This window comes from Crinia signifera, chromosome 1, assembly GCF_055691185.1.
Source record: "Crinia signifera chromosome 1, ASM5569118v1, whole genome shotgun sequence".
NCBI classification, from domain to species: domain Eukaryota; kingdom Metazoa; phylum Chordata; class Amphibia; order Anura; family Myobatrachidae; genus Crinia; species Crinia signifera.
This window is the reverse complement of record NC_139217.1, coordinates 67025766-67314123: the sequence shown is the minus strand read 5'-3', so window position 1 is coordinate 67314123 and position 288358 is coordinate 67025766. Positions and strand designations below refer to the sequence as shown.

Here is a 288358-nt window from a genome sequence, read left to right as displayed (position 1 = left end):
GTCCCCTGCCAGTCCAGTCCAAGCCTGTTTATTACTAATAACTACCCATTAAGGAAGATCCACAGGTGGAGCCAATTACTTCACTTGTGATTCTGTGAGGAGACCTGGAAAATGTTAACTGTTGGTAGCTCTCGAGGACTGTAGTTGGCGGGTATGGGTCACTGGGTCGACCGCTGCAGGTCAACAGGGCTTGGGTCGACACCTGAAATAGGGTGACATGGCTAAGGTCAACAGGGTCAGAAGGATGACACAAGCATTAGGTCGATGGTCAAAAGGTTTGAGTTTTTCACGTTTTTGTCCCGAATGTCGGCATAGTCATCATGGACACATTTAAGTTACCGCGTCCCCTCACACGGCTCGCCATGCTTTGGGCAAGGTGCCTCGCTGCCTTCAGCACACTATTTTATTTTCCCACCGCACCATAGTGATTGGTAGGGCATGAAATACCACCTGTCGGCACGTATCGGCATGAAAAACTCAAGTCGACCTTTTGACTGTTGACCTTCCGACCTTAGCCATGTCGACCTATTTCAGTTGACCTAAATGTGCCCATACACTTGTCAAGTGTGCATCTGGGCGGAGTGGGGCGGTCGGACGGGCTGCACATTAAATCTATCAGGGCAGCGGCGCCTGGGAAGTGGCATCCAGGCAACGGGGCCTTAACACCTGTTGACCTAGTACATTTCCGCCTAAATAGGGACGACCAAAGTCCTGTCGACCTTCAGTGGTCGACCCAATGAATGAGCTATTTACTTCTCTGTCACAAAACACATTTTTAAGGATTAACCCCTTTAGTGGTGGGTTTTCTTGTGGCAGGCCAAATCTACCAGGGTAAGTTTGTTCTGCTCCAGAAATTCTCTCCACGGAAGGGGCTACTGGCGTCGGGTGATCTCAAAAGTTTGGGACTCAGCGGGCGTGCTGGGGCATTCAGTTTGGGCGCCCGGACAGTCGGCGGTGGAAAGCTGTTGGTGGCGGAGTGAGCAAGGGGTTGGGGTGCTGCCACTGGTGCACCAGTGGCATGAAGAGTCCGCACTGGCGGCACAGCTTAGCCCAGAGAATTTCTGGGCATGCTACCGATGGGGTTACAGTGTAAATCTTAGTGTCCAACACTTTTCTGTTCAATACTCCCCTTTAATAAGGGTTAGCTGCAGTTCAAGCAGTCGGGGGGGGGGGGGGGGGGGGACGACATCCTAGGAAAATCGGGTGACCTGGAATCCACTTTCTTTTCTTGTGCCTGCATCAGATTTCCATAATCATCAAAAAGTTAGTTTAGTTTAAAACTAATCATAAGTGAGATACTTTAGTGCAGGTTTTCAGGAAGCCTCTATGCGTGAAGTTACTAATATCTTACACTAAACTTCATTTCCACTCCTGCCAGATTCCACATTGTGCAACACAATAATCGACCCTGGAATTAGTAAAAAATTTACATTATGCCACACAACATGAGCCAAAATTTACAATATGCCAGATGGAATGAGCCAAAATTCACATTATGCCACGTAGAATGAGCCAAAATTTGCATTATGCAACACAGTATGAGCTAAAATTCACATTATGCCACACAACATGAGCCAAAATTCATGTTATTCCACACAGCAAGATCAAAATTCACATTATGCCACACATGAGCCAAAATTCATGTTATTCCACACAGCAAGATCAAAATTCACATTATGCCACACATGAGCCAAAATTCATGTTATTCCACACAGCAAGATCAAAATTCACATTATGCCACACATAATGAGCCAAAATTGGTGAGAGAGAGAGTGACAACAGGGACATGAGGAGTGACAGTGAGGTTGCGAGGACGAAGGGGCAGTGTAAGTATAAGCTTTGTGAGGCAAGAGCTGTGTCGGGGGGGGGGGGGGGGGGCAGAACTACAAGAGGGATAACGTACACATAATCCAAGTTCAGCCAGATTTCAGAGGGTTTGGGTGAGCTGTATGATCCAGTTACTCAGCATTGTTGGTCTGGTGACATCGGGATGTGCTGGTGTAGAAGGAGGAAATATGTCAAGTTATGAGTGGATTGTGTAGAAGGTAATTGGGTAGAATAGCTTATGGAGGTAATATGGTGCTTTAATAGGATGTAGTAAGAAATCTCCAGATTTTTAAAGCGGCAATCATTTACACTGCAAAACCAGTTTGATTTTGCAATGTAAATGATTGCCTCTTTAAAAAAAACTGGAGATTTCTAACCAAATCTCTCACTTTCTGAATCTCTCATCCTATTACATTTCACCCATGAGGTCAGCCAGGAAATGCTGATCCAAAATTTTACAGCATTTCCACTGCAGGGTTGCCTACTTTTAAAGTCTCTTCTCCAGGAGCAGCGATGGTATTAGGGATGGCCATTGGTGCTGTCACCATCGATGGTTACCATAGATGGCGATTCTGCAACCAGCCATTGATAGTCATAAACTATGTGATGGATAACCATCGATAATTTTAGCTATCGGTGGTCATCCATAATCTTTGATTGAATGGCCCGTGGGCCAATCAGAATGTGAGGGCAGGGCTTCCAGGTGTTGGGGCGGAGTTATCCTCCATGTCCTGGCTCCTTGGGAAAAAAAAAACATGGGCCAGATGCACTAAGCTTCAAAATTGATAAAATGGAGAGTGATAAACAGCCAGCCAATCAGCTCCTACTTGTCATGTCACAGACTGTGTTTGAAAAATGTCAGGCAGGAGCTGATTGGTTGGTTGTTTATCACTCTCCAATTTATCACTTTTGAAATTTAGTGCATCTCTCCTTGGTTCTCCTTTGCCATCAATGTAGAGAAACCATCTGGTTCTCCCACATCGATGGCAAAAGTATTCAACATCGACCATAAACCATCGATGATCCGTAGCCGTATCCGGGAAGGTTGCCCACCTTTCCGGGGGGGGGGGGGGGGGCCTGATTTTTGGGAGCCTTCCGGCCATTCCGGGAGAGTAGGCAGGGTTGCACTGTCCAAATTATAACTTTATTTTTTATTTATTAACGTATTAACAGTTTCTTATATGGCGCATACATATTCCGCAGCGCTTTACAGAGTATAGTTGAACATTCACACCAGTCCCTGCCCCAGTGGAGCTTACAATCTATATTCTCTACCACATGTACACTCACACAGACATTCTAGGGTTAATTTATTGGGAGCCAATTAGCCTACCAGTATATTTTTGGATTGTGGGAGGAAACAGGAGTACCCGGAGGAAACCCACGCAAGTATGGGGACAAACTCCGCACAGTTAGAGCCATGGTGAGAATCGAACCCATGACCTCAGCGCTGTGAGGCAGTAATGCTAACCATTACATCATCTGTACTGCCCATTAGACTTTACCATTCTAAACATTATAGCAATGTGAGATTCGGGTTAGGATTTAAATCATGGCCAAAATTTATTCTGAAAACAAAGGTCCAGCAGCAGGGAAATATTTTATCTCGTCAGTTATTCCACTAGATGGCAGTATTGAGATGCTAACAGCGCTCTTGTATATTACATGGCAGTCATTAATCACTTTGGCAGTGTCATTTTCTGTGAAGTTTCTGTATAATTCAAAGGCACCAGATAAACAAGCTTCCAAAAGTACTTTTTTTTTCTTTTTAATGTGTTAACTAATGCAGGCTCTACAGTGGTGTGCATCTAGTGTGAGTGTTATAAGATAAAGACCAATGTTTGAAGGTTACGCAGGTGCACTCAATCACACGGATGTTGGAACAAGTTAAAAAAGCACAAATAGAGATATACTTCCAAGCAGCGAGCAAGGACAAATAAAAAGCAAATAGGAGACAAAGCAGTATATGTTACTCGGCAAAGCTGAGTACAACAGCCCATTTGGGTGAAGACAACAAGTCAAGGGTCATGTGCATTTGAATTTATTTGGTTAAATATTGAAAAATAGAAACAGAAACATAGAATGTGACGGCAGATAAGAACCACTTGGCCCATCTAGTCTGCCCCTTTTTTAAACATGTTACCTCAACAATATTTGATCCTTATTTTTTTGTGAGGATATCAATATGCCTATCCCCAACATGTTTAAATTGTACTACTGTATTTGCCTCTACCACCTCTGATGGGAGGATATTCCACTTATTTACTACTCTTTCTGTGAAGTAATTCTTCCTCACATTTCCCCTGTACCTTCCTCCCTCTAGTGTCAGTGCATGTCCTCATGTTCTGTTGCTGCTCTTCCTGTGAAGAATGTCTCCCACCTGTACCTTGTTAAAGCCCTTGATATATATGAAAGTTTCTATCATGTCCCCCCTTTCCCTTCTCTGCTCTAAAGTATACATATTAAGATATTTTAGTCTTTCCTGGTACGTTTTGTGATGTAGGCCATGCACCATTTTAGTTGCCCTTCTTTGTACAGTCTCTAATGTATTTATATCCTTCTGGATATATGGCCTCCAGAACTGAACACAGTACTCTAGATGAGGTTGTACCAATGACCTATACAGTGGCATTCTTACTTCTGTCTTTCTACTGCTGATACCTCTCAATATGCAACCAAGCATCTGACTTGCCTTTTTCATTGCTTTGTTATATTGCCTACCTGCCTTTAATTCCCCTGAAATAGTGACACCTAGATCCCTCTCTTCCTCAGTAGTTTCCATTATAGTGCCATTTATACTATATTTAGTCTTTGGATATTTGAGATCCAAGTGCATGATTTAGCATTTTTTGGCATTAAACTGTAGTTGCCATGCTCTTGACCATTCCTCTAATCTACCTAGATCATCAATCATTTGTTTTACCCCTCCTGGTGTGTCTACCCTGTTGCATACCTTTGTGTCATCTGCAAAAAGGCACATTTTACCCTCAATTCCATTTGCAATATCACCAATAAAGATATTAAAAAGCACTGGTCCAAGTACAGATCCCTGGGGTACTCCACTTGTAACCTTTCCCTCTCTGTTTTCTGTCCTGCAACCTCGCTCTTATCCATTCAACTATCTTAAAATCCAATCCCAAGCTTTCATGTTTATTTAACAATCTGTGATGTGGGAAAGTGTCAAAAGCCTTACTAAAGTCTAGATAAGCTACATCTACAGCCCCACCTTGATCTATTACTTTAGTCATCCAGTCAAAAAAGTAAATAAGATTTGTTTGACATGATCTTCCCCCAGTAAACCCATGCTGTTTCGGATCCTGTAAATTGCTGGTTTAGAGATATTCTACAACTCTTTGTTTCCTGATGTAAAGGCCCCCATACATTAGGCCGACTTGTCCTTAAGACAAGTCAGACCCAATTCTCCTGTGAGCCGCCTGGGAGCTCCCCGGGAGGCTCACACACAATTTGGCACTTGATGAGCCAAATTTAACATGTGATAAATCGCTTGCAATTTATCACATGTCGGGGCGCAGGGGGCAGGCGGTGAGGGGCACTGGGCGGCGGTGCTCTCATCAGGGGGAGCAGTGGGGTGGGCAGCGGGTCCCTGAGCGCCGGGGAGTGCTGACCTGGCCGGGCGGTGATGTTCATATATATAGAGCAGCGCTGCGGGAGTCGGGAGGGGACGTGGTGCCGGGTGCGGCGAGTGCTGCTGGCTGACCTGGCCGGGCATGTGATAACAAATAGCAGCAGCGGGGACGGGACGCACAGTGGCGGCTATTAGATTTTTAAAATACCTGTCAAATGACCGTCCGTTCTCTGATTGGCTGAGAGCTATTTGTTATCACATGCCCAATCAGGTAAGCCAGCAGCACTCGCCGCACCCGGCACCACGTCCCCTCCCGACTCCCGCAGTGCTGCTGATATATATGAACATCACCGCCCGGCCAGGTCAGCACTCCCCGGCGCTCAGGGACCCGCTGCCTGCGCCACTGCTCCCCCGGTGTCTGCATGCATATGCCTGTCAGGTGGGCAGGCATATGCATACAGGGAGGTTGGACGTGATCGTATGTACTGACCGTCCGACCTCCCTGATCCGGTCCGATGCGCACGGGACCGCGCATCGGATCGGATCAGATATCACACACCTGCGATTTTGGGCCGATTTCACCCGATTATCGGCACAAAGTGCCGAAATCGGATGAAATCGTCCCAAAATCGGATAGTGTATGGGGGCCTTAAGGCTCACTGGTCGATAGTTGCTTACCTCTTCCTTTCTTCCACTTTTGTGCAGTGGGACTACATTAGCTGTTTTCGAGTTCTCTGGGATTACCCCAGTAGCTGGTGACTGGTTGAATAATTCTGCTATTGGTTTTACCAGCTCCCCTTTAAGCTCTTTTAGTATCCTTGGATGTATCCCATCTGGCCCCATTGATTTATCCACTTTCAGTTTTGAGAGTTCTGTGAGGACTTTCTCCTCTCTAAATGTACTTGTTTCTCCCTCAGTTTTTTGACTATACTTGCAACTTAACTGTGGCCCCTTCCCCTCTCTTTCAGCAGTGAATACTGAGCAGAAATAATAATTAATATGATCTGCTATTACATTGTCCCCCTCAAGAAGACTTTCACTCTCTGTCTTTAGTCTTATTATTCCACTTTTTGTTTTTCTCCTTTCACTTATATACCTGACACTTATATACCAGCACATCCAGGTAACCTCATCAGCCAAACCACCCCAAGGCATAGTTGCCTACCCTCCTGCATTCTGCAGGAGACTCCCTGAAATAGCAACAATCTCCCTCTCTCCCTCATTAGTCTAGCAATCTCCCTCATTTTACCTAGCCCACATTACACTGTTATATTTTTTTGGGAAAAAAGGAATGCGAGAAAGAAACATTTAAAATTGAATCATCTGCACCATTTCCCAGCACTTTATCAAGTATAGTAGCTCTTACTAACTGCTTTGGGGCTCATCTACATTTGGATATTTATTTATTTATTTACAGATTTTTATAGAGCCCAGCCTATTCCGTTGCGCTTTATAATTGGAAACAACAGTGAATAAACAAACTGGGTAAATACAAACTGACATGGAGGTAGGAGGGCCCTGCTCGCAAGCTTACAATCTATAGGGATAATAGGAGGGATACATAAGGATAGAATTCCATAGCATTGCAGTCCCATCAGATTACAAGACAGTCCTGATGCCATTATAATGGCATGCAATGCGACCAATGCGATGGACCCGATTTTACATAGGAAACAATGTTAAATGGCCCCCCCATACCCGATTTTTGATTGTTTGCCCCCCCCCCCATTGTTAATGCCACCCCATGATGAACGCCACCCCGAAGCGTGGCGAGCGCAGCGAGCCCACGAGGAGCTGCGGTACGTGTCCTCTGACCTTTTCATACCCCCCACTATCCACGTTGGCGTGGAGTTGATTTTATATAGTGTGGCGAGCGCAGCGAACCCAGTGAGGGGAGGCGTAATACCTGTGAAGTAATGCGTGTCCCCTCGCGGGGCTCGCTGCGCTCGCCACGCTTCGGGCCCGGTGGCTCGCTGCGCTCGCCACACTATATATATTCAACTCCACCCTGACGTGGATAGTGGGGATATGAAAAGGTTGGAGGACGCGTACCGTCTCGCGCTCGCCACGCTTCGGGTTGGCGTTCATCGTGGGGTGGCATTAACAATGGGGGGGCATTTCACATAATTTACCATTAGGGTGGGTATACAATTAAAAATGGGGTCTGGGGGGCATTTAACATTGGTTGCAATGTAAAATCGGGTCTCAGGGACTATTTAACATTGGTTCCAATGTAAAAATCGGGTCGGTCGGGTCAATTGCATCGCATGCGATTTGGTTGTATGCGATGCGATTGAACCGATTTTTGCGACCCGATTTCATACAATTAAAATCGGTGGTGCCATGCTAGGAAACAAGTACCGCTTTCTCTATTCACAGCATACAGGTGAAGAAAAGCCTGAACATGGATCATCAACAGGTGACCATTAGAATGTGAACTCATCAGGAATCAGTGCCCTATGTTCATAAAAAGGATTCTTTCACTTGGTCTCTCCTCCTTACAGGATATATACCACTTGCTCACTCCAGTGGTTAATCCAAAAAGTAGATTTATTTCCAACAGCATAAAAACTCCATAAAACAAGATAAAATTCAGGAAAAGACACCTGGGGCTCGTGGTGGCCTGGGTTACCTCCCTATCCGGATGGAAGGATCCCCTAATAGGTGAAGATGACACACAGCGCCGGTCCTCAAGCCTCCTAGGTGTTTTCCTTCCTCCAACCAACGCCAGGAAGAAAGTCTAAGGGTGTATCTTGGGCAGCAGTGTTCCAGACGCAGTCATTATTTTCTAATTTTTTCCAAAGTAATGGCTTTGTATGTAAGTAGAAGTATTTCATATTGAATGCGGAAATATATAAGCAGACAATGAACGCCTAGCCAGGAAGGTCAGTCTCACAGCTGCATTCAAAATGGATTGTAGTGGTGAGAGTCTTTTCTTAGGAAGACCGATAAGGAGGCTATTGCAATCAGAGGCGTAGCTAGGGCGGAGCACACGCTCCGGGCGCCGAAATGTCACCGGGTGCCGGAGCCGTGCACTCTGCTGCCCTGCTCGCCCGCTCCCCACTGTGCCCGGCACCAGTACCCCGTAACGCCATAAAAACTGGGCGAGCGATCTCACTGCGCTTACACTGGTTTGGGATGCAGGTGCCAGGGATGCGGCACCATGACGTCACAACATCATAGCGCAGCATCACTGGCACCGGCATACCTAGCCGGTGCATGCGCAGTGAAAGCGCTCGCCGGGTTTTTATGGCGGTACGGGGTACTGATGCCGGGTACAGCGGGGAGCGGCTGTGGGGGACAGTCCATTTATTATTATTATACAGGGGGAGCAGACTGTGGGGTCCTGTTATTATATAGGGGAAGCTGCCTGTGGGGTCCTGTTACTATTATTATACAGGGGGTGCAGCCTGTGGTGTCCTTTTATTATACAGGGGGATCAGCCTGTGGGGTACTGTTATTATTATTATACAGGGGGAGCAATCTGTGGGGTCCTGTTGTTATTATACAGGGGGAGCAGGCTGGGGTCCTGTTGTTATTATACAGGGGGAGCAGGCTGGGGTCCTGTTGTTAATATACAGGGGAAGCAGACTGTGGGGTCCTGTTGTTATTATTATAGAGGGGGAGCAGCCTGTGGGGTCCTTTTATTATACAGGGGGAGCAGCCTGTAGAGTCCTGTTGTTGTTATTATTATTATACATGTTGAGCAATCTGTGGGGTCCTGTTGTTATTATACAGGGGGAGCAGCCTGTGGGGTCCTGAGGTCCTGTTGTTATTATTATAGAGGGGGGGCAGCCTGTGAGGGGGAGCAGTCTGACCCTTTCTCATGTAGCCACTCCCACTAGTGTCATATGGCCATGCCCATGACCACGCCCATTTTTCCACTGCGCACCTTCGGCGGGAGACTTGAGCTCTGGCTCAGCCGGGTAGGCGGGCACAGCTGGGAGCTGGATAGCTGGGCGGGTGGGGGAGTGGGCTTGGCAACGAGCAAGATCAGTCCCCCTTGGCAACGAGCATGAAGTTCCTAGCAATGAGCATGTAGGTAAGTGGCACTTATTGTGACAAATGTGTAATGGGCATTACAGTTTGTTATATAGTATGTAATGGGCATCATGTGTGGCCTCATGTGTAATTGGCATTACGGCATGTGGCTTTATGTGTAATGAAAAAAATGGAGAATGGAACAACTACAAGTGAATGTGGCTGTTCCCTTAAGAAGCGCAGACTTAGTCTGCACTCCTTAAAGGGACAGCCTCATTCACTTGTTGTTGTTCCATCCTCCATTTTTTTCTGTACTTAAGGGGACACACCCTATATAAGAAGCAGCAGTCTATACTCTGTTAAATATTAAATATTTGATCCTACTTGGGTATAAAATTATCTAGTACTACTAGCGCTTCTATAGTGACCCTTCCAGCCACTTACTTCCGTTCTCTTTATGTGTAATGGGTATTACAAAGTTTGCCAAAATGTGCAATGGGCATTATGGTTTCTGGTATAATGTTAGGCCGAACCCCCTTTTGGCTGCGCAAGAGCCTACTACAAATCGGGGAAGGGGGTGCGAAACATGCCCTTTCTCCGGGCACTGTGGCACCTAGCCACACCACTGATTGGATTCAGTATTAAATCCCGGCGGTCGGGATCCCGGCGTTCAGAATCCCGACGCTGGAATCCCGACCGCCGAAATCCCGACAAGGGGGGGACGTGGATCGCCCCCCCTTGCGGGCTCGCTGCGCTCGCCACGCAGCGGGCCCGGTACCTCGCTACGCTTGGCACACTAATTTATTCTCCCTCCGGGGGTGTCGGGATTCTGAACGCCGGGATCCCGACTGCCGGGATTTACACTGCATCCCCACTGATTGCAATAGACAATTCGTAATATAATGAGTGCACGGATTTGAGTTTTTGCAGTGTCTTGTGTAAGGTATGGATGCATTTTGGATATATTTTTTAGATGCATGTAACATGATTTACCGACAGACTGAATGTGAGGAATAAAGGACAGTTCAGAGTCAAGGATGACCTCTAGGCAAAAGTCATTTTAAAATATTCCTCTTAGATGTAGCAGTACACACCCACGCTTCTTGGTGCCACATTCACAATCTCTTTTCACAAACTCTCCATATATGGAACTAGACACGCCCTATGGGTGGAGCATGACACGCCCCCTCAATGGGCTCTCTGCAAAATTCTGCTACCAACTATAATCTCCCTGAAAGTAGGCAAGTATGCCCCAAGGGATCATCCTGGTGGAGCAAGTGAAGTGTTAAAGAGTGTTAGATATATACTGTAATACTGCATGTGTTAGGAGTGTTAAGGTCCATACGTACTATGCGATTTTGCCCAGCATGTTTGCACAGTGATGATGGGGAAAATTGCTTAGTGCATAAACACTGAGCGAATTTTGCCCATCTAATCGATTTTTTCAGGGGTGGGTGGCTTTCCATAGCAGGATGCTTTGGAAAGCTGTCCACCCTGCCGCTCATCTGCTGGTAATACCAGCAGTGTTCACCGCTCATTGCTGCCCCGTACACACTGGCCAATGGCAAAACTGAGCTGCTTTCAACTCAGAATCGCCCAGTGTGTGTTATAGGGGTTAAACATAATTGTGTGAAAAATTGAACATACCGGTATATAAAAACAACCGATATGAGTGCTTTACAGTGCTATAATATATATTGTGTGCAGTCTAGGGCCCCTCACTATATGGCTTTTATAAGCCCTCAGTGCCAACATGAGGAAACATACTGGGGGAAATTTACTAATATGAAAAACCTCGTTTTTCGTATTAGTATTTCCCCTACGACTGCATACGTATGCACAGTCGTGTTCCGGAGGGGGATTTACAAAGCAGTCATATACGACTGCTTTGTAACCCTCCGATGTCGTAGTAATTCGTATTAGCTGGCTGTATATACGGCCGCTAATACAAATTTTTCAGGCAGTCTGCACGGATCAGTCAGATCCAGGCAGGCTGCAGAGTGTAAAAAAAAATGGAACAATAAATAAATAAAAAACCGGCGTGGGATCCCCCCCACAGCCGTAACCAGTAATTAAAAATCAGGGAACCCGACAAATAGGGGTTCCCCAATTTTTGGGTAATATCCTGCACAGGACAAAAAGAGGGGTTACCGGTGAACAATTATAGAACCAACTTGAAAGACAATGTAGTTAATAAGTATAACAATAGTATCTTGTTGGAGGTGCCCCCAGGAATCAAGTATCAATATACTTAGAAATAGAGAGACGGTGATCCACAAGACGTGGACAGCCGTTCGCAGAAAGGATTCCTTATTGGAGGCACACTTTTGAGATAACAAATGAAGAGTATAGTGATTATATTAAAACGTAACTTTTAATTCCAAATAGTCTAAAATAGTTATAACTCTTTATAGAAAAATAGAGAGCATGATTGGCCTTTAGATGGCAACATAGAATTATGCCTTTAAATGGCAACAAAGAGTTATTATTAAGAAATTTTTTTTATCTTACTTAAGTGAACAAAAAAGTATATGTATTGCCACTGATACACAATATCTAATGTAGTGGCAGTAAGTGGTGTTTATTTAAAGATACATCTATAACATTGGTATGTATTAATAATTTGTGGTCCTTAGATAGGACAGCTGATAACACATCCAAAGAGAAGTGACGAGTCTGTATATCTCATAATACATAAGATAAGTTACATTTATGTGTGAGAAAATTATTATACACGTATAGTACAGATAGTCACAAAAACACCCGTAGATGGTAATTAGCCGTTAATTACAGAGAATATCTGATATGTAAGATACCGCAGGTGTCCTAAAGGGGATGGGAAAAGAGCGAGTACAGTGTGTTTGAAATCAACTCTTTCTGCTGCCAGCCGTCTTCATAAATATATGAGCGGACAGGTGGTGAGAGAAGAGATTGATACACTGATGGAAAAATAGCAAGATGCAACGAGGACACTTCTGTGTGTGGTGTTAGGTCAGCCCTGATAACCAGGTATTGCAGGGCCAAAATTCGCCACCAGAAAGTCTCTCTTACATGGAAAAAACAACACAAGGGATAGAGGAGTTGGCAATAAGTGATGACTCTGAGACCATATGTAATGTTGGTAATCACTGTGATTTAATCAAACATCACACTAAAGATAGACGTACTGTGATGGGATTTTCTGATCATTCGTGCACAATTAAGGAGATGATGAATAGTTGTGTTTATATAAATCACAGGATTAGTTTGTACATTGCAAAAGAAACCGCATAGGTGGTTAATATATATAGTGAGCACATGCACTGCTGGTAATTAATATAAATGTGTGTACTAGCCTGTAATCACAATGTTGTCATATCTAATAGAAGAAACTTAATATTGTGAGTTTCCACATAGGTGGCTAACACCAAAAATACACCTGCCAGTGTAACACCTGACAGAGAAAAAAGTCTATATTATCAATTGAACATAGGTGACTAACATCAAACATATACCTGCCAATGTGACACCTGACAGAGGGCTACCAATGTAACAATTCAACATATACATATTCTAAATAGGTCTATAAGAGTAAATGTAATTTAAACAATCAAATAGTCAAGTGTAGGAGGGTAAGGAAAAGCAGCAGTACTGGTTGCCGGGGTGGATCACTGAGAACCCGTCTTCAGTGAGCGGACGGGAAATATGAGTGAGCGAGTCGGCGTGCTGCTGGAGAAAAGGTAAGGAGAAAGGTGCAGGGACAGCGCTGTGAGCGGTGTTAGGTCTGTCCTGATACCATTAGGTAGCGCAGGACAGAGATGCGCCGCCAGCGCGTCACACTCACCCAGAGAAGGAAGACGGGACCGGACAGAACCTGCGGCGGCTACGGGAGACTGGAACTGTGTTCAAGGCTGGCAGTTCCCCATGCGATCAGGGAGCTGCTGTAGCCTCTACAGCGTCAGAACGCGTTTCACCACGTGGGCTTGATCACCTGAAGGCTTCAGGTGATCAAGCCCACGTGGTGAAACGCGTTCTGACGCTGTAGAGGCTACAGCAGCTCCCTGATCGCATGGGGAACTGCCAGCCTTGAACACAGTTCCAGTCTCCCGTAGCCGCCGCAGGTTCTGTCCGGTCCCGTCTTCCTTCTCTGGGTGAGTGTGACGCGCTGGCGGCGCATCTCTGTCCTGCGCTACCTAATGGTATCAGGACAGACCTAACACCGCTCACAGCGCTGTCCCTGCACCTTTCTCCTTACCTTTTCTCCAGCAGCACGCCGACTCGCTCACTCATATTTCCCGTCCGCTCACTGAAGACGGGTTCTCAGTGATCCACCCCGGCAACCAGTACTGCTGCTTTTCCTTACCCTCCTACACTTGACTATTTGATTGTTTAAATTACATTTACTCTTATAGACCTATTTAGAATATGTATATGTTGAATTGTTACATTGGTAGCCCTCTGTCAGGTGTCACATTGGCAGGTATATGTTTGATGTTAGTCACCTATGTTCAATTGATAATATAGACTTTTTTCTCTGTCAGGTGTTACACTGGCAGGTGTATTTTTGGTGTTAGCCACCTATGTGGAAACTCACAATATTAAGTTTCTTCTATTAGATATGACAACATTGTGATTACAGGCTAGTACACACATTTATATTAATTACCAGCAGTGCATGTGCTCACTATATATATTAACCACCTATGCGGTTTCTTTTGCAATGTACAAACTAATCCTGTGATTTATATAAACACAACTATTCATCATCTCCTTAATTGTGCACGAATGATCAGAAAATCCCATCACAGTACGTCTATCTTTAGTGTGATGTTTGATTAAATCACAGTGATTACCAACATTACATATGGTCTCAGAGTCATCACTTATTGCCAACTCCTCTATCCCTTGTGTTGTTTTTTCCATGTAAGAGAGACTTTCTGGTGGCGAATTTTGGCCCTGCAATACCTGGTTATCAGGGCTGACCTAACACCACACACAGAAGTGTCCTCGTTGCATCTTGCTATTTTTCCATCAGTGTATCAATCTCTTCTCTCACCACCTGTCCGCTCAAATATTTATGAAGACGGCTGGCAGCAGAAAGAGTTGATTTCAAACACACTGTACTCGCTCTTTTCCCATCCCCTTTAGGACACCTGCGGTATCTTACATATCAGATATTCTCTGTAATTAACGGCTAATTACCATCTACGGGTGTTTTTGTGACTATCTGTACTATACGTGTATAATAATTTTCTCACACATAAATGTAACTTATCTTATGTATTATGAGATATACAGACTCGTCACTTCTCTTTGGATGTGTTATCAGCTGTCCTATCTAAGGACCACAAATTATTAATACATACCAATGTTATAGATGTATCTTTAAATAAACACCACTTACTGCCACTACATTAGATATTGTGTATCAGTGGCAATACATATACTTTTTTGTTCACTTAAGTAAGATAAAAAAAATTTCTTAATAATAACTCTTTGTTGCCATTTAAAGGCATAATTCTATGTTGCCATCTAAAGGCCAATCATGCTCTCTATTTTTCTATAAAGAGTTATAACTATTTTAGACTATTTGGAATTAAAAGTTACGTTTTAATATAATCACTATACTCTTCATTTGTTATCTCAAAAGTGTGCCTCCAATAAGGAATCCTTTCTGCGAACGGCTGTCCACGTCTTGTGGATCACCGTCTCTCTATTTCTAAGTATGTTCCCCCTTTTTAACAACCAGCTCCAGGTCCGGGGCTGGTTCCCAAAATACGGGGGACAAAATGACTAGGGGTCCCCCGTATTTTAAGAACCAGCCCCAGGCCAAACCAGCCAGCAGGGTAATGTCACAGCCGGGGGACACTTATTTTATAAGGTCCCGCGGCCAAAACATTAACCCTACCGACCAGTTAGCCTGGCTAGGGGCCCTGGGGGAGTGGGGACCCCCTCAATAAAGCCTGGTGCTGTCCCCGGTGGCCCTGGAGCGGTGGCCACCAGGCTGATTTCAGTGTAAAAAAAATAGATGAAAAACTATTGTTTAAAACTGTGGAACTATGAGTCCCAGCAAGCCTCCCCCGTAAGCTGGGACTTGGAGAACCACAAGTCCCAGCCTGCGGGGCATTAAAGGGCCCACTGGCACTTGTAGTTCCACAGTAATAAAAATAGTACAATAAATACACACATGGACATCCAGGTCCATGTCGGCGGTCCGTGTCGTCCTCCAGGTCCATGGCGGTGTCCGAGTCCGAAGTAATACGACTTAGTCCAGGTAGGCGGCCAATAGAAATCATCCTGAGAAGAGGCGCAGAGTATGAAATATCTCTGCATTTCTCCTCAGTCCGATGCGGAGAGTGCGGGGAGCGCCGGCAGCTTGAAGAATACCTGGACTAAGGCGGATCAAGAGAAGACATCTTCACCACAGGGCCAGGTGAGTAGGATTTCCTTCCACAGCTCCACCATGGATTACTTTGGACCCGGACACCGCCATGGACCTGGAGGATGACACGGACCGCCGACATGGACCTGGAGGATGACACAGGACACCGGACACCAGGACAGAGGGCTACCTACGGGCTCAAGATAGGTAAGTATCAGTATGTGTGTAATGGATGTATTAAAGTTTTATTTTCATTGTGTCAGTGTGTATTTATTGTACTATTTTTATTACTGTGGAACTACAAGTCCCGCAGGCTGGGACTTGTGGTTCTCCAAGTCCAATCTTGCGGGGGAGGCTTGCTGGGACTCATAGTTCCACAGTGCTGGGGACAGCACCAGGCTTCAGCCTGGTCAGGTAAGTCCTGGAGGGGGGGGACCCCATTATTGGGGGGGTCCCCACTCCCCCAGGGCCCCTGGCCAGGCTGACTGGTCGGTAGGGTTAATGTTTTGGCCGCGGGACCTTATATAATAAGTGTCCCCTGGCTGTGACATTACCCTGCTGGCTGGTTTGGCCTGGGGCTGGTTCTTAAAATATGGGGGGACCCCTAGTCATTTTGTCCCCCGTATTTTGGGAACCAGCCCCGGACCTGGAGCCTGGGGCTGGTTGTTAAAAATCGGGGAACCCCTATTTGTCGGGTTCCCTGATTTTTAATTACCGGCCCCGGCTCTTTCAGCCTGGTGCTGGTTATGGCTATGGGGGGGACCCCACACTGTTTTTTTTTTAAATTTATTTATTTATCTATTTTTTACACTAAAGCCTGCACGGATCTGACTGATCCGTGCAGGCTTAAAGCAAATACGACAGGGAAATCAAGGTGTATCTTCCTGACGTATTTTCGTGGCTGTTTCACGCCAATTAGCAGCCGTATTATCAATACGGCTGCTTAGTAAATCAGGAACCACCATTCTTTTGAATGGTGATTCCTGTCGTATTCTATCAATGGTGTAGACATTCGTATTTGTAAATACAAATACGAATGTCCCATCTTTAGGAATACGAATTGCTGTATTTTTGGGATAGTAAATCCCGAAAATACAAATGTGTAAAAAATAGGTGTATTTCTGCCTATGAATACACCTATTTTTTACGAATTCATATTAGTAAATTTCCCCCACTATCCTGGTAAATCTGAACAGTCTATTTCCAGTCTACTCCTTGTATAAGCTCCCTCAGTGTGACAGGGTGGCAACGTGAAATCTATTACAATTATTGGCGGATTCAGGGGGGGGGGGCAATTTTTGTAGCTGAGGACCAGGGCTTTCCAACGAGCCCAGCCCCGTGTCTCTAGCTCCCTGGGAACCGGAGATATCGCTTGGCAAAGCTGTAACGTTTTTCCCCATAGGATAATATGGGACCCCTTAATTCTGACCCCCACTTCCAAATCGCTGGGCCTTCAATATGATACCAGGCTGGTCCATATTGGTCAATCGGTTCCAGAGATATTGCGGATAAACCGATTTTTTTTATTTTTGAAATGTAATTTCATAGCTGTTCATGATACTTGTCTCATGTAAATGGGTCAGTTGGTTCCGAAGATATAACCGGTTAAATGAGATAACTGGTTAAAGGGGGAGGGGTGGTTTTCTCTCCCCCTCACACCAGAAAATGCAGGGACTAGGCTGGTGTAAAAGGGGCCAACCTTGGAATGCATTTTTTGGTGTGAAAGGGGTATTATTTCAAATAGCCGGGACCTGAATACAGCCAGGCTCTGCCACTGTCAGTGGTTGTCACTTCTGCCTGGCGGCGGCTGTCCCCCATTTACCGCAAGCATGTATTCCCCCTTGGCAATGAGCATGTAATCCCACATGGCAACGAGCATGGAACCTCTGGCAATGATCATGTAGATAAGCAGCACTTATGCAGCACCATTTTTAATATGCATTATGGTGTTTGGCATAATACATAATGGACATAATGGCGTGTAACTTAACGTGTAATGGACATTATGGTGTAAATGTTTAATGCACGCCTTTGGCAGACAATGTCCCTGTTTATGAAGCGTATTGTGAATTTTGGCTTAATCTGTGTGGCATTATGTGAATTCTGGCTCAATCCGTGTGGCATTATGTGAATTTTGGCTCAATTCGTGTGGCATTATGTGAATTTTGGCTCAATCCGTGTGGCATTATGTGAATTTTGGCTCAATCCGTGTGGCATTATGTGAATTTTGGCTCAATCCATATGGCATTTTATGAATTTTGGCTCAATCCTTGTGGCATTATGTGAATTTTGACACAATCCATGTGACATTATGTGAATTTTGGCTCATTCCATTTGGCATCATGTGTAAGGGGCAAGTCAAATGGGGTCTAGTATTTTGTTGCATAATGTGTAGAATTTGAATATGGTGTGGTACACTACACTAAAGGACATGCCCCCTGTTGAGTGCCTACACCCCCTTTTCCGGAGCGCGCCTTCGGCGAGCGCACAACTACATCCTTCACTTTTATTGCCATGGTGGGCCTGCATACTTTAAATGCCAGGGCCTATTTTTAATCCCAATCCCGCCGCTCTCTTGGCATGTACACTGGCACCACTAACACCGCCCCTCTCCCACCCAAAGGGTGCCCCCCCTGTAATTTTATCCTGGATCCGCCCCTGATTACAATAATATGAATCTTGATAGTGTAACAAGGCTGTTGCCATGGCGACGTATCAGTGGCGGCGTATCAGAATCTGAAGGAATTCCAGACCTTCCGATAAATGGAGATAATGGTTAGAGGAGTTCTAAAAGCAAAGGCAATCCAGGATTGCTGTTGAAAATTGCACTGATGACAAAACAATCAGGGCTCGCCATGTCAAGTTTTTTAAATGGCCACTGCATAAGGTGGAGGAAGGTCTGGTGGTGGAACCAGAGGATAGAATAAAGAAGAAGGGCCCTGGAGGGAAAATACCCTGGATAAGAGGAGAACCAGATGGCTTTGATGCAAGATGCCGGAAACTCTGGACATACGGATGGAGTAGCACACACTGGAACTGATCCTGGTGATTCTATCACCATTCACCAGCTGCCACTACCCGCCGCCAGCCAACAGAAGGGGGCACGTGCTCAGGGGATGCTAGTGTGTCCCGTTCTGATGGAGCCAGCCCTTGCCCTCCGCCGGGTCCCCGCTGCTCCCCCATAGCTGCCCACACCCCCACTCGCCCTGCCCCTCTCCCTGAAGCGTAGAAGGGCAGGAAACCCGCTCCCCGCCACTGTGCTGATGGGGGCGCGCTCGCGTGTGAGGAGTTTGCGTGTCCCTGTCAGATGGAGCTCCTGTCTGCCAGCCTGTACCAGCTCATCTGGCGATAGTTCAGGCTGGCTGACAGGCGCTCCATCTGTAGGGAATCCATAGAAAGAAAGCTGGCACCGGCCACTGCTGACCAAATGTAGATTGATGACGAGAGAGGGTAAAGCCATGGAGTTGCAGACATTCAAGCTACCCACATGAAGAAGGAAGAAAGTCCAATATTGACTACTTCCGGTAGTGGCATTGTGGAGATAGTCTCCAGGCTATGCAGGTGTTAGACCGTTCTGTGCAGCAGTGGGCCCTTCAGGCTGACCCCAAGACATTTGAGCAGCTGACAGTGGTGATTGAGTGGCAGCTGAGCCATGTCAGGATTCGGGCCAATATCAAAGCCTCCGCCTTCTGTGGTCAATGGATTGCAGTGCGGGAAAAGCGGTTCAGCCGTTAGTCAGCATGGCAGCTGCGGGTGTATCCCAAATAGAGTCCACCCTGTTCTGGATGCTGGTACAGTTAGAAGACCAGGAGATCTGGGCACTGGTGGATACTGGTAGTGAGCTCATCATTGTTGCTGCCAATATGGTTCCTCAAGGAGCTGACAACGTCCTACCCCCTGTCAGGGTGTTGTGTATCCATGGTGATTTTAAGGAGTGAACAAGTGTATACTTACTCCATATCATCCAAGGATGGCCATTAAAGGTGGTAGCTGTGGTGACCTCCAGACCATCTTATCTGTTAATCGTGGGCCGTGAATTCGCCTTGTTGCAGGAGATGGTGACACTAAGAGACAGTCAGCCACTGAGGCATCTCATATGCCATAGACCAATGACTACCAAATCTTGACATCTGGGAGAGCCATTGCAGCTACTGAACCACCCCAGGAGACTGAGACCCAATAAGGCCCAATGGAACCCTGTTGGTGAGAAAATATTATTGCAGGACTTTGGACAAGATCAAAGCGATGACAGCAATCTGGTACAAGTATTTGAGACTGTAAAAGTGGTAATGGTAGGGTGATTGTTGCTTTACGATAAGAAGGTGTGTAATATTTTGTATTGAAAAATCATTTGCTATATCGTGTTACTACATTACAGGAGAAAAGAGTAGAGCAGTTGTTAGAAGATCAAAAAACGGTACTCTTTACCTAGCACGGCGCCCATCGCAGGCATCGCGGCCATCGCATGCACTAAAAAACGGGTGCGACGCGATGCCCGCGATTTCCCATAGGGATCAATGATAAAAGTGTCAATGGACGCGATTTTAGTGTTCAATGCCTCAATGCCCGCGATTTTTCCATAGGAAACAATGTTAAATGGGCCACAGAGCCCAAATAGTCCCCCTGAAGTCGGAAATGGCCCCCACAATTGTTAACGCCACCCCACGATCAACGTGAACCCGAAGCGTGGTGAGCGCCGCGTGGGGCGGCGGTACGCGTCCTCCGACCTTTTCATACCCCCACTATCCACGTCGGCGTGGAGTTGAGAATAGAATAGTGTGGCGAGCGCAGCGAGCCACCGAGCCCGAAGCGTGGCGAGCGCACGCGGATACCTTCACAGCTATACGCGTCCCCTCGCGGGCTTCACAGGTATCCGCGTCCCCTCACGGGGCTCGCTGCGCTCGCCACGCTTCGGGCTCGGTGGCTCGCTGCGCTCGCCACACTATTCTATTCTCAACTCCACGCCGACGTGGATAGTGGGGGTATGAAAAGGTCGGAGGACGCGTACCGCCGCCCCACGCGGCGCTCACCACGCTTCGGGTTCACGTTGATCGTGGGGTGGCGTTAACAATTGTGGGGGCCATTTCAGACTTCAGGGGGACTATTTGGGCTCTGTGGCCCATTTAACATTGTTTCCTATGGAAAAATCGCGGGCATTGAACACAAAAATCGCGTCCATTGACACTTTTAACATTGATCCCTATGGGAAATCGCGGGCATCGCGTCGCACCTGTTTTTTAGTGCATGTGATGGCCGCGATTTTTTACCCCCGATGACCGCGATGCCAATCGCGGGCGCCGTGCTAGGTAAAGAGTACCCAAAAAACTTGAGCGGTTGGTATTACAAGCGGCATTTGTGGGATGGCCATTTAGGGGAAGAGAAAACACTCCAACGCATACAGTAAAGGTCCTTTTGGCCAGGCATCTATGCCTCAGTCAAGAGGTATTGCCAGGAATGACCAGTGTGCCAGGAGACAGCCCCTCGGCCAGAGTTTAGGGCTCCACCGGTATCCCTCCCTATCATTTCCGTGCCTTTTGAGAAAATTGGTATGGATCTGATATGAGGGCACCAATACTAAAATCTGCTTGAGGGCACCAATACATACTAGTGGTATTGGATTATGCCACCAGATATCCGGAGCGTATAGGCCTACATAATATAAAATCTGGCAATATTGCCAGATTGCTACTAACCCTATATACTTGCTTAGGAATACCAAAAGAGGTTCTAACGGACCCAGGTACCCCATTTGTTTCCAAGCTTATGAAACATTTATGCCATTTGTTCAAGGTAGACAGGATTACCATCACAGGGTACTACCCACAAACATATGGCCTGGTAGAAAGGTTTAATCAAACACAGTCTGTAGAGCGCTCTACAGACTGACACGCTCACGCTGTCCGGTGTTTCCATCTATCTGAACCCGACCCAGTCTCTGTGCAGCACACCAGCTGTTTGGCTTCGAGTGTGACGGTGAAAGACTCCCGGCGTATCGTGAGCAGCTCTTGCCTTTGGTTTTTATGTATTCCATGTGGTATCCAGCCCACAGTGTTAAATCCTTTGGTACGAGTCCCATTCTATTTGTGTGCTGGACTTCCTATATTAAAGTGTGTTTTTATGTGACATACTGCACCATGAAGCGCTTTCCTTCTATCTCCCTATATATATACATATTACAGTAGTCAGTATATATATATATATATATATATATATATATATATATATATATTACAGTAGACAGTATATATATATATGTAGTACGGTATGTCCAAACTAAAAACATAAACAGTGTATTTATATTTTGACATTTCGACCCTGTTAAAATATAGAACAGTGTATCTTGCAAATTCTCCCAGCCATGAGTTACCAAGAACACAGCTACATGGGCAATTTGTCATTTTCCCTGCCAACACGCAGTGATAGAGAGGAGATGAAGTATGGATCTTTCATCTTGTCAAACGCAGAGGGATCAAAGCAATAAATGAATAATGTATGCAGGTGTTTCAACCTTTGCTAGTTGTAGGATTAAATGTGTGTACGGAGTCACTGATAAAAGGCTTTACATCTAAACATTTACTCGAGAGGTCAGTCACCTCATAACTGAGCAGGCCAGAACGTTTACAATTAATAACACACCTCTTTAGTGTATAAACATAAGTGCCCGTTCTACAAGAGTTGCACTGAACAGCAGATTCCAAATGAAAACTCCCCAACATCCTTTCTGATCTGGTCCTTAGGCTGATTCTTAAGGAAGGCTCAGTAGAGGCTGCCTCTTTCCACAGATGTAGCGGTCTACGATTGATTACATCTCTCAGCCTATTGGTTCAAATATGCTTAAATAGCTTGCATGGCAATTCACTGATGTTAGTAGCACTTCATTGTAGTGACATGTTCTTCTGAGATTTTCATGTAAGTGCCTCAGTAATGAGTATTGATTAGCTGTTTCCTTTGTCCTCCTGTCTTTACCTATTTCTATGACCACAATTTGCTTACTGCCTGCCCTGACCACAATGTTATTCTGTCTGTCTCCAGCCCTTGACCTTAGTGTCTACAACTGGATTTGTTTCATTTTTTAGGAATTTGTACTAGTAAGGCAATATCATTACTCTTTCAGCATTCAAACACTATGGGTGTGGTAATAAGTCAGCGGCGTAACTATAGCACCGCAGCCCCCACCACCGCAGGGGGGCGCTGTGCATGTGGGGGCGCCGGGGGCTGCGGTGCTATAGTTACACACCCCCCCTAATCCCCCGCAGACTTACCTATCTCGCTGGTCCCGGCGGTTCCGTTCTTCTGCTGAGGACCACCACAAAATGGCCGCCCCCATATAGCACACAGTTCTCTGAAACTGTCTGCTGTATGGGGGCGGCCATTTTGTGGTGGTCCTCAGCAGAAAAAGAACGGAGCCGCCGGGACCAGCGCGATAGGTAAGGCTGCAGGGGATTGGGGGGGGTTTACATGGGCGGCGGGGGATTGGGGGTGCAGGGCGGGGGGGGGGGGCCCTAACAGCGGGGGGGCGCCCAAAACTTAGTTACGCCACTGTAATAAGTGTTAGCCATTATATGGAGCCACATTTCACTATGAATGGATCTTTAATTATAGCTACCAGGGTACTTGTTTCCTAGCACGGCGCCCATGGCATCGCATACCATAAGCCATACAATGGTATGCGATGCGATGTTACGCGATGGCAGCAGATGTTATACAATTTTAAATCGTATACCATCGCATTGTATGCCATATACAATGGTATACGATTTAAAATTGTATAAGCACCCTAATGGGTGTTTTCAATGTAAAATGGGCCCCCTATAAGATTATTAATTGTATAAGCATTGTAACAGGTGCTTACAATGTTAAAAGCACCCCCACTATCAACGCCAACCCGAAGCGTGGCGAGCGCAGCGGTACGCGTCCTCCGGCCTTTTCATACCCCCACTAGACACGGCAGCGTGGAGTTGATTTTATATAGTGTGGCGAGCGCAGCGAGCCACCGAGCTGAAGCGTGGCGTGCGCACGCGGATAACTTCACATGTATTCCTCGTCCCCTCGCGGGGCTTGCTGCACTCACCACGCTTCAGGCTCGGTGGCTCGCCACACTATATAAAATCAACTCCACGCCAATGTGGATAGTGGGGGTATGAAAAGGTCGGAGGACGCGTACCGCCGCCGCTCGCCACGCTTCGGGTTGGCGTGCTTATACAATTTAAAATCGTATAGGGTGCTTAAATCGCATTGCATCGTATGCGGCTATATGGCATGCGATGCGACACAATGAATAAGATGCCATACGACTAAAAATCGTGGGTGCCGTGCTAGGAAACAAGTACTGCTACCAGTGGCCAGTATGTCATTTTAGAATACATAACTGTTTTACAGCTTAAGTATACCTCCCAACATGTGGGAAGTCAGAATCGGGATGGGGACACGCCTGCAACTCACAAGGGTCGTGGCAATGACCCTTGTGAGTCATCTTTGCAAAGCAGCATGACAGCCTTCACTTCATAAAGGACATACAAAAGATTATGCAATATATTCAGAGCAGTCAAATTAGCATTGGTTTCCGTTTACAGAGAAAAGAGGCGTGGCTATTATCGGAAAAGGGATTGGAATTTGACAAACATGGCATGTTTCAGAAAGGAAAGTATATAAGAACAACCGAGCTCGGCAGCTGTGCTGGATGCTGGCCAACCGTGGAAGTTTTTTTAAAAAGGGAAATCACTTCCAAGGCAAAACCATGCCTTGTAGATTATTGGGTGCCAGATGACTCACCGACAGTCAGGATTCTGACGGACGTTTCTCCGACAGTTGGAAACCCGACTTACACAAGCTATTTTCCTTCATGGGTGTACACAACCCCCAAAGAGGTAGAACAGGTGATTAGTGCAGCTCGCCACCAAGGGCCTAGAAACACAGAAACATATAAATTGACAGCAGATAAGAACCACTTGGCAAATCTAGTCTGCCCCTTTTTTAAACATGTTACCTCAAACCATATTTGATCCGTATTGCTTTGTAAGGATAACAATATGCTTAGCCCAAGCATGTTTAAATTGTACTACTGTATTTGCCTCTACCACCTCTGATGGTAGGCTATTCCACCTATCTACTACTCTTTCTGTAAAGTAATTCTTCCTCACATTTCCCCTGAATCTTCCTCCCTCTAGTGTCAGTGCATGTCCTCGTGTTCGGTTGCTCCTCTTCCTGTGAAGAATGTCTCCCACCTGTACCTTGTTAAAGCCCTTGATGTATTGAAAGTTTCTATCATGTCCCCCCTTTCCTTTCTCTGCTCCAAAGTATACATATTAAGATCTTTTAGTCTTTTCTGGTACGTTTTGTGATGTAGGCCATGCACCATTTTAGTTGCCCTTCTTTGTACAGTCTCTAATGTATTTATATCCTTCTGGAGATATGGCCTCCAGAACTGAACACAATACTCTAGGTGAGGTCGTACCAATGACCTATACAGTGGCATTATTACTTCTTTCTTTCTACTGCTGATACCTCTCCCTATGCAACCAAGCATCTGACTTGCCTTCTTCATTGCCTTGTTACATTGCCTACCTGCCTTTAAGTCCCCTTAAATAGTGACACCTAGACCCCTCTCTTCCTCAGTAGTTTCTGTTATAGTGCAATTTATACTATATTTAGTCTTTGGATTTTTGAGACTCAAGGGCTTGAGTGTGCTCGTCCCCGTCGGGCTCCTGACAGTTGGAATTCCGATATTGGAGAAATGACCGTTGCAATCCTGACTGTCAGTGAGTTATACCCAAATGATTGCCCTTTTAATAAAAAGTCAGAGTTCATCCGGCATCCCGCATTGACGCTAAACTCGGGCGTCATTATATCCCCCCATGATCTTTGGGGATAGATTGGCTTATACACATCAAGCTTCCTGTTAACCCCTTCCCGCCGCAGCCTGTTTTTGCCTTCCTGACAGAGCCCTTTTTTTCAAATCTGACAGGTATCACTTAAGTGGGGATAACTTTTTTTTGCTTTTACTTATCACAGTGATTTTGAGATTGTTTTCTCGTGACACATTGTACTTCAAGTTAGTGGTAAATTTGGGTCGATACAGTCTGTGTTTTTTTGTGAAAAATACCAAAATGTCGTAAAAAATGGAAAATTTAGCAATTTTCAAAATGTTAGATTTTCTGCTTGTGAGACAAATAATCATACCACTCAAAATAGTTAATAACTAACATAGACCATATGTCTACTTTATGTTTCCATCATTATTTCAACATCCTTTTAATTTTTTTGGACACTAGGAGGCTTAAAATATGAATAGCAAATTCTCAAATTTTCAAGAAAATTTCAAACACTGATTTTTTTAGGGACCAGTTCAGTTCTGATGTGACTTTGAGGGACTTGTATGTGAGACACCCCCATAAATGATGCCATTTCAAAAACTGCACCCCTCACAGTATTCAAAACAGCATTTTGGAAGTTTGTTAACCCTTTAGGTGTTTCACAGGAATTAAAACAAAGTGTAGGTGAAATTTCAAAATTTCATTTTTTTTGCAGATTTGCAATTTTAATACATTTTTCTAAGGAACACAGTAGATTTTACTAGAGAAATGTGACTAAAAATTGATTCCCCCAATTCTTTTGTTTTCATAAATATCCTATATGTGGCCCTAGTGTGCACGTTGACCAAACCACAGGCTTCATAATAGAAGGAGCACCTACTTGATTTTGGAGCCTCCTTTTTATGAGATTATTTTTTAGGCACCATGTAGGTTTCTAGGCACCATAAGATGCTAAAAGTTAGGAACCCCCCCACAAGTGACCCCATTTTGCAAACTACACCCCTCAGGGAATTCATCTAGGGGTATAGTGTACATTTCAAACCCCCAGGGGTTTCACCAATTGTGGTACAACTGGGCAGTGAAAATGAAAAATTATTTTTTTTACACAAAAATGCAGTTCTGGCTCCAAATTTGTCATTTTCACAAGGAATGAAGGAGACAAAGCACCCCAAAATCTGTGCCCCAATTTCTCCCGAGTACGGCAATGCCTCACATGTGACCAAAAAATACCATTTGGGTGCATGGCAGGACTCAGAAGGGAAGGAGTGATTTTTGGATTTTGCAGCTCAGATTCTGGTGGAATGTTGGTGGGTGCTATGTCGCATTAGCAAGACCCCCGAAGCACCAATACAGTGGAACCCCCCCACAAGTGACCCCATTTTGCAAACTACACCCCTCAGGGAATTCATCTAGGGGTATAGTGTACATTTCAAACCCCCAGGGGTTTCACCAATTGTGGTACAACTGGGCAGTGAAAATGTAAAATTAAATTTTTTACACAAAAATGCAGTTCTGGCTCAAAATTTTTCATTTTCACAAGGAATGAAGGAGACAAAGCACCCCAAAATCTGTGCCCCAATTTCTCCCGAGTACGGCAATGCCTCATGTGTGACCAAAAAATGGCAGGACTCAGAAGGGAAGGAGTGATATTTGGATTTTGCAGCACCGATTCTGGTGGAATGTTGGTGGGTGCTATGTCGCATTAGCAAGACCCCCAAAGCACCAATACAGTGGAACCCCCCACAAGTGACCCCATTTTGCAAACTACACCCCTCAGGGAATTCATCTAGGGGTATAGTGTACATTTCAAACCCCCAGGGGTTTCACCAATTGTGGTACAACTGGGCAGTGAAAATGAAAAATTAATTTTTTTACACAAAAATGCAGTTCTGGCTCCAAATTTGTCATTTTCACAAGGAATGAAGGAGACAAAGCACCCCAAAATCTGTGCCCCAATTTCTCCCGAGTACAGCAATGCCTCACATGTGACCAAAAAATACCATTTGGGTGCATGGCAGGACTCAGAAGGGAAGGAGTGATATTTGGATTTTGCAGCACCGATTCTGGTGGAATGTTGGTGGGTGCTATGTCGCATTAGCAAGACCCCCAAAGCACCAATACAGTGGAACCCCCCCACAAGTGACCCCATTTTGCAAACTACACCCCTCAGGGAATTCATCTAGGGGTATAGTGTACATTTCAAACCCCCAGGGGTTTCACCAATTGTGGTACAACTGGGCAGTGAAAATGAAAAATTATTTTTTTTACACAAAAATGCAGTTCTGGCTCCAAATTTGTCATTTTCACAAGGAATGAAGGAGACAAAGCACCCCAAAATCTGTGCCCCAATTTCTCCCGAGTACGGCAATGCCTCACATGTGACCAAAAAATACCATTTGGGTGCATGGCAGGACTCAGAAGGGAAGGAGTGATTTTTGGATTTTGCAGCTCAGATTCTGGTGGAATGTTGGTGGGTGCTATGTCGCATTAGCAAGACCCCTGAAGCACCAATACAGTGGAACCCCCCCACAAGTGACCCCATTTTGCAAACTACACCCCTCAGGGAATTCATCTAGGGGTATAGTGTACATTTCAAACCCCCAGGGGTTTCACCAATTTTGATACAACTGGGCTGTGCAAATGAAAAATTACATTTTTTTACACAAAAATGCAGTTCTGGCTCAAAATTTTTCATTTTCACAAGGAATGAAGGAGACAAAGCACCCCAAAATCTGTGCCCCAATTTCTCCCGAGTACGGCAATGCCTCACATGTGACCAAAAAATACCATTTGGGTGCATGGCAGGACTCAGAAGGGAAGGAGTGATTTTTGGATTTTGCAGCTCAGATTCTGGTGGAATGTTGGTGGGTGCTATGTTGCATTAGCAAGACCCCCGAAGCACCAATACAGTGGAACCCCCCCACAAGTGACCCCATTTTGCAAACTACACCCCTCAGGGAATTCATCTAGGGGTATAGTGTACATTTCAAACCCCCAGGGGTTTCACCAATTGTGGTACAACTGGGCAGTGAAAATGAAAAATTTAATTTTTTACACAAAAATGCAGTTCTGGCTCAAAATTTTTCATTTTCAGGAATGAAGGAGACAAAGCACCCCAAAATCTGTGCCCCAATTTCTCCCGAGTACGGCAATGCCTCATGTGTGACCAAAAAATGGCAGGACTCAGAAGGGAAGGAGTGATATTTGGATTTTGCAGCACTGATTCTGATGGAATGTTGGTGGGTGCTATGTCGCATTAGCAAGACCCCCAAAGCACCAATACAGTGGAACCCCCCCACAAGTGACCCCATTTTGCAAACTACACCCCTCAGGGAATTCATCTAGGGGTATAGTGTACATTTCAAACCCCCAGGGGTTTCACCAATTTTGATACAACTGGGCTGTGCAAATGAAAAATTACATTTTTTACACAAAAATGCAGTTCTGGCTCAAAATTTTTCATTTTCACAAGGAATGAAGGAGACAAAGCACCCCAAAATCTGTGCCCCAATTTCTCCCGAGTATGGCAATGCCTCATATGTGACCAAAAAATACCAGTTGGGTGCATGGCAGGACTCAGAAGGGAAGGAGTGATTTTTGGATTTTGCAGCTCAGATTCTGGTGGAATGAATGGTGGGTGCTATGTGGCATTAGCAAGACCCCTGAAGCACGGTGAAATGATGAACCTAATAATCCATAGATGTGTGGTATATTTTAAAACACTCCTTTATACATAGGCCGGGTTTGTCGGGGCAAGTTTCACAGTGGAAAATAGTATCCTTTCTTATTCCCTTTTTATAGCAAACTTTGCACCTTTTTTGTGTCCTACCCTTTCTTGCAGTGGAGGGGATTTCGTTAGGAAAATGCTGCCCTGGTACAATACGGGGGCCAGTACTAGAAGTACTGGGGCCCTCTGCCTGCTGGTTCCCAAATATTAGGCCCTTTATGACTTCCTCTTGAAAGTGCATAAATGTCCCCCTCTGGCTGGTAGAATGGAATAGCACGTAAGCGTTATACAGTGCCATCTGGATGATATACACGGCCAGCTTCTTGTACCAGATTTTTGTTTTCCGCAGGGGACTGTACGGCTTCAGTACCTGATCTGAAAGATCCACTCCGCCAATGTACTTATTGTAATCTAGGATACAATTAGGTTTTGAGGTGTGGGTACTGGTACCTCGTACAGGGATGGAGGTGGTACTGTCTCCGTGAATTGTTGTCAGTATAAGGACATCCCTCTTGTCCTTATATTTGACCAACAACATATTTCGGTGCATATTCCCCTGCTTTCACCCCTTCTCAGTAATTGGGCAACGTGCGTTTTTGGGAGGCCTCTTTGGTTCTTGCGCACAGTACCGCAAGCTGCTGTACCTCTTGAACCAAGGGCCTAAAACAGGGGGATGCTAGTGTAAAAGTTATCCACATAGAGGTGATAACCTTTATCCAGGAAGGGGTGCACTAAATCCCAGACAATTTTTCCACTAACACCTACGAGGGAGGGGGGGCATTCTGGCGGTTCAATTCTTGAATCCTTCCCTTCATATACCCTAAACCTGTGGGTGTACCCTGAGGTGCTTTCACACAGTTTATACATTTTTATGCCATACCTTGCCCTCTTACTGGGAAGGTACTGGCGGAATTTAACCCTTCCTTTAAAATGTATAAGGGACTCGTCGATACAAATAAATTTTTCAGGGATGTACATCTCTGCAAATTTGGCACTGAAATGATCAATGACCGGCCTGACTTTGAATAGCCGGTCAAAGGTGGGATCATCTCTGGGTGGGCACTGTGCATTATCGGTGTAATGTAAAAATTTAAGGATTATCTCAAAACGAGTCCGAGTCATGGCCATACGGTAAAGTGGGGTGCTGTACAGAACATCTGTACTCCAATATTGCCTAATTTCTGGCTTTTTTACTATGCCCATATGTAACACCAGACCCCAAAACGTCATCATCTCTACTGCATCTACAGGGGTCCACCTAGCAAATGATGACGTGGGGTTTTGAGCAATAAACTGCTGGGCATATAAATTACTTTGGTCCACCATTAAATTTATAAAATCATCAGATAAAAATAATTTGAAAAAGTCAATTTCTCTGAGACCTGTTGAATCAAATTGGATTCCTGGGATGGCCAAAAACTCAGGAACCTGGGGCTCAAAATTGTCTGGTGGTGGGGTCCATACGGGATCAATCATTTAGGGGGGGGTCTCAGCTGCTCTACGGGGGCGTCTTTGAGGGGGTCCCTCATCACTAGAGGAGGAAGAGGAGCTTAAGACGAATCCTTCAAATTCCCCGCTTGCATCACTGGCTGTGTCAGAGTCAGAGGCAAGCATGGCATATGCCTCCTCCACTGAATACATTCTTCTGGATGACTGGGATGACATTTGGGATGACATTTGGGATGCCATTTTTATTTTTGTGTTTCTGTAAGTGTAATGTTTCAACACGTGTATAGTGTTGGGGGGGTACAAACTTTATTTCAACACGGGGGGTATGTAGTGTGTAGTGTGTATGTAGTGCAGAAAAAAAAATACTTTATACAGGAATTTGATCCCAATAAAAAAAAAAAAAATTGAAGGGGTTAAAAAAAAAAAAAAAAAAAAAGGTCCTGCGCCAAAAATTGAGCACAGATGTTGGTCAGTAACGTCCGTCACTGAACAGCGCTCAAAGGCAACAGGTGTAAAAACAATTTAAAAAAAAAAATACTACAGCACTCTCCAAAAAAAAAACAATTTAAAAAAACTGCAGAAAAAAAATATCAACCCTGTGCCAAAAATGTTGTTCAGTGATGAATGTCACTGATCAGCGGCCACAGGACACCCACAAAAGCACCCACAAAAGCAACGTGGGTGTAAAAACAAAACCCCACTGCAATCCCCCCCCCCAAAAAAACCTGCAGATCAGTGATGCAGTGATGCGACACTGATTAGCAGTGAGGGGCAGCAGACAGACAACTGTGGGTGCAACCTGCTAGGGTATATATAAAAAAAAAAACCCTGGACCCCCAAAAAGTTGCTGATCAGTTAATTAATTTAAACTGATCAGCACAAAAGGGGGGGCAGCAGTCAGTTGCACAGGCAGCACAACCTTTGGTGCAACTGACAGGTATATATATATATATATATATATATATAAAAAAAAAAAAAACCAAAAAAGTTGCTGATCAGCACAGATATACTGATCAGCACAAAAGGGGTGCAGCAGACACAAAATATAGCACTCTCTATCATTCTCTATCACTCTCTATCACTCTCTGTCACTATCTCTCACGATCTGTGACTATATGACACTGCAGCAGCAGGACACAGGAAGTCACAAGATCCAGGAAGCATCCAACTGCTGGCAGCACGCTACCAGCGGTGATCAGGTAAGTATCAGGCAAGGTTCAGGTATGTATATCACGAGAGAGTGGCCGGTGACCGCTCTGCACGCAATTCCAGACCGGAATGGCGTCTGCAGCGCAGTCACCGTTAGTTTAAATGGCGCGCCTTGGCTGTGATTGGTCCGTCGGTCCGACGGACCAATCACAGCCTTGGGGGCAGGTGGGGTGAGGTGTCGTCGTCACCGATGACCCCCTCATGCCCCCTCACACCCGGCGGTGATTGACACCTGTGTTACCGAGCGTCTGATTCGCCGGTAACACAGGAAAACGCTGCGAATGGGGGCATCGCCGCCCCCCCTGGGCATGCAGGGACATGTCTGCTGTCAGGGACAGCAGACATCGTCCCTCTGTCACTGCGTCTCGAGACGCAGTGGCACTTTGAAGTCATGACGTATATATACGTCATGTGTCGGGAAGTACATCCCGGCCATGACGTATATATACGTCAAATGTCGGGAAGGGGTTAATTCAATTATAGAATTTGAGTTTTTGCAGGTATCAACTGATCACAGAGCCGAATATGTTGCAACATGAAAATATTGTGAAGCACCACAAGGTCCGCCAAATACACACACAGTAATACATGTTAATTCTACCAGTGACTCTTTGACGTAACTCAGCTTGTGCTTAAGTTCTTGTAAAATTTTCCTTTTGGTGCTTCTGGTTAAATAATGATGGGAATCCATACACCCAGGTGCAGGGTTTAAATAACCATGTAACTTCAGACTGTATAATATACGACTGCCCACAGTGTTTATGATGCATGATGTGAGGAGATAAGTACAACAGGATTGCCGTCTGCTTGGGCAGATGGGGCTTATAGGAAACACAGGCAGAGTAGAGCAGTTATGTGTTACTAGTTCACGGTTTTATTAATAGGTGATGGTACAAAATAGGTGCAAAATAAACATAAACACTTGCCTGACTAGCTCTTACTAAGAAGACCATTCTAGTAGTAGCGAATAAACCTGACGCCCAAATAACAAAAGTGATCAATGCAAACAAATGCTTCCATGCTAACAGCTGTTTGATGAGAATTGTTCTCATAGGGCCCCTGACCCTTTTTCATTGGTGACCACAATACCTGCTGGCAGTTACTCTCCGTGTGTTCCAGTCAATAAACTGGCTGGGTAGTAAAAACAAAACACATACGGGGAAATGTAATAGGGTCCGAGGTGCAGAATGGCGGCCAATCCCAGATTTTTTTTTAAAGCGGCAATCAGTGACAAGGCATGGTTTTGCCTTGTAAATAATTGGCACTTTAAAAAAATATGCAAGATTGTCCAGCATCCCACACCCAGGCAATCTAGGATCCTATTCCATTTCCCCAGTGGAATGATCCACTGTCGTAGAATGGCTGGTGATCACGCAAGCAGAAAGGCCAGGCAATATTCTCAGTCAGTTAATAGCAGCAAGTATGTTGATAGTTGGATGGTTGACAGCCATTCACTGTATAGAAGAATATATAGAGGTTTTACAGAACCACCTATGGGCTAAGTTACGTGTTTTTTTAATTGGTTCCCATGAATGGGTAGGTAGGGCCCCCAGTATCTTGGCTTGCTGTAGAGCAGGGGTGGGGAACCTTTTTTGGGCCAAGGGCCAATTGTATGGTGGAAAAATCCTTCGGGGGCCATATGTAAAAATTTCTCTTACAAATTGTCCTGCTGCAGCCGTCCCACACTCCGGCGGCTGCCACTGAATAGGACTGACAGTCTCCGGCTGCTGTTGATTAAGAGGAATCTCGAAAGAACTACCGACCTCTCGCAAGAAGTCCCCTGTACTTGACTCCCAGCAAAGCCGCAGGGTGGGTCAGAGGGCCACTTAGACCGGCTACGGGGGCCGCATATGGCCCGGGCCTGAGGTTCCCCACCCCTGCTGTAGAGCCTCGCCCTTTATTATTTCTGGGTGGCTGAGGGCAAGTTCAAATATAAAATAATGGTGGTCTCCAGCACTAGCAAGGTGCTTGTGATCGGCTGTCTGCGGATGCACCGCTGATGCTGATAGGTGTTTCCTCTGATGCTCCTGCAATGCCTTGTGCATGTCTTTTCTATTGTTTGTTCCTATATAAAGCGCTGTATCTGCTGCATTAGAGAGATATCTGCTAAGTGCCATTGAGCCTAATAGCACATGTTCATTTCGCAAGCAAAACAAATGGTTACACACACAGGTGTAAGTGTATGCAACGTATGCAGGAAGTAAACTTGGCCCACAAGCCACTGGGGCAGGCCAGCACGCACAACCTGCGAGTGCTGACATTTTGCAATTGCCGCTTTTCATTGAACACATTTTCATCTTCTGGGCACATTGGTGTCAGCCCCTACATTCCATATTGTTAAAATCACTGAAGGAATCATGGAGCAGTACACATCCCTTCTACCACTTTCCCAGTATTCCTTTGACAGTAGCTGGTGAGCTTACATTGTTCTCATGTAAGCCAGGGGAAAGTGAACGGTGGTTTGGGCTAACAGGACCATACAGTATATGGATGCTTCTAGGTCATGTTTTATATAAAGAACTGAAATGTGTCCATGCATACAGCTAATGAATACTTGTATTACAGAACATGATAGAGGAATCGTACAATGGTTAGTACAAGCCCTGCTATTTACATGAGCATACATGTGTAGCTTGTTTGAGATGAAGCCACTTTACCAACACACGAGAACTACTGTATGTACATAGAATAAATGAGATCTCAGTAGGGAGCAGAAGAAATGTGTTGGTTGGGTCCATGGCACCGATGCGCGATCAGTGATTTGGTGCAGATATATAATATTCTCTGGCAGATGGCTGATGATGTAAGAGCAGACACTGTACCGCAGCAAAGTTTATACAGGATGCCGACATTCATTTCTTATTTACAGGGTCTATTTATAAGGCGTCAAACTGGTCCTTCTGGCAACACCGCACCGCGACCCACTGTTCTTACAGTACTTTTTATGGTAAGAGCTCGGCACTGGCTCATGTCGGGGCCGTGGTAGTTGCAGAAATGCTGATGTTGGTGTAGGTGTACCTAGACAGAGAAGCCCCTGTGGTCCGGCCATCTTCCTCTCCAACACCGGGGACCATCACTCTGCTTTGCACATTTACCCCAGGGCAAAAGCTGAAGGTAGCCAGGAATCCCATCCGGAAGCGCTTGTTCATGAAGCAGTAGATGATTGGATTGACACAAGCCGAGGTATAGGACAGTAGATGAATAAAGGAGATCGGTGCTCCCGAAAGAAGGATTCCTGCTGTGGTAGCATCAAAGGCCCTCCAGGCATTCACGCTGAACACTGGAGTCCAGCATATAAAAAACAGGATAACGATGACGATCAACATGCGGATAACTCGCTTCTTGGCCACGAGGTTGGCAGCGGAGCTGTTACTGCGGACTCTTTCTATCTTGGCGGTACTGTGGGTGGAGAGCCGCCTCATTTCCAATTTCTTCTTCCTTTTGGCCTTCTGGAGATAGCAACCGTCTCCATTTTCAAACTGATTGCTGCTAATGCTGCTCGTCCGTTCTGTACAGCGAGTACCGAGAGGGAAAAAATAAATGGCATAATTAACATGGATGATACAAATAATCCTAGCAACAGAATTATGTCTAATATCCAGAATCTCAGGCATCCGGGAATCTGCTACACAACAACATCTGCAATTTGGTGAGAGCAACATGACCTAAACAAAGCTCTAATGTGATTCATGCAGTTAATTTGTTTTGGAGATGTAATGTCTCGGTATAATGGCATTCTCTAGCGAGGGGAAATTATTGTGTTGGCTCTATCTCCCTGTATAAATTATAGCTTAATAATAACCAGCTGGTAGTGTATTAATAATAGGACAGCAGTATTTTGGTTCAATGGTTCTGTACACAGGACATGTGTTGCCCGAGCGACCATATGAGACACTCTGATCCCTTCTTGCGCTGCGTAAATGGACCACACATGGATGAATCATTAGCAATACTCCTACAGTTCCCATAATATCAACAACAAAAACATAATTGTACCTACTATGCAATGGAATGCCGTCTACTTGTAAGGACCAACAAACAACAGCTATAGTTTGTTTGTGGCACAGGTGTCTATACTAACTCCCCAGCCCCCTTTGAAGAGTAGGCAAGTTGCCTGGTCAGCACCACCTGTCTGCATCCCACTCCCCCGTGCTGTACACCAGATCCCTCTACCGTACATGCGCAGCCGGTCTGATGATGCATTTCGTAGTGAAATGCGTTATGGTGGCCCACCCCTTGCTTCGCAGTGCCTGTAATGTCAGCATTGTGTAGCGGGGGCTGGTCAACAATGACCCAATTTGCAGACACGCCCCCTTTCCACCTCTACCATGCGTCACCTACCCTCCGCCACACCCCCACCATTCCAAGCTGACTAGAGGCAACCAGCATATCGGCAAGTATGCTCTTATCCCTTCTCAAACCCCTCCCCATATCCTTTAAGTTTATTTTGACCAATGCCATCACAGCCCACAACTTGTTAGACATATTGCTGTTTTAGCCGTGTGCAAATTCGTATTCCGGAGGGGATTTTACAAAGCAGTCAAATACGACAGCTAATCCAGGCAGCAACTCTCACAAACACTGACCCGTGGTCATCGGAAAAAGAGCAGCCGCAAACTTCTGACAGACAACCCGCCTGTCTCACTACGGCGATACATGCCGCACCAAAGAGTCCCTCACTCTAACACACAGTGGCCTTATTCTGGTTGGTGCGGTAATATCTGCGTGCGTTCGTCCCGCCGATGTTTTGTGTCTGCGCATGTGCAGAGGCGTCTCTGCGCATGTGCGAGCGGGGCGTACGGCCAAATCCCGCATGATATGTGAACACTCCGAACAGGGGGTGGAGAGGGGCGTGAAGGGCTATTTGGGCTCATTACCATATGCATACGCCCCGCGTTTCATGGGCGTTCCCATGCAAACGCTGGGCGTACGTATGGTAATGCGGCCGTGACGCACGTGTAGGGGGCGGACATATGACATCGCCGGATGTCAGCCGCCTGCCCAGATCCCTGCTTTTGCACGGAGAAATGTCCGTGTGGTCTGAGGTTGCGGGAGCTGGTGGAGCACTCGGTCCTGCATTCGATAGTCTGCGACCATCGAATGATGGGGGAGGTTCCCTGAGATGAAGGAGGCGTATTCCGTGAAAAATACACGTGCGGTCCGTTCGGCCAGCTTCTTACCGCGTACGGACGGAGTTGGCGATCCGTATTGAAGGCGGGGTTTCGCACGCACGGTCCTGGCCGCATATTCGGATCCGGCCGCACCGATCAGAATATGGGCCAGTGTTATGAGAAACCAGGGAACCGGCAAATCCCTCTTTAAAGAAATGTCCAGCACTTAACCACCGGCGGCTGTGGGCACAGACACCTTCAGCAGTAATAAACGGTGGCTGACAGCGGGATTTCCCAGAACTACCTTCCTGTAAGGGGACTCTAGCCAATTCAGGCTCCTGATCTATGAGAACAACAGATACAGGTATCTCTAGGTTTCTCTCACTCGCGGGACTAGTCATCCATGTACTGCACTGCAAATAGCATCAGTATATGGGTGACATGTTAAATGCTGAGCAGCAGAAAACTTAACCTTATCTATTTTTTCAGACAAATCAGTACCCACATAGGGATCCCATCACTCATCCACTAGCAATATGATGAGATGACAGTGGACCCTACGGAAGAGGGACCATTTGTCTACAGCAAAAAGATAGACAACCATTAGGTCGACACCATTAGTTCAACAAGCAAAAGGTGGACATGCCAAAAGGTGGACATGCCAAAAGGTCGACATGCAAAGATGTCGACACTGCCATTAGGTCAACAGTGTCTAGGTCGACAGTCAAAAGGTCGACATGGGGTTTTTCACAGTTTTTTTACCCAAATGTCGACACATTCGACATGGACACAGTTTGAAGTGAACCGCAGCCCCTCGCATCGCAATGGTTCGGGCACGCAATGGTTCGGGCATGGTGCCTCACTGCGCTCGGCACACTATTCTCACACCTCGCCCTAGTGGATGGTAGGGCATGAGATACCGCCTGTCGGCACATGTCGGCTCAAAAAACAGTGTAAAACCCCATGTCGACCTTTTGACGGTCGACCTAGACAATGTCGACCTAATGGCAGTGTCAAACTTTTTGCATGTCGACCTTTTGGCATGTCGACCTTTTGGCATGTCGACCTTTTTGCTTGTCGAACTAATGGTGTCGAACTAATGGTTGTCTATCTTTTTGCTGTAGACAAATAGTCCGGATACCATGTTATCTGTGCCAAGGAAATTTCTGATTAGTTTCTCCCCGCTACACTCATCTCTCTATCTAATTGTTTCCTGATTTTTTAAAACCAGGCCTGGCTCTCTGAGCCTGGTGCTGGTTATGTCAATTTGATAAATAATTTTGAGCACCTATTTCTCCATAAATCCATAAAGACTGTTATTCCTGCATACAGCCATAAGAACTACAAAACCCAGCAGAACTAAGCAGGTACAGGGAGGACGCTATGCTATTACTGATGCCTGTCCTTGTGTTTCCCTCCTATGTCCCTATAGATTGTAAGCTTGCAGCAGGGCCCTCCTACCTCCAAGTCTGTCTGTTGTTACCCAGTTTGTTTTATCTCTGTCTACTATTGTAAAGCTCAACGGAATCTGCTGCGCTGTATAAGACACTGTAACGCAATCTGCTGCGCTATATAAGAAACTGTAAATAAATAAATAATCTTGACCCATGTCGACCTTAACCCATGTCGACCCACTGGTGTCAACCCAATGCTTGTTGACCTAGTTGTTGTAGACCCAATGATCCCAACCCCACTGGAATTGGCTAAAACATTTACAATAACGAAGTTACCATTTTATGTCTGTGTATTGATAAGCAATGTTACCTTTCTTTTGATTCACTTCAAACTGGATCCCTCTGTACAACTCAACGGATATCAACGCATAAGCGATAGTCATGACAATCCCAGGGATAAGGAACAAAATTAACAAGAGGAGGATATACCTAAAACACACATACAAAAAAAAAACAATAAATCAATACATGATATATCAGTTATAGCACAGCCTATGATCATAGCACCAGATTAATATATATTTGAACATATGTGTCAATCACTATGATTTAGAGCCACTCTTTTCAAAGCAGCAGGTAAGTCAGACACTAAATGGGTGCACCTGGGCACCTGCACTTGTCACAGGCTTGCCGGAGGAGTGTATTGTAGGCAGCTGTGATCTATTCAGAGGCGAACGTATGCATAGACCCTGCAGTTTCAGATGGATAACTTCACTCAGGTTTGCTGTGTTGCAGATCTATGCTGATAATGATGGCAGGGATCACATGCGGAGGTGTAGGGGTGGTCAGACTCATCCATGCGACTGACTCTGAATGCTGGCGGCAATATTCAGGCGGTACGCAATACCGTCTCTGATTTGATCCTATACAGTGTAGTGAGTGAGGTTGCTATGCAGTGTGAACAGGTAACCTGGGTCAAGCGATGCGGGTCCTGTTCACACTATGTAGGAGGCAGCACTTGGAGACAGCGTCCTATTGCTTCCTCCCCCACCCCTGATGATGCGCCAACGCTCCGTTGCCGCTTATTGCCGTCCCGCTATAGTAGCTTAAAAAGGCACAACTGCCAGGGCTCTTCCGGGACGAATCCGCGTCTAAGTCCCAGATGTAACCCAGCATTTGTGGTGTGAAAGGGGTATATATAAATAGAATGTTCATAGCAGCACAGATTATTTCTGTTGATTACATGTCCCTTTTCTGAAGGCCTGCTTTCCTATTGGCTACCTGGAGATGACTGTTCCCTTCACAGGCAGAAACTAATGAAGCTTAAGCTTTAGCGCCCCCAATCCTGGAAAGGCTCTGAAGCAACTCTGAAGTAAGTGAGTATTTCAACAAAATCAATAACTTGGCTGGCACTGGCACTCGCTAAATTATACAACTTTTACACCAAAATCCCTGGTCAGACCCTGGTCTTTCAACACAGGTGTTTCCGGGGTTGGACCCAGCTTCATACCCCATTTACACAGCACTGTGACCCAGGTCGGACCCAGGTCTGCGCCGTTTCCACTGAACCTGGGTCAGCCCTGCTTTTCCCTATGGATGACATTAAAAATGTCCATTTTAGGACTGATAAACTGCAGGCCAACCTTCCTTCAATGATTTTAAATAAAAATGAAAGACATGAAAAGTTAGCATTGAAAAATGTTGGTTTGTTTATTTTGTAAAAAAAAATTTCAAAAAGTTATGTTCAGTGCTCAAGGACACATAGCGGTATAAAAGTGCAACATCCCCCATGTGCTCCCCCCAGCCCCTTCCCCTGCAGCAGCAGACCGAATCTCCCATGTGCCCCCCCCAGCCCCCCCCCAACCCCCACTTCACTTCTGATATCCTTTCAGCACTACCCGGATGTCCCATTTACACCGCCCACGACCCAGGTTCAACCAGTGTTCAACCCTGGTCAGAACCTGGGTAGGAGACCAGTGTTACTGGACCTGGGTTGGCGCTTTTTACACCAACGCTGACCTAGGTCCAACCTGGGTCCGACCTGGGTCTTTGCCTCGGTGTAAAAGGGGTATTACACTGTTACACTCCCTGGTTCTATGGTGGTCCCGGCCTAGTCTGTTTGTGTACTCGTACTGGATATTGTGGTCTTGCTTCTGGGATTCCACCATTAGCCTGCCTGAAGCTTCAAGGGCATACTTACTGATAATTTATTTAGTAGAGATGGATATCAGTGAGTCTGATTTCGATGGTAGTAGTTTTAACAATGGTAAATATTCGATGGTGTTTCGATGGTCCCATCTCCCAGCCAGCCACGCTGCAGTGCTTCTGCGCATGCGTGGCCATGCTGAAGACATTTGTGCAAGCGCACAAAAAGGGCAGAATTTTTTTTAGCCAATTCTTTTGATGTGATGGCCAGTGACCATTGAGTCGAAAGATTCAATGGCTGATGCTCAGCCATCATTTGATGGTGGGCTTTCGATGGCCATCCCTAGAGAGGAGACTTGAGGATAGCTAAGGCCCCCTTACACTTGTCCAACTTTTTGTCCAATAAGTTGGACCTGATTGACTTGAGATTTATCCTATGTGCAGGAGGATCAATCTCTTGGTTAGAACCAAAGCGCACGGGATCCTACAGCATCAGGCACATCAGATTTTGTCAGATAAATTGGTCCAATCCATCTGAATTGGGTCAAATCTGACAAAAAGTGTAAGGGGCCCTTTAGACCCCAACTTGTGCTGACCTTTTCTGTGTAGATCTTTTTGCATGTCAACCTTTTTACCTTTTGCAGGATAATCATTGGTATGTGGTTGACCTATTGACTATTTAATGTAGATCTGTTGAACCACACCCACATCACTTACAGAGGTGGTAAATTCCTGGTTCTGCCATGCAAAGTGTCTGGGAGCACTTCGGGGGGTTATAAAGGCTTCATGAGTGCTACCATCCTTCATCTAATACAAGTACAGTACATAAACTTAAAGTGTAGAGAGGTAATGTACCAGCTAGTAAAAAGAAATGACACTTTGGAGTAGATTGGTTGGTACTTTATCACTCTCTCTCTCTCTCTCTTTGCTTTACCACTCTTCAAGGCTTTGTACCTCTGTTCCAAAAGCCCCATACATATGGGGGAGATATATTGCTAGCAATATATGGCTGAGCAATATATTGCTCAGTTTCTCCTTTTCATCAGCGACCAGAGATGGTCACTGATGAAAAGGAACCTCTGCCGGCGGTGCCGCAGAGGTAATCAGCAAGCTCCTGCGACCAGCGTTTAGAACGGGGCTGAAAACGGGAGCGCGCACCCGGCGATTTATCGCCGGGGCACACTCCCATCACTGGCAATATGGTTGCCTGCGACCATATTTCCAGCGATTTCAGCCCCTATCGCCCCCGTGTGTACACAGCTTTAGTCTGTTGTAGAGAGTGAAGAAATGTTATATGGAGAGTAATTCACACAGGTGACCAATCACAGCCATGTGTCTCTGCTCAACTGCAATAATTGTCCTTGTTCTTCAGTGATTATCATTGATATGATAGTGATACTGATACCAGGAGAACCAAACAACATGGGGACTCTCATATTTGCCCTTGCTGTAGCAGCAGGTAGACAGAAACCCCTTGGAGAGTTATCACAATTTGCTATTGGGGGGGGGGGGGATTCAGGGCCGTCTTTCCCATTGGGCTTAATGGGCAGTTGCCCAGGGGCCCAAGGATAGTAGGGGCCCACCACAATGGAGAAGATGGCACTGTCCTAGGGAAAGGCGGCAGGCGGTGTGTAGCGGGGATCCTGGCAGCGGCGGGTGGAGGGGACCCAGGCAGCGGGCAAAGTGTGCAGGGGACCTGGGCAGCGTGTGCAGGGGACCCGGGCAGCGGGAGGCATGTGCAGGGGACCCAGGCAGCGGGCGGCGTGTGCAGGGGACCCGGGCAGCGGGAGGCATGTGCAGGGGACCCAGGCAGCGGGCGAAGTGTGCAGGGGACCTGGCCAGCGGGCGGCGTGTGCAGGGGACCTGGGCAGCAGCGTGTGGCAGGGTCCGTCCAGGAAGCGGAGACCTTGATGTAGTGCTGTCTGCCGCCGGGCAGGAAGCGCTGCTGTGCTGATTTTGAAAAGACTGGCCATATGGTGATTGGCCGGACACTCAGCCAATCAGCGCCCAGCCATTATTTCCAAAATCTGCAGCGCTTCCCGCACGGCGGCAAAAAGCACTACATCAAGGTCTGAGTTGCCGCTTCCTGGACGGACCTTTCCACCCACCGCTGCCCGGATCCCCACCACCCGCTGCTGCTGCACATAGGTGAGGGGAGGGGGTTTGTGAGGGGAGGGGGGTTATGAAAGGAGGGGGGTTATGAGGGGAGGGGGGCCCTCAAATTATTTTGCCCAGGGGCCCATTATATTCTTAAGACGGCCCTGGGGGGGTTGGTAACAGATGGGATGTAGTCAAAAAGCCAACACAAGTCATGTGACCGCCAGGATCCAAAAGACGCAGCTGTAGTCACTGCAGCTGCCAGAAGCAGGTAAGTCACTACATAGTATGTCACTGTCTACAAGATGAATGTCAACATTATGACTGTCGATATATCATTCCCATCCTGGTTAAAGTCCTTGGATACCACTGTTGTATATTAAGCTATGTAGAAATAGTTGCTCCCCTGCACTCACGGGATCTCTGTCCCCCATCCTTATACAAAGCCACGGTTATTTGTGTCTGCTTACGATTATATCAGCGTGTGAACTGCCAACTGCACTTTGCACTGACATCACTGCACTCCTGAATGTTGTATAACTCTATGAAGTCAGCACTTTGTAAAGCTACATTTTAAAGTTGATTATATCTATTTATGATATTATTTTATTTATTTATTTGATTTATTATTTATTATTTATTTATTTATGATAATAAGTTGATTATATTTATCATGTAAAATACAGTACAAGTGTTTCCTGAGGCCGCATCACTTCCGATCCAACATCTTCACCATATATTACTCAGGTTATTTACTGACTGACAGACTTGGTCAGCAGTGACTTTGCCTCTAATGGCATGAGGTGAGCGGCTGACAGAGGCCATGGAAACCCCAGAGACAACAGCCACTTACTAAGCTGTTTTCTAGACCAAATGGGTGACATTTAATAAGGTGGGTTTTTTTTTGGGGGGGGGGGGGGGGATTTTATCACACTAAATATGACACTTTTTTGCTGCAAATTTGCATCTAATTAAATATGCGAATTCGCTGCAATAAAAGATATTTTAAAAAGTGCGATATGGTGCGATTTCAGAAAGTGCGATTTTTTTCGCATTCCATTAAATCTTGCCCAGTATCTTTCTTGGTACTGTTTACCTAGAACGGCGCCCACGATTTTGATCTTAGGCATTGCAAGGTAAAAAATCACGTTGGTCGCATCGCATGCGGCCCAAAAATCGCATGCGATGTGACCGACGCGATTACCGCGATTTTACATAGGGAACAATGTTAAATGGCACACAGACCCCAAATAGGCACCCTGAAGTGTGAAATGGCCCCCCCAATTGTTAACGCCTCCCCACGATCAACGTTAACCCGAACCGTGACGAGCGCAGCGAGCCCGCGAGGGGCGGCGGTACGCGTCCTCCGACCTTTTCATACCCCCACTATCCACGTCGGCGTGGAGTTGAGAATAGAAAGTGTGGCGAGCGCAGCGAGCCACCGTTCCCGAAGCGTGGCGAGCGGACCCGGATACCTTCACAGGTATCCGTGTCCCCTCGCGGGCTTCACAGGTATCCGTGTCCCCTCGCCACACTTCGAGCTCGGTGGCTCGCTGCGCTCACCACACTTTCTATTCTCAACTCCACACCGACGTGGATAGTGGGGGTATGAAAAGTTCGGAGGACGCGTACCGCTGCCACTCGCCACGCTTCGGGTTGACGTTGATGGTGGGGTGGCGTTAACAATTGGGGGGGCCATTTCACACTTCAGGGTGGCTATTTGGGGTCTGTGGGCCATTTAACATTGTTCCCTATGTAAAATCGGGTCAATTGGGCTATTTAACATTGTTCCCTATGTAAAATCGTGGTAATCGCGTCGGTTGCATCGCATGCAATTTTTTTGGCCGCATGCGATGCGACCGATGCAATTTACATTTTAACATGCATTTCTATGTAAGATCGCGGGCATCGCATCGGTCGCATCGCATGCCATTATAAACAGCCAGCCAATCAGCTCCTACCTGCCATTCACAGACTGTGTTTGAAAAATGTCAGACAGGAGCTGATTGGTTGGTTGTTTATCACTCTCCATTGTACAGGTTGAGTATCCCGTATCCGAGTATCCGTTATCCGAATTATTCCGAAAACCAGACATTCCAGAAAGAGAAAAAATATATTTTTTTTGCTAAAAACTCACTGGGGACATTTGTAACAGCACTACTGGTGACATGATATGTAACTGGCACTATATACTGTATGTGCAAGAAAATGATTGCTTGGCATTCAAATTCAATATCTGAGATAGTACACAAATTTAGTTTCATGTTTTGAAACCTTGTTTTTTGAACAAATAAAATATATTTGTGTGTATTTTATGTGGTAATAAAATATATTTGTGTGTATTTTATGTGTTTATACAGCATACATGCAAGGGAATGGGATCATTCGTCAGACTGCATTTAGGTCTACAGTCATTAGGTCGACCCCACTAGGTCGACTGGCAGGAAGGTCGACCTGACTTAAGGTCGACATGGGCCAAGGTCGACATGACTTAAGGTCGAATTTGCATAAAAGGTCGACAAGAGGAAGGTCGACTGGTCATAAGGTCGACATGGGTTTTTCACTGTTTTTTTATCCGAATGTCGACACAGTCGACATGGACACAGTTGGCAATGAGAATCGGACCCTCGCATCGCTCGCTTCGCTCGCGATGCTTCGGGCACGGTGCCTCGCTGCGCTCGGCACACTATTTTATTCTCCCACCACGCCCTAGTGGATGGTAGGGCATGAAATACCGCCTGTCGGCACATGTCGGCTCAAAAAACAGTGAAAAACCCATGTCGACCTTATGACCAGTCGACCTTCCTCATGTCGACCTTTATGCAAATTCGACCTTAAGTCATGTCGACCTTGGCCCATGTCGACCTTAAGTCAGGTCGACCTTCCTGCCAGTCGACCTAGTGGGGTCGACCTAATGACTGTAGACCTAAGTTCATTCTAATAGATGACCGCATCCCCATGCAAGATACTTCAAAATACATAATTGAAATATTAAAATATTCCGAAATACGGAATAATCCGTTATCCAAAATTCTCCTGGTCCCGAGCATTTTGGATACGGGATACTCAACTTGTATCACTTTTGAAGCTTAATGCACCTGGCCCTATGTGTGCTGGTAGTTTTAGTGTTCCATAAAAATTACAGATTGCACCACAGCAGGGGTTCTCAAACTCGGTCCTCACGGACCCAACACATTTCGCATTTCCAGGTCACCCGGCAGGTGCACAAGTGTATTCATTACTTATTGACATATTTTAAAAGATCACAGGTGGATCTTATTATTTCACTTGTGATTCTGTGAAGAGACCTGGAAAACATGCACTGCGTGGGGTCCTGAGAGTGTAATATTCTACTTCTTCTCATACAGGGCCTGATTCTGGTTCAATCGCAAAAGCAAACTCCCTCTTTAATGGACAAACCCATTTGTACTGCATGTGGGGCAGATGTAACATGTGCAGAGAGTTAGATTTGGGTGGGGTTTGTAAGTCAAACTGATATCTATATTGCAGTGTAAAAATAAAGCAGTTAGTCCGGGATACGGTCATTGGGTCTACAACAACTAGGTCGACACCACTAGGTCGACATGCAGCAAGGTCGACATTGGTTAAGGTCGACATGGGTCTAGGTCGACATGACATTAGGTCGACACAAGCATTAGGTCTACATGGGCTAGGTCGACAGTCAAAAGGTCGACATGGGGTTTTTCACTGTTTTTTTGAGCTGACATGTGCCGACAGGCGGTATATTATGCCCTACCATCCACTAGGGCGTGGTGGGAGAATAAAATAGTGTGCCCGAAGCATTGCAAGCGAAGCCAGCGATGTGAGGGAATGCGGTGCATTTCAAACTGTGTCGACATTCGGGTAGAAAACCAGTGAAAAACCCCATGTCGATCGTTTGACTGTTGACCTAGCCCATGTCGACCTAATGTCATGTCGACCTAGACCCATTTCGGCCTAGTTCCATGTCGACCTTGACCCATGTCGACCTTAACCCATGTCGGCCTTGCTGCATGTCGACCTAGTGGTGTCGATCAAACAATCCACACCAGTTAGTCTTTACCCTGTACAGAAACAAAATAACACCAAAATCTAACTCTCTCTGCACATATTACATCTGACCCACCTGCAGTGCATTTGTCCATTAAAGAAGGAGTTTGCTTTTGCAAGTAAACTAGAATCAGGCCCATAGCCTAATGTGTCCCTGTAATCTCAAGCTCCCATGTGTTGTTTTCTGGGTTTTCCCATTGGGCATGCTATATGTCCAATGAGACGATCCTGTCAATGACAGCATGCATTCTAAATGTGGCATTCTCTATCGTTATATCAGTCATGCCATTGGCTAGTGTACACATCCTCTAATGCAGTGGTTCCCAATCCCGGTCCTCAACTACCCATAACAGTTCAGGTATTCCAAGTCACCCAGCCGGCGCACTCTGTATCACCAACTGTCACATTTTGAAAAATCCTCAGGTGACCTGGAAAACGTGAACTGTTGTGTGTACTTGAGGACCTGGATTGGGAACCACTGGTCTAATGTGTACCCAGCCTTAGTGGTTGACTTACACTGTATTTCCTCCATAGGCCTTAGAAAAGGGGTGGCCAAACCTGTCCTCAAGATCTACCAACAGTTCATGTTTTTCAGGCAACCTGTGGATCTATAGTAGGAATGAATGCAGCATGTTTGTAAATGTGACAGTTAGTAATGACTACAGCTGAGCACCAGCTAGGTGATTTGGAAAATGTAGACCGTTGGTAGATTTTGAGGACCGGTTTGGCAAGCCCTGCTTTAGAATGTAAGCTCTCAGGAGCAGGGCCCTCTCTCCTCATGTGCGTTTCTAAGTATATATCTCTACCACCTTGGTAATTGTGCCAGTGTGCTGTCCCCTGATGGAACTAGGACAAACACAAAATACTAGCGCTATAAAAAAAATATATAGAGAGAGAATTTTTCCCTTTGTACTCAATGTGGTGGTCCCCTGCAGCGTTTTAAAAAAGGAATGCTTAATCCTTAGTGGTAGCAAAAAAGACAAACAACATGAAAAAACTGTGCTAGGGACTACCTTAATATAGTAAGATTTATTATCTAAATACGGATCACTGGCCAGTGAATATTAAAACGATAACGTATGGGTAACGATCTGAGGAAGACGATGATACCGGAAGGAGGCAGGGAAAACGCGTCATCGCTGATTGTTGATCGCTGAATGCTTTATTAAAGGTCCATCTCTTAAAACCTTTCTGGAGTATAAGGAGGCTCTCTTAGGTACCTGCCAATACAACAAAAAAGCCATTTCCAGCTTGCTCCCCCAGCCTGCTAAACAGAAATGTGCAGTCACAACTGAAGATATCTAACTGGGGTTTGGAAACTAACAGGACCTTATTTTTTGTCTGGCCAGACACACCAGGACTGGTAACGTTACCACTCATTTTTAACCTATTTTTATCCCCTTTTTTTAATTAATATGCTTACAGTCACTAACATGCATGCTTTTTTGCAAAGAAATGGTTAACACCTTCTGCAAAGTCACTATACTGTAACATTAACATCCCAGCTGCAAACTGTTAAGTTTTGTGTTTTAAGTTAACCTTTTGGTGTACTAATGTATTGTTAATTATTAATATTTTTTAATATTCACTGGCCAGTGATCCGTATTTAGATAATAAATCTTACTATATTAAGGTAGTCCCTAGCGGAGTTTTTTCATGTTGTTTGCCCTGATGGAACTGTCTTTTTTTACCATGTACTTGTCCTAAATTGCCTTGTACTGTAATTCGTTATTCTCTTGTTTTTCGCTCATCTGTGTATTGTCAGGCGCTGTAAAACTCTTGTGGCACTATATAAACAATAATAGTAATAACAACAGGATATGTGCTTCATAGATGGTGCTTGCTGCTTTTGGTATAACATAAGTGGCGGCATTTAAGCCTCATAATCTCTGCTGGCAGGTAAGTTCTAAAGATATTAGGAATTATTTTGTCCTTGCTTAGTTCCCTGACCATTGCACAATCCGAGCACCATTGAAAAATAACCGCATGGATTACTCCATTGAAATAAAAACACTTAAGCATCTGCAGGCCGATGTGCATCATTCAATGCAACTTATCAAATGATTCATTTTGTGCTGTGGTTATAAAGCTTTTGTACATGGTTAACTATTCATACCACCTGTAGAGTGCTTTCATATAAACAACCAATGCTTACCATGACTGTTGGCTCTCGTCGCTGGGCCACTCCAGACGACACATGTGTCCCACTGTATTTTCAAACTTTGTAAATGGTACCAGTTTGCTATAGATTGGGTACGGTGACATCATTGAGAATGAAAGAAGCCAAGTAACCGCAATCACCTTCAGCGCATGTGACTTTGTCTGCCATACTCTTGACTGTAACGGCTTACAAATGGCACTGTATCGCTCCAGGGATATGGCAACCAGATTGAATGTTGACACGCTTACAGAGATGCCTATCCAAGGAAACAAGTAAACATTGTTATCTACGATGCTAAGTAAACCGGTCGGCACCACAAGATACAGCTGAATAGCCAATTTTTTATGGTTGTATTCAAGATTAATAAGACTTCCTCTGTAGACATAAAAAAATACAATCTTGGATAGACATGAGATAATAAAATTCCACGTCCAAATTAATGAAGATCCCTCTGCAGGGAATGTAACTGGCATATATATCAAAAATTGATTACAGCTAGCATTATAGTTAGACTCTTTTCAGATGGCATATACACAGAGACCCCACGGCAATCCGCCACTAGCCCTGGAAACTCTCAGCCGCTCTCGGCACACAGGTATTTGGTCGCTCTCTCACTCGCGATCGGGCATACGGCAGTCCTGCTATATCCATGTTCAACCGGAGAGTGTATGCCGTGATAAGCCAACAGCAGAAGTGACCCACTGAACTTATTCTATTCCCGGCAGCCAATCCAACCTCTCTCATCCTGAATCTGCTGCGGCTGCATGGCTCGTGAAAGCAGAAGACTGGTTTGATAAACCTAAAGGGCCACTAATCTGCGACTAGCTGTCATTACTTTTCCATGTGTGTGTGTTCCATCTCCTTTTCTTTGCCAGTCATTTACAATGGTCTGATATGAAATAAGGCACACATAGCTGTATAAAAAACTTTTCTATGTTTCTGCTTATATTTCTTAGTTTCAGACACCCTCTCATTGGCAATTGACATCTGTCTTGCAATGTCGAAAAGATAACAGGACAGTGGCTGTTTTAGCAGAAAGCCGACAGCAGAAGTGTTATTCTTCACTATTTTTTGATCAGATAACCAATCCTGTTCCTCTCATCCAGAGCCCGCTGCAAGTTTTGCATGACTCTAATACACCTTTCACACCAGAAAAGTCCCTGCATTTTCTAGTGTGAGAAGGAGGCGGGGAGGAGGCCGGCAGGAGGTGGTCAGGCGGCAAGATGTCAGCAGAATGGCGCTGGAGGCGGGCAGGAGGTGGACACTACTTGCCCTGGTTGCTGGTCCTCGGTGCAGGCCGGGGATCCACACAGGCGGCAGGCGCAGATGGCGCAGCTCTCCGGCTGCAGTGAGGGCACCGGGGAGCTGCATCATCTACATACGCCGCCTGTCCTGTCATCTGCACGCGACGCCTGTGTGGATCCCAGTCTGACAGCAGGCACTGAGGACCGGAAACCCGGGTAAGTACCCCTGCCCCTTTCACACCAGCCAGGACCCCGGGTTGAACTCGGGAACAACCCTGCTCAATAGCAGGGTTGAAATCCCGGGAAATTTTCCCAGGATTTTGGCCCAGGAACCTTACACACCAGCGCTAGTCGCGGTTTGTTCCCTGGCCCAAGCTGGGAATTTAGGCTGGTGTGAAAGGCGTATAAGGCAGTAGAAAGCTGGTCTCAAGAATGGAAGGCAATCACACACATTAAAAGGGAAGATAACCTGATTACTAACAGGCTACTACGTTATTTTCTAAACATTGTTTCCTTTCTGCACAAAAGAAGGCGCTTACTGATATAAGTGCTGAATAATGAATGCCAATGTTTTGTAAGCCCTCTATCCTATTTTCCAGGGAAAATATGTACTGTACTGTATGTAAGCATATGAATATATATGTACATGTACAATGCCAGTACAATAATATGTCTACTCAGTTTAGACTGATTTCACTTGCTTAGGAGTCTCCATTCACAACCTAGGAATTGACAAATCTAATGTGATTAATTCATATTCTTTTACCTCAGGACAGAAACAAGAAATATCTCTGTATAATTTAAGTCAAAAGTTTGATTTATTCTCTCAACTGGGCTCTCAAAAGACATTGTGCATATGTTCTGTGAATTTTAACAAAATATTGTTTATTTATTTCTGTGTTACCCAAACTTTTATTCTAACCTTCCTGTTAAAAGTTACCTTTTATGAATAGAAACATACATATCAAAGAGTGGCCCCAGAAAAGAGTCTTCTATCTCTCCCGTATTTTTTCAACTTATGTTGGGGAGCAACACCAACTCTGACCATTTCACCCGCTTATCGGACCAGATTAAAATGTAATTGGTTTAAAGGCATCTCAGGCCACACCCACCACACTTGGGGACAAGCCTATATTGGATTGTTCCTCCTTTGGAGGGGTAACCTTGTGCGGAATCCATTCCCTAAATTATAGTTAGCCCTGCTACTTATCTGTTAATGGATAAAAGATTAAGAAAGTGATAAAATCCTGCAGTCCCTAAAAATATATAAATTTAGTATATTAGTAGTAATAGCAGTTCTGGAAATTATCAATCACCTTGCACAGTATTTGATGTAACGTGTGCAGAGAGTTAGATTTGGGTGTTGTTTTTTTTCTGTGCAGGGTAAATAATGGCTGCTTTATATTTACACTGCAATATATTTATTTTTACACTGCAAATCTAACTCACTCTGCACATGTTCCATCTCCCCCACCTGCAGTGCACATGGTTTTGTCCATTAGAGAGAGAATTTGCTTTTGCAAGTCAGCCAGAATGAGGCCATATATGGAGCCTCATGAATCAAAACTAATTAATGAAGCAATTCAAAAAATATATATTTAAGACAACAGTTCTTATATATGGTATGAACTGTCAGCTTATATGTGTCGTTTTGGTTGTATATTAATTTAATATTCTTTTTTTTTAATCACAATTATTATTATTGAGTATGAGTTGTTAAAATTCAGATCTCACCATGGCCCTTATTCTGAATCGTGCGGTACGGCCCGCGTGCGGCCGTACCGCCGATGTTTTCAGTCTGCACATGCGCAGAGGTCAATCTGCGCATGTGCAGCCCAATTCGCCGCAGACGTAGTTCGTCCGCCGCAAAGGGGGCGTATAGGGGCGTGAGGGGCTTCATACCCTCATTTCCCTATGCATACGCCCCGCGTTTCATGGGCGTTCCCATGCAAACGCGGGGCGTATGCATGCTAATGAGGGTATGACGCCAGTGATGGGGGCGGGAAGCTGACGTCGCCGGATGTCAGCTCTCAGCCCCCATACAAGCTATCACACGGACGATTGTCCGTGTGGTCTCAGCTTGCGGGACCTGGTGGGGCGTGCGGCCCTGCCTTCGATGGTCGCCGACCATCGAATGCAGGGGGCAGCTCCCACCATGGTGGAGGCGTACGCCCCACCATTTTCTTGCGGATCGCCAGCCGTCCGTGTACGGACGGCCGTGGCGATCCGTATCGTGGGCGGGGATTGGTTTGTGCGGCCGGAGCACCGTGTGCGGCTCCGGCCGCACAGATCTGAATAAGGGCCCAGGAGGCTAATCGTGTACAATTAATAAGGGACCTCTATGTCCTTTACTTTACTGATGAAGCGAAAATCCATCTGTGATTTTTTTCAAAGTTATTGGATCTTATTAATTTTATGCAGTTTTTAAGGTAATTTTATTCTTTATAGAAAATAAAGCTATTATAATGGAAACTGGAATGTTCCATTAATTGTTTGTATCTTGAATGCAGCATACTGTTGGAATACTAATTACTAATGACGCCAATAAACATCGAAGGGTGAGATCTATCTCAATTAAGTATAAGACATTTTTAAATGAAGCACAAAAACACTTTAATTGAAGGTGGTCAATCATTTATTTACAATTCCTACTGATCCAGGATTGGCTATATTGAATGTTTCTAACTGTATATGTGTAGGGAGCATATATTTACCAGTCTAATTTGTTTTCATTCATCTCTCTTGATTACAATATTAATTAATTTTATAATAATAAAAATTCATATTATCAATTTTCCAGTCGCGTGGCCCTCTCTCATATATAGTTTTTGTATGGAATACTAATTAATTCAAGTTGAAATCCTTTCATATCCTTAAGGCAGTATTAATAAATACTAAATTGTTGAAATGATTATGCGATTTGATCGCATGCGATCGCATACGATTTTGCACTGAAAAGCATCCAAATGCATTGGAATTAGTATTAAACATGTTCAATGGCCCCCAAATGGCATTTTTGAGGCTGTACCACCCCCACTATCAACGCAAACCCGAAGCGTGGCGAGCGGCGGCGGTACGCGTCCTACGACCTTTTCCTACCCCCACTATCCACGTCGGCGTGGAGTTGAGAATAGAAAGTGTGGCGAGCGGACGCAGACACCTGTGAAGCCCGTGAGGGGACGCGTATACCTGTGAAGGTATCCACGTGCGCTCGCCACGCTTCGGGCTCGGTGGCTTGCTGCGCTCGCCACACTTTCTATTCTCAACTCCACACCGACGTGGATAGTGGGGGTATGGAAAGGTTGTAGGACGCGTACCGCCGCCCCCCGCGGGCTCGCTGCGCTCGCCACGCTTCGCGTTGATAGTGGGGGTGGTACAGCCTCAAAAATGCCATTTGGGGGCCATTGAACATGTTTCATACTAATTCCAATGCATTTGGATGCTTTTCAGTGAAAAATCGTATACGATTTTTTCGCATACGATGGCCATCGTGGGAGCCGTGATAATCCACAAGTACCTAGTTTTCTGTATGGAATACTAATTAATTCAAGGTGAAAGCCTCATCTGCACAAGGTCACAAGGTGAGTGCTAGTGGTCTCGGAACCAGGGTCAGTGATACCCAATGCGGCCAACAGACCCCTGTGTGCACCCAAAATGGGGTGTGGACTCACATAAATGGGGCGTGACCTCACAAGAGCTCCCACGTTACATCACTCTGGGGGTATGGCCTTGCAGAAGCTCCCATTCTTCCTCACTTCAAGGGTGTTCTCAGCACCCCGTAGATCATGGGTCTTCAAACTGTGGCCCTCCAGATGTTGTGAAACTACAAATCCCAGCATGCCTTGCCACAATTTATCACTCTCTTATAGCAAAACTGTGGCAAGGCATGCTGGGATTTGTAGTTTCACAGCATCTGGAGGGCCACAGTTTGCACACCAATGCCGTAGATGCTGGGCTGCCCCAAGAGACTTGAACTGCACTGCTGGCTCCTTCTAAGTAATAGGAGCCAGGTGCTACAGTATAATGACGCACTGCAAAACCTGAAGTCACTGAGATGTAGCCAGGGTTTTGGTGTCACCCTTTCCAATTGGGCCCCTTGGGTGCTGCCCGTACCCCTCGTGGTGGTGCTACTGGTGCTGGTATCCATAATTATTACCTGTAGTGAACCATGGGACATAGACGGTAGACAATCAAAACACATTCAGGGAAATTTAATACGGTCTGAATTTGCAGAGGTCCAGCATTTTAGCCAAGATTGCCTGCATCAGCCAGTCACACGATCAGCCTACTGAGGTGATACAAGATCACTGCTATCTACTAATCTATCTGACGTTCTATTTATCTATTATATTCTTACAGCATTTACATAAAATTAAGCTTTCCATACACAATGATAAGTCATATCTGCAGATACAGCTAAAAACTGATAGTTCTATACAGGCAGTGACACACCAAACCTCACTAACATCACAATAGCTGTGTAAGATAATAGTCAGAAGGTAAACTAGTAGCCTAGGCTAGTAGTGAACAGGCGCCTAATAGGGTGGTTTGTCAAGCAGCTCCTCTAGGGGGTGTCAGGCCCCTGTATATCGTGTATAAGGAAAAAGCAAAGTGTGGAGTGCTAAAAAATGGTTTGGATCAATATGGTATAATAAAATTAACAATCTATTTATTACATAGTATAGGGTGGAATATATCCACTAAAACAGGTATATAGCCCTGTACACAATTACAGGTCAAACTTTAAAAAGAAATATATATAATAACATTTGAAAATTGGGTACTTGTGAGTTATCCGGGCGTCCGATTTTTAAATCGGGTCGGATCGGGACATCGCATCGCATCGCATGCGACCATCGGATGCGATGCGATGCGATGCGATGACCCGATTTTTCCATAGGAATCAATGTTAAAATGGACTGAGTCCATTTTAACATGGAATTCAATGGGAAAAAGGGTCCTTTTCATACCCCTACTATCCAAGTGGGCATGGAGTTGGATATAAACCTGTGGCGAGCGTAGCGAGCCACCGAGCCCGAAGCGTGGCGAGCGGACACAGAATACGTCCCCTCGCGGGGCTCGCTTCGCTCGCCACGCTTCGGGCTCGGTGGCTCGCTACGCTCGCCACAGGTTTATATCCAACTCCATGCCCACTTGGATAGTAGGGGTATGAAAAGGACCCCTTTTTCCCATTGAATTCCATGTTAAAATGGACTCAGTCCATTTTAACATTGATTCCTATGGAAAAATCGGGTCATCGCATCCGATGGTCGCATGCGATGCGATGCGATGCGATATCGTATCGCATCGCATCTGATTGTATGCCTTAACTTAAGGCATACAATCAAAAAATCGGACGCCCAGATAACTCACAAGTACCGAAAATTGAGTGATAAGATGGGTATATTACTTATAGGCTGGATACTTGAAGAAATGTCCTTATTGGAGGTAGTTGGTATTATTGTGCGGTCTGTGGCTGTTTGCAGGTGGGGTCCATATACCTTGCCGGATAAGTGACGCTGGAGGAAGGGTATTAGCCCACTGGAATTGTGGGTATCCTCGACGACATGCGCCCCTGCGATCCTTAGTATGCAGGTGGTGGTGTCCCCAAAGGTGGATGGTACCAGGTGGTAATAATGTCCAACAGACAGTCCAGTATTGGTGTACCAGGAATATACTCCAAGGATCAAGATATCCAAATTGCCAGTAACCCAAATAAAATCAGCATAAAATCAGCAGGTGCTCCCTGTGGATTACTGGCAATTTGTTTTAAAAGCATTCTCTGTGTGCCTCATTAGCATGTATCCAGATCTGATTTTTGTGCTCATATTTGTGTTAATGTTAATAACATTTATTTATAGGTAGAGCGGCGTCATAAAGTAACATCAAAATGACATAAATCTTGCAAAATCAGAAAAGATAACCGTAACACAAACAAACCAACGTATGGCAGGTTTCTATCTTGCATGGAAACCTATACATAGCTGTAGGTGAATAAAGCATTTTGGCATGACATTGGTATGTCACAGTGCTGTATATAGCTGCAGGTCCGGTTTTGTATTACTAATACAGTGCTTTCACTGACGTACAGTAAAGGACCTCGCCAATAGCTGCATTGTCCATTTTCAGTGGGAAATGATTAACAGTTACCGAATGATAATGTTGTACTCTGATGCAATAGGAACGGGTGTGAAGGGAAATGGCTCTTCATGTGTGCAGGCGGCTGGGAAGACATGCAGTGCCTTCCATTAATGTGCTCACACCACGACTTAAAACAAACACAATTTTCCACACAAATAGAAGCATATGGCTACAAGATGTGTGACATGCCGGCTCGTGACACATCCTGCAAAAACTGTGACCTTCCCAAAACCCAAACGTGATTTATTGACTTTCTCCCATATGTAAAACCTCTTACGTTTCTTATCCTGACTTTTTCAAATAATATATATTTTTTTTTAAATGCAACTCAGGACAAATTATATTTGCCTGGGGGCCTAATTCAGCAAATTGAGCGATTATCAAATGACTTTGCAACTCGCATGGGACCAAATATCAAAAAAATATCTATACAAATATCGAAAAAATATCCATACACACAGATGTGCGCCATTGTCCTAGGGGATGGCAGACATTTTTGGAAGGCCATTCTTAAAGATTCCATGCCACCTGCACGGAATATGCAGAGACCCCCCTCCCCCCCTTCCGCCGTTTGGCCTGCGGTGGCCTTTTATACACCACTGCCCATTACACTCTCACAAGTCAGAGCGGTTATGTTGGGTACACTCTGGACAATACATGGCCCATTCAATTGAATGGGCGACATATCATGGGCACTTCAGCAGGTGTGTACCCCCAATATGTGGACAATGTTGTTTAGACATATTTGGGTTTATTTACTTAGATGGGAATTGTATTGAAGATGGGATGTTGATTATAGCAACCAATCAGAATCTACTTCTTATTTATTGAGCAACTTCTAGAAGATAATAGATAGAATCTGATTGGTTGCCCATAGCAACATCCAATCTTCAATAGAACTCCCATCTTCGCAAATTAACCCCATTGCGTCAGCCATGCAGCACAGCTGATGGCCGATATATTGGCACATAGTGTTGTATAGCCTTTTTTATACTTTCCCATTTCCAATCGGAGTCCTTGTGGATGGTAAAGTGTGCCAAGCAGAGTACCTCCCTCAAGACACACTGGGGCAGATGTATTAAGCCTGGCGAAGAGATAAACTGGAGATAAAGTGGAAGGAGATAACGCACCAGCCAATCATCTGTGTTTAAAATATGACAGTTGGGAGTTGATTGGCTGGTGCGTTATCTCCTTCCACTTTATCTCCAGTTTATCTCTTCGCCAGGCTTAATACATCTGCCCCAATGTCCCACGGGCGGGGGGCAGTTTGGGGGGAGTCGGAGATCACTTAAGCAGAGCAGCGTGATTGTTAAATAGATGCTCGGCATCTTTACGGTGCAAGGAGGGAGGCGGGGGCTGACCAGCACCTCGGGGAGAGTTGGACACGCCCCCAAATTGATGAATTGCACCTCCTCTACCAGAAGCCCCACCCATCAGATTTAAAGCCCCACCTCTTTTCAGGTTAGTCGCGGTAAGTCCCTACTTACAATCTGCTAAAGTTGGGAGGTAAGTAAAACTGAGGTGATGTTGCCTCTAGCGACTAGTCAGATTGTGTATATCATGGCATGTGGAAAACAAGGTGTATACAGAAGGTCTAACAGCACACGGTGCCACTGACAAAAATAAAATAGAATATGAACATAGTATTAAGAATTTATTATAAAATATAGCTATCCTTATATAGAAAACATATATAAACATTGAGCTCCTGAGGAAGGTGTGGGGTTGCAGTACTAATGCATTGAGCCACTTTGTTGCTACTACAGCTCCGGACCAGCCAAACAACTGGAGGCCATACCTACACCGTCACCGTACCTTTCCCATTGCGAGGACATCTTGCTAAACATGGACATTCCAGGAGGGACGCCCATCTTTTGGGTTATTACTAGCCTCCAGCTGTGCATTATACTCCAGCTGGGCATTACACCATAACTTTACATTGACACTACGTTGTTTTGAATAATACCACTCGCCCAATGCCCTCCCTGGGAGTGGTTCAACTTACGCCAATTCAATTGATTGACTTATCTACAGTCGTTTTCTGATATTGCCCATTAGTCCAAAGAAGCAGGCCATTTTGAATCTCATTTTTACCTATATCACATGATTATTTTTACTTGAGCTCAAACTGTGGGGATAATCTGCTTCACTCGCAAAAGGCACAATCACTCTCAAATAGACAAAACTATATGCACTGCAGGTGGGGCTGATGTAACATGTGCAGAGAGAGTTAGATTTGGGTGTTTTATTGTTTCTGTGCAGGGTAAATACTGGCTGCTTTATTTTTACACCGCAATATAGATATAAGTACAAACCCCACCCAAATCTAACTCTCTCTGCAAATGTTACATCTGCCCCACCTGCAGTGCATATAGTTTTGTCCATTAGAGAGTGTTTGTGCCTTTGCGAGTGAACCAGAATAACCCCCTGTATGTTTATATATGTTTTCAACTGTTTTCTATAAGAGGATAGCTATCCTATTTTTATAATAAATTCTTGATACTATGTTCATATTCTAATTTAAATTTGTCAGTGATGCTGTCAATCAGCAGCTTACAGCCGGTAACTGTTTGGCTGCAGCCGGTAGAGAATGTTTCCCAGCAGCTCTGATTTTGTGTAATTCACAACCAAAGCAGCCGGAGAGAAATCTCTACTAGCCTCACTACAAGCCAGAGGCACCAGCAAACCCCTGCTCGAAGGCCCCTAGAACTGTGGGGCCCTAAGGCAGCTGCCCAATAAGCCCATGTGCTAAGATGGACCTGCCAATGAGGGAGACATTGTCATGGGGAGATCCGCTCTGCAGTGCTCAGAACAGGTTGGTCTTTTGGAGGACCAATGTGTTTATTTTATTTGTACCGGCAGGCTGTCCCACCACCCGTTCCTCCAGACGGCGAGGCGGGCAGGAAGCAGGGACGCATGCGATCCATCACAACGGATCGCATGTGACCCTGCACTCTGTCGGGTGTCCGTACACTGCTGCGAGACATCACAGGCAGTGTATGGGCACATCAAGGTTTGTTTTATCCCTTCTTCTGCTTCTTCTCCTTAGAACCCCCCCCGGTACTTATGTAATATCTGGTCTCCCGTTTTTCTTATGAGACCACGTCCCCTCGCGGGGCTCGCTGCGCTCGCCACACTATATAACATCAACTCCATGCGTAGTTGGATAGTAGGGGTATGAAAAAATGGGGTGCATTTAACATGGGAGCCCAGATAGTACATAAGTACCACCCCCCCCCCCCCCCACACACACACACACACACATACAACGGCTCCAGATATGACAGAGATTGGGCAGGTTTGCTGCCGCGAGAGAGCAAATACCCTGCAGCACCAACACAGGGAATGTATAACAGCGGTTCAGGGAATGTGGGTAATGGTGCTGCTGGGGTGCGTCATTAGGTCGACAGTAAAAAAGAATGACCTTTTGAATGTCAACCTTTTTGCTCGTTTCGACCTTTTGACCATATTGACCTAATGCGTGACAACCGTTTTCTTGTGTCAACCTTTTCACTGTCAACCAATAGTGGTGGACCTTTAGACTGTCAACCTTTTTACTGTAGATCTAATGCTCCGTTCCCGTCATGGTAACCCGGCACATACTAGTACAACAAAGCTTAACACAGACAATGCAGACAGTTCTGTTGGTACTTGTGTATTAGCAGGGCGCCCAATTAGCATACGTACGCTAGCGTAGGAAAATCGCATCGCATGGGCCGTTTTAGTGCCGTGTGATGCGATTTTCCTATGTAATTACACTGCTCTGTTGGCCCCGGCGGATCGCATCGCTTCGCACCACATCGCACATACATGACTGCCCGGCACACCCACATTATACCTAGGCATGCTGTAAACTACGTTCTGCCCATTCTATTAGTACAATCACAAGGTGGTGTTTCTTGTTACTGGTATTTTCTTTGTTTTACTTTTTATGAAATAGGATTTCAATGTCTGTGGTACTAATATTGGTAACTGAATATTACTGTATGAAATGTTGGTCTGGATTGTGTATTCCAACACGTGCTCACAGACACATTGGGGTTTATTTACTAAGATGAGAGCTCTATGGAAGAGGGGCTGTTGCTATGGGTAACCAATCAGCTTGTACTTCTTATTTATTATTAGCACCTTCTAGAACACGGGATCTCAATCCGGTCCTCAGGACCCCACACTGTGCATGTTTTCCAGGGGTTGGGATCGTTTGGTCTACAGCAAGTTGGTCGACAAGTGTTAGTTCGACAATGTTAGGTCGACATGGGGAAAGGTCGACATGGTTCTAGGTTGACATGGCTTTAGGTTGACAGGTCAATAGGTCGACACAAGCAATAGGTCGACAGTGTCTAGGTCGACACAAGCAATATGTCGACAGCGTCTAGGCCGACAGTCAAAAGGTCGACATTGGGGTTTTCACTGTTTTTTTACCTGAATGTCGACACAGTTGACATGGACATAGTTTCCAGTGCACCGCATCCCCTTGCATCGCTCGCAATGCTATTTTATTCTCCCACCATGCCCTAGTGGATGGTAGGGCATGAAATACCGCCTGCCGGCACATGTCGGCTCAAAAAAACAGTGAAAAACCCCATGTCAACCTTTTGACAGTCGACCTAGACCCTGTAGACCTAATGCTGGTGTCGACCTAAACCCATGTCGACCTAGAACCATGTCGACCTATCCCCATATCGACCTAACGGTGTCGACCCAACGCTTGTCGACCAACTTGCTGTAGACCCAATGACCGTATCCCGTTTTCCAGGTCTCCTCACAGAATCACAAGTGAAATAAATAGATATTTTAAAATGTGTCAGTGAGTAATGAGTGCACCTGTGCACCAGCCGGGTGACCTGGAAAATGGGAACTGTGTGGGGTCCTGAGGACCGAGTTTGACAACCACTGTTCTAGACTATAATAGAATCTCATCAGTTCCCATCTTCAATAGAACTTGCATCTCAGTAAATGAACCAGATTGTTCTGCACATAGTAACTCTATTATATCCATGTGATTACTATGTAAGATCCTGTATAGGATTGCTATATAGATGTACCAAATGAGCATAATGCAATGCGATCAGAACCTAATCCAATAGTAACATACCCGTCACAGAAATGTCCTATGGAGCTAATAGCTTCTGGAGCATGTCATTACAGTTATCATCTCTAGTTTGCTATTATTATTATTATTATGAAGACAATCACTAACCGCTGTTCTACTCTCACTGGCAATGTGATATGAGGTCTAACGAGATCAGGCACTACATTCCACATTTTTTATTTATTTTTAGACTGTAAGCTCTTGGGACCCGTCCTGTCTCAGTACACATCTGCTCTGTGTCCTTGCTGTATGTTTGTACCAAATATGCTGCCAAACAAGCAAAATAATATCTCTAGGCATGAAAATATTTATTTTTTGGGATACGGTCATTTGGTCTACAGTATGTTGGTCAACAAACATCGGGTCCACACCATGCGGTCGCCATGGGTCTAGGTCGACAGGCCATTAGGTTGACACAAGCATTAGTTCGACAGTGTCTAGGTCAACAGTCAAAAGGTCGACATGGGGTTTTTCCACTGTTTTTTTGAGCCGACATGTGCCGACAGGTGGTATTTCATGCCCTACCATCCACTAGTGTGTGGCGGGAGAATAGGTGTACGCAGCAAGGCATCGTGCTCGAAGCATTGCGAGCAAAGTGGTGCACTTCAAACTGTGTCCATGTCGACTGTGTTGACATTCGGGTAAAAAAACTGTGAAAACTCCATGTCGACCTTTGTTTGACTGTCAAACTAGACACTGTCGACCTAATGCTTGTGTCGACCTAATGTCCGGTCGACCTAGAACCATGTCGACCTAATGGTGTTGACCTAATGCTTGTCGACTAACATACTGTAGACCAAATGATCCCAACCCTTATTTTTTTAAAGTGTCCTATCTCCATTGCTATATTTGCGGAGTGCTATAGCATTCTGCAGCAGCTGAGTGACAGTCTGTTCAGCGACAACATGCCTTTTGCTAACTTCTGCACTACTCAAGGTCTTTCCAGTTGGATCTTGGCGTGTGTTTATGTTACAGCGGACAGGTGACTTACCCATGAAATAGAAGGCAGCTCTGCAGACTGTGCTACCAAAAATAAAGTCCTTCAGCAAATTGGGTATGAGGGTGAAAGGCATGCAGAAGAGGCACAGCATGAGGTCGCTGGCGGCCAGTGACAGGAGGAAGATGTTAGTGACGGTCCTCATTCTCTTATTCCTTATCAGGACCACTATAACCAGGCTGTTCCCCAGGACCCCCAATAGGAAGATCAATGAGTACAAAAAGATCCTCACAGCCTGGTGCAGGTCTGCAAAACAAAGGATATGTCACAGTTCACATGTGTTACTTAGTAGGAGTTTTCATTAGCTGTGTTACTATATGTGTGTGTAGGGTACCTGTATCCTATACTCTCAAACTCGGTCCTCAGGACCCCACAGTTTGCGTTTTCCAGGTCACGTGCACAGGTGCACTCATTACTGACTGACACATTTTAAAAGATCCACAGGTGGAGCTAATTATTTCACTTGTGATGCTGTGAGGAGACCTGGAAACATGCACTGTGTGGGGTCCTGAGGACTGAGTTTGAGAACCTGTGCTATAGCAAGTATTTGCCATGCAGAACCAATTAAATATACACCAATGCTACAAAATATATATCCATCATTAACATTACAGAACCTAATAAATACATTTATCATCTTTATGTTAAACTATACTATTAGGGTAAATGGGTAACTACAGTATAGTAAAATGATGGGGTGCAAACACCCTGGCACACAGATGCACATGAAAAAGCTTGTTCTCTTTGCCTTTTGCTTATGCCTCTGTCTCCAGCTGTGGAACTGCAAGTTTCAGCATGCTCATTCTTGCAATTGTCCACAATGAAAGGAGAACTGCAAGTCTCAGCATGCTCATTCTAGCAATTGTCCGCAATGACAGGAGAACTGCAAGTCTCAGCATGCTCATTCTAGCAATTGTCCACAATGACTGGAGAACTGCAAGTCTCAGCATGCTCATTCTAGCAATTGTCCGCAGTGACAGGAGAACTGCAAGTCTCAGCATGCTCATTCTTGCAATTGTCCGCAATGACAGGAAAACTACAAGTCTCAGCATGCTCATTCTTGCAATTGTCCGCAATGACAGGAGAACTACAAGTCTCAGCATGCTCATTCTTGCAATTGTCCGCAATAACAGGAGAACTGTAAGTCTCAACAAGCTCATTCTTGGACTGATCCACAATGGAGAACTGCAAGTCTCAGCATGCTTGCTTCTGGAAAAAATACAAGCTACTTAGCATTGTCTATATTCTACCCATGAAATGACGCTTCTCATTATGTACAGGAGTACATGCGCTATGAGCGCAGGATCGGGACGTACCTGCGCCCGGGAGAGTCGCATTGTGCGCGTAGTCCTCCAGGCATCCGATGACAGCACCATTGTCTGCGATCTCGCACAGGACCCCGTAACTTGTATCATTGTCATGTACTATCTCCATGTCTGAGCGGCTGTGGGAGCGCTATGCCCTGTCCATGGCTCAGACTGCTAGAGATCTGCTGAACTACTACACCCAGCCAGAGGCACCGCTGCCCAGTCTCCAGCTCTGTGTGTGCACACTGACTACTACTACTACATGTATCTGGGAGAGAGGTGGCTGTGTGCTGCTGCTGTGCATTGTCCCACCCTCTCATATTACTGGCCAGGACCCTGCTAACATACAGTAAGTCAGGAGAGAGCAGCACATTCTCCATGTACAGTATGTACAGATGTGTCACTACTTACAGTACACACATATATCTCCTGGCTCAACAACTAGACACTGGGGCTTATTAATACCATTCTGTAATGCTGCACATCTGCACAAACACCGCTGTGGCCGGACAGGTGTGTGTCAGTACTGGCTAGCTGATCATTGGGAGCCACTTAATGGGGCCCTTATGGTATGACCTTTGAACCTGATTCTAATCTGTTTGGGCGGATGTTTGTGATCTGCGCATGCGCATATTCGTATATATGTGCAGGGCTGCTGTGCGCAGGGCCGCCGAGAGGCGGGTGCCAGGGGTACTGCTGTCCCGGGCCCCCGGCCTCTGCAGGGGCCCTGGCAGCTGCCCACAGTGGCATAGCACCCCCCCCCCCCACTCCCGCACAGTATCCCCACCCGGCATAGACGGCCAGGCGCGCACAATACACAGTGCAGCCTGCAGAGCGCCGAGCCTAGGATACAGAGTGCAAAAAGATTGGATATACAATCAATGGCACAAAATGAAAAGATACTTAGAATTTCTTATGTTCAGACTTTTTCCTCTTGTAGGATGATGTTAATCTCGGATGGGCAAGGATCACCAGGTCAAGGTGTTGCATGTGGAAAAGAAAATATGAAAAAATAAATTATTTTCCACACGCAACACCTTGACCTGGTGATCCTTGCCCATCTGAAATTAACATCATCCTACAAGAGGAAAAAGTCTGAACATAAGAAATTCTAAGTATCTTTTCATTTTGCGCCATTGATTGTATATCCCATCTTTTTGAATTCAAAGTTTTTGAAGTAAAGGTGTATCTTCAGGGATTGTGATCTAAGGCAGCATTGCGCCACGCACCTACTGTCATTTTGTTTTTTGCATAGGATACAGAGTGGCTCGGTGCTCTGCAGGCTGCACTGTGCAGTGAGTGCTCCGAGCCCCGAGTCCCAGAGGGAGAAGATGCTGCGCCGCCGCTGGTTAATAATAGTAATGGGGGCGGGGTGCCGGCGTGTGCGAGGGAGGGGTGCCACTGGGGGGTCCGGGCTAAAGGTCAGCAAAAACATTGCTAGTGGCGGCCCTGGCTGTGCACACGCCTTTGGCGACTTGCACAGTTGCCGAGTTGTATAGTATTATGGAAAGGGGGGGGGGTCCCTGGTATACCTGCGCACGGAATCTATCCAGGTGTATACTCAGGACTAGCAGCTGCACTTGTAACGGATGACTGGGTCCGTTTGAGTATTACAGTATAGCGAGATAGGTTTTAGTGCCGCGCTCTGTCACTAAGATTCTAACAATGGTTTGTTAAAATGAATGGGTGTTTTTATTAATGTATAAAACAAAAACAAAACAAAAACAAAAGTTGTGCAACAGAACACTTGCTCCTTTCAGTGCATTGTCCAGTCTGTTTGTGCTGGAGGAATGCACTCCTTCAAGAGCAAAGGTGCTTTGCAAAAAAGGAAAAAAATTGAAAGAAATGCATATACATATATATCAAAAATTGGATTGAAAATAACAAAAAAATAAAAAAATTCACTATGATAGGTAGTTCATAAATGGTGTGTCTAGAACCGACAACACGATGTGATAGGATATATCTGTGGGGTGGTTACACGCAATTATGTTGGAGTTGGATTGTATAACCAATAAGTTGCGTGGTGTGTACACTTGAAGATTTTTTTTGTTGTGTAGGTACAATATTGTCCGGCTTTTAAGAAATCAATATTCAGTGATAGTCTTATGGAAAAAGTTCAGCGGCGTCCCGCTATTTATAATCCTTGTGGTAATTGTTTCTTTGTAATGGTACCTGTGCGCACGTAGTTCGTGTTCGGGAGCGGTAAGGGGTTTGGAGGTGGCAGGGGAGCCCCGGGTCCCGGACAAGTATAGCTGCCTCTGTGTTCCTCTTGGCACCGGCAGCTGCGTGCGGTGCACGGCTGACCGAGCCACAGAATACACGGAAGCTGCCACTAGTCTCGGGGAGGTGTCACAGCTCACCGTTTCAGGACGCTGTACAGTATCCTTTGCGGTGACCGTTATCCTCCCAGACAGGACCTCGCTGGCTCGACCCGTTCTCCCTCTCCTGTGTTAGTCCTGTCCCGGCGTCTGCTGTGTGTCGGCGTGTGCACCCGCCGATCGCTGGATCTTGGGATGGTTGCGAATGTCGGTTCTCAGATCAAGTTGCTGGATTGCTGAATGGGTTAGTGCTGGTTCTGTTAGAGGTGCACCAACGCGTTTCGGCTATTAAGCCTTCTTCTAGGGAGATGGTCTGCAGTGTCTGGCTCTGGGTTTAAATGTCCCTCCATTTGTTTTCCTATCTGTTGATTGGTTGTAGTGCGTTACCTCTGATTGGGCAGTATTCCTGCGCAAAGCAGTCTCCAATTCTGTGTGATATGCACCGCTGTCTTGCTTGTTACAGTTAACTATTACATTGTATCCTTGTATGGTATTCTGACCATTTATTGTTATTAACCATACAATGTGCTCTATTATGGGGTTCTGACGTTAGTAATGGATACGGAGTGGTGTGCACTTAATTGTAATATGTGTACATATTGGTTCAAATAAGTGATTTTATTTATTGTTCTAACTTGATAGAAGTATCTATAAGTCTATTAGATTAATCTGTCTTATACTGAGGTCTTATTGAGTAGTTCTTATGTATTGGGGTGCTTCTAAAATTGGGGGTTCTATATTTCTGTTTTATTTCTGTTTAATGGGGGTCTTGCTTATTAGGTGGTCACCCCGTATCTTCTGTCATGTAAAAGTCCATATCATTTATTAACTAGTTTTTAAGTGGTCACCCAGTAATTTCTGTCATATACGGTCCATGTCATTTATATAGAGTGCTTGTCATTTTTTACCTACTATTGCTTTCACCTCATTGTCTAGGTTAAGTCCCCGTGGTCTTAGTGTTTTTAGTTCATACATGTATTTGAGTTCGAGTTTATTGATTTTATGTGTAAAGTCCCCTCCCCTCCAGTTGTTTTGGACTTCTGCGATGCCTATAAATGTCAAGGATCTAGGGTTGCCATTATGGTGATCATAGAAGTGCTTCGAGAGATTGTAGAAAACAATCTACAATACATAAACAAAAACAATAACAATCTGATATTCACCAGTAACTATAGTAAAAAAGAAGTAGAATTCTTAGACTTGAAGATCTTTATTGAAGATGATAAAATACATACCAACACATACAAAAAATCAGTCGATGTCAATAGTTTCATACTATCCACTAGCTGGCACCACCCAAACTGGTTAAAATCAATTCCAAAAAGCCAATTCATCAGACTAAAACGTAACTGCACCAAGAACACAGACTTCATAGAACAGAGCAATAACATGATAACACAATTCACAGAAAAAGACTACAGACTGACCGACCTAGAAAAAGCGCGCAAAGAGATAGAGGGAGTAGATAGGACTGATCTCCTCAAATACAAAGAGAAGAAAAATGAGATATACCAAGAAACACCTTTCATTACTCAATACTCACAGGAATCCAGACAACTTCAACAGATACTAAAAAAACACTGGCCACTACTATTGCAAGACGAAACACTGTCAGACATCCTTCCAGAAAATCCAAGAATAGTATACCGAAAAGCTCCAGATATAAAACAAAAATTGATCAAAAACCACATTCCCCCCAAAACACAGACTCAGCAAACCATTAACAATAAACCCAATAAAGGTTTTTACTATTGTGGGACATGTGCAGGATGTACTAATCAAAACCAAAAAACAACCCAACCAGTCACAACCTACAAATCTGCATCAACACAAAACATATACAAAATAAAAAATAGAATCACGTGCAACAGTAAAGGGGTGATATATCTATTAGAATGTGGCTGTAACAAGCAATATGTGGGACGAACAACAAGACCACTTAAAACAAGAATCAATGAGCATATTCGAAATATAAACAAGAAAAATGAGGAACACAATCTCTCGAAGCACTTCTATGATCACCATAATGGCAACCCTAGATCCTTGACATTTATAGGCATCGCAGAAGTCCAAAACAACTGGAGGGGAGGGGACTTTACACATAAAATCAATAAACTCGAACTCAAATACATGTATGAACTAAAAACACTAAGACCACGGGGACTTAACCTAGACAATGAGGTGAAAGCAATAGTAGGTAAAAAATGACAAGCACTCTATATGAGTGGGTAATAAATGACATGGACCGTATATGACAGAAATTACTGGGTGACCACTTAAAAACTAGTTAATAAATGATATGGACTTTTACATGACAGAAGATACGGGGTGACCACCTAATAAGCAAGACCCCCATTAAACAGAAATAAAACAGAAATATAGAACCCCCAATTTTAGAAGCACCCCAATACATAAGAACTACTCAATAAGACCTCAGTATAAGACAGATTAATCTAATAGACTTATAGATACTTCTATCAAGTTAGAACAATAAATAAAATCACTTATTTGAACCAATATGTACACATATTACAATTAAGTGCACACCACTCCGTATCCATTACTAACGTCAGAACCCCATAATAGAGCACATTGTATGGTTAATAACAATAAATGGTCAGAATACCATACAAGGATACAATGTAATAGTTAACTGTAACAAGCAAGACAGCGGTGCATATCACACAGAATTGGAGACTGCTTTGCGCAGGAATACTGCCCAATCAGAGGTAACGCACTACAACCAATCAACAGATAGGAAAACAAATGGAGGGACATTTAAACCCAGAGCCAGACACTGCAGACCATCTCCCTAGAAGAAGGCTTAATAGCCGAAACGCGTTGGTGCACCTCTAACAGAACCAGCACTAACCCATTCAGCAATCCAGCAACTTGATCTGAGAACCGACATTCGCAACCATCCCAAGATCCAGCGATCGGCGGGTGCACACGCCGACACACAGCAGACGCCGGGACAGGACTAACACAGAAGAGGGTGTAACGGCGGCGGTGAGTATCCAGGAGAGGGAGAACGGGTCGAGCCAGCGAGGTCCTGTCTGGGAGGATAACGGTCACCGCAAAGGATACTGTACAGCGTCCTGAAACGGTGAGCTGTGACACCTCCCCGAGACTAGCGGCAGCTTCCGTGTATTCTGTGGCTCGGTCAGCCGTGCACCGCACGCAGCTGCCGGTGCCAAGAGGAACACAGAGGCAGCTATACTTGTCCGGGACCCGGGGCTCCCCTGCCACCTCCAAACCCCTTACCGCTCCCGAACACGAACTACGTGCGCACAGGTACCATTACAAAGAAACAATTACCACAAGGATTATAAATAGCGGGACGCCGCTGAACTTTTTCCATAAGACTATCACTGAATATTGATTTCTTAAAAGCCGGACAATATTGTACCTACACAACAAAAAAAATCTTCAAGTGTACACACCACGCAACTTATTGGTTATACAATCCAACTCCAACATAATTGCGTGTAACCACCCCACAGATATATCCTATCACATCGTGTTGTCGGTTCTAGACACACCATTTATGAACTACCTATCATAGTGAATTTTTTTGTTATTTTCAATCCAATTTTTGATATATATGTATATGCATTTCTTTCAATTTTTTTCCTTTTTTGCAAAGCACCTTTGCTCTTGAAGGAGTGCATTCCTCCAGCACAAACAGACTGGACAATGCACTGAAAGGAGCAAGTGTTCTGTTGCCGAGTTGTATGTACAGGGGAGGGGGGGTGGAGTCGGGCAGGAGGCGTTCACATCGGGGCGCACGTTTCCTTGGCGTACCCACAGAAATGCTGGGTGCGCACAGGAAATCACTGGGTGTACCAATGCGAGCGCAAGTGGGCAGCTACCTGCCAGGAGGGGGGGGGGGGAGGGCAGTTGGCTGACATCACAGGACATTAGCCACCTGCAATGTTCTTGGACTGGATGCCACAAATATAGGTCAGTCAATATTGACTTATATTTGCGAACAGGGGGAAAATACATATACGCTCCCCTGCGAATTAATGTTTATGCAAAACATCCATTCGCAAAGCAGCGGGGATGTGTGGATGGCGGCGGGGGTCGGACATTTGCTCACCAGGACGGTGGCGTTTGTTGGCTCGCTTAGCAGGAAACTTACGTGGCTTAGCGAGTTAACCAGAATCACCTCCTTTGTCTGTTATTCCAGGAATTTAGTTATCTGACAGCGTTTCCCAAATACCATCCTCACGCCACCCTTACATTTTGGGTTTTAACCATCTGTGCTCAAGCAGGAAGATTTTTAAAACATGGACTGAGGGTGCCCTGAGGATCGAGTTTGGGAAACGCTGAGTGGACAAATCAAAAAGGACGACATGCATTAGCGCGACATGGTCAAAAGGTCAACACAAGCAAATGGTCGACATAGGACAAGGTCAACATGATTTTTTCCGTTTTCTGATGTCTTTGTCGACATAAGTCGTTATGGACACAGTATATAAGAGTACCACGTCCCCTCACTGAGCTCGGCACACCATTTTATTCTCCGCCCGTGCCTACTGGGATGGATGGTAAAGTATGAAGTCAGTTTTAAAAAAAAAATCACGAAAAAAACTCATGTCAACCTTTTTGCCATGTCAGGGCTGGTGCTAGGGTGTCCGGCGCCCTCCTGCAAATCATAAATTTTGCGTCCTTTCACAGCTAGGCTGCGCAGCCAGGGTGCAGCCGATACTGCACAAACATTTCACTGTGTAGAAAACCGCTCACATCTCAGTGCTGTGTCTGCAAAATGTTGCAGGCACTAAAGGTGCCCATACACGCTGCGAGAATCGCATACGTTATGGGCTAGATCATATCCCATCGCACGGCATGCATGCAATGTGTGTGCGATGCGATCCGAAAGCAGTACAGAAAGTATGTGCAGTACATTACACCCCTCTCGTGACTGAGGTGGAAAGGAGGGGAGAGAAGGAGGAGATGGAGGGGGCAGAGTGTTGAGGACTGGCAGTTGACACAGCACACTGAGAAGAGGGAAGGAAGGGTAGGCGGGGCTGCTGCCTGTTCGTCATTTGATTGACAGGCGCAGGAACCAATGGGTAGGGGGCAGCTGATCCGGACATGACATGATGTCATCCAGCCAGCCGGGCATAATAGGGGCTAATCAGCCTCTTTATACTGCCGCCCGTGGACCTCTGTCAGACAGGTACTGCGGGCGGCGTGCAGGCTGTGGAGCGAGTGTGTGCACTCGCGGTGAAGGGAGCCCAGCTGGCAGCTCTTTATCCTGCTACCGCCCGCTGTCAGACAGGCACTGCGGGCCGGGGGGCCTGCAGGCTGTGTTGGGTGTGTGCACACAGGGAGCTCTTTATACACTGCTGCCGCCCACCCGCTGTCAGACAGGCGCTGCGGGCGGCGTGCAGGATAGAGACAGTGACAGTAAGGGCAGCAGCTTTAGCAAAGCAGAGAGGAAGACAGCACCTTTTCAGCATTGCGCCTCCCTGCTTTGCAGGAGCTGCTGAGTGGGCAGCGCCGGCCCTGTGCCATGTCAAACTTTTTTGATGTCAACAACATCAGCAGACTAAAAGCGCTGAGATGCCCACTGTTTGAGACTGTGTACAGTGCAGCTGCGACAGTGTCTCTGACCAGTCCACCGTATGCCCTACATCGCAACCACTACTGACACTTGCATCAGGGTATGGGCTGCTGAGTGATTCTATCTCAAATAAGTGTAAACACAGCCTCTGTGACTGTGGATCTACAATTGGGATCACAGCTGTATTTACTGACATACAGTGGTGGATTAGGAACTAAAAGTGGCTCTCGGACATTTTCTAATAGTGCATGGTTTCCCCCAGCTCACTGAATAGTATTAGTAACCAATCTTGAACACTACTGTGAAATCCCAGGGGTGGTTAGGTTCTTTTGGTCCAGGGGATTGGATGGTGGTAAAGGAATGCAACTTTGGGAGAACAAATTCAGTTAGACAAACATGGCTTTATTTTCTTCACTGTTTAGCAATAGGCATTACTAAAGCCTCAGGCGAGCACATTACAGATATCAGAAGATCAGTGCGATAAGATACAGGATATAAACAGATGACGTTCAACTTATCATAAAACGCTTGTCACAATACTTTCTACAATACTAGTAACCCTAGCTCAGAATCTGAATATAAAACTTTACAGTTACTGCGCTATCAATAATATATCAATACTGATCCTAACGGATTTCACTTATACTCTAACGTGAGGCTAACTGGTACCGGTACCCCATTGTTGTCCAGAACCTGAGTTTACAATGCAGAACAAATGTACCACTTTCCAGGGCATGTGCCTACAATGGACAACTCGGCCTTCCTACGGATCAATAGCCGCAATTAGCAGGAATTAGGCCTTCCTACGGATCAATAGCCTGAGTTATATGGGATGGGTCTCAACCTGGCTTGAGATTCCCCTTAAAGAGATTTGGGCGGTGCGTCCTGATCTCCCTTAGAACTAGTAGCGCCAGTACTAGGGGGGTAGATGAGGTCTCCTCTCCACAGGGTTGCCTGCACTGGTCTGTGGCGATCCAAGTGCCTTCTCTAGTGGCTACTCTACTGCTGTCTCCCTGAGTGTCACTTTAGCCTGCACCTGCTGTCTCTCACCCCTGGTGCTAACCCTCAGGGATCAAAGGGGTACTGAACTATAGGGTGTACCTCACCCCACACTGTGGTCACTAGGACCAGACTCACGGTTTCTTTCGGGTGTCCGCAGGGCATGAGGAGGCTGCCCTCTGAAGGGTATTCAGTCTGGGGCCTTCTGCTGTGCAGCCACACCGTCCCTGTGCTGCTGGGGCTGCAGGTCCGTGCCTCCGCTCCGTTCCTGTGCTGCTGGGGATGTAGGTCCTTGGCTCCCCTCCGTCCCTGTGCTGCTGGGGCTGTAGGGCCGTGCCGCCGCTCCGTTCCTTGCATGCAGGGCCGGGAGCAGAGAGAGGGAGCGAGGCGCACTGCCTCCGGAGCCGCTGACGTCACTCCCGGCCGCCGGCTGTAGTAAGCGGCTCTATACACTGCCGCTCCTGCTGGATGAGACCGCGGGGCTCTACCTACCCCTTCTCCGGTCTCAGAACGTCCCCCCTCCCTCGTCGCACCGGATCTCTTCCTCCTCACGCTGCCACCATTTCGCGCCACACCGTGCCGGCCAATCCCCGCCCGGCTTCCTCTGCGCTCCTCCGCTTGGTAAGAGGTCTTCCCGCCCCTCAGCGTCGGCGCCGTGAGAGGTATTAACCCCTTCTCAGCTGGGGGTTAACCCTCACGGTTCTCCTTAGTGGAGTCCGCTGCAGGGTGCCACATTACATGATAATAGAATTCAGAGATATTGGTTACATATACTGTACCTGCGCAGGTGTATGCTATGACCCCAAGCCACGTCAAGGCTTCTCTGTATATTGGGGGTTCCTAGCGCTATATCTAGGTGCAGGGTGCGGCACCCCAAAAAATTGAGCATCTACCACTATCCATATGTTTGTTGTGAGAGGCAGAAGGGAGCCCATATTAGGAGGAGATGCAGGTCCTGATATGCCACATGGAGTAGTCTGGGGTTGCTCCAAGGTAGGTAGCTCTTAGTTCAGATATATCAAGTAAGGAGCCATTATCATGTGGCTCCTTGCTGGTTAATCGTAGACCCAATTTAGGGTAACGGTGGTGTGGTGTGCGGTGCCCCTGGACTGGTTGGGCTGGGTGGCTCTAGTGCAGCATGCCCTTACATTCTATTAACACTTTTTTATTTTCCTCACTAACGCTATTTCTTTAATATTTTAATTTCTCTCTCTCTCTCTCTCTCTCTTTATATATAGCTTCGACTTCCTATCACTAATACTTATTAGCACTATAGTATATCACTGGCATGCCGCGCTGGGCTTTCTAGCTTATTCTAGTTTTTTGGGGTGCCGCACCATGCACATAGATATAGTGTTAGGGACCCCCAATATACAGAGAAGCCTTGACGTGGCTTGGGGGCATAGCATACACCTGCGCAGGTATATGTAACCAATATCTCTGAATTCTATTATCATGTAGTGTTCTAGATTGGTTACTAATACCACTTAGTGAGCTGGGGGAAACAATTACTTTTTTTTACTTACTCAGTATTAACCCCTCCCTTGCATGCACCTGAGTGGTATTACTGAACTAATTGAACATCTACCACTATCCATATGCATTTTCTAAAAGTGGCCTGGTGTGGTCGGCACAAATCAAATGTAGGTGGTACCAACACAAAAATAGGCCGGATTTATACACCTGTGTGGAAGCCATTGGTTTCAATATGCTGGACAGTCTAGTGGCCCCCAGACCTTTAAGCTGCTGTGAAAAACCACAAACCTCAACATTTTAAATAATCCTCCACCTCTCCCCACTGAGACTGAGCACAGACCCCAAATTATTCGTCAAGCAGACAAAAACTCATTGCTATAATCCCCCGAATATCACATATATCCCCACCCTCCTCCCCAGTGGAACCTAGAAAACACACCACCAATTGTTACACCCCTAGATAGAACCCACTCCTGTCCCTTTAAATATGCTTCAATGGATTTAGATGGGTGCCCGCCTTAGATGAGTATGTGCAGCATCAGGTACTCTGTGAAACAGCAATGGTTGTTTGTGTGGGAAACAGGAGGGGGATGGGGCCACATCTTGTCACTAGCCAATAGGTGGCCTCACAGGGATTCTCCCTGTAACGTCTATGGCCAATCCGCCCCTGCTGACATACCAGTGACACTCCCTTAGCACCCCCATGTTATGCTAACACTAGGTTATCCCCCGCTAGTTCTGTTACAAGTGACTCCATAAATAACAGCGATGTCTGCAGTCAGGGGAACGTATGGGCTGTAGGGGTTCTTCTTTTGTTCTTTTCGTCCACTTCTGAATTGGGCCATTTATGCTAGTTCTGCTACAGCTCCGCCTATGGTGTACAATTGTGCCTCAGAATGTGCAAGGAATATGAATACCACAATGCGCGTCTTTAGATTTTAACAAACAGCTTTGTGCGTCTTTACATGCAGCCATCGGTAGCCCAAGGCTAGGTGCAGATTATCCATCAGAGTATGGCCTCTAATGTCAACAGTTAATCATCGACAATCAGTTTAATCAAGACTACAATGATGTTCCTATAATAAGCCCATAAAATGGATCATCTTTGTGTGTCTGAATAGTCACCTCCCAGTCACTTCCCAGTTACCTCCCAGTTACTGTCCAGCCAGGAACATGTGGCACATATCCAATACATTTCAGAAACTGGACATCTCATTCGCAACTGCACCTCTTTGTATGTGCACAGTGGCACATGTATGTGGTGCAATGCTTTAGCTGAAAGACCTCATCCACCATTTGCACAACTATCAACTGCGACTCATAAGCAACTCTAATGACGGATCAATGTCATCTTGCATCTCTAAACTTCCTTCCCTACTCATAGGTAAAGGGCCAGATGTATCAAGCTTCAAAAAGTAATAAAGTGGAGAGTGATAAACAGCCAGCCAATCAGCTCCTACCTGTCATTTGTCCAACCGAGACTGTATACATCTGGCCCCAAATCATTTACCTAGATTGGAACAATGATATTTTGGTCAGGAGTCATATGGAAGATCTACAGTGTCAGGTTGACAGGTAACAGGTAGAGGGTGAGATTTAATAGGATGAGAGATTCAGAAAGGGAGAGATTTGGTGAGAAATCTCCAGGGTTTTTTTAAAGCGGCAATCATTTACACTGCAAAATCAAACTGGTTTTGCAGTGTAAATGATTGCCGCTTTAAAATAACTGGAGATTTCTCACCAAGGGCGAGATGTATCAAATGGAAAATGCGGTAAAACCCCGGTTTTACTGCATTTTCCAATGTAACAAAAATGATACCCTATAGAAGCCTATGGGCTTCTTTTCGCCACCTCTGACGCAAACCCGCCGCCTCGCCGACCCCCCCTCTGGCTTACCTTCCTGAAGGGTCCTCCTGGACCCCGGAAGGTAAACCACTCCTCCCCCTAGTGAAGCAGCCGGACATCCTTCCGGCTGCAGGGGGGAGGAGGAGGCGCCGGGGACAGCCTGCTTAGCTGTCCCTGGCGTGAGGGGAGAGCGTGGCGGCAGGGAGATGACGGAGAGTACAGGTATCGCGGGGGGCCTCCGTCACCGCACCGCATATGTTAGTAAACCAAAAGAAATTAGAGATAGCGCTGATCCAAGTAATAATTCAATATATCAAATTTTAATTTAAAAATTATTACAATTTATTCATTATACATTACCGGCCGGTAATATACAAATTATAAAACAACCATATAAAATTTGTTTGAAAAATAAAATAAGGTTAGAAGTGGGGTCAATATGGGACTGTCCCTTTAAGGGTATCAGGTGTGTTAATTCTCCTAACGAAGGTTAGTAGGCTGAAATTTCTGTAACAGCCTGTATAGACAGGTTAGTCCAATTAGCAACAGGTGGCTCTCTCACAGCCCCTAGATGTTAGTAGGTATTAGCATGCATATTCCAATAGATGGTTAGTCAGCTTAACAGTCAATAGTATTATTGCTTTAAAGGTTTGATAACTTGCCAGGCTCCAGGTAGAGCTCTCTGTTGCGGATATTACACGGGTCTCGACTGCAGATTCCTTGCATGTGCAATGAAGCCAGAAAGACTCGTCCACTCTCCCGGATAATGGCAGTAAAACAGAGCTTGTTTAAAGCTGTATGGAAGTACCGGCACTTGTGGGTCTCCTTTACGCGTTTCCCCGCCTTTTAAATTCAGCGGCTTCCTCAGAAGGATGAAACTAGTACAGTACATATGCGCTGGCATCGCGGTGGGGGGGGGGGGGGGGGTGCGGCGATGTATTTTAATGCATCCCGCCCTAAGTCTCTCCCTTTCTGAATCTCTCATCCTATTAAATCTCACCCATATAGTCAGTAAACTTGATAGATAAAAATGTTCAATAGGGTCAAAAAGTTGACATGACAATGGTCGACACAAGCTTTATAAGTGTTTTTGGGTGTCATTATGTAGGTTTCATCATATGTGATCCCAATCAGTGGAAACGTGTAGCCATGCGGGCTTGATTCGGGCAATGTGGCTCGCCACAGGTTACTATTTCCGGTACTTATGTAATGTCTGGACTCCCGTTTTTCTTATGAGACCGCGTCCCCTCGCGGGGCTCGCTGCGCTCTCCACACTATATAAAATCAACTCCATGCGTAGTTGGATAGTAGGGGTATGAAAAAATGGGGTGCATTTAACATGGGAGTCCAGATAATACATAAGTACCCAATTTCCAGTCATAGACCACATGGATAGCAAATGAAGCTAAATCTGGAAAAAAACTGTAAAATCCCCCCAAAAAATGAGTGTCGGACATTTGTGTCAACCATTGTCAACCTTTTGAACTTGATGACCTTTTCTAACTATCGACCTTAAGACCCTGTCAACCTAATGTATTTCCACTATGTGATGTCAACCTTTTGATGTTGACAAAGACACTGTACACTTATCATCCAGATACCCTTTTGGTCCATTTTTGTTTTTGTTTTTTTTGTGGGCATTTTCCAAAACCTAAATTTTTGTAGTGAACAATATGGTAAAACACATTTGTGACAGGGATTTCAGTCTACAGCTCTGTAAACTCTATAATTATTCCAGTTCTCAACTAGACTTTAGAAATAGACATTGCAGATATAACATATTGGTCACGAAACAATTTGTTTTCATCCACCTAGAACTACGCACATGCTCTGATTTTTAAGTAAACCGTCCAGCATCCAAATTTCGATTCTTTTAGTAAAATCAATATTTTTTTTTGATAACTTGAGGGTAGTCAAAAAGATAATGGACTCCGAGTCATCACAGCAGCTCAGTTAATTGGTTTCACAGTCATTGGAAAAAGACACCAGCGTTTTGCATCGCACGGAAAAAGCTGGTCATGCGGATTTAGGGCTTGATTCACAATCATTCGGCATACGGTCGTATTATCGACCATAGTTAGGTCGACACCGTTGGGTCGACAGGTGGGAATGTTGACATGGGTCAATGTCGACAGGTGTCTAGGTTGACATGGGTTTAGGTCGATATGGGTTTAGGTCGACATATGCGTTAGGTCGACAGGTTGTTAGGTCGACATGGGTTTTTTCACTGTTTTTTGAGCCGACATGTGCCGACAGGCGGTATTTCATGCCCTACCATCCACTAGGGCAGTGTTTTTCAACCACTGTGCCGTGGCACACTAGTGTGCCTTGAGCTATTCTCAAGTGTGCCCCCAGATCTAGAGATGCCCAAACCAGTTTACAGCCACCACCAGTTCAACTGTTATTTACATGCTTTTTTTTTGTAAAGGGCCAATGTATTTTATTTTTGTTACCTGTGGGGACCAGTGTGATTGTTTTTTATATGGGGGCCAATAGGTTTTTTTTTTTTCCTGTGGGGGCCAATGTGTTTTGCCCTGTGGGGATCTCATGGTGTGCCTTGGCAATTTTAAAATCTTATTTAGTGTGCCGCAAGGTAAAAAGGTTGAAAATCACTGCACTAGGGCGTGGTGGGAGAATAAAATAGTGTGCCGAGCGCATCGAGGCACCATGCCCGAAGCATTGCGAGCGAAGCGAGGGGCTGCGAGGGGCATGCGGTTGACTTCCAACTTTGTCCATGTCAACTATGTCGACATTCGGGGAAAAAAACAGTGAAAAAACCCATGTCGACCTAACGACCTGTCGACCTAACCCATGTCGACCTAATGCATATGTCAACCTAAACCCATGTCGACCTGGCCCCATGTTGACCTAGACACCTGTCGACCTAGAACCCTGTCGACCTTCCCAACTGTCGACCCAACGGTGTTGACCTAAAGACTGTTGACCTAACTATGGTCGATAAAAAGATCCACACCGGATGATTCGATCCCCGGTGTATTTTCTCCGGGACCGATTGTGCGTCTCTGCATATGCACATATTTGCACATGTGCAGGGCCACTGTAGGAACGCCTTGATGGACTATCACAGTCACCAAGGCCTTCGTACGGGTAGGGGAGGGAAGGGGGCAGGCAGGTGGTGTCTGGAGGGGAAGGCCCAGTGTTTTATGGGCTTTTCCATGAAAATCCTGGGTGTTCCTCTGGGAACGCAGACGGGCCCTTTTGGGGATGGGTTCGAGTACATCCCCTCGCATGTTACCAAGGGTAATGACTGCTGCTTATTGAGGGGCGTAGATGTACCCCGTTAGGACCCTTTTTAGACAAAGCAGTGAAACTTTATTACTTAGAAATATTGAGATGTCTTGTTTATAGCATTGTTATTTCACAGATACATAAAGTTCTAATATGTCAATAAACAAAGCTACAAGAACAAGCAGCTAATAATCAAATGTTTTCTTGTGTATTCTGTCAGATGTTCTAAAAAATGCATTTGAATTATAAACCAATTAATAGAAGTAAACAAGGCAACATAAGTTGTGTTTAATGGCTGCTTATATCTCATGGGGACCAATAAAATGTAATTGGCTTTAGACATGGTTATAGCTGCTTACTGTTTGTCACATCCCATTGCAGTTTGTATTCATAAGCAAATATGTCAATGCCATCACCAAAATTGACACCTTAAAAGCCATTTGTGACTAAATAAACACACACACACACACACACACACACACACACATACATACATATATATTTATATATATATATATATATATAGCGTGGGGGGGGGGGGGGGGGCGGACCGGCACTCAATCCAAGATGCTTGTTCTGCTCCGGTGCCTTCCAATACAGGGTAGATAACTTGAAGAACACAGCGGCGGCACTCGGAGACCACGTCACTTCTGCACCTTGAAAACGGGGCTCCCCCCCGAAACGTCGGTCTTTGTTTGCACCTGCTTGATGATTTTATAAAGTTGTTTATCCACAAGTCTCCGAGTGCCGCCGCTGTGTTCTTCAAGTTATATATATATATATATATATATAAACATATATAACCAAACAATGAATGGGCACTCAGGGATACCTTGTCTGCATTTTGTCCTGACGACGGGGGTCCGGCCCCCGAAACGTTGACACCTGTGAGACCACATATGGAATAAAATTTGGTCCGTGTTTTCACCAGCACCTTTGGAGTCCCTGAGTGCCCATTCATTGTTTGGTTATATTCTGTGGGCAGTACTACGCTGCTGCCTTCTGTTAGCTGGCACCGGGGCAAGCTATTGATCACTGCAGCTCATCTTAGTCCTGAGTGACGGCCCTTCCTGCTCTTTATAAACATATATATATATATATATATATATACTGTATATTCTCAGAATGTTTATCAGTAGATCTTTGTCTTTATCATGCGGTAGCAATGTCTAAGGGAAAACTATCCAGGGCAGTACAGTAGGGGCATACACACAGAGTGATTTTGTGCTATTTTCTAAGAAATTTGAGTAGATTGCTTAGAAAGTAAGCACAGATCTCTCCGTGTGTATGCCCGAAGTGATTAAATAATTATATCCTGCTAACCAAGTCAGTGTGTGCAGTCAATATCTCGCCAAGTTGCTTACCAAGTGACTGCAAATGTCTCTGTGTGTACAGAATGAGAGATACTGATCGCTATCTCTCATTCTGAACCACTACCCGGCATTTTTTGCTGTATGTGTATGGCTAGTAGTCCCCAGATTACTGAAGAGCTGTCCGGTGCTGAAATGGCACAGATGGAAAAGAAAGGAGGAAAAAAGATGTACACCACTCCTTCAGAGTCACTTCACTGGAACTTTAGTGACGAGCCCAGTACTAACAGCATTAATAGTGTTCATCTCAGTCAATAGGATACTTTTCAGCAGTGGGGTATTAGGTATTATGAGGTATTCAATTGGGGATTCCGACTGTTTTCAGCCAGCTCGCCTGCAAAGCGACAGGTGGAATTCAGTGTTCTGCCTGTTGAGTGGTGAAAAGGGGGCACGCCGGCAAAAAGGGCTGTGGATTGTCAAGAAGCTGCTGTGAATCTGACAATTCAAGGCCGTTTCTGACAAAACAGATCCAACTGGTTTTAAAGTCGCATCTGTTTTGTTGTGATCCCCCCTCAATGCTGTCAGAAACCAGAGCATTCAATAGGCACAAGCGCTATTTCTCCTGTCAGAAATAGCGCCCGTGAATGAATGCCCTCCTTAGATGGTTATATATGAAATACTACACCGACAGCATGTGACAGGACACATTCGATTTATCGCACTATGACATGCGATATGTGAAGATTTCTGCTCAATTCCTCGCCACTGCTCTTCCAAATCTTTAAAGATCTGGCCAATAAATCTGGTGTGCTTTGGTCACCATGCGATTCGATCGTATTCGATCATCCGATTTCACCCCATATCCGCTCGTAAGGGGCATGTGATAAATCGCATTATTGTATGCACAACAAAAAGAACTTTCGATACGATTTATCGCAATCTGAGCTTCAAGGGAAATCAGGCCCGATATAGCATCACATGCAATCGCACAAGTGTATGGCCAGCATAACTCTCTCTGCACGTTACATCTGCCCCACCTGCAGTGCACATGGTTTTGCCCATTAGAGAAATATTTTATTTTTTTGAGATCCTAACTGAATAACCCCCATATTTGGGATATTGCTATATTAATTGTAATATAATAGGTAATGTAATTGTAATATAAATGTGTTCATTGGAAAGGTCATTTACTATCCATTTCCCTTAAGCCAAATTGCTAATTTCAAGGGTGACTTTTCTGATATCATATTAAAATGGAATTAAAATTGAAGTTGATCCTTCCTGCATAATGTATTGTGTCTGGTGTTCATTCATTTTTTAAGCAATTTGTGCTACAGTAGCTCTTCACTGGGATAGGACTAGCCGTGCTAGCCATCACTCCTCATATACATCAATGAGTATTGGGCAACCACGGCCTTTTCTCCAGTTCACTGTCCAGTCAGGGCTGAGCGGCTTCTCCTGGCTGGCTGAAAGCATCTCCATGGAGACACCTACAGCCAATCATGGCTAAGAGGCTTCCCAATCACTGACAGCAAGATTCTCCGCTGTCAGTGCGAGGGGGCCCGGCTCACCTCGCTGTCAATGCACGGTGAGCTGTGGCGGAGGACCTGTGTGGAAGCGAGGAAGGGTAATATATATTGGTGTAAAAGGAATGTTTTAAAGTTTTACTTTTCTTGGTGTGTGTGTCTTTATTTTAACATACTTTTTACAGCTGAAGTCTAAGGGGGCCCATTAATGTCCCGAAAGCTGGGGAAAGCAGGGTAGGCCTTCTGGTACTTGTAGTTCTACTGTAAAATGCAATGTTTTTTTTAGATCCTGGACAGGGGTCCCCCTTTAATGGGGGGGGGGGGGGGGGGTGTCTGCCTTCCTCATGGACCCACTCCAGGGCTGACCAGCCACGGTAGTCATGGTATGGCTGGGGTACCTTGTATAAAAAGTGTCCCCCAGCTGTGGCATGACAGGGTGTCCCCTGTATTTAAGAAACCAGCAACAGGCTCTCGGACCAGACCAGACCAGACAGTACACATTTTGTCCCCAGTATTTTTGAAACCAGACCTGTTTCAATGAACGCGGGGCTCTATATGCTCAGGAGGGGGGACCCCACACGTTTTTGGTTTTTTTTGTAAATCCTCACTTTAACACATTTTTTTGGGCAGAACTATGCACAGATCTCACTGATCTCATGGTTCTCAAACTCACCAGCCTTAAGTTGGTCTATTTGTTTTGCAATTTTTGGTAACATTTACTAAAAATCCCCATGTTAGATGTTAGATACAAGAGATCTGTCAGACACAGGCATGACATGATAAGCGGGAGTCAGATAAGTTCCTTAACACTTTGGGCCATATTCAATGCGTTTTAACCCCTGCCGTTTAACCCCCATGCCGGCTGCTCACCATATTTAACGTTCCGGGGGAATCCTCACTGTCAGAGGACAGCGAGGATTCCCCCAAACGGCGCGGCTCGTGGCTAATGCAGGGAGCCCACTGCTTTTAGCCGCAAGGCTCGCTGTTTTAATAGCTGCACACGCCATTTCCCCGTCGCTACAGAAACCTAGCGACAGGGAAACGGCATGTGCAAGGGGTCAGTTGAATACTGACCGTGGGAGCTGTGACAACGAGCAAAAGTCATTGAATACACCCCTTTTGAGTTCCAATACCTCTGTGAGAGGAGTACAAAATATGAGCTAAAAATACCAGCGTCGCTTACATTTGTTATATAAATTAAAATAAAAATGTGTAAAAAAGATAATATTTCCTTTATGCAGAAGGGGCCGCTCTCACCTGAGCAGCTCCCATCGTGCTGTCCGCCACCCTGTGCTAGAATGGGTCTTGCGCATGTGGAATGCGCACATTCTTGGCAATGGACGCGCAAGCGCCACCAGATTGTCATGCCACACACAGATCTCCTAATGGACGCCACACACAGGGCTCCATTCACCTCCTCCCTGCCTCTGCTGCTGTCTGCAGAGTACAGCAGACCGCAGCAGAGGCTGTGTGCTCTCCCCGCCCAATCTCCATATTGACCGCAGGATGCTGCGGTCCGGAGGTTGGGCTTAACCCATTGCTGTAAATGGGAGCCGGGTCAGATGACACGGCAGACCCATTTACACTGCCCTGTACCCAGGTCCTGCCCGTGTTCTACCCTGGTCAGGACCTGGGTAGGAGTCTCTTGTAAAGGGACATGGGTTAACCACTTTTACACCGCCACTGACCCGGGTCCACAAGGGAAAAACATGGGTTTTTGCGGCGGTGTAAAAGGGATATGATTCATATATATATATATATATATATATATATATATATATAGCAAAGGTTGGGGTCCGGCACTCCACCTAAATATCAGTTGCCGCTGTGCCTTCCACAGGGTAGTCAGATAGCAGGTGTATGTACCAAGGTACGGGGGCGGCACTCGACGGGCTTCCCAGAGAACGAATGAACTGCACACCACACTGCAGTGAGTTCTAACGTTTCGATAATTTAATATCGTTTTCAAAGACAAAGACAGTGTCAACCACACTTACCTATATAGAAGAGAGGAATCACCCGAGTGTGCATCTCCGTGCTGCACGGCGCGGCCCGTGGCGCTGGACACATGACGTCATCTCTGGCCGCCCGCTCCGTCCGACGGGACCGCTGCCATGGTGACACATCGACGCTAAATGAAGAAAGATAAAGAGAAAAGAGATCAAAACGGCTGTATATTCCACTGTGATTTACATATGCTGCTAAAGAGAAATAATGCAGTGGAAAAAGTAGAAAATGAGCCAGGGAGAAACGGAGATAAAGTTAAGAGAGATAAATGCATAAAAGTGTATAGAAATATACAAAAAATGCGAAACAATCCACAAGATTGGCACATAAGCATAGAGATGACAAAAAAACATGCAATAGGCATGGATCAATGCTGCATAAATACGATTCAGAAGGTTAATTTTAACTGCAATGGAAATGTGAAAAAAGGAAATTATTAGAAATAAATGATGATCACAAAAAGCAACCAAGGGACAGATATTCATTCAGTCCTGCCGGATGGATGGTGTTCAGTCTGAATATCCATTTTGCCTCCAATTGGAGTAATTTTTTATCTCTGTCCCCGCCTCGAATATTTGGTGCAATTTGGTCTATCATTTTGTATTTGAGTGTGGGCAGAGGATGTTTAAAGTCTCTAAAATGACGTGCCACCGGCTGGTCGGATGGCGCTCCCTCCAAAGCTGATTTTATTGCTGAGCAATGGGCTGCCATACGCTCTTTGAACGTTCTGGTGGTCTTCCCCACATATAGCAATCCGCAGGGACATCTGATAGTGTAGACGATGTAGCGACTGGAGCAGGTAAGTACCTGCTTGATTTTGATGCGCTGCCCTGTGTGCGGGTGTGCGAATGAATCGCCAGGTTCGAGGTACCCACAGGTCACACACCCCGTGCACCTGTAGTTTCCAGGTTTTCTGGTCAAAAAGTGGTGCTTGGAGTCCTTTCCATGGTTGGTGACATCTGTCTTCACCACTTTATCACGGATGTTAACTCCCCTCTTATAACAGGGCATGATGTTTTTGCCCGAGAGTGATGGTAACTCTGGGTCATTCTTAACTATCGGCCAGAACTTTTTCAAAGTGCCTACTGTAGTTGTGCTGGAGGTTGAGAAGGTGCTGATGAATGGGATTGAATTAGAGGGACGTTTCTTCCTGTTTGAGCTACCCAGAGTGTCTTTTCTTGGGATAGCTAGTGCCCTGTCCTTAGCTGATCTTAGAGATTCAGGGTCATATATATATATATATATATATATATATATATATATATATATAGCAATAAAATCAGCTTTGGAGGGAGCGCCATCCGACCAGCCGGTGGCACGTCATTTTAGAGACTTTAAACATCCTCTGCCCACACTCAAATACAAAATGATAGACCAAATTGCACCAAATATTCGAGGCGGGGACAGAGATAAAAAATTACTCCAATTGGAGGCAAAATGAATATTCAGACTGAACACCATCCATCCGGCAGGACTGAATGAATATCTGTCCCTTGGTTGCTTTTTGTGATCATCATTTATTTCTAATAATTTCCTTTTTTCACATTTTCATTGCATTTAAAATTAACCTTCTGAATCGTATTTATGCAGCATTGATCCATGCCTATTGCATGTTTTTTGTCATCTCTATGCTTATGTGCCAATCTTGTGGATTGTTTCGCATTTTTTGTATATTTCTATACACTTTTATGCATTTATCTCTCTTAACTTTATCTCCGTTTCTCCCTGGCTCATTTTCTACTTTTTCCACTGCATTATTTCTCTTTAGCAGCATATGTAAATCACAGTGGAATATACAGCCGTTTTGATCTCTTTTCTCTTTATCTTTCTTCATTTAGCGTCGATGTGTCACCATGGCAGCGGTCCCGTCGGACGGAGCGGGCGGCCAGAGATGACGTCATGTGTCCAGCGCCACGGGCCGCGCCGTGCAGCACGGAGATGCACACTCGGGTGATTCCTCTCTTCTATATAGGTAAGTGTGGTTGACACTGTCTTTGTCTTTGAAAACGATATTAAATTATTGAAACGTTAGAACTCACTGCAGTGTGGTGTGCAGTTCATTCGTTCTCTGGGAAGCCCGTCGAGTGCCGCCCCCGTACCTTGGTACATACACCTGCTATATACAGGCCCTTATTCTAATCGGATCGGTACGGCCCGCGTGCGGCCGTACCGCCGATGTTTTTGGTCTGCACATGCGCAGAGGTCATTCTGCGCATGTGCAGCCCCCTTCGCCGCAGACGTCTTTCGTCCGCCGCAAAGGGGGCGTATAGGGGCGTGAGAGGCATCATGCCCTCATTTCCCTATGTGTACGCCCCGCGTTTCATGGGCGTTCCCATGCAAACGCGGGGCGTATGCATGGTAATGAGGGCATGACGCCACTCATGGGGGCAGAAAGCTGACGTCGCCGGATGTCAGCTTTCAGCCCCCATACAAGCTACCACACGGACAATCGTCCGTGTGGTCTCAGCTTGCGGGAGCTGCCGCGGCGTGCGGACCTGCCTTCGATGGTCGACGACCATCGAATGCAGGGGGCAGCTCCCACCATGGTGGAGGCGTACGCCTCCACCATTTTTATGCGGATCGCCAGCCGTCCGTGTACGGACGGCCGTGGCGATCCGTAGGGTGGGCGGGGATTGGTTTGTGCGGCCGGAGCCCCGTGTGCGGCTCTGACCGCACCAACCAGAATAAGGGCCACAGTGCTGCAAGTATGGCGGTACGGGGTGGTACGGCGTACCATTAAAAGAAATACTGCCGGTACCCCGTACCGCCATAACAAATCTGCCCCAAAGAGTTTAATGCGCATGCGCGCATATGTAAGTGGCGGGGGGCGTGGTTTTCGCCGCCCCGCCACAGCTGATTGCTTTCGGAGCCGAGGGGAGGGGAGCGCATTGCGCTTCTCTCCCTCCCCTCCCTGTGTCACTCTGACTAGGCTGTCAGGCGACAGCCAATCAGCGCTCGCGGGCTGGCAGCCAATCAGGAGCCAGCCCGCGAGATAGAGAAAGCCAGGCATAAGAGACGGGAGATGCGCTCCCTCCCCCTCCCCTCCCCAGGGAAGCAGAACAGCGGGGGACTATAGGGGGGAGAGGACCTGATTGGACCGGACACAGCCAGCACTGGTGAGTTGTGCTGCTGTGGGGGCATTTATGTGTGGCACTGTGGGGGCATATTATATCTGGCACTGGGGGCATATGTGTGGCACTGTGGGGGCATATATCTGGCACTGGGGGCATATGTGTGGCACTGGGGGCATATGTGTGGCACTGGGGGCATATGTGTGGCACTGGGGGCATATGTGTGGCACTGTGGGGGCATATGTGGCACTGGGGGCATATGTGTGGCACTGTGGGGGCATATGTGTGGCACTGGAGGCATATGTGTGGCACTGTGGGGGCATCTGGCACTGGGGGCATATGTGTGGCACTGTGGGGGCATATCTGGCACTGGAGGCAAATGTGTGGCATTGTGGGGGCATATGTGTGGCACTGGGGCATATGTGTGGCACTGGGGGCATATCTGGCACTGGAGGCATATGTGTGGCCCTGTGGGGGCATATCTGGCACTGGGGGCATATCTGGCACTGGAGGCATATGTGTGGCACTGTGGGGGCATATGTGGCACTGGGGGCATATGAGTGGCACTGTGGGGGCATATCTGTCACGGGAGGCATGTGTGGCACTGTGGGGGCATCTGGCACTGGGGGCATATGTGTGGCACTGTGGGGGCATATCTGGCACTGGAGGCAAATGTGTGGCACTGGGGCATATGTGTGGCACTGGGGGCATATCTGGCACTGGAGGCATATGTGTGGCCCTGTGGGGGCATATCTGGCACTGGGGACATATGTGTGGCAATTTAGGGGCATATCTGGCACTGGGGGCAAATGTGTGGCATTGTGGGGGCATATGTGTGGCACTGGAGGCATATGTGTGGCACTGTGGGGGCATCTGGCACTGGGGGCATATGTGTGGCACTGTGGGGGCATATCTGGCACTGGAGGCAAATGTGTGGCATTGTGGGGGCATATCTGGCACTGGGGGCATATGTGTGGGCATATATCTCGCACTGGGGCACTGTGGGGGCATATCTGGCACTGTGTGGGCCTATTAGTAATGGGCATCAGTTGTGCGGTGTAATGAGCATTATGGTGTGGGGAATAATGTGTAACGGGCATTATGGCATGGGTCATATGTATTGGGTGTGTGACGCGTAACAGGCATTACTGTGTAAACTTTGGCCGTGTGCCTTTGGCGTGCAATATTCCAGCCACTCCCCCTAGTGTCATATGACCACGCCCCTGGTCACACCCCCTGACCACGCCCATTTTTCGGCACGCGCCTTCGGCGCGCGCCACAGTACCACTAAGACCTTTTTCCTACTTGCACCACTGGCTATATATATAGACGAGGTAAAGAATCACGGCACTCAGAGGAACTTTTTCAAAAAATCAAGGTGTATTCAGGGTGTCCAACGTTTCGGGGCACAGGCGCCCCTTTGTCAAGGAAAATAAGTGAAATGGCGATGCTAAAAAGGTTTTAAGAAACAGTTTCTTAAAACCTTTTTTATAACATATTACTCCACAGCATTTTCCAGCAATAATTCAACACATTTTACTGCACTGTTTTTTATGTGTTCATTTTTTTCACTAGTCTCCATCACTTGTTTATCAATATGCTGGATTGCTTTATCATAGATGCACTTGATTTAATACTCATTTTAAACATTAATATTTATTGAATATTAACTTTACCTAGCATCGCCATTTCACATGTATGTTTATTGTATTACCACAATTATGCACAATGTACAGTGTGCCTTAATCCTGCTTTGTCACTTGCAGGTCCCTAGCCAGCCGAGACGCCGCCAGTTACATGTGGGAGATCACCATGGTGACCAGGAGCTTGCGGTTCAAGCAAGCCCGACGGAACGCTCCCCATGCGTCATTTCCGGGTAAGTCAAACTGACTTCCGTCACACAGCGTGCACGGCGGGAGGGGACCGGAGTGCGGCGCGGGAAGAAGGACACCCTATTTAAGGTAAGATGTACTCTGTATGTATTGTCTCACCAGCTTCACTTTGAAAACGGGGCTAAGAGCTCCGAAACGTCCGTTTTTTGTTCACTGAAATATATTCGTTGAAAAGACCCGTCTGAGTGCCGCTACTTCTTTTTACACGCTATTCTGAAATTTGCTGAAGGCACCGGGGGCAGCTGACCGTTGAGAAGAGAGTGCCGGGCCGACACAGACACACATATATATATATATATATATATGGTGAAATTCTTATGGGATATTGGTGTACAGTTTTTCTGTCAAATTAAAGGAGTGTACACACGTACAGATTTTCTGTATGACCTATCTGGTGGGATCAAAAACCTGGAAATGTATGGGAGCATATGACAATTAAAAATTTCCACCCAAGAGTTCCGGTTCCGGCGCTGGAGGAAGCAGCAGCTCCCACTTAGGGCTCTGAGTGCTCCCCAGCTTTTCCATCTAGCCGACCGCAGAAGAGACCCGCTAACACCCCCTAACCCAGCCAAGTCTGACCGGGCTGTGCAGACGCATCCATCAACCCCAGCATTGCCGAGATCGGAGCGGCACGGACGCCCGCTCCCACGTGACAGCGCTCCCGGCTCCCGGACCGCACAAGCCACTTTGCACGCCCGGAGAGGGAGACACAGGGGGTAGAAACATCTTCCCACCCTGCCTCCTACTCCTGGGCTGACCAGCTACCCCACACCAACGCTCAAGGGATGGACTGGCCGGGACAGATAACAGCTCCGGGCTCAGAGGACGCAGCAGCCGCAAGTAAGCCACTGAGAAACTCCTCCGGCGGTGCCTGGGCACCACACGCCATCGGCCACACCTGCAAGTGCCTGCACCAACAGAGGTAAATCCCTCACCCCGGCTCCTATGCCAAATCAGCCCGGACTCTCCCCTCCCCCACTCCTGCCACAGATGAGGCCAAGCGCCTGAGCACATTGGGCCCAACACCACTGCTGCTGCCGTGAACTATTCCCCAGTTCCCCAGACCCTAAGACCGCACTCACACCAGTGCGCACTCTTACTGGGTGTCACAAAATAGTGGGGAACCCCACACCACGACCTCTGAGCCCAGGCTGACCTGGCACACATTATGAATAAGGGCCAGGGAGCGCCCATAATGGAGGAGACCCCCAGACACCGATCCCCTAGTCGTCACGCCAGAGACAAAATGGCGACTGCAACACCCTCCACAGCGCAACCCAAGCCCCAGAGCAATGTTGCCCAAGGAAAGAAGGGTACAGACTCCCAAGACATGACACCTGTCCCCACGCAAACAGTAGACACTGAGGGTGACACACCATGGGTCCCTGCGGACATGACACAAATGGAATTGGGGGCTAATCCATCTCCATCACCTCCCAGACGCCCATCATCCCAAACCCCAAAGCCCCATAAAGGCCCAGTCACGTATGCCGACATAGTACAGGCCATACAAGACACAATCAGCCCTATCATGGAAGCCCATGCCGGCAAAGTAACATAGGCAGTTCAGGACATTAAATCGCAATTTAAACAACTCACTAAAAGGGTAGCCCACACTGAACACCTGACTGGTGAGATGTTTCAAGATGTCACCACACTGAAAACCCAGTATGAAGCCATGCAAAAATCACAATACCAGATGCAGGCAAAAATAGATGATCTTGAAAACCGTTCAAGAAGGAATAACCTCCGGGTGGTGGGACTACCTGAGGACATAAAGGGACAAGCTCTACTTACCTTTATTCAGACCACACTGCCAGAAATATTATCAGTGACCGAGGAGTGTACGGGAATGATAATAGAACGTGCCCATAGGATAGGCCCCCAGAGGCCCACCGCAGATGCACGCCCAAGACCAGTAATCTTCAGATGCCTTAACTACGTCCACAAGGAGACTCTGTGGACGGCCTCAAGGAGAAAACATGACATCACCTGGAATGATGCCAAACTTATTCTATTCCAGGACTACTCTGCAGAAGTTGCCAGAGCCCGGAAAGAATTCACACCCCTCTGCTCTCGACTTGCCAGAAGTAATAGAAAGTTCGCACTACTATACCCAGCACGGCTCCGTATATTCTCAGGCACCTCCTTCAAAGACTTCTCAACGGCATCAGATGGAGAGGCCTTTCTTTCAGAAGAGACCCCAGAAGACGAACAAGCATCATCATCCTCACAACCAATTTTAACGCAAGACCAGCACGGCTGAAACTGCTCCCCCCCCCCCCTCCTTAGATTCTACATTTCCCTCTGTCGGGACCATGAGCATTTCTGAAACTCTCCACTAAATGACAATTTCTTGAAGGGTAATCTACCCCAAGTTTAAAAGGGTATTCTCCACCTTTTCCCCCCCCCCCCCCATACCCATTATGGTAACATATGGGGATCTCCATATGCTTTTTGGGGCTTTTTGGGACTTTACATTACCTATGTGGAGTTTTATGTTACTCTTACTTGATTAAGAGGGTTAGCGTGGTTAATTTGATAGAATTTACTAGTATCTACCCCTTGCTACATTGGCAAGGATAATCTGCACGTTGGTAGTTATTAAGCTCACACCACTACGGTGTCTATGAATACCTGCTTGGTGAAGCTGAGGTAGCCAAGGACTGCTGGTTCGGCCACTTGGGCACATGCCTGAACCTACCTCACTCTTTACCAACCGGAAGTTAATAACGAATACGATGGTAAGGTGCACCAAAAGCACCTGGTTTATGTTGTTGTTTTTGTTGCTGTCATTGTATGTCTCCCCTCCTACCCTCATGTTCTTTCCCCAAAATGTCAAAATGCATCTAACATGGTTTTGTTCACCCAGATGTTATCCAACTGTAGTCATCCTGGAGCAGAGGTCGAGATATTGGCTTTGCTTGTCACCAGCAACTATACTTCCACGGATCTGTGAGTTACCAAATCTTCCACTTAACGAATGACTTCTCTGAAATTTGGTACACTTAATGTGGGGGGGTTCCACTCCCCCGCAAAGAGGAAAAAAATTCTGCTATATCTGTCCAGAGTGGGGGTTGAGGTACCCTTTCTTCAAGAAATGCATCTAGTCCCCGCTGAGGTAGTTAAACTGAATACTCTGGGGTGGCTGGTAGTCTCCTCGGCGCCCTACAATTCTAAGGCGAGAGGAGTGGTCACTCTGATAAAGAAATCCATACCAACTGAGACACATTCCACACAAGCTGACCCTGGGGGACGATACACAATAACAGATATAACTATACACTCCACCCCCTATATCTTCGCCAATGTTTACGCGCCTAATGCCAACCAGAGCCAGTTCATTATAGACATGGCTACTAGACTCCTTCCCTACACCCACCAACAAATAGTCTTAGCTGGAGACTTCAATCTCGCTGCCTCGAACATACTTGATAGAAATGTGGCCACATCCACTAGGCGTCATCCCTCTAAATACGGCATTCAATACCTGTTAACTCAATTACAACTTGTAGATGTCTGGAGGGCCTGTCACCCAGTTGATCGGGAATACACATGCCTATCAGCAGCACATGGCTCCTTATCCAGGATCGACTATGTCCTTATGTCCTCCTCCCTGTTTCCCAGGGTGGAGGGCTCAGCACTGGAACCCATAACCATATCCGATCATGGAGTCAGCTGGGTGACACTCGCGACATTTATAGATAGGGGCCCTGTGAGACAATGGCGTTTCCCATCCCAGATGTCTGATTCAGAGAACTTCCGCAATATGCTGGAGGCAACATGGATGGACTACAAACATAGTAATATACAGGCAGAAGAGGAGACCCCTCTCCTATTTTGGCAGGCCTCGAAACCGGTTATTAGAGGCTCAATTATCTCATATACTTCAAAACACAAAAAGGAAACCCAAAAGATGTATCTGGAATCCCAAACCAGGTTGACCGACGCTTCCAGTTGTTTCAAAAGTACCCCACGAGAGCTAATAGGGCTAACTATGAGGAGCAAAAATCACTTTTCGATATTCTCCTAACTAAATTAGAATCCAAACTCACATTTCTTTCCCAGGCCAAGTTCCACAAACATGGAAATAGAGCGAGTAGGCTCATGTCGAATCTACTGCGAGGCCAACACCCCCCATCCACCATACAAGCTCTTAAAAGGGCGGATGGCACTGTGGTGCACTCCGGCTCCCAAATAGCGGAAACTTTACATGCCTTTTATAAACAATTATACTCCCAACCTCAAATAGACCCACAGCAGAAAGAGACATTTTGGGAATCCATAACACATCCAAAACTTAACGAAGACTCTTCACAATCATTAACAACCCCGATAACAGAAGAAGAGGTTCTGGCTATGATCAAAACCCTGAAAATGGGAAAGTCACCAGGTCCAGACGGATTAACTAATGAATACTACAAACTCAAAGCCCCCAAATTAATCAAACCCTTATGTGCTCTCTATAATGCAATACTAAAAGGCACTCCCCCCCCCCCCACTATACTTTAATTCAGCCATATTGAAAATCATACATAAACCAGGCAGAGACCCCCCTTCTCCCGGGATCATATAGACCCATCTCCCTCATAAATACCGACTACAACATTTTCACAAAACTCCTGGCAGATAGACTTAAGCTCAAACTCCCCTCTCTGGTTCATGCAGACCAACCTGGCTTTGTATGGGGACGCCACTCAGTACTTAATGTGCGGAAAGCCCTCACAGTAATGCAGTGGGTAGAGTCGGTTGGGGCCATAGGTCCACATGCATTGCTCTCCCTTGATGCAGAAAAGGCATTCGACCTAGTCACATGGGATCACCTATTTAATACCGGCCGACTTTATCCGTACAATACAATTATTATATGCTAACTCCTCCTCCCAGATATTGACAAACAGCTACCTCTCTGCCTCCCTCATACTCTCTAGGGAGAAAAGACAGGGTTGCACCTTGTCACCCCTACTTTTTGCATTAGCAATTGAACCCCTAGCAATAGCTCTGAGAAATTCTAGTGATTTTAAAGGTATAATGGTAAACACGTCAGCAGTAAAAATAAACTTATTCGCTGATGACATTTTACTATTTATCACTGACCCTACTACTTCCATTCCTGCAATACAGAAGGTGCTAACTCAATTTTCCCAGTTCTCAGGATTCAAAGTGAATTATGACAAGTCTCGCCTATTGCCCTTCCATTCTTCACATGCCTATTTCCACTCTCCCTCTTTCACATCACAGTTTACAGTATGTCACCTTGCCTTTAAATATTTAGGGGTACTGATCCCTAACAAATTAGACGACCTCTACAATGTTAAATTCCCTCCCTCATACTCCACGATAGAAAAACAGCTTACAGGCTGGATGACACTCCCATTATCACTGGCAGGCAGAATAACGGTCATAAAATCAGTAGCATTCCCCAAACTCTCATACTTATTACAAATGCTGCCATTACAGCTGAAAAAAAAGCAGACTTACAAAAATTTAGGACACTGTTTATAAAATTGGTACTTGTTTCCTAGCACGGCCACAACGATCATAATCGCGGTCATCGGGGGTAAAATCGGGGCCATCGCGGGCATCGCGGCCGCTAAAAAATCGGGTGCGATGGGCCAGACGCGATGCCCGCGATTTCCCCATAGAGAACAATGTTAAATGCCTCAATTTACCCGCGATCACCCCGATTTCCCATAGGAAACAATGTGAAATGGATCAATTTACCCAAATTATCATAGGGAACAATGGTAAATGGTCCAAAAACACCCCTGAACATAAAAATGTCCCCCCAAAAGTACTATACGCCACCCCGCGATCAACGTGAACCCGAAGCGTGGTGAGCGCAGCGAGCCCGCGAGGGGCGGCGGTACGCGTCCTCCGACCTTTTCATGCCCTACTATCCATGTCGGCGTGGAGTTGAGAATAGAATAGTGTGGCGAGCGCAGCGAGCCACCGAGCCCGAAGCGTGGCGAGCGGACGCGGATACCTTCACAGTTATACGCGTGCCCTCATGGGCTTCCCAGGTGTCCAAGGCATTCTTCCCTATGCTGATTTGGGTAAATTGATCCATTTAACATTAATTCCTATGGGAAATCGGGGGCATCGCGAGTAAATTGAGGCATTTAACATTGTTCCCTATGGGGAAATCGGGGGCATCGCGTCTGGACCATTTAAGCATTTTTAGGTGCACACGACGCGACCGACCCGATTTTTCACTGTTTTCAATGCATTTCAATGGAAAAATCGGGGGCATCGCGTCAGTCGCGTCGCAGGCCACTAAAATTACCCCCGATGGCAAAGATTTGTGGCCGTGCTAGGAAACAAGTACCATAAAATTTGCCTGGGCAGACAAGAAACCTCGCATCCCTTTCGACCGACTCCGACTCTCCAAGCAGGATGGGGGACTAGCTATGCCGGATATACAGGCCTTCTCACTGGCTTCTCACTTCCGATATATTACCCACTGGTTTGTAGGCAGATCAGAGTACACGGCCACCACTCTGGAAGGACGGTTATTTCAATCATACTCCCCGGCAGCTCTACTTCATGCTCCGGTTAGGATGATTCCCAAGCAGATCAGAGAATCCGTTTTGTTTGGAGATACTTACAGATCGTGGAAAAAAATAAATAAGATACTACATAGAAAAGCCGCCTACTCATCCTTCACTACATTGTGGGGGAACCCCCAATTTATTCCAGGCCTGGAGAACTCTGAGTTCACTGTATGGCGAGATAAATTAATTGGCCCAGGTGGACTGATAATGCCGTTCTCAACACCAGCAGAGAAATTTGACATCCCAAACAGACAATTCTATATGTATTTACAATCCAGACATTTTGCACAGTCTCAAGAAACCCCGACAAAAAATAGATTATTGACCCCATAGAGGCTCTACTTAGGCCAGAATGTGTCATGGGCTATAGGATACGATATCTTTACTCCTCACTAATCACAGCTGGAGTGACACACTATCATCGACAGATGCATGAGAAGTGGCTGTCGGACATTCCTTACCTTCCCGCTCCACCCAGGTTATTCAATAAACTCACATTCACGATGAAACATCTGCAATCTGTATCCTTGCAGGAGACACATATAAAATTTATTAATAGAGCGTACATTGCTCCAGTTCAAAGGGCGCACTTTGTACCTGAGAACACAGGTTGTTGCTATAAATGCCAGAAATCTAAAGCATCATATTATCATAACTTCTGAGAATGTGGCAAGGTCAGGAATTTCTGGGACAAACTGATAGGTTATGTCAACCATATATACTCCCTCAAACTACAGAAAAACCCAGTGGCATGCCCGTTTTTACATTTTCAGGTATGGGACCTCGGCCTCAAAAAGGCTCAAATTATACCGGTGCTTACAATTATATTAACACTGGCAAAGAAACTGATTCTCTTACATCGGATCCATAGGAGATCCCCTTCTATATTAGAACTCAAAAAGGCAATACTGAATGTACTGTTCTATGAGCGACAGGCAACAATATCAGATTTGGAAAAGGGAGCACTAAGATTTTATAAAAAATGGGGATTATACATCCAGAGTCACGACCAGCCCACTCAGGACCGAATACAAAAAATCTTTGAGTCCACCTCTTGGTATCTCCTAAGGCAATTAGCCGTATAAGAAAGAATCGGATGATAACTATGTAGTAGATGTTGACGAGATGTGGAGTATTGGGTTGCGAAACCTACAATTAATCCTGTCATGATGCCCCCCCACCCAACTCTGCCCTACCCCCCACTTCCCTTGTCTGTCAGCGTGATGTATTAATCTGTTAAATTTATAACTGTATTCTTATCCAACTGTTGATATCTGTTAAACGGCCAAAAGGAGATTTTTCTATTGTACTACCCACTTCCAGACGTCAAGAAATGAATATGACTCTCAGACACACAAATGGCTATGTAAACATTTCTTCATTGCCTCATCTCTCCCCTCCACCCTTCCTTTCTCTCACTCTTTCTTTTACTCTTATCTCCGCAATGTATCCAGTGCCTCCACAACTGGTTAAAATCTTCACACAATGTTCACTTTTTGAATCAATCTGGAATGGGAGAGCCTCGAAAATGTATAAGTTAGAAAAAGATGTAGGACCCTGTTAACTAATCTCCCGGCCGCATTGTAAATCTCATGGAATAATTGATACATGTAAATTGCATGCATCAATGCTGTTTATTGTTAACTAGGTGATTCATCGCGCCCTACGGGCGCTCTTCACACCGTCGTAAGGGGCTGCGCCCCCTTAATTTGTGAACGTTTGTATATGAGAAATATGGTTAGAATTGTATGAAAGATGCCCTGTATTGCAACTTAGATGTCCGCGAATCGCGGGAGGGGGGGTCGCGAATTGCAGGAGGGGGGGTCGCGGAGGGTGCCGCGAATTGCAGGAGGGGGGGTCGCGGGGGGTGCCGCGAATTGCAGGACTCATACCTCCCAACTTTTCATGTAAAGAAATAGGGACACTCGCGCGAGCGCCCGAAAAGGGGGCGTGGCGTATGCAAATGAGGGCGCAGCTTATGCTAATTAGCCGCGACCTCATTTTCATACGAGAATAGACGCTGTGCGCATGCGCACAGCGTCTATTCTACTACATTGGGGGGTCTCCCAACTGCCACCCCCCACAACGGGACAATGCCTGCCGCGGGTGGGACGTCGGGACAGGACCCGAAAATCGGGACTGTCCCGACGGAATCGTGACAGTTGGGAGGTATGCAGGAGGGGGGGTTGTGGGGGGGTGGATGCTGCGAATCGCGGGAGGGGAGGGATTGCAGAGAATCACGGGAGGGGGTCGCGGGGTGGGTTGCCGCAAATCGCGGGAGGGGGGTTACGGGAGGGGGGGCGGGGGTTGCGGCGAATCATGGTAGGGGGGTCGCGGGGGGTGTGCCGTGAATCACGGGAGGGGGGGTCACGGGGTGGGGTGCCGAGAATCGCGGGGGGGTGTGTGTGTGCCGTGAATCGCGGGAGTGGGGGTTGCGGGGGGGGGGTGGGGGGGGGTGTGACGCGAATCACCACAAGAAAAAATCAACACAGAAAGGTCAACACATGTAAATGTTGACATAAGTGTGGCACTTCATTGGTGTCCATGTCGACACATGAGAATGAATATGAAAACATTGAAAAAATGAAAAAAAAAACTTCAAAAACTCATGTCAACCTTTTTCATTGTCGACCATAGCCATGTCAGTGTTTTCCATGTGCAATTTAATACTGGAGCTGCCGCGAATCGCGGGGGGGTGCCGCGAATTGCGGGAGGGGGGGGGTCGCGGGGGTGGGTGCCGCGAATCGCGGGAGGGGGGGTTATGGGGCGGGGGTTGCGGCGAATCATGGGAGGGGGGGTCGCGGGGGTGTGCCGTGAATCACGGGAGGGGGGGTCACGGGGTGGGGTGCCGAGAATCGCGGGGGAGGTGTGTGTGTGTGTGTGTGCCGTGAATCGCGGGAGTGGGGGTTGTGGGGGTGGGGTGGGGGGGTGTGACGCAAATCGCCATAAGAAAAAATCAACACAGAAAGGTCAACACATGTAAATGTTGACATAAGTGTGGCACTTCATTGGTGTCCATGTCGACACATGAGAATGAATATGAAAACATTCAAAAAATGAAAAAAAAAACTTCAAAAACTCATGTCAACCTTTTTCATTGTCGACCATAGCCATGTCAGTGTTTTCCATGTGCAATTTAATTCTGGAGCTGCCGCGAATCACGGGAGGTGCCACGAATTGCGGGAGGGGGGGGGTCGCGGGGTTGGGTGCCGCGAATCGCGGGAGGGCGGGGTTCACAGGGGTTCCGGTGGGGGTTTGCCGCGAATTGCGGGAGGTGGGGGGTCACGGGGGGTGCCGCGAATCGCGGGAGGGGGGGTTGCGGGGGGGTGTGACGCGAATCGCCACAAGAAAAAATCAACACAGAAAGGTCAACACATGTAAATGTTGACATAAGTGTGCCACTTCATTGGTGTCCATGTTGACACATGACAATGAATATGAAAACATTCAAAAAATGAAATAAATCTTCAAAAACTCATGTCAACCTTTTTCATTGTCGACCATAGCCGTGCTAGTGTTTTGCATGTGCCATTTAATCCTGGGGCTGCCGCGAATCGCGGGGGGTGCCGCGATTTGCGGGAGGGGGGGGGTTGCGGGGGGTGGGTGCCGCGAATTGCGGGAGGGGGGGGGTCGCGGGGGGGTGCCGGGGTGCCGCGAATCGCCAGAGGGGGGGTTGCGGGGGGTGTGACGCGAATCGCCACAAGAAAAAAATCAACACAGAAAGGTCAACACATGTAAATGTTGACATAAGTGTGGCACTTCATTGGTGTCCATGTCGACACATGACAATGAATATGAAAAAATTAAAAAAATTAAAAATAAATCTTCAAAAACTCATGTCAACCTTTTTCATTGTCGACCATAGCCATGTCAGTGCTTTCCATGTGCAATTTAATTCTGGGGCTGCTGCGAATTGCGGGGGGGGGGGGGGGGGTGCCGCGAATCGCGGGAGGGGGGTCGCAGGGGGGGTGCCGCCAATCGTGCAAGGGGGGGTCGCGGGGGGGTTCTTTTTGCCGCGAATCGCGGGAGGGAGGTCGCGGGGGGGGGTGTTTATTCCGCGATTCGCGGGAGGGGGGGTCGCGGGGTGGTGGTTATGCCGCGAATTGCGGGAGGGGTCGTGGGGGGGTTCTTTTTGCAGCGAATCGCGGGAGGGGGGGTCGCGGGGGTGTTTTTGCTGCGAATCGCGGTAGGGGGGGTCACGGGGGAGCGGGTGTTTTTGCCGCGAATCGCGGGAGGGGGGGGGGCGTGCGGGGGGGGAGGTTTTGCCGCAAATCGCGGGAGGGGGGCGCTCACCTGGTGGCTGTGGAGTAGCAGTGCTGGGCAACATGGGAAGGCAGTGGGTGTCTGGCACTGTCTGTGGGCTTACTGGGCTGGTTCTCTGTCACATACCTCCCAACATGACCCTCTCCATTAGGGACACAATGCTCTGTTTCTAGACTTCCCCTTAATGTATGATTGCCATCACCTGTTTTAAACAGGTTAATTTCTCAGAAAGGTGTTCAGCACAGATGAAGGCAATCACACATTAAGAGGAAAGTCCAGGAACAGAGCGTTATAGACACAGACACCCACTTTGAGTGACAGATGTAGCCAAATATATAGGAGATTATATCTTGAAAAATAAAAAATTGTTTAACAAAAAAAAATAAAAATTTCCACCCAAATGCAGGAAAACAGAAAAAAAATATTTACTTTGATAAATTAGTTATAGCAGAATGATTTAAACAATTTGTCTGAATGATCACTGTCTGTTTTCAAGTGTTTGGGAACAATTTTTTGATTGTCATTTGCTCCAATACATTTTCAGATTTTTGTTCCCACCAGATAGATCAGACAGAAAAACCGGCACTTGTGTATTATCTGGGCGCCCGATTTTTTAATCTTAGGGCATTGTACAACAAAAAATCGGTCGCATCGCATCACATGCGATCAGATCGCATGCGATGCGACGCGATCGGACCCAATTTTTAATTGTACAGGCACCCAGATGCCTGATTCCTATGTTAAATGCCCCCCCCCCCAGACCCGATTTTGGATTGTTCACCCACCCTGATGGGTAATGACTATATTAAAAGGCCCTCCATTGTTACTGCCACCCCACTATCAACGTCAACCCGAAGCGTGGCGAGCGCAGCGGTACGCGTCCTCCGACCTTTTCATGCCCTACTATCCATGTCGGCGTGGAGTTGAGAATAGAATAGTGTGGCGAGCGCAGCGAGCCACCGAGCCCGAAGCGTGGCGAGCGGACGCGGATACCTTCACAGTTATACGCGTCCCCTCGTGGGCTTCCCAGGTGTCCAAGGCATTCTTCCCTATGCTGATTTGGGTAAATTGATCCATTTAACATTAATTCCTATGGGAAATCGGGGGCATCGCGAGTAAATTGAGGCATTTAACATTGTTCTATATGGGGAAATCGGGGGCATCGCGTCTGGACCATTTAAGCATTTTTAGGTGCACACGACGCGACCGACCCGATTTTTCACTGTTTTCAATGCATTTCAATGGAAAAATCGGGGGCATCGCGTCAGTCGCGTCGCAGGCCACTAAAATTACCCCCGATGGCAAAGATTTGTGGCCGTGCTAGGAAACAAGTACCATAAAATTTGCCTGGGCAGGCAAGAAACCTCGCATCCCTTTCGACCGACTCCGACTCTCCAAGCAGGATGGGGGACTAGCTATGCCGGATATACAGGCCTTCTCACTGGCTTCTCACTTCCGATATATTACCGACTGGTTTGTAGGCAGATCAGAGTACACGGCCACCACTCTGGAAGGACGGTTATTTCAATCATACTCCCCGGCAGCTCTACTTCATGCTCCGGTTAGGATGATTCCCAAGCAGATCAGAGAATCCGTTTTGTTTGGCGATACTTACAGATCGTGGAAAAAAATAAATAAGATACTACATAGAAAAGCCGCCTACTCATCCTTCACTACATTGTGGGGGAACCCCCAATTTATTCCAGGCCTGGAGAACTCTGAGTTCACTGTATGGCGAGATAAAGTAATTACTAATATCCGCAAGGTCTTTGGCCCAGGTGGACTGATAATGCCGTTCTCAACACCAGCAGAGAAATTTGACATCCCAAACAGACAATTCTATATGTATTTACAATCCAGACATTTTGCACAGTCTCAAGAAACCCCGACAAAAAATAGATTATTGACCCCATAGAGGCTCTACTTAGGCCAGAATGTGTCATGGGCTATAGGATACGATATCTTTACTCCTCACTAATCACAGCTGGAGTGACACACTATCATCGACAGATGCATGAGAAGTGGCTGTCGGACGTTCCTTACCTTCCCGCTCCACCCAGGTTATTCAATAAACTCACATTCACGATGAAACATCTGCAATCTGTATCCTTGCAGGAGACACATATAAAATTTATTAATAGAGCGTACATTGCTCCAGTTCAAAGGGCGCACTTTGTACCTGAGAACACAGGTTGTTGCTATAAATGCCAGAAATCTAAAGCATCATATTATCATAACTTCTGAGAATGTGGCAAGGTCAGGAATTTCTGGGACAAACTGATAGGTTATGTCAACCATATATACTCCCTCAAACTACAGAAAAACCCAGTGGCATGCCTGTTTTTACATTTTCAGGTATGGGACCTCGGCCTCAAAAAGGCTCAAATTATACCGGTGCTTACAATTATATTAACACTGGCAAAGAAACTGATTCTCTTACATCGGATCCATAGGAGATCCCCTTCTATATTAGAACTCAAAAAGGCAATACTGAATGTACTGTTCTATGAGCGACAGGCAACAATATCAGATTTGGAAAAGGGAGCACTAAGATTTTATAAAAAATGGGGATTATACATCCAGAGTCACGACCAGCCCACTCAGGACCGAATACAAAAAATCTTTGAGTCCACCTCTTGGTATCTCCTAAGGCAATTAGCCGTATAAGAAAGAATCGGATGATAACTATGTAGTAGATGTTGACGAGATGTGGAGTATTGGGTTGCGAAACCTACAATTAATCCTGTCATGATGCCCCCCCACCCAACTCTGCCCTACCCCCCACTTCCCTTGTCTGTCAGCGTGATGTATTAATCTGTTAAATTTATAACTGTATTCTTATCCAACTGTTGATATCTGTTAAACGGCCAAAAGGAGATTTTTCTATTGTACTACCCACTTCCAGACGTCAAGAAATGAATATGACTCTCAGACACACAAATGGCTATGTAAACATTTCTTCATTGCCTCATCTCTCCCCTCCACCCTTCCTTTCTCTCACTCTTTCTTTTACTCTTATCTCCGCAATGTATCCAGTGCCTCCACAACTGGTTAAAATCTTCACACAATGTTCACTTTTTGAATCAATCTGGAATGGGAGAGCCTCGAAAATGTATAAGTTAGAAAAAGATGTAGGACCCTGTTAACTAATCTCCCGGCCGCATTGTAAATCTCATGGAATAATTGATACATGTAAATTGCATGCATCAATGCTGTTTATTGTTAATTATATCTTGAAAAATAAAAAATTGTTTAACAAAAAAAAATAAAAATTTCCACCCAAATGCAGGAAAACAGAAAAAAAATATTTACTTTGATAAATTAGTTATAGCAGAATGATTTAAACAATTTGTCTGAATGATCACTGTCTGTTTTCAAGTGTTTGGGAACAATTTTTTGATTGTCATTTGCTTCAATACATTTTCAGATTTTTGTTCCCACCAGATAGATCAGACAGAAAAACCGGCACTTGTGTATTATCTGGGCGCCCGATTTTTTAATCTTAGGGCATTGTACAACAAAAAATCGGTCGCATCGCATCACATGCGATCAGATCGCATGCGATGCGACGCGATCGGACCCAATTTTTAATTGTACAGGCACCCAGATGCCTGATTCCTATGTTAAATGCCCCCCCCCCCAGACCCGATTTTGGATTGTTCACCCACCCTGATGGGTAATGACTATATTAAAAGGCCCTCCATTGTTACTGCCACCCCACTATCAACGTCAACCCGAAGCGTGGCGAGCGCAGCGGTACGCGTCCTCCGACCTTTTCATGCCCTACTATCCATGTCGGCGTGGAGTTGAGAATAGAATAGTGTGGCGAGCGCAGCGAGCCACCGAGCCCGAAGCGTGGCGAGCGGACGCGGATACCTTCACAGTTATACGCGTCCCCTCGTGGGCTTCCCAGGTGTCCAAGGCATTCTTCCCTATGCTGATTTGGGTAAATTGATCCATTTAACATTAATTCCTATGGGAAATCGGGGGCATCGCGAGTAAATTGAGGCATTTAACATTGTTCTATATGGGGAAATCGGGGGCATCGCGTCTGGACCATTTAAGCATTTTTAGGTGCACACGACGCGACCGACCCGATTTTTCACTGTTTTCAATGCATTTCAATGGAAAAATCGGGGGCATCGCGTCAGTCGCGTCGCAGGCCACTAAAATTACCCCCGATGGCAAAGATTTGTGGCCGTGCTAGGAAACAAGTACCATAAAATTTGCCTGGGCAGGCAAGAAACCTCGCATCCCTTTCGACCGACTCCGACTCTCCAAGCAGGATGGGGGACTAGCTATGCCGGATATACAGGCCTTCTCACTGGCTTCTCACTTCCGATATATTACCGACTGGTTTGTAGGCAGATCAGAGTACACGGCCACCACTCTGGAAGGACGGTTATTTCAATCATACTCCCCGGCAGCTCTACTTCATGCTCCGGTTAGGATGATTCCCAAGCAGATCAGAGAATCCGTTTTGTTTGGCGATACTTACAGATCGTGGAAAAAAATAAATAAGATACTACATAGAAAAGCCGCCTACTCATCCTTCACTACATTGTGGGGGAACCCCCAATTTATTCCAGGCCTGGAGAACTCTGAGTTCACTGTATGGCGAGATAAAGTAATTACTAATATCCGCAAGGTCTTTGGCCCAGGTGGACTGATAATGCCGTTCTCAACACCAGCAGAGAAATTTGACATCCCAAACAGACAATTCTATATGTATTTACAATCCAGACATTTTGCACAGTCTCAAGAAACCCCGACAAAAAATAGATTATTGACCCCATAGAGGCTCTACTTAGGCCAGAATGTGTCATGGGCTATAGGATACGATATCTTTACTCCTCACTAATCACAGCTGGAGTGACACACTATCATCGACAGATGCATGAGAAGTGGCTGTCGGACGTTCCTTACCTTCCCGCTCCACCCAGGTTATTCAATAAACTCACATTCACGATGAAACATCTGCAATCTGTATCCTTGCAGGAGACACATATAAAATTTATTAATAGAGCGTACATTGCTCCAGTTCAAAGGGCGCACTTTGTACCTGAGAACACAGGTTGTTGCTATAAATGCCAGAAATCTAAAGCATCATATTATCATAACTTCTGAGAATGTGGCAAGGTCAGGAATTTCTGGGACAAACTGATAGGTTATGTCAACCATATATACTCCCTCAAACTACAGAAAAACCCAGTGGCATTCCTGTTTTTACATTTTCAGGTATGGGACCTCGGCCTCAAAAAGGCTCAAATTATACCGGTGCTTACAATTATATTAACACTGACAAAGAAACTGATTCTCTTACATCGGATCCATAGGAGATCCCCTTCTATATTAGAACTCAAAAAGGCAATACTGAATGTACTGTTCTATGAGCGACAGGCAACAATATCAGATTTGGAAAAGGGAGCACTAAGATTTTATAAAAAATGGGGATTATACATCCAGAGTCACGACCAGCCCACTCAGGACCGAATACAAAAAATCTTTGAGTCCACCTCTTGGTATCTCCTAAGGCAATTAGCCGTATAAGAAAGAATCGGATGATAACTATGTAGTAGATGTTGACGAGATGTGGAGTATTGGGTTGCGAAACCTACAATTAATCCTGTCATGATGCCCCCCCACCCAACTCTGCCCTACCCCCCACTTCCCTTGTCTGTCAGCGTGATGTATTAATCTGTTAAATTTATAACTGTATTCTTATCCAACTGTTGATATCTGTTAAACGGCCAAAAGGAGATTTTTCTATTGTACTACCCACTTCCAGACGTCAAGAAATGAATATGACTCTCAGACACACAAATGGCTATGTAAACATTTCTTCATTGCCTCATCTCTCCCCTCCACCCTTTCTTTCTCTCACTCTTTCTTTTACTCTTATCTCGAGCAATGTATCCAGTGCCTCCACAACTGGTTAAAATCAGACTTCACACAATGTTCACTTTTTGAGTCAATCTGGAATGGGAGAGCCTCGAAAATTTATAAGTTAGAAAAAGATTTAGGACCCTGTTAACTAATCTCCCGGCCGCATTGTAAATCTCATGGAATAATTGATACATGTAAATTGTATGCATCAATGCTGTTTATTGTTAATTACAGATGGGTCTTTTCCCATCTTTGCAGGGGATGGCGCTGGCGTCGCCAGCCGCCATCCCCCGCCAGCGCCATGGCGATCGTGAGAAGGGGACGCGCGCGCACGAGCGGCGCGCGCGTCCCCTTCCGACGGCGCTTCCATTCGTTCCCCCGGGTCCCCGCCGGCTTGCCGGCGGTAACCCGGGGTCCCCGCCGCCTGCCCGCACCCCCCCTAACCCCCCCTAACCCTGTCCGTCTCCCTGAGGCGGAGACGGACAGGGTTTCCGTCGCGCTAGCGACGGAGACTGAGACGCGCGTGCGCGTGAGACGCACGCGCGTCTCAGTCTCCTCGCTGGCGAGGCTGCTGGCGGGTCGCCAGCGTGTACGTTCTGGCGACCCGCCAGCAAGGATGAAAACCAGCACATACTGTATATCTTGAAAAATAAAAAATAGTTTAACAAAAAAAAAAAAAATTTCCACCCAAATGCAGGAAAACAGAAAAAAAATATTTACACCCAGATGCCTGATTCCTATGTTAAATGCCCCCCCCAGACCCGATTTTGGATTGTACACCCACCCTGATGGGTAATGACTATATTAAAAGGCCCTCCATTGTTAACGCCACCCCACTATCAAGGCCAACCCAAAGCGTGGCGAGTGCAGCGAGCCCGCGAGGGGCGGCGGTACGTGTCCTCCAAACTTTTCATACCCCCACTATCCACGTTGGCGTGGAGTTGATCTTATATAGTGTGTCGAGCGCAGCGAGCCACCGAGCCCGAAGCGTGGCGAGCCCCGCGAGGGGTCGCGGATGACTTCACATGTATTCCGCGTCCGCTCGCCACGCCTCGGGTTCGGTGTCTGGCTGCGCTCACCACACTATATAAAATCAACTCCCCGCAAACCTGGATAGTGGGGGTATGAAAAGGTCGGAGGACGTGTACCGCCGCCCCTCGTGGGCTCGCTGCGCTCGCCACACTCCGGGTTGGCGTTGATAGTGGGGTGGCGTTAACAATGGGGGGGCATTTAACATAGTCATTACCATCAGGGTGGGTGTACAATCAAAAATCGGGTCTGGGGGGGCATTTAACATTGGAATAAGCCCAAATCGGGCATGATCGCGTCGCATTGCATGCCATTATAATGGCGTGCGATGCGACGCGATATAAAAATTGTACTGTCAGGTTTTAAAACCCCTGAAATCGGGTCCCACTGGGTCCCATCGCATGCCTTAAGTACTGGCATGCGATGAAAAAATCAAGCGCCCAGATAATACACAAGTATCGAAAAACTGTACGTGTGTACGCACCTTTAGACTGATATGAATATGCTGATTTGGTAATTAGCCGTACAATAAACGTTGATGGCATTTTTACATTGCATATTGTTATAGCAGCACTTGACAATCATCAAATTGTTTCAGTTACAGCCTGTTCTACTGTAAGTTATATTTCAGCTGGGTCACATGTACAATTAGATTGTGTGATTCTTATTCCTGTATTCTTGACAACATACTGTATAGATAAACCTGCAAGTTGTTCCATAAGAAAGCCATAGAAGAAGATTATGGGGCAACATCAATTTGTCACTGGAGATTTTGACTTTTTGCTATTCAATTAATCCTTTGAGTGCCAAAGTTGCTGTGGGAGATGTTCAAAATATCCGCTACAAATGCCAGCGTTGCTCACAGCGACTGTTTTTTTTTGAGCAATGTTTAACAAGACTAATTAATTGACTTCAGATAATTTACCGGCAATAACTACAGTGATTCATATTCCTCGACTTTGAACCTGGCATTTTTAGCGGATATTTTGCACATCTCTCACAGCAACATATTAAAGGGTTAAACAAAAGTGTGTTTTTTTTTAATGGGAGTTAATGCGGCTTTTAATTCACACATCTAAAATGGTTTCCTTTATAAGGGAAACTCCATATTGTACTGTACAACTGGCAACATGTAGTAGGGAACCACTGGCATTGCCCCTAATGAAAAATAATTCAGAGGTTTTTCAAAAGAAAACTTTATGCAAATTAAGGTACTTGTGTATTATCAAGGCGCCCATCGCATCGCAGACCATAAGGCATGCGATGGTATGGTATGCGATGTTCCGCGATGTCCCCCGATGTCATACAATGTTAAAATTGTATGGGATTGTATATGGCATACAATGCCATACAATGCGATGCAATGCAATTATAAATTGTATAAGCACCCTAATAGGGGCTTACAATGTTAAATGCACCCCCACGCCACCCCCACTATGAACGTGAACCCGAAGCGTGGCGAGCACAGCGGCGGTACGCGTCCTCCGACCTTTTCATACCCCCACTATCCACGTTGGCGTGGAGTTGATTTTATATAGTGTGGCGAGCACGAAGCGTGGCGAGCGCAGCGAGCCCCGCGCGGGGACGCGGAAGACATGTAAAGTAATACACGTCCCCTCGCGGGGCACGCTGCGCTCGCCACGCTTCGGGCTCGCCACACTATATAAAATCAACTCCACGCCAACGTGGATAGTGGGGGTATGAAAAGGTCGGAGGACGCGTACCGCCGCCCCTTGCGGGCTCTCTGCGCTCGCCAGGCTTCGGGTTCACGTTCATACTGGGGGTGGCGTGGGGGTGCATTCAACATTGTAAGCACCCATTAGGGTGCTTATACAATTTAAAATCGTATAGGGGGCTTAAATCGTATCGCATCGCTGTGCATTGGGTGTAAAAATCCTGCGACTTTATATCGGGGGCGCCGTTATAAAACACAAGTACCCAAATGCAAATGACATTTTAATATACCCCACAATACTCTAGGCACTTTTATTTGCTGAAATACACTTGCTGGCTATACATTTTTCATCCATTATAAAAATTGCAAATACAGGTTGTGTATCACTTATCCGAAATGCTTGGGACCACAAGCATTTTGGATAAGGGATTTTTGCAGATTTTGGAACCGACTTCCATGGTTTTCCCTAGCATCCACGGCTACTATCGTAATCCTCTTCAGTGGCATATCTGGTCCCAAGGGTACAACAACAAAAAACACCAAAATATTTTGAAGAACCACAGTTTTCGGAATATTTCAGTTTTTGGAATACACAGATAAGGGAGACTCAAGCCGTATCGCTTATTTTACACACTTTCTCTGCCCCCAACAGTTTGGGTATAGCCACTAACAGCCTTCTACACTGTCCTGCTATCTTATATGCCAGTTATGTGGAGGAACAGGATAGTAGAGAGACAAGGCATGATATTACCAAACTCTTGGAGAGTAAGAGGGGCCAATATGACGGTATCCGGACTCATGATAGTTTGACTCTAGGTCAACAGTCATAGGATCGGCCACTATTGGTCGACAGGGTCAAAAGGTCGACAGTCAAAAGGAAATCAGGGTCAAAAGGTCGACATGGACAAAACACGCGGTACTTGTGTATTATCACGGTGCCCCCCGATTTCCATTGCAGGGCATTGTACTACAACCAAAAAATCGTGTCGCATCGCATGCGATGCGATGCGATGCGACGTGATTGTACCAGATTTTTAATTGTACAGGCAACCAGATGCCTGATTCCTATGTTAAATGCCCCCCCCCCCCCGACCTGATTTTAGATTGTACACCCACCCTGATGGGTAATGACTATGTTAAATGCCCCCCCATTGTTAATGCCACCCCACTATCAACGTCAACCCGAAGCGTGGCGAGTGCAGCGGTACGCGTCCTCCGGCCTTTTCATACCCCCACTATCCACGTCGGCGAGGAGTTAATTTTATATAGTGTGGCGAGCGCAGCGAGCCACCAAGCCCGAAGTGGGGTGGCGTTAACAATGGGGGGCCATTTAACATAGTCATTTCCCATCAGGGTGGGGATACAATTAAAAATCGGGTCTGGGTGGGCATTTAACATGGGAATTATCTAAAATCATGTCGCATCGCATCGCATGCCATTATAATGGCATGCGATGCGATGCGATATTAAAATTGTACACTCAGCCCGGGGAAAGGCTGAAATAGGGTCCCATCGCATGCCATCACATACCTTAATTAGTGGTATGCGATGCGATGGGCGCCTTTATAATACACAAGTACCAAACATGCTACACTTATACAGTGTCCATACCGACTTATGTCGACATAGACACCCAAAAAAACATGAAAAAAATCATGTGGATCTTTTTCATTTTGACTGTTGGCCTATAGTGGACAACCTTATGACTGTAGACCTAGACATTGGGGTGTATTCAATGCCGTGGGCGAGCAGCGACAGCGAGCAGGGCTTCCTGCTCGCTGTCACCACTTACCCTGTCAGTATTCAACTCACCCCCTCCGTTTTTTGGAGCGAGGGGGAATCGGCATATGCGGCTGCAGAAGCAGCGAGACTCGCGGCTAAATACAGCGGGTTCGCTGCATTAGCCTCGCTGTTTGGGGGAATCCTCGCCGTCCTGTGATGGCGAAGATTCCCCCTGAACGTTGAATAGGGCGAGTGGCTGGCGAGGGGGGTTAAACAACGAGGATCGGTTGTATTCTGCGATCCTCGCTGTTTAACCCCCTCGCCGCCCGCATTGAATACTACCCAGTGTAGATCTAAAATACCATAACCCAATATGACGGGATTCAATCAGAATTGCTTCATTTTGGCCTCACCCCCTCCAAATAGACCTGTGAATCACTGCCTTTTTAACACGTGGGGCTTGATAATATCGAACCTACTCCCCTCTTCATCTACAACATGCAGCTGATGTAGGGAAGACAGTATGTGTATGCATAGGCGTGCACAGCACATTTTATTAGGGGGTGCACCGTCAAAGGGGTGTGCCTGGCACCACCTATTGGGCATGTCTAACACCGCCCATTGGGTGTATCTAACACTGCCAATCAGGCGTGTCTACCACATCTATTGGCACTCACCATAATATAAAACATCTCTCTTACTCTGTGTAACAGTAGATGCAAATAAAGTAAAAACGTATATGGATGACGCAGGTATGTTGTGATATGACAAAGTCTAGTGCAATTATCAATGCAAAACACACATAATTAATTGATGGGCGATTCTTTTAATGGAATACAGTTCTAAAAAGCAAAAGTGTTTGGTAAAAGGTATTGCTAGCGACAGGTAAGTGTACATAAGGGTGGGCACAGCATTTGGGGATGCCTGTGCACCCCTAACACTCAATGTGCGCACACCTATGTGTGTATTTGTTTTCAGTACATGTTTCTATGCATGTGTGTGTAATGTCAAATATTTATTTAATTATTACCAGTTATTTATATAGCTCACACATATTCCGCAGCGCTGTGCACAGAATATTTGAACATTTACATCAGTCCCTGCCCCAGTGGAACTTACAATCTATATCCCCTACCACATGTACACGCACACACAGACACAGACATTCTAGGGTAAATTTTGTTGGGAGCCATTAACCGACCAGTATATTTTTGGATTGTGGGAGGAAACTCTGGTAGCATGTAGAACCTATAAAACAGAGATTTTACCTCAGGATTTATTACAGGATGGCCAATGTGCTATTATTTTGTACCCCAGGACATATCACTACCCCCAGCTCCAATACAAGAGCCATCCTGGTACACTTTCACTAACTTGCTGGGTAAAAGCTGACCACATTGCTACACCCCCTATGGCCTCCCTTACAGTGTGTTTATCAACCCATAGTAGCCCCTCCCATCCCTCCTTAAGGATGGATTCATTATCTAAACTCTAAACAGATTCTTGCTGCGTCTTCGGCTGCATTCCAGCAGACATTGTGCCCGGGTGGTCTAGTGCGTACGCAGGACACTTCATTCTCTGGGACCATATCAGCTCCACATGTCCGTCTCCCGGTACCATCGACAACCCTGTGGATCCGATGAGCCTCAAAGAAAAAGAGTTAACATAACTTTTATTATTTCTTCTACCCTTCAACTTTCTCACTTCATTTCACCTTATATTTCACCAATAGGTCCAATAGATAGCATAGATTCCAATGAGAATAAAGGGTGACATTCTATGCTTTGTGGTAAATGCGCATGTTTTTTTAGCGCACCACATCGCCGCAAATCGCACTTTTCAGTAATAATTCGCATATTTAATGTGATGCGTTTTGGAGGCTGAAAAGTGCGAAGAGGTGCGATTTGCGGCGAAGTGGTGCGTTGTCTTTAGTCCTGAAAATGTGCGTTTTTCATGTCTGAAAATCGCACGTTTTCAGGAAAGCGCAAATTAAAAAAAAAAAAGGAGCGCGGGGTCCCCCGCCCGAGCATAACCAGCCCCGGGCTCATTGAGCCGGTGCTGGTGACATAAAATCAGGGTCCCCGACAAATAGGGGTCCCCTTGATTTAATGAAACCAGCACCAGGCTCAAGGTCCGGCGCTGGTTCCCAAAATACGGGGGACAAAATGACTAGGGGTCCCCCGTATTTTAAGAACCAGCACTGGACCCAACCAGCCAGCAGGGTAATGCCACAGCCGGGGGACACTTATTATATAAGCTCCCGCGGCCAAAGCATTAACCCCTGGCTGGTCAGCATGGGCAGGGGTCCTGGGGAAGTGGAGACCCCCCCAATGAAGGGGTACCCCCCCTCCAGGACTTACCAGCCCATGCTGATAGTCCGGGGCTGTCCCTGATGCCCCTGGGCGGTGGGCATCGGGCTGATGGATTGTGTAAAAAAAAAAGAATAAAAACTATTGTTTTCTACTGGTGAACTATGAGTCCCAGCAAGCCTACCCCGCATGCTGGGACTTGGAGAACCACAAGTCCCAGCATGCGGGGCATTAAAGGGCCCGCTGGCACTTGTAGTTCTACAGTACAAAAAATAGTTAAAGAAAACACACTGACACACTGAGAAAGTCGGCTCCTGATTGGCCAGAAATCATTCTGAATACAGACGCCGAGGAAGAAACATCTCTGCTCTAGATGCGCAGAGATGTTTCTTCCTCGGCGTCTGTATTCAGAATGATTTCTGGCCAATCAGGAGCCGACTTTCTTGGCTCCTGATTGGCCAGAAATCATTCTGACTAGAGACGCCGAGGAAGAAACATCTCTGCGCCTGTGAAAGTCCTGCGAGCCGGGTACCAGATGGGAGCAGCGCTTCTGCCGGAGAGGATGCCGAGGTCGTCGCCGGGGACCAGGTGAGTAGGATTTCCTTCATTAGGTACCCCTGGGGACTACCTCGGATCCTGGACCCCGGATTCTTCAGCCCAGGAGCCCCGGAACCCCAGAACCAGCCCCGGAACCAGGACCAAGGCCCCGGAACCGGACTCTTCTGCCCTGGAGCCCCGGAGCCCGGACCCAGGATCCAGGGACCGACCTACGGGCTCAAGGTAGGTAAGTATCAGTGTGTGTGTGTTATGTGTGTATTAAACTTTTATTTTTCAGTGTGTCAGTGTGTTTTCTTTAACTATTTTTTGTACTGTAGAACTACAAGTGCCAGCGGGCCCTTTAATGCCCCGCATGCTGGGACTTGTGGTTCTCCAAGTCCCAGCATGCGGGGTAGGCTTGCTGGGACTCATAGTTCGCCAGTAGAAAACAATAGTTTTTATTCTTTTTTTTACACAATCCATCAGCCCGATGCCCACCGCCCAGGGGCATCGGGGACAGCCCCGGACTATCAGCATGGGCTGGTAAGTCCTGGAGGGGGGGGACCCCTTCATTGGGGGGGTCCCCACTTCCCCAGGACCCCTGCCCATGCTGACCAGCCAGGGGGTTAATGCTTTGGCAGCGGGAGCTTATATAATAAGTGTCCCCCGGCTATGGCATTACCCTGCTGGCTGGTTGGGTCCGGTGCTGGTTCTTAAAATACGGGGGACCCCTAGTCATTTTGTCCCCTGTATTTTGGGAACCAGCGCCGGACCTTGAGCCTGGTGCTGGTTTCATTAAATCAAGGGGACCCCTATTTGTCGGGGACCCTGATTTTATGTCACCAGCACCGGCTCAATGAGCCCTGGGCTGGTTATGCTCTGGCGGGGGACCCCGCGCTCGTTTTTTGCATTAAATAAGCGAGTTGTATACTGTTCTGTACGAAAACATCTGGATGCGATAAAAATGCGAATTAATCTCGCGCTTTTAGTCCGCATACCTTAACGCACATAATATGCGATTTCACTCCCTTAGCGCATCCCATTAAATTGGCGATTTCACGGAAAAATGCGATATCGCCATTTTGTGGTCTAATTAACGCAAAAAAACGCAGATCTCATCCCATAGAATGTCACCCAAAATGTTTTTTATGCTAAATGCAGTTTATTGCTGTAACATAACCCTTACTCATTTTGTTGAGTGTATCCAATTAGAAACATACTTTTTCTAGCCTCTAAAAATGTTAGGAGAGCACCCCCTGCATTGTACAGCAGCTAAATAAATACCACATATCAGGTAATGTATACGATTATGTCATATTTCCTTCAAAATAAAAATGTTTCTCAGGTTTGAGAAAATATTTCTGTGCTGAAAACTGGCACGGACACAAACATCATGGCTAGTAACAACAGCTTGTGTTTTCTTAGTGTGGTGTCACCGGTTACCCTCAGCGAAGATATTGCCAAGGCCCTGAAAGTATATACTGGGGGTATCCATTGATGGTGGATGGTTATGCCATTGATGACAGAGGGCCAGATTCTTTAAGCTTCAAAAGTGATAAAATAGAGAGTGATAAACAGCCAGCCAATCAGCAACTACCTGCCTACTGTGTTTGAAAATTGTCAGACAGGAGCTGATTGGCTGTCTGCTTATCACTCTCCAATTTATCACTTTTAAAGTTTAGAGAATCTTGCCCAGAGAACTCTGGGGCAGATTTATTCAGCTCGGAGAAGTGATAAAGAGGCTGGTATTTATCACCAGCCAATTATTTCCTAAGTTCAACACATGTGTAAGCGTACACATCCGCTCATATACAAGTGTGACGAAAACGCTTGGTGCGTTCGGTGGGGTGTCCTTTACCTGCTTGCTAGGCAGTGAATAATTTTCTGGGGAAAGGGGCGTTGCTAAAAATGCGAATCATGTCATGTAGCCCCACCCCTCCTCAAAGACACACAAATTGCGGGATTTGCAGTACTGGGGGCGGGGCTTGATGATGTGTAGATAAGGTCGCAGCCCCCACAAAGTGCTGCTGACAATCTCCTCTCCGGGCTTCTCCCAGAGGGGAGACTTTAAAAGTAGGTAAGCCTGCTGTAGACTGCTAAAAGAACAAGCTTAGCTCTATACTGAGGTCCCCAGGCTGAGGTTCCACTTTGTATATTGTACAAATGGGGCTGTAAAGAAATGTAATAATTCATTGATTCTTACATTTACCACCCACTTCAGCCACAATGCGGTAAACCAAATCACCAAGGTAAAGTCAGTCAGTTTATATAAATGGTGCGCCTTGCCTGCTATTTTCAGCAGACAAATAAATGTTAGTAACAATAGAATAAAATGACTCTGACCTTCTGAGGCTCGTGTATTTCTATGTGTGTCGCCGAGTTCACCGCAAATGCTGTATTGTATTATTATCATCATTATGCACAGTGGGACAATGTAATCTCAGCAGCGAAGTTCTCTCCGATCCTGCACATTTACAATTACGGAGCGCCCCGTAAGGGAGGTCAATGGACAGCGCATTAAACCAATGAACAGGCTTGTATGAAATGAATACATTACTAGCAATACATGCATGCAGACTCTCAGGCAGCTGATAAAATATGCAGAGATAATAGAAAATACAGCACTCCAACCTCTCCCAATGGGGGAGGAAATAGATGTAAAAGGGAAAGAGTTAACAAAGTGTTTCATTTCTGAAATTATGATACAGACTGCGAGACTGGAAAATTACCACTTTACCCTTCTTATTACCTGGAAGGAAAAACATAAATCTGTATTCATGGTCATGAGCGTAAGGGTCCCTTTAATTTATATAAAAATAAATATATGCCAGCTAAACTACAAATAAACCACTCATATGTACAGTATATTACAGGGCTGAATTACGCCTTGGGGGGGCCTGGGGAAATTAAGACAGGGGGGCCCGGTGGAAGGGGGTTGTGCATGCCTACCAACATGACGCATTCCAGGAGGGACAAACGGCTTCTTCTTGTTATTCTATGAATGGCGCCACCTGTGTTGAACTGCTTCATTGATAAGAAAGGTGTTTCAACACAGGTGATGGCATTTGTAAATTAAAGGAAAGTCTGGGTAGAGCAGGCATGTCCAAACTGTGGCCCCCAGCTATTGTGAAACTACAAGTTCCATCATGCCTTGCCAAAGTTTTGCTGTTAGGGGATGCTAAAACTATGGCAAGGCATGATGGGATGTGTAGTTTCACAACAGCTGGAGGGCCACAGATTGGACATGCCTGCGGTAGAGAGTCTGTCCCCCCTCCCATCTCTCATCTGGTCCAGGAGTTATGTTAGTAGTTCAGGAAAGCAGGGGAGAATTTAAAGTTGAGAATGTACCTAGGCACAACAGTTATGGCCACCCCCCTCCCTCTATTGCCTGATTTTATTATATTCATTGATTGGTTGTAAGACCTCATTAGAGTTTTTTTTATGTTTACATATTTACTAAGTAAGACAGCATCAAAGGGAAGTATGTGAAAGTCCATTCAAGGTGGCATATGGATATGGTACTGTACAGTGAAACTATTTAGCAATTTCTGTTACGTTGCTGACTGACAGTACCATTAGGCACGCGCATCTAAGCACGTGCCTAATGAGAAATTTGCCACTGCATGATAGCTAATACTCTCACATCCCTAATTGTAATAACTTAAATGTTTGTAGGGTGAGGGTAAAACCCATTAAATGAAGCTGCCAGGACATCCTGCATTTATTCTGTAGTTCTGATGGGTCTTCACTTTTAACTGGAAACTGTAGGTGCTACTTTCTTAAGACTCCTAGGTAACTATTATTACCACTACCACTGAGTCCCCTTTTACACCAGAGGTTGGACCCGGGATATTGCCGCTCCAGTCCGGGGCGGGGCGTGGTGTAAATGGGCTGAAAAAAATAACGCGGGTACTGTTCCCCGGGAATCTGACCTGGCAAATGTTCAGGGTCGGACACAGGGCTTATCCAGGGCTCAGGGTGGTGTCAATGGTCATTATCCGGGTTATTTGGCGGGGAGAAGGCCGCGAAGAGCTGATTGGTGCTTCTGCGGCTCTGGCAGATGATGTCATCTGTCGGAGACCCGCACAGGGCACATTACAGTGCATGGAGCATTGCAGCAGAAGCAGCGTTACCACACTGTTTGCAGCCTGTACCCCAGGGCCAGCGCCACCACTAGGCAGGTCTAGGCATTTAAGCAAGTTTATATAACCAAGCGCGGGGAACCAGGCCAGCGATATTGGAGATACAGAGCAGCCGGGAACCCGCTCGAGGCATGGGTATCTAACCCCTAAAAGTGGATTACAATTACAGCACCTTGCAGCCACGGAGTATAAGTATACCACTCTTTTTTCCTGCATCTGCTTAAACTAAACAAAATCTGCTAACAAGCACATGTGTGATTGAATGACTAACCAATGCCAAGTTAGAGCATAATATATAAAATAGCTCTTTGATGTCAATGAGTGCAGATCGGAACTTTTCCTTATGCTAAAAAAGCAGCTTGCTTTGCTTCAAAAAGTGATAAAGTGGAGAGTGATTGACCAGCCAATCAGCTCATACCTGACATGTTTTAAACTCAAATAGGACAATAAGCAGGATATGATGGTTTTCTATTTGCGCCAATAGAAAACCATCATAACGTGCTTTTTGTCCTATGTGTATTTTAAGAGGTTTGGCGACCTCTTTATTTGGTGGGTTTTTGTAGCTGCTCTTGGCGCAGTTTTAGAATCTGTCTACATGTTTTAAACTCAGCCTGTAACACGGTAGAATGGAGCTGATTGGCTGGTGGTTTATCACTCTCCATTTTATCACTTTTTGAAGCTTGATACATCTGGCCCTGAGACAGGAACTAGTAAAAAAAAAAAACCCTTGCTGGGCAGGAATAAGTGACTAATTCTTTGCATGCTAACAGCTTCTTGCTTTTATTCCCACCAAAGGCTACACAATATTGCTGCTAAAAGTCACTCAGTGAGTGATTGGTGTTAGCCTGAGGATCTAGAATACTATAAGATTGTGCTATTAATTTGTGTGTCTGTATTTGTATGTGATTGTTGTTTTGATATTTGGTCTCACCGGCCGGTGCCTTATTTTTATTAGAAATTGGTAAAATAAAAAACATATATGTATTTTTAACAAAATTGTAATATTGAGTGTGTCCATTTGCGCCGTCTACCTTTTGTATTCAGGTCTAGGCATTCGCCTAGGGCGCCGGCCACTGGAGGGCAGCAGTTCGCCCCTCGCCCCCCGTGCAAAGGGGGTACCTGCTGTGCCATCTGGGGAGCGGGCAGGGGGGTCCATGCCGGCTTCTGACAGGAGCCTGCAGTGGTGTCCTTGCCACGCGGGTACCTGCGGCGCTGTGTATAAAGCTGGCGGCGGTGGGGGGTCCCTGCAGTGAATAAGAAATAACTAGCGCTATCGGCCGGGCTATGAGATTCAGCCAATCAGCATGCGGCCAGTATTTTCAAAACAGAAGCGCTTCCCGTGCAGCTGCATACCGCTAGTTATTTCTTATTCACTGCAGGGACCCCCCGCCGCCTCCAGCTTTATACACAGCGCCGCAGGTATCCGCGCGGCAAGGACACCACTGCAGGCTCCTGTCAGACTCCAGCATGGACCCTTCTGCCCGCTCCACAGACGGCGCAACAGGTACCCCCCGGCACCGGGGCGCCCCCACCCCGACTCGCCTGGGGCGCTCCGGTGCCTTGCACCAGCCCTGCTGTACCCTACACTACAGCAACAGTCTGTGCTGGAAACACTCTCCCCCAGTGTGTTTACAGCCTCATCTGCAGCAGCACACGCTGGCTGTCAAGCAGTGTGTCCCACAGCATCCCCCTCAGCCTGACTATTTGGCAGACCCCGAAGCTGACCTGCACCATCATGAACACTACAATGCTGGGAGCAGACCCCACCCCCTCCCTTTTCCCTTTCTTGTGACCTTTCTTGTGACCAAAAGGTCCGTTTTTAATGACAGCATCAAGGAAAGACAGGGCTGATCCGTTTTCAGTGTAAAAGGGCATTACACGGGAATAACCCGGAATGAAGTGCAGTGTAAATGGGGTCTGAGGCAGGGCATGCCCTGGCAATTTCCCATGTTCAATTTCCTGGGTCCTACCCGGCATTCTGGTGTAAAAGCGGTATGAGTAGTGCAGTAACCAGTGGTGGTGAAGGGGGTACTTTCTTCCCTGGCCCAGGTCTGCTGGAAAGGCAGGGAGCTGGGCAGTGGGGAGAGAGATGACAGGCTGCTGTCCAGCACAAGCTGCTCAGTATCATGTGCTGAGCTGGGGAGAGAGACAGCTGCAGTGGCAGCCTGTCCTCCCTCTCCCTCTTTTTTATATATATTTTTCCACTGTGGCATGGCCCCACCCCCTCCAGAGGCACCACCCCCACTGGTGACCATGCCCACTCCATTTTACCAGGGCCCGGCCAAGCTGTCAGCGGCCCTAACAGTGACCTCATGTTAAACAGAGATAATCAGTGACCACCATATAAACTATATAATATAATACAGAGAACATAATACTGGCCACCATATAATACAGAGTAACAGACAATGGGCCGTATTCAATGCGGCCGGCGAGGGGTTTAAATGGTGAGGATCGCCGAAAGGAAGCGACCCTCGCTTTTTAACCCCCCGCACCGGCCGCTCACCATATTCAGCGTTCCTGGGGAATCCTCGCTGTCAGAGAACAGCGAGGATTCCCACAAACAGCAAGGTTTACGGCTAATGCAGGGAACCCGCTGCATTTAGCGGCAAGCCTCACTGTTTTGACGGCCGCACATGCCGTTTCCACGTCGCTGAAAAATCCCAGCGAGGTGGAAATGGTATGTGCAGGGGGGGTCAGTTGACTACTGACCCTGCGAGCTGTGACAGTGAGCAGTCAGCTGTGTTCGCTGTCACAGCTCCCAAAAAGCATTGAATACTGTCCTTTGTATCTGGGCCTTTCTTGCTTAGTATAATATCTGTGCATGAACCAACCGGATGCTTGTGTCAGATAGTTGATATTAACCAGTACAATATCATAGTATCAGAATTGTTTTCACAAACCCCAGGCCAAAACTTTCTTATTAAGAAATTTAGAGTTAAAATAATAAATTCAGTAAATTGTGTTTATATGTCATAATTAAGTTCAATTATGGGGCGAGGGATAAGATTTGGTACTTGTTTAGTTTCACGGCGGCTGATATATCGGCCGATCCGATGCGATTTCTTAACAATTCATAACCCCGCTATCCACTACGCATGGAGTTGATTTAATATAGTGTGGCAAGCGCAGTGAGCCACCGAGCCCGAAGCATTTCGAGCGTAGCGAACCCCGTGAGGGGAAGCGGATTACTGCGCTCTCCACACTATATAAAATCATCTCCGTGTATAGTGGATAGTGGGGTTATGAACTGGTAAAAAATCGGATCACATCGGATTGGCCGATATATCGGCCGATATCGCATCCGATATATCGGCCGCCGTGAAACTAAACAAGTACCTAAGATTCACTTCTGTTTGTCTATATATTGTCACGACCACCATGGCTGCTATCCAGTTCCCCTGTGCTGTGCCTAGCCCTAGGACCTGTATCAGCGTGTCTCCTGCCCTGGCGCTCACCTCCGCCCCTGTTCCTTATGCTGGTGGTGTGCATACTCCCGCACTGCCACCTCCAGGTGACAGTGGTGCTGTGTACTCCGGTGCCATGCAGGGCATGGGTGGCATGAGACATGAGCCGCCATGATGGGTCTGTGCCTGGTTAGGCCTCTGGCTGGAAACGCCGGCAACAGCGCAGCTGCGCACAATCACCGCCAGCTGGTTTCTGTTGCCTCCGCCTCTGGCGGCCATCTTTTGGGATCCTACAACCTATACTGTGCGGCTCCACCTAGTGCTGTCAAACAGCCATCCAATTGCCGCACAGCTCTCCCTTCAAATACTGACTTGCCGGGCAAGACCGGCTGTCAGTACAATGATGTCCATCCATATGCATCATTGCTCACTCCTGGCTGTCTGTAGCATTCACCACAGTTCCTGCGCCTCCGGTGAAGTCATCCTCTACTCCTGCTGATCGTCTCACTGCTAATACCTGTGTACCACGGAACCTGCTGCCGCCTATACGGACTGGACAAGGTTAGCCCCCCAAAGGGGTATTATCTTTCTCCTCACTCCTGACGGTTATTCTCCACGGTTACTCCTGGTTCTACAGCCACGATCTTATTCAGCAAGGTCATTTGGACTTCATCATCATATCCTCATCCAATCCTACAATTCTTTACTCAATATCCAACCATCCAATTAGTCTTTCAATCATCCAATCTTTATCCAATCCTTCAAGTCTTCATCCAATCATCCAATTCTTCAACCAATCCTCCAATACTTCTTTCAATTACCAAGCATCTTCAACTTCTTCATAAAGTATTGTATATTATTGACTTTTATCACACCAGAAACTACAGTATTATTATTGTGCCATTACTTACAACTTGTACGCAGTATCTTCATTAAATAAGGTTTTACTTCATCTCATTGCTTCACTCCCTTCTGTCATTAATGCAACAACCTTATATTAAAGCACCCAGCCTCCGTTACACTCCAGCTGGTGCTTCACGAAACGTGACATATATCTTATAATTGGTAGCCACCAGCACTGGTTTTTCCTATTATATTACACATTCTAAACAATATGAATTTGTCTTGAACCACCAATCCAAGACACCCCTGCAAGTGTCCTGAGGCACCCCAGGGTGCTACGGTACACAGTTTGGGAACCACTACTTTAGGGGATACTACGCATATCTTGGTGTGCTTTAATGTATCTTTTGTAGATGTTATTTGACAAAAAACATGAATTATAAAACCTTTTTGTATGAAACATTTGTGGTTTCCCGGACGAACTCGGACGTTTATTAAAGCGGCATTCATTTACATGATTTTGGTTTGAAAATGATTGTCGCATTAAAAAACATCTGAGCTCGTCAGACAACACACACCTCCAGTCAACTCGGGCGTCATTACATCCGGCCCTACAGGTCTACAGTTTGGACACAAAATATTTAACTGAAACTTATCCCGTATGAATCAAATTGTCCTAAAACCTCATAAGACAGTTTTCACCCTGGCAGAAGCTGACTTCAGATCGATGATTTCTTATACGCCTGAGATTGAATGTAATTATCTCACGTCTTTCTTCTAACAATTGAAAAGAATAATGGCAGCAATAACTTGTTCTTAATTCAAATCTGATTATAGCCATTGAATTTCCACTGCAGCCATGGTGGTTTCTGGGGCGAATGGAAATGTTATCGACTTTATGCCTACTAAGAAAAGCAAAACAGACTTTTGAGAAAGGATAGTCATATAATGGAAACTTTAAATCTGATCTGACCACTAACAAACTGTGGGACTGATTCTGAGTTGATCGCAAAAGCAAAATCGTTCTCAAATGGGCAAAACCATGCTGCACTGCAGGTGGGGCAGATGTAACATGTGCAGAGAGAGTTAGATTTGGGTGAGTTATTTTGTTTGGTACTTGTTTCCTAGCACGGCCACAATCGCGGGCATCGTGTACCTTAAAGTTAAGGTACACGATGCCCGCGATGGACCCGATTTCCTTTGAAATCAGGTCCATTTTGCCGGGAAAGGCAAAATCGCGGGCATCGCGTCGGTCGTCATCGCATCGCGTCTACGGCGTAGAGTTGAGAATATAAAGTGTGGCGAGCCCCGCGAGGGGACGCGTATACCTGTGAAGTTATACGCGTCCCCTCGCGGGGCTCGCTGTGCTCGCCACGCTTCGGGCTCGGTGGCTCGCTACACTCGCCACACTTTATATTCTCAACTCCACGCCGACGTGGATAGTAGGGGTATGAAAAGGTCGGAGGACGCGCACCGCCGCCCCTCGCGGGCTTGCTGCGCTCGCCATGCTTTGGGTTGGCGTCAATCGTGGGGTGGCGTTGAGGGTGTAAAATTGGGGGTCTAGGGAATATTTTACATTGAATCCAATTTAAAATAGGGTCCCAGGGACCCTATTCACATTTGATTGAATTAAAAAATCGGGTCGGTCGCATCGCATGCGATTTGGTCGCATGCGATGCGACCGACACGATTTTTGCGACACGACCACCCCGATGCAAATCGGTGTGGCCGTGCTAGGAAACAAGTACCTTTTGTTTCTGTGCAGGGTAAATACTGGCTGCTTTATTTTTACACTGCAATTTAGATTTCAGTTTAAACAAACCCCACCCAAATCTACCTCTCTCTGCACATGTTACATCTGCCCCACCTGCAGTGCACATGGTTTTGTCCATTTAAGAAAGATTTTGCTCTTGTGATCAACTCTGAATCAGGCCCTGTATCCTGCAGGTGCTTTGTTGACAATCACAATGTTGATGGTTATTATGTCAACATTTTATAATAATGACTAGAGACAGGATTATATGCAACATAAAAAGCTTGAAATATGCATGCAAATATGCATGAAAAATACTTAAAACATGCATAACAAGTGTTAAAATATGCTACATTAAATAATAAAAAAAGAAATTTTTCACTTATTTATTTGAAAATCAGCATACAATTAGTTGCAAATAACCCTCAAAAATAGGCCCACAGCATCTGCAGATGTCTAGTGTTGTACACAGAATGTTTTCTTCCTGGCTGCTACAGCGTCTAAAGCTCTTCTTGTATCAACTACACGGACCCTCATCTCCAGCGCCGATGGATCAAATGTCAGCATAGCGTGTGAGGGCGTGCAGTGGAAGGATTCCTCCCTGCGCCGCATACTCACTGTGACACAGCATTTCCTCCGTGCCACGCGTGATGTCACAACTCTTCCGCCCACCTCCTCTGCAGCAGAAGTCTTTCTCTTGGTGTAAAGTCCCAGTCCATGGGCAGGAAAAGGTTCAGGAGCTTCGTAATGGCATCCGCCCCGACTGACTTTTATCAACATGAATTGGCAGCCTAGAGCAGTGTCAGACCAAGGTTCCCCATACTGTGCACATATTGCCCCAGCCTGCACACTCTACCACTACCTGGCAAGCAGCAGCAGGGCAGAGCCGTGCTGTAACTTAAGGTTGGTAAGAGGACGGGGCCTAAAATATGCACCAATACTTGATTTTAGGTAAACTATGCAATAACCAGTGAGAATGGGCAAAATATGCCAATGCATATGCAAATATGCAAATGCATATAATCCTGTCTCTAATAATGACATTATAATTAGGCTGCAGAAGAGTTAGATTAGGCTACAGGAGAAGATATTTAGGACTGGCACTAGGGAGAGTGTTAGGGTTTAGTTGCGAGATGGGACAGCTAGGGTTAGGCACATGTTTGGTACTAGTAAGCCTGCTCAAAGCAAATGCTTTGAAGGCTAGTAAATGTAGTTTCACCTGCTGCCAACAGATGGCAGTGTTTCAGAGTCACAAAGGGCCTTATTCTAGCTCACTCTTTCTGACAAAATCATTCTTAGATGGACAGAACCATGTGCACTGCAGGGGGCCAGATGTAACATTTGCAGAGAGAATTAGATTTGGGTGAGTTATTTTGTTTCTGTGCAGGGTAAATACTGGCAACTTTATTTTTACACTGCAATATAGATCTCACTTTGAAGTAAAACCCCACCCAAATCTAATCCTCTCTGCACAAGTAACATCTGCCCCACCTGCAGTGCACATGGTTTTGTCCATCTAAGAAGCATTTTGTCAGAAAGAGTGAACTAGAATAAGGCCCAAAGACACTAGGCATATTATTATTATTATTATTATTATTATTATTATTATTATTATAATTTGCTTGTAGGGCACGCACACCAACCTAAATCAACATATGGGTGCCAGGTCATATAATGATACAATGTTTAGACCAAGTGCAAAAACCCTAAGGTAATGCAAGTGATGGGACCAGAACATCCAGCAAATATAATCAATGCATATTTACTAAAGTAGGCAAAAGGTCATGATACTCAGCACAAGGCAGTAGCAGCTATATATCCACAGATTAAACTCCATGTGGTAGTAGCATCATGGAAGCCGTTCAGCCATGTGTTAACCTGACGGGCCGTTTCGGCGCACATGCGCCTTTTTCAAAGGGTAACCAACATACACAGTTGAAAATTACCTCTAAATAGCAGTAGAATATACCAGACTTACCCACGACTAGGGGCGTTATGCCGCCGCTCCAGCTGCGCCACTGCCTTTCCCATGCCACATTTCCCCCCGGGCGTCACTGTACACTATCCAGAACTAAAGAACTGGAAGTGGAACTAGCGGCGCAGGCTGAGAGTGTAGGGAGTGGGTTAAGCTGCAGCACAAACAGGATATGGTCAGCACTGCATCCCCAATGTCAGGGCAACCCGGCGATTCCTTCATTACAGACAATCTCTATCAAAACAATATATAAACAATATATGCCGATCTGACGCGCATCATAATATCAAAGTGCATTTACATGACTGATACAGAGGGCCTTATTCTAGTTCGCTCTTTCTGACAAAATTCTTCTTAGATGGAAAAAACCATGTGCACTGCAGGGGGGCAGATGTTACTTGTGCAGAGAGAACTGTTCCCGGGGGACTCTAAGCAGGGAGCCGGGCTAGAGAGGCAGTGGGCGCACTATCCTGGGCGGGGGGGGGGGGGAATGCCGCAAATAGATACTTCCAGGCTGTGAACGCCGCAAGGGGATCAGAGACAGAGACCGGGTAGCGTTGGGGAAGCCGGGCACATAGAAATGAATGGACAGCCAGTAATTGGCTGAGAGCTCTCTGACTGAGAGAGCTCTCAGCCAATTACTGACTCTTAATTCATTTCTATGTCCGCCCGCTGCTGCCCGGCTTCCCCTACGCTACCCGGTCTCTGCTCTCTGGTCCCCTCGCGGAGTTCACCGCCTGGACTAGTGCGCCCACTGCCTCCCCTGCCTGGCTCCCTGCTTGCAGTCCCCTGCTCGGCATCTGGCTCCCTCCACCGCAGGTACTACAGGCTGCGTCCACTGCCTGCTTGCAGCCCCCATGCCCTGCTCAGCTCCCGGCTCCAGCTAACAGCAGCTCCCCGGGGGGACTGCATGTGATAAATCGCATGCGATTTATCACATGCAAAACATGGCATATCAAGTGCCAAATCGTATGTGACCCCCCCAGGGGAGTTGTAAGTAGATTAGGTCCGACTTGTCCTTCGGACAAGTCGGCCTAATGTATGGGGGCCTTAAGAGTGGCACTGCAGTGGTAGATACGGCAGTACTAGGCACCAGACAGGTAGATATGGCAGTACTAGGCACCAGACAGGTAGATAAGGCAGTATTAGGCACAAGGCAGGTAGATACGTCAGCAATACTAGTATATGTGCACCAGCAGAATTTATAATAATTTATGTTATTATTACTTATTAGGTACTGCTTAGCACTCAGTGGCACACGTCAGTGCACCAGCGGCATGGAATTATTTTTTACAGTCCCACGCAGCACAAGTATTATTTTTTAATTAAATTAGATATAGCAGCCTAGTATGTAGTTGTACTACTAGATAGGTACACTTAGGCAGTAACACTGCCAGTGGCAACAGTGGACTGAGTAAATAATACTGGCAACCTCTATTCACAGTATTCAGTGCAGGCAGCACCAGTGGACTATATATAGTGGACTATATATAATTCAATTAATTATTAATAATATAGCAGCCTGGTAGAGAAAATAAACTACTAGGTAGGCAGGCTTGGCAGTGGCACTCAGTGGCACACGTCAGTGCACCAGCAGCATGGAATTATTTTTTACAGTTCCACACAGCACAAGTATTATTTTTTAATTAAATTAGATATAGCAGCCTAGTATGTACTAGGTAGGTACACTAGGTAGGCAGTAGCACTGCCAGTGGCAACAGTGGACTGAGTAACTAAATAATACTGGCAGATTCAGTGCAGGCAGCACCAGCGGACTATATATATAATATAATTAATTCATTATTAATATAATATATAATATTACAGCACAGCACCAGAGGTAGGCCCCAGCACAGAGGAGACAGTATTATTACAGGTACACAGTTAGACTGTCCTCCTTGCTAGGGAGAGCCCACCCTAAGCAGAGAGGAGAACAGAGTACACAGCAGCACTGAGGGAGACAGCCCCAGCGAATAAAATAATTACAGCAGAGCACACCAGAGGTAGACCGCACAGAGGAGACAGTAGTACTACAAGTACACCGTTAGACTACACAGCAGCACTGAGAGACAGCCCCAGCGAATAACAATATTGCGTTCAAGGTCAAGCTCAAGTTTGAGCCCCAGCAGCAGCACCAACACACCCTCTCCCAACCCACTACTAGACTGGAGTGAAGATGGCGGGCGAAGCAGCTGCTTTTTAAAGCCTCGTGAAATCCGGTGCCGGGAGATGACGTTCTGACCACGCGGACGGACCAGAGTCAGGCGGGAATCTCCGAGCGCTGCTCGGAACCGGGCTCGGAATGATGACATCCGAGGGGGCTCAGATCTCTGGAATTCGAGTCTGCACATCTCTATTATTAACCCCATCCCACTAGTGGTAATATATCCCAGTCACAGGCCCCCTCCCTCACCCTAACTGTTTGGTGTTCTCCCCCCCCCCCCCACACACAATCAAATTTGCCAGTATACATGTGAGTTTTTTTAATTATTTATAACCCCCCCCCCCAGTAGTCAGCATATACAACCCCCTACCCACCCCCAGTGCCATAAGTTGACCCCCCTCCCTATTATTCTACCCCCATCAAAGCCCCCTTACCTTATTGCAGAGAGTGATGAGGGCAGTACAGCACTACAGCATGTAGTGTAATAAAAAAATAAAAAAAGATTGGTATGCCGATAATTATACTTTTCTTTCTTTCAATTCAGATCTTATTCACTTATTCTAATTTATATATACACATTTTGTAGGTTTCGCATTGATATACGATAGAATGCGCATCAGTCACTGCACTTATTAATATACTTTACTTGGTACGTAAAAAAAAAAAAAAGATAAATATATTTTTGTTAAATCCTTTCCACTATATATATTTTTTTTCCACTATGTCCTCCTTAGATATTATGGATCTTCTTTAACAAGATATAGGAGACATCTTTTTACCAGAAGCATCTGGCATACACAACTGGTTCATTGAAGGTATACTTACCTAATCAGAATTCGTTCACCAAAGTTTTCACGCTTTTTTTCATCACCGCCCTTGTTCTGTTCTTTTCTACTACCTCTCTCATTGATAAAGGTGATTACCTTAAAACTCCTCGGATCTATAGTGAAGCTTTTCTATTGTGTAAACATTTTTTATTGTTATCTTTTTTATTCTATGTATTAAAATTAAGTACTTTTAGACATATACATTGTATCCCCTGATGAAGTCTTGATTGACGAAACGCGTTGATGTTTGTATAATTTGTTTCCTGTGACAACTTGTAGAAAAATAAACAAGTTCTGGATGAATATACGTTGTTTGCTCGACTTAACATTGGATCATCATATTTATGGACATTACCTGTTTAAATTAGGCGCCATACCATAAGTGGATGTGGTACTTGTTACCTAGCACGGCGCCCACAGTGGGTCATTGCATACCTTAAGTTAAGGTATGCGATGGACGCGACCGACGCGATTTTTGGGCTATTTTTAGCCTTTTCCCCGACAATTAAAAAATCGCGTCCATCGCATGCCTTAACTTAAGGTATGCAATGCGACCGACGCGCTTTAACATTGAATGCATTGTATTCAATGTTAAATTCCTATGTAAAATCGGGTCCATTGTATGCCATTATAATGGCATACAATGCGACCGATGTGATGGACCCGATTTTACATAGGGTACAATGTTAAATGGCCCAATGGACCCGATTTTTGATTGTATACCCACCCTGATGGGTAATTTGTATGTAAAATGCCCCCCTTTCATTGTTAACGCCACCCCACGATGAACGCCAACCCGAAGCGTGGCGAGCGGCGACGGTACGTGTCCTCCGACCTTTTCATACCCCCACTATCCACGTCGGGGTGGAGTTAATTTTATATAGTGTGGCGAGCGCAGCGAGCTCGAAGCGTGGCGAGTGCAGTGAGCTCCTTGAGGGGACGCGTAATACCTGTGAAGTAATGCGCGTCCCCTAGCGGGGCTCGCTGCGCTCGCCATGCTTCGGGCTCGCCACGCTATGTAAAATCAACTTCACGCCGACGTGGATAGTGGGGGTATGAAAAGGTCGGAGGACGCATACCGCCGCCCCTCACGGGCTCGCTGCGCTCGCCACACTTCGGGTTGCTGTTAATCGTGGGGTGGCGTTAACAATGGGGGGGCATTTGACCCATCAGGGTGGAGATACAATGAAAATTGGGGTCTGGGGGGCATTTAACATTGGGGCCAATGTAAAATCGGGTCTCAGGGACCATTTTACATTGGTTCCAATGTAAAAATCGCGTCAATCACATCGCATGTGATTTGGTTGCATGCGATGCGATCGACGTGATTTTTTAGGACCCGATGGATACAATTTTTATCGCTGGCGCCGTGCTAGGAAACAAGTACCGTGGATGTTATTTTTGTTGTATTTGTCACCTAGCCCTCTGGGGACATTGTGATAAGGCAGCCAACCTTTATAGGTTCTTCATTCTGTATAGTGTGAGTGGATTATTGGTTTATACAGTGTATATATATATATATATATATATATATATATATATATATACATATACAATCAGCATACTGTGGCACTCCAAATAAAACAACACACTGCACAGGTGTATTATGACGTTTCGAGGCTTTAATACCTCTTCATCAGACCAAGAGCATAACAAAATAAACATCATTTATACTCACGGCACCATCAGCAAACAGGTGTCCGGTGCGGGAGCAGCACCCGGTGACTTCCGCTTCCGTCATCACTATGCATTGTCATACTTCACTCCTCAAAGAACGTAGTCACGTCTCGGCAGCCGGGCGGCTCCATTGCCACGGATACCTACATAAACAATATACAATATACAAAAACTTTATTGCACATCACAAAATGAGAAAAATATATACACATAAAATAAAAAGCACAAAAATCATGAAAATCATTAAAAAACAGACACAATATTACATGCAGATTAGAGCGCACAGATATCTATAGAAGGTATCTAATTAATCTTTTAACTTGCCCATGTGGATACAGCTATGTTGGCAAGACGGATCGCACATTGAGGGAGAGAATGGCAACACATCGCCTCTCTATTAAGAATGCCCTGGAGAATGGATCTAGTGACCAGCCAGTGGCATGTCATTTTTTACAGGCCGGTCACAATGTGTCATCTTTATGATATATTTTAATTGATCACGTACCCCCTTCCATTAGAAGGGGTGATAGGTCCCTAAAACTTCTGCAGTGTGAAACAGGGTGGATACACCGTCTGGGCACACTGGCCCCCCGTGGCCTTAATGAACATCTAGGTTTACGTTGTTTCATATAATCTCCTCTTGCCCGCAAAGCTGGTCCTTTCCATTCTAACTCTAATTCTAACTCTAATTATATGCCTTATGTCAAAAAGTCTGTTTACCTTCTTGTAGCGATTAAGAGACTGTGCTATGAATTGCACTGTTTATACCGCGATTAATTAGATACCTTCGATAGATATCTGTTTGCTCTAATCTGCATGTAATATTGTGACTGTTTTTTAATGATTTTCATGATTTTTTTGCTTTTTATTGTATGTGTATATATTTTTCTCATTTTGTGATGTGCAATAAACTTTTTGTATATTGTATATCGTTTATGTAGGTGACTACGTTCTTTGCGGAGTGACGTATGACAACGCATAGTTATGACGGAAGCGGAAGTCACCGGGTGCTGCTCCAGCGCCGGACACCTGTTTGCTGATGGTGCCGTGAGTATAAATGATGTTTATTTTGTTATGCTCTTGGTCTGATGAAGAGATATTAAAGCCTCGAAACGTCATAATACACCTGTGCAGTGTGTCATTTTATTTGGAGTGCCACCGTATGCTGATTGTATATCGCGGTCTCATTGGTCTGGGATCCCTGGAAGGCACCCTTGAAATTTTGTACTTGTCTTTTGCCGGCAGTGCTGCTCCTAGCAACTTTGTATATATATATATATATATATATATATATATATATATATATATATATATATATATATATATATATATATATATCTCCTATATATTTGGCTACATCTGTCACTCAAAGTGGGTGTCTGTGTCTATAACGCTCTGTTCCTGGACTTTCCTCTTAATGGCCCTTATTCTGATCTGTGCGGATATTCCCGCATTCTTACGGAGCGGTCCGCACGCCACGGTGTTTTGCCGCATGCGGCCATCGTCCGTAGAAACGCCCACGTGTCCTCCGCATTCGGACGGACTCACTCTTTAAGAACAGGGCGTGTTTACGGACGACATACAAACCATGCGTGTGCGGGAGAAACACTCCGATTCGGCACGGTATTACAGAGTATTACAGAGTATGCTCGGGAATACCGCATCCGAACGGGAGCCAAGCGGTGCTACCGCACGTAAGCGGAGTATTTACGCCAAACAACCCACTATGAAGTATCTTCTGCAAGACATCACATGACCCACTTATTCAATTACCTATCCTCATAAAAAACTGCTTATTTGGAATTGGAATCAATTAGATTCCAATATATCCTTACAAGCATGCCTAACACATGCATAGCACACATTAACCCTTACAGCAATGTAAGTGCAATGGTTTCAACTAAAGCACTGACAAGCGTCCTATTAGTGAGTAATGAGAAAAGGAGTAGATTGTATTGGGTTCAGGTGTTAATGGTTGTAGTCATTAGGCGTACGTTCGCCTACCGCATGAACGAGTGGTGTCCGCAAAGCAATAGTACACTTGTGGACACCGCACATTTCAGCCCTTTTTGCTCGCGTGCATTCGGAGTGGTTTCCGAATGTACGCCCCCCAACATAAGTGTACTCCCCCGTGTCCGCCCATGTTTCCGCCCCGTTTTGCCCACTTTGAAACTACGCCCATGTGTCATTCCGCATGACGCCCATAATACGCCCCTATTTCCCGACTGATTGCGGTGACCAGTTTTGGACGGGCTTTGTCCGAACTGGTACCGAGTCAAGGCGTGGCACATGCGCGTAGCGTTCTCCACGCATGCGCAGACGCCGTAAAGACGCGATCCGTAAGAACGCGGTAAAGTCCGCATCAATCAGAATAAGGGCCAATGTGTGATTGCCTTCATCTGTGCTGAACACCTTTCTGAGAAATTAACCTGTTTAAAACAGGTGATGGCAATCATACATTAAGGGGAAGTCTAGAAACAGAGCATTGTGTCCCTCCTGGAGAGGGTCATGTTGGGAGGTATGTGACAGAGAACCAGCCCAGTGAGCCCAGAGACAGTGCCAGACACCCACTGCCTTCCCATGTTGCCCAGCACTGCTACTCCAAAGCCACCAGGTGAGCGCCCCCCTTCCGCGATTTGCGGCAAAACCTCCCTCCCCCGCGCGCCCCTCCCGCGATTTGCGGCAAAAATACCCGCTCCCCCGCGACCCCCCCTACCGCGATTCGCAGCAAAAACACCCCCGCGACCCCCCCTCCCGCGATTCGCTGCAAAAAGAACCCCCCACGACCCCTCCCGCAATTCGCGGCATAACCACCACCCCGCGACCCCCCCCTCCCGCGAATCGCGGCAAACCCTCCCCCGTGACCCCCCCCCGATTCGCCGAAAAAACACCCCCCGCGACCTCCCTCCCGCGATTCGCGGCAAAAAGGACCCCCGCGCGACCCCCCCTTGCACGATTGGCGGCACCCCCCCTGCGACCCCCCTCCCGCGATTTGCGGCACCCCCCCCGCAATTTGCAGCAGCCCCAGGATTAAATGGCACATGCAAAACACTGACATGGCTATGGTCGACAATGAAAAAGGTTGACATGAGTTTTTGAAGATTTATTTTTAATTTTTTTAATTTTTTCATATTCATTGTCATGTGTCGACATGGACACCAATGAAGTGGCACACTTATGTCAACATTTACATGTGTTGACCTTTCTGTGTTGATTTTTTCTTGTGGCGATTCGCGTCACACCCCCCGCAACCCCCCCTCCCGCGATTCGCGGCACCCCCCGTGACCCCCCACCTCCCGCAATTCGCGGCAACCCCCCACCGGAACCCCTGTGAACCCCGCCCTCCCGCGATTCGCGGCACCCACCCCCGCGACCCCCCCTCCCGCAATTTGCGGTACCCCCCCGTGATTCGCGGCAGCTCCAGAATTAAATTGCACATGGAAAACACTGACATGGCTATGGTCGACGATGAAAAAGGTTGACATGAGTTTTTGACGCTTTTTTGTCATTTTTTGAATATTTTCATATTCATTCTCATGTGTCGACATGGACACCAATGAAGTGCCACACTTATGTCAACATTAACATGTGTTGACCTTTCTGTGTTGATTTTTTTCTTGTGGCGATTCACGTCACACCCCCCGCAACCCCCCCTCCGGCGATTCGCGGCACCCCGGCACCCCCCCGCGACCCCCCCCCTCCCGCAATTCGCTGCAACCCCCCACCGGAACCCCCGTGAACCCCGCTCTCCCGCGATTCGCGGCACCCACCCCCCGCAACCCCCCCTCCCGCAAATCGCGGCACCCCCCGCGATTCGCGGCAGCCCCAGGATTAAATGGCACATGCAAAACACTGGCACGGCTATGGTCGACAATGAAAAAGGTTGACATGAGTTTTTGAAGATTTATTTCATTTTTTGAATGTTTTCATATTCATTGTCATGTGTCAACATGGACACCAATGAAGTGGCACAGTTATGTCAACATTTACATGTGTTGACCTTTCTGTGTTGAGTTTTTCTTGTGGCGATTCGCGTCACACCCCCCCGCAAACCCCCCTCCCGCGATTCGCGGCACCCCCCGTAACCCCCCACCTCCCGCAATTCGCGGCAACCCCCCACCGGAACCCCTGTGAACCCCGCCCTCCCGCGATTCGCGGCACCCAACCCCGCGACCCCCCCTCCCGCAATTCGCGGCACCCCCCGTGATTCGTGGCAGCTCCAGAATTAAATTGCACATGGAAAACACTGACATGGCTATGGTCGACAATGAAAAAGGTTGACATGAGTTTTTGAAGTTTTTTTTTTCATTTTTTGAATGTTTTCATATTCATTCTCATGTGTTGACATGGACACCAATGAAGTGCCACACTTATGTCAACATTTACATGTGTTGACCTTTCTGTGTTGATTTTTTCTTGTGGCGATTCGCGCCACACCCCCCCGCAACCCCCACTCCCGCGATTCACGGCACACACACACCCCCCCGCGATTCTCGGCACCCCACCCCGTGACCCCCCCTCCCGTGATTCACGGCACATCCCCCGCGACCCCCCCTACCATGATTCGCCGCAACCCCCGCCCCCGTAACCCCCCTCCCGCGATTTGCGGCAACCCACCCCGCGACCCCCCTCCCGCGATTCTCTGCAATCCCTCCCCTCCCGCGATTCGCAGCATCCACCCCCCCACAACCCCCCCTCCTGCAATTCGCGGCACCCCCCGCGACCCCCCCTCCTGCAATTCGCGGCACCCTCCGCGACCCCCCCTCCCGCGATTCGCGGACACCTAAGTTGCAATACAGGGCATCTTTCATACAATTCTAACCATATTTCTCATATACAAACGTTCACAAATTAAGGGGGCGCAGCCCCTTACGACGGTGTGAAGAGCGCCCGTAGGGCGCGATGAATCACCTAGTATATATATATATATAATATACCACATGAAAGCCTGTGTTTGTCCCTGCCTCTAATGAAAACACCTCCCATGACGAGGCAGCTGCTGTCCTCCATGGGCCTGAGAAGCATATGATGAGCTCCACCAAGCAGAGCTCAGCACAATCCTCTCAGCCTCTGACCTCTTGTACAAAGTCTCATGGGACTTAGTCAACTCCCAGTAATTCTCTGCACACTTGTGCAGTCAGTGTGCCTTGGCTCCCGATGCTCAGCACCATTAATCATTGTCACATTGACAGATAGGCAAAGCTGCAGCACTACCCCACTCCCATGCACAAAACCTTTAGCTAAAAAAAACAAAAACAAAATACATGCCAACCACAGGGGGGGCCCTGGATAGATACCGACCCCCTGTGCCCCCCCTTAATCCGGCCCTGAATGGAACAATATTCTTCAAATAGTAATCTTAAAGTGAGTCTCACAAACATTCTTTCAAATATAATGATAAAATATATTCAAGTTTGACAGACACTGTTCCAAAAATATTGTGAAAAAACACAGGAGACGACTGCTGCATACCTCCCAACTTTGCCTGAGCTGGAGGCGGGACGTAGCTGTGCGCGCCGTAAGCGCGTCGGAAATTTCGAGGGGCGTGGCCTAATTTCGGGGGCGTGGCCTATACTCGCAGCTCTCCCGCGAAGCCATGCCCCCATTTTGCTGCTATGGGGGCTTGACCCAGAGGCTCTGTGAGCCTCTAGCCATGCCCCCAGCACCCTGGCTGCGGGAATAGACGCTGTGCGCATGCACACAGCGCTTATTCCCCGCTGCTTAGCAGCCGACAGGGGGGACTCCCAACAGCCCCCCCTCACCGCGGGACACTGCCGACCGTGGGAGGGACAGCAGGACAGGCCCTGATAATCGGGACTGTCCCACTGTAATCGGGACTGTTGGGAGGTATGCTGCTGAGATATTCATGACATTGCAGACACAGGCTTTGCTGCAAAATGATTGGAATAAAGGGTGTAATAAAGCTCCTTACCAGCTGTATTAACTAATTTAAAAGGTAGAAATTAAGTTGGATCGATAGAGATATATGCAAACCATTGAAGCAAATTAAGAACCAAATCAGAAATTCTGACATGCACCATTTATCAGACACAATTTCCTTTCTGGAAATGGATACAACAAGCAATATTATGGTGGTCAATGGGGCCTCTTGTTGCTGGAGCTACAGTATACAATGGAACAAACAAATGTTAAATGGTTTTAAATGTTTTCTCTTATAGGGGAAAGCATTACCATAGGCCAATGATTTTCAACCTTTTTACCTTGCGGCACACTAAATAAGATTTTTAAAATTGCCAAGGCACGTCAGGAGATCCCTACAGGGCAAAACACAGTGCCCCCCACAGGGAAGAACAACAAACCTATTGGCCCCCATATAAAAAAACAATCACACTGGTCCCCACAGGTAACAAAAATAAAATACATTGGCCCTTTACATGAAAAGAAGAGACCAGTAAATAACAGTTGGACTGGTGGTGGCTGTAATCTGGTTTGGGCATCTATAGATCTGGGGGCACACTTGAGAACAGCTCAAGGCACACTAGTGGGCCATGGCACAGTGGTTGAAAAACACTGCTATAGGCAAACAGTGGGGAGGGGGAGGATCCAGTTGTCTGAAAACCCCATTCTAAACAACCTTGCCAGCGAGTACTACATGCCGTATAAAGGGAGGAATTGAGCTGTTTTTACTACCAGGTCTGCTGTGTGTGTTGGTGGATCTGAGCGCTCAGTCATCGCAACAAAGAGAGAATCTAGTAAGTGGCTTACCATGATTATTGGGTCTGCATATGTCTGACATAAACTGCACTTTGGCCCTTATTCTGGTTGGTGCGGCCGGAGCCGCACACGGTGCTCCGGCCGCACAAACCAATCCCCGCCCACGAGACGGATCGCCACGGCCGTCCGTACACGGACGGCTGGCGATCCGCATAAAAATGGTGGGGCGTACGCCTCCACCATGGTGGGAGCTGCCCCCTGCATTCGATGGTCGTCGACCATCGAAGGCAGGGCCGCACGCCACAGCAGCTCCCGCAAGCTGAGACCACACGGACAATCGTCCGTGTGATAGCTTGTATGGGGGCTGAGAGCTGACATCCGGCGACGTCAGCTTTCCGCCCCCATCAGTGGCGTCATACCCTGATTAGCATGCATACGCCCCGCGTTTGCATGGGAACGCCCATGAAACGCGGGGCGTATACATAGGGAAATGAGGGTATGAAGCCCCTCACGCCCCTATACGCCCCCTTTGCGGCGGACGAAATACGTCTGCGGCGAATGGGGCTGCACATGCGCAGATTGACCTCTGCGCATGTGCAGACTAAAAACATCGGCGGTACGGCCGCACGCGGGCCGTACCGTCCGATTCAGAATAAGGGCCTTTGATTGGGCAGACTATATGATATTGATACATGCTAATTATGCATCTTTCATTGGCTGGCAGCAATCGCTCTAGAATCCAGTAATACTGCCTTCGCCCCTGATTACTATGTATGTTTGTAAACAAACACCAATGTATTACAAAATTAAACAAAACTTAAAAGTCTTAAGGTGCACATACACCAAGCTGATTTGGGTGATTGCAAAGAATCAGGCACTCGCAATGCTTCGGGCACAGTGCCTCACTATGCTTGACACACTATTTTATTCTCCCACCATGCCCTAGTGAATGGTAGGGCATGAAATACCTCCTGTCGGCACATGTCGGCTCAAATAACAGTGAAAAACCCCATGTCGACCTTTTGACTGTCGACCTTGCCCATGTAGACCTAATGCTTGTGTTGACTTAATGACATGTCGACCTAGACCCATGTCACCCTTTCTGCATGTCGACCCAATGGTGTCCACCCGATGCTTGTCGACCTAATGACCGTATCCACTGCCCAGTGTAGTTTTGCTTTTGTAGTGTCATCAGTAGCCCTGATCCCCAGTTTTCCTTTCTGTTCAATTTTACAATCACTTTTCCATTGCAAAATGGCTTTAAAGTTTTTCTTGTTTTATCAATGTTGCTATTCCCAGGCTCTAGGGTACACAACTTTTGTTGTCTTTCCATCTTCGTTTCTGTCAGATATTACAGTTCATTAAAGTTTTTACTCAAAAACCATCCAGTGGAAGACCCCAGAACTGGCTGACTGTGTCAAAGTTCTGTCCAGAGTGCACCAACAAGCAGTGGCGTAAGTTTGTCCCAGTTACCCGGAAGCAAGATTAATATTGGTGCCCCCCCCCCCCCCCCCACACACACACAATGTTATGTAAAATATATATAGTCTGTTATGAAATATATATTAAGACTATATATATATATATATATATATATATATATATATATATATATATACAGAGAGATAGAAAACATATATTTTTAAGAACTCAGCCATAGAAGCGATTTTGATGGTTTTCAATTAATGGTTTTAAACTGGCAGTGGTGGAGAGGTGCCCCCTTGGGAGCAGGAGCCTGGCGGTAGATGTCTCCATTGCCTCCCAGAGTTCTGCCTCTGCCAACAGGTCTAATCGGGACCCCCACCCCCTAGTACATATTGTGGTATACAATGTTACCACTCTATGAAACGTTCTTCCATATACCATGCAGTGGAAAGCCCAGGCTTATTGCGTCAAAGTTCTTCCCAGGGCATTCTACTATGAGTTCCGACCGATTCCAACCCTCTAGTAGGTCTTCTGGGATGTTTGCTTCCAAATCCTTGCAGAACCAAGCTCCCTGGGTCAAAGTTCTGCTCTGCATATTCAGCCCTAAGCTCTGCCTGGTGTCAACCCTATAGTACGTCTTCTGAGATCCAGTGTTACCCCTCTGTGATGTTTGCTTCCAAATTCTTCTAGTAAAAGGCCCAGAACAGGCTCCATGCGTCAAAGTTGCATTTCACCATGCGGTCCGAGCGGGACCATAACCCCCTAGAACATGGCCAGATTCAACTGGACCAACTCACATTGGGTTCATTCCAATCGTTCAGGGGTGTCTGAATGCATTACCGGATAGACAAACAAACAGACCTAGGAATTTCAGCTATACAGTATATGTAGCCCTGGCCCTGAAAGGGGTGTTCTCTTTTTAGTTTAATATATAACTAAACTTCAATGAATTGACTTTGCTGTATTTGTATTTATTTCTAAAAAAAAAAAAAAAAAAACAATCGCCGTGAGCGGCGCTAATATTTTTAGCGGATATTTTGAGGATCGTTCGCAGCAACTTTGGCACTCAAAGGGTTAAACCCTGCCAGTATTTTAAGGTTGGCTAATGAAGGCTATGTGTACCTGTTTGGTCCAGATATCTAAAGCCATATAGGATCTTATAAAGAACAGACAAACACACATACATCATTTCACTTTTATATAATGTACACAGATGGAGCCAGGCTCGCCGAGCCTGCTTTCGGCGCACTGGTCGCCACGCCGCACCGGCGAATGTGGTGCGCATGCGCACTTTTATATAATGTATACTATATAACAGTGGCAGCCAACTCCAGTCCTCGAGAGCTACCAACAGTTCACGTTTTCCAGCTCACCTCATGTACACAGGTGCACTCATTACTGACTGACAGGTGGAGCTAAATACTTCACTTGTGATTCTGTGAGGAGACCTGGAAAACATTAGCTGTTGATAGCCCTCGAGGACTGGAGTTGGCTACCCCTGCTATATAATGTATACAAATGGATCCAGGCTTGCCGAGACTGCTTCTGACGCACTGGTCGCCACGCCGCACTGGCGAATGTGGTGGGCATGCGTTGGGGACACTCAAGCGCCCCATTCTCTGCAAGATATGGGCGCCTGATGCATCAGCAGTGCCGACGAGAAAGGCTCCTACAGTATATACACATAGATTAAAGAATGTACTGTATATATTACTAAATCAACAAGGGCGAGTTTGTACTATGCTGTTGTTTTATGGTCTGCTAAGTTTAAATTGTAAGTTCATATGTATTTCATATCTTGGTATCTTGTTTCCAATTGTAAAGCTCAACGGAATATGCTGCGCTACAGTACACTGTATAGGAAACTGTAAATAAATAAAATAATAAATATCCAGTTATATTTAAGGTGCCCATACACGGTACAATTGTTATGTGCGATGAGATGCGCGCTCCCATCACACATCTCATCACACAGCTCAAAAAGTATGTGCTGCACATACTTTTTGTACTAGATCTCATCTCATCCCATCTCATTGCATTGCAAAACCGATGCAATGCAATGAAATCTAATCCAAATTGTATACAATAATTGTACCGTGTATGGGCACCTTGGCACTGTATCTGTATACGTATTGTTTAATATCCCACACATCAACTGTGGCACCCTATAAATAAAGGATGCTAATAATAATAATAATTATGATAATCAGGGCCGTTTCTAGACAATTTTGCTTCCAGGGCGAAGAAGAAAAAAATGCGCCCCCCCTCCCCAGAAAATGTTAGCGAATAAATTGCGCGCGCCTTCGGCGCGCGTGGCGAAATAGGGGTGGGGCTTAACAAAACAGGCGTGGCTTAATGTTAAAAAGGGGTGTGGTCTAGCAGGAAAACAATCACCTTACATCTCACTTTTGCAACCTGCATGACCAGACATTGGTTACTGCAGGAATTGTCATTGTCCTTCCGCACTTAAGTTGGCGGGCTAAAAATATAAAGGCCCACACAGTGACCTAGTACAACTCACAGATCAAGGCCAAACAATGACAGACTACTTAAATCATTATACACTGTTTATCCATGATGCCAATTACACATTACGCCACACACCATGATGACAATTACATATTACGCCGCACACCATGATGACAATTACATATTACGCCGCACACCATGATGACAATTACACATTACGCCGCACAGCGTGATGACAAATACATATAAGGCCGCACACCGTGATGACAATTACATATTACACTGCACACCGTGATGACAATTACATATTACGCTGCACACCATGATGACAATTACATATTACGCTGCACACCGTGATGACAATTACATATTACGCTGCACACCGTGATGACAATTACATATTACGCTGCACACCGTGATGACAATTACGCATTATACCGCACACCATGATGCCCATTAGACCCCACACCGTGATGGCAATTACACAATACTCCCCACACACCGTAATGCCCATTACACATTATGCCCCACAACTGATGCCGATTACTAGTGCCAGATATGCCCCCACAGTGTCAGATATGCCACACATATATGCCTCTATAGTGCAAGGTATGCCCCCCAGTGCCAGATATGCTCCCACAGTGACACACATATATACCCCCACAGTGCCACATATATGCCCCCACAGTGCCACACATATATACCCCCACAGTGCCGCATATATGCCCCCACAGTGCCGCATATATGCCCCCACAGTGCCGCATATATGGGCAGTGACAAACATGCCGCAACAGTGCCAGACATATATGCCCCAACAGTGCCAGACATATATGCCCCCACAGTGCCACATATATGCCCCCACAGTGCCACACATATGCCCCCACAGTGCCACATATATGCGCAGTGACAAACATGCCGCCACAGTGCCACACATATATGCCCCCACAGTGCCACATATATGCCCCCACAGTGCCACATATATGCCCCCACAGTGCCACACACATGCCCCCACAGTGCCACATATATGCGCAGTGATAAACATGCCGCCACAGTGCCAGACATATATGCCCCAACAGTGCCAGAGATATATGCCCCCCCAGTGCCACATATATGCCCCCACAGTGCCACTTATATGCCCAGTGACAGACATGCCCGCACAGTACCAGACATATATGCGCCCCCAGTGCCAGACATATATGTGCCCCCAGTGCCAGAACATATTATCCCAGCAGCAGCACAACTCACCGTTGTTGTTGTTGCTGCTGCTGGGGAGAGCACAGTTCAGGTCTCCGGGTCCCCCGCCGCCTCCATCGCCGCTGCTGCTTCCCAGGGGAGGAAAGGGGAGGGGAGCGCATCACGCAGCGCGTCTCTCCTTCCCCTTCACTTCACTATGTCGGACGTCCCAGACTCTGTGATTGTGCCGACAGACAATCATATCTCGCGGGCTGGCTCCTGATTGGCTGCCAGCCCGCGAGTTCTGTCAGTGAGTGAAGTCAGGGGAAGGAGAGAGTGAGACGCGTGATGCGCTCCCCTCCCCTCCGAACGATATATGCTGTGGCGGGGGCGGGGCACGGCACAGTTATAAGAGGAGGAAGGGGGGAGCTGCCAGGCGCCCCTGCTATTTAATAGAGGCGGACAAGCCGTGCGGCGCCCGGGGCAGCTGCACGGCTTGTCCGCCTCTAGAAACGGCCCTGATGATAATAATAATAATAATAATAATAATATATTCCTTTATGAAATGACAGTTCACATGAAACAGAAAAAGGAATCTAGAAATATAAGTATTACTGTGTCATTCCGAATGGAAGATAGAGGGACTGATGATTTATTATTCCAAATATTACATTTTCAGCTTGACATAAATGTAGAGGAAATTAGTATAAATGGATAGATCATTTCTACTGGAAAAAATGTGACACACACAGATTACTCACTTTCCCGTGGTGTGGACATCTGCTTGTTATTTTATAACTACTCAATTATATTCTGGAAGAGAATTGCTGTGACCCAAAAAAAAATGCTTTTAAAAAATGTATAATGCTTTCTTTTTTAGGATTGTATTGTGGAGCAAACTGCTGCTTGCACATAGATTTAAAAAATAGCGCTATATTGTAGGTGAAGAGTGTATGATAATGTGTTTATTAAACCAATGTTTTTTTTAAAAAAAGGGGAGTTTTAACCCCTTACAGCCGCAGCCTGTTTTTGCCTTCCTGACAGAGCCCTTTTTTTCAAATCTGACATGTATCACTTTATGTGGGGATAACTTTTTATTGCTTTTACTTATCCCAGTGATTTTGAGATTGTTTTCTCGTGACACATTGTACTTTAAGTTAGTGGTAAATTTTGGTCGATACAGTCTGTTTTTTTTGTGTGAAAAATACCAAAATGTCGTAAAAAAAATTGAACATTTTGCAATTTGCAAAATGTTAAATTTTCTGCTTGTGAGACAAATAATCATACCACTCAAAATAGTTAATAACTAACAAAGACCATATGTGTACTTTATTTTACCATCATTATTTCAACCTCCTTTTAATTTTTTTGGACACTAGGGGGCAGCAGAGACAAAATTATACACAGAACACAGAAAACGCTGCAATTGGCTGTTCACATTTGAACAGCCAATCGCAGCGATCGCCGGTGGGGGGGGGGGCATCACTGCCCCCCCTGGGCTACGAGGGAAGATGTCTGCTGTCAGGGACAGCAGCCATCGTCCCTCTGTCACCACGTCTATAGACGCGGTGACAGTTTAAAGTCATGACGTACATTTATGCCATGCGTCGGGAAGTACATCCCGGCCATGACGTAAATGTACGTCAAATGTCGGGAAGGGGTTAATATAACACATCATGGTAAGTAAGAGGTGTGGTGGGGCATATAGCAGGGAATGGGGTGGGGGAGGGTGCAGTGAAGGAAGGGCAGTAGCGCACGCAGGTGGGGTTTCTGAGTACCCAGAAACCCCCCAGGAATCAGAGGGCCCTAGTCTGAAAGTTGAGGGTCCCCTCTTTCCATGGGTACAATAATTTAAAAAATCGGCCCTGGGGAACCAGAGATATCTGACTTCAAAGCAGTGGTCCCCATCCAAGCCTGTTAATTGCTCTTCCCAGTCAGATATTTAAGGTTCTGTCTAACTGGGTTAGAGTTTTTCTGAGGGTATATTCCAAAAGCTGGGACTCTCCCCCTTTGGGGGATACTAGAAGCTGGTCTCTACTGTGCCCAGAACCAGAGATATCAGCCTTCCAGCAGCTCCACACACCTGGTATGTAGTTTTATATATTCGTTGGCGGATTGCTCTGCTTCCTGAAATCTGATCCCCTAGTCCCCTAGTACCATTTGGTACTGTAGGTGGGATTCTCTAGTTTTTAATTCCATTAAAAGCTAAGAAATCTAGTTCCGGGAACTGGAGATATCTGCAGTCAAGCAAGCTGTCCTCCCACCAGAAATTTATGAATAATAAGCCCACTCCACTATACACCCCTCCTCTGCATATTAAACATCCTCTACCACAGTGATTTTCAACCTTTTCTCCTTGCGGCACACTAAATAAGATTTTAAAATTGCCAAGGCACACCATGAGATCCCCACAGGGCAAAACACAGTGGTCCCCACAGGAAAAAAACAAACCTATTGGCCCCATATATAAAACATTACATGAAAAGAAGAGACCAGTAAATTACAGTTTAACTGGCGGTGACTGTAAACAGGTTTGGGCTTCTCTAGATCTGGGGGCACACTTGAGAACAGCTCAAGGCACACTAGTGTGCCACGGCACAGTGGTTGAAAAACACTGCTCTACCAACTAAGCAGCATGTAAACGCCACCTAACCCTAACCTCCATCCCCACAGCCTAACCCTAACCTCCCTCCCCACAGCCTAATCCTAACCTCCGTCCCAACAGCCTAACTCTAACCTCCCTCTCCACAGCCTAACCCTAACCTCCCTCCCCACAGCCTAACCCTAACCTCCCTCCCCACAGCCTAATCCTAACCTTCCTCCCCACAGCCTAATCCTGACCTCCCTCCCCACAGCCTAACCCTAACCTGCCTCCCCACAGCCTAATCCTAACCTCTCTCCCCACAGCCTAACCCTAACCTCCCTCCCCACAGCCTAATCCTAACCTTCCTCCCCACAGCCTAATCCTGACCTCCCTCCCCACAGCCTAACCCTAACCTGCCTCCCCACAGCCCAATCCTAACCTCCCTCCCAACAGCCTAACCCTAACCTTCCTACCAACAGCCTAACCCTAACATCCCTCCCAATCGCCTAACCCTAACCTCCCTCCCCACAGCCTAACTCTAACCTCCCTCCCCACAGCCTAACTCTAACCTCCCTCCCCACAGCCTAACTCTAACCTCCCTCCCCACAGCCTAACTCTAACCTCCCTCCCCACAGCCTAACTCTAACCTCCCTCCCCACAGCCTAACCCTAACCTCCCTCCCCACAGCCTAACTCTAACCTCCCTCCCCACAGCCTAACTCTAACCTCCCTCCCCACAGCCTAACCCTAACTTCCATCCCCACAGCCTAACCCTAACCTCCCTCCCCACAGCCTAACCCTAACCTCCATCCCCACAGCCTAACCCTAACCTCCCCCTAATGTCTCTTGATGTCCCTTTCACTGGCTGGGCGGTCCTGGGGGTATGGGTCATTGGGTCTACCCATATTAGGTCAACATGCATTGGTTCTACCACTGAAGGTCGACATGACTAAGGTTAACACATGAAATAGGTCGACATGGCTAAGGTCAACAGGGTTGGAAGGCTGACACAAGCATTAGGTCAATAATGTCAAGGTGGACAATGAAAAGGTCAACATAAGGTTTTCACATTTTTTTGGGTCCCAAATGTTCACATAGTTGACATGGACACCACCTAAGTGTACCATGTCCCCTCAGATAGCTCGCTACGCTCACCATGCTTCGGGCACAGTGTCTCGCTATGCTAGGCACACTGTTCTATTCTCCCACCATGCTGTAGTGCATGGTAGGGCATGAAATACCGCCTGTCTGCACGGAATGCAGTCAAAATCCCGACGGTCAAAATCACGACAGGGTCAAAATCCCAACTGGGTCAAAATACCGACATATAGAATGTACAGGTGAAACAGTCAACATAACTTTCGGTCGACAGGTCGCGAGGTCGACATGGGTTTTTTCACTCTTTTTTGACCTGACATGTGCCGACAGGCGGTATTTCATGCCCTACCATCCACTAAGGCGTGGTGGGAGAATAAAATAGTGTGCCGAGCGCAGCGAGGCACCGTGCCCGAAGCATCGCGAGCGAAGCGAGCGATGCGAGGGGCTGCGGTTCACTTCCAACTGTGTCCATGTCAACTGTGTCAACATTCGGGTAAAAAAACTGTGAAAAAGCCCATGTAGATCTCACGACCTGTCGTCCGAAGGTCATGTTGACTGTTTCACCTGTACATTCTATATGTCGGTATTTTGACCTTGTCGGGATTTTAAATGTCGGGATTTTGTCCTTGTCGGGATTTTAAATGTCGGGATTTTGACCTTGTCGGGATTTTTTTCTTGTCGGTAGTTTGACCCATTCGGGATTTTGACTCTGTTGGGATTTTGACCGTCGGGATTTCATACCGAATCCGTCTGCACATATCGGCTTCAAAAAAATAAAAAAAAGAGGGAGAAATCATGCCGACCTTTTGACTGTCTACCTAGACACTGTCGACCTAATGCTTGTGTTGACCTTCAAACCCAGTTGACCTTAGCCATGTTGACATTTAGTGGTCGACCCAATGCATGTCCACCTTAATCGGGTCGACATGGTGAAGCTATTTAAAAAAACTTCTAGATAGATAAATAAAAAGGAAAAACCATGATTGTCGCTTTAAAAAAACATCTGAGTTTGGCCCAAAAATCCTGTACCCCTGGCAAACTCTGCCTGTATTACGTCCCACCACCAGTGTTGCAGTTCATATTTTGCAATGATGCCATCATTCCCGATTGGAGATTTGTGACCAAACAGTTCAGATCCACTGATATTTTTGTGCGTGTGTTTGTGCCATACTTGCCCACCCTCCCGGAATTACCGGGAGGCTTCCGAAAATCATGTCCCCCTCCCGGGAAGGTGGGTGATTCTCCTACATCACCCCGTACTCCCTTCCCGGATGCACTAAATACCGGGCTTTGAGGGTCCAGACGAGGGGATGGGGCTAAAATGACACGAATTGCATCATTTAGTGTTATTTTAGCTCCTCCCACAATCCGTGGACCTGTGAATTGCTGCTTTGCCTGCCAAGGGGGCAGGGCTTGGTCACAACAGCCTATCCCACCACCTTGACACATACTATTTGGTCTTCTCTCCAGGCTTATCCCAGAGACGAGAAAAATAAAGTAGGCAAGTATGGTTTGTGCGTGTGTTGCAACTTTTAGTTGGGTGTCAGTAAAGGTTGACAGGAGAAAGGTTGACACATGAAAATGTCAACATGAGTTTTTCACGGTTTTTTTTGGTGTCAGTGTCAACATGGACCTTTAAACTAGTGTAGCACTTTGCTCGCCATGCTTCGGCACATTACCGTTCCCAATTTTAGTTCACATGGATTGTAAAGCATGAAACAAAAAAATTATTTTAACATTGCTATGTCAACCTTTTGTTTGTTTCAACCTATTGTCAATGTCAACCTATTGCATGTCCACTTTTTGATGTCGACCTATTGACTGTCTACATATCATCTGGATACCTTTGTAGTTCTACAATATAAAACCACATATTTGCAACCATTGCCGTGTTAACATATACTACTTTACTAAGTCTTGCAAATGTACATCTCTCAAAATAAAAATGTGACAATTACTGTAAAGGATATACAGTGGAGACCCTAGCAATAAAGAAAACCACAAAGTAATGTGCCAGCTTTCCAGATGACATCCGGAACCTCTAGCATACGACGCTGTTTCTTGCCGGACGTATATTTGTGTTGAACACCTTTAGTTGTTGCTAGGATACAACCGGTCATTTAACGGGCCTGGAGCTGGCTCCAGGGCACGTTCGGTGCACACAATGCAGAGAGAGGAGGAGGAACTCTCCGTGAGCATCGCACACATCGTACGGACGCTGAAAGGCACCAGGCTGCACTGCCAGCTGGAGAGGGAGGCTCGGGTGAGTCAGGCAGTGGCACCGCCGGCTGTCAGTGGTAATCTGCATGTAGTGTGACTTCTGCGCCGCTAGGGGCGCGATGTTCACAGTGTAATATACAGAGCTGTCATTGTTAGCTGGCTGGCTGTGCATCCAGTATGTTTTGGGCATCCTATAATGCTTACCTATGTATAATACACATGTGTCCTTATTCACCTACTGAAATGAGTGACAATAAAATATCACTCATTGTTAAATCCGCTAGTATTTGCGCTTGTTTCTTAATCCTGACCATGTAAATTCACCCAGTGCTGTAAAGTGAGATGCCTGGTGGATCGGTTTGGATGGAGTAAGGATACTGTTCTCATTTCCCGGATCAGGAGATGGTAGATATTAGGTCTAAGCCATAGTTAAAAGAATGTTATTGAAGAGGGATGGTGAAGGTTGGTGGGGAGAGGATTCCCGGTTTGATTCTATATATGTAAAAATAATGTATAGATTTTTCTATAAAATGGATGTAAATTAAACCCGGCCCCCAAACCATTGCAGCCTAGCCCTCCCTGGCATCGGAGGCGTGCGCAGCACATTTTCTTCCATTTTATTAATTTGCAAAAATATCCCCCAAACTTTTTTTCACGTTGTCATTATGTGGTATTGTTTGTAAAATAATGAGTGAAAATGAATTTATTCCATTTTGGAAAAAGGCTGTAACATAACAAAATGTGTAAAAAGTACAGCGCTGTGAATACCTCCTGCACTGTATGTGGACGCTACTGCCAAATTTACTGCAGTGGGATTGTTGTTAAAGTCTTTGAAAAAAATCTGAAAATTGTTTAACTCTGTTTGTCTAATAAGGATTTTTTTGGTACTCTTTACCTAGCACGGCGCCCATCGCGGGCATCGCGGCCATCAAATGCACTAAAAAACGGGTGCGACGCGATGCCCGCGATTTCCCATAGGGAACAATGTTAAAAGTGTGATTGGACGCGATTTTACTGTTCAATGCCTCAATGCCCGCGATTTTTCCATAGGAAACAATGTTAAATGGGCCACAGAGCCCTAATAGTCCCCCTGAAGTCTGAAATGGCCCCCACAATTGTTAACGCCACCCCACGATCAACGTGAACCCGAAGCGTGGCGAGCGGCGGCGGTACGCGTCCTCCGACCTTTTCATACCCCCACTATCCACGTCGGCGTGGAGTTGAGAATAGAATAGTGTGGCGAGCGCAGCGAGCCACCGAGCCCGAAGCGTGGCGAGGGGACGCGGATACCTTCACAGGTAAACGCGTCCCTTCGCGGGCTTCACAGGTATCCGCGTCCCCTCGCGGGGCTCGCTGCGCTCGCCACGCTTCGGGCTCGGTGGCTCGCTGCGCTCGCCACACTATTCTATTCTCAACTCCACGCCGACGTGGATAGTGGGGGTATGAAAAGGTCGGAGGACGCGTACCGCCGCCCCTCGCGGGCTCGCTGCGCTCGCCACGCTTCGGGTTCACGTTGATCGTGGGGTGGCGTTAACAATTGTGGGGGCCATTTCAGACTTCAGGGGGACTATTAGGGCTCTGTGGCCCACTTAACATTGTTTCCTATGGAAAAATCGCGGGCATTGAACAGTAAAATCGCGTCCAATCACACTTTTAACATTGATCCCTATGGGAAATCGCGGGCATCGCGTCACACCCGTCTTTTTAGTGCATGGGATGGCCGCGATGCCCGCGATTTTTTTACCCCCGATGACCGCGATGGACATCGTGGGCGCCGTGCTAGGTAAAGAGTACCATTTTTTTTTTTGCCCCAGTACACTTTAAATATATTAGCCTAACTAGGGACAACATGTTGCTCATTGCTGTTTCAGTTTCTCATAATTATTTTCCTTCATAGTAAAAATTATTCTTTTAAAAGGGATTTTTATTTTTTCTTTAATAAATTCCTGAAGGTTACTCTTTTCAGTTACTAAAATTAACTTACTAACTATAGTAAAAAGGGAATTTAATATCTGCTATTCTTACAAAATAATCTTCTCATACAGATCCCCGATTTGAATAGCTTCTTGATGGCATGTAATGGAAATAAAAAAGAAATACAGTATATTCAGATAAACAAAAAATATTGTTATTCATCTGTGGCACTAAAAGGAACCCTCATAACGTTTGGGTAAAGTAAAAAATAGTATGGCTCCAAGAGGTCCATGTTTGGCATGAACCAGTGACGTAAACCATCTACGGATGGAGCGTGCTTCATCTAGCGATGGTCTGACGGTCGGATCGCCAGCCCCCGGAAGGAGATGCAGGCATGTGTCCCCTTCCAACTTAGCTCCCCGCTGGTCCTCGCCAAGCGCCCCCACCTCCCCCCATCCCTAACCCTGCCTGACTCCCTGAAGTGGAGACTGGCAGGGTTCACGTCCCCCGGAAACTGGGATGCGCGCATGTGTCCCCTTCCAACTTTGCTCCCCGCTGGTCCTCGCCAAGCGCCCCCACCTCCCCCCCCATCCCTAACCCTGCCTGTCTCCCTGCAGTGGAGACTGGCAGGGTTCACGTCCCCCGGAAACTGGGATGCGCGTCGCAGTCAGGTGGAGCACCATCTCGCCAGCGGGGGCATTCTGGCGAGCCCCGGCACTAGCTGAGAGGCGCTCCATCTGTAGGTTCTCTTTTGCCTCCATGTGGAAGCTTGTTTGTGTCCATGCCCCTCTAGTCCAGTGGTTCTCAAGCTCTGCCTTCATGGAGCAGTAACAGTCCAGGTTTTAAGTATATCCATGGCTCGGCACAGATGGTTAAATCATATTGAGACAGATGTATTAAGCTTGGTGAAGCGACAAAGTAGGAGATAATAGACCAGCCAATCCGCTATAGATAGAATAGACAATATAGATGGTATCGAAACTGCGCAAGTGGTGTGAGAAAAAATAAATCGTACACCACTATTTTAAAAAGTGAAGATAGAATACCTCAACCTCAAATATAGGCGCTGGAAATATGGATATTACTTCCCTAGCAGATATATAGGTCAGTCTAGTTCTATATAGCGTTTCCTTGATTGTTCATGAAAAAAAAAAGAAAAATACACAAATATCCCTGTGTAGTACTGACAGAATACAATGTCTATTGTACACTAAGCCCAGAGGATCTTGAATATAAGCGGGGAGTGTTTCCTTGGGTGCCGGACGGGTAATCGAAACATAGAATTTGGCGGCAGATAAGAACCATTTGGCCCATCTTGTCTGCCCCTTTTTTTTTACCCTTCAGGTAATCTCAACCCTTTTTAATCCTTATTTCTTTGTAAGGATATTCATATGCCTATCCCAAGCATGTTTAAGTTGTTATACTGTCTTAGCCTCTAGAACAATTTAAACATGCTTGGGATAGGCATATGAATATCCTTACAAAGAAAGAAGGATTAAAAGGGGTTGAGATTACCTGAAGGGTAAAAAAAGGGGCAGACAAGATGGGCCAAATGGTTCTTATCTGCCATCAAATTCTATGTTTCTATGACCCCGTCCGGCACCCAAGGAAACACTCCCCGCTTATATTCAAGACCCTCTGGTTCTTAGAGTACAATAGACATTGTATTCTGTCAGTACTACACAGGGATATTTGTGTATTTTTCTTTATCTTCCCAACAGTTGTGATCCCGACAGGCATTCTCCCAACTGTCAAAACACCGACAGCCGGGTTCCCGACGGCCACCTGCTATTTTCCCTTGTGGGGGTCCATGACCCCTATAGAGGAAGAATAGGATAGGTGGCTCGCGTAGCAAGCCACCGTGCCCACAGCGTGGCGAGCGCAGCTGGCCCGCAAGGGGCTTGGTTGCACTCACCATGCTGTCGGGATTCCCGAGGTCGGGATAATGTCTGTCGGGATCCCGACTGTCGGACCCCTATACCACACCCAAAAAAATGATGGGTACATCAGGAATCGTTGGACCAATCAGGTTGCTGTCACTGTCCTCTGCTGCTGCAGAATTTAAGAGTACACAGACAGCTGATGCCAGGAGGCAGTACAAAGGTGAGTGTGGGCTGCAGATAGGGAGAGACATAGGACAGGGAGGGGGTCTGGAGATGCCGGGGGGATATATGGTGCAGAAGACGCCATAGGAGGATGTGCTGGGGAAAAACCTGAGACACAAATGGCGTTGAGGCCAAGAGGCCCATGGAGTGGGAAAGATTCTGTAAGACACAGGGTGAAGGGGCAAGGCATAGAGACACTGAGCAGATGAGCCAATGGGGGGGGGGGGGGGTTTTCAGACCAGATCGCTGTTGTGTGAATCTGAAAGCCTAATGATTATCAAATGACTGCAGAAGCTCATGCATTGGGTCAACCACAGAAGATTGACACACCTGAATGTCGACATGGGCTTAGGTTGACAGGTCACTAGGTCAACACCTGCATTTTAGCTGACAGGCGGGATTTCATGCCCTGCCATCCACTAGGGTGTGGCGGGAGAATAGAATAGTGGGCTGAGCGTAGCGCGGCACCACACCCGAAGCATGGCGAGCGCAGTGCACTTTTTTTAGTGTCCATGTAGACATTCGGGATAAAATGTTAAAACCCCCATTTCGATCTGTTGACCTAGCCCATGTTAACCTAATGCAGGTTTTGACCTAGTGACCTGTCAACCCAATTCATGTTGACCTTCAGTTTGTCGACCCTGTGATCCATACCCGGCTAAAACATTGCTTTAAAAAAGTAGACTTTAGCTGTATATATGTATGTATAATATATATGTCTAGTGCATAGGTTCCCAAACGCGGTCCTCAAGGCACCCCAACGGTCCAGGTATTAAGTATATCCATGCTTGGCCACAGGTGACTTAATTAGTAACTCAGTCAGTCTGATTTAACCATCTGTGCTGAGCCATGGATAGACCTAAAACATGAACCGTTGGGGTGCCTTGAGGACCGCGTTTGGGAACCTCTGGTCTAGTGTCTGTATGTCTAAAAAACACTGCCATCTGTTGGAAGCAAATTAAACTACATCGCTTTCTCTCACACATGCACAAACGCAGAGGCAAGTGTTTGTACAAGGTAGCGGAATAGCTTTCGAAGCATTAGCTTCTAGTGGGTTTACTAGTGTACAGATGGAGCAGCTATTAGCCAGCCTGCCCCATCGCCAGATTTCCTGTGCTGGCGGGCGGCAGCTCCATCTGACAGGGACGCGCAAGTGTCTCACTCATTCTCTTGCATGTCCCTGTCAGCAAGGCGGCGGGGAGCGTCTTCACTGCCCGTCTCCACTTCAGGGAGATGGGCAGGGGACCTGGGGGCAGAGCGGGCAGAGTGGGTCGGAGGGCTGCTACAGCCTCTGACAGAACAGGGCGCACAAGCGTATCCAGACATTGGTGATGCTAGATCCGGTCTATTTGATCCAGGTCACTGTCATTGGAGAAAAATTCTTTCCAATTTATCACTTTTTGGGAAATTTTGTCCTGGCTGGATTTAAGTCTATTCTGGCACGCAGTCTATCCACAAAGTTGGATTCCTTCCTTAAACGTTATGTTTTAAAGAATTTGAAACTATCCCCTGATGAAGTCATATAAGACGAAACGCGTTGGGTATCTGTTTTTTGAAGACCTGCAAATCAAAACCTGTGTCTGAAGAATAAACTTCAAATTTTATTTGTTGTCTACTGGATAATTATAATCCTAAGGTGGTGGACACCATTGAGCGCACTCTATATCATATATATATATATATATATATATATATATATATATATATATATATATATATATATATATATATATATATATATATATATATATATATATATTTTTTTTTTTATAATTTTTACTTCTCTTCTACAGTATATTATGGAGAAGAAAATATTTACATTTATTAACTAAATTGTTATATAATCTTATTTGTTTTAGACATTGTTCTGCTTCATCATATCTGTGTTCAGTTAGTTTATATGGAAACTAAAATATTTATGTCCCAAAACAAATAACCTGTCATGGAACGCGCATGTCATTGTATACAGAATTCTCTCTGAATGTTAGTGAAAATAGATAAAAAATGTTATGTCTAGTTACAGAACCTAGACAAAGGTCTGTCACGTTAAACTGTTAATAATATGTTGCCGACTTGCTATAAAGCATTGGTTCTCCAATGTTTTTCACCTGACTACACACTAGCAGCTCTTTTGTGTTAAGATCTGTATACACAGAGCAATATATTGCTCAGTGTTCCCTTTTTTCATCAGCGACCAGAGATGGAAAAGCAGACACTGCCTGGGGAAACAGCTGACACCTTGACTTTCTTGCAGCAAAGTCATTTATTACATCATCATAGAGAATTGTTGTGAGACTACATGACTTATACTTATGATGACCACTGAGACCTTCTTTGATGGTGGATCTCCGATAGTTTTTAATTTTAAAGTTTGAGCTTAGCTCTGTACAGCCGCAGCCACTCTAACAGGAAGCGTGGCAGAGATTCTGGTACTAATAAATTGGGCTACATTTCTGTCCACTTTTTCTCTTGCATAAAAGTCAAGAGCTCCAAACTCGACATATTTTGAGATGGAAAATATGGAAAATTGACTTCTGGAAGTCCTGTACCAACAATATCTGGTTTTCCATCAACCTTTAAAGCAATGCTAAATGCTTGACATTGCCCTACCACCTCTGTTTTGTCAAATGGGGAAAGTTTACAAGAACTCCAATTTTATCATTAACCGCTGCCAAGGTCTGGAATCTGTCATCAAGTGAAGAGAGGGTTGAATACATTTTCTTCAGCACGTCACCAATAGGCTTATCTGGTGCCTCATAGCTAAAGTGCCTTTTAGTTGCTTTCAGTGGCTTTTGTTTAAGCACTGGCTCCATGTATTTCTCCTCACACATCTCTGTTGCACTTGACTGTGTTTCTGTAGCAGGTGAGGGAATCTCTTGTCTTCTACAGCAAGTTGACCGCCAAATCTATCTGCATGGCGGTTGATTACATCAGTTTGCCCACATGCTGGATGTTGAGACTGTCTTACCATATCACAGTGAAAATAGAAAACCAATATGATCCCAGCTCCTCAGCCAAAGACTGGGCTTTGACTTTCACCATAGGTTCTGTAGCAGTCTCCGTCACCTCCAGAAGAGCCTCTCTGACTTACCCAGCCTGGTACCTTATTGTGATTACTCCTAGTAAGAACTTGTTGGCATCTGCTTCTCTTGGTATCAGCAAGTGCGATCTCTTGTTTATCAGTGGTTTGCTCCTTGGCAAGACAGACCTCCAATTCCTTTCTTGTTGCAATGTTTGCAGTGTGCTCCTGGCTATCCTCATGGGTCTTGAGCAACTGTCCTGCATTTTTTTTCCAGTCACTTAAACCTTCTTTCTTCAACTTCAGAAGCAGTACAGACTGTCACTTTTTTTTCGAGTGCATAAGCCAACTTTTTTTCATTCCCCCCCCCCCCTCCATTGACATAGTGATGCTGACCTCTTCCATCTTTTATCCTATGTGGTCCTCTAATGACAAACTCTTACAATCAGCAGGGCCTATTGGAGCAGGCTTTAGAGGCTCAAAAGAAGTGGAATGTCTAGCAGATGCAGTGGGTTTGATTGGTGTTGAAGCGCCGGGCTGTGCTGAGAAGTTGATGGCATGGTCATTTGAGGTTGAAGAGCTGAGCAGTACTGAAGAGACCTCTATTGGTGAAGTTCCATACGACCAACGTGAGACAGAGGTTTTGCGAACAAGTAAAGTTTATATCTGGCTGACAGACATAAACACTGTAATGGCTTCTTACAAAGGATACCATCAACAGTTCAAATATAACAGTTCAGCTTACTTAAAGGTAGCAGTGTAAATAGGCAGAGTAATCACAGCAAATTCAGTGTGCAGATTCCTCCAGAACAGAAAGAGCTGCTAAAGGTGCAGCCTCTCCCACAGATTACCCACTATTAACTCAACTGGCCTGGTTTTTATATCTAAGCTAGTCTTAATTAAGGAAAGCCTGTGGAAACTCCCTGAGCTGCAGGTGATTAACCCTTTCCTCACCACATGGGAGAGACCCACTTTGCCACAAGGCCATGGCATAGTCACTTCAGGATAAAGTATTGAGCAGTGCTGAGAAGGCCATGACAGGGTCATTTAAGGTTGAAGTGCTGGTCATTGCTGGGGAGGCAAAGGATGGCTTGATGCTGGACTTCTGGGCTGTTCTAAGCAGTTGTCTGCAAGTGGTCCATGAGTTGCAGGAGTTTGGTTAATTAAATATTTGAGAAGATCATATGAAGAAAGACGAGACCTATATGTGACCAAAGTGCATCATAGTCACATAGTCTAGAACAGTGATGACCAACAGTTTATAGAAAAACTGAAGCAGGGCATGCTCTTTAGCAATAGCACTAGACTTGATATTATGCAGTGGCACAGCCTTCGGGTATAGGGTGGCACAATCCACCACCACAAGTATATTTTGAAAAGGCACAGAGGTGATAGAAAGGGGTACCAGGAGAGTGGTAACCCGCTATAACAAATCATTATTCAGAGTAAATTATGGCAAATCCTCTGATAGTAAAGCAATCAACCACCTTATCATTAACCACTTTCACAGTTTCAAAGGCATGTATTAGATTGCTATCATCCTGTTGGTCTCGCTCAAAGTCCTGCAGTGATACTTTCTCAACAAGCGAGTTCCACTGGGCCTCAGTCTCTGTTTCCTTCATTGACTCTGTGGCTGCAGTAGCTATCCCGGATGCCAGGCTTTTATATTCTTTGGTCCTGAGACTGTTTGTTTGTTTGTTCAGGGCGTGCAAAGTAACGAGCTCTGCAGCAATGGGAAGTCACGGCCCAGGATTAGGGGGTAAGGTGGTTGGGAATTCCACCACCGCTACCCCCTTTAATGGCCGCCATTTTATTGGCAGGGGTAAATACACAAGTGGGCCCTCCTCAACATCATGATGTGGATACATAACACCCTGATAGGAGACCAGGACCTTGTCAAATCCTGGAGGAACCACATTGGCAGAGACAATGGTAAGCTGTACAGGGTGGACTCTGCTTGGGATGTATTCACAGCAGCCATGTTGATCATTGGCCTAGCACTGCACAATTTGCATTGTGTAAAGTTTTTATCTCGCTGCCACCAGGCCCTTGCCAGCCGGGCTAGTTTGGCCAGCTGATCCTCAGAGTTTCAGAGGCATCCAGCTGCTAGTCTTGAAATTATTGGGCTTTGCTGGGGCCTGTCACCCCAACTCTGCTCAATATAGCTTTCTTAAGGTCCGGGTAGGAGTATGCCACAGTCATGTCCACGTACAGTATGCTCTCTGTGCCACCCCTGTGAAACAGTCTATCAGACCATTCCTCTGCAGGCCATTTTAAATGCGTGGTGCTGCACTCAAATGTGCAAAGGAGTGACTCGATGTCATCAGCTGGAGTGAGCTTCAGTAATCACGCTCCTGCCCACCTTTTTCTCATCTTCTTTAACTAGTCATGCTGCAGCTGAACCTGAGTTTGCTGCCCCTGCATCTGAGATTGCTGTTTAGCAGCCAGGTGCTGCTGTCCCTAATGTAACATCTGAATCTGAGCTTGTTGCTTTTCACACAACATCTGAATCGAGTTTGCTACCCTGAACCTGGGCTTACTGCCCTTCGTGCAACAGCTAAATCTGAGCTTGCTGTTTTAGCAGCCAGATCCTGTTGCCCAGCAGACAGTTCAGCAAACATTTTTATGAATGACTCCATAGTACCTGGAATTTCCTCTTCAAGGGCAAATTTAGGAGGCTAAATATAATGTGCCAGATTCACAAAACAGACTTCGCTCACACCTGCCTGTTTCACTGACCACTTAGCACAAAACAGCAAAACCGTCTTATAAGCTGTGTACACACGGGGGCGATAGGGGCTGAAATCGCTGGAAATATGGTCGCAGGCGACCATATTGCCAGTGATTGGAGTGTGCCCCGGCAATAAATCACCGGGTGCGCGCTCCCGTTTTCAGCCCCATTCTAATCGCTGGTCGCAGGAGCTTGCTCCTGCGACCAGCTGATAACCTCTGCGGCACCGCCGGCAGAGGTTCCCTTTCATCAGCAACCATCTCTGGTCGCTGATGAAAAGGAGACACTGAGCAATATATCTCCCCCGTGTGTACGGGGCTTTAGGACACTGTGGCACTCTGAGGCTGGCTACCACACCTAAAATTTGCATCTCCAAGTTGCCCTGCTAATCCACTACAGGCAAAAGTTTGAAAGGGTTTATTTTTTATTTTTATATATAATTTACAAAAGCAAAAATCAAATCTACATGATTGTTACACATTAAACAAAATTAAGAATCTTGTAAAGCAAAAACTTACAACAATCACATTGATTAAACATGATGCAAACAAATAATCTTGACTAAAGAGAAGTATCATTATATCAGAAAGGAGGACAATTACTAAGAGATGCAAGAGTACACCATTCAGAGAGATGGAAAGATTAGCTCAAGGTGTCTTTTAGATCCCCAGATAATGTATGCGCATATGGGAGCCAGACGTCAAATAATTTTTGTCAATTTATCTTTACTTGAAGATGTTTCCTTCCAGTCTATAGAAAATAAATGTGCTATTCTGGGCTACAGAAGTTGAATACTCAAGGTATTGGTGGAGATACACTGGGCTAGTATGGTTTTCTTGGTGGCAGATGCCAATTTCAATTAAAGGATTTGGTTACCTTTTTGATAAAAACGTAGAAATCTCTTTCTGATCCCTTAAAAAGCCCAACATTTATCAATTTTAAAAGATATTTTTGACCGATTCTGTAATGTAATTCTGCAGAGCCATCCAGAGAGTGTGTTCTTGGGTACATGACCATAAGCAATGCATTTTATCTACATTAGGTTCTCCACATTTGTAGCAGTTGGAATTGGTGGAGTCTCCTATTTAAATACTTCAATTTGGGGGATATATATATATATATAGGAGTGACCTGTTGTCCCCTAAGCCTAGGGAGGAGAAGGAGCAGAGGCTCCACTTTGTAACTACATACTCAGTGGCCTCCAAAGTGATTAAAGACTCTATCCTGAAACATTGGCACATTTTGCGGACTGACCCCGTAATGGGGAATGTGTGCCAAAGTCCTCCTCTGTTCTGTTTTAAACGCAGCCAAAACCTGAAGCCGCAATTAACCTACTCGGACATTAGTCCAAAAGTGGGCCAGACAAAAAACTGGCTGTCCAGGGCTGCTGGCTCACACAAATGCTCAGGCTGTGTGAATTGTCGACACATTATCCACACAGACTCCTTTATACACCCAGGCACAGGCAAGAGATACATGTTAAAGCATTCCATGGACTGTGAAACAAAATACGTTGTCTATCTCATCAGGTGCCCATGCAATAAGCTTTACGTGGGGAAGACCATGCGTATGTTAAAGGAGAGGATTGGTGTCCACAGGTCCTCCATTAACAAGGCCTACCACAAGATTGAGGCTAGTACGCCCCCGGTGGCGAGGCATTTTGTCAACCATGGACACTCCATTAAAGATTTTGCCTTTATGCCATTGGAACATGTACCCCAATTGAGGAGAGGTGGTGATAGGCACGGACTGCTCATGAAAAAAGAGTGCTATTGGATTTATGAACTTAATTGTATGCGCCCGTTGGGTTTGAATGAAGAATTTTCATTTTCTCCATTTATTAGGTGATATTTTGCTCTGTTTATTGTTACATGCACCGCGGCTGATGCCTATTGAATTGTGTCAACGGGATGGTCATGTCGACATGGCGATCGTGTTGACACAAAATATTGATGTCTATATTTGTGCTAGCTTTGTGTAGAAGGATGCTTTCCTCAATCATATGTGCTTTGATCCTCTGTGAACGTTGTTTATGTATTTTTTGTTTATTTATATATTGCATGTTTTGATTTGCGGTTTGTAATAGTATGCACGTCACTTTGTGCATCATATCACCATGGTAATCATCTGTGCGCTCTCGACTGTTTCCGGGGACACAGGAACCTTGTTCAGGTTCCCCCGCCGGCGCGCCCAGCATATTGGTTCCACAACGCCGCTGCTGCTTCCGGTAGCGGGCGGCGCTGTATTCTGAATGCATGGCGGCAATGGCGGGTTGGGACTACAGGGTGACGCGTCCTCCGGTAATCACGATTGCCTACAGGTGAGTAAGGCATGTACAACCTTTATATTCGGGCTCTGGCCAGCATATTGTGTATGACCCCTCTTGAGAAAGGTGCCGCCATGCACCGAAACGGCCGTCGAGGAGACTTGTAATGTATCTCACACGTTATTGCCTGTTGGGTGTCTGAAAATGCTCTCTACATAGCTCTGATTGTTGCGAGCTTGAGCTGAATTAATATGCCATTTTAAAGCATTTATCTTGGACTCTATCTTGACTGGTGCGGGTGTTTCCTGAAGTCCTGTTGGATTGCTATAGGAAAGATACCTCTGCATAATCATCTCCCAGCACAGTCCTCAATATATTTTTGTCAGTGGGTGCGATTGCTCTTTGTAATATATATGTATATATATATATATGTATATATGTATGTATGTATGTATGTATATATGTGTGTGTATATATATATATATATATATATATATATATATATATATATATATATATATATATATATATATATATATATATATATATATATATATATATATATATATATATATATATATTTTATATATTTTTTTTTTTTTTTTTTTTTTTTTTTTTTTGTGTGTGATGCATTTCCGCATACAACATCAAAACCAGGTTTTTATTTTGAAAAATATGCCTTAAGTATTTGTTTCAGTTTTGGAAATTCTGTTGTTCATTTCAACAAGCCAAGCGTACCTGAATCTATATTAAGAGTAGGACGGATATAAGTATAAATCGGAGATGTAGTAAATTGGGCACCAATCCGTGTGTCTAGATCTTTTAAAGAATGAAATGAGTATATAACTACATGGTTTGTAAAAAAACGTGATTAACTGTGAATGAGTAAGGAGTTCCCGGGAGTTTGGTTTAACCCCTTCCTGACACAGCATGTTTTTGCCTTCCTGACAGAGCCCTTTTTTTCAAATCTGACATGTATCACTTAAGTGGGGATAACTTTTTTTTGCTTTTACTTATCCCAGTGATTTTGAGATTGTTTTCTCGTGACACATTGTACTTCAAATTAGTGGTAAATTTGGGTCGATACAGTCTGTGTTTTTTTGTGAAAAATACCAAAATGTCGTAAAAAAATGGAAAATTTAGCAATTTGCAAAATGTTAAATTTTCTGCTTGTGAGACAAATAATCATACCACTCAAAATAGTTAATAACTAACATAGACCATATGTCTACTTTATGTTTCCATCATTATTTCAACTTCCTTTTAATTTTTTTGGACACTAGGAGGCTTACAATATGAATAGCAAATTCTCACATTTTCAAGAAAATTTCAAACACTGATTTTTTTTTTTAGGGACCAGTTCAGTTCTGATGTGACTTTGAGGGACTTGTATGTGAGACACCCCCATAAATGATGCCATTTCAAAAACTGCACCCCTCACAGTATTCAAAACAGCATTTTGGAAGTTTGTTAACCCTTTAGGTGTTTCACAGGAATTAAAACAATGTGTAGGTGAAATTTCAAAATTTCATTTTTTTTGCAGATTTGCAATTTTAATACATTTTTCTAAGGAACACCGTAGATTTTACTAGAGAAATGTGACTAAAAATTGATTCCCCCAATTCTTTTGTTTTCATAAATATCCTATATGTGGCCCTAGTGTGCACGTTGACCAAACTACAGGCTTCATAATAGAAGGAGCACCTACTTGATTTTGGAGCCTCCTTTTTATGAGATTATTTTTTAGGCACCATGTAGGTTTCTAGGCACCATAAGATGCTAAAATTTAGGAACCCCCCCACAAGTGACCCCATTTTGCAAACTACACCCCTCAGGGAATTCATCTAGGGGTATAGTGTACATTTCATACCCCCAGGGGTTTCACCAATTTTGATACAACTGGGCAGTGAAAATGAAAAATTACATTTTTTTTTTTACACAAAAATGCAGTTCTGGCTCAATTTTTCATTTTCAGAAGGCATGAAGGAGAAAAAGCACCCCAAAATCTGTGCCCCAATTTCTCCCGAGTACGGCAATGCCTCATGTGTGACCAAAAAGTGGCAGGACTCAGAAGGGAAGGAGTGATATTTGGATTTTGCAGCACAAATTCTGGTGGAATGTTGGTGGGTGCTATGTCGCATTAGCAAGACCCCCAAAGCACCAATACAGTGGAACCCCCCCACAAGTGACCCCATTTTGCAAACTACACCCCTCAGGGAATTCATCTAGGGGTATAGTGTACATTTCAAACCCCCAGGGGTTTCACCAATTTTGATACAACTGGGCAGTGAAAATGAAAAATTACATTTTTTTACACAAAAATGCAGTTCTGGCTCAAAATTTTTCATTTTCAGAAGGTATGAAGGAGAAAAAGCACCCCAAAATCTGTGCCCCAATTTCTCCCGAGTACGGCAATGCCTCACATGTGACCAAAAAATACCAGTTGGGTGCATGGCAGGACTCAGAAGGGAAGGAGTGATTTTTGGATTTTGCGGCTCAGATTCTGGTGGAATGAATGGTGGGTGCTATGTGGCATTAGCAAGACCCCCGAAGCACGGTGAAATTATGAACCTAATAATCCATAGATGTGTGGTATATTTTAAAACACTCCTTTATACATAGGCCGGGTTTGTCGGGGCAAGTGTCACACTGGAAAATAGTTTGCTTTCTTATTCCCTTTTTATAGCAAACTTTGCACCTTTTTTGTGTCCTGCCCTTTTTTCCAGTGGAGGGGATTTCATCAGGAAAATGCTGCCCTGGTACAATACGGGGGCCAGTACTAGAAGTACTGGGGCCCTCTGCCTGCTGGTTCCCAAATATTAGGCCCTTTATGACTTCCTCTTGAAAGTGCATAAATGTCCCCCTCTGGCCGGTAGAACGGAATAGCACGTAAGCGTTATACAGTGCCATCTGGATGATATACACGGCCAGCTTCTTGTACCAGATTTTTGTTTTCCGCAGGGCACTGTACGGCTTCAGTACCTGATCTGAAAGATCCACTCCGCCCATGTACCTATTGTAATCCAGGATACAATTAGGTTTTGAGGTGTGGGTACTAGTACCTCGTACAGGGACGGAGGTGGTACTGTCTCCGTGAATTGTTGTCAGTATAAGGACATCCCTCTTGTCCTTATATTTGACCAACAACATATTTTCGGTGCATATTCCCCTGCTTTCACCCCTTCTCATTACTTGGGCAATGTGCGTTTTTGGGAGGCCTCTTTGGTTCTTGCGCACAGTACCGCAAGCTGCTGTACCTCTTGAACCAAGGGCCTTAAACAGGGGGATGCTAGTGTAAAAGTTATCCACATAGAGGTGATAACCTTTATCCAGGAAGGGGTGCACTAAATCCCAGACAATTTTTCCACTAACACCTACGAGGGAGGGGGGGCATTCTGGCGGTTCAATTCTTGAATCCTTCCCTTCATATACCCTAAACATGTGGGTGTACCCTGAGGTGCTTTCACACAGCTTATACATTTTTATGCCATACCTTGCCCTCTTACTGGGAAGGTACTGGCAGAATTTAACCCTTCCTTTAAAATGTATAAGGGACTCGTCAATACAAATAAATTTTTCAGGGATGTACATCTCTGCAAATTTGGCACTGAAATGATCAATGACCGGCCTGACTTTGAATAGCCGGTCAAAGGTGGGATCATCTCTGGGTGGGCACTGTGCATTATCGTTGTAATGCAAAAATTTAAGGATCATCTCAAAACGAGCCCGAGTCATGGCTATACAGTAAAATGGGGTGCTGTACAGAACATCTGTACTCCAATATTGCCTAATTTCTGGCTTTTTTACTATGCCCATATGAAACACCAGACCCCAAAACGTCATCATCTCTACTGCATCTACAGGGGTCCACCTAGCAAATGATGACGTGGGGTTTTGAGCAATAAACTGCTGGGCATATAAATTAGTTTGGTCCACCATTAAATTTATAAAATCATCAGAAAAAAATAATTTGAAAAAGTCAATTTCTCTGAGACCTGTGGAATCAAATTGGATTCCTGGCATGGCCAAAAACTCAGGAACCTGGGGCTCAAAATTGTCTGGTGGTGGGGTCCATACGAGATCAATTATTGGGGGGGGGGGTCTCAGCTGCTCTACGGGGGCGTCTTTGAGGGGGTCCCTCATCACTAGGCGAGGAAGAGGAGCTTAAGATGAATCCTTCAAATTCCCCGCTTGCCTCACTGGCTGTGTCAGAGTCAGAGGCAAGCATGGCATATGCCTCCTCCGCTGAATACATTCTTCTGGATGACTGGGATGACATTTGGGATGCCATTTTTATTTTTGTGTTTCTGGTAGTGAAATGTTTCAACACGTGTATAGTGTAGGGGGGGTACAAACTTTATTTCAACCAGGGGGGTATGTAGTGTGTATGTAGTGCAGAAAAAAAAAAAAAAATACTTTATACAGGAATTTGATCCCAATAAAAAAAAAAAAAAAAAAAAGGTCCTGCGCCAAAAATTGAGCACAGATGTTGGTCAGTAACGTCCGTCACTGAACAGCGCTCAAAAGCAACAGGAATTTGATCAAAAAAAAAAAAATAGATCAACCCTGTGCCGAAAAAGCTGATCAGTGATGTACGTCACTGATCAGCGCACAGTGGCCACAGGACACCCACAAAATCACAGTGTGTGTAAAAAAAAAAATTTAAAAAAGACCCCACAGCACCCTGAAAAAAAAAAAAGGTGATCAGTGATGCGACACTGATTACCAGTGAGGGGCAGCAGGTGCACAACCTTTGGTGCAACTGACAGTGCAACTGGCAGCAACTGACAGGTGTATATATAAAAAAAAAAAAACCTCTGCACCCCCAAAAAGTTGCTGATCACCTCAGATATAGTGATCAGCACAAAAGGCGGGGGCAGCAGACACAAAATATAGCACTCTCTATCACTATCTCTCTCTATCTCTCTCTATCTCTCTATCTCTCACTATCTATCACTCTATGACACTGCAGCAGCAGCACTGACAGTTATATATATAAAAAATAACCCCTGCACCCCCAAAAAGTTGCTGGGGGTGCACAAAAGGGGGGCAGCAGACACAAAATATAGCACTCTCTGTCACTATCTCTCTCTATCTCTCTATCTCTCACTATCTATCACTCTATGACACTGCAGCAGCAGCTGACAGGTATATATATTAAAAAAAAAACCTGCGCCCCCAAAAAGTTGCTGATCAGTTAATTTATACTGATCAGCACAAAAGGGGGGGCAGCAGTCAGTTATATAAAAAATATATAGCACAATCTGTCACTATCTCTCTATCTCTCTCTCTCTCTATCTCTCTATCTATAACTCTATCACACTGCAGCAGCACAAAATATAGCACTCTCTGACACTATCTCTCTCTATCTCTCTATCTCTCTCTATCTAACGCTATTACACTGCAGCAGCACAACACAGGAAGTCACAAGTAGTAACAGGATCCAGGAAGCATCCAGCACGCTACAAGCAGTTATCAGGTAAGTATTCTGCAAGGATCAGGTCAGTATATCACGGCAGCTAGGTACGGTGACCGCACTGCACGCAATTCCAGACCGGAATGGCGTCTGCAGTGCAGTCACCGTTAGTTTAAATCCCCCTCCATGGCTGTGATTGGTTCGTCGGTCCGACGAACCAATCACGGCCTTTGGGGGCGGGGTGAGGTGGGGTGACACCAGTGTCACCCTTACACCCCGTGGTGATTGGTGCTGTACTTTACAGCACCAATCACCTCCGATCCCTGTGTCACCGGCGAACGTTATTCGCCGGTGACACAGAAAACGCTGTAATTGGCTGTTCACACTGAACAGCCAATCACAGCGATCGCCGACGGGGGGGCGGCATCGCAGCCCCCCCTGGGCATGCAGGGACATGTCTGCTGTCAGGGACAGCAGACATGTTTAAACTGTCACCGCGTCTATAGACGCGGTGACAGTTTAAAGCCATGACGTACATTTACGCCATGTGTCGGGAAGTACTTCCCGACCATGACGTAAATGTACGTCAAATTTTGGGAAGGGGTTAAAACATTTAAATAAGTCCCCCATTATTCCATAATTTCATAATAGGAGAAGATTATGGGTTTACCCCATAATAGTAGAAAAATCTGAAAGATATTTAGGCAATTTTATTTTTGTGCATGCAGACCTCCACGCTATATATGTAGAATATAATAAAATATTGTTTTTGAGGAGATCTGGGAATAATTGTGAAGGAGTATGCAGTAAAGACACTAGAGTTTTGGTGGTGGGGGGCTCTTGTACACATTTTCAGAATAATAAAGAAAGGCCTCACTAATATGAGATGTTTCAGTGGATAGAGAACCATGAGTAGTTTGGATAGAGGTTATATGATTACTATTTGGGAAGTTTTTGACAGGTTTGTCAATTTACTTGGGAGATTGCCCCATCGAAAATACTTTTGTTTTTGGTCAGGGTAAGTGGAACCTGCTTTGTGCTCATAGGTTGTTTTCCAGTCTCAATACAATATTCTTTTGGCCTCGGATGGGGACACCAGTAGAGTTGAGCTCTTGTGATCTCTTTAGATGTCTGTAGGAATTTAGCGTGAAGGTGTTTCTTTGTAGTCACATATGCCATCAGATGGCCTCTTTAATACAGCTTTTTTGACACCTGCAAAAATGTATGCCCTCGGTGTGACCAGGATTATCGTTGACACAATTAAGAAAAGTTTGCGAGAGGAGTTTTTTTAAATCTTCAGAGGGAGCTAAAAGTCTGGGAAGTGCCAATTAAGATCTAAATCTAGAAGTTCCTAAAGCAATTGTGATACTTCTGGGGGCGTGATCAAATATAAGAATATCTGCAATCGCTGCAGAGTCAGCTTTATGAAGTAAAAATGCTATTAAGAAATGGTAAGGTTAAAAAATAGTTATCGTATGGGCCAAGCTAATGATAAAACATAATCATCCTACTATAAAATGAGGTAGACTGGGTACTGACACGTCTTAGCATTCCCTAACAGTAAATGTATAGCATTGCATGCTGGGGTGTGTAGTTGCTCAGGCCACATGTTGCCAGCTCCTGGTCTATTTTTAATGGGTAAATGGATAGCGCATTTTGTGGTTGTTTGTGGTGTGGGTCAGTGGGGGGGGATAAGAGATGGGATGGGGGGAAAAAAAGGGGGGGGGGGTTGGGAGTGAGAGAGGTGTTGGGGGGGTCAATTAAGTGTTCAATTACCAGTCAGGAATGGATATATGGTAAAATTGAGATTTTTATTAAAGATACAATATTTCTTCCTACGATCCCCATGGCAGCCAGTATACTGGGATATTCCCCTTTCCAACCAATCAGACAGGTGATCTTTTGCAGGGACCGCCCACTCTGGGTACATCAGCTCCCTTCTACCTCCCTTCAGTGTCATTTTCTCCTGTCTCCGGTATAGACAGATAGTGCAGGGTTTTTTGGTTTATTTCAGAAAGGATACCTCGCTTGGATGGGGATAGGTCCCCCGGGGGGAAGAAGAATACGTTGGGAAGGACCTTATTTATAAGCCCTTTCCCCTCAGTATTGTGCCTGCCGTACCTATAAACCGCAAGTTACAGTTATTTATTGCTGGGGTATTCCTATCTTATTCCCGCTGACAGAAGCAGCGGCTGCTAATGCGTCAGGCTGCCTCGTTAGTGTTGCCTGGAGGTCCGGTGCTTATCTCTCAGGAGATCGCACTATCACACGGCGGGGAGAACGCGGCTATAGTTCCACGCCGCCGGCAGAAGGAGTGGAAGCGCGTCAGGCGCTTACTTCCGCCCAGCATTTCCTATGGGTGCACAAGTGATTGGTGCCCCCCGGAAACTGGGAACGGGGAAGATTGGTTCCACCTGCCGTTTTTTGTGTAAAACGTTGGAGTGTGAAGGGTTAAGGCGCGGTATTTAAACCTAGCCTCTCCCCTGTGCAAAGTTGTGCTGTTTCACGCTGTTCCAGTGTATTGGTGTTGCAGCATGGATGCGCCTTCCCCCCCAAAGACCTGATGGTGCCCCCATGAGGTATTCCTGGTTTGTGGCACTTAGATATTATTTTGTGTTGTAGTTAGCTTAGTTTAACTTCTTATATATATATCTTTTATATAGTGTGCCTTCTTCACCTCCTAAGAAGAGGACTTCCAAGAAAAGGCATGTTACCTCTCGGTGTTTGGCATGTGATAAAGAGATCTCTGCAGCAAACAAGAAATCAGTTTGTGAAGAATGTGATACCTCGCCTAAACAGGATAAGGAGCCTAGCTCACAAGATGAATTGATACGGAATTTAATGGACTGGATGAAGAAGTCATTAGTGTCCAAAGAAGATCTCGCCCAGATGCAGGTGGTCAAAAGGTCAAGGTCCATGGCTGGGTTGTCTTACGAGGAAGGTGAATCCTCCACGGAGGAAGAATTATATGTGGAAGGATCTGGTGCAGAGTCCGGAGAAGTGGAGGAGACCAGATCATTCGACCTGGAGATAGTGGATGCTTTATTAAAAAATATATATAAAGCTATGGACTACAAGGAAGATGGTGCGACTACGGACAAGGATCCATTGTTTGAGACACGAGGAAGGAAAGGTAGAGCCTTTCCAGTGCATAAAGTCGTACGAGATATTATATCAAAAGAACATTTGACTGTGGAGAAGAGGATGTCAGTGGGTAACAGAATTGATAAGATGTACCCGTTCAGGGATGAAGAATTCCTGAGCTGGTGTCTGATTCCTAAGGTTGATGCGTCAGTAGCTGAGCTCACATCGAAGTCAACTATTCCTGTAGAAGACGCAGCGGCTTTCCGTGATTCCATAAATAAGAGAATGGAAAATGCCTTTAGGAAAATACACTCAGCCTCGGCAGTATCCCTAAAAGCTGGTGTAGCAACAGCCTCGGTGGCAAGAGTCCTCCGTTTATGGTTATCCAATCTTCACACTGATGTGGAAGAAAAAATCTCCAGACAGTATATTCTGAAAAACCTGAGTATTATGCAGAAGGCAGTAGAATACCTGTGCGAAGCCTCGCTAGACTCAGTCCTGTACTCTGCTAGATCCATGGCAGCTGGGGTCTGCGGAAGAAGAGCGCTATGGTTGAAACCATGGAGCGCAGACGCTAGCTCTAAAAATACTCTTGCCTCTCTACCCTTTCAGGGTTCATACCTGTTTGGCCCTAAACTAGATACTCTGATACAGAAACTGTCAGGGGGTAAGTCTATTAGGCTGCCCCAGGATAGAAGAAACAAATTTCAGAGTTTCTCAACCAACAAGCAAAGCTATAAAGAAGCCAGAAGCTATAGGCCGGGCAAAACATTCTATCGAAGGGGCAATCCAAATACTTCCAGATTGGGATCCCGACAGTCCTTTCGTAGAGGAGGAAAAGCATGACTATGCGGAGGTGATGGGCGTAGGCGCCAGACTCCTTCTGTTTTGGAGAAAATGGGAGGAGTCCATTACAGACAAGTGGGTACTGCAAATTATTTACAAAGGCTACGGTATAGAGTTCCTAGAGGTACCCTATCAGAACAGATATCTAAGATCAGCAATTCCAAGTCAAAAGATTCTCAGAGACAACCTGATGTTGAAGGTCCAACAGCTTCAAGAAATAGGAGCTATAGAAAGAGTCCCTTTTGCTCAAAGAAGGAAAGGGTTCTATTCAAGACTATTTATAGTAGAGAAAAGCTCAGGAGGATACAGACTGATATTGGATCTGAGACAGCTGAACGAATACATAAAAGTAGTGAAGTTTCGTATGGAGACTATGACTTCAATCCTTGCCGGTCTAGCAAAGAACGAATTTCTAGCATCGGTGGATCTCAAAGACGCATATTATCACATCGCTATAGAACATCGAGACAGAAAGTTCCTAAGATTTGCGCTGGGACGCAGTCACTTCCAATTTACTTGTCTACCTTTCGGGCTGAAAACTTCGCCGAGGGTGTTTACAAAAGTCCTGGCCCCTTTGCTAGCAGAACTGAGGAAGGAAGGAGTACAAATCTGGGCTTACCTGGACGATCTGTTGATAGCAGGGAGATCGTGTCAAGAGGTTCAGCAAAAAATTGCCCGAACAACCGAGTTCTTGAGTTCCCATGGGTGGGTCCTGAATATAGAGAAGAGTTGTCTCCAGCCAGTTCAACAAATTCAATTTCTAGGGGTCAGGATAAATACAAGAGAGTTTCATGTAGCATTGTCTCTGGAAAGAGCGGTGAAGATCCAGGCTCTAGCAAGAGAAATGTTATCTACGAACAGGTTCTGCCTCAAGGTGGCACTGAAGCTATTAGGAATGATGGCGTCTTGTATTCACATAGTGCCCTGGGCACAGTGGCGAATGAGAGGGTTTCAGTGGCTACTACTCCCCTTCCTAAGGAGAAGATGCGACGACAGAAAGATGTTGAGTTGGTCTTCAACCGGAAGAGACTCGGTTCGCTGGTGGATAGAAGACCTGCATCTGAGGGTATCGAGTCTGGAGAACCCGCAGTTTCAGGTTTTAACCACAGACGCAAGCAGCAGTGGTTGGGGGAGCGCATATAGAAGACATCTCGGTCCAAGGACTGTGGTCAAAGGTAGAAAAAGCAATGTCCTCCAATGCAAGAGAATTGCTAGCGGTCTGGGAGGCGATCAAGCAAGTGCACTGGAAGATCAGGAAATCTCATTTAAGGGTGATGACAGACAATGTGACAGTGGTATCGTATATCAACCACCAAGGGGGTACAAGGAACAAGAGACTAATGTTCATAGCAGGTCAAATTATGACATGGGCAGAAGAGAATCTGCTATCGATTTCAGCCGTTCATATCCCTGGGATAGAGAATATAGAGGCAGACTTCCTAAGCCGAAAGACGATGGACCCGGGCGAATGGGAGTTGAATACAGAGGTCTTTCTCGAGGTGGTCAGAATCTTTGGCCAACCGGAAGTAGATGTGATGGCATCTTTCAGCAACAAGAAGGTGAAGACATTCTTTTCAAAATATCACCCACAAGCCTCAGTCCTAGATGCCTTTTCGGTGAAATGGGAATTCAGGCTGGGATACGCGTTTCCACCGTTTCCCCTGATAGCCAGGACTCTGAAGAAAATCAGAGAGGACCAAGTAGAAATGGTGATAATTCTTCCCTATTGGCCAAGGAGATCTTGGTTCACGAATGTACTGAGGATGTTGAAGGTTTCCCCTTGGTGCCTTCCGGCCAGAAAGGACTTATTAAAACAAGGCCCTTTGACCCATCCAGACCCCACAATGTTATGCTTGAGGGCATGGAAATTGAGCGGCAGATTTTAAGAAAATCTCATGTTACTGATTCAGTTTCAGATATGTTGCTGAAAGCGAGAAAAACAGTATCCTCTCTGTTATACTATAAAGTCTGGAAGAAATTCATCTCATGGGGTGGATATGAAGGTAATTTCTCAAAGATACCCGTGGCAGAGGTATTACAATTTCTTTATGAAGGTTTTGAGCTGGGGCTCGCACCTGCAACCTTAAGAACTCAGATCTCAGCCTTGAGTATTCTGCTGGAGCGTAGACTCTCAGAGAACAACCTCATCATTAGGTTCTGTAATGCTATGAAAAGAATTCGCCCTCTCAGGAAACCCCTAGTTACACCTTGGGACTTAAATTTAGTTCTTAAAAGTCTAGCTAACGAACCATTTGAACCTCTGGAGGAAGTATCTGGAAAACATATGACTTGGAAGGTCATTTTTCTAGTGGCCATTACATCAGCCAAACGGGTCAGTGAACTGCAGGCTTTATGGATGGAGGAACCATACTTGAAGTTTCTACCTAACAAAGTTATACTGAAGACTAATCCAGAATTCTTGCCTAAGGTAGTATCTGAGGCTAATATCAATCAAGAGATTGTCCTACCAGCCTTTTGCCCAGATCCCAAGGATGACAAGGAGAAGTCTTGGCACTCGTTGGATCTAGTGAGAGCTATTACTATCTACCTTAAACGGACGGAATCGTTTAGGAGATCCAAGAGTCTGTTCGTAATACCTGAGGGAGTCAGAAGAGGTCTTACGCCTTCTAAACAAACCATAGCTAGGTGGATTAAAGAAGTCATTCAATTTGCCTACAATAATGAAGGAAAGACGGTTCCACTGGTGATTAAGGCACATTCTACGAGGGCAGTGGCAGCTTCGTGGGCTAAGAAGGCTAACGTGTCAGCGGCAGAGCTGTGTCGCGCAGCTACGTGGTCTTCACTCCTTACGTTCTCGAAGCATTATGCTCTCAATGTGTCCTCTGCCCACTTTGGGAATTATGTGCTTGAAGAAGCCCTCTTGGGTAATTCTGTACAATAAATTGTTTAAGCAGCACTTGGTTCCCGCCCTATTTTTTCTGGCTTGCTTGGGTAAGTCCCAGTATACTGGCTGCCTTGGGGATCGTAGGAAGAAAAATGCGAATTATACTCACCGATAATTCCTTTTCTTCTGAGATATCCCATGGCAGCCATGGTTCCCTCCCTATGTATGTGTTCTTCTTGCAGGGACTTTGTTGGTCCGGAGACACTCGAATGACACTGAAGGGAGGTAGAAGGGAGCTGATGTACCCAGAGTGGGCGGTCCCTGCAAAAGATCACCTGTCTGATTGGTTGGAAAGGGGAATATCCCAGTATACTGGCTGCCATGGGATATCTCAGAAGAAAAGGAATTATCGGTGAGTATAATTCGCATTTTTTGTGGGTGCTCCACTGGGGTTAGTGCCGACACAGTCTATGGTACAGATGTCGGGGGACACCTGACTGTCCCTAATAGGAGCCCTTGTGGGGATTGGGATGCCAACAGGTTCCCTTATACCATACGTCCTAAAGGGACCTATGTCTCCTAAAAGGGATACAGTTGGGTGTAAATGTTCTCTGTGGGCTGTGATGAACGTTAGTGATGACGGCGTGTTGTGGTGATCAGGAGCCCCGTGGGGATCAGGGTGCCAACAGGTACCTTTATACCATAAATCTCGCGGACTTATGTTTCCTGAAGTCTCTGGTGGCGCTGCTTAAGCAGTGATGTAAATAACGGAAGTCCTGGATGGGAGAAATAAAAGCAAGTAGCGGCGTCCTGCACCTTGCTTCTTACCCCGTTCTTTGTAGGTGTGTTGTGCCGTCCTGGGCTCTCTTGGAGTCCAGATGGGTCCTGTTTGGTGCTTGGACCGGTGTGGCATCTGGTGTTGATCCCCGCTGACAGCGTGTGTGCCGAGTCGCCGGTCTGCCGGACCCGGCGTGTCTCGGCGCACCGCTTGTGACGTCAGCGCGCTCTACTCACACAGAGGAGACGGAGGAGTATGGTATTGTTTGCAAAGCCTTGTGGGTGCTGTAGTTTCTTGTCCAAGGCCCCTTAAACTTGTCCAACAATTTGGACCTGATTTGAATTTAGATTTATCCTATGTGCAGGAGGATCAATCTTTGTTAGACCCAATGCGCACGGGATTGTGCATTGGGTCCTACACATCAGGCAGATTTTTTCAGATAAATTGGCCCATCTGAATTGGGTCAAATCTGACAATCTCACGAGTGTAAGGGGCCCTTTACTGTAATTCCTAGTATTGCATGAAACCTAAATGGCCACTAGTTACTCATAATACTTGAACAACTTTTGCAAAACACAAAAGTCTGGGAATATTTTCCAGAGTAAATGTTCACATTGGTTATAATGCTGAATGCAACACAATGGGCAAAATCTCCATTCTACCCATTTTGGGCAAAAATGATGGGGATATTTAATTAGCCGTGGTAGTTTACTGCAACAGATTCATTCTGCGGAGACTAGTCAATTAGCCCCGATGACAGCATTGCTCAAGGATTAATGTTCCGGTGCCTCAGGCATGCAAAGTAGGATCCCCCAATAAGCAGTGATCAGAACTGTGATAAAGCATAGGATCCGTATACTTATACTGGATCCCATGTGATATCGTTCAGAAACGGGACACTTCTCCCCTTTTACTAGTGAAATTCTAATTTGAATTTTAATTACTGCTGATATTCTTTTTAGCCCTATGCTTTAGATTATTATTTTTTTACAGTGTATTTATTGTTATTTTTTTCTGTTCCATTTTAGAATACCAAAGAATGACTCAAGCTTAATGTTTCTTCTCTAGCTTATAAATCCTCCCTAAAAATAGCCATTAATCACTTTCCTCATCACACTGTGACAGCTATTTCTTACTCTAATGCATGACACCATCTCTTACCTCGTTAGCTAGTTTCCATATTATTAGACCTCTTTGTTTAATGAGTAAGCATTTCCCATGACCTTTTATCTTGGTGGTGGTGTAGAATAATGCTTTGCTTTTTACGGACTGTGAGTGCGTAAGTGTATATACTATAGATACAATTAAAATAATATTAATTTCCGTTTGGTTATTTGATTTTGTTTAACTTTTTCTACTTTATTTTTATTTTTTTGCATTTATTTTATTTGTTTCCCGCAAGAGACCTGTTACTGGTGTATTAATAAATGCTTTGTTTATTCAAGACAAGAAATCAAAAACATTGCATGTATCTACAATTTTCATTCCAAACTACATCCGTGAATCCACACTAGTTTTTCCCCTTCATTTCATGAATCCTTAATGCATTCTGACATTGCTATATCAGTGTTTGGTTTATTTTGTTATTTCTGTCTGTTTTTTGTACAATATTTAAATTCCTGCCCTATATTCTGATAAGATTCCTTTTTCTGTATAATTTATAAATGACAACATTGTTAGCCTGCATCAGTTAAACTACTGACACTATTGGGCAGAGTCATACTTACAGGCATAGGGGGGTATTCAATGCTCTGGCGAGCGCATGGCAGCGAATCCAGTTTTGGATTTGCCGTGCGCTCGCCGTGATTCTCTGCCCCCCGCAATTCGCCACCAGCTGATACTATTCAATGCGTCAGGTGCTTGCTGCCCCTGACGGCGAAAATGATCCCCTACGACGAATTCAGCTCCCTGCCACTGCTGCTGGGGATGGAGTGGAGTCCCGGCGGGGGAGCGCGCTTATGCCGGCGGGAGACTCATCACACAGCCTGAGGACGGGTCCAGCAGCAGCAGACCTCCGGCTCCAGCAGTCACAGCGCTGACATCTGCTATCACTGCGCTGTGGCTGCCGGAGCCAAAGGGCTGCTGCTGCTGCTGCTGCTGGACCCCTCCCCGTCCTCAGCCTGTGTGGGGGCTCCCTGCGACATCAGAGCGCTCCCCCGCCGTGACACCTGACTCGGGCTTTGGCTGTGAGCGGCAGCGCAGGGGAGCAATGCTGCTTCGGTCAGTGGCAGCCTGATGGTTCCGGGTTGTGGCACTGCTGACTACTATCAGGCAGAGGGCACACACTGATTCCCCCCCCCCCCCCTGCCCGCCAGCGCTACCGAACCCTGTGCTGCCAGACCCTGCTGCATGCCACCCACCAGCGGGCAGGGGATCCCTGCAGCCCTTATGGGAGATCAGCGAGGCCCCCCTGCAATATGTAATGTGACCAGCAGCACCTCCCCCCCCCCCCCCCTGCATATGGTATGTTAAAAAAAAATATTAATTAAAAATATATTTGTGATCCTTGTCCAGTGAAAAAAAAAAACAGCAAGGCTCTTCAAATAATTAAATAACTGATTTTTTTACACCAGAAAACAAAACAAAAAAACATTTATTTTAAAAGATCAAATTCCAGTTCACCAAAAAAAGATGTCGAATGCAAAATGGAGAATCATGGCGAAAATCACTGGAGAAAGCAGTTCTCCATTTGGGCATTGAATACACTCTCGGCGAATTTGACTAAAAACCCCATTGAAAAGCACCGGCGAATTGTGGCGAATCGACAGTCATTCGCTCTTCATTTGCAGTGAATTCTGTTCATTGAATAGGGAGAATTGTTTTTTGTGTTAGAAAATTCACTGTAAACACGTCAAATTGCCTGATTCGCCAGAAAATATGGCGAATCAGAGGCATTGAATACTGGCTATAGTCTAGCTCCCTTCAGTTCACTTTTGCAGTACTTTTATATATCCTGGTCTGATTTTTTTTTTTTTTTTTTTTAAGAAGCATCATCCGAAAAAGAAGATTATTATTTTTATTCTAGATTAATTTTTCAATATTACTTTTGGTTCTTCTTAAACCACACCAACACACACTGACCAACTCGCTCATAAAAAAAGAAAGATATAACTTTGGTGCTGTCACATTCTCTGGGATTATTGCGCCTTTGATATAAGACCATATATGTTATGCTTACGGCACCTGTGGCTTTTTATCATAGAAACATAAACTTTGACGGCAGATAAGAACCACTTGGCCCATCTAGACTGCCCCTTTTTTAAACCTGTTACCTCAAACCATATTTGATCCTTATTGCTTTGTAAGGCTTGGGATAGGCATATTGATATCATCATGTTTAAATTGCTCTGCTGTATTTGCCTCTACCACCTCTTATAGGAAGCTATTCCGCTTATCTACTACTCTTTCTGTGAAGTAATTTTTCCTCAAATTTCCCCTGAATCTTCCTCCCTCTAGTGTCAGTGCATGTCCTCGTGTTCTGTTGCTCCTCTTCCTGTGACAAATGTCTCCCACCTGTACCTTGTTAAAACCCTTGATATATTTAAAAAGTTTCTATCATGTCCCCCTTTCCCTTCTCTTCTCTAAAGTATACATATTAAGGTCTTTCCTGGTACGTTTTGTGATGTAGGCCATGCACCATTTTAGTTGCCCTTCTTTTGTACAGTCTCTAATGTATTTATATCCTTCTGGAGATATGGCCTCCAGAACTGAACACAATACTCTAGGTGAGGTCGTACCAATGACCTATACAGTGGCATTATTACTTCTTTCTTTCTACTGCTGATATCTCTGCCTATGCAACCAAGCATCTGATTTGCCTTCTTCATTGCTTTGTTACATTGCCTACCTGCCTTTAAGTCCCCTGAAATAGTGACACCTAGACCCCTCTCTCCTCAGTAGTTTCCATTCTAGTGCCATTTATACTATATTTAGATTTTGGATTTCTGAGACCCAAGTGCGTGATTTTGCATTTTCTGGCATTAAACTGTAGTTGCCATGCTCTTGACCATTCCTCTAATCTACCTAGATCATCAATCATTATTTTACCCCTCCTGGTGTGTCTACCCTGTTTCATCTGCAAAAAAAGCATAGTTTACTCTCAGTTCCATTTTGCAATGTCACCAATAAAGATCTTAAAAAGCACTGGTCAAAGTTATTGGTTATCTCTGGCATACCCGCTACATGTTGTAGTTTTTTTAATCTTTAAGTTGTGTTTCCCTTTTAAAACCCCTTTAAGTGCTGGCTTTCAGATTGTAAGAAGGCTTTGTTTATAAGGGAAGAGGTACATTGTAGCTATCAGGATACTAAAAATTTGGATGCTGCTTTCATATGACCAAGGGCATCCTCAACGCTGGTAACGCATATCACAAGGTTCCATAGAGCTGTCATTCCTACTGAGTGCTCTCAGCAGAAGTTACAGTGGACCAAAGGTGGCCTAAGATACAGTGAGAGACAGTGACAGGTGGTTAAGCTCCACTGGAAATATGACACCTGTGTACAGCCTTGGACTCATTGAGGGAAGCAACTTTAGAGAAATAGAAGGTGATTAAATAAATCAAAGGCTGACTACAATACTATGTTAAGAAGAATTATGGTGTACAGAATAAGTGATGTTGCATATTTAAAGTCTGTTTCTACGAAGTACTATACATAGTGCGAATGGAGGTTTAAGTAGGGAATTAAAGGAAAGATGTTTATGCTTTTACAAAAGGAGACGCAAGAATGGATGGAGAGGGTCTAAGAGCTTGCATGTTCAGACTTGATGAGTGGATTGCATGGAAGACCAAAATAAGTCTGGCAAAAGGTCAGTTGATGATGATGATGATGTTGAAATACATATCAAAGGGTGGCGAAGCATTTCAGAACCATACCTCCTTTTCGGAAGACTTAGGAGGTGAAGGAGTAATTTATAAAGAATTTGGAGATTTTTACTCCGTGCATTGTTCTGCTGAAGAGAGCAGCTGTAAAGTCTTAAAGGCATGTTCCCAGAATCTTCTAACCTAATATGCTTATTAGAAAAAGACAACTTACAAATATTTTACTGATGCCAGACTAATTGTAGGAAAAATCAATTAGTTGATCTAGAACAGCATCAAATGAATGAAGTTAAAACTAATTGTTTGGTAGCTAACACTTCTATGGCTGATCTTTTAGACTTGAGGGAATAGAGAAATGGGTCCTCTCATACTGTCCTTCAACACTAGAAATTCCATTTCTGTGGCTGTTGGCTAGAGTTTTTGCTACTGTGTTCTTAGTAGGGGGAGACCCCCCCCCCAAATACCAATGTTCTTCTTTTACAGTAAGCCTGATTAGCTTTCTCCCCCTAATCCATGACACCCCTTCCCCATGCTCTGAGTAACCCCTCTCCGAGTTAATAGGAAAGCAGGGTTGACCATTTGCGACACAACCAATGGTTTTGTGCAGATTGGCTTTCTACCAGTGAGATTATCCATGGAACCATTGATGGTGACAATCAATAATAATCCCACAGATGGTTATCCCTAGTAAGATGTTTCAACCTCCCCCGTGATCTGAATGAAAATCCCCTTGTGGAGAGAATTGGGCCCAGAATTATTTTTTTTTACGTATGTTTATTTCTTTTTTTTTCTGTAGGGGACGTGGACCCCCACACTGCTATCTGTGCTCCTGTGTCTGGGTGCAACCTCAAGAAAATCATGTCGGTACTTGTGTATTATCACAGTGCCCATTATGTAGTTAGCATAGTGTCCCTGTCAGCATAGTGGCAGTTACTTGTGTATTCTAATGGCGGCCGTAGTGTCAGCGCGTTAGGGAGTTGGCGTAGTGTCCCTCTAGCGGGTCAGCGTAGTCAGTCAGGTGAAGCAACTGTGACTGCGGCTGTATTTATGTCGCTTTGAAGCTATGTCGCTTTGAAGCGGACCTTTAAACACTCAGTGTAATCAGTCAGAGGTGAAGCAACTGTGACTGCGCTAGCGGAGCTTTATGTAGTCAGACAGAGGTGAAGGTGAAGCGACTGTGACTGCAGCTGTATTTCTGAAGCTCCTTGTTAAAATTAATTTGGAATGGCTGCTGAACCATTGACCATATTTAACCTGCCGCAGACGGAGGAGGAGTTGGCATTTTTTCAAGAGCACCACTTGCGTCCACAGACGTAAACCTGTCTCAATGGCCACCCAATGCGTTTGAGCATAATGGAGTGTATGTGGCTCTGCCACATTAAAACATGCAGAAAGAAGTACAGTCTCCGTGCGGCACATTGGTTTCACGACTGTCGCATCACGTTTCTGACCCTTCTGCATTTTATTTTTTGGTGGGCAGAGGAGCTTACAAGCATTTCATTTTGTGAGACACCTAAAGTTGTGAAACAAAACCACCATAAATTGAAGCGTAAGGCCTGCACCCTTGATTTGATGTCCCAGCCCCAACACAGGATTAGGGGAGCCAGCAATAACATAACACCAGTGGCCATCCGTGATGCCAGCACCCTGATGTCCGCCATCCAGACGCATATTGAACCGGGTACCACTGTATACTCAGACTGTTGGCGCGCGTACAACACACAAAAACTTCAGCAATTTCGTGGACCCAGACACTGGGGTTCATACCCAAAATATGGAAAGGCTCTGGGGCTCATGCAAGAGGAGGAACAAGAGACAGAGGGACACTGCGCGCCAGTACCTTGACTCCTACCTGCAGGAGTTTATATGGCGCAAAACCCTTGGTGCAGGGAACATTGTTCATTGGTTTTCTTCTTCTTCATTGTTCACTAAAATCCAGTTGCCAGTTAACACATGTCGTCATTACTGTTTCAGATGGATGATATGCCAGGTGTGAATTTTTTCTTTAAACACCCCCACTATCCACGTCAGCCCGAAGCGTGGCACGCGCAGCGCATCTTCCCGACTTGTTCATACCCCACTATCCACGTCAGCGGGGAGTTGATTTTATAAAGTGTGACGAGCGGACGCGGATTTCTCACGGGAATCGCTGCACTCGTTATGCTTCGGGCTCGTTTAACGTGTCGCCTCGCGGGGCTCGCTGTACTCGCCACACTTTATAGAATCAACTCCACGCTGACGTGGATAGTTGGGATATGAACAGGTTGGGAGGACGCTTAACGCATCCCCTCGCTGTGCTAGCCACGCTTTGGGCCGGTGTGGATAGAGGGGGTTTGCAAAGGAGGCATTTGCCAGTATGTAACATGGAGCACTGGCAAATGCATCCTTTATTGTGTATGAGACGCACGAGACGCACATGCTACTCTACCCCTAACCCCGTCTCCCTGAAGCGGACACGGGCAGTGTTGCCGTACCCTGCCGCAAGAATTACTGAGACGTACATCTGTCTGAGCAAACTTTATGAGAAAACATTGTCTTGTCATTTATTGAGCCAGGTATGAATGATCTTGTATAGTTAGAGGTTCTGCATAGGGAGATGTATACAGTAATGAGACACATGTACCAGAAGCTGGGAGAAATGCTATAGTGCAGTAATTTTACAAAAGTATGTCCTAGGGGGCCACAGGGTCAGACACTGTATAATATTTTGACCCAATTTGCTGCAGTAAAGCTGATATTGGTTAACCCTATTGTGGAATATATATATATATATATATATTTGAAGACTTTATGTATTTCAAATTGTTTTGCTAGTTAAGAAAATATATGACCATATAGTGGGCACAATTATCTATCGCATGAGAACACTGATTACACAACTTTGGTTGGCACTTCTATTTATTGAGTTCTCACTCTTACAGGGATGTCTGCTTAATCCAGATGTAAAACTAGAAACACTTAAGGAAGATATCAAAGAATATCTGACGGCATCAGGTATGTTGTGCTGTGTACATCATCACTAATAATCGTGACTTATTAAATTTTTGGTGTGGAGTTTGGCTGAGGTTGAAGGTAATCATCATGTACCAGGACAAAGATGGTTGTGCTGGACCAGGGTTATATTAGGTGGCCTGCATTATGCTCCATAACCTTCTATTCTAATTAGTATTTGTCTTCTCCAAGCTAAGGATTCAGAACTGTGGTATTTGACCACAAGAATCTGGGATATTAGTAGCATGCAAACTTCCACTCATGCCAACAACTGCTGCCAGAACAAGCTTCCTAAAGCTGACGGACGCTGTCCTACAGCAACAGCAGAGAATCAGTCCTATAGGCCCCTTTCACACTCTCCTGCCGTCCCCACTGAGGATAATGGACAACAATCTGTCCTTTCATAAGGGATGGTCACGGCGCAGCCACCGGGTAGCAGCCGGATCTTACCACTGCAGAGGACGGCTGCCGTGCCGTGGCCGTTCCAGCCTGACAGGTCAGTGTGTGCTGAGGGCGATGGGGGCCTTTCACACACACTGGTCAATTGGTGTGCAGTTTTAGTTCTCCACCGCCACCAAACTGACGTCACTGTAGTTTCCATCCTCAAATATTACACCGCCCCAGCTCACAGAGCCGGTGCATGTGAAAGAAACAACTGTCAGGCAAAAAGCCGGACAAAGTGTGTTCGGCTTTTTGCCTTCCTGTTATAACCGGTGTGTGTGAAACCGCCCATAGGAAGGTCAACTTGCTGCTGCTGGCTCCCCATAAGACTGCAAAGTCTATAAGAATTTATATAGAAAAGCAATCCTAATATTGACAAGCAGTAATTATCTAAAAAGATACAAACTTACTAATAGTTTAAAGTTATAAACATGACATGCCTCCTCTAACGGTTATAGCTTTACTCACATTAGATCAACACCCAAAGAACCTTCAGAGGAGGACTAATCTTGGACTAATGAGTTGAAATTTGGCAAAACTATGGTGAGGAAGTCCTATAGTTAGGGGAGAATTGGAAGATGTCAGTCTATGAACACATAAAAGTACTAGACCAGTGGTTCTCAAACTGTGGGTCCTGACCTGCTCAGCATGGGGTCGCGACTCCATGTTGCTGACCATCAGGCTGATGACTTTCCTAATATCAGTCAATGAATCAAGGAGTCTAAAAAATTGTTGAATTGTCTGTTATTTTAGACTCCTCCTATCATTTTGTGCCTCCACAATGCTGCCATGGATGTGCTCTCTGCTGCCTACACATGTGATGTGATGACCTTGCTGGGGTCCTTTTTTATTATATTTGTCTGATGGGGTCATAGAGCAAAATAGTTTGAGGACCCCTGCACTAGACTATACATGAAACCTCTTATGCGAACGATTCAAAATTGTTATTGAGCCCCCCTGGAAACAGTGTTTTTTTTTTTTTTTTTTTTTTTTTTTATTTGAAGATCCATCGAGGTTCTTTTTCTGATAACACTCTGTGTTGGACTCTGTGTAATCTTCCCATGCTGTATTCTTATACATGAGAATCCTTTTTATTTTTTCCGTTATGGACTTCTAATACATGCTTAGATAAGCTACTGTATCTGTTTCTCTAGCGTTCGTCCCTGCTCGCTTGTGACCCCTCTAGCACACGTCCCTGCTTGCTTGCGACCCTGCTCATTTGCGACCCCTCTAGCACGCGTCCCTGCTTGTTTGCGAACCCTCTAGAGCGTCACTGTATATAGTTCTCTAGCGCTCCCGCTCGCTTGTGACCCCTGTAGCTCCTGTCACTTGCTACCCCTGTAGCGTGCCCCTGCTCGCTTGCGACCCCCCTATATACAGCATCACTGTTTATAGTTCTCTAGCGTGCGGGCCTGCTCGCTTGCGGCCCCTGTAGCATGCGCACCCCCGCTCACTTGCGGCCCCTGTAGCGTGCGCACCCCCTGCTCGCTTGCGGCCCCTGCAGTGCGCGCACCCTCTGCTCGCTTGCGGCCCCTGCAGTGCGCACCCCCCGCTCGCTTGCGGGCGCCCCTGCAGGGCGCACCCCCCCGCTCGCTTGCGGGCGCCCCTGCAGTGCGCACACCCCCGCTCGCTTGCGGGCGCCCCTGCAGTGCGCACACCCCCGCTCGCTTGCGGGCGCCCCTGCAGTGCGCGCACCCCCCGCTTGCTTGCGGCCGCCCCTGCAGTGCGCGCACCCCCCGCTCGCTTGCGGCCGCCCCTGCAGTGCGCGCACCCACCGCTCGCGAACCCTGCAGCGCGGGCCCCCCGCTCGCTTGCGAACCCTGCAGCGTGCGCACCCCCGCTCGCTTGCGAACCCTGCAGCGAGCGCGCACCCCCAGCTCTCTTGCGAACCCTGCAGCGCGCGCACCCCCAGCTCTCTTGCGAACCCTGCAGCGCGCGCACCCCCAGCTCTCTTGCGAACCCTGCAGCGCGCGCACCCCCAGCTCTCTTGCGAACCCTGCAGCGCGCGCACCCCCCGCTCGCTTGCGACCAGTGCAGCGCGCGCACCCCCGCTCGCTTGCGACCAGTGCAGCGCGCGCACCCCCCGCTCGCTTGCGACCCCTGCAGCGCGCGCACCCCCCCGCTCGCTTGCGACCCCTGCAGCGCGCGCACCCCCCGCTCGCTTGCGACCCCTGCAGCGCGCGCACCCTCCGCTCGCTTGCGACCCCTGCAGCGCGCGCACCCCCGCTCGCTTGCGACCCCTGCAGCGCGCGCACCCCCCGCTCGCTTGCGACCCCTGCAGCGCGCGCACCCCCCGCTCGCTTGCGACCCCTGCAGCGCGCGCACCCCCGCTCGCTTGCGACCCCTGCAGCGCGCGCACCCCCCCGCTCGCTTGCGACCCCTGCAGCGCGCGCACCCCCCGCTCGCTTGCGACCCCTGCAGCGCGCGCACCCCCCGCTCGCTTGCGACCCCTGCAGCGCGCGCACCCCCCGCTCGCTTGCGACCCCTGCAGCGCGCGCACCCCCCGCTCGCTTGCGACCCCTGCAGCGCGCGCACCCCCGCTCGCTTGCGACCCCTGCAGCGCGCGCACCCCCCGCTCGCTTGCGACCCCTGCAGCGCGCGCACCCCCCGCTCGCTTGCGACCCCTGCAGCGCGCGCACCCCCCGCTCGCTTGCGACCCCTGCAGCGCGCACCCCCGCTCGCTTGCGACCCCTGCAGCGCGCGCACCCCCGCTCGCTTGCGACCCCTGCAGCGCGCGCACCCCAGCTCGCTTGCGACCCCTGCAGCGCGCGCACCCCGCTCGCTTGCGACCCCTGCAGCGCGCGCACCCCCGCTCGCTTGCGACCCCTGCAGCGCGCGCACCCCCGCTCGCTTGCGACCCCTGCAGCGCTGCTCCCTAATGACCTCTCTAGCTTGCTTCCACCGCTCGCTAGCGACCCCTCTAGCTTACTTCCCCTCCTCACTAGCGACCCCTCTAGCTTACTTCCCCTCCTCACTAGCGACCCCTCTAGCTTACTTCCCCTCCTCACTAGCGACCCCTCTAGCTTGCATCCCAGCTCATGTTTGGCCCCTCTAGCGCGGGTCCCTGCTCACTTTTGACCCCGCTTGCTTGTGACCCCTGTATCTTGTATCCGCGCTCGCTTGTGACCCTTCTCGCATGCCTCTGTTTGTTTTCAGTCTGCTAGCACAACCCTCTGCTCACTTGCACCCGCTCTAGCACTCGCTACCCCTAGCGCTTGTAGTCTATTGCGGTTGGGGGCACAAGCAACCAGTTTGCTTGTGCCCCTGGTAGCACCTATGTTTAGTTTCATCCCCACTCACCCCTATTGCTTGCACTCCAATTTGCTTTTGTCCCCTCTAGTATGCCTATGTTTGCTTACAGCCCACTAGCGCACACCCCCGCTTGCGCCCCTTTTCATCTGCACCCCTTTTGGCACACTTTCACCCCCTGTAGTGTGACCCCTTTAGCTGCTTGTGACCCCTTTAGCTTGCTGCCCCCACTTGCTTGCAACCTGTTTAGCGTACAACCACTCTATTGCACATATCCACTCACTTTTGCCCCCTGTAGCGACCCCCGCTCGCTTGCGACCCCCTGCAGCGCCCCCGGCATGCTTGGGACCCCCTGCAGCGCCATCTCGACATTCTATCTCGACACCCCGCTAGCACAACCCTCTGATTGCATTCAGTCCACTCTAGCACTTGCACCCTGCTCACTTGTAGTCTATATTGCTGTTTGCTTGTGCCCCTGGTAGCACCTATGTTTAGTTTCATCCCCACTCACCCCTATTGCTTGCGCTCCAATTTGCTTTTGTCCCCTCTAGTATGCCTATGTTTGCTTACAGCCCACTAGTGCACACCCCCGCTTGCGCCCCTTTTCATTTGCACCCCTTTTGGCACACTCTTGTACCCCCTGTAGTGCGATCCCTTTAGCTTACAACCACTCACTTGTGCCCCCTCTATCGATTGCCCCCCCTCTAGGATTAACCCTTTTAGCGCGTCCCCTTCAGGGTTTGCCCCCTCTAGCATGCTCTCCTGCACACCCTCTAGTTTGCAACCCACTCGCTTGCGCCCTTCTAGTGTGCTCTTGCACTCCCTGTAGTGCTACCCCTGTAGTTTGCCACCCTCTCACGTGCGACCTCTCTAGTGCACCATCCGCTCGCTTGTGACCCCTTTAGCTTGCAACACTTCTAGCTTGTGTCCCCTCTAACAATGCACCCCTGCTAGCTTGTGACTACTCTAGCGCACCTCATTTGCTTGCGACCATTGTGGCATTCCCCTGCTTGCTTGTGCCCACTTCTAGCAGTCGCCTCTCTGTAGGGCACCCCTTCACACCTGATGCTCACCGCTTGCTTGCGTCCGCCGCTAACTTTTGCCCCCCCCCCCCCAATCACACTAATTTGTGGGCTTTTATTATTTATTTATTAACAGCTTCTTATATAGCACATACATATTACGCAGCGCTTTACAGAGTATAGTTGAACATACACATCAGTCCCTGCCCCAGTGGAGCTTACAATCTATATTTCCTAGCACATGTACACGCGCACACAGACATTCTAGGGTTAACTTTGATCCAAGCCAATTGACCTACCAGTATATTTGGATTGTGGGAGGAAACCCCTAGTAGACCCACGCAAACACGGGGAGAATATACAAGCTCCGCACATTTAGGGCCATGGTGGGTATTGAACCCATGACCTCAGCGCTGTGAGGCAGTAATGCTAACCATTACATCATCCGTGATGCCCTTTTGTGTGCATTTTGTCTTTTGCACTCTCTCATGCATTAGTGCTGTCACGCAGTCTCTGTTTTTGCATGCTCGCTCTCTCCTTTCCAGCTCTCTGTCTCTTTTTCTTCCTTCCTGACTCTCCTTTTCGCTCCCTGACTCTCCCTTTTTTTCTATCTGCGTGTCTTTATTTACTTTTTTCTTCTTTTAGGTTGGGAGAAAAAACTTCAAAATGCAGTTTATCGGGAGCTCAGTGTGTAAGTATTTTGAGAGGTGAATCACACTCCTTTTTTATATAGAGATGCACGCATTACACATACAGTATTGCCATTTTAATGTAGCACATGTACTGTAATATACACTGTAAACTTGTATCATTATGTTCATTTCTATGGCAATTGAAGTACTGTTGTGCATGGAGGGTTTTACAAATATATAATTAGATTTTGTGTTCACAGTGGATGTGGTATATTTTGTCAACTTTCATAATATTTACATAGTCATAATGTTATTAGCATATTATTGACCATGTTCGCTTTCATCATGTCTATAAAACGTCTTGGTCTTGTGGTGACTTACCTGGTACTGCAGGTACAGTAGCTGCTGTGATGTCTTCCGGGTCTGGTAGTAGGTTGGTGAAGACTCGTGCGAATCCAGTGAAGATTAACCTATCCCCCCCCCCCCCCCCTTCCATATCTTAACCCTTAGTCCCCAGTCCCATGCCTATCCATAACACTCCCTTTTGCTGGTCCTTGCAGGGTGTCGGTGTTTCACACACAGATGTGTCCACGTACATTTATTTTCCATACGAAAAGAATCAAGCTATACATAAAGCATGAGAGCCAAATGACTCTGTATTGCTTGTTATCTTTGACTGGCATTTTTCAATTAAAATCTGACTTATTTCCAAAACAGGTGCACAAGCAGCTTCTGCCAATAAAAATATGTAGCCTGCCTATATTGTGTGTCTGACTGCAGCTGTAAGCTGCAATGTTGATCTCATAGGTGTCTAAATTAACCATCCATTATCTCTATTTATTAACTATACAGTATGGAATGTATGTACTACAAGCAAAATGCAACTGACTCCTTATATGATGCTCACTAGTCTCCAGAATAGTTGAACTTGCTCAGGCTGCTTCATGTACCGTTCTAGAGCAATTACAGAAAATATGCGGTGTGGACAATACTCTTTTAAATTGTCCAGTTCAATAAGTCTTAAATCACATTAATGCATACCTGGGGATTTGTTTTCCAGGCTTCCAGCACCTTGTCACCCAGCAGCACCTGCTGAGAACATCAAAGAGCCTCTGTCATACATGAGAAGGGCTCAGGTAGGTAGTCTTCAACTCATCAGCTATAGCAAAATTGGGATATTCTACACTGTTCTGTGTATGACCTATATTATATGCATCTGGGTCCTCGCAGCTCATTTATTTCCTCTGCAATTTCAGATAGAAGGTAGAAAATAATGCATGAATATCTGGGAAAGGTAGTTTTATATTCTATTGTGCTTTACAAAATGCTCCCCATTACTCTCCTCTGATGAAATGCTTTGTCTGGATATTCTAAACATGCTTTACTCAGGGTTGCCGACCTGCACAAAATCCTCTTCGGGAGAAGCCCGGAGAGGAATCTTTCATTACGAGTTCGGGGGGCGGGGCTTAACGGTGACATCATTAATTGTGCCATTTTAGCTCCGCCCCCTACTCTGAGACCCGCGGATTGCGGCATTTAAATGCCGCGATCGTGGGGGACCCCCTGATTCCGGGAGGGTTGCCCACCCTTCCGGGGGCCGGGAGGGGGGAGACGATTTTCGGGAGACTCCCGCAAATTCCGGGAGGGTCGGCAACCCTGGCTTTACTTCTAGTTGCTGAATTGTACCACTTCCGAGTTGTATAGTAATCTATGTTGGATTGTCTTTGGTGTTCATTATAAAACCATTAAATATTTAACTACGTCTTGGCCACCCAAATAAAGACGCACCCTATCACATAAAGTATGATCCTATGGAAAATTCATACAAGCTTGGGAAAGTTCCTAGGTTTTGCCCTATAACATTATGCAGTCTTTATTATTATTATATTCTACAACACAGATAAGTTATGCTCCTTTTATAATTTTGTATAAGGAAGACAATCTTCCACTGCCATTCCAGAATAATGGTAATATTGTTATAGGTGGACAGACATAAACTGAATGCAAACACCAGGTCCTCTCATGGGTTTGGGGGTCATGCTGGCACAAGATGTTGGAGATCACGGGTGACGTTTAATAGGATGAGTTTTTAAGTAAGGTTCTGAAATCTCACAAAATCGCATTTTTTTTTAAATCGCAATTTAAAAAAAATAACATTGATTACTTAACCCCTTCCCGACATTTGACGTACATTTACGTCATGGTCGGGAAGCACTTCCCGACACATGGCGTAAATGTACGTCATGGATTTAAACTGTCACCGCGTCTATAGACGCGGTGACAGTTTCAGCATGTCTGCTGTCCCTGACAGCAGACATGTCCGTGCATGCCCAGGGGGGGCTGCGATGCCGCCCCCCCCGTCGGCGATCGCTGTGATTGGCTGTTCAGTGTGAACAGCCATTCACAGCGTTTTCCTGTGTCACCGGCGAATAACGTTCGCCGGTGACACGGGATCAGAGGTGATTGGTGCTGTAAAGTACAGCACCAATCACCGCGGGGTGTAAGGGTGACACTGGTGTCACCCCACCTCACCCCGCCCGCCCCCAAAGGCCGTGATTGGTCCGTCGGACCGACGGACCAATCACAGCCAAGGAGGGGGATTTAAACTAACGGTGACTGCACTGCAGACGCCATTCCGGTCTGGAATAGCGTGCAGTGCGGTCACCGTACCCCCCTGCCGCCATACTGACCAGAACCTTGCTCCATACTTGCTCCATACTTACCTGATCGCTGCTTCATCACTGCTTCCTGGATCCTGTTGCTACTTGTGCCTTCCTGTGAAATTGTGCTGCTGCAGTGTACTAGCTAGATAGAGAGATAGATAGAGAGATAGAGAGAGATAGAGAGAGATAGAGAGAGATAGAGAGAGAGATAGTGTCAGAGAGTGCTATATTTTGTGCTGCTGCAGTGTGATATAGTTATAGAGAGAGAGAGAGAGATAGATAGAGAGGCCTAGTGACAGTGCTATATTTTGTGCTGCTGCAGTGTGATAGTTATAGAGAGATAGAGAGAGATAGAGAGAGAGAGATAGAGAGAGATAGTGACAGATTGTGCTATATATTTTTTATATAACTGACTGCTGCCCCCTCCTTTTGTGCTGATCAGTATAAATTAACTGATCAGCAACTTTTTGGGGGCGCAGGTTTTTTTTTATATATAGATATACCTGTCAGTGCTGCTGCTGCAGTGTCATAGAGTGATAGATAGTGAGAGATAGAGAGATAGAGAGAGATAGTGACAGAGAGTGATAGAGAGTGCTAAATTTTGTGTCTGCTGCCCCCGCCTTTTGTGCTGATCACTATATCTGAGGTGATCAGCAACTTTTTTTGGGGGTACAGAGGTTTTTTTTTTTTTATATATACCTGTCAGTTGCACCAAAGGTTGTGCACCTGCTGCACCTCACTGGTAATCAGTGTCGCATCACTGATCACCTTTTTTTTTTGTGTGTGTGCTGTGGGGTCTTTTTTTAATTTTTTTTTTTACACACACTGTGATTTTGTGGGTGTCCTGTGGCCGCTGTGCGCTGATCAGTGACGTACATCACTGATCATCTTTTTCGGCACAGGGTTGATCTATTTTTTTTTTTTTTTTGATCAAATTCCTGTTGCCTTTGAGCGCTGTTCAGTGACAGACGTTACTGACCAACATCTGTGCTCAATTTTTGGCGCAGGACCCTTTTTTTTTTTTTTAACCCCTTAAATTTTTTATTTTTAACCCCTTCATTTTTTTTTTTTTTATTGGTATAAAGTATTTTTTTTTTTCTGCACCACATACACACTACACACTACATACCCCCCGGATTGAAATAAAGTTTGTACCCCCCCCTACACTATACACGTGTTGAAACATTTCACTACCAGTAACACAAAAATAAAAATGGCATCCCAAATGTCCTCCCAAATGTCCTCCCAGTCATCCAGGAGAATGTATTCAGTGGAGGAGGCATATGCCATGCTTGCTTCTGACTCTGACACAGCCAGTGATGCAAGCGGGGAATTTGAAGGATTTGCCTTAAGCTCCTCTTCCTCCTCTGGTGATGAGGGACCCCCTCAAAGACGCCCCCGTAGAGCAGCTGAGACCCCCCCCCCAATAATTGATCTCGTATGGACCCCACCACCAGACAATTTTGAGCCCCAGGTTCCTGAGTTTTTGGCCATGCCAGGAATCCAATTTGATTCCACAGGTCTCAGAGAAATTGACTTTTTCAAATTATTTTTCTCTGATGATTTTATAAATTTAATGGTGGACCAAACTAATTTATATGCCCAGCAGTTTATTGCTCAAAACCCCACGTCATCATTTGCTAGGTGGACCCCTGTAGATGCAGTAGAGATGATGACGTTTTGGGGTCTGGTGTTTCATATGGGCATAGTAAAAAAGCCAGAAATTAGGCAATATTGGAGTACAGATGTTCTGTACAGTACTCCATTTTACCGTATGGCCATGACCCGGACTCGATTTGAGACAATTCTTAAATTTATACATTACACCGATAATGCACAGTGCCCACCCAGAGATGATCCCACCTTTGACCGGCTATTCAAAGTCAGGCCGGTCATTGATCATTTCAGTGCCAAATTTGAAGAGGTGTACATCCCTGAAAAATTTATTTGTATCGACGAGTCCCTTATACATTTTAAAGGAAGGGTTAAATTCCGCCAGTACCTTCCCAGTAAGAGGGCAAGGTATGGCATAAAAATGTATAAACTGTGTGAAAGCACCTCAGGGTACACCCACAGGTTTAGGGTTTATGAAGGGAAGGATTCAAGAATTGAACCGCCAGAATGCCCCCCCTCCCTCGTAGGTGTTAGTGGGAAAATTGTCTGGGATTTAGTGCACCCCTTCCTGGATAAAGGTTATCACCTCTATGTGGATAACTTTTACACCAGCATCCCCCTGTTTAAGGCCCTTGGTTCAAGAGGTACAGCAGCTTGCGGTACTGTGCGCAAGAACCAAAGAGGCCTCCCAAAAACGCACATTGCCCAAGTAATGAGAAGGGGTGAAAGCAGGGGAATATGCAACAAAAATATGTTGTTGGTCAAATATAAGGACAAGAGGGATGTCCTTATACTGACAACAATTCACGGAGACAGTACCACCTCCATCCCTGTACGAGGTACCAGTACCCACACCTCCAAACCTAATTGTATCCTGGATTACAATAGGTACATGGGCGGAGTTGATCTTTCAGATCAGGTACTGAAGCCGTACAGTGCCCTGCGGAAAACAAAAATCTGGTACAAGAAGGTGGCCGTGTATATCATCCAGATGGCACTGTATAACGCTTACGTGCTATTCCGTTCTACCGGCCAGAGGGGGACATTTATGCACTTTCAAGAGGAAGTCATAAAGGGCCTAATATTTGGGAACCAGCAGGCAGAGGGCCCCAGTACTTCTAGTACTGGTCCCCGTATTGTACCAGGGCAGCATTTTCCTGATGAAATCCCCTCCACTGGAAAAAAGGGCAGGACACAAAAAAGGTGCAAAGTTTGCTATAAAAAGGGAATAAGAAAGCAAACTATTTTCCAGTGTGACACTTGCCCCGACAAACCCGGCCTATGTATAAAGGAGTGTTTTAAAATATACCACACATCTATGGAATATTAGGTTCATAATTTCACCGTGCTTCGGGGGTCTTGCTAATGCCACATAGCACCCACCATTCATTCCACCAGAATCTGAGCCGCAAAATCCAAAAATCACTCCTTCCCTTCTGAGTCCTGCCATGCACCCAACTGGTATTTTTTGGTCACATGTGAGGCATTGCCGTACTTGGGAGAAATTGGGGCACAGATTTTGGGGTGCTTTTTCTCCTTCATTCCTTGTGAAAATGAAAAATTTTTAGCCAGAACTGCATTTTTGTGTAAAAAAATGTAATTTTTCATGTTCACTGCCCACTTGTATCAAAATTGGTGAAACCCCTGGGGGTTTGAAATGTACACTATACCCCTAGATGAATTCCCTGAGGGGTGTAGTTTGCAAAATGGGGTGACTTGTGGGGGGGTTCCACTGTATTGGTGCAACATAGCACCCACCATTCATTCCACCAAAATCTGTGCTGCAAAATCCAAAAATCACTCCTTCCCTTCTGAGTCCTGCCATGCACCCAACTGGTACTTTTTGGTCACATGTGAGGCATTGCCGTACTTGGGAGAAATTGGGGCACATATTTTGGGGTGCTTTGTCTCCTTCATACCTTGTGAAAATTAAAAATTTTGAGCCAGAACTGCATTTTTGTGTAAAAAAATGTAATTTTTCATGTTCACTGCCCACTTGTATCAAAATTGGTGAAACCCCTGGGGGTTTGAAATGTACACTATACCCCTAGATGAATTCCCTGAGGGGTGTAGTTTGCAAAATGGGGTCACTTGTGGGGGGGTTCCACTGTATTGGTGCTTTGGGGGTCTTGCTAATGCGACATAGCACCCACCATCATTCCACCAGAATTTGTGCTGCAAAATCCAAATATCACTCCTTCCCTTCTGAGTCCTGCCACTTTTTGGTCACACATGAGGCATTGCCGTACTCGGGAGAAATTGGGGCACAGATTTTGGGGTGCTTTGTCTCCTTCATACCTTCTGAAAATGAAAAATTTTGAGCCAGAACTGCATTTTTGTGTAAAAAAATGTAATTTTTCATTTTCACTGCCCACTTGTATCAAAATTGGTGAAACCCCTGGGGGTTTGAAATGTACACTATACCCCTAGATGAATTCCCTGAGGGGTGTACTTTGCAAAATGGGGTCACTTGTGGGGGGGTTCCACTGTATTGGTGCAACATAGCACCCACCATTCATTCCACCAGAATCTGAGCTGTAAAATCCAAAAATCACTCCTTCCCTTCTGAGTCCTGCCATGCACCCAACTGGTATTTTTTGGTCACATGTGAGGCATTGCCGTACTCGGGAGAAATTGGGGCACAGATTTTGGGGTGCTTTTTCTCCTTCATTCCTTGTGAAAATGAAAAATTTTGAGCCAGAACTGCATTTTTGTGTAAAAAAATGAAATTTTTCATGTTCACTGCCCACTTGTATCAAAATTGGTGAAACCCCTGGGGGTTTGAAATGTACACTATACCCCTAGATGAATTCCCTGAGGGGTGTCGTTTGCAAAATGGGGTCACTTGTGGGGGGGTTCCACTGTATTGGTGCTTGGGGGGTCTTGCTAATGCGACATAGCACCCACCAAAATACCACCAGAATCTGAGCTGCAAAATCCAAAAATCACTCCTTCCCTTCTGAGTCCTGCCATGCACCCAACTGGTATTTTTTGGTCACATGTGAGGCATTGCCGTACTCGGGAGAAATTGGGGCACAGATTTTGGGGTGCTTTTTCTCCTTCATTCCTTGTGAAAATGAAAAATATTGAGCCAGAACTGCATTTTTGTGTAAAAAAATGTAATTTTTTCATGTTCACTGCCCACTTGTATCAAAATTGGTGAAACCCCTGGGGGTTTGAAATGTACACTATACCCCTAGATGAATTCCCTGAGGGGTGTAGTTTGCAAAATGGGGTCACTTGTGGGGGGGTTCCACTGTCTTGGTGCTTGGGGGGTCTTGCTAATGCGACATAGCACCCACCAAAATTCCACCAGAATCTGAGCTGCAAAATCCAAAAATCACTCCTTCCCTTCTGAGTCCTGCCATGCACCCAACTGGTATTTTTTGGTCACATGTGAGGCATTGCCGTACTCGGGAGAAATTGGGGCACAGATTTTGGGGTGCTTTTTCTCCTTCATTCCTTGTGAAAATGAAAAATTTTGAGCCAGAACTGCATTTTTGTGTAAAAAAATGTAATTTTTCATGTTCACTGCCCACTTGTATCAAAATTGGTGAAACCCCTGGGGGTTTGAAATGTACACTATACCCCTAGATGAATTCCCTGAGGGGTGTAGTTTGCAAAATGGGGTCACTTGTGGGGGGGTTCCACTGTATTGGTGCTTGGGGGGTCTTGCTAATGCGACATAGCACCCACCAAAATTCCACCAGAATCTGAGCTGCAAAATCCAAAAATCACTCCTTCCCTTCTGAGTCCTGTCATGCACCCAACTGGTATTTTTTGGTCACATGTGAGGCATTGCCGTACTCGGGAGAAATTGGGGCACAGATTTTGGGGTGCTTTTTCTCCTTCATTCCTTGTGAAAATGAAAAATATTGAGCCAGAACTGCATTTTTGTGTAAAAAAATGTAATTTTTCATGTTCACTGCCCACTTGTATCAAAATTGGTGAAACCCCTGGGGGTTTGAAATGTACACTATACCCCTAGATGAATTCCCTGAGGGGTGTAGTTTGCAAAATGGGGTGACTTGTGGGGGGGTTCCACTGTATTGGTGCAACATAGCACCCACCATTCATTCCACCAAAATCTGTGCTGCAAAATCCAAAAATCACTCCTTCCCTTCTGAGTCCTGCCATGCATCCAACTGGTACTTTTTGGTCACATGTGAGGCATTGCCGTACTCGGGAGAAATTGGGGCACAGATTTTGGGGTGCTTTTTCTCCTTCATACCTTCTGAAAATGAAAAATTTTGAGCCAGAACTGCATTTTTGTGTAAAAAAATGTAATTTTTCATTTTCACTGCCCACTTGTATCAAAATTGGTGAAACCCCTGGGGGTTTAAAATGTACACTATACCCCTAGATGAATTCCCTGAGGGGTGTAGTTTGCAAAATGGGGTCACTTGTGGGGGGGTTCCACTGTATTGGTGCTTGGGGGGTCTTGCTAATGCGACATAGCACCCACCAAAATTCCACCAGAATCTGAGCTGCAAAATCCAAAAATCACTCCTTCCCTTCTGAGTCCTGCCATGCACCCAACTGGTATTTTTTGGTCACATGTGAGGCATTGCCGTACTCGGTAGAAATTGGGGCACAGATTTTGGGGGGCTTTGTCTCCTTCATTCCTTGTGAAAATGAAAAATTTTGAGCCAGAACTGCATTTTTGTGTAAAAAATTTAATTTTTCATTTTCACTGCCCAGTTGGACCACAATTGGTGAAACCCCTGGGGGTTTGAAATGTACACTATACCCCTAGATGAATTCGCTGAGGGGTGTAGTTTGCAAAATGGGGTCACTTGTGGGGGGGTTCCTAAATTTTAGCATCTTATGGTGCCTAGAAACCTACATGGTGCCTAAAAAATAATCTCATAAAAAGGAGGCTCCAAAATCAAGTAGGTGCTCCTTCTATTATGAAGCCTGTGGTTTGGTCAACGTGCACACTAGGGCCACATATAGGATATTTATGAAAACAAAAGATTTGGGGGAATCAATTTTTAGTCACATTTCTCTAGTAAAATGTACTGTGTTCCTTAGAAAAATGTATTAAAATTGCAAATCTGCAAAAAAAATGAAATTTTGAAATTTCACCTACACTTTGTTTTAATTCCTGTGAAACACCTAAAGGGTTAACAAACTTCCAAAATGCTGTTTTGAATACTGTGAGGGGTGCAGTTTTTGAAATGGCATCATTTATGGGGGTGTCTCACATACAAGTCCCTCAAAGTCACATCAGAACTGAACTGGTCCCTAAAAAAATCAGTGTTTGAAATTTTCTTGAAAATTTGAGAATTTGCTATTCATATTGTAAGCCTCCTAGTGTCCAAAAAAATTAAAAGGAAGTTGAAATAATGATGGAAACATAAAGTAGACATATGGTCTATGTTAGTTATTAACTATTTTGAGTGGTAAGATTATTTGTCTCACAAGCAGAAAATTTAACATTTTGCAAATCGCTAAATTTTCCATTTTTTCACGACATTTTGGTATTTTTCACAAAAAAACACAGACTGTATCGACCCAAATTTACCACTAATTTGAAGTACAATGTGTCACGAAAAAACAATCTCAAAATCACTGGGATAAGTAAAAGCAAAAAAAAGTTATCCCCACTTAAGTGAGACATGTCAGATTTGAAAAAAATGGCTCTGTCAGGAACGCAAAAACTAGCTCTGTCAGGAAGGGGTTAATGGAATGCGAATTGAGGCATGAAAAATGCGATAAATTGTGGTAGTGCAAATTTTAGTTAAGAAAATGAATGCACATCTTCATAACTAAGTGGCATAGGGTTCCCCCTCCTGAGCATAACCAGCCCCGGGCTCAAAGAACCGGTCCTGGTTTTAGAAATTTAGGGGTCAAAAAACATAGGGTATCCCCAGGCTCAAGGGCCAGTACTGTTTCCCAAAATATGGGGTACAAAATGACTAGGGGTCCCCCCGTATTTTGACAACGAGCATCGGGCTCAAACAGCCAACAGGGTAATGCAACAGCCGGGGAAACTTTTTTTGCAAGTTTCCCCGGCCAAAGCATTAATCCCAATAAAGGAGTCCACCCCCTCCTGCAGAGATTCTCCTGCTCAGGCTGAAGCCTGGGGCTGTCCCTGGTGCCCCTGGGGCGGTGGGCACCAGCTGATAAATTGTTAATAATATATTAAACTATTGTGTAATGCTGTGGAACTACAAGTCCCAGCAAGCCTACACCGCATGCAGGGACTTGGAGAACCACAAGTCCCAGCATGCAGGGCTTTTGTGCAGTACGGACAGGCGGAGGAGCAGAGCAGGATCTATATGGTCCTCTTGCATGTGATCCCATTCCACACTTCTGGGAGGCTGCCCTTGTCAGAGGTCCTGATGTACACGGAGCTGCACATCTGATCAGATCAGCTGTCAAACACATCCGATTTGTCCACTTTTCTCCCGATTCCTCAGCCCAATTCAGCGGAATCGGGTGAAATCAGGTTAGTGTATATACTAACATACTGCAAATATTTAGTTAGCGCTGATAGCAAATGTCTTTAGGTTACAGGAGCACCAGCAGTATTTAAATTAAACTAGTGTATGCCGATAAATACAGCATGAGGCAAAAAAAGACCCCTATAAGGTTTAATAAGGCACAGTATATCCTATTCACAATGTTAGTATATTATCTAAAAGTGCATGGAATACAGTTTATTTTCAATTGGTTTCCAATATGATATCATGATTTTGTGGCATATAGCAGCCTTCATTTAATTTCATTCAGCTTTCATCTCCTCATCAGATTTGAAGTGTTGACCCGTAAGGTGCTCTTTCATCTTTGGGAATAGGGTTGTAGCGCCTGCAGTTCAAGGAGGTTCTGCCACACCTGTCGTACAGCCCCGGCCTTGCGCCCTGCGACTTTCACCTCTTCCCAAAGATGAAAGAGCACCTTTAGGGTCAACACTTCAACTCTGACAACGAGGTGAAAGCTGCCATTTGGTCCTGGTGTTGACAACAACCACCAGCTTTCTCCAATGGATTTGCCCGATTCATCAAGCGTTGGCGCACATGCGTAGAAAGGGATGGGGACTAAGTTGAAAAGTAAATAGTGCATTATATAGAGGATAAATTGAGTTATAAAAACTTATAGCCATAGAGGCATTACTTTTCAATCCAGCCTTGTATGTTCTGCCTTAGTGCAGAATATAAGCAGTGGCAGCTCCAGAGGTGGGAATGCAGCACAGTTCAAAAGTCAAATTGGGAAGCCACTCCCACTTTTAATCGCGCACGATTGTTGTTACACTCTTTCTCACTCTGTAAAGCCACTCCCACTGCCAGTGAGTCGGTTTAGAATAGCAGTTGGTGGCAGTTGGTCTTAAGGTGCCCATACACTAGTAAGATTTATCTTCAGATCTGGCTGGTTGGAACAAAAACATGGTTATGGATGAGTGACAGTTTGTCAGTTTTCCAGCATTTCCAAACAAATGGTCAACTGTCATTTGCTCTCATCCATGACCAGGTTTTTGTTCCAACCAGCCAGATCTGAAGATAAATCTGCATGTGTATGGCCACCTTTACTTTACTATTTGAATTTTGAACTGTGCTGCATTCCCACCTCTGGAGCCACCATTATATATAAGTATGCCAGATAACTGCAGTATGGACGCTTTCCTCATGGAGTATCACATAGCAGATTCTGCCCATCTAGCAAATGGTATGAATGGTGCTTACAGGTCTTCTGTATTTTAGTTACTACACATATACATCATGTTGTGGTAGCTACTGATGTCAGGATCTGGACCACTGAGAGACAATGTCTAGTTAGACCGTGAGTAGGTCAACACCTAAAGTTGACATGCATTATTAGTTTAACAGTGACAAAAGTTCTACACAAGTAAAATGTTGACATGGATAAGGATGACACATAAAAAGGTCAACATAAATTGCCTTTTTTTTGGTGGCTTTTTCATGCTTTATCCTCCACGTCGACTTTAAGTGGGAAAGGTAAAGGGTGTAGCGGTATCGGAGCGTGGCACCTGGCCCGAAGCATGGAGAGGGTCCACGCTATACCAATTGGGAGTTCACGTGCTCAGCTGTTGACATTGGCACCAAAAAAAACACACGAAAAACTCATGGTGACCTTTTGCCGGTGTTGATGTTTTACTTGTGTCGAACTTTTCTCAATGTCTAACTATTGCATGTCCGCTAGACATTGTCACCCACTGATGTCAGGCTGTTCTCTTGCACTCGGTGTAGTGCTGGCATAATGGGCACTGATAGTTCTGATGGCTACTCTCACAAGCAGAAGAACAAAGGTTGTGTGGCCGCATAGATGCTGCCAATTCTGTATACATGTGAAGACCACGGTTTCCAAGCCCGGATCTGTGGGCGCCTGTCATGCGACTTTGAATCAGGCTATTGATTTTTACTGTTCTTTGTTATAGGCAAGTTGGGAGAATCGAGTGCTGAAGAGCTTGAACAGTATGTGTACAGAGCTCAACGTTCCTCTTGCACGCAAGGTACCTCTCTAATCATTCTGTATAGTGTTGGTCTGAGGGCGCCGGGCCTGTATCAGTACTACAGTATGTACTTATTTATAGTGACAGTAATTGCATGTATATTTTGCTAAATGTCATTCTGTCTAGCACAATATGTCATTGTAGCATCTATTCACTGCCTAAGTGGAATATTTCATTATGCTTTTGTACAGTTGCGCTGATATTTATTGCCGAAGCACATTGGCAGCAGTGCCTTCTATATTTCTACATATATTTGAAGCTTGAAATCAAAATTTAATTTTAAACAGAACCTTATTATCACAGATGTGCAATGACTCACAATAAGGTATGTCTGATATCAAATGATGCATTGTATAACATGATTGGTAGTTAGAGGCCAGTAGCGGGTTTACTGCTATGCTACCAAAGCAGGCCTAGGGCCAGGTGGGTCCCAGTAGGTCTGCCAATAGGGCTTGAACCATGGAGACCTGTAAGCTTATATACAAGCACTGCACTGGATGAATACTCCCGGCAGGCTATTGGTGATTACAGCTGCTGGTGCTCGCCTGTGTCTCATAGTGAGTTGGTGTGAGTGACGTGTCATGCAGTATGGTGTGTGTGTGTGCAGTATTTCTCTGTGTGTGTGTGTGTGTGTGTGTGTGTAGTGTATGTGCAGTTTGTGTATGTGTAGTGTGCAGATTATGCGTAATATTCATGTAGTTGTGATTTTTGTGTATGTGGAGTGGGTTGTGTACAGTGAGTGTATGTGTACACTGTAAGGACATTTTTGCAGATTCTTATCCAATTAGCAACTGCGCGGGCAGATAGCTTCTGCAATGCCATCACAATTTTTCCAATATAGTTGAATACACACCTATAAGTAGGACTTAAAGTAGTACTTTAAGGTGGTGGAACTCATTTCACCTTCCACCATCGTCCTGGTGTGTACTGGGCATAACTTTGCAAAGAGTAACTGTTTGTTTGATTGCATTGTAAGTGAAATCTAGTACCTCGCTTTAGAGGTGTGGGAAGGGGCATCGGATAGTGTACCAGCTTACCGGAGTGTTTACAACTTATTTTATGTTTTTATTATTACTTCTTCCCTGATTGTGACATGGAGGATCTCCGGTCTTCTCTACAACCGATGGAATGCTTTTTGCGCCTTTCACTTACATATCCTAGACTCCTTAACCAACTGGGCGATCTTGATATTTTTTGGTCAGTGTTGGTCATATTAACAATCAAGTATTTTCAATATGTTGTATTTCCCCATGCATTGTCCCAGTGCTTCCCCAATGCATGGTTCCATTGATAGACCGTAGGTTTTCTGAAAGCATGTAATAGGCGCTGGATCAGGGTAGAACGCAAGTCCGAGTGAAAGTGTATCTAACAGAGTCTGTACAAATGATGAACTTTAGGGTAAATTCTTCTTTTTTTTTTTTTTTTTGGTTTATCCTATTCACATGAACCTGTGTATCATTAGCTTCCATACAGTAAAGGCACCGAGTCTGTAGCTTCACCAGTGTTCATGAGATAGCACAAAGTGCCCCTTGCTTTGGGGTTAATTAAACTTTAATAGCATATATTTTTCAGAGGCCGGTTGACAAGCAGAAGGAATTACTCAATAAATGGAATGAAATGGGAACCGATGAACCAGGTACGGAATAAAATGTGGCGAATAAAGAAAAAAAAACAATTACCTTGTGTATTATTGTGTATATTGCACTAAACTGACTACATATACTATAATGTAATTGCACATGCCATAGGTGTTCTGTGTTACCTACTAGAAAACAGACATTGAAAACGTAGAAAGAATGTCTTTGTCTTAATGAAGGGTCAGTTTCTTCTGCCACCAGTCTTGATGCTGTTGAGTCCTATCTCTCTGCAATGTTACTAGTTGTGATATACAGCACATGCAGGGACACTTTCTCCTTTATATTAAATGTAAGGCATGCCAGACACGCACTGGGACATGTTATCAGCATCCCGCTTGGTCCCAAGGCGCAGTCCTGGTCCCTGCTGCCACACAAATTAGAAGATGAGGATCACTCCACGCTCCTCGAGGATAAGACGTTACGAAGATGACAAAAATGTGTATAGGCGCTGGGATCCTGTTAGTCCATCAATCTCCAAACTTCCTTAGTATGTAGGTATCCATAATGCCTCACAAGCATAACGAAGTGGGAGAGAATAGAAAAAAACTATATCAGATAATGAGATAGAGAGAGAGAGAGAGATATATATATATTAGTCAGAAGATAGATCCGGCACTGCAGGTCTTAAACGTAGCCAAGGTATGGTGTATGCGCCCCGGTGCCAGCAATAGGGACCTTGCAGCCCCTGGTATATATAGAAGAGGACAAAGGGCACTCAGGGTCTTTTTCCGGTGAAAACAAGAGACTGTTTATTCAGTCATAGAAAACGTCCGTCTACGTTTCGGGGTCTCCCCCTTCGTCAGGACAGGTTAGCGGTGTAGTGAACAGTGATACAGTACAAAGGATTTAAATAAGCTCAGTGACTTACCCCCTCCTGCAGCTTGCGCTCACTCACGACGACCGCTGGGCACACTTCCGGGTACGATCGCGCCGTGATGACGTCACTGAATAAACAGTCTCTTGTTTTCACCGGAAAAAGACCCTGAGTGCCCTTTGTCCTCTTCTATCTATCTATCTATCTATATCTATATATATATATATATATATATATATATATATATATATATATATATATATATGGGGTACCCAACACCGCGCCCTAGTAACCAAAAGCTGCACCTCTGAAGGATCCCTGTTAGCTGAGACCCGGAACAGACAGAAATACAGAAAAGATCAGGGTGCGCTAAGGTAAATTATACAACTTTCTCATTAAAACATAAATATTTAATAAAAAGCCTCTGATAAGGCTTAGAACAAATCAGACAGTTACACAGCCATTTCATAGAATAATTTTACAATCCATAGTATGGAACAGGCCCAACGCGTTCCGTCACCCACGTGACTTCATCAGGGGCGTTTTGGATGTTGATTGAAATAGGTGCGATAGCACTTCTAGGGGTGTCTCCAATTGATCAAACCATAGGTATTGTATTCAAGCAAGAACCATACAGATATATATCTTCTCGGAGCATCTCTAAATGACCAAATAAATAGCTGTGTATTCCAGATAGAGTTGCACAGGTGTAAATATGTCGCCAGACATCAGAACAAAAAAGCAATAGCCTAGGCGTGTATCACCAATTATTCTATGAAATGGCTGTGTAACTCTGTCTGATTTGTTCTAAGCCTTATCAGAGGCTTTTTATTAAATATTTATGTTTTAATGAGAAAGTTGTACAATTTACCTTAGCGCACCCTGATCTTTTCTATATATATATATATAATGTGTGATTGAAGAGCCAAGGGAAAGTGACCCAATTGCGGATAGCGTACCCTCACTCACACAGTGATAGTGGTATTCAATCTTATAAAGGTATCTTTAAATGTGGTCAGGGACACCAGCGTGTTCTGGATAGAAAAGCTCACACCTCAAAGGGTCATTTGATAAATGGCGTACCAGACAATTATACAGGAATGGATCCTCTCATAAAGGTATCTTTTTCGGAGTATCATCCAATACTGTCACTCTGATGTCCGGAATGAGTATGCGAAAATTAATATTTTACCTTATTAATTCATTACCTTGTTTATCAAGGGGCAAAAAAGTACCTTCTTGCTGGTGGGACTAACCTACTAAGCACAGTAACTGGGAGGAGATTTACCCCCCACTTCAGCATCCAAGATATAACATCTCTGCACTGCTGCCTCGGAAAAGCGGTATACAGTACCAGGATGCATTGCACTTAGGGTTACCACCTTTCTCCTTTAATTCCGGACACATATTAATTACACAGGTTCTGTGGAAGTTTAAAACCAGGTGATATGGAGTCTTGAAGTTAGCCAGCCACAGAACCTGTGTAATTAATATGTGTCCGGAATTAAAGGGGAAAGGTGGTAACCCTAATTGCACTGGGTATAATACATTTACCCCCATATACACTAAAGGTGCGTACACACGGTTCGATTCCATTTTTGATTGGATTTTCATTAGATGTGGACTATTCGACCTGCTCTGAAGTTTTTCTACTCCTTTTCGATCTCCACTATTTTCTATTCGATTCTCCATTCAATGTGCATTCGATTTGATCAACACTGGCTTCAGGCAGGAGATGGACATCGAATCGATTGCTGCAGTGAACACATTAGGTTTGCACTACTTTTAGTCTTGGCTGCTATTTTTGTATTCGATTTACACTACTAGGTTGCACGCATTGGGATCGAATCTGCATCAAAAAACCATTCGATTTTTCTATTCGATGTTGCTTCTATAAGCAAATTTGAATAGAAAAATAAGTGCATATCTCGCCATGTGTATGCTCTATAATGAAGAAACTTTCCCTCTGCTATAACTAATGCTTGGCTGGGGAACATAGATGGTTTTCCTGTTGACATATCACCGAAAGAACAAGTGCAAGCAAAAACTAATGCGTTTTTACAATTGGAGTAAAGAAATAGAAATGCTGATGCAGTAATGTTGGGTGGGAATTGGATAAAGGCAAATACATGCCAAGTCATGCCGGCTTGTTCGGCTCAGATGACCGTGACACAGAATCTCTGAGCTCAAAATTATATTATGTGTTTATTATGGAATCTTTCCTAGAAATTGTCTGGAAGCAATAAGACCTCCTTACTGACATGTGATAACAGCATTGGGGCCGATTCAGACCAGCTCGCATAGGTCAGAATTTGGACCCATCTCCAATGGTGAGGGAATGCGCATACACATAGGCACTAATGGCCCACAAAAATGGTAGGCGCATCCATAGAAACGCTGAGTGGGCCCCAGGGAACCCAGGCATTCCCCTGCCTGCTCGGTGTGGGCGGATGATGTCACATGACATCAGCGAGTGCCTCCAATTAGGAGAACAATGTGCAGCCTAAAAGTAAGTCCTAGGATACTTTTCGGCTGCGTACAGTGGAAAAGTCATTTGATGGTGAGCATCCAATGATTTTCCTCTCTGTAGGCGGATGTGTAAGCCTACAAATCCGCTTGCAACATAGCGAGGTGATTCAGGTGCCACAGGTTCTATTCTCGCTCTATGGGGGTCATAGACTTCTGACGTGGATTCCGATGGTCAGTGCTCCGACATCGGAATCCGGACTGTTTAAATGCCCGACCGTTGGGATCCCAACTGATAGGGGCTATTGTGGGAGAATAGCCCCTGTCAGTCGGAATCCCGACTGTTGGGCATTTAAACATTCGGCGTCCGATGTCGGAGTACTGACCGTCAGAATCCCTACTAACGGGCAGTCACCTGGCACCCAAAGCTTGGACCTGCAAAGCCACCCAGCACTCAAATGCCGAGTAAAAGCCGAGATTTAGAGGCTACTCTGTCTGGTATTAGTTTACGGTACTTATATCTGGGCTCCCGTTTTTCTTATGAGACTGTGTCCCCTAGCGGGGCTCGCTGCGCTCACCACGCTTCGGGCACGGTGGCTCGCTGCGCTCGCCACACTATATAAAATCAACTCCATGCCTAGTTGGATAGTAGGGGTATGAAAAAATGGGGTGCATTTAACATGGGAGCCCAGATAATACATAAGTACCTAGTTTACATATGCAGTGTTGCCTATGTCCTAAGCTTGTAGTGCTGCTCACAAGTTAAGACTGGAATTATTTATAACCTTATCTTTTCTCCCTCCCTTCCACAGACTTGAGTAATTTCAGACCTGTTTATGCACCAAAGGATTTTCTGGAGGTATGTACAATAGTGCAGAGAGCAGCTGATGGATAAAGTTCAAATAAAAGTTGAAAATCATTTTAATATGACCTTTATTTCCTGCCTTTAACAACTGATGGTATTTAACATTTATGCTAACTGACCAAATAGACAAAACATTCTAAATTAATGCAAATGATGTTTGTTGTTGCCGGGAATAATGTGGACAAGAATTTATCAAGAGATCACAAGATATGAGCACATTTGGAGGCAGCGTGCGTCATTGTCTTCTAGTGGGTGACCTAATTATTATTCTGTGTACTGCCACTTCAGTGCCATGCATAGCGTCAGTTGTGTTATCCAATGCGTAGTAGGAAATGTTCTAATAGTACACACCACATGACTCCTAGATCTGTACCGTATACGGTCGCCGGGTAGACCGTGTCAGGATTGACAACTCTTGATCGAAGGCGTCTAGATTAGAGATGTGCAGGTTCTGATTTACTCTGATTTGCTCTGATTTCAAAGCAGGATCTTATTAGCTATCCCAAATCACATGACCGTTGTTGATAGCCAATAAGATCCTGCTTTGAAATCAGAGTAAATCAGAGCCTGCACATCTCTAGTCTAGATCGACAGTGATGGGAGTTAGACGCGAGCAATCAATCAACGGAGACCAGGTCGACCGTCACCATGTTGACACAAGTGGGACACACTTGCAGAGCCCAGGCTGGAAGGCTGGAATCCTGCACTTATCCAGGTCGCCGGTCACAGGAGAAGCCGGGGCAAGCACTGTTAGTGACATTGGAGCAGCATGGCAGAGGCCGTAGTAGCTGGTGAGCAGCTGGCAATGTGCGACCTGCAACACATGGACAGCGTGCACTGAGCAACCAACGCAGCGCCTCAATCAGGGCAGGGCAGACAGGCTGGGACTGAACTGACCGCGATGTAGCGGAGGCGCTCCAGCGCAGAGAAGCTTTCACACCGGGCTGTATCCTAGGAGCAACTCTGCTATCTAGCATGGTTGAAATCCCGGGGTTTCGGCCCAGGACCTTTTCACACCAGAGCTAGTCCCGGTTGTTCCCGGGGCCAGCCCAGGAAAATAGACCGGTGTGAAAGGGGCATCAGTTGTATTTTTTATTTTCTTGGAAGTCCCACAGTCTAAATGTACAAGAGCGATAGTTTTGAACTGTTGTAAATTTACTACTATAAATTCACAGCACAGGAAAATGTGTAAACCATCATGTATAATTTGTATCTCTTGTTTTGTAGGTGCTAATTAACCTTCGTAATCCTAACTATGATATTGGGGAACAAGCAAGTTTTAGATCTCATCTCGGTTTAATTCAGGTTCCATTAAAAATTAAAGATATCACTGAACTGGTGAGTGATAGGGGCATAATACTGCTGTACTTAAATTAAAATGTCACATTTAATTGAATGGAATTGTCCATAAACATTTATTTACTTGTGGCAGACAAGGCATTGTACAGAGTAAGTGGCAACTCTGTACAGATGTAGCCATGCATTGCGGCATGGATGGCATTAATATATACGTACATATGGATGCACACTCCTTCTGTTGGAGGCCACCATGCTGGTGTATGTATGTGTGTGTGTGTGTGTGTGTGTATGTGTATGTATGTATGTATGTATGTATGTATATATATATATATATATATATATATATATATATATATATATATATATATATATATATATATATATATTATTGTACAAGGTCCTTGAGGGCAGGTAAATCTAAACTAAAAGCCTGTTTTTGTTATGTACTTTTAATTTTAGGTTATAATTTTGCCCCACACAGATCATTCGCATGTTAATCAATCAGGAAGCCCTGAGGTGGTCCTTTGTTATCAATTAAAATGTCAATACCATATGACATCCTGTAGGGCAGTTGGCTTACAGGAGATAGTAAATGTAGCCTTTTGTCTATGCTGCATATTGGTTACTTGGAGTTGTGCAGCTTGCAACAAACGCAGCAGGGACCAGCACTAAATCTTGTACCTAAAAATATATTCCATCTATATCGGTCAGAGGTCAAAGCTTTACCATATTCTATTTGTTTCTGACTAAGAATTTATATTTCTATAATAGATGGGATTTCCCAAAAAGTCCCCTTTTTTCTGGAGCTCGGCCTGCAGTGTCCAGAGGGGAAGGGGGATGGGGGTAAGGGAGGGAGTTGCCTGCCTGCCACTCACTGCTCTGCTTGGTGTCTACTTACTGGAGAGAGGGACACGAGGCATGGACAGCAGCTCTAGGAGTGATGAAAAATGAAAGGTGTGGCTTCTGTCCTGCATAGCCATGCCCCATTTTGCCAAGGCCATGCCCAGTCCTGAGACAAGTTTACAAGATGTTGGGAGGTATGCTGATATAAAAATCCATTATATACTTTTTCCCACAGAAAGAGTTTTTTGGAGAACTTGGTCTAAATACAGGCCAATTGGGCGTGGATGACTCAACACCAGTACCGCCAGGTAATCTTCATATTAAGATAAAAATACTGTTTTCTTTTTTTCGACTTTGTCATTGATACACAGCAAGGCCCACTATATGGATGGCTTACTAATATAAGGACAGATGTATTCAGCCTTAACAAGAGATAAATGCAAGGGTGATAAAGAGAGATAAACGTCCAGCCAATCAGCGCCTTACTGACTTTTTTCAAACACAGCCTGTAACATGGCAGTTAGCAGGTGATTGGCTGGGCGTTTATCTCTCCTTATCACCCTTGCATTTATCTCTTGTTAAGGCTTAATACATCTGCCCCATTGTTCCTAACAGCTTTCTAGAACCTAATGACATCACTGCAGTAGGGTGTACAGCTATCAGTGATGTCATAGTGACTTGATAAGCTCCAGTCTCCTGAATATTGGTTATGCCCACAAAATGGCTTCCAGCACCATGCACGCTTTCAGAGGCCATAAGTATGAGAAACTTTTGTTCTTATATGTCAAAATAATTGGCATTGAACTAATAACTATTGCCTAAAATTGAATACATGCTTGCTTGCTTGCTGAATACGTGCTTTACATTGTTTAGTATATGGATTGCAGTTATGTGACAGCGATTGAGATTGTAAACAACCTTTTTTGTTTTTTTTGTAAAGAATTATTTGAGAATGAACATTTCCGTATTGGGAAAAAAGGTATGTAATGCTACTGCTCTGTGTTTTGTCCTGTAGAAAAGCCGCATGCATTGTATATACTGTACAGGTTGAGTATCCCTTATACAAATATCCGTTATCTTATTATTTTTTTGAAAACCTTAGTCTCCAAAACGTACTGTTTTGGTTTTGCTAAAAACCTACTGGGGACACCTGTAACTGGCACTACTAGGGACACCTGTAACTGGCACTACTGGGTAGATTATATGTAACTGCACTAAATATATGCAAGAAAATGATTGCTTGGCATTCAAGGTCAGTGCCTGAGATTTTACACAAACTTTGTTCCATAGTTTAAAACTTTGTTTCGTGCACAAATAAAATAGATTTGTGTGTATTTCATGTGATTGATGAGCTTATACAACATAAATGCAAACTACCTGAAAGATACCTTTTTTTATTCAAATCAAAAAAATATCCCACAATCCAGAATAATCCATTATCCAAAATGCTTCCGGTCCCAAGCATTTTGTATAAGGGATACTCAATCGAGTAGAAACCATGCTTCTCATGACATAGTGTATAACCTAATCCGGCCAATTAAGTTACAGAACTCACCGCTGCAATATCATTGTCAGCGAGCATCAGTTACATGATGTTGTAATTTGGGGCTAAAGCGCTTGGGCATTTCATCTTTCTGCCATGCAGCACTGAGCACCAGCAGCACTCCACTCAGGCTCTGCCCGAAAACCGTGTTGTGAGGCTGTGCTGCTTCATATTAGAGGTTACACTCTGCAGCCACACACTGGCCCATCCCCTCCGCTGCATCTGCCGTCCTCTCCCTCGCACCTGCTTGCCCTCTCTGCCACCTTCCTTCTCCAACACATCCATCCACCCACTCTCCTGCCCACTGTGCCACGTCCTTTCACCCACTGAAGGATTGCTTCTTAGCAGTTCCTGGCACTGTGTCAGAGGCCAATCCTGAACTTTTTGTTCAAACAGAAAGAGTGTTATTCTAATTCAGTTGGTCACACAGGAGACCGATATTTTTTTTATTTTTATTTTTACAACTGCACATAGGGTTTATGCACATGTGAAGCCGCTGTGTGCAAAAGCCCACTGTGATTGCACACAGAAGTCCAAGCAGGAGGCACGGAGGGGCGTGTGGAGGCAGGCCGGGGAATTTACCTATGGCAGAGGTTCCCAAACGCGGTCCTCAAGGCACCTCAATGGTCCAGGTATTAAGTATATCCATGCTTGGCCACAGGTGACTTAATTAGTAAGTCAGTCAGTCTGATTTAACCATCTGTGCCGAGCCATGGGTATATCTAAAACCTGGACCGTTGGGGTGCTTTGAGGACCGCTTTTGGGAACCGCTGGCCTATGGCAACGGTCATCGCTTCATGGGCGTTCCGATGAGAGCACTGGATGTTCCCATGGTAATTCCCCGATGGTGCGGGGGTAGGGCAGCGGATGCCAGCTGCCCACCCTGTCCTTGCACAGGGTGCCCACAGAGGTGTATCAGATCTGCGAGTGCTGAAGAAATCATTCAATGGTCGCACACCATCGAATGATTTCTCCCCTGCACCCAAGGCTGCGAATGGATGATTATGCAAATGTCTGGGGAACCAGAATAAGGACCAGTGTGTCCCCAGAGCATGCACTGCTATCCGTTAATTGAAGTTGGGATGAACCAGGAGGTTTGTGTTGCGCAGCTCTATATTTACAGCTCCTGCCTGTGACCTGCAGTACTCCATGCTCTGACGCAGCAGCTCCCTCTCCAGCTGAGGTGAAGTTGATTAATTAAAAAGTGGTCAGTCCTGTGTATAAAACAAGACTGACAGACCATGGGCCCTTATTCTCTCATACTGAAATATAAAACTGCTTTTCAGGTACTACAGATAGTGAAGATGTGAGAGCCTAGGTCCTAGCCTGTTAGTACCACAGCTTATAAGGAAAGAGAGGCAGTACATAGGACAGGACGGGTATAATGGAAGTGTGTGTATTACAGGTAAGTTGTTGAGTAAGTCCATGAGTAGTGATGTATAGATTTAGTAGCAATTAAATCACTGGCTGTCGTAGTCAGGGGTAATTGGAACAATTGGCCAGGGTCCGGTAAGTTGCGGTAGGCGATTGTCGGCATTCATCAAGTGTTTCCATAATGTACAATATCTGCTTTTCATTTCCAGTTCTATCAGAACATGAAAGTGCAGCTGCTCAACAGTATGTGCGGCAGGGCTGCCCCACAGCGCTTCGGGCTGACTTATGGGCGCTCATCCTGAACATCACCGACCAACCCGAGGTAAGATACAGAATGGCAGTTTTATAATGCAGCAATACTGATATCATCACATGGTATGTGTGCAGATACGGCTTCTTCCCCTTGTGTTATTGAGGCGATAAGTGCGATAGCGGCAAATCTATCTCTCTCTATGAATTGTAAATAATGACAAATATAGTAGATTCATATTTCAGAATGTGACCGTACATTGATGGAATGCATGTGTGACAGGCATCAGACACCCCTGTGTAGATGCATTGGGAAATAAATTATCATTTATTTTTACGAATTTAAACCATTAGATACCATACAGATAATTTAATTAACAGAGGAAGCGCTTGGATCAAAATACTTTAATTAACATTATTACATATAACAAGAAAAAATCATGTTAATAAGTAACACCCTCATACCCCTTTCACATTGCAGCGTTAACACAGTATATTGCCGTTTTTTTTACCGTTTTAAAACTGGAGCAGCTGCAGTGTAAAAGCTCCATTGTCAATTTACCGGTGACCGAATACCGGTATTCTGAAACGTGTTAAAAGCAGGATCTTACACGTTTCTGAGCCGTTTTTTCCCTGCAGTCTGAACAGCTTAGAAACAATATTTGCTACAAATGATAACCAGACAAGGGTGATAGGTTATCTCCCTGTATGATCCCCATCCACAAGCAGGAAATAAACATTTAAAATGACATTGTATGGCTGTCTATCGGTGAAACGGGTTGACTCTGAAAGGTACAAAAACGGTATTGAAACTGCAATATACCGTTTACAACATGCAATATGAAAGGGGTTTAACTGGCTTTTGACCAATTTTAAGACACGTTTACAAAAACGGGTTGAAAGTAGAGATGTGCACCGGCCACTTTTCGGGTTTTGGGTTCTGATTACCTTGAGGTTTTGGGTTCTAATGGGTTTTGGCAAAACACCTCCTAAGTGTTTTGTGTTTGGATTTATTTGGGTTTTGGGTTCTGATTTTTTTGTTAAAAACAGCAAAAATTGCAGAATTTGTTTTTTTTTTTGCTCCTACGCTATATTGACCTCAATAACATCCATTTACACTCCTTTCCAGTGTATTCTGAACACCTCACACCTCACAATATTGTTTTTATTGCCAAAGTTTGCACTGAGGTAGCTGGATAACTATGCTAAGCCACACAAGTGTGCGGCACAAACACGTGGCTCATGTAAGAGTGGCACTGCAGCGGCAGACATGATGGCAGTTTAAAAAAATAGGCCCATAAAAGATACCTATCTGGCTTGATCATGCACGGTTTACCATGTGCAGCCAAGGAGCGGTGGGCATTTTGTGCAGCACAGAGTTTGTCTGCAAGTGTGTAACTGTTTCGATCACTTTAACATCCAACAAGACCCCTATCTGGCTTGATTGTGTGATAATGTAATCTGATTGTTTAATTTTGTGATTATTATTCATTTATTATTACCAGTCGTCTCTTAAATCATTGCCTAATGGGTGTAGGGGAGTGGGCTAATCAATTTTAAGGTGGCAGATGGAAGATGTAATGTAATGTAAACCATCACTAGCATTGGTTGCAGCAGTGGCAGTAACTGATGGACCCGGCTGTGCAGATAAGGAGGATGCTGACAGCGATGATGTCAAATGGAAAGCCAGCAAACTGTTGCTCCATGCAGCGCTGGAAAACTTCGCTGCCCGTGGTGATGCCATAGGGCATGCGTAACCATCACTAGCATTGGTTGCAGCAGTGGGAGTAACTGATGGACCCGGCTGTGCAGATAAGGAGGATGCTGACAGCGATGATGTCAAAGGGAGAGCCAGCGAACTGTTGCTCCATGCAGCGCTGGAAAACTTCGCTGCCCGTGGTGATGCCATAGGGCATGCGTAGGAAGACGTAGCACCCAATAGGGGTCATGAAGGCAGTAAGCATGGAAGAGGCTCTGTCCAGAGGGATCTGCCAAAACCCACACTTGGCATTCAGGGTGCTAAAGACCGTTGCACCTGGCATGTCAGTGATCACCTGCTCGATGGTGCAGAGTGTGTATCTGTTTTGGTCAGTTTAATATTTCATAAGACCCCTATCTGTCTTGATTGTGATTATGATTATTTTTATAATTAATTTCATCTGATTTTTAATTTGGTGATTCATTTATTATTTATTACCATTCGTCTCGTCAATCATTGCCTAATGGGTGGAGTGGAGGGGGCTAATCAATGACTAGGTGGCAGCTGGAAGAGTTCTATCTGGCTGCGACTTCTGTAACTCTATTGATCGCTAGGGTGGATTCAGGTGATCTGGCTCGCTAGGCGGGTGTTCCCTTTGCTCACTGCTTCACATGCGTCCCTCGTGAAGCTGTGCGCTCTGTCGAGGAGGATGTCCTTTGCCGTTAGAGAAGTACTGATCTTCTCTCAAGGTGTTACGACTCGTAGCTGCACTCCCCTGCTACAACCTCAAAACAAGCACCAAGACCCCTATCTGGCTTGATTGTGCACTGTTTACACAGTGCAGCCGAGGAGCAGTGGGCGATTGGTGCAGCAATCAATTACTCTCATTAGTGGAATGCAATCAGTTGTATGCATTTAAAAGACAAGTCCCTCATACGAATGACTCTCAGCAGTGGGCACCAGACCAGACAGGTAGATGAAGCAGTACTAGACACCACACGGTAGATACTGCAGTACTAGGCACAAGACCGGTAGATAAGGCAGTACTAGGAAGCCACACACCACACAGGTACGGCAGTATTAGGCAGAGAGCCCCAGACCAGACAGGTAGATAATGATATACGGCAGTATTTAGGCAGTGAGCCCCAGACCAGAGGGTAGATACGGCAGTATTGGGCAGTGAGCCACACACCACACAGGTACGGCAGTATTAGGCAGAGAGCCCCAGACCAGAGGGTAGATACGGCAGTATTGGGCAGTGAGCCACAAACCACACAGGTACGGCAGTATTAGGCAGAGAGCCCCAGACCAGACGGTACATAAGGCAGTATAGCCAGTGAGCCCAAGACCACAAAGGTAGAGATATACGGCAGTATTTAATTATTTATTAGGCAGGCAGTATTTAATTATTTATTAGCCAGTGAGCCCCAGACCAGACGGTACATACGGCAGTATAGCCAGTGAGCCCCAGACCACAAAGGTAGAGATATACGGCAGTATTTAATTATTTATTAGCCAGTGAGCCCCAGACCAGACGGTACATACGGCAGTATAGCCAGTGAGCCCCAGACCACAAAGGTAGAGATATACGGCAGTATTTAATTATTTATTAGGCAGGCAGTATTTAATTATTTATTAGCCAGTGAGCCCCAGACCAGACGGTACATACGGCAGTATAGCCAGTGAGCCCCAGACCACAAAGGTAGAGATATACGGCAGTATTTAATTATTTATTAGCAAGTGAGCCCCAGACCTGACGGTACATACGGCAGTGTAGCCAGTGAGCCCCAGACCACAAAGGTAGAGATATATGGCAGTATTTAATTATTTATTAGCCAGTGAGCCCCAGACCAGACGGTACATACGGCAGTATAGCCAGTGAGCCCCAGACCACAAAGGTAGAGATATACGGCAGTATTTAATTATTTATTAGGCAGGCAGTATTTAATTATTTATTAGCCAGTGAGCCCCAGACCAGACGGTACATACAGCAGTATAGCCAGTGAGCCCCAGACCACAAAGGTAGAGATATACGGCAGTATTTAATTATTTATTAGCCAGTGAGCCCCAGACCAGACGGTACATACGGCAGTATAGCCAGTGAGCCCCAGACCACAAAGGTAGAGATATACGGCAGTATTTAATTATTTATTAGGCAGGCAGTATTTAATTATTTCTTAGCCAGTGAGCCCCAGACCACAGACCGCCAGACTGGCAGATTCAGTGCAGGCAGCAGTGCAGCACCAGTGGACTATATATATTTATATTTAATATAATTAATAATGATATATATATAATAAATGGCACAGCACAGCACCAGAGGTATGCCCCAGCACAGAGGAGACAGTAGTACTACAGGCAGGTACACAGTTAGACTGTTCTCCTAAGCAGAGGAGAACATAGTATAGTACACAGCAGCACTGAGGGAGACAGCCCTAACAAATAAAATAATTAATTACAGCACAGGTCACCAGAGGTAGACCGCACAGAGGAGACAGTAGTACTGTACAAGTACACAGTTAGACTGTTGTCCTAAGCTGAGAACAGAGTACACAGCAGCACTGAGGGAGACAGCCCCAGCAAATAAAATAATCAATTACAGGCAGCACAGCACACCAGAGGTAGACCGCACAGAGGAGACAGTAGTACTACAAGTACACAGTTAGACTACTACACAGCAGCACTGAGAGACAGCACCAGCGATTGCAAAAGCTCAAGGTCAAGCTCAAGTTTAAGCCCCAGCAGCAGCACCAACACACCCTCTCCCAACCCACTACTTGACTGGAGTGAAGATGGCGGGGCACGGCAGCTGCTTATAAAGCCTCGCGAAATCCGACGCCGGGAGATGACGTTCTAATCACGCGGACGGACCGAGTCAGGCGGGAATCTCCGAGCGCTGCTCGGAATCGGGCTCGGAATGATGACGTCCGTGGGGGCTCGGATCTCTGAAATCCGAGCCCGCACATCTCTAGTTGAAAGCAGGTTTGCAATGTGAAACCAGTATCAGTTGTCACCTGGTATTAAACATATAAAATAATCCTTGTGACCCGAATATACACACACCTTTAGATAATATAGTTGATTGGTCACTGAACAACCTTTTGCTTACTGATGTCCTTATTCCAAAAGGAAAAACAACAGATCCGTATATTGGTAAATAGATGTTAATTAACTTGATCTTTTATATTCGGTGTCCAGCTGTATATTTATAACCAATCAATGGATCCAAGTGGAAGGCAGTCAGTTTTCATTTTATATCCAAATATATGTGAGTATTGGTGGTATAAATGTGTCCACCCCACAGTCTCTGTATGAGCAAAGAAATGACATGCAATATGCACTGATTGGAGGTATTAGATCTCACCCACACTCAGTGCAGTTGTTTGGTGGTCCGTTCCTCCTTCTCCCTTTGCAGGTAGGATAGCACTCCCACTCCCACCTCTTTGTTAAGCCACCGGGCAGGGGAACCGGGTGCGCACACAAACGCTGCACAGCGGACCATCAGGCAAGGGGTGTGTGAACCAGGCTGTGCCGTTGCACACAGACGCTCCAGTCCAATGTCACTATAGCAGCTGAACGGAACTCACTGATTGCAGGGCTTATACATCTGCTGCCATGGGACCACGTTGGTAAATAGTGGTATAAAGATCCATACAATGGTGTGGTATACTGGGTCAGTGATATCCTTTACGCGTTTCTCCGCTAAAGTTAAGTGGCAGTTTCTTCAGAAGGTAAGATACCATACAGAATCTGCTTGATCTGCATACCCTGAGTCGGCACATACGAGCCCGCTTACCCTGAGTCACTGCATACCAAATCTGCTTACCCTGAGCCGGTGCGTGCGCAGCCCGCTTACCCTGAGCCGGTGCGTGCGCAGCCCGCTTACCCTGAGCCGGTGCGTGCGCAGCCCGCTTACCGGGAGTAGGAGCATACGCCCGCTTACCAGGAGTTTTCCATGTGACTGCTATAATGCACAGTTAACGGGACCTGCGGAGTGACCAAATTGGAAAGTGGGTGTATCTTTCTTTATATTCCTTATCATATAATTTTTTTTTTTGGTTATACAGCCCGCACCAATGGTAGGTGCCAGTGGTACCTATTCATCTCTTGTCTCCTGTGCAAAGCAGCATGAACAAGTTATGCTTCACAATTCTCAGATAGCTCGGTACAATGATCCAAACCCAGAATAAAGTGATCATGTAAGCAATACACATAGACTACATATTGTGTATCATTAGGATCCTCCCAGGCACTCGCCATTCTCACAGGTGCAGCAGTACGGAAACTGGCAGGAGATTAAAGTAATTACTATTGTGATCACTTTACTTGTACACATCTCAGTGACCAGCTCCAGTCTCTGCGTACGTACAGTAATACATCCCGGCAGTGCTTCATTTGTTATTGCCACGAATAGCAGCAAAAACAAAATATGTTCCTCGTGCTATTTAACTGCATATTAAATCATGTTCGTGATTATTGTGATACTGTCAGTGGTCGCCAGCCCTATAGGGGATGCGGTGCACATTTTTAGTGTCCACATTGACTGTGTTGACATTTGGGGCAAAAAAGTGCAAAACCTCATGTCAACCTTTTTAATTGTCGACCTTCCCCATGTCAATCTTCAATCACGTTGACCTTCATGCATGTTGACCTAGTTGCTCTCTATCCAGTGATCCATACCCAACTAATGTATACCATATGAAATCAGCAAAGTATGTTTAATGGATGTCCTGAATTTAGTGCTTATCAGTTGGCTTAAGGCCCATACACACTGGGCGACTTTGAGCTGAAAGCCAATCAAAACTGCCTGTTTGAGTGGCTTTCAGCTCAAAGCCCCCCCCAGTGTGTATGGCCCGGCAATGAGCTGTGAGTGCTGCTGCGTGCTTCCGCAACATTGCCGGGAAAGCCGTTCATCCGCTGGTTATACCAGCAGATGAGCGGCTTTCAGGACTGCTTTGCATAGCTCTGCACTATGCAATGCCGTCCTCCCCCCCTCCGTCTGCGCCGGGCAGGGGGAAAGCCGCTCAGTGTGTATGCACTGAGCAGCTTTCCCCGCAGCGAAGATTGACATCATCGCTGTCCATACACGCTGGGCATAGTCGCCCACTGTGTATGGACCTTTTACAATCGCTTCAGATGCTTTGATTTGGGGTATAATGTAGCAGGTTATAATTGCAGAATAATTTAATGAAAATCACAGAGATGCTTAAATAGTGTTTTTCACGTTTCCTTATCTGTAAAATCAAGTCTGGCCTCCATTAATACATGTTCCTACTTTCTCTATTAACAAGCTGCCTAGAAATTGATATGTGGTGGCTGTTGCTAAAGAGGTGTGAAGACTTTAAGCTGTAGGAACAGTTCCACTTTGTGTTTAATTTTGCACTTTCCTGCTTAAAAACCAGCGCTGGGAATGAAAGGGCACATGATGATTTTCTCATCTTCATCACTTCAAGAGCCCGTCTCTGTAACTTGGGCCGTCATAGCGGTGGAGCGCGGCTGATAATTATCTCACCAGCAGAGTCCTGCCGAATGCTTGGAGCTCATACTGCCAATACGTTCTCTTCAGAATGTGTCTCTCAGGGCTAATTTAATAATCAGCTGGAGCCATTGCTTATAACTGCGGCGACTTTTATTGTCACGCTGTTCTTACATTAATTGATCCTCGGAAGGATAACAAGTAGTAATGCAGAGGAAAGAAAGACTATAACGCAATTACTCTTGCTCTGTCTCATCGCTCACTAGCATACGATGCTGGTTATCACTCGTCTTGGAGACTGAGACAGTTTACAGCTATGGCTCTTTCTACAATAGAAGCACTATTTGGAAGATCTTGCCAAACTTTTTCTCTGCTAGGCCCATATCCACTAGTGGGATTTGGGCCCTTTTCGCCCCATTCCGAGGCATCGGACATGTGTTTCTTCTCTGATTTTGTTCCGATACGCTGTCATGTGCACATCGGACCGGAGCCAGAGAGCGTCACTGCTTCACCAAGGATCCATCGTATCCCATAGCCGGGAAAAGCTGGCCATACGTCTACAGATCGATTGTCAGATTGGGCCGGTTGGAACAAAATCCTGGTAATATCTGAATGACCGTTTTGGAAGTTTTCCAGCATTTCAAAGCAAATGGTCAACTGTCATTTGCTCTCATCCATTACCAGGATTTTGTTCCAACCAGCCAGATGTGACAATAAATCTGTAGATGTATTGCCAGCTTAAGGCTGCGTCTACACATTGCGTCTTGACAGGTCCCTTTTAAAGGGACCTGTTTGGCAGAAAGGAACCTGCACATTTAAATCTATGGCTGTGTCTACACATTACATTATAGCAGGATCCAGTCGAACAGGAGCTGTTTAGCAGGATGCTCACTGTATATGAACACCAGTCATCTGCGTTCTCTCTGTTATGGGAAACCTTTTATGTCATTACCTTCTTCCCACCCCAAAAGGCTTCAGCTTCTTATTGAGGCCGCTGCTTCCAGGGCATTGCATCTGATGTTGCAGTATTGGTTGTACACATGTGCGGAGTGGCTCCTTTGTTTGCATATTGCAGAAAACATGGGAGACGTATGTAAACAATTTGGTTTGCATCCACCACTGAGTCAGGCCCATAATGTTGGACCACTTTAGTCTCAAATATTGACTAGGTGTCCACACTATGGGCCTTATTCTAGTTCATTCTTTCTGACAAAATCCTTTTTAGATGGACAAAACCATGTGCACTGCAGGTGGGGCAGATGTAAAATGTGAGAGAGTTAGATTTGGGTGAGTTATTTTGTTTCTGTGCAGGGTAAATACTGGCTGCTTTATTTTTACATTGCACCATCTGCCCCACCTGCAGTGCACATGGTTTTGTCCATCTAAGAAGGATTTTGTCAGAGTGAACTAGAATAAGGCCCTAAGTCTCTCCTGTACTTTGGCCACGTGTACACTCCTATTCCAGGCAACCTACAACCTAGTCATACACAGGGTAAGTTACTAATAGAGCAGAAAAAAATAAGCACAATGTAAAAAGACACAAATGCAAACAAAGGTGCAAGCTGAGACTTAAAAGAGCAGCTCACATATACATCTAACTCTGAATAAACCCATATTCCTTACATATATGAATGCCCTCCAAGAATATCTCACTCAGCCAGCTGCAATGGCATATCTATAATGGGTGCAGTGTGTGTATTTTCCATATGGGCCTCTGCGTCCAGGGGGCCCACATCACACACGCCCTTTTACTCATGTTAAATTATACCTCAGGAGTGCTGCAGCACAAATCACCCAGAAAATGATGCTGTGGACACTTTCCCGGTGATTTGCGTATGCATGGCAGAGATAAGTTGCTGGGAAAATGACGGGCTCCATGTTTCCGGAGACCTGTACATGCGTAGTAGACACTGGCACAGTGTAAGACTCTGCTGCGCTGCAGAGAGGAGGGGGCCTGCAGGGACTATGAACAGGATGCTCTAACATCCGCCGCCCTACATCGCCGGGCATCGCAATGCTCTAACACAAGGGTACTCAAACTATTTGCTCTGGGACCCCATCAGACAATAAAAAAATTACAGGACCCCAAACAAGTTGATGCAGAAGGTCATCACATCACATGTGTAGTCAGCAGGCAGCACATACATGGCAGCATTGTGGAGGCACAGAATGATGGGAGGAGTCTAAAATAACAGACAATTCAACAGATTTTTCAGACTCTTTAAATCACTGACTAAGATTAGAAAAGTCATCAGCCTGATGGTCAGCAACGTGGAGTCGCGACCCCATGCTGAGCAGGTTGGGACCCACTTTGGGGTCAAGACCCACAGTTTGAGAACCGCTGCTCTAACATATGGGATTATTTACACAAGGGACAGCTCTCGCGATAAGAGCTGTCCCTAGCGATGCGGCTCCAGCGCTGGACTTCCAGGTCTGAGCCACGATAGTCCATCTGCACAGAACGCCGGGTCTGGCTGTGGGGCATGCTGGGAGGGATCCCTCTCACCGCTCTGCGGTAAGAAGCCCATAGGCTTTTGCTGGAGATTCCCTCAGCAGTGCTGACACAGCAGAGGGGGGTTAGAGCATACAGAAATGTGGTAAAAACCCTGATAACAGGTTTTTTATAGCCTTTCTGGTTGAGTCTCCCACCCCGTGGAGACAGAGTTTGGAGCTAGAAGCAGATAGGGACTGGGGGTGGGGTGGTAAAACTGTCACAGCTCAAAGTAAAAATACATAGCAGAAGCCGTCATCTTGACTGGCTATTAGCTGGTAAATATATAACACTGTATTGGTACCAGTGAAGTAAGGAATTCTTATATTGTACACGCCTTTCATGTTAGGAACTGTATTTCTCAGCGTGACTAGCTAACTTTAGTAATGGTCTTGGAATGTTTTGGGTTAACTCGCTGCTCATCAGGGTCTGTATTATAATTATCTGTTGTGGAAATTTACAGGAGTTGTTAGACTGTTCCTTTCCAGAAGTGCTGTTTACCAAGTTATTCTAAATGATTTCACGCTCTCATTGACACGTCAGCGTGGCTAATTTACTATTTGACATAGTCTTGCAACACAGTAATTTGATGGATATGACATAAATATATTGGCTCAGGTAAAAATGAACCTGTTATTTTACCTGTTGCTGGCATGTTAGGGAAAAATAGTCTGAGAGAGGAGCTATATACCTTCAGTATTAAACAGGAATTGCAGTAGTGGCACTATATACTCCATACAACAGCCAGTAATAGTTGTAAAGGCCATTATTTACCCAATGTATCAAGCACTGCTACGTGGTTCTCGCCCAGCAGTCGGATGATCTAGTTGAGTGTCTGCTTTGTCCCTCTGTTGGTGAAGGAACAGCAGCCTCCCCCGGATTACATTTTTGATATCCTCCGGGTCAGTGTTGCCTGCACCAGCCAAAAATGTCAGGAAGAGCCAGGTGCTATGTAACAGCGCATCAACTATTCCAGTTCTAGCTGCCTGAGAAGGGAGCCAGTGCTGCTCATACGCAGGATTCTGTATGTGATGTATGTGCTGCCACTTATATGGGTTCCAGAGATTGGTGGGAGTTTCATCTTACGCCACAGCAAAGCATACCAGTTGCCCTATGGCTTGGCACTGCAGTGTATGCATTGCCTGGACATGTTCCCTATATTTACCGTAGGATGTACATCACATACTGGACATTTGCATCATAGTGAAATGCATAATGTTTTCCAAGCCTTGCCATGGTGTTCTTCTAATTGCAGTTCTTGCAGCATTATCTGATTATCGAAATTGTTGTTGCTGCTGGAGACTCCGTGGCTCTCGGGGCTGCAGTTTGTGCAGCACTGGCTGACTGGTGGGAGTTGTATGGCAGCTGGGGACTCTATGGCCTGAATGTAGCAGTTTGTGCAGCCTTGATTGACGTCTATAGCTGGCCATACATTTCTGCGATTTGGGCCCATTTCAACGCATCAGGCCAAGTTCTAGGGTGAAAAGTGGCGAATTGTGTATGTTTTGGTGTCTGATTCTGATCTGATGCCGGTTTCATCCACATCGGATCAGAGCCAGAGATCGCAACTGCTACACCTAAGTTTTCTTGGAGCACTTGCTGGGGTTGCCTACAATACATAATTTGCAAAAGGACTGCATACCATACTGTATATCTTAAAAGTGTATGGGGTTATTATGTCAGCTGACTCCATATCCCTTGAAACTGCATGTCTAGCAGCATCGAGTGACTAATGTGTTTGCCTTGCAGTGGGGGACTTCATGGTCCTGGCTGCTGCCTACCGAGCAGCATCAGCAGATTGGCAGAGCTTACTGCGCATTGAGTGATTCTCTCTTGAGTGACTGCTTGTCTTGTTGTTCTGCCAGGTGTGCTTGTACTTCCTCTGAAGTCTCCTCATGCCTTGCCACTACAGCTGAGGAGCTGCGACCCAGACTGGATTAATGCATGGCTTTTCTGAAAATGAAGGTGCATGCACACTGGTCGATATTTTGAACAATATCATTCATTGTGGCCTTTCTGAGCGATTTGATCAAAATATCAGTACTTATTTCCTAGCAGGGTGGGCCAATTTAGTGCCGTGCCACGCGATGCGATTTTTTTTTAATGTAATTTTATTCACTGCTCTGTATGCCCAGGGGATCTCATCTCATCGCATCGCACTTCCCGCAAAATCGCATGCGATTTTATAGGGTGTGCGATGCCATTACATTAGCTATACAATAATATGATTGTATGACATACAAAGAGGTTTTAGGCACCCCCCAACTATTCACGCCACCCCGAAGCGTGGCGAGCGGCGGTGGAACGCGTCCTCCGACCTTTTCATACCCCCATGGTAATAAATGGTACTTTTCATGGTAATAAATTATATTCAGTGGAATTTAATTTAAAATAAAAAAAAAATCAGGATTTTTTTTTTTTTTTTTTTAACATTTTTAATTTCGAATGACAACTTGTGAGTGAGTAACACAATATTGGTTCAGTTAACAGTAATATAAGAATAAAATGCATTCTGAAATAGAAAAAAGCAAAAACAACAAATGTTGCCAGCACAGAGCTCTGATACCTATTGCTCTTAATAATGGCCCTTATTCTGGTTGGTGCGGCCGGAGCCGCATATGCGGCTCCGACCGTGCAGGCGAATCCCCGCCTTCCATACGGATCGCCACGGCCGTCCATACGCGGACATGTGGCGGTCCGCATGAAAATGGCGGGGGATACGCCTCCACCATCTTGGAGCAGCCCCCTGCATTCGATGGTCGCCGAACATCGAATGCAGGGCCGCACGCTCCACCAGCTCCCGCACCCATAGACCTCACGGACACTTGTCCGTGTGAAAGCATGTATGGGGGCGGGCAGCTGACATCCGGCGATGTCAGATGCCCGCCCCCAACACATGCGTCACAGCCTCATTTCCATGCGTACGCCCCGCGTTTGCATGGGAACGCCCATGAAACGCGGGGCGTATGCATAGGGAAATGAGGCTAGGTAGCCCCTCACGCCCCTATCCACCCCCTTTGCGGCGGTAAAATAAAATGTGCGGCGATTTCGCCTGCACATGCGCAGAGTGCCCTCTGCACATGCGCAGAGCGAAAACATCGGCCGTTACTGCTTAGATCAGAATAAGGGCCAATGTGCTTAGCATTCAGCCAGAAAGCCACCCTCCCATGTAACATCGTTTCCTCTGGGCAGAGAATCCCCTAGGCTGCCAGGCCACTGAGCAGTTACATGCATTGCTATTCCTGCCTACTTAACCAAGTAAAATGGGGACACCATAAGTTCAGCTCCTAATGTGCAACCACACACCATACTCCCAGTAGGAGTAACAAACTGAAGAAGGAAAAAGAAGTCAATCAATTCATCTACATTCGCTGTAACAGCTGATTTTTTTTTTTTATGTTCAAATAATTTTATTGAAGGAATGTAAACAATAACAGATGCAGTTATAAGAACAGTCAGCATTGGGAGCTGATTTAGCTTAGGACCGGATGCTTAGTAAGAGGCGGTGTAATAGAACAATTTGCAAATGGGTCCCATGAAATAGATTATTGCAACTAGAATTACAACTGAGAACTAAGTAGGGGGGGGGGGGGGGGGGGGCGCGTTGATGAAAGGGGGGAGAGGGATTGGTGGGGAGGGGGGATGAGAGGAGTGTGGGGGGGGAGTTAGGCAGAGAGTAGGTTCCATGTACGGTTGGTGGTAGGGCGAGAGGGGGAAAGTGTGGGGGGGGGAATATACAGGAGGGGAATAGGGGGTGGGGTGAGTGGGGGAAGTGAGTGGAAAGCTGAGGGCAAGAACAGGCTAATGTAGGTTAGGGCATTTTAAGGTCGGGGAGACCCGGAGGTAGGTAGTGTTTGAGGGGAGGGCGGGGCGAGAGTGAGTAGTTTTAAGCAAGGCCCGGGAGAGGGATGCCCCTGGTAGTGTACCATGGGTCCCAAACTTTGTGGAACTTCTCCACTGTGTTATTTTGGAGGCTGGTTATGTATTCCATTTTGGCGACGTACCAGATTCGGTTTAGTAGTTCTTGGTACGTTGGGGAAGCAGGGTTTTTCCAGGCCTTAGCAATTTGTAGCTTGGCTGCACAGGTGATGTGAAGAATCAATTTGTTTGCGAGGGTGGGCAACCGGTCGGCCGGGGCACACAGAAGCATCGTGGCAGGGGAAAGAGGAGGGCATGCTGGCAAGGTTGAGTTTATGACGGACTGGACCATAGACCAAAAGGGCATAATGCGTGGGCAGGACCACCATATGTGGAAGAAAGTGCCTTCACCACCGCATTGGCGCCAACATGAGTTGGATACGGATGGGTAAATAGCGTGTAGGCGTGTTGGGACCAGATACCACCTGGTGTAGATTTTGTATGAGGTTTCTCTAATAGCTACACTAATGGAGCTCTTAGAGATGATTAGTCTGATTGTTTTCCAGGTGTCCTCCCCCAAAGGGGTTTCCAGGTCTAAGTCCCAGGCTTTTTCGTGCGGTTCTAGTGAGGGGCTGTCTGGTGTGAGGACAGAGTGGTAAAGGTGGGAGATGATGCCTTTATCCATGGGTCTATGGGCACATGTATATTCCATGGGAGTGAGGTTTCTAAGGGGGCCTGTCTTGGATAGTGAGGACGAGATGAAGCTCCGGATTTGGAGGAACTGATAGAAGAGAGAGTGAGGGAGGTGGTGTTTGTCCTGTAGATTAGCGAAGAAGAGCAGAGTGTTCCCGTCGTGTAGGTGACTGAAGCGTGTTATTCCAGCTGAAGACCATGTAGAGGCCATGTGGAGGGATTGGCCGGGGGGGAATGATGGGTGTTGCCATAGAGGTGTCTGCGGGGAGGGATATGAGGTGAGCGAGAGCTTGGTGGATAGGGAGTCCCAAACAGAGAGGGTGAGGGAAATTGTGGGAATGGCCAGGGCTGTGGTGGGTCTCAGGTGACGCGGGATCCAGGGGAGAGAGGAAACGGAGAGCAATTTTGCAAGGTCAGTTTCTAAGTCGACCCATCTTTTTACATCCCGGGGAGAGTGCCAAGCGACAAGTTGGCTGAGTTTAGAGGCGTGGTAGTATTTGGAGAGGAGGGGGAGGCCTAGGCCTCCTGATGTTGGGGGCTTGGAGAGAATGTTACGGCGAATACGGGGTTTTTTGTGGTTCCAAATGAATTTACAGAGGGATGTCTGAAGGGTGGCGAGGGTTCTCCTGGGGACAGCAATGGGGAGAGTCTGAAAGAGGTAGAGGAGCTTTGGGAGCACGGCCATCTTAATAGCATTTATGCGACCTGACCATGATATGAAGAGTTTTCCCCACCGAGAGAGGTCTTGTGAAATGGTTCGGAGGAGGGGGGGATAATTAAACTTGTATAAACTGGCGTAGGTTTTTGATAGGTGGATACCCAGATATTTTATAGAGTCTCTGCGCCAGGAGAAGGCGAAGTTGGCTTTAAGAAGATCAAGAGCGGGTTTAGGGATGTGGAGGGGGAGGGCCTCAGATTTATCATGGTTAATTTTATACCCTGAGAAGTGGCCGTAAAGGGAGAGTTCTTGGAAGAGGTTGGGGAGAGATATAGAAGGGTTGGTTAGGGTAAGGAGGACGTCATCGGCAAAGAGGGAGATTTTGTAAGAGGAGTTCCCAATTGTAATTCCCGAGATGTCGGGATTGGATCTAATTCTGCTGGCTAGGGGCTCTATGATTAGAGCAAAGATGAGTGGGGAGAGTGGGCATCCTTGCCTTGTCCCGTTAGAGACGCTGAAAGAGTCGGAGGTTATGCCTCCCGCAGAAACTGATGTGGAGGGGTTATGGTACAGAGCTTGGATGGCTTGTAAGAATTGTCCCTGAAATCCGAACCTTTGGAGTGTGTGGGTTAGAAAAGACCAGGAGACCCGATCAAAGGCCTTTTCTGCATCTAGGGCCAGTAGTATGGATGGAAGTTTTAAAGTGTTGACATGGTGGATCAGGTTTATGGTTCTTCTGGTGTTGTCCAGTGCTTGCCGTGTTGGGACGAAGCCCACTTGGTCAGGGTGTATGAGGGATGGGAGGAGGGGGTTGAGTCTATTAGCGAGTATTTTGGCGAAAAGTTTCAGGTCCGTGTTTAGTAGGGAGATAGGGCGGTAACTCGAGGCCAACTGGGGGTCTTTACCTGGTTTCGGTATGACGGTGATCACGGCTCTAGTGGTGTCCGGGTGGAAGAATTCTCCGTTTAGAATGCGGTTAAAGGTAGAGGTGAGGTGAGGGGTGAGGGTTTGTTGGAAAGTTTTGTAGTACGAAAAGGGGAATCCGTCTGGGCCTGGGGCTTTAGAGGGTTTTTGGGACTTGAGGGCTGTTGCGATTTCTTCTGGGGAGATGGGGCGGCAAAGTTTAGCAGAGGTGTCAGGGTCTATTTCGGGGAGAGGGCATGAGGCCAGGTATTCAGGGGGTGATGTAGACGTGAGGGAGGGTGGGGGGTGTGTAGAGGAATTGTATAGCTGTTTGTAGAATTCTTTAAATACACCATTGATTTCGGAGGGGTGATAACACGTATTGCCCAGCGAGTTTTTAAGGGCTGGGATAGCCGATCGGGCTTTACGGTTTTTCAGTTGGTTGGAAAGTAAAGCGTCAGCCTTATTTGTAACAGCTGATTTTATGGTAATGAGCTATAAGTAAAAGACAGGAAGAGCAATTTGTACAGGATGTCTGTATAAATTGATATATCATGTATGATGGACGGAAGCCTTCTATATTGTTGCCTGACTTGAATTGAGTTTTAGGCACGTTATGGTTCAGCAAAAAGACAATAGACGGCAACGTGCAAGGGTAAAAAACCGCCAAGCTAGTAGCTGACTTTAAAATTGACATTCAAATAGGTGTCTTCCTTATGTGAGGCTAATCATACGAAACACCTGAACAGCACAGAGGCAATTTCAGAGCCACCGTCACTGTCTGTAGCTTTAACGAGCGCATAACCGCTTAGAGCACAGTTCTGCTGTGATCCGAGTCAGTAATGTCCCATAACGAGTAATAGAAAGGTGTTAAAGGATAATATGAGCGCACCTTCGCTACATAGAAATAGACACGATCTGCAATTTTCTCAACAGTGATTTTTTTTTTTCAAATTGTTTTTTAAATAAAACAAAACCTTAGTGATTAGTTACATTAAACACAATGGGTTGGATGTAATGTTGCTCCGAGTTTAGCGGCTGTGCAGGATGCCGGCTGAACTCTGACCTGTGTTGTTTTTTGTTGTTTTTTTTTAAGGCAATCACTAACAATGCAAAACCATGCCTTGTAAATGATTGGCCCTTTTAAAAAAGTCAAAGTTCGGCCAGCATCCAGAAAGGCCGCCGAACTTGGCCGTGATTACATCAGGACCAATATATATGCATAAGGGTCAGGTAACTATTACAATGCATTGTATCATAGCCACGTAGGGTGGCTATAATTGTATTCAGCCCTTTACATTTTTTTCAGAATCTTTTCTTGCATCATCCAATTAGAATTTTTAGTCAAGACTTTTTACTGCTGAATTAGACATTAATTTGCAATATAAACAGCATAGCTCCACAGCCATTCCCTAATTAAATGAAAATGGACAAGCTTACAGCGGCCAATTATGTAAGTATTTACCCCTTTCGGTATGATACATCTAATGGAGCCCCAGTGCCATCAGTTATCTGGAAAGGAGAGAGTTGGGCTATGGCAAGGCGCGACTGGAAGGACTGCTTGACGCAAATGGAGCTTAGATGTATGTGAGCACATCTGTATGTTACTGTAAATCAGATTTTCACCTATATTCATCTGATATATGGTATTCTTCCTTGAATGTGGGGTCTAGAGCATGGGTCTTCAAACTGTGGCCCTCCAGATGTTGTGAAACTACAAATCCCAACATGCCTTGCCACAGTTTTAATACTCCCTTATAGCAAAACTGGCAAGGCATGCTGGGATTTGTAGTTTCACAACATCTTTAGGGCCGCAGTTTGAAGACCCATGGTCTAGAGTCAACTATCTTCTTATTTATCATCTCTTTACTTTAGACTGTGCCGGAAACAATGCTATATGGTCGTTAGGTCGACACATATTAAGTTAACCACTGAATGTCGACATGGCTAAGCTCAACAGGGTTGGAAGGTCGACACAAGCATTAGGTCGGCAATGGCTAGGTCGACAGTCAAAAGGCTGATATGAAGTCATCACATTTTTTTTTTCCCCCTAAGGACAAGTCGGTACTGATTGTCCTGGCAGCTCCCAGGGAGGGGTCACATGTGATTAGGCACTGCATGCACCAAGTTTTGCGTGTGATAAATCGCATGGAGCTGCAGGGGGGCGGCGAGGGAACCCCTTGCCGGCATCTGCCGCTCCCTCCGCCTGGCTCACTGGTTGCTAGCATCCCCCGCCCACTGCCATCACCTGCCAGGCTCCGGGCTTCACATAAGAATTAGCAAATCGGGATGGATGTCTACACGTGCGATTTGGGTGAAATCGTGCCCAGATCACATGTTGACCTTCTGTGGTCAACTCCGTGCATGTTGGCCTAATGACCCATACCCTCAACTATAGTATCTCTCCCTTCCCTTTTTTCCTTTCCCATAGCTATTTTCATAGCTATAATTCATTCATGTATTGTTTTGCTTGTTCGATTGTTCCCTTCTATTGAGCTATTCGGTAGAGATTGCCATATTGACCTCTCAGCTGGCTGATTCTCTATTTCCCCCTTCATTTAACATTGCTTCTGTTATAATTATGGGATTGACGCTGTCCATTCACTGGCTTATAGTCTTATTATACACCAGCTGTCTGTATGATTATAGCGTGTGTGTGTGTTATGTATTATCCTCTATCCAAGATGCTTATACTTATTGCAAAACCACAAATGTTAAAAAAATAAATAAATACAACTGTTTAAAAAGATCTCACCGCTGGTTAATGTATTTGCAAACTAGAGGATCATGAACAAGAAAGGACATCCAAAAGTAAGTACAGGTACACCACCGATTTTCCGGAAACCGTTGGTCCAGAAGCGCTTAATCCGGACATATTGGGTGCTGGGGGAAGTTAGGATGTTAGATTGTAGAATGGGCTGCAGGAGGGCTCAGGAGGGCAGTGGGAGAGTTTACAAATGCAGTGGGAGGGTATCTGGATGCAGGGGAATCGCATTGTGGGGGGTGGTCGTGCTGCGGGGACTCTGATTCGCTGCAGTGGCTTGGACGCCTGGTAAGTGGGGGACAAGTTGAAGGGGGGGGGGGGGTGCAATCAAGTGAATCATGCTGTGAGGGTCATGCTGCAGGGGCCTTCCTGCTTTAAAATGGTACCACCAATAATCTGGAAAAATCAGTAATCCGGCACCGCACTGGAACTGAGGATGCTGGAAAATCAGTGGTTACCTGTACAAGGAAAGGCTATTAGGTTACTAGTTAAGAAGTGTGTATATATAAAAAACAAGCATAAAAGGTTGTTTAATATACCTGGGTGCACTGTGAAATCCATTATACAAACTGAAGATAATATGGCATATCTGTGTATTTACTGAATATACAGTAAGTAGTGTACATGTTAGAGAATTCTGGGGCAACTGCTACAAAGGTACACACTTCCCTGGCAGAGATGATATAATCTGTCTATTTCACAACAATACCTTGGGCGCTGCTGTAGTTAACAAAAATTTACATGAAATCTTAATTAGGAGGCTGTTCGTTATCTTCTTTGAAACACCTTTCCCTCTATTATGTATTACTGGAAAATGAAAGTATATAAAAAATTAACCGTACATGTTTACATTGTATAATTTGTCTGTATAGTGAATATTGCCCCTTTCACATCTGTCCAGGTCCACTCTTTATGACAGCGGTCCTCCAGCTGTTGTTGAACTACACATCCCAACATGCCCGGCAACAGTTTTAACATGGCCAAATTGCAAAACTCTAGCAGGGCATGCTGGGATGTGTAGTTCAACAACAGCTGGAGAGCCGAAGGTTCCGCATCTCTGCTTTACAGTGTGAAAGCCTTGTTAGGTGAAAGTAGATTTTCATGATTATTTTATATAAATGTTTTTGAGTGACATTTAATGCTATTATGTGCTACAAGCTCTCGGCCAGTTTCCTGCATCTTGTTTATAGTAGTGTTTCATGACATGCCATGCACTGAGCACTCTATATGGGATTGCACAGTATTTTATCATTTTCCACTTTCACACTTGCATACATTTTCATTTCTGATAGCAGTTATGTGGAATTGTGCATTATTTTTCTGTAACCAATAAATATTTTTTGCTCCTTTTCTTCCTTTTTTTTTTTTTGTGCCTCTCAAATTTTTAGGACATCTTGTACTATGAGCAGCTTAAATCGAATGTAATTCAGCATGACCTTTTATCCGACAGCCTGATTTACAAGGTTAGTAATCCGAGTTTATTGCATTCTGTCAGAAGTCAGGAAAGATTTGTATTCCATCAAATTCATGTCATTTAATATATTTTCCACTGTTGTGGAAGTGCTGTCACATTCATTGGAACCAAGTGCTGTGTTTCATTTCCACCAGAAATTCTGGAAGCGTGTGAGTGCCTGCTGTCACATTAAAATATCAGTAACACTACAGGTTTGGTCTCCAGTATCCCAAATGCCAAAAAATACGGAATGTTCCGTGATGCAGGATTTATGACCGCGATGAGCATAAACTTTGTTTGTTTAATGCACAAAATTATCAAAATATTGTAAAAAAATGAACTTCTAGGCTATGTGTATAGTATAAGGTATACATGAACAAATGCATTTTGGGTTTAGATTTGGGTCCCATCCCCAAGATCTAATTATGCTCTGTTCCAAAATATGGAAAAATCGGATTATTCTTAATACTTCTGGTTCCAAGCATTTTGGATATGGAAGACTCAGCCTGTGCCAATATTTCCATAAAGTGACCCATTTGTAAGGTTCCTGTCCATGTGGATACCATATATAATGGCACTACCTATTCTCAGCTGCCATTGTGTTTTCTATTTTCATGAAAAACGAAGTAACTTTATTAGAGCAGCAATCCCAACCTGTCTGTTCTTCAAAATGGAGGCGTGTTTTGGTTTGTTTTTTTTTGTTGGGGGGGGGCGGGGGGTGGAGGAGCAGCGATCAGTGTCTCCATCTGGAGACATAGAGGGGTATTCAATGCCGCAGCGGCCGGCGAGGGGGTTAAACAGCGAGGATTGCTGAAAACCAGCGATCCTCGCTGTTTAACCCCCGCACAAGCCGCTCGCTCTATTCAACGTACTGGGGAAATCCTCGCCGTCACAGGACGGGGAGAATTCCCCAAAACAGCGAGACCCGCGGCTGCTGCAGAAAACTCGCAGTTTTTAGCCGCGGGTCTCGCTGCTTCTGGAGCCGCATCCGCCAATTCCCCCTCGCTCAAAAAACGGAGCGAGGGGGAATTGGCGGATGCGGAGGGTGCGTTAAATGCTGTCAGGGTGAGTGGTGACAGCGAGCAGGAAGACCTGCTCGCTGTCACCACTCGCAAACAGCATTGAATACCTGCCATAGATTTACTGGCCTTGACTTAACCTTTTGAGTGCCAAGTGAATTTGTCAAATTTGGTGTGCAAATTGCCAAGCAATCATTTTTATTCATCATAATGACCTGTAATGTTTAGCTGATATGATAGGAAATATAATCTTTTTTTTTACACAATATTTTTTATTTGACTTTATATAACACATTGAGCGACGCTGGCAGTTTTGGCAGATAAGATACTTTATTTTGCATATCTCTCACAAAGATGTTGACACGAATTTCTTTGACCATCTCTCACAGAAATGTTGGCATTTTTAGCAGATATTTTGCGCATCTCTCATAGAGATGTTGACACTAAAGGGTTAATATCCCCGATTTTCACATTCGCAACGGCCAGAGTTCAGGTAGACGCCACCCCATCCAAGTGAAATCCTTCCTTGCAAATCAATGTGCTCGCTTTGCAAATGGATGTGTACGACTGCAAATCTAATTGCAGCCCTGCTAATATGTTGTAAACCATTCGTAAGCCGGATTAGCCGGAGACACTTGGTGGCTGCGATGAAAACAGGCATATCCGGCATGTTGCTGAAGTCACACACCCTCCCCTAGAATGGTTGGACACGCCTTAGTTTTTTTCCCTCACACTCCCAGCTTTTTTTTGCGGCATGCCTAGCACTTTTCTTGGCACTCCCATGAAACGGCCGGTCAACCGACCCCAGACACCTACTTCCTGTCAATCAACTGCCAGTGAAACAGCAGGCTTTCATCGCAGGAAGGCCTGGTGCATGCGCACTACGGGCTGTACGCATGCGCAGTCTATCGATGCGCTTTATGAATTTGCGGCCATGCGATCAGGTCTATGGGGTATAGGTAGCTTATAAGGGTTATTACGAATTATAATGACAGCATTCATTTCATGTCCATAGAATTTATTTTATTTGTTTCTTTGCAGGATGTGAAGCTGACCGCTAGCAATGACGATTACTATTTTGTGTTTGAAGATTATCTTTATCAGGTATGTCATACAGGATAATATTTGCATTTAATGCTATTGAATGAAGGGTGCATCCCCTTCTCATATGCCTTTATATGCTCACTATAAGTATAGTATAATCTGAGAAGCATCCTAGCTATGCAGTAGAGGACCAGCCTGATACAGGAATCACTGATCTTTTATAAGGCTGGATTGTGTTACTGTGGGGTAGATTTATTATAGCGGCGCGACACTTCCTGCTTCGCCTTATTAACGAGGCGAAGCAGGAGGGAAGACCGTCAAGCTGTATTAACACCTTGCCTGCCAAAGCGGGGGAGCGCAAACTACCTCCTCCTGCTGACAGCGCATCAGTAAACACTGATGCACTGTCTTCTGGCCGGCTGGACTAGGCATGCGTGGGATCTCTCTGCTCCCGCGAGATCTCCAGCGCAGCCCAGAGCCAACAGCAGGAACAGCGGATGCCCTATCCCCCTGCTGTGGGGATAGGGTCTCGCCACCTGCAGCTGTAAAGTCGATAGCTGTAGGGGGGGGGGGGGGAGGAATGTTGACCGTTCATACATTAGGTAAGAGCACAGTGCAACATAGAAAACAATGCAGCGACGATAACCCTCCTGCCCTGTAGCGCCGCCGGTTATACACCCACACAGCGGCTATCATACATCAGGGGAAGCGCTATCCCCTGCCATGACGCACGGGGATAGCGCATATTCCCCTGATCGTCTCTTAATAAATCTACCCATGTACTTCTATAAGCACCACTCTGCACATTCTTCTCTTTTATATGAATGCAGTAAATATATGTAAAAGCACCTATGAATGAAATCCATAGGAACCCAAAAAATTATTTAAAGCCACATTCCAGCTGTCAAAATAAGAACTACCCGAGCTTGTACAGATGTAGCCCCTGTCATCTTTGGCCGGGGCTCGCCAGAGCCTCCCCTCTGGCGAGCGCCGGCGGACAGGTGCTACACTTAACTGGGATGCGCGTGCGTCCTCCGTCGGCGGGGCAGCAGCATCCTGCCTGTCTCAGCTTCAGGGAGATGGGCAGGGTTAGGGGGGGAGGGTGTCGAGGCGGCAGGGACCCGGGGGAAGCTCCGTTGCCACGGGGCGCGCGCCCCCGTAGCGGGAGTCGGCGGCTGCCAGGACTGCAAAGTTTTAGCCGGCTCCCTCTGTACATTGTCATAAAGATGGGGACGTTGCCTTTCGCATCAGGCAGAAATCTTGTGTTTTACACCTAGGGGAGACATATCAAGCCTTGTGAAGTGGACAAGTGTTGCTGTTGCCAATCCTATTGTCACTATCATGCTCTAGAATGTACTAGATAAACAATTTTTAGAATATGTTTTGTTACTATGGGCAATGTCTTTACTCCTGGGAAAAAAAAAATATATATAGAGAGTCCCAAGGCGCAATAAAGAAGTCCGTGCTGCCTCAAAATTGATAGAGGGTCACTGGAAACACCTCCTTTTGGAAGACGCTGTACTTGGAAGAACAACAATGATGGCGCTTGACTCCAATTGAAGAGTGATGGTGGTTCAATTCGATATGGTGTATATAAAATATAGGAAGAATATTTGATGTTTGGTGATTATTTAATTATAACACGTGAGGGAAGTACATTGCGGTGGTGACTAAATTCGTACCGAACTCACAAGGTAGTTTGTGAGACCCCGTGTGTAAAGGTTTCTTTTTATCTGGGTCACCTTCTGTGTAGAGGTGCTATAGATGGAAAAATATGCTGCGTACCGTACTCACTAATTAGTGGATCTTTATACTCTCGTAGCAGTTTCTTTTTTTTTTTTCTTTACGATCAGTGATTTAGACTCCAAACACGATTGTGCATAGGGTGTGTCAGAATGAATAAAAGGGAAAAAGAAAGGAAAAACAATAGGTATAATGCAGGACCTTATAGGTGTACAATTATACTGGGGTATCGTGAGAGATCTTTGTGCGTACCAAACTCTCACAAAAATCAGTGGTTATGTGCTCATAAAGGTTTCTTTAAGGAACATCACCATTTGTGTAAATATCTCCTGTTAGTATTCATGCGTACCGTACTTACAGCCACATAATATTCAGGAAGCACATCAAGGTATCTTTAAGGTGCCAGATCCTCAGACCATCAGACCCAGTCTTGGTCTCATAGCGCAGTGTGTATAAAAATAAATATAGGATCCGTCTTAGGGCCACATATAAAAATGTATTCACATACAATAAAAAATATTAAAAACTTAAAACAAAATTTTTAATGTTTTTTATTGTATGTGAATAAATTTTTATATGTGGCCCTAAGACTGATCCTATATTTATTTTTATACACACTGCGCTATGAGACCAAGACTGGGTCTGATGGTCTGAGGATCTGGCACCTTAAAGATACCTTGATGTGCTTCCTGAATATTATGTGGCTGTAAGTATGGTACGCATGAATACTAACAGGAGATATTTACACAAATGGTGATGTTCCTTAAAGAAACCTTTATCACCACCATCACTCTTCAATTGGAGTCAAGCGCCATCATTGTTCTTCCAAGTACAATGTCTTTACTCCTGGTTAGACGGTTTATTAAATCTCCTCCTTGAGTTTTAATCTGGGAAATCTTCTTTTTGCCTGAACTCTCCAAACTTTGCATCACATCTCTATGTAGGGAATTGCAAACATTGTATAGGGTCTCTTTGTTGTATATAAGGCTGCATGAACATTAGGGCCAATTCAATTATCCGCAAAGGGAGTGAGCTGCCATAGCAACAGCACTGCCGCCAATAAATAGCCCCCCCACTCCTCTTGTGGTCACCCCAGGCTTGCAGATACGCAGCACTACGCAGTGTCTGGGGCATAATTAAGGGTTCACCATGCAATACTGTCATAGGGTCCCATGTTTAGGGGTGTGGCATGTCTCCAGGGGGGAAGTGCCAGCCACCACAGAACTTTGGCTAACTATTCGAAAGTAAATATTACAGAAAAGTATAGTAAATACTGCTAGTGCAAGCATGATTATGTACCAGATTGCTGATAACAATGCACTGTAGTAAATGCACCATATTCCTGCGCAGTATAAGGTAACATAAGTACAAAGTCTGATCCATAGAAGATTAGGTGGGTCCCCCAGGCAATGGAGCCCACCGTTGTTTGCCCTTGTGGTTCAGTCCAATCCTGGCTCAATGCATTAAAATCTTGACTGCAATGAACCACAACGTCATCATCTGACTGTACAAATCTATTATGATCGTGCTCACTCAGGTCATGGTGGTCACATGATCTCTGACCATGCCGCCGCCTACTTCGCCCTGGCGGTTGCACAGGATACTGTATTTCTTATTCCCTTATGGTTACTAGCAGCGTGACTATATTAGTACTGCACTTAGATTCTGTCTGAAAGAGAAATTATGCAAAAGGGCCTTGTACTGGGATTTGGCAACTCTTGAACAAATGAAACAATTACAAAGCTGCAGTGTAATTAATTTCTCTAAATTATAAGAATGAATAACTTTGTACGAGTACTTCAGCATCAATTCCCAGGGCTGTTCTCACAGTGTGAATTTAATAACACAGACTAGAGACGGATCGGGGAGACGTCTGCCATTTTCACCTCCGGTAATACAGTAACTTTGGAGGGAACTAATATAAGTGAAATTACATGACTTCCTTGAAATTTCTGATGCTAGAAGTAAATTGCATTTTTGAGTTTTTTAATGACGAATTTGATTGCGATGTCAACATAAATGTCATGGAAGGAAATGACAGTTTTTTCCTTCCCCTTCTGTTTGATTAAATGTAAATTAGTCACACACTGTACGTAGGGATCTGTTACACTAAGGAGATGATACGGCCTCCGCACACTCGTACAAGCATAACCTCTATAAATTCCTTTTTGTGTAGTCTTATTTCTTCATATTAAAATGCCTCATCTGTGCAACAAGAACAATAGGTCAACAGTCACATAATACATCATGTAAAATGACAAACTTTCCTTTGGATCTGAGTTATGTCAAAAACTTGGCGGCGTAGCTGAAAATAATAATTGTATTATATTTAAATAAGTATTGAAGTACTTTTTGTTTTTAGTACATGATCAGTTTTTCATTCGACCCAGGTCATTATTTATGGCACCATTTGATAGGCTTTGTTGACGTGCCTATGTGGTTGTTATCTCGGTGTTTGCATGCTGGGAAATGCAATACCATTGGAACAGAAGTACACAAGGACTGTGTACGAAGAAGAAACTGTGTACGAAGAAGGAACACCGATTTCCTATGTCTGCTCCCATTGGTGCATGCAACAATGTCAGGTTTGATGTGTTGCACAATATCACTTGTGCCCTAATGCATGCTAATGATTGTTCCGGCCTTCAATAACATTGTGCTAGTTGTACCGGCAGTTTCTGCTGACAGGGTTTTATTCCGATGTCAGAATGAGTCCCCGTCACTTAAGTGTGTACTCAGATTTGTAAATGAAAGTCTGTTTGATTGATAAACTCTGAAAACACTGAACCATTTGTGATGAAGGTAATTTTCCTCAGGCAGGATTTAGGCTAAGTATAAGGCATAAATCCCAATAACATAATTGAATACACAAGGGGCCAGATACATTAAGCTTCAAAAGTGATAAAATCAGCTCCTACCTGCCATGTTACAGCCTGTGTTTGAAAAATGTAAGGTAGGAGCTGATTGGCCGGCTGTTTATCACTCTCCATTTGATCACTTTGAAGCTGAGTGCATCTGGCCCAAATCACATTTTTTATTTTTTACAGTCACACACCTGAACTATTTTCAACTGTCACCAAAGCGCCATCACAGAGTCACAGCTGTATCACTCCACACATGTAGGGCATGTATTTTTGTGATGGAAGCCCTGACCCCGCAATGGGTGGATTTCTTTCACTTGCCAGGTTTGGCCCATTTTGGATCGTAATTTTGAGCGTAGCCGGGTACTGCGGTTAGTTACTAATATAATGCAGTTATAATCCATGCCGCTGAATGTACAAGAACGAAGATGCCCAATGTCCACAGCCTTAGACATGGACATACTACTTAAAATGCACCATCAGAACTTGTACCAGCACTATGGCAGGCGCAGTTCTCCATCAGAGTATGGCCTGCTATGGAGGCTGTTGAGGGTCTCTGCACGTAATCCCTTTCAGCGAAACACCTATTATAAAATGTAACATCATTGTGCATCTTTATAGCCACTCCGCTGTCACCATCCAGGAATACCCCTTGCATTTCTGCTACTGTCACTCTGTTGTAACAAAATTAGGATGCATGTGCAGATGGCAACACATTGCTCTGCTGCGTATGACTTCAGTTCTGCATCCAACTCCAAATCCGGCTGTTGCAAGCTGACTGTCTATATGGATTTATGACTGTCTTTATCTCCTCCCCCTTTGTGTGTGTGTCTCTCTCTCTGACACTCCGTATCTTGTGCTGCACATGGCAGTGTCAGATTATCTTTGGCGGCCGCACTGTACATTGGCAGAACGCACCACCATCATGGCGTATTTATTAGAGTTGTTAGGTGAGCAAAAAGTTACTAGTACCCTCCTCTACCCACTGTGTACCTGCTGCTCACACAGTAAGGACGCATCAGAGTTCTCTTCCTTTCAATAGGATTTACATTTTAGGGGGATCTCTACTTCCCTGTGGTACATTACTGCGGGTTTTGACACAGGCTATGGCTATCCTATTAGCTCCATTATTCACACGAACCATGGCTTTATCGGGGATTGTTTCCTGGCTCAGAATCTGCTTCCACGGAACCCCAACAGCTCCGGCTCCCCCATCACATGACCCCCCCGTGTGGCTGGCGCATCTGGCGAGTGTGGGACACTGACTGGAGGGGTGACTTATGAAGGATTTTTTTGACCTGTGTGTTTTTTGGCTGAGATGTAATTGCATACCAGTTAGAGCCTTAAAACACAGGCATACATGCAGAGCGATCACGTAACATGGAGGTAACGCACAGCATAATTGTCCTCTGAGTGCAGCTACGGCCAAGGACAAAAAAATCGGAAAACATTTTTAGGAAGCAGCTCAGTCAAAACTCTGACCTGAATCCCATTGAGAATCTACAGAATGATTTGAAAATAACATTGTAATAGAGTTGGTGGAATATTACAAGCTAAAGACTTTTTTATAGAGAGGGATGGGCGCTCACTCCATATAGAATCTGGCACGAAGCTACTGGTCTCCGAGGAGAGGAGGGGGGGGGGGGTAACATAAACTTCTTACAGGTTACAGTGCCAGTTCTTATGTGCAATCTGGAGTAAAAAGGGTGAGGGCTGGTTGGGGGGGTGTGAGATGACAGCCCAGCAAGGCTGTGAGTCTTTGGGATAGGGTAAATAACCACAGTGGTGGTATAACGGAAGTCTGGAAGCACAGACAAAGTCACTCTGTGGAATAACACAGGCTGGTGGTGCTGGAGGCTGCTGTCCCCTCCGCAGTACTCCTTAAACCTGTGTTTAGAGCAGAGTCCTCCCACAGCATTGTCCGGTCTTCTTGATCCAGCTGCGGCGTGGCAGCCACACAAAGAGTCCGACTCCACAGTACTAGTCGAGACGGGACTTCCAGGTTGTGATACTGCGAGACTACATTACCTGGTGTTGCAAACTCGACCAGCTCTGTGGGCTCTGACACCAGCTGGGAGGAGACTTAAGGTGCATACACACTGGTTGATGTAGGCACTGAAGGACATTGATGACCAATTTCCCTTGAACTTTCCTGGACGAAAGATGAAGACGAAAGATGTTGATGAACGATCTAGCTACAGTCTATAGGCTTTTTGAAAGATGTCCATATTGAGCTGCCTGCACTGTTGACGAACAACCTTGATGAACGACCTGCATCATCGTTCGTCGTTCATAGCATACACTTTGAAAGATATTTTCACCTATATTGTTCAGAAGGGCCAAAATGAATGATATTGGTAAAATAAAACCAGTGTGTATGCACCTTTTAGTGTAGATGAGGTGCAGGATATGGAAGTGTGTAAGCAGTGTCTCCAACGCTTATAAACCTCTTCTTTCTTGGCAGACATCTTTATGTTGGGCTATCTGCCCTTAAGGGGTGTACACACTGGGAGAATTTGACTAATGGACAATTTTGACTAAGCAATTTTGGGAGAGATTTTGGCTAGATGCACTGGAGAGTTTGACTAAAGGCCCATACACGCTGGGCATAGTCGCCCAGCTGTCATCGCTGCAGGGAAAGCCGCCCAGTGCATACACACTGAGCGGCTTTCCCCCTTGCTGGCACCAATGGAGGGGGGGAGGACGGCGTTGTATAGCGGTATTACCAGCAGATGAACGGCTTTCCCGGGGATGTTGCGGGAGCACGCAGCACCGCTCACATCTCATCGACGCCATACACACTGGGCGGCTTTGAGCTGAAAGCCACTCAAACCTGCTGTTTTTAGAAATTTCTGCTAGACAATATTGACTAAGCAGGAGAAAAATAAGGAGATTTTGGCTAACCTTCTAGGAGACTTTGACTATCTAGTCAAAATCTGTTAAAAGTTCTCTGTGTGTACACCCCTTAAGTCTACCCCTTAAGGGACTAGGCTGTAACCATGTTTTAGTCGCAGACAGTATAGTCCTAAAGGTCCATACACACTGAGCAACTATACCCAGCGTGTATGGACAGCGATGATGTGCGGTAAAGCAGTCCAGTGCATTCACACTGAGCTGCTTACCCCCTGCCCGGCGTTGCATAGCAGAGCGCTATGCAAAGCCGTCCTGAAAGCCGCTCATCTGCTGGTATAACCAGCAGATAAACGGCTTTCCCGGCGATGTTACGGGAGCACGCAGCAGTGCTCACCGCTCATCGCCCGGGCATACACACTGAGCAGCTTTGAGCTGATAGCCGCTCAAACCTGCTGTTTTGAGCGACTTTCAGCTCAAAGTCACCCAGTGTGTATGGGCCTTTAGTCTATGATCAAGTGATAAAGTCAATCGTTCATGCGGCTGGGTATTGCAAAGATATACACAGTGGTTGATTATTATTATTATTATAGATATGTGAGCCCTATGTGGCCATATTTCTTTGGGATACTTGCCCTTAAATAACTAGCTGTGTCAGCCGTTTGCGTGAATATTCTTATTGTTTGGATTCAAAACTGATGACATGTCAGGGTACACTCTCTGTCTATCTGCATCTTAATAGAAACAGGCCTTTTGGTGTGGACTGTCTATACTTGTTTTACAAAGTATGTCAGTGCTGTCTCAAGTTATTAGCAGGCATCTGTCGGGTATAGTGACGTCTGGGTGAACAATATACAACGGGATACTTTCATCTGCTCTAATCAGCACATTACCCCACCCACCTGGTACATGGGGGAAATGATGGTATTAGTAACTGCTGATTGCCCTCACTTCGTTACCAGTGTTAAGGCCTCTGTGTATTAGTGTTATTAGCGCATCATGGCCAGTGGCAGCCTTCCTGCTACACTGACGTAGGAGCGGCCGCTGACCAGGACATATCTGTATTAGTAATTCAGAAACCTTTAGCTGCTTTTTTTTGGTGTTCTATTTATTGGACATTAAGGTATTTTGTACTAGGATTTCATGATGTATAAATACTAAAATATCTTTTCATGTACCAAACAAACTTTTTTTATACAAGCATATTTATCTTTTATAGATAAAGTGCCTATTCCATTTTGGTGCTGTGTTTATATTTAAGGAACATGTTTAGATAATCAAAAGGTCCCTTAACTATTGTTATTATACTTTTTAAACACCATTGAGATGTTTCTAGTTTTTTTGTTTTAAATGCTTGTGTTTTATCTTGGCAGTGGAGTCCAGTGACAGGGGATATATATCCACTGTGGACAGCGGGGTTCATAAAAAAGTGAGAACACATGTTTAAAACTGAGGATTACCTCACTTCTGGTCATATGACCTATGGGAGCAATCAGAACACTAATTACATCATACCAATCAGTTTATAAATGAAATAAAACACCATGAACAGAGAGAGCCACTCTCATTAGAGCAGCTCCTTGTGATTCTATCACCATTCACCGTCCCCCAACAGCCACCGGAGTCTGACAGAATGGGGTGGGCACGCACGAGATGCTCGCATGCCCCATTCTCTCAAAAGCCCTGTAGCCCTCTGCCCATCTCCCCACTCACTGCCTGCTCTGCCTCCACTCACTGCCCGTCTCCCTGAAGTGGAGACAGACAAGGAAGCCTTTTGTCTCCGCTCCCTGACGCCTTACTGACGGAGACGCACGAGCGGCAGCTCCATCTGTATATCTTGTGATCTATTTGGAGTATTATATATTTTAATAAGTGATGAATACCAGATGACATGTAGGATTGCCTCAATATAAAGTTGTTCATGAATACAGGTGTAACCTCTCACCTAATGAGATAGGCGGTGTGTATATATAGGGCTACCTTACAATCATTGTTACACTTGCTCCTGATGAAGCTGACACTCAAAAACTAAGCCAGAGAAACGCGTTGAGCCTATTTGACCACTGGAATATTGGAGAATATATTTGGACAAGCTGTATGAGGGATAACTTGATGTATAGCACCCAATTGATTTCGGTCCACCTGGAGGAATCTCCTTGTACAAATCACCTGGAACCGTAGCCTTGCTCCCTAAAAAGAAGATTGGACCAAGCTGAATATCCTGAGTAATCGGCAAATCAATCTGCAATATCATCTCACATTCATCTTGGCCCTTTGAGGAATAACGTCTTGTGCCAATTATATTGGACTATAGCTCTGTTCCTAAAAAGCACCATAAAGTCGGATAAAGCCAAGATCTGGTAATATCAAAGCCTCATACAATCATTCAGTGGCGTAAGTTTGTCACAGTTGCCCGGAGGCAAGATATATGTTGGTGCCCCTCCCCCCCCCCCCCAACCTTATATAATATAATAGTGTATGTGTCTGTTCTGAAATATGTGTTTTATACACACACATATATATTGAGAGCGAGCGAGTGAAAGAACAAATATATATTTCAGAAATCAGTTACAGAAGGGATATTAATGGCTTTCAATTAACTGATTTATTTGTTTTTGAAACTAGCAGGGGAGGAGGAGTGCCCCCTTGGGAGCAGGAGCCCGGTGGCAGATGACTCCATTGCCTCTCAGAGTTCTGCCCCTGCAACCATTGAAAGAGTACATTTGTCCCTGGACATTTACCCACCAATTACCAGTGGTCATATTTTAGCCTGATATGTTATCCTTATAACTTATTTTTACTATTATTAGTATTTTTATTATTATAAAATATGTTTATTTGTTAATAAAACAATTTAAATAGGATAACCGCTCTTTTGTTTAGCCAGCGCTGGTACACGCCACCTTTTCTTTCTGACTTTATAGAGGATTGACTACCCTCTTACCAAGCGCTGTTATTTGCACACCTCACTTCTCTATTTTTACAATGTGAGGTACACTCTAATGCCACCGACAAATGACAAGCGGCAGGACATCAACGTCACTAGCAACTGCAATATTTGGGGATCTGTCGCAACACCTGCTACACTCTCCGACAATCTTTTTCAGTTACTGCAGTGAGATTTTTCTAGATGTCCATTCAATAAGGACTAATTGACTTCACCTCCACCCAACCTTTATAAGGCCCTGCTTAAGAAAATGTTGTCATCCCTCTGTGAAAGTGATATCCGGGGCTTCAACCCGTGCTCTTTGTCCTAGGTCGAAGCCTTGTTGAAGCTGGAATTTTATGTCTTAAAGTAATATTATACTCCCTTAGCAAATGCAGCAAAAGCACCTGGGACTTTGCCAGCTTGATAGATCTGGCATAAGGGCGTAACTAACATAGGTGCAGCTGCTATGGGGCCCAGAGCTGAAGGGGGCCCATCTTTACTGTCTACATAATATGTTTTACATACATTTATCACCATCAGTTGCTAAATAGGGGGCCCTTACAAACATTTGCTATGGGGCCCACGAATATCTAGGTACGCCCCTAATTCTGGCAGTTTCCAGGGTCGCAAGTGTAAAAGGGGATCGATTACCTTTGGTAACTCCAAGTGTTACTAATGCTGCTTTCCGACATATGACATGGGAATTTGCAGAGTCTCGCAAGCCGGCAAAATCCCAGGTCTCTGATCCATAAGCCTGATCAGGAGCAGGGTTGTGAATCCAGGACTTAGTCCTGGGTTGTTTCCTTTAACACCTGCAGAAAATCCAGGTTCATGCCTGTTCACATGCAAAGGCCTCGCTTCCATCTCCGAATCAGGCCCAAAGTATCAACCAACCCGCTCAGAACTGTCATTTTGCAAACACAATCTGTAACATGGAAGCTAGGAGCTGATTGGCTGGTACTTTAACTCCATTCATGCGTATAGTACATCTTCCTATATGTACATCTTCACACAACGGCGGTGTTCACGCAACAAATCAATTATCAGTAGAATGTGCATGTGTTTTGATTGCACTTTTTCACTCACCAAGGTTCCGTTACAATCACACTCGGACTGAGATTTATATCGCAGAGTGATTGACATGAAAGGACAGTTTGTGGGCGAGTATCTACATTCAGCTCCGATCATTTATGTATAAAAAGCATAGTGCCTGCGTTGCTACTGCCGTGCCTAGTCTGCGTAGCCATGGGGCTACCCTAGTACCCAATGTACCTCATTATTGCCTCCAGTCTGCAAATGCACACACCGTTGCGGATAAGTTTGTGATGGCTCCAGTGGGTGTCTATCTTCTTCTTTTCTGGGTGGCAATTCCGTAGCCTTAACATTTGCAGCTGCATAGGACAGTGCCTATAAACATGAATAAGGCCCTTAGCACAGTTCATGTGATAGGATGTAAAGTTTAGCTTTCATTATCTATTGTTATGTTATACACATGATAGCTGTGTACTGTGTACGTTCAGCTCTAAGCATGGTGATGTCACCACCTCCTTTGCATGACACGGAATTGAGGATGGCATTACTGAATGCCTTTTGTTGTCACGTGGCATTTAATCTAACCTGGATGATTTGCATAAGCAAATAAATCTCATAGCATGATGCTGTTTTGTAGTTTTATTTCCACTTCTTGTTTAAACCCAGAAAAAGCTGGGAACATCGTCTTGGCTGTGACCAGCAGGAAGAAATAAAAAGCAATATAACGCAGTTGATTAGTGCTGAAGGCTTAGCTCTAGACTGTTACGTGTCGGCACAATGTGTTTTGTTCAGTGTGTTTGATTTGCTATTGGTAAATGTAATCTTGCAGGAAATTGGACTGGTTAGAGGAGAGGACACAGCTGCTTAAAATAGTGCATTTAAGGAAACTTTCAGTACTTTAGAACCATGTAATTCATCTGTGAAGACTGTGGCCCAGCTCTCCCTCCCATATATCTGTGCAGCATTGAGCAAGCTTCAGGGAAACTTCAATGTTATCCTAAACCTCTTTGGACGCCTATCTCACCAGTTTTATTTTTAATGGGATAGAATGCAAAGGGACCAGGGCTTGCTATGGGGGGGCTGCCCGGATGGGACCTATAGGTTACTATGCCAGTTAGCGTAGCATATCCAGTACTACGCTAGGCATGAGTCTAGCTCTTATGCCAGCCTGTGCTTAGGATAGGGAAGAGGCATTCTAATTAAAGGAGGGCAGTGTAAGCGTGTTTTGTGCAATTGTGAGCACACGTAGACCGGAACCTAGGTGTATGCTCCTGAGAAAGCCATACTGTTTGTTGATGGTTAAAGGCAGGTGCCAATAGAGGATTATGATGAGTGATATAACAAGTTCCATTCTTCATGTGCACAGAATGGGTCTTGTGCCTCCGCAACCATCGGATTTGTAATTAAACCAACTGGAGTTTCCTGGAGTCCTGCTTGTAGTACTGTGTAGAACATCAAGACCTATTCTGCAAGTTGTTACAGGCACTGCATTGTGATCACATCTACTACCTGTTCCCAGGGTTGTAAAGAGGGGAGCAAGCCCATTTTATGTAGTGGATGTGGCCTAGTCGGGAAGGCATGGTTATACTCCCATACCTAAAGGATTGAGCTTGAGAACCTGTTCCTGCTCCAGTAGCATCAACTGTGCTCTTGCTTTGTGTTTTATATATACTTTTAATTAGTACATTATTATGGCACACAGATCATTTACATTCTGTGTGATAGGGAAGGCTGTCTGGGAAATTAGGGGGGTATTCTGGTTCATTCGCTCCGATGCATCCTTACGAGTCAACCAGATCCCGCCTTGGTAAGCCGGCCCACTATTCACAAGGCGCATACGTTCCCACTGGCTGCGAATGGTGGTTTTACATAAACATCCATTCGCAGCCTGCGGGGTAACACCCACATCGACCATCGAATGAGCAACCTTAGATCTGTTGAACATTCAGAGGGAAGTGGGCGGTCAGCTGACATCCGGTGATATCAGCTGCTTCCCCCCCCCCCCCCCGCACCCGCATCATCGGCCATTAGCATAAAACGCTGGGCTTTCCCATATTCACTAACAACTAATGATTTTACAGAGCAACAACATTTCACAGGTTTCAGGCTTGAGCAAGGAGGTCACTCTGAAGCGCTTGTGCTTTGTCTGTCTGCATCTCGCATGCTGTAAATGATAACTGTAGCCTGTGAGTGCTCTGTTTTCCTTTTTCATTGAGGCATGAGTGCCTTTGTGCCTCCTCCAATGTCGCTAGTTCCCAGTGAATCAATAGATTAAATATTTGCACAGTCAAAATAGGTAGAGGCCACTGCATTTGCAGCAGGCAGGAAATCATACATAACAAAAAATTTGACACTAAACTTTAGTTGCTGAAATGTCCAAATTTTTGGAGAGCGGTTCCGGATGACTCACCGACAGTCGTGATTCCGACGGTCATTTCTCCCACATCGGAATACCAACTGTCAGGAGCCCGATGGTCAGAATCCCGACTTACACCGGCTATTTTTCCTCGTAGGGGGGTATAAGACCCCCATACATGGAGAATATAATTGGTGGCGAGCGCAGCGAGCTCCTAAGGGGCTTGCCCCCCTGTCGGTTCCTGGCAGTCAGGATTGCAACGTCTGAGAAACAACCGTCGGAATCTCGAGGGTTATACCATACCCTTTAGAGAGCAGCCCCCCCCCCCCTCCTATTCTGCCCTCATGCCGTTTGAAGAGTTGGGGGTGGCTTGTTCATGTGAATCACATGATGATGTCCCGCCCCCAACTATGAAATGCTGTGGCACTGCTCAGCATGGGGGCGAATCTATGATAATGAGAACCTCATGGCCACACCTCCTCCCCTCCCCTTAAAGATCTCCGAGAGTGGAGAATACAGATGTCTGCAAGTGTGATTTTTGCCATATACCAAAAAATGTTACCATTAACCCTTTGAGTGCCAAGATCTCTGTGAGAGATGCGCAAAATATTGGCTAAAAAAGGCCGGCGTCGCTCACATTTGTTATATAAATTCAAATAAAAAATGTTGTGTAAACAAAGATATTTCCGATATAAGGTAACATTACAGGTCAGTACGATGAATAAAACGTTTGCTTGGCAAATTTCACACCTATTTTGACAAATTCACTTGGCACTCAAAGGGTTAATGATCTATAAAAAGATGACAACCACACATTTAGCAGATAAAAAAAAGAGAAAAACTGAAGTCCTCTAATTAAAAATGGAAAGAATTGTATCACAAAAATAATTGCTGCAAATAGTTCCATGTCTTTTTATAGCTCGGAACACCATAAGACTGTGGAAAAATCACTGTGATGAAGCACTCATGAACCACGACAAATTGCTAATATATTGAGCCTGCATTTAATGACACAGAGAAAGCACTAAGGGTCAAACAGGGCATCCGTAATGTGAAGTGTGGATAATTTATCTGTAAATACCTGTGAGCTAGGAACCTGTTACTGTAATTACTACTTAATGGTGTTTTTCTAAATGTAATGGTGATGGCTGATTTTATTAACATTACTAATCTGGAGTGGTTTGCATAGCTCAGTGAGCTGCTTGGCTTATTAGCGGTGTGTAAATTATGCTTTTTCTTTGTTATTTAACTACTTCATATTCATTTTGTTTTCCCTCAGGTCTTACTCTGCTTCTCCCGAGACACCTCTGTGCTGGAACACTTTGTGTACAGTAGTGCATCACCTCCAAAGTCCTATATACGAGGTACAGTGCTGCGCTTATCTCTTGTTACAGTCAGGTGCGAGACACCTTAGTGCTCACTTTGTGTACAGTAGTGCATCACCGCCAAAGTCGTATATCCGAGGTACCGTGCTGCACTTATCCTCTTGTTACAGTCTGGTGTGAGACACCTCAGTGCTCAAACACTTTGGCCCTTATTCTGGTTCATTCGCAAAGGCAAATTCCTTCTCAAATGGACAAAACCATGTGCACTGCGGGTGGGTCAGATGAAACGTGCAAGAGATTTAGATTTGGATGGGGTTTTACTTCAAAGCAGTGTAAAAATAAAGCCGTCAGTATTTTCCCTGCACAGAAACAAAATAACTCCCCCAAATCTAATTCTCTCTGCACAAGTGACATCTGCCCCACCTGCAGTGCACATGGTTTTGTCCATTTGAGATGGAATTTGCTTTTGCGAGTAAACCAGAATAAGGGCTTTTGTGTACAGTAGTGTATCCCCACCAATGGGTGGTATCCTATTACCAGAGGTACTTTTCCACTGCTAATAGTTTAGCCGAGGACTATCGTATTAGCCCCAATGTCGGTATTCTTAACCCCTCCGATACGGGCACTTATCAGGTATTATGCTTTGAATGCCTCAGACATGCGGTGCAAAATCCCTGATAAGCCGCTGCCGGATCTACAATAACACATGGGATTGGGTAATTATCCTTGTTTCCATGGAGGGAATCTAATAGGGTGGGAGAATCAGCAAGTGAAAGGTTTTGTAAAACTTCTCCCTTTTTTTAAGGCGGCAATCATTTTACGTGGCAAATTCAACCTGATTTTGCAATGTTTATGATTCCCATTTTAAAAAAATGGGAGACTTTTTACAAAATCTCTCACTTTCTGATTCTCACATCCTATAACAGTCATGTTGGAACAGAAAACTGTTGCCTCAAAGTTGGAAGTATAGCATCGTTCAGAATGTCTTGGTATGCTGAAGCATTAAGATTGTCCTTCATTGGGGATAAGCCGCCTAGCCCAAACCCTGAAAAACAGCCCCCTTACCAGTTGGCATAATGCAGTCAGGAAGTTAACATTCTCTCGACATCTGCCAAACCCAGACTTGCACATCTGACTGCCAAATAGGGAAGCGTGATTCAACACTCCACAGAACACCTCTGCACTGCTCCACGGTCTGATGTTGATGTGTTTTACACCACTGCGTCTGATGCTTGGCATTGGACCTGTTGAGGTTAAGCTTGCATGCAGCTGCTCGGCCATGGAAACCCATTCCACTAAGTTTAAGAAGCACAGTTTTTGTGCTGACATTCATGCCAGTGGAATTTCGGAACTCTTCAGCTATGGAATCAGCAGAGCGTTGGGGACTTTGGCCCGCTCTGATTTTACATGGTCTTCCATTTCATGGCTGAGTTGCTATTGTTCTTAATCCACTTCCGCTCTCTAATATGCTACAGTTGACTGTGGAATATCTAGCAGGGATGAAATGAATGAACTATCTTATTGCAAAGGTGGCATTCTATCACAGTACCACGCTTGAAGTCAATGCGCTCTACAGAATGACCCATTTTGTATCACAAATATGTGCAGTCTTTGTACAAAATAAAGAAGATTGAGTAAAACAATGTGTAAAGTATGCTCTGCCTACAGTATGCTCTGCCCACAGTATGCTGTCATTATTTTATATAAACAGTAAATTAAGGAAAATAGACAGATTTAAAACCTACAATGGTACTTGCGTAATTTCTGTGCACCCGATTTTTTTTCATCAGGTCGGAAAAATCGGTTGCATCGCTCGCGATGCGACCGACCCGATTTTTACATTGGGTCCAATGTTAAATACCCCCCAGACCCCATTTTTAATTGTATACCCACCCTGATGGGTAATTACTATGTGAAATGCCCATTTTCATACCCCCACTATCCACATCGGCATGGTCATATTCCGTGTCCCCTCGCGGGGCTCGCCGCACTTCCCCGCCGGCTTGCCGGCGGTTACCCGGGGTCCCCGCCGCCTGCCCGCATCCCCCCCTAACCCCCCCTGTCGCGCTGGCGACAGAGACTGAGACGCGCGTGCGCGTGAGACGCACGCGCGTCTCAGTGTACTCGCTGGCGCGGCTGCTGGCGGGTCGCCAGCGCGGACGTTCTGGCGACCCGCCAGCCAGGATGGGACCTGACCCATCTGTATATAAAATCAACTCCATTCCGATGTGGATAGTGGGGGTATGAAAATGGGCATTTCACATAGTAATTACCCATCAGGGTGGGTATACAATTAAAAATGGGGTCTGGGGGGCATTTAACATTGGACCCAATGTAAAATTGGGTCTCAGGGACCATTTAACATTGGATCCTATGTAAAAATCGGGTCGGTTGCATCGCATGCGATTTGGACGCATGCGATGAGACCGATTTTTCCGACCCGATGAAAAAATCGGGTCCCATCGCATCTGATCGCATGCCTTAAGTTAAGGCATGCGATCAAAAAATCGGGCGCCCAGATATTACACAAGTACCCCTACAATTATATATTAATGTATTACAGATAATAATTGCTAAGTACTAGCCCTCTGTCAGCGCCAATTCATTCATTAGTTAGAAGCTAATAGATACAACTGTCATTTCTAATTCTTGTCTTAAATTTCATATTGTTTAGTTATTTCAATTTGTATCAGACTACTGCTGTATGTATGTACGTGTGTGTGTGTGTGTGTGTGTGTGTGTGTGTGTATATGTGTGTGTGTGTGTGTATATATGTGTGTGTGTGTATGTATATATGTGTGTGTGTGTGTGTGTGTGTGTGTGTATGTAATATATATATATTTGTATTGCTTGAATATCTGAAAATGTGCTTTGATTTATTTGACAGGAAAGCTGGGCTTGGAAGAGTTTGCTGTTGTCTATCCACCCAACGGTATGTCGTGCTTTGTCTTCCTCTAGTGGCCAATGTGAAAATAGCACACAAAAGAGAAAGCGATATGATAAATGAAGGATATACTGTATTGTGGGAAGCTACTTTTATATGGCATGCCTCACATTATTATAATTGTTGATTCATTGTAAATGCAATACATACAATACGGATCCCCTCCTCAGTGAACCGTTGGGTTCTATTTTCTCTTTATTTATTTATTTATTTTTATATATATATATATATATATATATATATATATATATATTATATACTGTATATTAGTATATGCTGTACGAATACCGCCCTTTGTGGGCAATGGCAACGAGTGGGAGCGATGCATGCTTCATTTCTAAGCGAGCGATACATACTTCTATTCAGATTGTTTAGAAATAGGGCTTAAAAAGGGGCATACACACGTTGAGATGTGTATGCCCTTTGTGCTGAGCAATATAGGGTGGGCTATACCACGGGGTCTAGATCACCCAGACACACGCAGAAATCTTTGCTAAGCAAAAAACCATCGCACAGGCAGAGGCAGGGAGTGCTCTAGATCGCTCCTTCTGCACACAAGGAGCGCTGTGAAGTTACTCACTAAGCAATCTGACCCGTAGTCAAGATCTAGTCAGGCAATAGTGACTTGGGGGACTGCGCATTGCCATCGCTTGGGGGTATACACAAGGAGCAATACATGTTTAATTTCAAAGCAATCTAGTCAGATCGCTTAGAAAACAGTTTACAAGCGACGCGTGTGTATGCCCCTTTAATAATGTTGGGAAAAAATGAGTAACACCTGATTACTTCTGTATCCATAAATAAGGGTTATCTGAGAGCGTTGCTGCTAATGGCATGCCCCCATTATTTGATCATGATAAAGTGCTGCCCACTCTCTGATAGAGCCTTTGGCAGAGCCTTCTGCAGCACTTAGGGCTGTGCAAACACGATGCCGGCAGAAGAGAGAGCTCAGCAACTGTCACTGCTCATCAGTTTGGAAATGGGTTTATAAGACGATATGAAGCCCGTCGGTCTGCTGTGATAAAGATTATTTACCATAGGACACTATAACCTGTTCTCAGTCTTCCCAGTAGTGGACGCCGCAGCAAAGGTCAGACCTTGTGGTGCCCAGAGAAACCTCAATGATCTGAAAAGCCACAAACCGCTGATAACATGGTAAACCTTAAGGGCCCCTTACACTTGTGAGATTTTGTCAGATTTGACCCAATACAGGTGGATGGAGTCAATTTATCTGACAAAAACTTGTTGGAGAAGTGTAAAGGTGCCCATACACTAGTAAGATTTATCTTCAGATCTGGCTGGTTGGAACAAAAACATGGTTATGGATGAGTGACAGTTTGTCAGTTTTCCAGCATTTCCAAGCAAATGGTCAACTGTCATTTGCTCTCATCTATAACCAGGATTTTGTTCCAACCAGCCAGATCTGCAAATAAATCTGCGTGTGTATGGCCATTAGGGGGTCTTTACAGTTACCGGGGGGGAAATCTATGTCTTCAAGACAGATAAAGTACCAACCAGTCAGCTCCCTTAGGAGCCGATTGGCTGGTACTTTATCACTCTCCACTTTATCTCTTATCAAGGCTTAGAATACTAATCACAGTGTATCACCACAAGAACTGCTTACAACCACCGAGGTTGATGGGGAGGGGGTGATGTTCTAAGGTTGTCGTAAAGCCACAGGAGTCTGACACCGGGCATTATTTATTTATTATCAGTTTCTTATATAGCACCCACATATTCCACAGCGCTTTACAGAGTATAATTGAACATTTACATCAGTCCCTGCCCCAATGGACCTTACAATCTATGTTCTCTACCACATGTACATGCACATACAGACATTCTAGGGTTAATCTGTTGAGATAACTGCAAAAAGGTTGGGATTGCCCACCACCAGCGCTAGATACAATAAACAATGTTACTTCCCTTCTCCTATGTCCTTTTAGGAATCGGTATCACTCTCAGCTCCTTCCACTCAGTTGTACATGTAAAAAGAGCATATAATTCTCATAGTGCATACCGTTTAATTTTTACATATGCACGTTCATCGGGTCCCAGTGAGATCACTGAATTATATCAATTATTGATATCATTCATTTTGTACACTCAATATCAGCCACTCGCTGCCGATATTATTAATTATATCGGCTGCGTCCAGGGTTGCTTAGTGTGTATGGAGTTTTACAGTTTCCCAGGGCCGGCAACAGAAATCTTGGGACCCCATACACTGATCTTTCTGGGGGCCCCCACCCCCTCAAGCACTAGTAGTTGTGTGGAGCAGGGATGGATGGTTTACGTATTGGTGGCAAGAAGTCCCATACAATGGCTGCCCCCAGCGCAGACAGTATCACTTCTGAACTGATAGCTACTACACATTATGCCACACACCGTAATGCCTACTACACGTTATACCACATACCGTAATGCCCATTAAGATATTATGCAACATGCTGTAATGTCCATTAAGACATTCTGCAACACACTGTAATACCCATTACATATTATGCCACACACTATAATGCCCACTACATATTATATCACACATCGCAATGCCCATCACAAAATTGGATTCCTACCCAACCTTTTCTGGGTCCCAATGGAATAAAGCCTCCTCACTCCTTCCCCCAGCATGACACATGTGGGTCGGGGGGTGGTGGTGGAGTATGAATTGGCACACTTATATAAAGTAGAATACATAGAAAACAGGGACCGTGCGCACCAAAAATGTATGGCATGGCTTTGTGGGGAAGAGGTGTGGCTACATAAAAGTACCAATTCACATTACACCATGCACTGTTATGCCCCTAGTACACATTTTAGCACAGTTATGCCCAGTACACATTCTAGCACACACCATCATGCCCAGTACACATTATACCCAGGGCTTAAAGTGGTCCTGGAGAGGTGGTGGAACTCCATTCCCCTAAAACTGACCTCCCCCCCTCCTCATTACGCAGAGCCCAGGCCAGTGCCAGGGAATTTGTGCCCTACCTCCCAAAAAGGGATAATGGTCCCACAAGGAGGGAGTGTAATCACACAATAGTAACTAATTACACAACAAAGTAGCACAATCCTATACACATTACACCGCATGTAGTGCTCTTGATTCATATTAAATCACACAGTAGTGCCCCTTATACACATAATGTCCACAGTTGTGCTGCTTATACACATCTGTCTCTGTCACTCCAGCAGCTCACTGTCCATGTTCCTCAGCAGCTCCATGCCCTGTGTCCCTCCAGCAGCTTCCCCACCTCTGTGTCCCTTCAGCCCCCTCTCATCTTGTCTTCAGCATGCACAGAGCCTGCTCTTCTTAGATGCTCTTCTTCACTTCAGTGGTGGTGATGGTATGACATCACATATGCCTTGCCAGAAGAAGAAGGTGCTGGGAGAGGCTTTTCTGTTGGAATTACTGTTCAGGGCTGTGGTAGAGGGGGAACTCCGTTCCCCCTACCATTAGAGGTTATGGAACTCAGTTCCATGCAGTTCCCCCTCACTTTAACCCCTGATTATACCACATAAGTGCTGATTACCTACATGCTCGTTGCAGGAGTTAAATGCTGGTTGCCACAGGGAGGGTTGTGTTTGCATACTGGTTGCCCAGGGAGAATTTTGTGCTGGTTGCCCATGAGGCAGTTCACGCTCTTTGCCCAGGGGGCATTTTATGCTCATTGCCCAGGGGGCTGGAAAAGCTGATACACTGCTCACCAGAATAGGTGGGCAGTGTGTCTGCGCTGCGGGGGACTGGATGCAGCTGGAATAGCTGACACGCTGCTCTGAGTTGAGCAGCCACATCCAGTCCCCTGCCGTGCAGACAGCCCACTCACGTGTACTACTGCAAGCGGCTGTCAGTAACATCCTGTCCCGTTCCCTCTCTCAGCAGCAGACAGGCACTGAACTTACACAGCGTGGCGTGGGGCGGCAGGAGGACATGCAGCTTTTGAACTAATACAAGCCACTAGTGATTGGTTTCTGGGCGGCCACTGCACTAGTGATTGGCAGCACAGCGCGTCCCCGGAAATTCCTCTTTGCCAGAGGGAATTTACATGCCAGGGACAGCTTGTCGGGAGACATGTAGCTTCAGCCGCTTACTGACACTGACATAAGCCGGTTCTGCTGCGGAAGGCATCTTCCAGCCTTCCACAGCAGCACCGGCTCATGTCATTGTGTGTAAACGGCGGCCGGGAGACTTCTGCAGTGAGTGTAGTGTGTGTAAGCGGCGCCTGTGGGAGCTGCGTGTCCCGACTCCCGTCTGTCCCCAGGCAGCTAAGGCACTGTAAGTAAGAGCTGGAGAGAAAGGGGTTGGAAGACCCGCACCATAAATTTAACCCCTTCCCGACATTTGACGTATATATACGTCATGGCCGGGAAGTACTTCCCGACACATGACGTATATATACGTCATGACTTCAAACTGTCACCCCGTCTCGAGACGAGGTGGCAGAGGGACAATGTCTGCTGTCCCTGACAGCAGACATCCTCCCTCATTGCCCAGGGGGGGCAGCGATGCCTCCCGTCTTGGGCGATCGCTGCTATTGGCTGTTAAAAAGTGAATAGCCAAAAGTAGCGTTGAAATGCATTGAGTGTAAAATTTAGACTCTGCTGCCCCCTAGCGTCCAAAAAAAATAAAGGCGGTTTAAATAATGATTTAAAAATAAAGAATAGATATGGTCTTTGTTAGTTATTAACTATTTTGAGTGATATGATTATTTGTCTCACAAGCAGAAAATGGAACATTTTGCAAATAGCAAAATGTTCCATTTTTTCACGACACTTTGGTATTTTTCCCCAAAAAAAAAAAACTGTATCGACCAAATTTCACCACTAATTTAAAGTACAATGTGTCACGGGAAAACAATCTCAAAATCACTGGGATAAGTAAAAGCAAAAAAAAGTTATACCCACTTAAGTGATACATGTCAGATTTGAAAAAAATGGCTCTGTCAGGAAGGCAAAAACTGGCTGCGTCAGGAAGGGGTTAATAGTAATAATTTTTATTATTTTGTGGGTGGTTAAGATGCCCGTCTGCCAGAAGTTTTATCCAAATATGATTCCTGGCCTGCTAGGGTGCAGCCCCCTGATTTTAATGTTTACGCAATTTGAACAAAGAGAAAGAAAATAAATCAGTTTAAATGGGACGCACTCCTCACCCACGGTGTCTGTTTTAGACTTTTTATAAAAACATACCTAAAATTAGGTGTATATTTTATTAGTGTATATTTACACGTTGACCTGACCGGTCATCATTCATATTCCAGGTTCTCAATTGTATTAATTGTATGCAACCTTTATGTATACATAAAGGTTGCATACAATTAATACAATTGAGAACCTGGAATATGAATGATGACCGGTCAGGTCAACGTGTAAATATACACTAATAAAATATACACCTAATTTTAGGTATGTTTGTATAAAAAGTCTAAAACAGACACCGTGACTGTAAGTAAGAGGCCTCCCCTCCACTCCCGAGTCCCAGCGGCACCACCACTGCGAAAATTCTTGTTTGGGTGAGGTTGAATTAAGTGCCGGGCGCCTGGGTGCAAGGAAGTGTGGCCCGGCGGCTAAGTGGGACTGAATTTGGGGCCCCTCTGATCGTCGGGGCCCGGATCAGCTGTCCTCTTTCACCCCCTCTGTCGCCGGGCCTGCAGTTTCTATCCTGCCACATCTACATGTACACTCCAATCGCCATCTTTATCTGAACGGAGATGTCTACGTCGTACTACAGATTGGAGGTGTGGGTTGTGATAATGTGAGGAACAGGTGTATATTTACTTAGATGGGATTTATATTAAAATTGGGATGTTGCCCATAGCAACCAATCAGATTCTACTTCTTATTTATTTAGCATCTTCTAGAAGATAATAGTTCTTAATGTTAGAGTTCTTGAGTTCAAAAGAGGTATGTGTTTGTTTGGAACAAATATGTCCTATAAAGGGGTATGTTTACAAAAGTGCAGGTTTACAGAAATGTTTCCCATGGCAACCAACAAGGTTCTACTCATTTGCACCTTAGCAAAACCATGTTGTACTGCAGGTGTAAGATGAGCAGATAGATTGATAGTCGGGAGGAGCCTGTACTAGCCTGAAACTTTTTTATTTATTTTTTTTGGACTTCCTCCCAACCCTGCCTCACCCTCCCGCCCAGTGGCGTAACTTGGGGTCCGCAGCCCCAGCGATGGCGGGGGGGAGCAGGCTCCACCGGGGCGCAGGATCAGAGTGTTCCCTTGTACAGAGCATTGTACATTTGCCGCCTGGGATCCCGGAATACACCGCAGCGCTGCGCGCAAGCTGGAAGTGCAGCCGGCATGGTGGAAGGGGGAGTGCTCCCTGGCTGTCTGTGTGAGGACGCAGTGACAGGTTCACTAAGCGTCCTCACACAGACAGCCAGACTCGCCAGAGAGCGCTCCCCCTTCCACCATGCCCGCTGTCCTTCCAGCTTGCGCGCAGAGCTGCGGTGTATTCCGAGATCCCAGGCGGCAAATGTACAATGCTGTGTACAAGTCGGCCGACGGGGATTGTGCAGGACAGCGCTGATAATTTACCGTTTTTCCGCCTGCCTCACTGCTCCTGGCCACAGCGATTAGATAGGTTGTCTGATCACTGTGGCCAGGAACAGCATGGCAGGTGGAAAGCGGGGTAAGGACCTGACAGGACGCGGTAGGGGAGAGGGGGAGATAGATCATGCTCACCTCCGCTGGCTATTAGCCGGGGAATGTGTGACACATGTCAGTGTCCAGCTTCCCCTGATCCCCACTCCCCAGGCGGCGTTGCCTACTCCTCTTGATCCCCGGTGGCTGCTGGGCTGGCATTTTAAAAAAATAATGGGGGGGGGGGGGGCGCCAGAATTTATTTTGGCAGGGGGGAGCAAAATTGCTAGTTACGCCACTGCTCCCGCCCTCACCCCTGGGTGATTGTTATGTGTTTTATATCTATGTATGTTCTTTTCTGAGAGAAGTGTTATCTTACTGGCTTACTCACCCCCAGTGATCCAGTTTGTACAATTTGTTCCTGCTTTAGATACTGTACACAAAGGAAAACTTATCGCACAGGAGAGTGATGACTAAGATACTAGAAAAGGTGAACCCCTGATTTTTAGTTACAGGTTTAAATGAAGCCTAGGTTGACGGGGGTGTGCTACCACTGGACATCTATATATATCAAGCAACAGGGTTTGTACAGAGACAAAAAAAGAAATGTCACTGTGTGGTGCACCTAAGAATTGACGCAATAATACGTAACTTTTAATTGGATAACTCTAAAATTGGTAGCGAAATAATGGACACACAATACACAAAAACATATATGACACAGACAGGTGTTTTAAAAAGGGTACTGATACCCTCACGACGCTGGGCCCCCAATCCCAATGAAATTTATGAGAATGCTTTTATTTGTGTACACATAAAATGCTTTGATGTTTTAGCAGTAACTTAGTACCTAGGACGTTCTCCTTAATTAGTGGAGAATTGACGGGTATGATACCCGGTCTGATAGGTACTCACGGCTGTTGTGCGAGTGATAGTATATGGATCAACTCACACAATTTTTACAGTTTGAGTGCTGGTTAATCTCGAATGCACTCTGAATTACCACAATTATAACACCAGTCCTGCCCCCTGTAATAAGTGTGGGTCTAGGAAAGGTAGTGGTGCTCTGCAGCAACGCTAGTCTGACCCGCTGTGTGGGATGCGGGTATGAGCCGGGCGATGGCGTCGGGTAGCGGTGTAGGTAACTGCGCCCGGTTGGAAGTACCGAATGCGGCTATGTTTGATGCCGCAGACGTTCCCACTTGCCAGTTCTGATACAACACGGTGTTAGTGCGCAACACACCGTGTCTTGCCCTGGTGAGATATGCCAGGTATCAGATCGCCAGAGCGTGCTGCAGAGGAAAAATACTTTAAGCTAAAACAGATCAAAATGCATTTATATCAGGGAAGGGAAGGGGGACACAGACGAAGTGTAACGGTCAGCGTACGCTTCGCCAAGGAGCTTTTTCAAGTCTTGAAAAAGCTCCTTGGCGAAGCGTACGCCGACCGTTACACTTCGTCTGTGTCCCCCTTCCCTTCCCTGATATAAATGCATTTTGATCTGTTTTAGCTTAAAGTATTTTTCCTCTGCAGCACGCTCTGGCGACCTGATACCTGGCATATCTCACCAGGGCAAGACACGGTGTGTTGCGCACTAACAGCGTGTTGTATCAGAACTGGCAAGTGGGAACGTCTGCGGCATCAAACATAGCCACATTCGGTACTTCCTACCGGGCGCAGTTACCTACACCGCTACCCGACGCCATCGCCCGGCTCATACCCGCATCCCACACAGCGGGTCAGACTAGCGTTGCTGCAGAGCACCACTACCTTTCCTAGACCCACACTTATTACAGGGGGCAGGACTGGTGTTATAATTGTGGTAATTCAGAGTGCATTCGAGATTAACCAGCACTCAAACTGTAAAAATTGTGTGAGTTGATCCATATACTATCACTCGCACAACAGCCGTGAGTACCTATCAGACCGGGTATCATACCCGTCAATTCTCCACTAATTAAGGAGAACGTCCTAGGTACTAAGTTACTGCTAAAACATCAAAGCATTTTATGTGTACACAAATAAAAGCATTCTCATAAATTTCATTGGGATTGGGGGCCCAGCGTTGTGAGGGTATCAGTACCCTTTTTAAAACACCTGTCTGTGTCATATATGTTTTTGTGTATTGTGTGTCCATTATTTCGCTACCAATTTTAGAGTTATCCAATTAAAAGTTACATATTATTGTGTCAATTCTTAGGTGCACCACACAGTGACATTTCTTTTTTTTGTCTCTGTACAAACCCTGTTGCTTGTTCCTGCTTTAGATTCTTTGATATTTTCTGTGGGTTCTTGGTTATTTCTTGCACAATGCTGCATCTTCTCAATTTTTACTGTATTTGATGCAAAGTAGAAATACTGATTTGTAAATCCACCAAAATTGCTTTAAAACCGCATTCATACGCTGATTATATTGCCTTAATGTGTTCTACCTACACTTCTGGTTCAATTTAGACCATACTTGCCTACTTTTGAAAAATAGTTTCAGGGAGATTATAGTTGGTAGTAGAATTTTGTACAGCGCCCCATTGAGGGGGTGTGTCATGCTCCACTTAAAGGGCGTGGCTAGTTCCATATATCGAGAGATTGGGGAAAGAGATTGTGAAAGTGGCACCTAGAAGCATGGGTGTGTACTGCTACATCTGAGAGGAACCTTTTAAAATGACTTATATCCAAATGTAGATGATCCCCAAAGCAGTTAGTAAGAGCTACTATACTTAGTAAAGTGCTGGGAAATGGTGCTGATGATTCAATGTAAATTTATCTAACTCTCATTCCTTTTTTTCCCCCCAAAATGTAACAGTGTAATGTGGGTCAGGTGAAATGAGGGAGATTGCTAGACTAATGAGGGAGATTGCTACTATTTCAGGGAGTCTCCTGCAGAATGCAGGAGGGTAGGCAGCTATGATTTAGCCTAGCCCAAATGGTTCAGGTTTACTAGAAGCTAGGCCATTGCCGTTACTAATCCATGCGTTTTGGTATAGCAGGTGCAAACTGTAGTTACAGTACTTGGATAAACATCATTGTGGAATGCACGCATTGGGCAGTTCTGCTAAATGTAAGTGCAAAGAAGGGAACTGTTGCTGGTATCTACACTCTGGGTGCTGAGATCAGCATGGGGACTGATGACATCAATCCCTCAGTGACCCGCTCTGCTGCGCAGTCTGTGTGGGAGTGGCTGTTATCATACACTTTTTTGGCCCTGTGGGGATGATTTATACATAAAGATTTCTGCCACTTAGGTGTGGGACTTTGTTATTATGGGGACCACTGTAAATGAGATACATCCAGGCAGTTTTTCACTAAAATATGAAAGTGTTTTAGACTAAATTGAAAGGAAATTGTAATTTAAGCGGTTAAAGGATGATGAAATATTTATACGCCCAAATATGTTAGAAATCAGACATGTTCTTGAACGTAGTAATTTTCTCTCCCATGTGAGTCATCGAGAGTTCACGTGACTTTTTTTTTTTCTGTTAAGCCTGCTTACAGTTACATATCCTTGCATGCAATATAGCATAACTTGGCATTGCATAGATGACTGTGTTAATAATGAAACTTTGTATTTTGAATAAAGTTTTCAGTTAGTTACCATTTACGACCCTTCATGCTTATAAGGTGCTTTTGTCTACAGTTTTTGTACCTTTCTTCTATTTATTTTTTTCTGTGTAGGGTACATAGTAGGGCATAGACCAGTCTGCAGCATACAGTGTAGGACTGGGGCATGAATGGTCCATTGGGGAAAGGCATCTGTAAGGCCCCTGCTTAGGGGCAAGGCTAACCATATAATTACTACTAGTGCATGCATGACAGACAATGTACCATACTAATAAGAGCAATGCACTGTACAAAATACGTTATTGTCCTGTGCAGTATAATATAACTTACACATAATGTAGAATTCAAGTGCACTATTACGGCACCTGATCCTAGAGTAAGGGGTGGGGCCTAGGCAGTAGTGGGCCAGTCCACTGCTGCCAGCCTATCAGATGTGGGGATTCTTACGGCAGCACATACTGTAGTATTTTTTTTATTATTCTGATCCTTTGTTCATTTGTGATGATTTGCATTTGACATGTGCAGTGTCATATAATAATGGCAGTGGATGTATGAATAGTATATAATCTACATGTCCAGCTTGATATTTTTCAAGTGGATAGTCCTAATGAGTCATCCATTTTATATTTTTCAGGAGTGATACCGTTCCATGGATTCTCAATGTATGGTAAGTTATAACTAAGCCAATCACCCATACACATATGAGATATTGCATACAATCATTCGATTTTGACCACATCTGTTCGATAAATCAAATAATTGTATGCACATTTTTCGGGACCATGCGACGCGATGTGCGGCCCAGTTTATAATGTCGTGTCGATAGATAGTATGTGCTGCACATAATAGCTAATATCTATGGAATTGCAGGAGCAATCGCATGTGTTTTTTTACTTGCTAGAAAGCAATCCACGGGTGAGGGGCGGAGCGAGCGCTTTCCTCATCTGCGCTTTTGGGGAAAAGGGGCCGGAGGAACCGCTAGTGGCATCTATCGGAGTAGCTTAGCACTGTGAAGGAGCGCTAGCAGAATCTGAAAAAGTTTAAACACTGGCCCTTATTCAGATCGGATCGCAGTACAAATTTGTTCTCAAAATGAGCAAAACCATGTGCACTGCACATACCTCCCAACTTTTTAATTTGTGCAGGCGTCGAAATTTTCGGGGGGCGTGGCCTAATTTGGGGGCCTGGCCTATACTCGCGGCTCTTCCGCGAGGCCACGCCCCATTTTGCAGCAGTCCCCTGGCTGCGGGAATAGACACTGTGCGCATGCGCACAGCGTTTATTCCCCGCTGCTTAGCAGCTGACAGGGGGACTCCCAACAGCCCCCCCACACCGCGGGACACTGCCGCCCGCGGGTGGGACATCGGGACAGGCCCTGACAATCGGGACTGTCCCGATTAAAATCGGGACTGTTGGGAGGTATGACTGCAGGTGGGGCAGATGTAACTTGTATAGAGAGAGTTAGATATGTCTGAGTTATTTTGTTTCTGTGCAGGGTAAATACTGGCTGCTTTATTTTTACACTGCAATTTAGATTTCAGTTTCAACACACCCCACCGAAATGTAACTCTCTCTATACATCGCATTGAATCGCATAAGTGTATGGGCAGCATAAAGGTTTTATGTGGTGATACGCGGAGAGGTCAGTGGCTCATATGGCCACAGCAAAGATGGCACTGATGCGGTTATTCAGGGCTATAACCAAATGACTGGATCACAAGGGGCACATTCAGTTGTTTTCTTATTACTGTGTGAGCTTAGTGTTCTACTGAGTAGAAGTTCTGCTTCCATTGCAAATTAACAATGGTATATACTTTTCTTCTCATCATGGATATAATAACAACAGAACAGGTGTGAAAGTTTTATATGCAAAGCAAATGAGTATACAGTCGTAATGGGATACGGTCGTATTGTCGACCCGACTTAGGTTGACAGTCATTGGGTCGACAAAGTTGGTTCGACAGGCAACAAGGTCGACATGGATAAAGGTTGACGTGGTGTTAGGTCGACATGGGTTAGGTCGACAGGTCGCGAGGTCGACATGTTTTTTTTTCACTGTTTCTTGAGCCGACATGTGCCAACAGGCGGTATTTCATGCCCTACCATCTACTAGCGCGTGGTGGGAGAATAAAATAGTGTGCCGAGTGCAGTGAGGCACCGTGCCTGAAGCATAGCGAGCTATGCCAAGGGACTGCGGTTCACTTCTGACTGTGTCGACATTCTGGTAAAAAAACTGTGAAAAAACCCATATCGACTTAACGCACAGGTCTTCAACCTGTGGCCCTCCAGATGTTGTGGAACTACATGTCCCAGCATGCCTTGACAGTTTTGGCATGCTCTAGGAAAAAATGTGGCAATGCATGCTGGGACATGTAGATTTACAACATCTGGAGAGCCACAGGTTGAAGACCCCTGACTTAACGCATTTGTCGACCTAAACCCATGTCGACCTTGTCCCATGTCGACCTAGACACCTGTCGACCTTAACCCATGTCGAACTAGAGCCCTGTCAACCTAGTTGCCTGTCGACCCAATGACTGCCGACCTAAGTCAGGTCGACAATACGATCCACACTCAGTTGTAATATGCAATTTTATGTAATCGTGTAAATAAATAGGAACAAAAAATAGGGTACACCTAGTTGTACAGACTAGAAGTGAAAGGGGCAGGAACACAGCAATATAGCAAAAGGACAAAATGGAAGAAAGGGGGGAGAGGAGCAGAGAGGGATGCAACCGCAGCCAATGAGGAGCAGAGTAGAGAGCGTATACAATATTACAGACCTTGCAGAGACTTTTGCATGAAAGTGTTTCTGTCAAGTCCCAGTTTAATCTTTTTTTTATTTTATGGCACAGACCAGTACTGCGGCTTGCTGCTTATTTCTGCATAGCTGCGCCTATTTAACTACATAACACGTAAATATATTTGTTGTTTAGCACGCCTCATGACAATTACTTTTCACAATTTGAAACAATAAAAAAAATGGGCATGGGTTTACACCGATAGCAAATATTACTGTCATATAGCTACAGTCTTTTGTTATCAAAAATAAGATGAAGCCACAGCATTGACTATGTAACGCAGCTTATTATACCTCATTGTGTTGTCGTATGACTCATTGTCTTGTCTTTTTTTCTGCTAATGAGAAGTGTTGCTTGTCACACTACATACTGTATTGTCCGTAAAATGACAGGTCAACCTCCACATGCATAACTCTCTGAGATTGTTATATTACTCACCATTTGGCATGCAATTTATGTTGTTGTTACTGTTGTTGTTGTTGTTGTTATTGCAATTATTATTTTTATTATTATTAATCATTTAATAGAAAAATATTTTAAAAATACAAGAGGGTTAGGTACCAATAATTAATCAGGACAAAGTAAGCCCTGATTCAACCAAATTTGAACCCTTTCTGCCACAGAAGCACCCATTATTGGACAACATGTCAGCCATTTTGAAGTCCATAAATCCTGCATTCAACTCAGTAAATAGTTGTGACTTGAAGTGTAGCATGTTAATGTATTTGTACATTATGTGACAGGATCACTGACAAATGGTAATTATTAGTTTTCCAGTGGCAGTGCACATGTCTGCACATTTTCCTAGTAGTTTCTGTCATGTGTAATACAAAATGTCGGCATTGTGAATTATGACTGCATACGATATCTAGGTTTGTGATAAATCTAATGATTTAAGTGAAATATATTTATTGCATTTTTGACACCAGATATTCATTGTACACTTGTTCTGTGTAATAATGCACGACCATGTCTATAGCACAACCAACGTACTTGAAAATGTAATATAAAGAGAAACCTGTTTAATAGACATATAGATCATAGTAATGACATTTACTGGAAAAATATAAATATTTTATTTTTAGTGTGGGTTAGTATGGAATTTTAATTATGATCCCTTCCTGCCCAGACAACCATACGTCGAACCTTGGCAACAGTAGTATTTATGTAAGAGCGAACACTCTTCCTGTATAGCTCCTGTATGTGAGACTGGCATTAACCTGAACACGTTCTCTCTGCATTATGTCGGGTTACAGTGCAGTAAATAAAGTTACATCTAACTACTTATTTCCTGTCATTGTGTGACATAGGTGCAGCTGGGAATTTCCTTAAAAAACAACAACCCACACACACTATGGCCCACATACATCGACCCAACCTAATAGAGGTAGTCATCGAAGTGGTAGAAGTTGCTAAATGAAAAAAAGTTTGTGTCTCCATTTATTTCGATAGGTTAGAATTACAATAATATTTGGTACTTATGTAATATCTGGGCTCCCGTTTTTCTTATGAGACGCGTCCCCTCGCGGGGCTCACTGCGCTCACCACGCTTCCGGCACGGTGGCTCGCTGCGCTCGCCACACTATATAAAATCAACTCCATGCGTAGTTGGATAGTAGGGTTATGAAAAAATGGGGTGCATTTAACATGGGAGCCCAGATAATACATAAGTACCTAATATTTATCTGACTGTACTATATGAAAGCCCATTCATATCACACATTGAAAGACTATGAAAAATGGCAGGGAGCCCAAGGTGCAAAATGGCCACATGCCTGGCAAAAACAGAATGGTGCTGAGACTAGGGTCCCTTCCTGCCTCTGGCAGAGGACTTTGGTCACCCACTCAGATAGGTGAGGAGTCGGCCTCCAAGTTCAGCACTGGTATCTATGATGCCGACATGTACTGAGGGGCCTCCGCTGAATATTTTTGAATGCAAAAAAGTCCAACAATGAATGAGGTTCATTGACTGCAATCTGCAAGTGGGTGTTAAAGCATATGTCCACTTCAACGGACGTCCTGCAATAAAAATATCCAAATAGTGTGCGAGGCTTATCCTGGCATATTGGCCTGACCTAAATATTTTCCTCATATAATAGCCATATACTGTATTGCAGTTTAGACATCTGGGGTGACATTTAATGGGATGAGATATTTTGACTTTCGCGATTTTTAGGCAAAAAACGCCCGAAATTTACATGCACTCTGTGCATGGTTATGTAAAAAAAAAAAAGGGTACTTGTGTATTATCACGATTTCCATCGTAAGGCATTGTATCGGTCGCAGACCCGATTTTTTAATTCTACAGCCACCCTGATGGGTGATTACTATGTTAAATGCCCCCCCCCCCCCATTTTTAACGCCACCCCACTATCAACGCCAACCCGAAGCGTGGCGAGCGCGACAGGGGCGGCAGTACGCGTCCTCCGACCTTTTCATACTCCCACTATCCACGTCGGCGTGGAGTAGATTTTATATAGTGTGGCGAGCGCAGCGAGCCCCCGAAGCGTGGCGAGCGGACACGGATTACTTCACATGTATTCCGCGTCCCCTCATGGGGCTCGCTGCGCTGGCCATTATAATGGCATGCGATGCGATATTAAAATTGTACAGTCAGCCCTTAAAACCCTTAAATCGGGTCCCATCGCATACCTTAATTAGTGGTATGCGATGCGATGGGCGCCGTGATAATACACAAGTACCAAAAAATGTGTAAAAGGTAACATTAATAGCTAGCCCCGAGCTCAAAGAACCGGTCCTGGTTTTAGAAATTCAGGGGACTAAAAATATCCCCAGGTTTTCTAAAAACAGCACCAGGCTCAAGGGCCGGTCCTGGTTCCCAATATACGTGGGACAAAATGACTAGGGGTCCCCCGTATTTTGGCAACCAGCACCGGGCCCAAACAGCCAACAGGGTGATGCCACAGCTGGGGGAAGGAAATGTTTTACATAAATTCCGCTGTCCATAGCATTAACCTGTGCAGGGACCCTGGAGGAGGGGGGTCCCCCCCCTCCAGAGTGACCCCTGCTGATGCTTTAGCCCAGGGCTGTCCCCGATGCCCCTTCGGCAGTGGGCATCGGACTGATAAATGGTAAAAAATAGAAGATAAATGCTAAAAAAAAAAAAAAAATAGAAGAAACTATTGTGTAATGTTGTGGAACTATAAGTCCCAGCAAGGCTGGCCCGCATAATAGGACTTGGAGAATCACAACGCCCAATATGTGGGCTATTAAAGCGCCACCCTTTATTTAAGAATCTGTAAAATTTAGTTAATGAAAAAGCTGAAGGTGTGAAGTAAATAAACATATTTGTGTTATAAATACTGAGGATGTTTTTGTTTCTGGATGAAAAAAAAAAACATTCACGGGTTGAATACTGTTCCATGATAATAGTGCAAATAGTTTAGATGCCAGGTGCATGATGTCCACTCAAGTGGATGCAGGTATAACTTCTTTATGCGGGGTACACACCAGGACGACCCGCTCACGATGCACATCGTGAGCGGATTGTCAGTGTCTCGTCCGACCCGCTCAGGATGACACGGAGCGCACAACCCGCTCACAATGTGCACCGTGAGTGGTACCGATCTTATCGCGACCCGCACCCGGGTTGTGTGGTCGTGTTCTGGTATTCTGGCTGGACAGATGATTCAGTGCAGCACTCCGTTACATTATGATGATAACCTTTGCGGTATCTGGGAGATAAGTGTCTAGGTCGACATTCAATACTCTATGTAGACATGCACTAAGTTGACATTGACTAAAGTTTGACACAGCCAAACGGTCGACATGGTAATGGTCGACGGTTGTTTAAATTTTGTCTAATTTTTCATGCTTTGCAATGCATGTAGTCTCCAATTGGTAACAGTAAAGTGTGCCAAGCACAGCGGCAGCAAAGCGAGGTACCAGGCCCGATGCATGGCGAGCAAGGCGCTATACTAATTGGGATACATATGTTTTGCCAGACTGCAATTTGATCCTACTTTACAGCATAGGGACTTCCAGTTTGACCATATAGTAAATGTCACCATTGGCCATGCATAGGAGCAGGGCTTGGCTGGTAATTGTGGCCTGTAAAGCAATATTTGCACGGCATACCAACAGTGACCCTTATCCTACATCCGCCGACCAGCAATTTACGTGGGATAGCCGCTGCTAGTGGCACAATGCTCCCCAGTCATGAGCAGAGGCAGATTGTCCAAAAGGCAACCTAGGCATGTGCCTAGGGCCCAGCAGGTCACGAGGAGCCCCATAAAGATATCCTGATCATCTAAAATGTTCCCAACTACAGCATGACATCCTAGACCTGCCCACACTCCCTCTTTGATAGGATAAAACATATTTGGACACACAAAATTGTATCATCCACTGTATGTGTGCAGTCCGTTTACTAATAAGCCTACTTCCAAAAGTAGGGCCTGATTCATTAACCCCATAACACAGCAGTGTGGGTAGTAATGCAGTTCTGAGGTCCGAGGTGATGAAGGAGCTGGATGGAATGGGTCAGGTGGATGCTCCATGGTGCAGCACACATACATGTATAGTACACTATGTGGGAAGGAAGCTGGGAAACGCCATAATAAATGACTTTACATTGTTGTTTAATGCTAGGACAAAGTACAAGGTTCTGCCCATTGTTCAGTGCACACGGTTTTTCCACTCCTGTGTGTACAAGCCCTAAATGTACATACTGCACCTGTATGTACAATATTCCCATCACTAAAGTATTTATCTTTCTGTTCATTGTATGCTGTAGAATTATACACATAGACCCTCATTCTGCGTTCACAGGGGAGTGATGGTTTGGGACTGAGCAGTTATGCAGTTATGCACATGTGCAGGCTCCGTTTGCAAGCGGGCATGGCGAATTGATTATTTTCCGGCACATTCACATGGAGCAGTGCAGGCGGGGGGCGGGGGGAACCATGGATGGGTAGCGCCCATGGGAACGCCAAGCATTTCATGGGCGTTCCCATGCTAATGCTGGGCGTTCCCATGCTAATGTGACCATTACTCGGGTGCGGGGCAGCTGCAGTCAGCGGATGTTAGTTGCCCACCATCTTCCGGTACAGGGGCGCTGTAGATCTAAGACACCAGAAAGTGCCTTAGATTTACGAGCGCTATAGAAATCATTCGATGGTCGGTGACCATTGGATGATTTCTGCCCCGCACGCAATCTGCTAATGAATGTTTATGCAAAACATCCATTCACATACGTGCTGGAGATTTGCGGTGTGTGCGGCGGGTGGATCTTCGTGCGTGCAGCATTTAGATGACCCGCAAAGCTGCGAATTTCACAGCTTTGCGGGTCAATCAGAATGAAAGCCATAGTTTCCTTATGCCTGAACTAAAGTTTTATTTTAGAGGATGAGTAAGTCTATATATTTAAAAGGCAAACTCTCCTCACCGCTATGAGGTGAAGTACTGCCAGTGACCACTAGAGGCCACTCGACGGACCAAATTTCTAAAGTGAAAACAATGGACACTGATCGATCTCAAACTTGCTCGATATTGAGTGAGGTAGCTGTGAAGACCGTGATTGGAGCAGATAGGGACTGGGGGTGGGGTGGAGCGTATGAGCAGCGGTTATTTTGATGGGCTTTTAACTAGTATTTAATATGTTAGCAATTAATTATAACCATGCTAATTGCTGTGCTTTCAGTTGCCCCCTTATGCTTCTTGTATCACGAGCCCTCCAAATTGTACCAGATGTTCCGTGAGATGTACGTGCGCTTTTTCTTCAGGCTACATTCCATCTCTTCCCATATATCGGTAAGTAAACATGGAGAGACTTAATCAATGCCATGCTGCGTTACTATAGGTCTACTTAGAACCTTGCTGAAGACCTGACTTGCAACATACACTGTGTAGTGGAACGCAGCTGCTGGGATCTGCAAAGATGCTGATGGGCGTCTCAATACAAATCCAGGAGGCTGTGATATTTGCATATTTACTACAGCAGCATTAGGGTACATCAGTAATCAGTCCCATAGTGGTGCAAACCCCCATATAGCAATGGAGGGGGAGCTGTTATATTAGGGAGCTATTTCCAGAGTTTTCTTCCTTTCTGATGTGGATTTAGTAAACCAATTTTGGGTTCCTTTTGGGTGTTGCAGAGCAGAATGTGTCCTATGATTTCACCTGTTTTATCGCAGACAGTGTAATGATAATCTTGTTCCGTCACTTATGTCTCTGTAGGGAATAATGTCACTCTGTCTTCTGTTTGAGACTCTTCTTCAGACACACCATCCGCAGCTCTTCTATCATCTCCGCGAGATTGGGGCACAACCGTATGTCATGTTTTCTTGGTATCCTCCATATGATTTGGGTCATCTTCTGTAGTGTGATTTGCACAGCGTAACATTGAATTCCCTATAATCCAATGTTGTTCAGTGGCAGGTGGCTGTGTGCCTTATGGGAGTGTCAGGGGTGCGTGTGCCTTATGGGAGTGTCAGGGGTGCATGTGCCTTATGGGAGTGTCAGGTGGCTGTGTGCCTTATGGGAGTGTCAGGGGTGCGTCTGCCTTATGGGAGTGTCAGGTGGCTGTGTGCCTTATTGGAGTGTCAGGTGGCTGTGTGCCTTATGGGAGTGTCAGGGGTGTGTGTGCCTTATGGGAGTGTCAGGTGGCTGTGTGCCTTATGGGAGTGTCAAGTGGCTGTGTGCCTTATGGGAGTGTCAGGTGGCTGTGTGCCTTATGGGAGTGTCAGGGGTGCGTGTGCCTTATGGGAGTGTCAGGGGTGCGTGTGCCTTATGGGAGTGTCAGGGAGTAACATAGTAAGTAAGGCTGAAAAAAGACGTTAGTCCATCGAGTTCAACCTATCTGACTGGTAACTACTGACTTTAGTAAGTCATATCTATAGGATTCCCTTAAAGGCCAAAATGTATCCAGTTTTGATTTAACTTATTAACAGTAGTTGCTGTAACTAACCACACCCCCCCCCCCCCCCCCCCCACACACACACACACACCCCCGGTAATGAATTCCAGAATATTACTGCTCTAATGGAGAAGAATCCTCTTCTTAAATCAGTACGGAATTTCTTATGGGAGGGTCAGGGGTGTGTGTGCCTTATGGGAGTGTCAGGGGTGTGTGTGCCTTATGGGAGTGTCAGGGGGGGTGTGTGCCTTATGGGAGTGTCGGGGGGTGTGTGCCTTATGGGAGTGTCAGGGGGGGTGTGCCTTATATGAGTGTCAGGCAGGGCAGCCGAGAGGGGGGAAGCAGGTACTAATTACCAGGGGCCCTGGTCCGACCCCCCCCCCCCCCCCGTCCCTCCCGGCAGCAGCAGCACACATACAGCATGTGCTGTGCTGACAGCAGGCTGAGCCTGCTGTCAGCACAGCACATGCTGTAGATGTGTGCTGCTGCTGAGTTTAGAGTTTTCTTTCACCCCTCTAAACATTTTGGGGGCGTGGCCTAAGAGCATGAGGTGGTCACACCTCCCATACTTAGGCCATGCCCCCAAAATTTTACTGGGGCCCGGCATTCCTCTCAGCTGCCCTGATGTCAGGGTGTATGCCTTTATATGGGAGTGTTGGGTGTGTGTGTGTGTGTGTGTGTGCAAGTTACAGGAGTTTCCTGTGCATGTGTTCCTCATAGGAGTGTCTGGGGTGTGTATCTAAAGCCCAGTTATTCTGGGTTGTACATACAAGGTAGGAAAGCCTGTTTCTAACATATCTCCAGTAACTAACATGGGGCTGGTGCATCTGTAAATTGGTGGGCAGTGCTTGCATATGTGGGATTCCCAGAATTAGTTGAATGTGTACTCATATTTGCATGAAGTAGTATAATAGGCTTTGTTTTTTAATACAGAAAAACACGTGACGTGTTGTAAGCTGGGGCGCCTGTGACGTGACGTAGGCTTGGGCGTCTGGGATATGGTGCTTGCTGGGATGCCTTGGATGGGGTGCCTGTGACGTGTTGTTGGCTGGGGCCCCTGTGACGTGATGTAGGCTTGGGCATCTGGGATATGGTGCTTGCTGGGGCACCTTGGATGGGGTGCCTGGGACGTGGTGTAGCCTGGGACGCCTGTGATGTGGCCCAGGCAGTTTATTTGCACATACTGTATTTGTTACGTTTTATGAAAGAACATAGTAAATACTGAACTGTAGAGACATGAAGTTAATCCCTTTTCTCCGTTGTGGTTTAGGTTGCGCATATCGTTTAAGTGGATGGTTCGAGCTTTTTCTGGCTATCTGGCTACTGATCAGCTCCTGTTATTATGGGATAGGATAATCGGCTACAACTCTCTGGAGATTCTGGCTGGTAAGATAAACTGTAAATGATGGTACACAGCATTCTACATTCTGCAGTGGACTATAACTGCAGATATCTGTTGTATGATGCTTTATCCAGAAATCTTCTTAATGGAAGGGATAAGACCTGTAGTACAATGTGTGTAGGTCCTCACCGATAGCAAATGCTTTAGGTCACCATCCGTGGTAAATCCACGGATGGTGACTGTGTGCCAGGAGTACCTCGGCACTCTTGCAAGGGTGCCTCAGGTTGGTGGTCAAAGACCATTTCCAATTTTATATATATAAAATGATAAAAAGGGGGTAAACCGCCTCTAAAGTCTGGGGGGGGGGGGGGGGGGGCGTTATATTATCCCACCCCCTCAGCAGCAGCACACACCTACAGCATGTCAGTGAAACGTTCATGCTGAGCTTGCTGTCACATACTATAGAGGTGTTTGCTCCTGCTGCTGCCTGGGAGGGAAGGGAGGGTCTGACCAGGGCTCCCTGCTGGGTTCCTCCAGCAAGCCTGGGCCGGGTTATTAGTACCCGTATTAAACATCCCAGACATGTCCAGATTTTTAGTACAGCATTTATAGGAAACTATTCCTGGTTCTAAAAAAAATCAGCATCTGAAGTGTTAATATACAGATGCCTCATTTTTCATTTAAGTTTATTTTCAAAGAGTGATTTGTTTTAGTACCCATTATATTCGGACCAGTGCCATCACAGTATTAGACTTTTTTGTAGCATTTGATGAGAAAGCTGCCATATCTCCGTGATGTATAACTTTGCCACTTGGCCTCATGACTCAGTGCATGCAGTGTCAGGATACATGAATCATCCCCACAGATGGTAGCCGGTGTCTTCGGTATGGTATTTTATCAGCAGGCTGTTTGCTCTCTCTGTGTGTGTTCTACAAACATTACGTATTTCGGGAGCAATGATTGTCTGTTACACTGCATCATTGTTGGAGCCTCAGACGGATAATGCTGAGCATGCAGTCTCTTGCATTACATTAGCATTACCACGCCATTACTAACCTGTCTCTTCCGCTCCATGCCACCTGTTTTATGATTAAGGTCTCATTCCCAAGGCTTGGGTCTGGGCATCCAAACCAGCACCTCCCACCTGGAAGCCTGTCCTGATCAGAGCCAGTTAGGTTGCAGAGAGTGACCTCAATGGCTAGAGTTGAAGGTTAATCAGGATTATGGCCACACAGCTCAATGTGGTCCCACGGAATCTTTTTGTTTTTAATTGGGTTGGTGGGAGTACATACGCTACATAAAGAGCCAAATACATGAAAAGTTGGCATTTGTGGTCTTGTTATAGAACATCACTCTCGGCATCTTGCGCTAATTACATTGACTAAATCAGATATAGTATTTAGGTGATTGGTGAATATAATTATACTAGTATTACGGACCTGTCCTTCCCTGGAATACTAGCTCCTGTGCCACGCATTGGCAGATTTTATTTTCCTTTTCTCTCTTATCATGCCCTTGTCTTGCCCCCTATCTTATCCCATTCAGTCTCTACTTCCCCATCTCTGTTTTTGTCTACATCTTTGAGAACACCCTAAGGCTGTAATTGTCCGGTCTGCACCCCAGACACAATGTTGGTCTACAGCCATCCGTTTTAAACCGAGGCCAAAATCCTGGCTAGAGTCGATGTAAACGGGGCACTGAAAAAACCCGGGGTCCTTTCTGACCAGGGTAGAACACTGGGAAGACACGGGTAGTGGGCCAGTGCAAACCGGTAACCCGGGACTTGTTCACTTTAATGGAGAAGCAGCGCTGAGAGATGCTCTCCTCTCCCAGCGCTGGCCTAGACCCCACCCCTGGTGATGTAAAAAAAAAAACAGCATTGTGCCATGTCGGGAGGCGAGTCTAAAGGGGTCACAGCCGGCTTGGAGGCGGGTCTAAAATCCTGGGTGCGACCTGGCTTATCAGGATAAAAGGGGTAGCAGACTAATGATAGAAGGAAGTTAGCTCACAGTATGTTGGGTAAACCTGTGTGACCTTAGAATACCCTCCAACAACTCTGTGCTGAAAGCGGAGTGAGAGAGAGGAGTATGCCGCGCTTCGGGTTGGCGTTGATAGTACGGGTGGCGTGGGGGTGCTTTTAACATTGTAAGCACCAATTACGGTGCTTATACAATTATTTATCTTACTACGTGATTCATCGCGCCCTACGGGCGCTCTTCACACCGTCGTAGGGGCTGCACCCCCTTAATATGTGAACGTTTGTATATGAGAAATATGGTTAGAATTGTATGAAAGATGCCCTGTATTGCAACTTGAGTGTCCCCGAATTGCGGGGGGTGCCGCGAATTGCGGGAGGGGGGGGGCTCGGGGGTGCTGCGAATCGTGGGAGGGGAGGGGTTGCAGAGAATCGCGGGAGGGGGGGGTGGCGGGGGGGTGGGTTGCCGCAAATCTCGGGATGGGGGGGGTTGCGGGGGCGGGGTTGCGGCGAATCGTGGGAGGGGGGTCGCAGGGGGTGTGCCGTGAATCGTGGGAGGGGGGGTCACGGGGTGGGGTGCCGAGAATCGCGGGAGGGGGGTCGCGGGGGTGTGTGTGTGTGTGGGTGTGCTGTGAATCGCAGGAGTGGGGGTTGCGGGGGGGGGTGGGGGTGTGATGCGAATCGCCAAAAGAAACACAGAAAGGTCAACACATGTAAATGTTGACATGTGTGGCACTTCATTGGTGTCTATGTCGACACATGAGAATGAATATGAAAATATTAAAAAAATGAAAAATAAATCTTCAAAAACTCATGTCAACCTTTTTCATTGTCGACCATAGCTATGTCAGAGTTTTGCATGTGCCATTTAATCCTGGGGATGCCGCGAATCGCGGGGGGGGTGCCGCTAATTGTGGGAGGGGGGTCGCGGGGGGGGTGGCTGCCGCGAATCGCGGGAGGGCGGGGTTCACGGGGGTTCTGGTGGGGGGTTGCCACGAATTGTGGGAGGGGGGGTCGCAGGGTGGGTTTCCCGGGGGGTGCCACGAATCGCGGGAGGGGGGTTGCAGGGGGGTGTGACGCGAATCGCCACAAGAAAAAAATTGCAAATAGCGCAAGGGGGGTCGCGGGGGGGGGTTTCCTTTTTGACGTGAATCGTGCGCGGGGGGGGTGTTTTTGCCGCGAATCACGGGAGGGGGGGTCGCGAGGGGGGTGTTTGCCGCGAATTGCGGGGGGGTGTTTTTGACGCGAATCGCGGGAGGGGTCGCGGGCGAGGGGGTGTTTTTGACGCGAATCGCGCGGGGGGTGTGGGGGTGTGTGTGTGTGTGGGTGTGTGTTTTTGACGCAAATCGCGGGAGGGGGGCGAGCTCACCTGGTGGCTGTGGAGTAGCAGTGCTGGGCAACATGGGGAGGCAGAGGGTGTCTGGCACTGTCTGTGGGCTCACTGGGCTGCTTCTCTGTCATGTGAGTCAGTCATGTGAGTCAGAGGCTCCACCCAGCGTTATACACACACTCACACAATTTGAGTGACAGATGTAGCCAAATATATAAGAGATAGGGGGCACATTTAACATTGAAAACACCCATTAGGGTGCTTATACAATTTAAAATCATATACCATTGTATATGCCATACAATGGCATACAATTCGATGGTATACATTTTAAAATTGTATAACATCGGCTAACATTGCATCGCATACCATACCATAGTATGCCTTATGGTATGCAATGCGATGGGCACCGTGCTAGGAAACAAGTACCGAACCATCACTGCAGCTTCCAGCCAGGAACACACACAGTGCAGTCACATCTATTGTGACACAGAAACAGCACTGCAGCTTCCAGCCAGGAACACACACAGTACAGTCACATCTATTGTGACACAGAACCAGCACTGCAGCTTCCAGCCAGGAACACACAGCACAGAATGTTTTACTATTGATGTCAGCAAGATGTAAAAGCGCACATTTTAATTGTGTAACACGTTAAATGAAAATAAATTATGCAAATTATTACTTTCTTTGTAAATACATGCACTTTGAGATCTTTTTACAGTACTTCATAGAAGAGAACCAGGAGATGTACTAAGCCTTACTGATAAAGTGGGGAGAGATAAAGTACCAACCGATCATCTCATCTCCTGGTTGGTGGTTTATCTCAATACACTTTATCTCTTTCCACGGCTTAGTAAATCTCCCTCCAAATCCTATTACTTTACAAAATATGTCAAAAGGTTAGATTTCCACAGTGCAACAGAGGGTTTCAGCCCAGGTTAACACAGTAAGCCTTCACCAATCTCCAAATAAAGTCAACAAATAGCTTCTAAAGAGGGCTGATTGGAGCCCAAAATGCATTTAAGCTAGGAATACCATGGCACTGGCAGGCACAGCGACACTGTCAGGAGAGTTCTACAATCCTTACATCCACTTACTTTGCATAAGCAGAAGAAGGACAAAATTGACGCCAATGGGATTAATGTGGAGGCAGAAGATAGGGGAGTTTGCACCACATTACATCCGGCCCATGGAGTCAATTGACCTTAATTTTAAGAACAATTTCCTTCTACCTTCTACTTTCACCAATTTCATAGTAGTTTGGGAGAGCGAGGATCGTTTGGCGTCACTGGGAGGGGGGGGGGGGTATATGCCTGCACCCTGTTACCATCTTGGAGGGAGATCACTTGTCCCCAAGCCATTACTAGAATACTTGTTATATGTGTTTTTTCACATATTGAGTGTGAGTGCATTTTTTTTGTTTTGTTTTTTAAACCTACTGTACAATGAGCCTGATTCAGGTTGGCTCGCAAAGAGCCGAATTCGGTCCTGGGACCAATGTTGCGACTCTGTGCATCTGTGTATCTGCAAAAATACGCATGTGCAGACCAGCAGTGCAAACGCTTCACCACTCGCCAAGGCGTTCGCACACAGCAGTGTGGGCAGGGGGCTGATGCATGGGGACGCCCAGCATTTCCTGGGTGTTTACACAAAGAACGGCGGGCATCCCCATGTGAATGCAGGCATGCCGAAGCCTGGTTGGGGCGTTGCAGGACGTCAGCTGCCCACCCCGTCTGCATCCAGGCGCTCATAAATAAAACTCAGCATAGCCTGACTTTCATTTGCGATAAGGTGGCACAATCATTCGATGGTCACAGACCATGGTGGCGTTTACCCGTTCACTAAGCAGAAAATGTACCCTGCTTAATGATCCAACAGGAGTCACCCCTATATCAGGGCAGTTTATGGAGAAGGACCTTACCAGACTTGCACTTCATGAGGATTATATGCTTATATGAACTCCATAAAATGTGAGTGTAATATATGAAAATAAAAGTTATTTTTTATTTCAGAATATATTGCAGTATGGTCGGTCCTTTTTCTCTGAGTCTTTTATTTATTTTATTATTTATTAACAGTTTCGTATATAGCGCATACATATTCCGCAGGGCTTTACAGAGTATAGTTGAACATTCACATCAGTCCCTGCCCCAGTGGAGCTTACAGTCTATATTCCCTACCACATGTACACGCACACACAGACATTCTAGGGTTAATTTTGTTGGGAGCCAATTAGAAATAGCAGAACACCAAGGACACTGCCTAGCCCATTAAAATGTATATTGTATAGAAGAACCATTTATATGTTGTTTTCTCCAGTGGGTACACCTTTGTTTGTTGACCATACAAAATAACTACTATGACATTGGTGAAGCAGAAGGTAGAAGGAAATTGCTCTTAAAATGAAGGTAAATTGACTCCATGGGCCGGATGTAATGTGGTGCGAGTCTAGTGGTTGAGGGGAATGCTGACCGAATTCTAAGATCCTTTTTAAAGGGGCCTCCTGTCCCGCCAACATATGAAGTGACTTTTCCTCCCCTATCTTCTGCCTCCACATTAATCCCGTTGGTGTCAATTTTGTTCTTCTTCTCCTTGGGTTTTTTAATGCAAAGTAAGTGGATTTAAGAATGCAGAGTTTGATGTACAGTCCGGCGTTCTGGGAACTTGTCCGGCAGGATGCCTGTGACGGCTTTCACCAGGGACATGGGGAAGGGGAGATTACACCCTCCCCATGTGGTCTGGACCACCCCCCCGGATCGGACACTACAAGCCAGAATTACAGAAATTGATAAATTAAGTCTGTCCGGCCCGGCATGCCCGGGGTACTGTCCGGTTCCGGGTTTTACCCATACCATTCTCATGCAGTTTCCAGTCTGCTGGTGACATTTGAGAACATGCGCTTCTACAGTAGTTACATGACTTTACTATCCAATATTTACTTTCATAAAAATGTATATCATTCTTCTAGTGCATGGCATTGTGTGAATACATGTGTGTCACAGCTGCCACCCAACACTGTGCACAAATGATGAATTATTTCCAATGATAATAAGTAGGTCAGCAGTTGACATTTTCTACATTCTCCTTCCAGTGCTGGCAGCTGCTGTGTTTGCCTTCCGAGCAATGAACCTGATGGAGGTGACATCACTGGCTGCTGCTGAAGTAAGGATAAATTACACTCACAGGAGATTAAAATAGTTCCTGACACATTGCCAACTGAAGTAACCTACACTTCCCATGTCCCTCTGAAGTAACGTAAGCCGCCCGCCCCAGACTCTGACTACTTTGACTACAAATTGAAATGAACCTTTGGCTGAATGCAATAGAGTACACCCGTTGACAGGTTATATAATATTGTACAGGTCTCTTATAGTCTCCACCACTGTTATTGAAACAACACTCTCCGTTGTCCTTTTGGCTCCTTATAGATTTTACTTGTTGCGATTGTAGACAGAGTGTAGGTAAAAAAAATAATTCTAAAAATGAGTTTCAAAAATAGTTGTAAAATGTTGAGTTTCTACTAATACTCAGACGAACTGATGAGTCACATTGCTGGATCGGAGGAGTCGCTGTTGGATGAACGTCTCTTACGATGTAGGCACAGGGTTTATAACGTGCTGGTATTTTTAGCCACAAGTGGAAATTTTATACCCGTTAAACACTCATGATACCATCTGTATCTGAAGCACGTCTGAAAGCCAAAATTCAATCCACTTCCTTATCCGTCTGTGGGTGGAATCACTAGTATGAAATACTTGAGTTTTCTAGTGTCATTCACAAAGCTTGAGGTGCTAGTCTTCAGTAAGATAAATATATTTACAGAGAATCGGAATCAGCTTTATCGGCGAGTATATAAAAATAGACAAAATTTAGTTATGATAAATCCACATCGCTGAAGAGAACACATAAAAAGTCACATAAAAAACATTCATCTACAGTAAAATACAATATAATTACACACCCCCTAACCCAGTGGTTACCAAACAGTGTGCCGGGGCCCCCTAGGGTGCCTTAAAGCACTTACAAGGGTCTCCTGGATTGCAGGTCCAGGAACAATTTAAATTATTCCTGGTCAGCTGGTGGCTGCCAGTCATAAAATATGTGGACAACCAGAAGTGAATCTTGTTCCTCACCACATAATTGGATCGAAGGATGACAGATAAACACAATTTACTTAATGTCATTTTTTTTCTAAATTTCTCAATAAGAAACATTTAGCCTAGGGGTGCTGTGAAAAAAATCTGATACTCTAGGGTGCCATGATTCAAACCATTTGGGAACCACTGCACTGGCCTGTCTGACTGTCTCATATATTTAACAAGGTAACAGCCTGGGGGAAGAAGCTATTCCTGTGCCTTAAAGGTTCTAACAAACCGTGATCTATAATGTTTGCTAGACGGCAGGAGTTAAAATAGATTGTGACCAGGATGCAAGAGATCATCAATAATGTTACCTGTAATGGAGTATAATTCCTCAATATCCCACTTCAGAGCGTTGGAGATTGTAGAGGCCAAGGACTTGAAGGACTCCGCCACAAATACTGCTTGGTTTGCTGCCGTGAGGGGGTGGCACTTTAGGATGATGCTTCCAAAAGTCCACAATCTTCACAACTGACTTAACTCCAAATTATTCAGCCTACACGAGAGGGCCAACTGCTCAACCGTCCCCCCTATATGCTGATTGCTCACCATTTTTAATGAGGCCAATAACCATAGTAGAGCCTGGAAATTTCCGGAGTTTCACAAGTGGATCACCAGAGGTGCAGTCGTTTCTATATGGTGATGAATGAATAAAACTGCTATGGGGTTAATTCAGTTGGGAGTGAGGTCTAGGGAGCTACTGCGTGCATGTGCGCTTCCGATACCCATGGTATGAAAACATTTTTTAAGTGGTTGTTGGATTTTCAGCTCTGAAAACCCTGTGGCACATGAAGAATATATATTCAGCTCTCCAGAGACCTCCTCTGCTCCCGATGATCTATGATCCATCTTCGCATTGGGGTGGGGGCTGCTGGTAGATGTAGTCCTCTCAGCTACTTCCTCAGAGGGGAGATGGGGGGGTGACACAGTCCTGCTCACTGCTGCTGTAGGGCCCCGGATCCCAGGTCAGTCCACAGAACAAGACCAAGCTGCACTTGAAGCACTATGACATTCACATGCAGGCCACTGTGTAGTAGGAACAGTCCCAAAAGGGACGCTACCAGCTGGAGTTTTTGGAAACTATAAGAACAAAGCCAAATCAGAGATTTCACAGTATGAGTAGAATACAAATGTAGTATGTGCTAAATTCACACTCGCCTTGTTATGCTATCACTCCTGCAATGTGCATTGCCAGCTTAGGGAAACTCATTGCATTGCCAAAGTTTTCCAAAGTGTTGTACAGTATAGGCACTGCCATTTACTAGGAACAGATGTCATGTCGGTGTATTTCTCATCCATTAATGTGTGAAAGAGATGGATAAAATAGGCTGTGTGCCCTACGTCCCTAATGACTAATCAGCATGAGCGCTGCAGCCTGTGTTTCCCTCTGCAAAGGCAGCAACTAACAACTGACTATGGAAAGCTGGTCTGCTCCACATCGTGGGGGCCCTTGTCATAATGCAAAGCCAGGCCCAGCCACAGAAAGCAAGTATTTTACATGGAATTGGACCTTGCTGCTACAGTGTGCAGCATTACTGCTTCATAATGCTAGGATAAGGGGTTAAATTCCACACACTGCACTATCTGCAAGGAGTTTGTATGTTCTCTTTTGTGTATGATTTTCCTGTAGGTTCTTTTGGATTTTAATTCTTACAAAGACACTGGCTGGTTGGTTACTTGGCTTCTGGCCAAATGACCTGTGGTGTGTTAGGGAATGTGGATTGTCGGCTCAACATGTGAGGGATACAGTGTGCTGATATATAGGTGCATTATAACGTATTGTATAATTTAATTCATTATAATTAATGACTTACACAGCTATGGCCATAAAGTTCAGTCATTCCAAAATTTTTTACTGTACCTTGTCACCACCACCATCATAGATCATTCCTCTAATAAACCTGACCTCGAGCACACCCCATGCAGGATTCCATATACATTTTCACGATATATTGTTGCATGAGTAATGTAACCAGGCCACGTTGTATCCTATCATATAGCCCCATCAGATGTATCAGCACATCTGATGGAGACATGCAGCCAGAGAATTCATCAATCAGTGAGTTGTGTGTACACTACATCAATGGTCTTGCAGGCACCATAATCACAAGACTAATCATGTAGTGGGTACCCAAGTAAGAGTCCGCTGAGCAACCAGTACTGCTACTTCATGCAAAATGTGACAGCTAGGCATACACGATACAATTATCTGCCAGAACAGCTGTCCAGTCTGGCTGTTTGGCATGAACACCTGGTACTGTATAAAGACGAGTTGTATGATGGATTGCATGCAGATTGTGTGCACATCGAGTACACACAATCATGCAATGTGCGGTCCATGGGTTGAATGGTTGATCCTCTAAATATGACCTCTAGCGTCTATCTCTTCTAAGGCTCCAAGACCCCATTAACCACTAACCCCTTGGCAATGAGCATTAACCCCTTAGCAACAACCATTAACCCCTTGGCAACGAGCATTACCCATGGCAATAAACATTTACTTTTGGCAACGAGCACTGACCCCATGGTTGTATGCAGCAGCTGGATTGTACGACAGATTGTGCGCAATTGTGAGTACATTGTGTGTCCAAAAACCACCAATTCTTCTGGGGAGTTGAAGGTAAATCTGGACACAATCATGATTGTGAGCAGGTCTTTCTAATGTATGGCCAGCTTAAGAGTAAATGACAATCAATCATTTGTTCTCAAACACTGCAAAAGGACAATAACATTTTGCCCATTCTCCAGCATTTGAGAGGGTACTTGTGTATTATCATGGCGCCCCCGATTTCCATCGCAGGGCATTGTACGATGAAAAATTTCACCCGATTTTTTAATTGTTCAGGCACCCAGATGCCTTATTACCATGTTAAATGCCCCCCCAGATCCGATTTTTTAATTGTATACCCACCCTCATGGGTCATGAGTATGTGAAATGCCCCCCATTGTTAACGCCACCCCACTATGAACGCCAACCCGAAGCGTGGCGAGAGCAGCGGTACGCGTCCTCCGACCTTTTCATACCCCCACTATCCACGTCGGCGTGGAGTTGATTTTATAAAGTGTGGCGAGCCACCGAGCCCGAAGCGTGGCGAGCCCCGCGAGGGGACGCGCATAACTTCACAGGTATACTCGTCCCCTCGCGGGGCTCACTGCGCTTTGGGCTCGGTAGCTCGCTGCGCTCGCCACACTATATAAAGTCGACTCCACGCCGACGTGGATAGTGGGGGTATGAAAAGGTCGTAGGACGCATACCGCCACCCCTCGCGGGCTCGCTGTACTCGCCATGCTTCAGGTTGGTGTTGATAGTGGGGTGGCGTTAACAATGGGGGGGCATTTCACATACTCATAACCCATGAGGGTGGGTGTACAATTAAAAATCGGGTGTGGGGGGCCCATTTAACATGGGAATCAATGGAAAATCGCGTCCATCGCATCGCATGCCATTATAATGGCATGCGACGCGATATTAAAATTGTATACACAGCCCCGGGAAAAGGCTGAAATCGGGTCCATCGCATGCCTTAATTAGTGGCATGCGATGCGATGCGATGGGCACCGTGATAATACACAAGTACCTTTGAGAGCAAATGATTGATTGTCATTTACTCCCATACATTAATAAGCTTTCATTCCAATCATTCAGATTGGACAGTTGGTATGTCAGATAATGGTATAATGTATGGCCAGCTTTATGCGTTAAGTTCTAGTGGCGCAATGCATTAAAATGCTCTCATGTTGTAGAACATTCCCAGAACTAGACCCATATGCAGCTATACTATTAGGACACTAACCGAACCACAGCAGTATATACCATTCGAATAATAATACTGTCAAAAAATCCTGGTCATGTCCTTGGTTCTAATCTCTAGTCCCCAAGAACCCCCAACAGGTCATGTTTTCTGGATTTCTTTAGTCATGCACATGTGATTTCATCTATTTCACTGGGTCAGTAATTATCCCACCTGATGTCACAGATAAACTGTACAAACTTGCAGTGAGCGTATTAGAACATCCCCAGAGCTGGACCAGCATTGAGACGATCATTAACAAAGACGCCAAGAACAATTCTGTAATTGCTACTTCCGCAGTGTAGGAAATCCAGTCATACATCCACATTGTAACTTTTTGTCTTTTTTCCCCTTTTCTTTAGGCTGTACTTGCTGATATTTCAACCCTAAAAGTCATGCCGCTTCTTCAGATTTTCCTGTTTGCGATTGTCACTTAATCTCTTTTTCCCGTCTCCAATTCCATGAAACCAGACATGAGCTATGCAACATCTACAATTAACCAAAACGAGTCTCCATTTAGATGTTTTTAAAACGATCATGTTCCATCAATTTGCGACTGCCCAATTGTAGATTTCTGCATCACAGATTTATAAGCAGGTCACGCGTCTACTACAGATCATGTGACCCAGGAACAGGAGGATTTATCAAGTGCTTGTTGTGCATGACCGGATGTATACAGAACAATAAATACATAATCCATCATATACAAAGAAAAAAGTTTTGAAGAATGTTTTTTTTTTCTTTCGTTTGTATCATTTAGTGCTTTGAATCATATTAGATGAGAAGCAAAGACAAGTTGAGTAGTGTATTTGTGTGTGTGTGTGTGTGTGTGTGTATGTGTGTATGTATGTATGTATATATGTATAGATATATATATATATATATATATATATATATATATATATATATATATCAAGGTGTGTGTTGACCTGGCACTCCCCCAGCTGGTCAGGGACCCAGGTGCCTGAATTTTCAAAAACGTATATTAGTGCAAAAATAGCATACCAACGTTTCGGGGCATAAGGTACCCCTTTGTCAAGGTGAACAGTGCAGTAACAAAAACAAAGTGCAGTGTGCTTACCTAAATACAAAGTGTAACTGAAGAGGACGAATCACGCCGTTTGGCATGCTGGAGCCATGAACCCGGAAGTGAACTCTGGCAGGAAGTGCCTGTCTGCGGATATCCTGTCCAGGAGGTGTGGGCTGTAGTGCAAGTGCCTCCATGGAGACCGGCTTTCACAGGGGTCTGGGGGTGGCTTAGAGGAACGCCTGGCGTGATTGGTCCATTTAACAATACAAACAGTAACAGACCTGTTGAATGCTGAAGTGACAAAAATGCATTACTGAAAGCATATGTGAGCAGTAGTGGTAATAATAAAGCATGAGTGACGACAGTGATAGTGGTCAGATACTCAGTCCATATGAGAGTGACATTAAAATTACACTTCTAAAAACAAACGCAGGTGACATGTAAAGAAGAATTCTGTCGGTTAAAACATCCAGTGATATCTCCAGACCGTGGGGGGTTAATTGTATCTGTGTCATATGGGTGGACGCATAGTATTGTCTCGCTCAGTCAATCCTTGTAATAGGATTCCTATTTAGTTAATTTATGGTGCTGCTGACACCTGTCAACTATAAGGGTGTCGACCTTAGATTGTATGTCACTGGCTCACATACCAGGCGGAACATACCGGCAGTCATGATCCGGGATTGAATACCCCCTTAATGTTTAGTAATGGTGGCATAATAGAACAAAGTATAAAGCAAATTCAAGACCTATAAAAGTTAGACATTATAGAAGCAAAATTGAATCGAAATCGAAATGGGTTTTAAGACTCTTGATCTGCATTCAATTCAAAGCATGCTCCCGTTTTCGCTTTCTCTATATCGAAAAGAAAAATAGACTGTGCAGGCAAGGAAATATCGAATTTAGTCCAGTAAATCGAATGTGTACACTGTACCTTGAATGTAAATTGATATCGGAATCTGGATTTTTACTGGATCGAATTCGATATTTCCTTGCCTGCACAGTCTATTTTTATTTTCAATATCGAGAAATTCGAAAGCATCTTAAAAACTGTTCGAGTTCGATTTGATTTTGCTTCTATAAACAAAATCGAACCGAAAACCTGTCAAAATCGAAGTGTGTGTATACACCCCTCCAGTTTATTGTATATGTAGGGGGAGATGGAAAGTGATAAAGTGGGAAGAGATCAAGTGCCAACCAATCGGCTCCTTACTGCCACATTGCAGGAGCTGATTGGTTGGTACTTTTATCTTACTCTACATTATCACTCTTTGAGGCTTAGTACATCTGTCCCCCAGTGAGCTAATAACATGAATCTTCTCAGAGAGTTGTTCCTCTCTCTGCATAACCTGCAGTTCCTGATACTGAGAGTGCAAGTTGGTACAGTTCTTCTTTGATGCTTACTTTTGCCTGGGTGCCCTAGTGCGGTGCCATCAACCAACATCTGCCAGTGGAGCCATCTTCTGTGTAATATACAATGTTCAGATAATGACATAGGCACACAATGTAGAATAGCCTCAGTCAGTGCCAGAGTAAGTGCTTTCACCTGATTGTTTATCATTACCATCACACCAGCCTTACAACCCCCTCAAGCTATACAGCTTCTGACCAGGTCTATGGTCCATGTTGTGATTTGTACAAACCGTAACCGTACAGGACCCCGGAATGCCATTATCAATTTCTGACGTTCTGGAGCTTGTAGTGTCCGCTCCAGGAGGTGCCTGTCCGGGGGAGGGGCTGTAATCTCCCCATGTCACTGGTGAAAGCTATCACAGGCATACCCCCCCCCCCCCCCCCAAACAAGACACCCCTGGTCGAGACACCCCCGGAATGCCGGACCAGACATTAAACGCTACATTCCAGACCTTATAGTGTCTGGTCCGGCATTCCTGGGTCTTGTTCCGGTCCGGTTTTTACTTAGTCCCCATAACGCCTATGATTTACAATGTGCTTATAACTGTCATTGATCTGGTTTAGCCTTTGTATTGACAGAAGTTGCTCCAAGGTTCGAAACCTCTCCCCCCACACACTCAGAATATCACTGTCCTCTCTTATTTACTCTTAGGCAAAACATCCCATAACGTCTCCCTGCTTTGCATGCCATTAGTAGATGATGTGCTTTCACCTTGACATTGCCACAGGACTGAATGCTCCTGCTGGAAGCCAAGTGAAATGTGTGAATTCCCTGCTGCTTCAGACATGGCTGCTAGTATATTGAAGACAATGGCATAGATATAGCCACGCAGTCAGGATACTTGCCAAGGTTATACGTTCATTCTGTCATACTTACAGTTCAGCATTTCTTGGATGGTTTCTGACTGGAGAAAAACACATTTCATCTCTTCCCCCTGCGGCATCTTGGCTTTCTATTGTCTGTATCTAGAAAGGCACAACACTGTGCCCTCTCCGGTATTCCAAATCTATGCCAAAAGATTTACATTCTTTATCAAAGTATTTCCTTATCTTAATATATCCTCTTAGGTCATTCCAAAGGTTGCTATAATCTAGCATTTCATACACCGGGTATTAGATCTGTATTTCTCTAAGCAGACTTCTGTGAAAGGAACCTAAACATCAGCCAAAGTGGTACATGTAGGAGATTAAAGCGTTTCTAAATCTACCCATGTGTCTAATAGACTCAGAAGGTCAAGAAATGGAAATATTAGAAATAGGAGTTAAAAAAAATAAGTGAGATTACGGATCTGCTTTGTTGGCAGCCTGATCTAATTAAACTTCTACATCATTTGCATATTAAAAATTAGCATGAAAATTAAGATCTTGATAAGGTTAAGAACATACAATGTCTTATCTTTTGTACCAAGCATTTAAAAATGTTTAGTGTGTATTAGAACGTATAGTTATAGAGGCACTAAGTCCGTCTGAGAAGTGCAACTGTACTGGTCCTGTTCATCCATAAGGGTCAATAACACACAGCAGGGCAGATGTATTATGGCTGCTGAAGAGATAAAGTGGAAGGAGAGAACACACCAGCCAATCAGCTGTGTTTGAAAAAAATTGAAAGCTGATTTGCTGGTGCGTTATCTACTCCCACTTTTTATCCACTTTATCTCTTCACTGGGGTTAATACATCTGCCCCAGCGTTTGCAAATCGGTTATCGCTGCAAAGTACTAATAACTGTCTTCATATGCCCAGCGGGGTTGGGTACGGATTCCACACCGTCAGAATGCCAGCAGCAGGAACAGTTAGATGCCACAATCTTTGGTAAGTATTTTCGGTACTTGTTTCCTAGCACGGCCACAACCGCGGGCATCGGGTGTCATTTTTAGTGGTCTGCGATGCCCCCGATTTTCCCATTGAAATGCATTATAAAAAGTCAAAATCGCGTCGGTCGCGTCGTATGCGGCTAAAAAAGGCTTAAATGGTCCAGACGCGATGCCCCCGATTTCCCCATAGGGAACAATGTTAAATGCCTCAATTTAGCCACGATGCCCCCGATTTCCCATAGGAATCAATGTTAAATGGTAAATGGGCCAGAAACCCCCAAAAACACCCCTGAACAGTGAAATGTCACCCCAAAAGTAGTTGACGCCACCCCACGATCAACGCAAACCCGAAGCGTGGCGAGCGGCGGCGGTACGCGCCCTCCGACCTTTTCATACCCCCACTATCCACGTCGGCGTGGAGTTGAGAATAGAATAGTGTGGCGAGCGGACGCGGATACCTTCACAGGTAAACGCATCCCTTCACGGGCTTCACAGGTATCCGCGTCCCCTCGCGGGCCTCGCTTCGGGCACTATTCTATTCTCAACTCCACGCCGACGTGGAAAGTGGGGGTATGAAAAGGTTGGAGGACGCGTACCGCCGCCGCTCGCTGCGCTCGCCACGCTTCGGGTTCGCGTTGATCGTGGGGTGGCGTCAACTACTTTTGGGGGGACATTTCACTGTTCAGGGGTGTTTTTTGGGTTTTCTGGCCCATTTACCATTGGTCCCTATGATGATTTGGGTAAATTGAGCCATTTAACATTGATTCCTATGGGAAATCAGGGGCATCGCGGCTAAATTGGGGCATTTAACATTGTTCCCTATGGGGAAATCGCGGGCCCGATTTTTCCTCACGATGCCCACGATCAAGATCGTTGTGGCCGTGCTAGGAAACAAGTACCGTATTTTCCAGCTAACCATTCCCCAGCCTTATCCCCTCCCCTCCTTCTCGCAGCCTATTCCTAACCATCCCCTTTGTCAGCCTAACTTTAACACCCTCCCCTTTCCTTGTATCCTAACCTTCCCCTAACCCAGTGGTTCCCAAACTGTGTGCCTTGGCACCCTGGGGTGCCTCAGGACACTTGAAGGGGTGCCTCAGGTTGGTGGTCTAAGACCAATTTAAAGTAATTATTGTTAAGGTAATGGGCAAAACCAGTACTTGCGGCTGCCAATAATAAATTATTTGGACAAAAAGAAGAAAATCTTGTATTTTACTACAAAAATAAACATAAATATGTTATATAAACACAACTTATTTAATTTCTCCATAACAAACTTTAGGCCTAGGGGTGTCATGGATAAAATTCTGATACTATCAGGTGCCGTGATTCTAAAAAGTTTGGGAACCCCTGCCCTAACCCTTTTGTGGGATGCGGATGCTGGCGTTCATTACTTGCATCCCAACCACCGCCAGGAGACCATAGCTATAATCCTGACGTCAAAAAAGAATATGCCGGCTTTGGAATTCCAGTTGCCAGGATGCCAAATGGATTAGCGTTAGGCCAAAAGAGGGAGGAGTTAGGTTTAAGCACTAGGGCCCTTATTCTGATCGGTGCGGATATTCCCGCATTCTTACGGAGCGGTCCGCACGCTACGGTGTTTTGCCGCGTGCGGCCATCGTCCGTAGAAACGCCCACGTGTCCTCCGCATTCGGACGGACTCACTCTTTAAGAACAGGGCGTGTTTACGGACGACATACAAACCATGCGTGTGCGGGAGAAACACTCCGATTCGGCACGGTATTACAGAGTATTACAGAGTATGCTCGGGAATACCGCATCCGAACGGGAGCCAAGCGTTGCTACCGCACGTAAGCGGAGTATTTACGCCAAACAACCCACTATTAAGTATCTTCTGCAAGACATCACATGACCCACTTATTCAATTACCTATCCTCATAAAAAACTGCTTATTTGGAATTGGAATCAATTAGATGCCAATATATCCTTACAAGCATGCCTAACACATGCATTGCACACATTAACCCTTACAGCAATGTAAGTGCAATGGTTTGTATTACACCCTGTGTAAAAGATTATAAACAATCTACACATATACTGTTTCAAGTGCAAATAAAACCAACAACTGTGAACTTGCATAAAGAATTTATTTCAAAACACCATTAACATAGAAAATAAAAAATATAAAATACTAAATTAAAGCAGCAGATCTCGGATGTCCTGCAGGTCTGCTAGAAGGAGCCTCAAATGGTGCTCCGCTCGCAGGACGGCCCCACGCACC

The 288358-nt window shown here is 45.6% G+C and overlaps 2 protein-coding genes across 2 annotated transcripts; one reads left to right on the top strand and one right to left on the bottom strand.

Annotated features, from left to right (window-relative positions):
• Nucleotides 1-32818: 32818 nt before the first annotated feature.
• Nucleotides 32819-63956, bottom strand: CCKAR (cholecystokinin A receptor). The gene is made up of 5 exons (XM_083159591.1): nucleotides 63701-63956; nucleotides 62379-62630; nucleotides 48905-49166; nucleotides 38828-38946; nucleotides 32819-35460 (listed from the first exon to the last, which is right to left on the bottom strand). The coding sequence occupies exons 1-5, from the start codon at nucleotides 63816-63818 to the stop codon at nucleotides 34919-34921; spliced, it is 1293 nt and encodes a 430-aa protein (XP_083015717.1). The 5' UTR covers nucleotides 63819-63956; the 3' UTR covers nucleotides 32819-34918.
• Nucleotides 63957-147212: 83256 nt separating this feature from the next.
• TBC1D19 (TBC1 domain family member 19) lies at nucleotides 147213-282590 on the top strand. The gene is made up of 21 exons (XM_083159365.1): nucleotides 147213-147408; nucleotides 180108-180180; nucleotides 185535-185580; nucleotides 186582-186657; nucleotides 198197-198271; nucleotides 199844-199907; nucleotides 204001-204047; nucleotides 205281-205391; nucleotides 206431-206503; nucleotides 207136-207174; nucleotides 209322-209434; nucleotides 229292-229366; nucleotides 231417-231479; nucleotides 246470-246554; nucleotides 249403-249447; nucleotides 260241-260273; nucleotides 268070-268179; nucleotides 268606-268697; nucleotides 270555-270670; nucleotides 277026-277096; nucleotides 282227-282590. Exons 1-21 carry the CDS (start codon nucleotides 147310-147312, stop codon nucleotides 282299-282301), a joined length of 1581 nt encoding a protein of 526 aa, XP_083015491.1. The 5' UTR covers nucleotides 147213-147309; the 3' UTR covers nucleotides 282302-282590.
• Nucleotides 282591-288358: the final 5768 nt, after the last annotated feature.

Bases quoted from the DNA above. Each gene is read 5' to 3' on its own strand.
- CCKAR (XM_083159591.1), bottom strand. From the start codon at position 63,818: ATGGAGATAGTACATGACAATGATACAAGTTACGGGGTCCTGTGCGAG. The intron at 49,167-62,378 runs GTAAGTCACCTG...TTCCTTGGATAG, and splicing joins AGCTGCCTTCTATTTCATGG to GCATCTCTGTAAGCGTGTCA. The intron at 35,461-38,827 runs GTAACATTGCTT...CTCGCTGTACAG, and splicing joins TGAAGTGAATCAAAAGAAAG to AACGGACGAGCAGCATTAGC.
- TBC1D19 (XM_083159365.1), top strand. From the start codon at position 147,310: ATGCAGAGAGAGGAGGAGGAACTCTCCGTGAGCATCGCACACATCGTA. The intron at 249,448-260,240 runs GTATGTCGTGCT...TATATTTTTCAG, and splicing joins TGTTGTCTATCCACCCAACG to GAGTGATACCGTTCCATGGA. The intron at 268,698-270,554 runs GTATGTCATGTT...GTTGTGGTTTAG, and splicing joins CGCGAGATTGGGGCACAACC to GTTGCGCATATCGTTTAAGT.